Source organism: Euleptes europaea, chromosome 2 (assembly GCF_029931775.1).
Source record: "Euleptes europaea isolate rEulEur1 chromosome 2, rEulEur1.hap1, whole genome shotgun sequence".
Lineage (NCBI taxonomy): Eukaryota > Metazoa > Chordata > Lepidosauria > Squamata > Sphaerodactylidae > Euleptes > Euleptes europaea.
In genome coordinates, this window is record NC_079313.1 from 2,430,146 (window position 1) to 2,679,479 (window position 249,334).

The window sequence follows — 249,334 nt, forward strand, 5'->3', positions numbered from 1 at the left end:
GCAGCAATACTGGACTCCGTGGGGGCAGCGGAAAGTAGTGTGGCCAGGCGGGGCTGTTGCCCAGCACAGCTTGCCATTGAAGGTCTGATTGGCAATGCAGATTAAAATCATGTTGCTTTGGTGGCAGCTGCCACCACAAGGCTGGTTTTATCCTCTCACTCTTCTTTCTCAGTGCATTTTTAAAATTGCTCCTCTTTTTGAGAGCCAGCATGGTTTAGTGGTTAAGAGTGGCAGACTCTAATCTGGAACCGGGTTCGATTCCCCACTCCTCCGCATGAGCGGCAGACTCTAATCTGGAGAACCAGGTTCAATTACCCACTCTTCCATATGAAGCCTGCTGGGTGACCTTGGGCCAGTCACGGTTCTCTCTGAACTCTCTCAGCCCCACCTACCTCACAGGGTGTCTGTTGGGGGGGGGGCGGGTAGAAAGGAAGGCGATTGTAAGCCAAAAATTAGATGGCTCGGTTGAATGTCTCCTGGTTTTCTCCACCTCTCCCAGTTTTTATCCAGGTGAGGGATTTACCAAACTATTCAAGACTTCGAGTTACCAGTCTTCTGTGAGATTTCTTCTCCCATCCTTGTTCTTCCAATCCAACTTTGGTTTTTTCCCCAGTCATCTTTCCTGCTGGGACCACTAGGAGGAGCTAAAGAAATGGGAAAGTTTCGTGCTCCTGGTACCCAAACCACATAGGAATCTTGAAGTTTTGTTTTTTTTAAATCGAGCATGAGATTACGTTTTGATGCAAAATTCAAATGTAATCAAGGATTTTAATTTCACATAGTAACATCACAATATTTCACAGCCTTTTGACCCTCCGGTCAACAACTGTTTTTTCTCTCCTTCATAGGTGTATTTGGAAAGAGCCCTGCAGGATCATAGGGGAGGGGCTATGGCTCAGAGGTAGAGCATCTGCTTAGCATGCAGAAGGTCCCAGGTTCAATCCCCGGCATCTCCAGTTGAAAGGACCGGGCAAGTAGGTGATGTGAAAGACCCCTGCCTGAGACCTTGGAGAGCCGCTCCCAGTCTTAGACAATGCCGACTTTGATGGACCAAGGGTCTGATTCAGTATAAGGCAGCTTCATGTGTTCATACCACCTAGTCCAGCACCCTGTTTCCCATGGCGACTAAGCAAGTAATCCAAGTGGGGAGGAGGGCACATAAGCTAAGCCTTAAGGTTGCTGCCCTCCCTGCCTCCGAGTAACTGGGATTCAGAGGTAGACAGCTCCTGAACATGGAGGTTACTCTTAGCCATTACGGCTATCGACCATTTGTGGCCCTATCCTCCATGAAACTGCCCAATCCCCTTGTGGAACGATGCCCTCCATGTTCGGCTACATCACTCTACTTGGAGTTCTGGGGCTGCAAAACCCCACATTCATTTGAAGATGTTTCTCCGTTGGTAAAAGGGCCGGAAACAGGAGAGAGGGCGATTCCTCTGGAACCCCTACCTGCAGTTGACTAACACGGCCACCCGTCAGTTAAGTGAACTCTCCACGTCGTAGTTATCCAGTAACAAGAGGAAATCTGCTCTGCACGTATTGGTTGTGCTGTCCTTTTCTATAGCCACCTTGAGTGTTTTATACAGAGAATGTGGGCCAAACATATTTTAATGTTGTTGTGGTTTTTTTAAAATGAGAAAACCTCAAATTCCCAAGGAGGCTCAGCTGCAGAGAAGATGATCATCTCAGCCTCCTTGCTGAGCGCCCCCCTCCCCCTTTGCTTCCTGCCTGTTTCCTGCAGCGGGTGATAGGACTAAAGCCAGCGACTGCCTTGTGCATGATCAATAAATCAAGGTAATGGAAGAATCCCATCTGCTGTTGCCACAGAAAGACATGGGATGCTCTCTCTCTCTCTTTCAGCCTCTGCTGGGAGGAGACAGTGGGGGAGCTCACAGCTTCCAGGAGGATTGGCTTGCTAAACTAGGGTTGCTAAACTAGGGGTATCAAACATATGGCCCGCAGGCCGGATCCGACCCCTTGAGAGCTCTTATCCGGCCCGCAAGCCAACCAAGGCAAGCACTGCCCCCACCCCACCCCAATTCCAAGCTGGGCTGGCAAGGCATGGCCTGCCCCGGCCCGACCAAGTAACATTGATGTCATATCCGGCCCACGTAACAAATGAGTTTGACACCCCTGCTCTAGCTCACCTGAGATTACATCCTGTTCTTAGGGGCAGAGGGGAAGGGAGTAGTCTCCAGACCTGAAGCCTAGAAAGAACTCAAAACGTGTATAATGAAAATCAGGATTTATTCTGATGAGACAAATTAAGCAAGGGAGCATATCTTTGCTTTGCAAAGTGGAATTCATTCAGGAAGAGCATTTCGGAGGGAAGCTGATTTTGTCTGCAGCAAAACAGTTAGATCTGAGTTTAGTAGCACCTTAGAAACTAACAAGATTTTGGGGGTATAAGTTTTCAAAAGCAAACAGGAGCTTTGACTTTCAAAAACTTGGGCTAGTCAAGAGTTCTTTCTGAACTCTCTCAGCCCCACCTACCATGCAAGGTGTCTGTTGTGGGGGAAGGAGATTGTCATCTGGTTTGATTCTCCTTAAAAGGTAGACAAAGTCGGCATATAAAAACCAACTCTTCTTGTTCTTTTTCTTCTCAACGTTGCCAGGGTCCTGGAGCAAATTCAGCCCTCCTCAAGCTGGGAATTTTTCTTTCAGTCAACTTACAAAGTCATATTTTCCTGCATGCCTGGGAAGTCCCCTCCTCAAATATATAGAAACCCCTTCCTCTTCTGTGGGTCACCTGCTTTCATGGCTGGCATGGGGGCCGGCTTCACAGCCACTGTATCATTCAAGTGCTACTGTCAAAGACAGTGAGGGTCTTTCATGCCGTAAGTAGCAATCAGTCAAGCCAGTGGTTCCGATATCGCCTTTGGGATCCACTAAGGGGAATTGGGAGCTCAACGTTGCAGCTGGGAATCTTCAGTGATCCCAAGAACCTGGCGTCCAGGCTAGGTTGTACCAAGAAGCTGAAGAATATTCAGTTGAGCAATTCTGCGTGGTGCTAGAGAAATGGGTGGCTCATGAGCAGGAAACAATCCAGGGTTGCTGGAAAAGTTGGCTAGAGGAAAGAGGACAAAGCTCTCTTTTGTTCCTCAGGAAAGCCTCAAGAACTATTTCGACAAGTCCAGGAACAACAGGAACCAATCTCAGGCCTTTGGGACCAGATTCGCCAGGAAGATTCTCATGTCACTCTGCTACTCATTTTCAAGCAGAGGCTTCAAAGTCAGAAGGACGCTGGAAGGTTGTGGAGAGCCAACCTGGTGTAGTGGTTAAGAGCGGTGGTTTGGAGAGGTGGACTCTAATCTGGAGAACCAGGTTTGATTCCCCACTCCTCCACTTGAGCGGCGGAGGCTAATCTGGTGAATAGGGTTGGTTTCCCCACTCCTACGCATGAAGCCAGCTGGGTGACCTTGGGCTAGTCACAGTTCTCTCCGAACTCTCTTAGCCCCAACTACCTCACAGGGTGTTTGTTGTGGGGAGGGGCAGGGAAGGTGATTGTAAACCAGTTTGATTCTTCAATAAGTGGTAGAGAAAGTCAGCATATAAAAACCACCCCTTCTTTTTCTTCTTCTTCTTTTTCTTCTTCTTCTTGTGGTGGACTTGGACATCTTGTGATCCATCACATGTGCATGGTGGTCTGGCAAGGTGCTTGACTATTCTTCCCCGCCCCATGTTTTAAGTTTTATGGAGTCCAAGCAAAAAGAAACTTCAGGTAACTGACTCCCGAGCTGGTCACCATACACAAGTTGTGCAGCACGGTGGTTGTCAAGTTGCGGACAGAGGTTTGGTCCAGACGTTCTCTTCCACTACCATTCTGGAGTGTCTACAATGAAGGGCATGAGGTATTCGGAGTGGCGAACTCCCAGGGAGTAAGAAGGGGATCTTTTCAAGTGTGCTGTTACCTTTTCAGGGCTGTGCGTCCCAGGCCCCGGTGTGGGGAAGGCACTAGTGGGCTTCCGTAGCCTCCCCAACATGGAGAACGCAGGCAAGCGGCACAAGTAAACATTGGGGTTGGTGGTGCCGTAGCATCCCGGGCCGGGCGTTCGAGACAGGTCTTCCGAATAGCTGCCTTTGTCGCTTCGTCCGGAGATCGTGAAGCAGGGGCTGGAAGGTTTGTTGGGGACTTGTGGGCCCAGGAGCATGGGAAGGGTGTAGCTGTTGGGGGCGGGGACACGATCCACCGGGCGGTACTTAGTGCGGGCACCCATGGAGAAAGACGGCGGTCTCAGTTGGGACGGAGGTGGGACCCTTTCGGGGCTGTACGTGCCTGGCCCGGGGGTCCGAGGTAGACCTAAGGAGAAATGCACACAAGCACACTTGAACCTAGATTCTTCAGAGCCATGGTGTGGTGCTCGATTGTGGTGGTGTGTGTAGTGGTTGGAGTGATAAACTAGGACCAGAGAGACTTGGGTTCAAATGTGCACTTTGTAGGGCTGCCAGGTCCCTCTTCGCCACAGGCAGGAGGTTTTTGGGGTGGAGCCTGAGGAGGGCAGGGTTTGGGGAGGGGAGGGACTTCAATGCCATAGAGTCCAATGGCCAAAGTGGCCATTTTCTCCAGGTAAACTGATCTCTATCGGCTGGAGATCTGCTGTAATAGCAGGACATCTCCAGCTAGTACCTGGAGGTTGGCAACCCGCGCACTCTGCCATGGAGTTCACTGGGTGGTCTTAGGACAGTCTCTCTCTCTCTCTCTCTCTCTCTCTCTCATCTCTGCTCATACAACTATAGCCTTGAGTAGAAAATAAAGGAATGAAAATGCCTTACTTAGTGTAATTCTTTTGGTACTTAATTATCGCCCCTATAAATTTTGCCACAAATGGAGTAACAGAATCATTTGTAGACAGTTTCTCTCCCTCCCTCCCTCTCTCTTTCTCAATCTAAACTACCTTACAGGATTGTTGTGAGATTACAGCAGAGGAAGGGCAAATCCTGTAACCTGATGTTTCCAGCTCTTCTTTCACCGCCATTCTTATGCTTCACCTCTGCCTCCTGCTTACCTGGAGGTTTGGGTCGAGCCAGCATCGAATACGAGGGGCCCCTGACTCGGCCAAAGCGGGTGACCTCAGGTTGTACATAGTAACGGGGTCCAGGGCTGGCATCTTTCAAGTGTACTGGAAACGAAGAGAGCCATGAGAGAGTCAGCTTGCTGCAGAGCCGTGGGTGTCATGAGCAGAGCGTGGCTCGCATGCTGCAAGGACCACTTAGATTCATCACGGGTCGATGTGCGCACATCTGGAAGCATTGTTAATTCTGTATCAGATTGTGTTAGCAACTGTCCATGTGGTAAGACCCACAGTTTGGGTTAAGAGTTTACATCAAGCCACATAAGATATTAGGTTTTCTATTTTCAGATAAAAAGATCTCATAAGGTTTATTTCCGGATATTTAAAAAAAAAACTTTCTGTATTTATGACCACTGGGGAAAGCCTGTTCAGGCTGAAACACGTCTGGTCTAGCATTGGTCATTTACATTGATTGTATATCAACTGTGCATAAGAATTTTATAACTGATATTTTCATATGTAGCCTATATACCAGGTCCTGAGTTTTTAACAATTTTATAGTGTACACCTTGCAATTAATGTAATTATTTTGTTATAGTATATAGTTTTTAGCTCAACCTTTGAAGCTCTCTTTGCATGCAGCAAGGGATCCAGGGGCCAAGGCGCAATGCCCTACAGCACAGTTCAGTGCCAGCCAACTAACTCTATTGCAATTTGGTTAGAAACTTGTGGACCTCGAGGCGCTGGCCTTCATGAGGGATCAGAGAGCTTGGTGGGGACCAAAGGAGAACTCCCCCACCCTCCCTCTGAAAAAAAAGAGTTTGGCTAGGTAATCTCCAATTCTGGTAGAAAGCCTTACTTCAAAAACTTACTGTTGTTAAGTCTCTGGTGGAAAGAACAGGCCGGACTGGTGAAGCGGGTGTAGTCGTGGTTGACAAAGCCGACTGTCGGAGGCAAGCTGTAGCATCCAGGGCCAGGGCCTGGCGGGGTGTGCAAGCAAAACATCATTTGAGAGACAGTGTTCTGTTCCAACACTGTCACATCCCCAGGCTGGCCCTACCTAGATCGACTTGGAGACTGACCTAGGGGCGGCTGTGTTCTAAAGGTGGTATGTTCCACAGGAAACAAATTCCATGATCCATAAATTAGATTCCATAAATTAGATTCCATAAATTAGAATCATAATATAATAGAGTTGGAAGGGGTCAGAAAGGCCATCTAGTCCAACCCCCTGCTCAATGCAGGATCAGAGAAGAAGAAGAAGAAGAGTTGGTTTTTATATGCCGACTTTCTCTACCACTTAAGGGAGAATCAAACTGGCTTACAATTGCCTTCCCTCCCCACAACAGACACCCCGTGAGGTAGGTGGGGCTGAGAGAGCTCTAAGAGAGCTGTGACTGGCCCAAGGTCGCCCAGCTGGCTTCATGTGGAGGAGTGGGGAATCAAACCTGGTTCTCCAGATCAGACTCCGCCGCTCCAAACCACCGCTCTTAACCAATATACCACACTGGCTGTAGAGCATCCTTAATGGGTTCATCTAGCCGCTGCTTGAAGACTGCCAGTGAGGGAAAGCTCACCACCTCCCTAGGTAGCCAATTCCACTGCTGGACTACTCTTAGTGTAAAAAGAATTTCCTAATATCCAGCTGGTACTTTTCTCCCAGTAATATATACCCACTGTTACAAGTCTTCCCTCCAATCAGACGAAATACCATTGACCACTACTCTTTCGGTGCACTTCTCCAATGAGTTCCCTGTCTAGTCTCCTCGATGGGTCAACAATCTCATCGTGAAGCTAGCAAGGCTTCAGGCCAGACCTGGTTAAGCCCCTGGTGCTCAGACTCACCAAGGTCTTTCATGCATAGCTGTTTCACTTGCCATCACACACACACACACACACACACACACACCGACGACTTCAGGTCTTTGTGTTGATTATGCATGCCATTTCTGACCGTCCGAGGTCGCCTCACTCTCCTCCTGCCTTTCCCCCACGTTTTGCCCGCGTTTTGAAATTCGAGATAAACCAGGTCTCTGAAAATGCGGGCAAAACACGGGGAAACGCAGGGGGAGAGAGGCGACCTCCGACGGTCGGAAACGGCATGCGTAATCAACACAAAGGCCCGAAGTCGTTGGAGGGGTGACGGCGAGTGAAACAGCCAAGCATAAAAGACTCAAGGCTTCCTGCCAGCAGTAAGGGCGACAGCTCCTTGGAGTAACTCCTTTGCCGTTTTCAGAGCTGTCCATGGTGCTGATGCATTCTGTGTCGCCCCTGGGGACTCTGTCACCATGACCATCTCTCTTTGTGCCAACTATGCAGTTACCGCCACCTGCTGCCACTTGCCACCCACCCATATGTGCCCAACCAAAGCTCAAAGGACCCTCCTCAGAACCTTTGGGGCCTGACCAACCAAGCCAAGAAACAGGATGGTCTACATACTCAGCCCAGCGTGAGGGTCTGCCCCTTTGCGCCCTGCCCCTGTGCCAAAGACTGAGCAGTTCCCTGGGGGGATGAGGCTCCCTGGTGGATGCATTTTCTTCCACAATGAGAGCTGGAGGAACAAAACAACAAGGTGGTGGGCAAGCCTGCGATCCAACAGAGACTTTGTCTGCTAGGAGCTCCATCTGTGCAAGAAACAAATCTCACTGTAAGGGCCTCAAGCTTCTACGAGTCAAAGAAGAAGAGCTGGTTTTTACACACCACTTTTTCTCTACCTTTAAAGAATCTCAAAGCAGCTTACAATCTCCTTCCCTTCCTCTTCCCACAACAGGCACCTTGTGAAGTAGGTGGGGCTGAGAGAGTTCGGAGAGAACTGCGACTGGCTCAAGCTCACCCAGCAGGCTTCACGTGTAGGAGTGGGGAATCAAACCCGGTTCTCCAGATTAGAGTCCACTGCTCGCATGGAGTAGTGGAGAATCAAACCTGATTCTCCAGATTAGGGTCAGCCGCTCATGTGGTAGAGCAGAAATTGAACCCGGTTCTCCGAGTAGAGACCTCCGCCCATGTGTGCCCAACCAAAGCTCAAAGGGGTGGGGAATTAAACCCGGTCCTCCAGATTAGAGTCCGCTGTTCCTAGCCACTACACCACGCTGGTAGGCGAATCGATGAAAGAAACAATTGATTAATTGTCGAAGGCTTTCACGGTCTGAGTTCATTGGTTCTTGTAGGTTATCCGGGCTGTGTGACCGTGGTCTTGGTATTTTCTTTCCTGACGTTTCGCCAGCAGCTGTGGCAGGCATCTTCAGAGGAGTACTGTCCTTCAGTGTTACTCCTCTGAAGATGCCCGCCACAGCTGCTGAAGGACAGTACTCCTCTGAAGATGCCTGCCACAGCTGCTGGCGAAACGTCAGGAAAGAAAATACCAAGACCATGGTCACAGAGCCCGGATAACCTACAAGAACCAATTGATTAATTGATGAGGTCAAATTCTAATCAGCGAGGCCGCAAATTAAGGGCAAGCTTTTTTATATTTTCAGCCTGTTTGGGCTCCGGAACTTCTTTATCTTCCTCCCAGAACCCTGGTCCCAAAGTCCTATTTTGGACCCACAAGCTGGGCCAATCAATAGCGGATATTCGGGCTGTTATTACCAGGGGCTTGTCTGCCGCTAGCGAAGAGGCCTTGACAGCTGAGAAACCCCCTGAGAACGGCTGGCCTACTTCATAGCTACCCCATGGCAACAAAGGGAGCTTTATTGAGATTTCCATACCAGTCTCTTGAGCAGCGATCCCTGGTGCTTTTCTCGGTCTTGAATCTTCCATCTCGAAAGCATCAGCGCTGAAATTTGAACCTTACAAATGGCTTTTGTCAAAGGCAAACCTTCTTCTTTGTTCCTTTCCTGACAAAACACCCCTCCACCGCCCACAAGGGCCCCTGCTGCGGAAGCAAACCGTTTTGCGAAGGAAAAAATGGTCTGGACAGAGGTCTGCCCCAAAGGGAGAACAGCAGCAAGAGGAGTGAAACGCTCGGGACCTCCGGAGCGCCGAAAAGATGTCTCGGTGTGAGTGATCCTGGAGATACAAAGGAGACGTTGAAAGCAGGTGCACAGCAGGGGGGCAGAGGAGGCTTCCTCTCTGTAAATGTATCTTCCCTCTCCTCCTCCCCACGGGTGGTCTGGCATGGAGGCCCAAAGGCCCACGGCAAAAGACAGCCTGCTCCGCTGAAGCGTGACGGTGTCAAGGGCCGGGTTGCAAGCCTACAGAGTTACACGTTTCACAAGGGATGACAGGTGCGCACGACACACGCCGCTGCATTGTATTACATCCATGCTACACCTGTGACTTACCCAACGGAACGCAGGGCACCTGGTCACCTGCGGTGATGCCCAACCATGCCTGGCTCCCCCTTTTTTTTTTACTGTTTGCCGAGAACCCCCTGTAACTGGGGATGTTGCTAGGGCTGCCGACTTCCAGGTGGGGACTGGAGATCTCCTGGAATAGCAACTGCTCTCCGGACAACAGAAATCAGTTCCCCTGGAGAAAACAGCTGCTTTGGAGGGTAGACTCTATGGCATTAACACATGAAGAACACATGGAGCTGCCTTCTACTGAATCAGACCTTCGGTCCAACGAAGTTAGTATTGCCTACTCAGACCGGCAGTGGCTCTCCAGGGTCTCAGGCAGGGGTTTTTCACATCACCTACTTGCCTGGTCCCTTTAACTGGAGATGCCGGGGATTGAACCTTGGACCTTCTGCATGCCAAGCAGATGCTCTGCCACTGAGCCACAAGCCCCTCTCCAAAAGGGTTGCTATGTTATATTTTGAACAAATGAAGCTGCCTTATACTGAATCAGACCCTTGGTCCATCAAAGTCAGTATTGTCTACTCAGTGGCTCTCCAGGGTCTCAGACAGAGGTCTTTCACATCACCTACTTGCCTAGCCCCCCTAACTGGAGATGTTGGGGATTGAACCTTCTGCATGCCAAGCAGATGCTCAACCATGGCCCCTCCCCCAAACCACCACCCTCCCCAGTCTCTACCCATAAATCTGGGTACCCAAAGGTTTGAGTGAAATAAAATACAATTAGGCAATGGCATACGTTTATTACAAAGCGCTCGTGCATATATTAAAAACAAGCCCAGGATTGTAAATATTCCCTGCGGTGGCTTCAATTGTATATAGAATTTACTTGGCTGGACATTGTCCATGTTTATTGTACCATATGTATGGTGCATGATTATTTGTTGTGTAATACAAACTTGTATTGTTTTGCAGTTTGAAGCTGTTTCTTTGTTTGCTAACCTCCAGGTACTAGCTGGAGATCTGCTATTACAACTGATCGCCATCCGATAGAGATCAGTTCCCCTGGAGAAAATGGCTGCTATGGCAATTGGACTCTATGGCACTGAAGTCCTTCCCCTCTCCTCCCCAAAACCTGCCCTCCTCAGGCTCTGCCCCAAAAACCTCCCGCCGGTGGCAAAGAGGGACCTGGCAACCCTACAAACACGTTTCGGCCACCAGGAGTAGGGCATGGAGTATGGGTCACTGGGGGGGGTGTAGTTGTGAACTTCCTGCATTGTGCAGGGGGTTGGACTAGATGACCCCGGTGGTCCCTTCCACCAGCTAGTACCTGGAGGTTGGCAACCCTATAATAGCAGGATATCTCCAGCCACCACCTGGAGGTTGTGATACAAAGATACAAACTCACTAAAAACTGTACAGTTAAGCTGTAATAACAAACAGTTGTCGGCTCTGCAAAAATACTAATGTAATCAAATATCAAACAATCAACATGACAGTGTAACAGGAACGAAGTGAATGACAATGAACAAGCAAAAATATTGCAAGCAAGCGAACGCAATAGTAAACAGTCTTAATCTTCATAAAGTTCATAATAAAGGAGCAATGTAAGTTACAAGGAAGCAGCAGCCGATTTGGGAGAGTGAAATTTGAATTTGCATGCCAGATTGCATATTTAAAGGCTGAAGAAGCCACTTTTGTGGCGAAAGCGCTGTTACATATCCGGAAAGGCATTTCCTCCGTTTTGCCTGTCTGCGCAAGCGTCTAGCCGCAAGCCAAGCCGACTTTGTTGGACATTGCTCCTTTATTATGAACTTTATGAAGATTACGACTGTTTACTATTGCGTTCGCTTGCTTGCAATATTTGTGCTTGTTCTGTAGTCAATGTTGCTTGTTCTTGTTGTTAATTTGCATTGTGCACAACTTTGGAATTGCCATTCACTTCGTTCCTGTTACACTGTCATGTTGATTGTTTGATATTTGATTACATTGGTATCTTTGTTTGCACAGCTGACTACTGTTTGTTATTACAACCACCTGGAGGTTGGCAACCCTAGGTAAAATGCAACACTGTTCTCCCCTCCAGACCACAGCCCTTTTCTGTAGTCTGGAGACCTATTATAATTTCTGGAAATCTCCAGCCTCCACCTGGAGGTTACAAAAAAAAGGAGACACCTCTTCACCACCGGAGGGAGGTTTTTGGGGCGGAGCTGGAGGAGGGTGGGGTTTGGGGAGGGGCGGGACTTCAGTGTCATAGAGTCCAATTTCCAAAGCAGCCATTTTCTCCAGGTGACCTGATCTCTATCGGCTGGAGATCAGTTGTAATAGGAGATCTCCAGCTAGTACCTGGAGGTTGGCAACCCTACTAATACTGTTAACTAAAGTCAACACAGGTAGGCAAAAATACCAACTCTAACTATATTACAGCAATAGATTTCTAGTCAAGATATAAATTCTGTCTATTTTATAATTATTTAGTGTGTGTGTGTATATATATATATTAATAACATATCCAAGATACCAAATATATACTAAACTAAATATATATATATACTATATATACTAAATATATAGTATACTATATATAGATACATACATACATACATACATACATACATATATATACACACACATATATATATATTAATAACATATCCAAGATACCAAATATATACTAAACTAAATATATATACTATATATAGATACATACATACATACATACATATATACACACACACACACATATACATACACACACACACACATATATATATACACACTATATGTATATGTGTATATGTGTATATGTGTATGTGTGTGTGTGTGTATATATATCTATATCTATATCTATCTATCTATCTATATCTATCTATCTATATCTATCTATCTATATCTATATCTATATCTATATCTATATATTTAGTATCTTGGATATGTTATTAATTTCACATATGTTATTAATTTCCTGCGTTATAACAGACAGAATTTATATCTTGACTAGAAACCTATAGCTATAATAGAGATAGAGTTGGTATTTTTGCCCACCTGGAGGTTGGCAACCGCACCGGGAAGCGAGTGGGCGGGGCCACCATTCCCAAGCGGGGGGGGGGAGAAAGGGCAAAGACTTCAGTCCTGGCTGCGCGCGCACCCGCTCGGCGGTTGCTCGGCGACAGCTCGGTTGCGCGCGCACCTCGGGAGGGCGTGAGAAGGGGCGCTCGAGGGGAAAAGATGGGCGGGGCTTCGGGCTGCGTCCGGCCCAGAGGCGGGGAGGCTCGGTCAGGGCTGCGCGCGCCGCCGCGGAAGCGGGCCGGTGGGCGGGGCGCGCGCATGCGCACCCCGAACCCCGGTCGTCTCTGAGGGGATGCTGACCGGCGGCGGGAAAGCGGCGGCGGCGATGGCGGCCGGGGAAGCGCCTCGGTGAGGAGGATGGGGGAGCCTCGGCGGGGGCCGCCGCGCAGCAGGACCCGCGCCTGGACCGGCGGCCGGGCCTCGCCATGACCGGCGAGAAGAAGAAGAAGAAGAAGCGGCTCAACCGCAGCGTCCTCCTGGCCAAGAAGACCGTCATCCGCGATGGCGCCGGCGTGAGTGGCGGGCGGGCCTGAGGGAGGCAGGGAGGGAGGGAACGCCGCCTTCACGCCGGCCCCGCGAGGGAGGCCCCCGCTCAGAGGGGGGGGGCTTGCCTATGCGGAGGCCGCCCCAAAGTTTACAAAGATGTCTGTTTATTTACTTTTATTTATTCGTGTTTCGACTTAACGCCCCGCCTTCAACCCACTCAAGGCGGCCAACAGCCATATACATCTTACAATACAGCACAAAGGTAATAAAATCATAATAATCATGTTAAAATTATTTAAGAACCCTCATTCTTAGATACCGCCCAATGTTTACAGGGATATATATTTATACAATACAGCACAAAGATAATAAAACCATAATAATTACGAATATTAAAAACCCTCATTCTTAGATGTTTACAGGGATATATATTTATACAATACAGCACAAAGATAATAAAACCATAATAATAACCTTACTATTATTAATAAACTTCATTCTTAGATACCGCCCCAATGTTTACAGGGATGTATATTTATACAATACAGCACAAAGATAATAAAGCCGTAATAATCACGTTAAAATTACTTTAGAAACCCTCATTCTTAGATACCGCCCAATATTTACAGCAGTGGTTCCCAACCTTTTTTTGACCAGGGACCACTAGGACTTTTTTGTTCGGTGCAGGGACCCCAAGGGTCAAAATTAAAAATCCGAGAATTTGAAAATAAACTTTAATCATAAGTGTTAGTTAAACATTAAACTTAGAATAATATTTGAATATATATTTTTATAATAGAGAACTTTTAATTGAAAATATTAATTTATTCTGGGTTTATAACTTTGTTTCGCAGACCTTAATTTAGTTCTCGTGGACCCCTGGGGGTCCACGGACCCCTGGTTGGGAACCAGTGATTTACAGGGATATATATTTATGCAATACAGCACAAAGGTAATAAAACCATAATAATCACGTTAAAATTATTTAAAAACCCCCATTCTTAGATGTTTACAGGGATATATATTTGTACAATACAGCACAAAGGTAATAAACCCATAATAATCACGTTAAAATTATTTAAAAACCCCCATTCTTAGATGTTTACAGGGATATATATTTATACAATACAGCACAAAGATAATAAAGCCGTAATAATCACGTTAAAATTACTTTAAAAACCCTCATTCTTAGATACCGCCCAATATTTACAGCAGTGGTTTCCAACCTTTTTTTGACCAGGGACCACTAGGACTTTTTTGTTCGGTGCAGGGACCCCAAGGTTCAAAATTAAAAATCCGAGAATTTGAAAATAAACTTTAATCATAAGTGTTAGTTAAACATTAAACTTAGAATAATATTTGAATATATATTTTTATAATAGAGAACTTTTAATTGAAAATATTAATTTATTATGGGTTTATAACTTTGTTTCGCAGACCTTAATTTAGTTCTCGTGGACCCCTGGGGGTCCACGGACTCCCGGTTGGGAACCAGTGATTTACAGGGATATATATTTATGCAATACAGCACAAAGGTAATAAAACCATAATAATCACGTTAAAATTACTTTAAAAACCCTCATTCTTAGATACCGCCCAATGTTTACAGGGATATATATTTATACAATACAGCACAAAGGTAATAAAACCATAATAATCACGTTAAAATTATTTAAAAACCACCCATTCTTAGATGTTTACAGGGATATATATTTATACAATACAGCACAAAGGTAATAAAACCATAATAATCATGTCAAAATTACTTTAAAAACCCTCATTCTTAGATACCGCCCAATGTTTACAGGGATATATATTTATACAATACAGCACAAAGGTAATAAACCCATAATAATCACGTTAAAATTATTTAAAAACCACCCATTCTTAGATGTTTACAGGGATATATATTTATACAATACAGCACAAAGGTAATAAAACCATAATAATCACGTCAAAATTACTTTAAAAACCCTCATTCTTAGATACCGCCCAATGTTTACAGGGATATATATTTATACAATACAGCACAAAGGTAATAAACCCATAATAATCACGTTAAAATTATTTAAAAAACCCCATTCTTAGATGTTTACAGGGATATATATTTATACAATACAGCACAAAGGTAATAAAACCATAATAATCACGTCAAAATTACTTTAAAAACCCTCATTCTTAGATACCGCCCAATGTTTACAGGGATATATATTTATACAATACAGCACAAAGGTAATAAAACCATAATAATCACATTAAAATTATTTAAAAAACCCCATTCTTAGATGTTTACAGGGATATATATTTATACAATACAGCACAAAGGTAATAAAACCATAATAATCACGTTAAAATTACTTTTAAAACCCTCATTCTTAGATACCGCCCAATGTTTACAGGGATATATATTTATACAATACAGCACAAAGGTAATAAACCCATAATAATCACGTTAAAATTATTTAAAAAACCCCATTCTTAGATGTTTACAGGGATATATATTTATACAATACAGCACAAAGACAATAAAACCATAATAATAACTTTACGATTATTAAAAACCCTCATTCTTAGATGTTTACAGGGATATATATTTATACAATACAGCACAAAGATAATAACACCGTAATAATCACATTAAAATTACTTTAAAAACCCTCATTCTTAAATTCCTAAATCGCTTAAAAACTAGAGGCGATTGTAACATAATAAAACCATAATAATAACTGTAAGAGTATTTAAAACCCTCGTTCTTAGATTCCTAAATCACTTATTAGTTGAAAACCAGAGGCGCTTGTAACAGTGTTTACCAGAGTCCGCCCCAATGTTTACGTGGATGTATAGTTATTTACTTTATTTATTTGTGTTTCGACTTAATGCCCCGCCTTCAACCCACTCAAGGCAGCCAACAGCCATATACATCTTACAATACAGCACAAAGGTAATAAAACCATAATAATCATGTTAAAATTATTTAAGAACCCTCATTCTTAGATACCGCCCAATGTTTACAGGGATATATATTTATACAATACAGCACAAAGATAATAAAACCATAATAATTACGAATATTAAAAACCCTCATTCTTATATGTTTACAGGGATATATATTTATACAATACAGCACAAAGATAATAAAACCATAATAATAACCTTACTATTATTAATAAACTTCATTCTTAGATACCGCCCCAATGTTTACAGGGATGTATATTTATACAATACAGCACAAAGATAATAGAACCGTAATAATAACTTTACGATTATTAAAAACCCCTCAATCTTAAATTCCTAAATCACTTATTAGTCGAAAACCAGAGACGATTGTAACAGTGCTTACCAGAGTCCGCTTCAATGTTTACATGGATATATATTTATTTACTTTATTTATTTGTGTTTCGACTTAATACCCCACCTTCAGTTCACCAACCGAGGCCAGGCTCTAGGCGGCTATCAACAATATACATCATACAATACAGTGCAAATATAATAAAGCCATAATAATAACTTTAAAATGATTAAAAATCCTCATTCTTAGATTCCTAAATCACTTAATAGTTAAAACCAGAGGCGGTTATAACAATGTTTACCAGAGGCCGCCCCAATGTTTACATGGATATATATTTATTTACTTTATTTATTTGTGTTTCACCTTAATACCCAGTCCACCAAAACCAAGGCCAGGCTCAAGGCGGCTAACAATATAATTCATACAATATAACACAAATATAATAAAACCATAATTATAACATTAAAATAATTAAAAACCTCATTCTTAGCTTCCTAAATCACATAATAGTTAAAAGCCAGAGGCGCTTATAACTATGTATAGAGCCATGGTAGCCTGGGATGTAGTTGAAGCCATCTTCTGGGCATGGAGATGGCTTCAACTACTGGGGGTGTGGGGAGGGGAGGCAGTTGTGAATTTCCTGCATTGTTCAGAGGGTTGGACTAGATGGCCCTTGGTGGTCCCTTCCAACTCTTATGATTCTTTGATGTAATTTGTGTGTGTGTTCTTTTTCAAGAAGTTTAGGAGGATGTGCGTAGTTTCATTTCTTCTCTCTCTCCCCCCCCCCCAATTTTTATCTCACAACATCGACTATGCAGGGATGTTTGGGCGTATGAATGGCCCATGGTGTTTCCTATTTTTATCACAATTTCTAAGTCTCACAGCTGAGTCTAGGCCTTTTGAAGGACTGCCTTACGCTGAACCTCCCAGTCAACAGAGCTTGGCTTTAGCGCGTGTTCTTCAGGTGTCCCCCCCCCTCCACCACCAACCACCCACCCCGCTTTGGAGAGCTAAGCAGGTGTTGGCTGGAGAGGAGTCCTTCTCTATGACTGCCCCTCAAGAGGAGATACCCACATGGTAATGCATATTGCAGGCTTTTGGGTGGGATTGCTGCGGAGCCAGGGCTTCATAAATCTCAGGTGCTGTGGTGATTCTCACACCTATTTTGGTGATAGAGGTTGGCTTTTTGTCCGGATGGCAGCTAAGGTTACCCCATATTTATGTACACATTACAATGCTTTTGTCATAGCTTTAAAAAAAAACGTGAAGAGTTTAGGATTAGGTTTTGTGGTAGCAATAACAGGCAAGTGCGGTCATTAAAATATAAAAGCGTGAAGGCTGAAAACTAAGTCCGGCTCCTAAATCTTTGGGGTGGTTTCTAAAGCCGAAGAAAATTTGTCAAATTCTGGTGTGTCGCCTAAATTTGCCTCTGGTGCGTTTGAGGAGAGATTTGAACTGCTGGGTCCCAATCTAAGCCCCTCTGAGGGCTGAAGACCAAGGAGAAGGGGGACCCTTGTGCTGACAGTGAACTCGAAGAAGGATTAGGAGTTGCACAACGGAATATTTGGGTATAGACTGAGGCTGTGGTTCTGGAGTTGTTGTCTTTTTTACTCTCTGCTCTCCCATAATTTCCCCAGTTGAAATTGCCTACCTGCCTGGACTAATTAGAGCCAGGATGGGGAAAAAGACAGGCAATGAAAAAGGCCACTTGGGAAAACAGTGTGAGGGCAGAAAGGAGTTAACCTCCACTGCTTCAGAATCACCGTTCTGTTGTCACTCTCTCAGGTCTAATTCTTTTCTCACCCTCTGCTTTTTAAAGTAAACTGTACATCATGTACAGTTCCCCAGCCAAATGCATTAAGAAGACAACTGAATAGGAGTGTGGGAAATTAACTGTAGGTTGTATTTTTATCCTGCCCTCAGGGCCGCATACATGTCAGTCTTCTCTTCCACTGTAGTTTAACAACAACCTGAAGAGAGAGATTAAATCTGTCCTCGCCTAGTTTAAATCTATCCTCACCCTGTGAACTTCTGAACGGAGTCAGGGGATTTGAACATTAATGTCCTAGTTTGGCACTTTAACCCCAACATCATAGTGTATATAGTACCATATTTTTTTGCTATCAGGTTACAGCCAACTTATGGCCACCCCATAGAATTTTCTAGGCAAGCGACATTCAGAGGTGGTTTACCATTGCCTGCCTATACATCACAACCCTGGGTTTCCTTGGTGGTCTCCATCCAAGGACTAACCATGGACAATCCTGCTTAACTTCTGAGATCTAACAAGCTTGGGTTCTCCTGGACTATCTAGGTCAGGGTATCGTACATATTGTGTGTGTGTGCGTGCGTATCAAGTCACAGCTGACTTATGGCGACCCCATAGGGTTTTCAGAGCAAGAGACGTTCAGAGGTGGTTTGCCATCGCTTGCCTCCGCGTAGCAACCCTTGTATGCTTTGGAGGTTGCCCATCCAAATATTAGCCAAGGCTGACCCTGCTTAGCTTCAGAGATCTGACACGATCAGGCTAGCCTGGGATTATCTGTGAGGGCATCATACATAATACAGCAATAATGTATGCTTGAAAATACATTTTATGTCTACAAGTATTATTATCTAATGCTGTAGTTCATAGAATTACAGAATCATAGAGTTGGAAGGGGCCATACAGGCCATCTAGACCAACACCCTGCTTAATGCAGGATCAGCCTAGAGATTGACATAAACACTTTCGTACTACACATTATAAGTGACTAAAACCTTGTCTTGAAAATTATTTTGTTCACTCCAAAAGGAAAAACATTTCTAAAGAGGTTTCTTTAGTCCCCAATATCTCCAGTATTACTGTTTGGGGGAAAGTCCTGGGATGGGGGTGACTTGTTATTTTTCTGGCTTTTCCCCCCAGGGCCTTAATATGTCTAGATATTTTATTTATTTTTTTATCTGCAGGGCTGGGAATGTAAGACTTGGTGAAAGCTTTGTTGTGGTGCAACATAGCCACAATTTCATCTGGTTTACTAAGAGCTCCGGTGGAGGAGATAGGAAGTTGCTGGGCAGTGGTTTTCCTTGCAGCTCCTGGCCAAGCCTAGGGAATGGTTGAAAGAGAGGCTCTCTCATGAGTGAACGATGCCAAAATCTGTGAATTCTAACTGTGGAGCGACCTTTTGGCCCCCTTGATGTATGGGGGGAGAAGAGAGGCAGGAGCCAGGCTGCACTAATAAAATTTGAAATGGCATCCTCTGTCTAGAGACTTTCGGTCCGCAGTGACTAACCACAGCCTCCCTGTGGCCAGAAACCAGTTGGTTGGCTCTGGTGGGGACTGTTTATTTAGTTATTTGACTTTTATCCCGTTCTTTTCTAGCAAAAGTTGGACTCAGAGCAGTTACTGTGCATGTCTGTCTGCTGGCTTCCCATTCAGGCTACCAGCTAAATGTTGTTGTTTTTTATTGGAGGAGAGACTTTTTCCACTTCTCCATATTGCTTTGAGTAAAATCCCAACCCCCGCAAAACGGTATTCTTGAAATATCGCCTTAGTGCCAACTTTGTAACGTATAGGGTGAGTGCAGAATGAAGACATTCCCTGAAGTGGGTCCCGGCTGCTGACCTTTTCTTTCCCCTCTTTCCAGCGACAAGGGATCGGGGAGCCCAGTGTGTACCATGCCGTGGTGGTGATTTTCCTGGAGTTCTTTGCCTGGGGGCTGCTCACTACCCCAATGTTAACGGTGAGTACCTTTTGATTGGTCACTGGAGGCCCTGGATGGCCAAGGACAGTGGGATTGGTGTGAGCAAGTCTCCATGCTTTTGTGTGGGTTTCCCTCCCTCCCCCAGTTAAACTAGTGCTTATCTAAAGCTTGTAAAAGGAAATTATTTTGTGTACGTTCAGTAGTATTAAATAGCGTGTGCTGTGGCTCAGTGGTAGAGCATCTGCTGGGCATGCAGAAGGTCCCAGGTTCAATCCCCAGCATCTCCAGTTAAAGGGACCAGGCAGGTAGGTGATGTGAAAGACCCCTGCCTGAGACCCTGGAGAGCCGCTGCCAGTCTGAGGAGACAATACTGACTTTGATGGACCATGGGTCTGATTCAGTAGAAGGCAGCTTCATGTGTTCATGTGTACTCGCTGGTGTCTTTAATGACAGGTGCATGTCTGTGTGCCAAGGTCACAGTGAAACTTTGCGGGCAAGTAATTTTTGCAGTGTTATCTGCCACACTGATTTGCCTTCTGTGTCCACCGGTGGTGTATTGGCAACCTGGAAACTGACAGGAGTGGGTGCTTTCCTGTTCTTGAGGTGTTTCTTTCTTGTTTGGTGCTCTAGCGCCTACGCGATCTCGTTTTTAAGGAGGCTGCTGTGACCCAGCCAGCCCAGCAAGGCTGAGACCATCCAAAGGAAAGTGCCTGTAATCTGGCAAAAGTACCAGGAAACTGTGCTCTTGGAGAGGTTCAAGCGGTATCCTTCACTTCGTGTTCTGGAGGCTGCCTGCTAGTTTGCTCTTGGAATACAGTGTACCTTTAATCTAGTTCAGGTTGATCTGATTATCTGGGAAATTTACCTTGCACAACCAGCTTCTTGACACAGGCTTTGACAACAAGGTTGGGGGTGGGGGGAGCAGTAATAAGACACTGAAACCAAAAATGGTTAGAGTTTATTCAGAGGTGAGAAGAGAGACTGCAGGTACAGGACTGACCAAAGTTCCAGATCTAAACAGATGGGTGCCCAAATTCTGTAGTTTTTCAGAGGAATGTTTTCTTCTCTACGCCAGTGTGGTGTTAAGTGCGATGGTTTGGTTTGGAGCGGTGGACCTGGAGAAGCGGGTTTGATTTCCCACTCCTCCACATGAGCAGTGGAGGCTATTTTGGTGAACTGGATTTGTTTCCCCACTCCTACACATGAAGCCAGATGGGTGACCTTGGGCTAGTCACAGCTCTCTCAGCTACCTCACAGGGTGTCTGACCTGGAGAACCGGGTTTGATTCCCCACTCAAGTGGCGAAGGCTAATCTGGTGAACTGGATTTGTTTCCCCATTCCTACACACGAAGCAGGCTGGGTGACCTTGGGCTAGTCACAGTTCTCTTAAGAGCTCTTTCAGCCTCACCTACCTCACAGGGTGTCTGCTGTGGGGAAGGGAAGGTGATTGTAAGCCGGTTTGAGTCTCCCTTAAGTGGTAGAGAAAGTCGGCATATAAAAACCAACTCTTCTTCCCCCTCCCCACCTATTTTCCAAACCTCTCTTTAAACTCCAATTCGAAGAGTTGGTGGATCAATGGGGCTGACGCTGACTGCTTGGTTCTCCCCGCAGGTCTTACACCAGACTTTCCCTCAACATACCTTCTTAATGAACGGTCTGATCCATGGAGTCAAGGTAAGACCATCCTCCTGAAGCGGTTCCTGGGCCCGGTGGCTGCTGTTGAAGGACTGTGCGGGGGAGGGGGGAGAAAACTTCGTGTTCTGGCTGCCTGGAAACTGAGCTGACCTGTTTTTTCAGCTGTAGCTGAAGTTGGCTCAGTTCAGACTAATATATATCTGTCACACTTGCCTTTGGCATGGACTTGATAAGTAGGGAGAGAGTGTAGTGGTTAGGAGCTGTGGACTCTAATCTGGAGAACCGGGTTTGATTCCCCGCTCCTCCTCATGAAGCCAGCTGGGTGACCTTGGGCCAGTCGCAGCTCTCTCTGAACTCTCTCAGCCCCACCTGCCTCACAGGGTGTCCGTTGTGGGGAAGGGAAGGTGATTGTAAGCCACATTGATTCTTCCTTAAGTGGTAGAGAAAGTCGGCATATAAAAACCAAGGTCATTTATGCATGGCCGCTGTAGCCTTCTTTATTCCCCGTTTCAGCCAGGATCAAAGTAACCCGGGTTGGGGGTAACTGTATGCATTGGCTGGAATGATCAGGGACGAAACTGTGTGCTAATGGAGGCATGAATACAGAAAAGCAGTCTCCCAAGTTCAAATCAAGTCCCACCCCTTTTAATGCTGCTCTGTAATTGGCTTACCTTGTGAGAGAAAATTTCCCTCCCCCCAAACCCAGCTGCCACATAAAAAAGCATTTTAAGAACAAAAAGCAAAAAATGCAGCAATCCGAAAGAGGGGGGGGCGGAGAAATCCAAGCCTCGTTTTAAAAAAGCTTTTCTTTTGCTCAGAAAGAGCTCTGAAGTAGCAGGAAGCACTTGAATCCCTGCCTCTTTACACACTGCTTCATGATTGGCTGTGAGAGAAGCCAGTCTTCTGTGCTTCCCCTGTTTGGCTATCTGGATGCTGCCTTGGAATGAGCCAGGATGAACTGTTTAATTCGGGCCACAAGAGGAATGGGAAAAACCAGGTTCCTTTTGCGTTCAGACAGGGTTGAGCCGGCAAGGAATGAGGTAACGTGCGTTCACAAAAATTTGATCCTGGCTGGAACAGGGAATAAAGGCGGTTACCGCGACCATGCGTTAATGACCCAATTCTTCTTCTTCTTCTTCTTTGGTCACCCTTTCTGTGCTTGTGGCTGAAGTTGGAATTCCGATGTATGTTTCTCCCTGAATCTCAAAAAATCTTACCATGTGTTTTCCACTTGATGTGTGGCCTAATCTGCTTGGCTGGGTGGAAACAGAGGGTCTAGGTTGCCCCAGGGGGTAAGACAACTTGCCCTGGGGCAGTTTGCTCATGGGCTTAGCATGACTGTACCAGAAGAAGGAGGTTTGTTTTTATATGCCCATTTTCTCTACCTTTTAAGGAGAATCAAACTGGGTTACAATTACCTTCCCTTCCCCTCCCGACAATAAACACCTTGTGAGGTAGGTGGGGCTGAGAGAGTTTGCAGAGAACTGTGACTGGCCAAAGGTCACCCAGCTGGCTTCATGTGGAGGAGCGGGGAATCAAACCCAGTTCTCCAGATCAGAGTTTGCCGCTCTTAACCACTCACCACTCTGGCTCTCAAGTGGTGTATTCTGGAATAACATTTGGGAAGAAGGTGCCCCCCGCCCCCACACATACACATTTTCAAGAGACCACTGTCACCAGCAAAAGGAGTGGCTATGAAAGCCTCCTCCCCTCCCCATTTTCCATCATAGCTGTTGAAAGACTGGCTGGTGAGAGGGTGGAGGGGAGTCTAACCTTCCAAGCATGCATCAAGTATACTTCTTTCATACGAACATTCCTAGACTGCCATAGTTTGTTTAAAAAGGTAAAGGCAGTCCCCTGTGCGAGCACCGGGTAATTGGCGACCCATGGGGTGACGTCCCATCCTGACGCTTACTAGGCAGACTGTGTTTACAGGGTGGTTTGCCGTTGCCTTCCCCTGTCACCTACACCTTCACCCACGGCAAGCTGGGCGCTTATTTTACCTTGGGAGGATGGAAGGCTGAGTCGACCTTGAGCCGGCTACCTGAAACCGGCTTCCGTTGGGATCGAACTCAGGTCGTGAGCAGAGCTTTTGACTGCAGGAGTGCAGCTCTGCACCATGGGACCCATCACAGTTTGTTTACGAGCAGTATTATACATTGATTGGGTTTATTGTCATCTCTTGTGTATTCTATTTTTATGGTCTGAAAAATTGCTTCACACAGAACTCCCCCCACCCAAAGTAGTAGTATAGAAATGCTTCAAATAAACACAGAAGATTTATTAAGTTGTCCCCTCTCAGCCCAGGGTATTGACATCTTATTCTTGCAGAAGAGCCTTAAATAGATCTTGTGACCAATTTTAAGGTTTTGTGGCAAAAGTGGCTATGGGCTGTATGGCTGATAACCACCCTCCCTTTCTCTTTGCAGGGTCTGCTCTCTTTCCTAAGTGCCCCGTTAATTGGAGCCCTGTCTGATGTCTGGGGTAGAAAATCCTTCCTGCTCCTCACCGTGTTCTTCACCTGTGCGCCAATCCCTCTCATGAAGATCAGTCCATGGTAAGTCCCAAGCGGAGCGTACGAAGGCCTGCATGTGACCCTGGTTCATAGCCTAAGTGCTGGCCCGGCTTTGGCTCTGAATCTTGCCTGTCCTTTGGGTGCCACGTTAAGCACATAAGAAAAGCCCTGCTAGATCAGACCCAGGCCCATCAAGTCTAGCAGTCTGTTCACGCAGCAGCCAACCAGGTGCCTCCAGGAAGTCCACAAGCAAGACTACTGCAGCAGCATTATCCTGCCTGTGTTCCACAGCACCTGATAGAATAGGCATGTTCCTCTGATAACTGGAGAGAATAGGCATGCATCATGACTAATATACATTTTGGCTAATAGCCATGGATAGCCCTATCTACCCTCCATGAACATGTCCACTCCCCACTTAAAGCCTTCCAAGTTGGCATCCATCACCACATCCTGGGGCAGGGAGTTCCACAATTTAACTATTGCGTTGCATGAAGAAATACTTCCTTTTATCAGTTTTGAATCTCTCTCCCTCCATCTTCAGTAGATGACCCCGCATTCTGGTATTATGAGAGAGGGAGAAAAGCTTCTTCCTGTCCACTCTCTCCATACCATGTATAATTTTATAGACCTCTTATATCTCCCCGGTTTCTCTATCACATTATGTTCTGGGTTCTCTTATGCTCTGACCTGGCCTGTCAATGAAGAGGTCAAAGTTCTGTATTTGCGTGTGCTAATCCATGCGTTCAGGTTTCTTTGGCTTCTTACCAAGCCTTCTAATAAAATAAATATTAAGACTAGGATAATCTGAGCACCAAACCGGATTCTGGACCTGCGTTGCACTCTTAACAGAGGATCCAGATTTCTGCAACAACTAGTTAAATAACTAGTTATATTTTTTTTTAAATGCTTCAAAATATCGTCCTTGTCTCATACATTCTTAATTGGAGTTCAAGGGAATTAAATCAATGTAACGATTGTTTCTCACGGGTAGATACCACATTGAGTTTAAAGATGTCTTGGGTTTCTTTATTTACTTTATATTCCTTTTTTAAAAAAAAAAAATTCCTAATGGAGATCAAAACAGCTTATGTCGTTCTCCTCTTCTCCATTTTATCCTTAACACTGATCCTGTGAGGTAGGCTAGACTGTGAGCAACTTTCTGGCCCAGGATCACCCAGTGAGCTGCCATGGCAAAGCGGGGATTTGAACCTGTGTCTCCCAGATCCCAGTCCGACACTAACCATTGCACTACGCTGGCTCTGCCATTTGCTATCAGGGTGCGCTATTAGGGGAACTGCTACTCCTTCTTGAGAGCAAAAGTTCTTTATCTGAGTTTTGACACGCAGTTTTCAGCTGGAACTTGCTCCCAGGATGTCTTCAGCTTTCCTGGCAACTCTTAGTGTCATAGAATCATAGGGTTGGAAGGGACCTCCAGGATCATCTAGTCCAACCTCCGGCACAGCTACCTCCCCCCACACCTCCAGTGACCCCCTACTCGATGCCCAGAAGATGGCGCCATTAAAAAAAAAACCTCCAGGATCCCTGGGCCAATCTGGCCTGGAGGAAAATTGCTTCCTGACCCCAAAGTGACAAGAAAGACCCATCCAGGAGGAGGTTCTTCCTGCTGCAGTGCTGGTTTGGCCTTCCTTTGTCTCATCTCCAGTTCAGTTCCCTCAGCAGCCTGCCGAAAGGTGCTTGTCTGACCATCCCTGCCTCTGTGTCAAGGTTTTTTTTTTTAATCTGCCCTTCCTCCAGGGAGTTGAGGGCAACTGACAGGAGTCTATCCTCCTCTGCTGCGTGTGTGTGTCAGTCAGTGAGCTTCATGGCTTGAGTTCAGACTTGAACCCAAGTTCCCCTTTGCTCAGTATAACCTCTACGCACTGGCGCTTAAATGAATGTGCATGCGGGGATGATTGCACACTCACGTGTGTCTGTTTGGGGATTTAATGTGGAAGCACACGGAAATACGGTTGTTACCCTCTGTCCCATTTCTCAGCTGCCTGCTGGAAGTTGCTTGTGAGCGAACATGTGATGATTTTTTAAAAAAAATATAACATGAAAACCTTATCCTCCAAGACTGAGAAGACAGTCTGTGCAGATCTATAATACAGAACTGGTCAGTGCTTCTGTTAGGTTGTTATCTGTTGGCAGGGACGGTTTCTTCGTTTCTGTTGAACCGTGCAGTTCCTCATGCAGCGTTGGAATCGTCCGGTGCCCGGCACGGCATTCAGCACTTTGGGTTTTGCAGCAGCCCAGAATTGGCGGTGCAGCCCAGTTCCGAAGAGGAGGTTCCCATGGCTCCCATAAACACCAGCACAGGAGTTAGATATAAGTCAGTGACTGTGAATGTTTCAGTGCGGGCCTCGCCAGATGTGGTGCCTGTCAGTTCTTCAGGTTTTGATTCCAGGCAGCTTCTCCATTTGCTTTTGTGAACTCTGTTTTGGACAAACCAAAGAGAAGAGGGCCGCCCCAAAGCAAATGGAGATGAAAAGAAGCAAATGGTGCAAGAGAAAACCATTTAATAATTACGCTTCCTCAGGGGGATCTTTCTTTACTCAAACATCCCGAGCAAGCAATGAAACAATCGTGGAACCCAGTCTGGCTGCAGCCAGTATCTTAATTGAAAGTGCTTGCCAGGACTCTTAATTTGGAGAACTGGGTTTGATTTCCCACTCCTCCACATGAGTGGTGGACTCTAATCTGGAGTTAAGAAAGATCCCACTGAGGAAGCGTATGTGAAGCGTGTAGAGGCACTTTTGAACTCTTGTTTTGGAGCCACGTGGCATCTCTCGGCTCCCCTCCCTTTCTCTCTTCCAGGTGGTATTTTGCCGTCATCTCCATGTCTGGAGTCTTTGCTGTCACCTTCTCTGTGATTTTTGCCTATGTTGCTGACATCACGCAGGAACACGAGCGCAGTACCGCTTATGGCTTGGTAAGGCCTCTTGTTCTGATGGTCATCCTCCCCTGGCTGTCTGCTCCTTCTGCCCCTGGCCTTGCTTCTGAGAGGAGAATGTGAATCTGCCCGCTTTCTTTATGTCTGCTTTTTTAAAGGTTATGAAACTAATAAATATTGTGCTTAGAGAAGGCTAAGCAATCAAAATAACACAGCACAGTGGCCAAGCAAGTGAATATATCACACACAATTATAATTGACTATACTATCTGGAAACAAAGCATGAATTCAAGCAGACGTCAGGGAAATTGACATGGAAATAGCTAGATAGCAACATGGAGCACTACAGGTTGTAAAGTCAACACATAATACAATGCAGATTAAATCAGACACAGATAATTAATAATCCACTCAATGGAACAGTGCGGTCAATCTGGACACTTGTTTAAAACGCGAAAAGGAAAGTCTGGTTTCTAATCCTTTTCAGACATCTTCATCAGTCACTTGTAACGTTGTGTCGAGATGAAATTGACCAGTGAAAGCTCCTGGTACTTCTGTCCGTTCAGAGCAATGCTTTTCCGCAGGCTTTCTTCTTTCACACATGAATAAGACTCAAGGGCTGACAAGAAAAAAGTGGCCAAGAGGTTTGGGGAGGAGGTAGAAGGGAAGGAGCTAATCTAAGCAGCAGTCTGGCAAGCAGAGGCCTGGAGACAGGAGGTAGTGACTTGAAGGACAAGCGTGGGGGGACACCGTGGAGCTGAGGAAAAAGAAGCAAAGGGGGAAACTCACACAGGAGCTTAAGACGGGAAGGGCTGTGTGCTCTCCCCGGGCTGGGGAGCTCTACAGTGAGGGAGGCTGTACAAGTCAAAAAGTCTGAATTGTATGTTGACTTAGGCTGCAGGCCACTGTGGTGGCGGATAGTGGATGCCACAGATCCCTGGTCCTCCATTTTGTACGCAAGCCTGAATGCTGCTTGGGTGAAGGAGGAGGTAATTTGGCTATTAACTCCCGTTTTGGATGGGTGCATTGCAGGTGTCGGCCACGTTTGCCGCCAGCTTGGTGACGAGTCCCGCCATCGGCGCCTACCTGTCCCGCGACTACAGCGACACCCTGGTCGTGGTGCTGGCTTCTGGGGTGGCGCTGCTGGACATCGGCTTCATCCTGCTGGTGGTGCCAGAGTCCCTGCCAGAGGAGATGCGCCCCGTGTCCTGGGGGGCGCCCATCTCTTGGGAGCAAGCAGACCCCTTTGCTGTAAGTTGGCGCTGTGTTTTTTTGCCGCTGGCTGCCCCGGCTTCAGTTTCTGGCGGAGGGCGGGGAGCAAGAAGTGGTGTGTGTGTGTTAAGTGCCGTCAAGTCGCTTCCGACTCATGGCGACCCTCTGAATCCATGTCCTCCAAAATGTCCTATCTTTGACAGCCTTGCTCAGGTCTTGCAAGCTGAGGGCTGTGGCTTCCTTTATTGAGTCCATCCATCTCTTGTTGGGTCTTCCTCTTTTCCTGCTGCCCTCAACTTTTCCTAGCATGACTGTCTTTTCCAGTGACTCTTGTCTTCTCATAATGTGGCCAAAATGCGATAGTTGAGTCATTTTAGCTTCTACGGTCAGTTCAGGCTTGATTTGCTCTGTAACCCACTGATTTGTTTTTTTGGCAGTCCACTGTATCCGTAACCCTCTCCTCCAATGCCACATTTCGAAGGAATCTACTTTCTTCCTATCCGCTTTCTTCAATGTCCAGCTTTCTCACCCGTACATAGTAATAAGGAATACGATGGCCTGAATTAACTTGATCTTGGATGCCAGTGACACATACTTACACTTAAGAATCTTTTCTAGCTCTTTCCTGGCTGCCCTTCCCAGTCTCAATCCCCGTCTGATTTCTTGGCGGCTGTGTTGTACAGGAGGGGTTTCCTGTGGTGGAGACTTGGGGGGCTGAGGGAGTGAGCCTGGATGCCCCCAGTTCAGGTTTTGCCCCGATCGTTACGCAAGCCACTGTAGTTTCATCTACGACGTGGGCATAAGATTGACAGGACGGAGGTTTCACTTTCTCAATAGTCTTGATGACAGTCCTGCAGATTAGTCCAATATCTTTCTCTTGGTGGGGTGCTGAGGCTGAACTGTTTGCCGCGTCGAGCTCGTGGAGGAGGTGAAGCTTGAGGCAGGGACTTCCTGGCTTTCTCACATGTCTGTTGTCCTGCTCTTGCCTCCAGCAACCGAATGATGAGCCGGTCACATGTGGGCTGGTCTTGTGCTTCTGATGCAGCAACCGCCCTTTTTACCTTCCTGAGAGCCAGCGTGGTGTGGTTAACAGCGGTGGTTTGGAGCGGTGGACCAGATCTGGAGAACCGGGTTTGATTCCCCACTCCTCCACATGAGTGGCGGACGCTAATCTGGTGAACCGGGTTGGTTTCCCCACCGCTGCACATGAAGCCTGCTGGGTAACCTTGGGCCAGTCACAGCTCTCTTCGAGCTCTCTCAGCCTCACCTACCTCACATGGTGTCTGTCTGTTGTGAGAAGGGAAGGTGTTTGTAAGCCAGTTTGATTCTCCCTTAAGTGGTAGAGAAAGGCGGCATATAAAAACCAACTCTTCTTCTTAACCTGAAAACTACAGAGGGGGGGAGCCTTTTTTTTAATCCCTTCATCCAAGGAGCTCACAGCAGTGTATTTGGTTCTCTGTTCGCCATTTTATCCTCACAACAGTCCTGCAAGGTTGGTTATAAAGAGTTGAGTGGCTTAAGATACCCCAATGAGCTGCACGCTGTGTTGAGATTTGTAAGCTGCCTACAAGATCCTAGCCTGATGCTGTCACTGCTGCACCAGACAGGCGGATGTTTTGCACTGCAATTGAAGGCAGCCCGTTCTCTCCTCCCGCAGTCTCTCCGCAAAGTGGGCCAGGATTCCACCGTACTCCTGATCTGTATCACGGTCTTTCTCTCCTACCTGCCTGAAGCTGGCCAGTACTCCAGCTTTTTCCTCTACCTGCGCCAGGTAAGCCGCTCCGATCGTGGGGTGTGTGACTTTTGGGGGCAGCTGACCTCCATGTGGGCAGAGGCTTGGGTGAGGCCCTGTTTCAAAAAGGTAGGGTTATACGCAGTGATGGCGAAACTATCCAATTTGTTAAAAGGAGAACCAATGGAAGAATTCCAGAAGAAATGGGCGTTTTATTATGAATATGCAAAATTTAAGGTGTAATACAGTAGTTAGCAGAGAATAGTATTTAGATGTATAGTAATATATATACCCTAAGCGGTTCAAGTTGAAAGATTAGATAATTGACTTATATGTACTAAAAAGTAGAAATAAGCGTGCAAAACCAGAAGGGGAGATAAATACAATCAAGAATAGCTATAATAAATAGTGTATAATTTTTAAGTGGAGAAGGGGAAGCAGTGGGATTAGCTAGGAATGCAATTATAACAAAAGCAGATATAATGGCTATGATTACAGAACTGTATATTAAGGCAGATTAAATTTTCCTTTTTTTAATGATATAAAACGCAAGTCTTTGAAAAGGCTGTTATTTACCAGAACCCCAAAAAGGGTGAAAAAAAGACTGTGTGATTGTGTATGTTTGCTACTGTTTTGTTTGTTTTACAAAATACATAATAAAATATGGTTTTTTAAAAAGTAGGGTTGCGCATTATTGCATGACGGGTGATGGCCAGTAGAAAACCGCATCCCCTTAAAGGGAATGATTCCTTAGCCCATGTTGTGATGCAGGCATCTCCCCATCTGCAGCTGCTTTATCATATGGGGGCATGGAATACCTGTGTGGGATAGGTGGGTTGTACTGATCACAAGGAAGGCGGGGGAAGACATGCCCAACAAGGGTAACCCTATTTATTTATTTAGAAAAATTTGATGCCTCTTCTCCAGCAGCTTACATGAGGCAGCTTATGAAATAATTTAAAAATTTTAAAATCTGTTAATTAGAATCCAGCTTGAAAAAAACCATCCTGGCATAAAAATAGACCCTATCGCTTGTGGGGCGGTTGTATGTCTTTGGCGACATCCTGGCTATCCAGCCTTCGAAGCACGTTTGCCTTGAGCTCCGTTGGTTTGCGTTATTGCCTTTGCAGGTCATCAGCTTTTCCTCTGAGACGGTGGCAGCCTTTATTGGGGTGGTTGGAATTCTTTCCATACTGGCTCAGGTGAGTATTTGGTTTCGTCTCTCCAGGCTACTAGCACACTTAATTCCTGAGCCGTGTTCCCTGGGCACTCTGACTTACCGTGCAAAATGAAGATTCCTGTCAGTGCAAAAGAATCCTCCCACAGATAGAAGCGCTGACTTCCTTTCTGCGTAGGTCCCTCTTTTGGCCTTCCCGCAAGCCTCTTATGGAGGGAGGCAGGTAGCTTTGTCACAAAAGGTGAATCGTCCACCTCTCGATGCAGAGGTGTCATAGAATGACATTGTGTCTCTGCACGAGGTCGCTGCTAAGACTTGGCTTCCCAGAACGGTGTTTCATTCAGGTACACAGGGCAGGTAGATCTCCCTCCTACACTGAGTTTCCTTTCAGAATCTGTACGACGGAAGCACGCCTCTAGATTTAAATTGGGTAAAACAGTGCCCCTCTGCTGACAGAACAACACTGCACTGAACGGTTCCCTCTTACTCCACTACCAGCGCCTCTCCTCTCTGATACACCTTGTTTTAAAAATGAAGTCTGGAGAACTTTCTTTTCTCTCTCTCTCTCTCTCTTCCAGACTGTTGTGCTTGGGATTCTCATGAGGTCTATAGGGAACAAAAACACCATCCTTCTGGGCCTAGGCTTTCAGATCCTGCAGCTCGCTTGGTACGGTTTTGGATCGCAGCCTTGGTAAGTGCTGGTCGGTGGATGGGAGCGTTCTTAGTCTGACTGCAAGGCAGGCCCCCCCGATCAAAATGTGGGGCAGATTTCAGGGGAGAGCACAGCCCAAACTGGTCCCGATTTTGTCTGGTGGCGAAATTGCCCGATTTAAAGCCCCTCTGTCATGAGGCGGGTGCCTTGTTGGCTCAAGTCTTGGCACTGGAGGCACAAATGGGATCTCCATCTTCCCCCGTGGTGCTGTCAGTGTGGTGTAGTGGTTAAGAGCGGCAGACTCTACTCTGGAGAACCGGGTTGGTTTCCCCACTCCTCCACTTGAAGCCAGCTGGGTGACCTTGGGCCAGGCACACTTCTCTCCGAACTCTCTCAGTCCCACCTACCTCACAAGGTGTCTGTTGTGGGGAGAGGAAGGCGATTGTAAGCCATTTTGAGACTCCTTAAAGTAGAGAAAAGGGGTTTAAAAACCAAATCTTCTTCTTCTTTGATGGAGTCCTAAATGCTCGTAATTTTGAAAAATCAATGTGTACCTCAGACAGAATGAATTTTGAATGATAGGTAGATGGCGTGGTAGGTAGAAGGCATGATAAAATGTCAATGTGAGTTCAGCCGATGATCCTGATGGTATACAGAGCGATGCCTCTTGACTTCCACTGCCTGCAGATGATTTGGTAGGCCTCAGGGCAGTAAGAAGGAAGTATAGTACTTGAACAACTTCCATTTTTATTTTGTCCCAGGTCAGATGCTTTTCCCCCATAGGATTTTTCTTTCAAATGGAAAAGCACACTGTATCTTGTGTATGTTAGATTGTCCTGATTCTCTGTTCAAATGATAGCCTTTAATGCAGGGGTGTCAAACATGACTCCGGTTGGACTGGGAATGAAGGCGGGCTAAAAATATGATAAATAAATAATACCTGAGTGCTCGATCCGGCCACTTGAGAGCTCTTATCCGGCCCAAGAGCCAGCTAAGGCAGCTCCCCTCTCCTCTGGCCCGGTGCGACCAAGTGACATTTATGTGATATCCCGCCCTCCTAATAATTGCGTTTGACACCCCTGCTTTAGCGCATCTGTTTCTATAGAATTCATATTTCCCAGTTTAAAGAAGACTCTTTAAAAGTATTCTTTTAAATGAAATCTTCAGGGGGTTTTTATCAGCCTCCTAGGCAGCCAGAACACTAGAAGACAGGGAGAAGAGGGGGTTATATAGACCCCAGTGGACTCCTCTGGGCAAGATGCACAATGCCTGCTTCCTTACCTCCAAATATCTACGAGGGTTTGACATAACCGGCCAGCAGTGCCATTAAAGCCTAGCTGTGTCAATTCCTGGAATTGAGCATCTGATAATTGTGCGGAGACAGACCTTTACTGGCCAACACAGGAAGCTGGCATCCTCTCACTTGGTTTACTCCCCAGTGCAGTTTAGTGATAAAGACTGCTGGAGTAGAGTCCGTGAGACCCGGGTTCGAATCTCTACATTGCTGTGAAGCTCACTGGACGAGTTTGGGTCGGTCAGATATCTTGGCCTCGCCTACCTCGAAGGGTAGTTGTCAGGATGGAATGGGGACAGGAGGAACTGTGTGTGGCGCCGCTTTGAGCTCTTTGGGGAAGGGCAAGGTTGAAAGGTCCTGGATAGATGAGCCCCTGCCTTCCCCCACTCCCCAAGGTGGCTGACCTGACTGGTTTTCTCGGTTCCGCTCTTGTTTGTTTCTTCCTTGGCAGGATGATGTGGGCGGCTGGGGCCGTGGCTGCCATGTCGAGCATCACTTTCCCTGCCATCAGTGCCATGGTGTCAAGGAACGCCGATCCCGACCAGCAAGGTAGCGCCTGTTTTTCGTATTTACGCCCGTGACCCATGTCCAAGCTGTGCATAGAGCAAATGCTTTTTGGCAGCCTTGCTCAAATTAAATAAAAGTAAAGGTAGTCTCCTGTGCAAGCACCGGGTCATTACTGACCCATGGGGTGAGGTCACTTCACGACATTTACTGGGCAGACTGTTTCTGTGGTGGTTTTGCCATTGCCCTCCCCAGTTTACCCCCAGCAAGCCAGGTACTCATTTTACCGATCTCAGAAGGATGGAAGGCTGTGTTGACCTTGAGCCGGCTACCTGAAGCCGACTACCTGAAGCTGACTTGGTTTCCCCACTTTTCCATATGAAGCCAGCTGGGCGACCTTGGGCCAGTCACAGCTCTCTTCTAGCTTTCTCAGCCCCACCTACCTCATAAGGTGTGTGTTGTGGGGAGGGGAAGGGAAGGTGATTGGAAGCTGGTTTGAGTCTCCCTTAAGCGGTAGAGAAAGTCAGCATATAAAAAACCAACTCCTCCTGCTTCTGATCTGGAGAACCAGGTTGGATTCCCCATTCTTCCACATGAGCGGTGGATGCTAATCTGGAGAACTGTGTTCGATTCCCCACTCTTCTACATGAAGCCTGCTGGGTGATCTTGGGCTAGTCACAGCTCTCTCAGCCCCACCCGCCTCACAGGGTGTCTGTTGTGGGGAGGGGAAGGGAAGGTGATTGTAATCCGGTTGGAGTCTCCCTTAAGTGGTACAGAAAGTCAGCATAGAAAAACCAACTCTTCTTCTTCTTCTGTATCTAGGTGTGGTTCAAGGGATGATCACCGGCATCCGCGGCTTGTGCAACGGGCTGGGACCTGCTTTCTACGGCTTCATCTTCTACCTTTTCCACGTGGAGCTGAATGAGATGGCCGGGGTGGAGCCCCTGGGCAAAGCCTCCAAGGCCAACATGGCCAACCCCACCGATGAGGTAGCTTTTTGGGGGGGGGTTGGATTTTTGTGTGCATGTCTTTTGCGGCAAGGGCAGTTTTTATAAGTTTTCTTGGCGAGGGGGGTTTGAACACCAGGCAGCAATGCCCACCCTGTGTTCTTTCTCCCTTGCTTGGAAGACACTGTGGAACCTGTCAGCACGTTGAAGAAGTGGGGGGGCGGGAAGTAGTGACGGCCGCCAACTTGGAAGGCTTTAAGAAGGGAGTGGGCATGTTCATGGAGGAAAGAGAGGGCTGTCCATGGCTACTGGTCAAAATAGATACTAGTCATGATGCATACCTATTCTCTCCAATCTCAGAGGAGCATGCCTATTATATTAGGTGCTTTGGAACACAGGCAGGATGGTGCTGCAGCTGTCTTGCTTGTGGGCTTCCTAGAGGCACCCAGTTGGCCGCTGTGTGAACAGACTGCTGGACTTGATGGGCCTTGGTGTGATCCAGCATGACCTGTCTTATGCTCTTATGTTCTAAGGCTTTAAGAGGGGACATGTTCATGGCGGAGAGGGTTATCCATGGCTACTAGTCATAATGGATACTAGTCACGATGCAGTCCTATTCTCTCCAGGATCAGAGGAGCAGACCTGTTATCTTTGGTGCTGTGGAACATAGGCAGGATGGTGCTGCTGCAGTCGTCTTGTTTGAGGGCTTCCTAGAAGCACCTAGTTGGCCGCTGTGTGAACAGACTGCTGGACCTGGGTCTGATCCAGCAGGGCTTTTCTTATGACCTTAAGACAGGGGCTGGCTGGCACAACTTCCATAACTGCCTTTGCCAGGCCGAGCTCCCACCCCCTTGTTGGGCTTCATTTTTCCCACTGGCTGTTTTTGTTTGTTTGTTTTGTTCCAGAGGGGAATCATTCCCGGGCCCCCTTTCCTCTTCGGGGCCTGCTCCGTCCTCTTGTCCCTCCTCGTGGCCTTGTTCATTCCCGAGCACAGCCTTGCCCTGAGGTCGGGCAGCCACAAGAGACATGGCAACGGGGCCCAGGCCCACATCCACGGCCCCCCGGGGGCAGGCTCAGACAGCAAGGAGCCCTTGCTGGAGGACAGTAGCGTGTGAAGGAGTGGAGGCCGCCTGGAGCTTCTACTCTCGCCGGGGACGGACCGCGCGGCACGGATTGGTGGTGGCAGGATGCCGGGATCGCAGTTCAGAGCGACGGTGGCGGGGAAAGCTGTCCCTCCTGGAGCCGAGTGTATCCATCTTCGGCGGAAGGGGAGGAATCCTGTACCGTCGGGTGCCACAAGAAGGCGTCTTTCGGTTGGCCAAGCGGAAGACGCTGAAATGCTCTTAAACATTGACGTAGTCGGGGAGGAGGATCGACCTGCCAAAAAACCCTTTCCTTTCCAGTTGGAAGAAGGGGTGGTTCTTATTCCTGCTCTTTGTAATAGACCAAGACCAAGCTGAGGCGTGAATCGCCTACAGGGCATTAAAAAACAAAAAGCACGTTGCTAATAGCAGCCCTCTTGCACTTGTGGGTCTGTAACTCGGCAGTGGCAGGGCCTGTGTCGCTGGAGACGTCAAAGAAGTAGCCACATTAGTCCAAAATGAGACACAAATCCCATGGCATCGTAAAGACTAACAGCCTTCATTTCTGTATGAGCTTCCTTGAGTCACGCTCGCCTGACTCAAGTGAGCTCAGGCAGAAATGGAGGCTGTGAGCCTTCAAGGTGCCACCGGGACTTTGGTGTTGCCGTGCCATTGACGCCCCCCCCCCCCCCCCGTTAGCAGGAGGGGCAGAGGCCATGCAATGCTTCAGTAGACCGCAATTGCGTAAGGCACGAGCTCTGCTGGGGAAGTCGGGCTTGCCCCCGGCCTCTGGAGTAAGTCCCAGTCTCTTCACCCAGTGGATCATAACCGTCTTTCTGCTAAATCTCTCTTTCATACGTTACCCCAGGACCTTGATGGACTTAACCCACGAAGGTATGCAGGATCCAGCCAGTTATCCATGTCCATTCTCAAAAGCTACGGGGGTTTTCCCCCCTCAGTTCAAAGAGGTCCATCTGCCCATCCTAGGAGGGACCAGATTTCATCCGGTCCAACCTGCTTGAGCACTTCAGGCCAAAAAAAGAAAGGCAAATGCCTCAAGGACACACTGTCCCTGGTTTGGGGCAGTTCCACCAGCCAATGGCTATCCTTTGGAATTTATTTCTCTATTTGTTTTATCGGATTTCTACCCCGCCCCTCCCCAGCAGAAACCGGGCTCACACAACCATGTGCCAAATAATGAAACCGAATGAAAGCGTTTTAAAAACAACAATTAAAACCAGCCCTATAAAATCTGTAAATGAAAGACAACATGTCTCCGATGGCGCCCTTAATTGTAACGTATGGCTACAGCAGGGCCTAGAGGAGAACGAAACCCCTTAAGATGGCATAAAAGGTGATCAGGGTAGGGCAGGGAGGCCAGCATTTATAGAGCGATTCTGCCGCTGGCTTCAACCATAATCCTGGCAGAATAGCTCTGTCTTGCAGGCCCTACAGAAACTCCTTAAGGTCCCCGGTCCTTTCTTCCTTGGGTTTCTCCCTCAAGATGCGAAAAAACTGTTCATATGAGGAGAGAGCCGGAGCTCTTTCCCTTAGCCAGAGAAAGAGTTTGTGGGTATGAAGTACCTCCCCGCCACTCCCCAGCCTCAATGTTGATGAATATTCCCACTGATATTGTCGAAGGCTTTCACGGTCAGAGTTCATTGGTTCTTGTAGGTTATCCGGGCTGTGTAACCGTGGTCTTGGTATTTTCTTTCCTGACGTTTCGCCAGCAGCTGTGGCAGGCATCTTCAGAGGAGTAACACTGAAGGACAGTGTCTCTCAGTGTCAAGTGTGTAGGAAGAGTAATATATAGTCAGAAAGGGGTTGGGTTGAGCTGAATCATTGTCCTGATACTTTGATACTTTTTGCAAGACAATGATTCAGCTCAACCCAACCCCTTTCTGACTATATATTACTCTTCCTACACACTTGACACTGAGAGACACTGTCCTTCAGTATTACTCCTCTGAAGATGCCTGCCACAGTTGCTGGCGAAACGTCAGGAAAGAAAATACCAAGACCACGGTTACACAGCCCGGATAACCTACAAGAACCAATTCCCACTGATGCTTGGAATACTGAGAATCAACACTCCTGCAGGTCTTGGGCTGACGGAGCTCTTGGCGTTCTAGGGAGCCCTTGACGAAAGAGAAGGGACGGGGTGCCTTCGGAGCTTACTCATGCGATCGCTCTTCTCCCCCAAGGGCTGCATGGCGCAGAGGTGCATCGCAGAGCATGTGCACCTTGGTTGGGTCAATGAGGTTGCGTAGCCGCCTCTCTGGCTCTCAAGCCAAGTACCCCCGCTGAGGCATGGAGGTCTTGCAACAGGCAGGCTGCTGTGATAAGGTTCCTGTGAAGGGAGCAAAGTTGGAGAGATGCTTCCCTGTGGAGAAGGAGAAATCACTTTATTGTTTGTTTCTCAGGTAGAGATGTGGAATTTCTGAAAACGTTTGAGCAATGGAGAGAAAACGGTTTTCCCAAAATAAGACACACACCCCTGAAATTTAGGGAAGAATTAAATAGATGCAATACTTATCAAAAAAATAAGCTTAGTTTTTAACAAGTTGGATTCACAACAGGGGAGATGAACAGAATTTTAATAGGCCAAAAATGTATGATTGCTAAAGGGAAAGAACTCGAAACATTTGGGAGGGGAGGGGGCTGGAATCTGCTGCCAGAAACCCCGAGTTTTCAAAAAACGTTTTGCTGGGCCAGCTCTTACCTGGTTCAGATGCCCCAAAGCCTTGGCTTGTAACTTCTGGCGACTTTGTGTCCGTTTGGTTCCATGTTTTGGATTTCTTGCAGGAGCTGAACACTAAGGATTCAAAAGCGGGGAGGAACGTGGGGTTGGGCATACAGAAGCTGATGGCGGGCAAGGAGGGTGGTGTCCAGGATTGCTAGGAAAGTAACTCTGGTTCAGGTTGTGACGATAAATTGTTCTTGCCAGGATGACGAAATGTGGCCCCAAATATCCTGTTCTGGGTTCGGGAAGATTACAGTTCTTGTGTCTACCACACTTTCTTGTGCATGCACGAGGGATAGAAATTTAGTACCAGGAATTGAGTTTCAGGAATCTGCCAAAGATGAAGTTAAGGATGTTGTAAGCAAAGCAATCTTGGGTTTTTTCCTTGAGCCCCAGTGGGGGTCTAGAAGAATATCAGCTTCTCAATCTGGAGGGATCTCTGAAGTCCCCTGTCTCTTCTTCTCACCATCTTAAACTGCTGCTATTTACTGCCGTGCTGTTTGGACTTGGTTGTAGCTAACCCCTGTTTTGGTTGACATCTCAACTAGAAACTGCAGCCAGAGGTGGAGCTTGTTTTATCAGATTGGGGAGAAATTACCCCCCTTTTTTGTGGAAGGAGGGCTCCTCGTGCTCATTCCGATCATGGCCGTGAAGTTTCCCTGCTTACCAATCATTTCATTTCTGCTCCCTTCCTGCCCAAAGACCCGCAAGGCCCCAGGGACTGTGGCTCCAGAGCAGCAAACATATTTAGCATGCAGAATGTTGTGGGTGTGAGCTCTGGCGTCTTCGGTTCCCAAGGATCCGAGATAAACGTGTGTTGGGAAAGACCTGTCTGCCGAAGATCCTTGACAGCTGCTGCCAACCAGAGTAGGCAATGCTGAGTCCCTGTTCTTCTGTCCTTGGCAGGTTTTCCTAGCTAAACTGATCTCTAACTTCCCTAGAGGAAGCTTGAGCTGTTCTCAACATTCCATTGCTTGCACCTGAGTAATTAGGAAGAGAAAAGTGGGATAGAATGACAGTCGGGCGGTGGATAAAGCCTGCAAGTTCTGGGGGGTGAGGAGGAACCCATCTTCCGTGGTGCTGCAGCCCGCTGTGGATAAATTCTGAAAACCCAGATTGTTCTCAATTATTTTCTCGTGACGGTGTGGCCCTTCGAACTCCTGTCTTTCCCTCTGCCTCTTTCCATGGGTAAAGGTGGGGCTTAATATGTTGCATCCTCCCCCCCCCCCACAGATGCTAAGCACTTGTGAAAGGCTTACAGGTGCCAAAGCTCCCAGAGCCCCATGAGGAAACACCGCCGTTCTGAAGGGCCTGGAGGCGGAAATAGCTCTGCCAATTTAGCCCGCTTTGGTGTCCAGGTGTGTGCGTGCTCACTGCTCTTTGCAAAAAAACCAAGCACGGCAAGTTCTCCTCTTTCCTGGCATTGGAAAGGCGGGCTGCCGACCCCCCGGGGCTGATGCCTCCGTGCCATCCTGCCTTGATGATCACTTCTGGCCTTCTTCCAGCGTAGCTCTGGGTTGAATTCCCTGTTCTGGTTGCCTCTCCCAGAAGCATCACAGTGGGGCCCACCTTGTTTCAGAGATGTGGAGTCGGCACGGAGGGGACCGACCCCCTCCCAGGGTCCCCCCCCAGGGTCCCATGGGTGCCCTGTGGACCCTGCCTGTTGGTGGGCAGAACTTGGAGCCCCTGAATGATAGCTGGGAACTGAAAAGATGCCCCGCTCTACACAGCAGGTGGGGCTGACCTGGTGGTGTTCTGCATACGTTCTAGCCGATGGGGGCCCAAATTTCTCCAGGCCTCAACCTTGAACGAACACACTCTGGCTTGTTAGGTAATATTTGAGCATGACCATATCATGATGGGGGGGGCATTGAGGCTTCAATCACAGCTCCAAAATCACCCACTGGCCCCCTCCTCTCATCTAATAATTTTTAATAAGGTTTTGCCAAGCCAGAAACCTGATTCCTTGCCTTTAAAAAAAAATTCCTTTGACTGTTTAGATTACTTTTTTTCGTCTGAATAAAATGATCTTTTTGGGGGGGGAAGAAGGCTGTGGGGGGACACACACAGTCCCTCAAACAAATCCATTCTTAAAATTTGGTTCAGTGGATTCTCCACTTGATTGTTGATTTCTGTACGTGTATTTCGATTCCGATTAAATTTGATTTGTTTTTTTTAAAAAAAACCTTTTTTCGAATTTACAGTCGGCTAATATTTTGTGGGCTATTTATTAAACTCTTTCCAGTTATGGTAAAACTTGTTTGTCTTTTTTTTTTTAAAAGTATTACGAAAAGGGTCTCTCCAGCCTCTGTTGGCGCGGAAGTTCCTCGGCTGCGGTTTCATTTCCTTTTGATATTTTTCTTGTACGGATGACCCTGCGCATTCTGAAAACAACCTGCTTTTATCCGTGCCACTTCAGAAGGCAGGTAGTCGTGATGGTGATGGATGTTTTAAAAAACCTGTCCAGAACACTAGTAAAGGTAGTCCCCTGTGCAAGCACCAGGTCATTCCTGACCCACAGTGTGACCTCACATCCCGACGTTTACTAGGCAGACTCTGTTTATGGGGTGGTTTGCCATTGCCTTCCCCTGTCATCTACACTTTACCCCCAGCAAGCCAGGTACTCATTTTACCAACCTTGGAAGGAAGGAAGGCTGAGTCGACCTTGAGCCGGCTACCTTCCGCCGGTATCGGACTCAGGTTGTGAGCAGAGCTTTTGGCTGCAGTACTGCAGCTTATCGCTCTGCGCCATGGGGCTCTATGAAAAAACAGCTAGTATATCAAGAAAAACCATTCTTGCCCAGCCTTCTTTCTGAGATGCTCGCTTCTTTGCTGTGTGCAGTTTTGGCCTAAGCGGGCTTGCCTGAAGCGATTAGATGGCCAGTCTATGATCTGGAAGACCCAGGCACAAATCCCCATTCTACCATGGGAGCTCCCGGAGTGGGCTGGGACTGCCTCATGCTCTGCCTGGCCTACCTCACAGGGTTGTTGTGAAGAGGGGAGAACAATGTAAGTACGATGTCTCCTTGGGGCTGCAAACAAAATGTATGGTATGGAGAGAGTGGACAGGGAGAAGCTTTTCTCCCTCAAAATACCAGAACTCGGGGTCATCTGCTGAAGCTGGAGCGCGAGAGATTTAAAACCGACAAAAGGAAGTATTTCTTCACACGATGAATGGTTAAATTGTGGAACTCCCTGCCCCAGGAAGTGATGATGGCTGCCAACTTGGAAGGCTTGAAGAGGGGAGTGGACACGTTCATAGAGGAGAGGGCTATCTGTGGCTACTAGTCAAAATGGATACTAGTCATAGAATCATAGTTGGAAGGGACCACCAGGGTCATCTAGTCCAACCCCCTGCACAATGCAGGAAATTCACAATTACCTTCCCCCCAGACCCCCAGTGACCCCTACTCCATGCCCAGAAGATGCCGTTCCTCTCATGATCTGCCTAAGGTCATAGAATCAGCTGCTTACCTATTCTCTCCAGGATCAGGGGAGCATGCCAAATATATTAGGTGCTGTGGGACGTAGGCAGGATGGTGCTGCTGCAGTCGTCTTGTTTGGGGGCTTCCTAGAGGCACCTGGTTGGCCGCTGTGTGAACAAGCTGCTGGACTTGATGGGCCTGGGTCTGATCCATCAGGGCTTTTCTTATGTTCTTCAGTTAAATGTCTCTCTTCCTGGGGGTGGGGGCTACTTAATGAAAGCTACTGGCCCTGGGGAATGATGGCAGCCAAATGCTTCCTCTCCCCCCGCCCCATGTTGAAACACTTCCTGTCCTGCATGCCAAATATCTGCCATCTGGAATCCTGCTGGGAGCGACAAACCCTCTTACTTTTTCTGGTGACCAGCTAAGTAGCTTGTATAATGCAACAGTCTGTTTTCTTTAAAAAATGATTCGCGAGCATCTGTTTTAATTGCCTACAGTCCCCAAGTCTGAAATTTAGCGAGGAGAAATCCCTCTGGATAAAGGGGCATGTAGCCTACGTGCAATGGGAAACAAAGCTAGAGCCAGAAATGTGTTTCTTTGAATCCAGGCGATGAATCTGAGCAAAGCTCTGATGAAACTGAGCAAAGCTTTTTGGTGGGGGGGAATCGTACATCCCTTCCTCGAACATAGCTGCAGTTTCTCTTTCCTTTCTCCCTTAGAAGTTCCTTGAGTCATAAATCTCGAGTAGCCTAATTGTAAATCTATTGTTTAAGGGATAGAAAGACCAAGATAAATTTTTGCCGCTGCCAATGTACCGTAACTTTGGGATCGCTGTCACTTAGTAAATAGGGTATTTATTGGCTCAGACCCAGAGTTACTCGTCCGATCTGTTAGAAGAGGAATTAAAAGTTTCTCTTAGGGGAAAGAACTTTGGGTCAGGCTTGTTGGTCGCCTGGGATTGAGCACCTGCTTTCCCTCTGAAGAGGGGGAAGACTTCATTCATGCTCATGGGCAGAAATTCAACAGGTGCGCTCCGTGCTTGAAGGCAAGGAGCCCTCCCTGAAGGAAAGGTGGCCGTCGATGAACTTGCTGCCAAAAAACATAATGATAATATCCCAATTAGTCTGTGTTGTCAATGTTGAGGCAACTCGCAGCCTGTAAGAAATATCACACGGAGGCCTCCACCGTTCCTTTTTTTCCCCCTGAGCCGTTCATTAAAAAAGTTTGAAATGTCTTGCTCAAGCCGTGGTGTTTTTCTCTCCCCCTCGCTCTCCCTCAGCTTGCCTGTGGCTTCAGTGTTCTCCGGTGCCGCCACCAATTTAGCTAATTGGGAATCTTGATGCTGACGGGCGCAGTGCTCCCTTCGGCAATTTGGACCAGCAAGTGGGAGGGGGGAGGCGGCATTCAGCTGCGTTTGCCGGCTCTCCCCTCCACTCCCAGGAACTTAATTCTTCTTAAGGCCCATGCTGTGGGTTTTTTTCCTCTGTTATAAGTGCTAGGCGTATTCGGGTGGGAGCACATGAAGCTGCCTTCTACTGAATCAGGCCCTCGGTCCATCAAAGTCAGTGTTGTCTGCTCAAACCGGCAGCGGCTCTCTAGGGTCTTTCACATCACCTACTTGCCTGGTCCCTTTAACTGGAGATGCCGGGGATTGAACCTGGGACCTTCTGCATGCCAAGCAGATGCTCTACCACTGAGCCACAGCCCCTCCCCAAATTTTTACCAGACCCTTGGTCCATCAAAGTCAGTATTGTCTACTCAGTCCAGCAGCGGCTCTCCAGCGTCTCAGGCAGAGGTCGTTCACATCACCTCATTTCAGAGGTTTTTCACATCACCTGTAGTGGTTAAGAACAGTGGTTTGGAGCAGTGGAGTCTGATCTGGAGAACCAGGTCTGATTCCCCACTCCTCCACATGAGCGGCGGAGGCTAATCTGGTGAACCGGATTTGTTTCCCCACTCCTACACACGAAGCCAGCTGGGTGACCTTGGGCTAGTCATTCTCTCTCAGCCCCACCGACCTCCCAGGGTGTCTGTTGTGGGGAGGGGAAGGGAAGATGATTGTAAGCAGGTTTGATTCTCCCTTAAGTGGGAGAGAAAGTCAGCATATAAAACCCAACTCTTCTTCTTCTTAGCTGCTCTACTTGCCTAGTCCCTTTAAATGGAGATGACAAGGATTGAACCTGGGACCTTCTGCATGCCAAGCAGAGGCTCTACCACTGAGCCACGGCCCCTCTCCATGGCTCTCCAGGATCTCAGGCAGGGGTCTTTCACATCACCTACTTGGCTGGTCCCTTTAACTGGAGATGCCGGGAATTGAACCTGGGACCTTCTGCATGCCAAGCAGAGGCTGTGCCCCTGAGCCACAGCCCCTCGCCAGTGCAACTGGTTTCTCTCTGGTATTTATCTAAATCCTATAGAAAGTGGAGGTATTGTTTATTTCTAATGTCCCTGCATGTGAGTGTGCATGAGCCGGTGTGGTGTAGCACTTAGAATTTCAAACTAGTCCCTGGGAGATCTGCCCTCACATTTCTACTCTGCTGTGAAGCTCACGGGGAGCCCTTGGCTGTGTCCGGCGTGTCTCTGCATGCTCTTCTGCCCACGCAGATCCAATTGGGGAAGCCTGAGCAGCCCGTGTTAACAGTGCTGCATGCTTCTTATCCTTGCTATTGCTTCTCGCACAATGCTTTCCTTTGCCATAGAAAAAGCACGGCAAATGAATAGGGTTGCCAACCTCTAGGTACTGGAGATGAAGGCAGCACGAGGCTCAACAATAACATAAAGAAAGCAAATAAGCCTAAGCTAGTATTGGAAAAGTATTATTTCTTTCATAAAGCAAACTAACAAAACAGAAAAATACTCTTAAGAGAAAGCGTGTTACACCACACGTTAGGATGCCTCGCAGGGCTTTAAGGCAAAATGTACCACACTGGGCAATGAAAGAAAATACAAATACATACAGCCACTCAGGGCTACAGTTTCAAACAGCCATTCAAGACTACAATTTCATAAGTAAGCTTACCCAGAATTTTAGAAACAGCCAAGCGTGGCTCTGCACATTTTCAGTAAGCTAAGGCTGCTTTCAGTTGTTAAGCAAGATTGTTGCAATTTTCTAAAGTGTAAAGGACAGAATAATGTTGTCACCAACATAACTATAGGTTAAATGACAAAAGTTGAAAAGAATGCATTCATACAAAGTAGCAAAAAAAAAAAGCTTACCCAGAACTTTGAAGACAGCCAACATGGCTCTACAGGTTTTCAGTATGGTAAGAAAAAAGCCAAGCATTTACTCAAATATGTTCAGCTGTATCATTCCACCTCTAAACTGAATCACGTTAAAGTGACAGTGGTCTATTACAAAAAACATGAGAGGTCAAAGTCAGTATTGAATCCACTAGGGCCGTGTTGGCGAACCTATGGCACGCGTGCCACTTCCGGCACACGTAGCCCTCTCTGCCGGCACGCACGGTTCCTCCAAGTTGCTGGCCTTTCCGGCTCTGCCCCGCCCCGGGTGATCTCCAACCAATAGAGATCAGTTCCCCTGGAAAAAATGGCCACTTTGGCAATTGGACTCTATGGCACTGAAGTCCTTTCCCAAACCCCGCCCTCCTCAGGCACCACCCCAAAAACCTCCCACTCATGGCGAAGAGGAACTTGGCAACCCTAGCCTCTCCCTCTGGGCCCCCTCAGGGGGTGGTATTCAGGTTAAATTGCCGCATTGGCACTTGGCGATAAATATGTGGGTTTTCGGTTGCAGTTTGGGCACTCGGTCTCTAAAAGGTTCGCCATCACTGCACTAGGGGCTAAAGTTTTCAATAGAAATATGAACCTTCTCTCTTTGCAGTTTAAGTTTTTTTTTTCACATCCTGAGCCTGGAATGGTTTTGGATGGTATTACAACCGATCTCCAGCCAATAGAGATCGGTTCACCTGGAGAAGATGGCCGCTTTGGCAATTGGACTCTATGGCATTGAAGTCCCTCCCCTTCCCAAACCCCGCCCTTCTCAGGCTCCACCCCAAAAACCTCCCGCTGCTGGTGAAGAGGGACCTGGCAACCCGACAAATGAATGCGGTTTATTTCTTTTAAAACCCAAAACCCTGTTGCTTGGAGCTGTAGCTTTTCACGCTGGCTGAATAAAAAGTTAATGGGGTGATCTGAGGAAGCTGGTGAAGTGGGGGTTTAAGGCAGGTGTCTGGACTCTTGTTTTCGGGGCAGTCCAACACCGTGGTTCCCAAACCCCTGGCACCTGGACAGCACTTGAAGTGTTCAAAGCATGTTGCACACTGTTTGTAATCCCTCACAACAGCCCTGTAAGGTAGGCTGGTATTGGCATATAAAGATCACGTATCTTTTAAAGATGGAAGAGAGGTGAGTTTTGCCTCATAGACAGCTTGATAGCTCTCTGTCATCTCGATTAACTCCTTGGACATTGAAATAAGTCAGCTTGGCCTGAATTCAGGACTTTTTCACTCGGAGCAGCTAGAGAGGGACTTTTGGGATTTGAAGCGGCCCTCCCTGGGATAGGATCATGCTCTGTAACGTGGCTCAAAAGATCTGGTTGTAGCTGGGCGTGTGGCCGTGGTGCCATTAAATGTGGCGGGTTTTGCCCCTTTGTGTAATTGTAGCTGAGTTGGTTGCTAGGCATGCAAACAGGTGTGAGGAGTGAGGAGGATTAGTCTAATGGCCAGTGGCATCACGAAGGCACTGTTTGCTTACGGCGGATGTATATCTTTTTGTGCATTTCTGTCAGGCTTCAGCAAATACACAGCGTCTCAGGCAACAGACCTTCAATCCAGGCAGAGCAGCGATTCAAAGAGTTATTTCAGAAACTCAGTGATTTCAGTAAGAGACGCGCAAGGTTGGAATACATGACAGGGGGAGTGTGGATACATTTATAGGGCTGATACAATAGGGTTACAGGAACAAAGAGACAATGTAGTTGTTTCCTGCCGGTAACGACTTAAGTAAAACTGAAACAGAAACAAATCATAAGCAATCAGGGGAGGAGATGGCCGAGCTCTCGGCTTTGTGGGCGGGACCCGATATCAGATCGAAGATTTACACGGGCAGGGAGGGGCTCTTGAAGATTTTTTACCCAAATCATATAGGGTCCCCTGAAACATCACCGCCTCCCTCCCCTATGGGACTTCTGTCCATGTGAGCCAGTGTGGTGTAGTGGTTAAGAGAGGTGGTTTGGAGTGGTGGACTCTGATCTGGAGAACCGGGTTCGATTCCCCACTCCTCCACATGAGCGGCGGAGGCTAATCTGGTGAACTGGATTTGTTTCCCCACTCCTACGCACAAAGCCAGCTGGGTGACCTTGGGCTAGTCACAGCTCTCTTAGAGCTCTCTCAGCCCCACCTACCTCCCAGGGTGTCTGTTGTGGGGAAGGGAAGGGAAGGTGATTGTAAGCCGGTTTGATTCTCCCTTAAGCGGTAGAGAAAGTCGGCATCTAAAAACCAACTCTTCTTCTTCATGCCAAGAAAGATGTTCAGTTGGGGTAGACTGCTTTGCAGAGGCGTGGGCCGTTGTCAGGCCTAGCCCGGGCGATGTACAGAGAATGTGGTGCTTTCACCAGGTGCTGCCCAAGGTCAGCCTCACCAATGGTCAACTGCCAACTATGTATTTTGACTCTGAACTTCGTGGGAACTTATTCCGGTGGGAGGGGGGTAGCCACGGTTTCCTGTGTTGTTCCGTATTCTTTCATTTATACCCAGCACCAAGCTTTTAGTTCTCATAAGTGCCGTCTTGATTCCTAGCTACTGTTAACCTGTGGATTCTCCAATAAATCAACTCTCTTTTGGACTACTTGTCTGCGGATGTTGTTTATGGGACTGTCACGGGGCAAGTGCTCACAGCCGTACGCACGTTATTATTTTAGGCTGGCCCTGGCAATCTTCTCCTGTGTTTTTTGGGAACTGTTTTATCTGCGGCTGGGGTTTGTGGGGAGAGGGATAAATGCTGGGAAGGAGCTCGTTTCCCAAGAAAGCAGCTTGATTGCAAAAATAAATCCTTTGCGCAAGCCGAAACTGACCCCTGAAGGTAAGGGCGGAGGTGGGGAAGCTGTTGATCGGCTGCCAAGGAAAGGGGATTTATTTTCACAGGAGGGTGAGGGCCAAAATTCCATCCCCTGTATTCGGTCATCCTAATTCCTTGGCCCCTTCGCCAGAAGCCGTGTGCTCGGCCTGACCCTCCGTCTGTTTACGCAAAGCTTCCTTTCTCATTAGCAGGGCATTCCAAGGCTGAGCGCTCCATTAATCCTGTCTCCATCCACAGGAAGGAAAACCCGGACCGCTTCCTGACATTTCCTGCTTTGTGGGGGTTTTGTAACTTTTCTCGGGGAAAGGGGCATCGGAGTACTCTCTCTCACGCACCCCCCTCCCTTCTGGTAACCTCTCGGAAACTTCTTTCCGAGCACGAGAACGTTGTAGAAATCACACAGGTGCTTTTTGCACAATTATTTTTGCATTGTTTGAGTTCGTTTCCTTGGGTAGTGGCTTAAGGATCTAGGAGGCCTGGGTCTGAACCCCGACTCTGCCATGGAAGCCCACTGGGTGACGGTGGGCCAGTCGCACTCAACCGAACCTACCTCGCAGGTTTGTGAGGATAAAGGGAAGGGTTATGGTGTAAGCTTCATGGGATCCCATGGGAGAGGAGACGATGACGAAGAAGAGTTGGTTTTTATACCCTGCTTTTTTTTACCTTTAAGGAGTCTCAAAGCCGCTTACAATCACCTTCCCTTCCCCAGAACAGACACCTTGTGAGGTAGGTGGGGCTGGGAGAGTTCAGAGAGAACCGTGACTAGCCCAGGGTCACCCAGCAGGCTTCATGTGGAGGAGTGGGGAAACCAACCCGGTCCTCTAGATTAGAGTTTGCCACTCATGTGGAGGAGTGGGGAATTGAACACGGCTCTCCAGATTAGAGTCTGCTGCTCCTGTGGAGGAGTACAGGAAATTCACAACTGTCTCTCCCCCACTCCCCCAGTGACCCCTACTCCATGCCCAGAAGATGGGGGGGGGGAACCCTCCAGGATCCCTGAGCCAATCTGGCCTGGAGGAAATTTCCTTCCTGACCCCCAAGTGGCGATTGGCACTACCCTGGGCATGTAAGAAAGGGCCATTTTTGTATTTTTTATGTATTTTTTTTGTATTGTATTATGATTTTATTTTTGTTTTGTTTTTGTTTTATTATAAAAAAGCAATTAAAAAAAATTAAAAAAAGAAAGGGCCAGAAAAAAAGAAACTCATTTGTTATGAGGGCCAGATATGACATAAATGTCACTTGGTCGGGCCTCGTCAGCCCAAATCGAGAGTGGGGGAGGGCTGGCTGGCAGACTGGATAAGAGCTCTCAAGGGACCGGATCCTGCCCATGGGCTGTATGTTTCACACCCCTGCCATAGAGTCCACCCTCCAAAAACACCCCTTTTCTCCAGGGAAACTGATCTCTGTAGTCTGGAGATGAGCTGTAATTCCAGGGGATCCCCAGGTCCCAACTGGAGGCTGGCGCCTCTAGCATGACCTGATCTTGAAACTGAGATGCATGCTTACATGCCAGTGGTGAACATATGAAACTGCCTTATACTGAACCAGACCCTTGGTCCATCAAAGTCAGTATTGTCTACTCGGACCAGCAGCAGCTCTCCAGGGTCTTAGGAAGGGCGGTCTTTCACATCACCTACTTGCCTGCTCCCTTTAACTGGAGATGCAAAGTATTGAACCTGGGACTTTCTGCATGCCAAGCAGATGCTCTGCCACTGAGCCATGGCCCCTCCCCAGCGACTTTCGCCACACATCTAAACCCCAAAGTTCTTTCTTTCCCAAGCTGGTACAGATCCCAGGGGAAGTGTTGTGTGCTTCTAGACCTGGGGGGGCGGAAAGTCCTAGCCTTGGCTCTCAGAAGGCCTTGGTGTGTTGTTGTTTGTTCTTCTCGTCCCTTTCCGAGCTGGCCTTGACACTGCTGCCCCTCATCCTTGCCAGCCTTGCACACATCCCATTGTTCCAACAAGCAGGTCTCGGATCCCCTTCTTGGGGCCAGCCGACGCCGTCTCTTCCTGCCGTGGGGTCCATCTTTGCCACCTCAGCAGTTCTTTAGGACATTGCTGAGTCCTCACTTGGACCCTCTCTTGCTCTTTTCCCTCTCTTGCCCTTTTCCCTCCATTATCACCACTTCCTCCTTCTGAGGTTTTCAACGGGGTAAGGGGAGACTGCAGCCAAGAAACCAGAAGATCGAGACTAGGAAGGGCAGCCATGAAGGAGCTAGAAAAGATTCTGAAGTGTAAGGATGTGTCACCGGAGACCAAGGTCAAGTTAACCCATGCTGGACAATGAAGAAAGCTGACAGAAAGACAGTAGATTCCTTTGAAATGTGGTGTTGGAGGAGAGTGTTACGGATACCGTGGACCGCCAAAAAACACACAAATCAGTGGGTTCTAGATCAAATCAAGCCTGAACTGACCCTAGGAGCTAAAATGACTAAACTGAGGCTGTCGTACTTTGGTCACATTATGAGAATTGTCTTCTCATAAATGTGACCAAAGTACGACAGCCTCAGTTTAGTCACTGGAAAAGACAATCATGCTAGGAAAAGTGGAAGGCAGCTGGAAAAGAGGAAGACCCAACAAGAGATGGATTGACTCTATAAAGGAAGCCACGGCCCTCAGTTTGCAAGATCTGAGCAAGGCTGTCAAAGATAGGACGTTGTGGAGGACATTGATTCATAGGGTCGCCATGAATTGGAAGTGACTTGACAGCAGTTAACACACACAAAGGCCATTTTTGCATGGTAATTAGCAAAGCGATCCAGGCTGAATTGCCCCACATATTTTTTTTAATTTTGCATGCTGAACAGTCATTCCGGAAGTGACTGCGAAGCTGACACATACCTGCTTTGCATTACAAAAGAGCCCATTTAACACGACCTTTGGTGTTTGCTGCAAATAAACCCCCTCAAGGAACAATGCAAAACAACAGAGGCACATTAGCTATGCATATGCTAAAGGCTATGCAAACAGGAACAAAGGAGCAGGTGAGTGGGGGGTGGGTGGAACTTCTCCTTTTGCGTCGGGACCATGAAAAGGCATTTTTAAAGTCACATTTTAAAAAAGCTTTGAACGAGCATCAAAAATGAACATGCAAAAATGGCCAAAGGGAGATAGCACACTGACCTTCAACGTCTCTTCTGAGTGTACCTACTGAAGTACAGAAGCTGTTTCCAGAGATGCCAGATCGCGGGCCAATTTGGTTAGGGATCCGGCTGCAGTTGACGCAAACATGGAACAAACTGTTTGCCTGCATTCGAAAGGTTTGCATCTGTTCTGCAAAAAACACAATCCTCTACCACATTCTTACCCTTTTTTTCAGCAACCCCCATACTTCACTCCCCCCCTTTGCCACATTTTTAAGTAGTAAGTAGACAAAACATTACTTTTTCACTGTTACATATCTGAGGTGATCTCCCTTTGTCCCTTAGAGATGCCCGACTCGATATCTGTTAAAGGTGAAGGAAGGCAAACTGTCTGGAAATGGATCAATTTGTTTGTGCCTTCCTAGAGGCACCTGGTTGGCCATTGTGTGAACAGACTGCTGGGCTTGATGGGCCTGGGTCTGATCCAGCAGGGCCTTTCTTATGTTCATATGTTCTTATGCATGTTCAATTTGCATGAAATGTGTTCTTGTGCTGCCTTGTGAAAACTGTAGAGTTTGGGTGTTTTTCTACACACCTGCCCCATCTGTCAAATTCCTACTGTTAAAGTTCATTCAGCCAGCGGAAGAGGTGTATTTGGGCTGCAAGATTTGTGCATTCCATATATTCTGCGCTCATGGTGCCAGCCAGCAAATCAAAAAAGGAGAAAAGGTGACAGCTCACAGTTTTATTGTAGAATCAGAGTTGGAAGGGACCACCAGGGTCATCTAGTCCAACCCCCTGCACAATGCAGGAAATTCACAACTACCTCCCCCCCAACACCGCCAGTGACCCCTACTCCATGCCCAGAAGATGGCCGAGATGCCCTCCCTCTGATCATAGGGTCATAGAATCAGCCTTGCTGACAGATGTCCATCTAGCCTCTGCTTAAAAACCTCCAGGGAAGGAGAGCCCACCACCTCCCGAGGAAGCCTGTTCCACTGGGGAACAACTCTCACTGTCAGGAAATTCTTCCTGATGTCTAGACGGAAATTCTTTTGATTTGATTTCCACCCGTTGGTTCTGGTCCGACCTTCTGGGGCAACAGAAAACAACTAGCCACCCTCCTCTCTATGACAGCCCTTCAAGTACTTGAAGATGGTTATCATATCCCCTCTCGGTCTTCTCCTTTTCGGGCTAAACATACCCAGCTCCTTCAACCTTTCCTTTGTCATGTAAACCCCTACACATTTTGCTGTACAAGCTACATAAGAAAGGTCCTGCTGGATCAGACCGAGGCCCATCAAGTCCAGCAGTCTGTTCACACAGTGGCCAACCAGGGGCCTCTAGGAAGCCACAAACAAGATGACTGCAGCATTATCCTGTCTGTGTTCCACCGCACCCAAAATAATAGGCATGCTCTTCTGATACTAGAGAGAATAGGTATGCAACATGACTAGCATCCATTCTTCATCGGGGTGTGTGTGTGTGTGTTATCCTGTCTTTTTAATAAATATTTTGATAAGTCATTTTTATGGTGTGGTTCTAGTAGTTGTATTTACGATAAAACATTGTGTTTTTATACATCCCCCTGTGATGTAGGGGGATGTATGTTGTAGCAAAGCTCATAGCAGTTTGAAATGACAATAAAGCGGTCACCTGGCATCTCCCCCCTCCCTCTTTTGGTTTGCTGGCACGTTGCTAGGCGCAGCCCTATTTTTCCTGGCTGTACAGGCACAAAGGGAACAAACCGAGAGTGACCCTACGCTTGAAAAGAGATCTTGGGGTTGTAGTAGGAAGCTTGATGAAAGTGTCGGCCCGGTTTGCAGCAGTGGAGAAAACAACCCCGTGCTGGGATTTATTAGGAAAGAAACTGGAAATAGAGCAACTGCCCTATGAGGAGTGGTTTAAATGCTTAGGGCTGTTTAGCTTGGAGAGAAGGCAGCTGAGGGGAGACACAATAGAGGTCTATAAACTCATGCATGGTTTGGAGAGAGTGGAAAGGGAGAAGCTTTTCTCCCTCTCTCATAATACTAGAACGAGGGGTCATCTGCAGAAGCTGGAGGGTGAGAGATTCAAAACAGATAAAAGGAAGGATTTCTTCATGCAACACATGGCTAAATGGTGGGACTCCCTGCCCCAGGATGTGGTGATGGCTGCCAACTTTGAAGGCTTTAAGAGGGGAGTGGACATGTTCATGGAGGAGAGGGCTATCCATGGCAACTAGTCAAAATGGATACTGGTCATGCTGCATGCCTACTCTCTCCAGGATCAGAGGAGCATGCCTATTATATTAGGTGCTGTGGAACACAGGCAGGATAATGCTGCAGTCTCCTTGTTTGTGGGCTTCCTGGAGGCACCTGGTTGGCCACTGTGTGAACAGACTGCTGGACTTGATGGGCCTGGGTCTGATCCAGCATGGCCTTTCTTATGCTCTTATGTTCTAAGGCTTTAAGAGGGGAGTGGAAATGTTCAGGGAGAAGAGGGCTAATCGATACTAGTCATGATGCATGCCTATTTTCTCCAGGATCAGAGGAGCATGCCTATTCTATACTAGGTGTTGTGGAACACAGGGAGGATGCTGCTGCTGCAGTCGTCTTGCTTGTGGGCTTCCCAGAGGCACCTGGTTGGCCACTGTGTGAGCAGACTGCTGGACTTGATGGGCCTGGGTCTGATCCAGCAGGGCTTTCCTTATGTTCTTATGTTCTAAGGCTTTAAGAGGGGAGTGGACATGTTCATGGAAGAGAGGGCTATCCATGGCTACTAGTCAGAATGGATACTAGTCATGATGCATCCCTATTCTCTCCAGGATCAGAGGAGCAGGTCTATTAGGTGCTTTGGAGCACAGGCAGGATAAATGCTGCTGCAGCCGTCTTGTTTGTGGGCTTCCTAGAGGCGCCTGCTTGGCTGCTGTGTGAACAGACTGCTGGACTTGATGGGCCTGGGTCTGATCCAGCAGGGCTTTTCTTATGTCCTTAATAAAGTGGCCAACAATGTAATGCCCTTGTATAAGGCTGTGTTGTGGCCTCATTTGGATCACAGTGTGCCATTCTGGTTGGTTTATCTTAGAAAGGAAATGGCAGAGCTGGGGAAAGCACGAAGGAGATCGACCACAATGATTAGGGCACTGGAGCACGTTTCCTGTGAGGGAAGGCCGGAGAGTCTGGGACTTTTCAGTCTAGGGGAAAAAATGATGCTTAGGGGGGGGGGGCATGGTAGAGGTTTGTAACGTTATGCATGGGGTGGAGAAAGGGGACAGAGGGCTCTTTTATTGGGAACAGGCAAAAGGAAACACTTTTGGGAGCCAGCGTGGTGTAGTGGTTAAGAGCAGTGGTTTGGAGCAGCGGGCCCTAATCTGGAGAACCGGGTTCGGTTCCCCACTCCTCCACGTGAACTGCGGACTCTAATCTGGAGGACCGGGTTGGTTTCCTCACTCCTCCCCATGATGCCTGCTGGGTGGCCTTGGGCCAGTCTCAGTTCTCTTAAAGCTCTCTCAGCCCCACCTACCGCACAAGATGTTTGTTGTGGGGAGAGGAAGGGAAGGTGATTTTGAGTCAATTTAAGACTCCTTAAAGGCAGAGAAAGTTAGGGTATAAAAAAGAACTCTTCTTGTTCACTAATGGCCATGGTAATGTTCATTGAGTACGTTGAATATTGAGGGAAAATGTGGAATGTTCTCAGTACAATGATCTCCTCTCACTCTTCTGTTTTCGGGGGAAGCCTCCCCTCTCCCATCTCTGCACCAGCTTCTCCCTTCTCAAGAGCTACCCTGTCATGAAATCTTCTGTATCAGTAGTTAAGTAACGGATGTTATGGCTTATCACAGAAATTCATATTTTGTGCCTTACCCCTTCCCCTCCCTCTCCCATTTTATTGGCTGATCCTCAGGGTTTATTTGCCCATCCCCGTCCTCCTATTCACAGTACCCCAGTAAAGTTAGTCAGTATAACTGTCCACATATTGCAGATAATAGTAAGAAGAGCTGGTTTTTATATCCTGCTTTTCTCTTTCTTTAAGGAGTCTCAAAGTGGCTTGTAATCACTTTCTCTTCCCATCCCCTCAACAGATACCTTGTGAGGTAGGTGGGGCTGAGAGAGTTCGGAGAGAACTGTGACTAGCCCAAGATTGCCCCTCAGGCTTCATGTGGAAGAACAGAGAATTGAACCCAGTTCACCGGATTAGAGTCCGCCTCTCTTGTGGAGGAGTGGGGAACCGAACCAGGCTCTCCAGATTAGAGTCTGCCGCTCATGTGAAGAAGTGGGGAACCGAACCAGGCTCTCCAGATTAGAGTCTGCCGCTCATGTGGAGGAGTGGGGAATCGAACCCGGTTCTCCAGATTAGAGTCCATCGCTCATGTGGAGGAGTGGGGAATCGAACCCGGTTCTCCAGATTAGAGTCCGCCACTCTTAACCATTACCCTACACTGGCCAACCTTACTGGGGTGTTCTGAATTTGAATACGGGAACTGCTGTTCCTGCAGAGACACTGGGCACAGCAGGTGCTAAAAACCCTTTCATACCTGCTCTTCCCTGTTGTTTCGCCAGAACGGAAATAACCCCGGATTTGCCACCCGGATTTGCGCCTGCCGTCTAACTGTCTCAGTGAAACCCATTAAAAAAAAAATCCTGCCTAGACGCTCAGCCCGCCTGACGAGTCAGCCGTTTCTTCCGTTCCAGCATTGCAGAGCCAAGCAAGGCCAGAGGGGTGGGTGGGATTCTGGAGAGGAGGTGAAGGTGAAGTAGGGGCTTTTCCACCCAAAGATGCCCCAGATAGAGGCTTGGAAAAGTCCGGGGGATTTTTTTCCCTCTTTCTGTTTGCTGGAGCGTTTCCCGGGGTTAGAGGGTCTCTCTCCACGGCTTTCCTCAGAATAATTCTTTTGCTGGAAGCAGAGCTGATTTCCCCTAGGAATCCGGGAGGCGAGGGAAGAGTGCCAGAGGCGGGGGTCAGGGCCGAGCCAGCCAAAAAGGCAGCAGAGGGGATTCCCTGGGCCAGGGCCGAGGGCCGTGTTTGCATTCCTTGAGGCTGCCGTCGGAGATCTGGGCAGCCCCGTGTGGTCGACGGAGGCCGGAGACAGGCAACAGGCTTCCAGGCCAGTTGAAGCGGGCATGTTACCTGCCGTCCATTGGTGGAGCAAAAATGCGTGTCTGGTCCCGAAGATCCCTGGAAACCAGGGCAAGGAGGGACGGGGGGGGGGGGTGAATGATGCACAGATTTGCTTCCCGCTGCATTAAGCAAACCTCGGCAGCTGACTTAACGATAAACCGTAAAGAGAGCCACCGTGGTGTGGTGGTGAAGAGCGGTGGTTTGGAGCGGTGGACTCTGATCTGGAGAACCGGGTTCGACTCCCCTTTCCTCCACATGAGCGGCGGAGGCTAATCTGATGAACTGGATTTGTTTCCCCACTCCTCCACACGAAGCCATCTGGGTGACCTTGGGCTAGTCACACTCTCTCCGCCCCACCTACCTCATAGGGTGTCTGTAGTGGGGGGGGGGGAAGGGAAGGTGATTGTAAGCCGGTTTGATTCTTCCTTAAGTGATAAGGGAAAGCCGGCTTATAAAAACCCAACTCTTCTTCTTCAAGGTGGTGAATGATGCGCAGATTTGCTTCCAGCTGTGTTAAAGCAAACCTTGGCAGTGAACTTAACCATAAATGATCAGGGGAGGGCTTGAGGCTCACGGCTAGAGCGCTCCTTTGTAACGGAAAGTCTCAGGATTAATCTCCAGTTAAAACTGGCTTATAGGTAGCCAGTGTTAGAAAAGATTCTTCCCAAATCAGCTGGTCAAAGAGAAAGAAAAGGCCTTAAGATCGTCCAAAGGAATCCAGTGGGGTTGTTTTTTCCTTTTCTAGAGGCGGACAATATATCCTTTCTGCTATTACGCTCTTTGAAGCAAAAATAGTTACCCAGCTTCTTTATGATGTTCCTTTGTGGGTCGCTTTAGCAGGCGAGCATCTTCATGCTATTCTACATAGGTTTCTAAGAAAGTTAATGGGTGCTCCTTACTGCGTGGCAGGGATTGCTGTTAGAGTGGAGTTGGGGGTTCATTCCCTTGAGGCAAAAGCACGGGCTTGAATGCTCAGCTACCAATTAAAATTTCTCTTTGCTCTCCCTGAGGGTATTCTTCTGTGTTTCTTAACCAAGGGCTCATAACTGAATTCCTGGTTTGGGTATGTAGATGTTAAACTTCAGAGAGAAAAGATCCTTCTCTGCCTGAGAGCCTGGCAGGGTTGCCAGCCTCCAGGGGGTGGCTGGAGATCTCCTGCTATTCCAACTGATCTCCAGATGACAGATTCCATTGGAGAAAATGGCCACCTTGGAAGGTGGACTCTATGGCATTATACCCCATTGAATTCCCTCCCTGACCAAACCCCGCCCTCCCCAGGCACCACCCCCAAAATCTCCAGGTATTTCCCAAGCTGGAGCTGGCAACCATAGACCCTGGAGAGTTGCTGTCGGCCAGAATGGGAAATTCTGAGTTACATAGACGAGTTGTCTGACATGGTATAAGGGAGTTTCACATGTACATAGATGATGGGGTGTATCTTGCCCTGTAGGGCTGTGATATGCTAATGGGAAGGGTCTGTGGTTGAGCAGTATAGCACATTTATGGCACGCAGAAGGTCCCGGGGTCTATCCCTGGCATTTCCAGTTAGACCAAGTTTGACTCCCCCCACCCCACCCAAAATACACAAACAGCTTTACGCTCAGCTCCGGACCCACCAAAAACTGCCTGATAACAGTTTTTAACCCTTTAGACACAGCCAGCTATTTCATGTAAAAAGTATGCCTCCTGCTTGCGTTGGGTGCAAATGAAAGATGTAGGGTTGCTAGGTCCCTCTTCACTACCGGCGGGAGGTTTTTGGGGCAGGCAGGGTTTGGGAAGGGGAGGGAATTCAATGCCATAGAGTCCAATGGCCAAAGAACGGCCATTTTCTCCAGGTGAACTGATCCCTGTTGGCTGGAGATCAGTTGTAATAGCAGGAGATCTCCAGCTACTACCTGGAGGTTGACAACCCTAGAAAGATGAAATTGCTATTTTTTTAAAAAAATGCATTGAGGATCACACTGGATAGCGGGTTTACAACTGCGTTTCAGCCTTCTTGTTGATATCACTGTGAACGGTATATGTTCCATCCGAAGGGCTTTTTAAAATCATCCAATACTTTGCCAGTTTTACTAGAGTGTGTGTGGAGAGGGGGCAAAGGTTTTCTGACCTTGTTTTGAAAGAAATCAGTCTGGATGAAATCGAGGAGGCCTTTCTTCTCTGTTGTTGAAGGTCAAGTAATACAGGGGAGGGGGCAGTTACCTTAGGGTTGCCAGGTCCCTCTTAGCCACCAGAGGGAGATTTTTAGGGTGGAGCCTGTGGAGGGAGGGGTTTGGGGAAGGGAGGGACTTCAATGCCATAGAGTCCAATGGCCAAAGTGGCCATTTTCTCCAGGGGAACTGATCTCTATCAGCTGGAGATCAGTTGTAGTAGCAGGAGATCTCCAGCTAGTACCTGGAGGTTCCAATGAAAAACAGTAATTTATGCTGAACAATGTAATTCACTAATGAATTGTCAATTGCACAATGTGTGATTTTGGTGGACTTGTGCACTGATTTCTATGCATCGTATGTTATTGCTGGTAATGGTTATTATTTGCTATTACGTTCTATTTATATTGAGTCATAGTGCTGTTTTTTTTTATTAGTGAAGTACCTGGAGGTTTGGCAACCCTAAGTTACCTACTGTCGGGCTGAGACCAACCCCTCGTGATGGGATTACTTCCACATCTAGTTTCAGGGCAATCTGGAGCATCATGGAGGCTTGGGGAGGTGTTTGTGCTTGTGGGGGAGATGTTTAAAGCAGGCAAAGTAATATAGGATTCTCTGTCTGGTCCTGGAGGATGGGGGCTTTCCTCACCTGTACGTGCCTATAGCTTGGGGCGGGGGGTGTTTCTGTTCCGCAAGTGTTTTTGCTCCCTTTAGTGGTCGATTTAAACTGCAAGCTTTTATGCCGGATATAAAGTGATGTAATATCAAATCGACCACTAGAGGGAACAAAACAGGTGCGGAACTAGGGGGGAAACCCCTGTGAAGCAACAGGAACACACAAATAAAGAAAAGGAGAATGCAGAAAAGCCCAAATTGCAGTTTCTTATGCTGAACATAAACTGGTGTAATATTGAATCAACCACTAAAGGGAACAAAACACGTGCGGAACAGCCGCCCCCCCGCCATGAATAATTGCTCGGGGCATGCTTCTAGTCCAGCCTGCCCTGAGCAATTATTCTGGATTAGAAGGATGCCCAGAGCAGGGACTCATGAAGAGAGACAGCGAGCAGCCTCCTGTGAGCAGACAGCGGTGCACAATCTCCTCCAAAGCAGCTGCTAGGAAAGAGGTTTTGTGGGATGAATTTGTTTAGCAAAAATCATTTATCTTGGTACAGAGTTTGGAAATGGTGGTTTTTAGGATTCCCGAGATAATGTTCATGGTGAGCATTTAAAAAAAAAACCCCTGCTTGTTATAAATCCACAGGGAGGCTACAGGGAAGGTGTGTTCTTTCAGCCCAACCTACTTTGCAGGGCTGTTGTGAGGGCAAAATGGGAACAGGAGAAACACGTGTGCTGTGCTGAGCTCTTGGAGGAAAGGCAGAATAAAAATGTGAGCAAATTGATATTTTCCTTCTTTGTGGAAACAGAAGTACGGAAGCCTTTCGTTCCAATTTTAAAATAATGTAGTTTGTCTTTGGAAGACTGGGAGTTTGATCAGGTCATTCAGGAGTTAATTGGTGTTTCTGGGTTTTTTTTCTCAATTAAAAATAAACTTCTGGTGGGGAAAACTGCAAAGTCCAGAATCCATGCATCATGGGGGCTACAGAAGGGGGGCGGGCGTTTTTCCTTCGTCAGCCGGGGGTGGGTGGGAGGCGGTGTCTCCCAGTTCAGATTTAAGAGGTTCGGCGCCTGTGATTTGGAGCTATAAAGAGAATCAACACCACCTCAGCCTCTCTTGAATCCCTTGCCCCGAAAGAAGGAAGGAAGGAAGAAACCCCAATTAAAAGGCACCAGGCCTTCCTTAAGAAAGAAAACAGCTCTCTGCAAGGGAAGATATATCCAGGAGGAACAGAAATGGACAGCCTCCCTCTGGGAATCCTGATCAGCCTAGTCTGGAATAGCTGTGGTAAGTTGCGCTGTCCGTTTTTTGGGAAACCAGCCCAGCACACAAGTAAATTGTGTTTGGTTGCTGTCCGTTTTTTCCTAGGTCTCCCCTGCCTTTAAGAGCAGATGGGAAGTCATCTAACGGCAGAAAGGGATGATCTAAGAGGCATCACATAATGCGTGATTACTCTGTGGGACTCACTGCCGCAAGCAGTGTTTTGGGTAACAAAAAGGAGGGACGCGCTTACTGGATGGGGGATACACTTCTGCGTAGCCATGTGTGTGAACAAGATCTTGGGGTACGGGTGGACTGTAAGCTAAATATGAGCAATCAGCGTGATGCAGTGGCAAAAAAGGCTAATGCAATCTTGGGGTGTATCAACGGAGGCATAACAACCAAATTGCAAGATGTCATAGTCCCGCTGTACACAGCATTGGTCAGGCTGCAGCTGGATTATTGAGAGCAGTTCTTGAGGCCTCACTTCCAAAAGGATGTGGACAGAATCGAGCGGGTGCGGAGGAGAGCAACGAGGATGATCAGGGGCCTGGAGACCAAGCCCTACGAGAAAAAGGCGGAGGGAGTTGGGAATGTTCAGTCTGGAGAAGAGGAGGTTGAGGGGGGACAAGATTGCTCTCTTGAAGTATTTGAAGGGCTGTCACTTTGAGAGGGCAGGGAGCTGTTCCTGTTGGCAGCAGAGGAATCGCAATATTGGGTTTAAATTGTGGGCAGAAAGGTACCGGCTGGATAGTAGGAAAAAACTTTTTACAGTAAGAGTTGTTTGACAGTGGAATCAGTTTCCTAGGGAGGTGGTGAGCGCCCCTTCACTGGCAGTCTTTAAGCAGAGGCTGGATGAACACTTGTCAGGGATGCTCTAGGCTGATCTTGCATTGAGCAGGGGGCTGGACTAGATGACCTCTATGGCCCTGACTCTATGATTCTATGATTCTAAGCTACTCTCCTGGCTGTCCACCAGATGGCCTTCAAAAGCATAGGAAGTTCTGCTGGTTTCTTTCTGACCAGAAACTCCATGCTCAGAGGTACAGAATACCGGATGCCAGAGGGCAGCAGGAGTGGGTAGGCCACCCACAGTCTGAAACAGGATACTGGGCTAGATGGGCTATTTTTTAACAATGCTGGCAGAAGTTCAACAAGTGAAGCTGCTTGCCCCATTCCTTGCCTTTTAATGTTTGGGAAACCGCTCTGCCGGTTGAATTACTGACTCTTGCACTGCTGCTAAAGGCATAGACCAAGTAGAAATGATGGAGGTCAGAGCCATTGGTTTTATGTATTTATTTTGTGCCTGTGATAAAATATCTTTTTGTTACCTTCTTTCTTGGCACTTAGCAAGTGTGGGTACGGCATGATGGCTAAAACCCAAAGCATCCCATATGCTATGGCCACTTATGCATGGGAGGTTTTGCCTTGGATTTGTCGCTCTCTAGATGCACATTTTCCCCATCTGAATTCTCAAAGCTAAAAAATAAGCCCCCATGCAGAGTTTTGAGAATTTGGATGGCGAAAATGTGCAACTAGAGTGTGGCAAATCCAAGGCAAAACCTCCCGTGCATAAAGAGTCTATTAGTCTGTAGACAAGATCTACTTTATTTTTTAAAGTTCTCTACAGTGTCTAGTACTTTCAGGAGCTTTATAAATAAATGTATCTTTGTTTCCTCCAAATGCCGAACCTTCCTCCTTTCAGTTTACTAACTGCATTTTTTACCTTCTCCTTCCACCGAGCAGCATGGGGTTTTCCTCTTTTTAATCTTCAAAACAACAGTCCTGCAAAGTTGATAAGGTTGAGAATGGCTGCTTATTTTGCTTTGTGATTTAACTAGGATTTGAACCCAGGTCTCTGTGGTCTTCAGACACGGGAAGCCCTACTCAGCCTCCTTTGCTTTGGAGATTTTGCCTCGCCCTGCATTGCCCCTAAATTTTCAAACATGCCTCTGAAGTCTTAAGAACTAGAAACTTGCTTTAAAAAACGAACAAAAAAACAGGAACAGAAGCTGAGTTTGGCACCACCGTATGCTAATTTCTGTGTTTGAGGCTGGAAGTAGCAGGGGTCTCGAGAACCAGCGTGGGGTAGTGGTTAGGAGCGGCGGACTCTAATCCGGAGAACCAGGTTTGATTCCCCACACCTCCACATAAGAGGCAGACACTTATCTGGTGAACCTGGTTGATTTTCCCACTCCTACACATGAAAGCCAGCTGGGTGACTTTGGGCTAGTCACAGCTCTCTTAGAACTCCCTCAGCCCCACCTACCTCACAGGGTGTCTGTTGTGAGGAGGGGAGAGGAAGGTGATTGTAAGCTGGTTTGAGTCTTCCCTAAGTGGTAGAGAAAGTCAGGATATAAAAACAAACTCTTCTTTCTTCTTCTTCTTCTGGCTGGAAGCAGCAGGGGTCTCGAGAGCCAGCATGGTGTAGTGGTTTGGAGTGATGGACTCTAATCTGGTGAACCGGTTTGGTTTCCCCACTCCTCCACATGAAGCCTGCTGGGTGACCTTGGGCTAGTCACAGCTCTCTCAGCTCCACCTACCTCACAAGGTATCTGTTGTGGGGAGAGGAAGGGAAGGCGCTGTAAGCCAGTTTGATTCTTCCTTAAGTGGTAGAGAAAATTGGCATATAAAAACCAACTCTTCTTCTCTTGCTCTCACGCGGGGTCTCCCTTCCTTCTTCCCCAAACAGCGCTGCCACCACGGCCCAGGTCACCCTTGGACATCCATCCCCTGGAGCCGCTGGTGGAAGTCGGGGGCTCCATTCAACTGCACTGTTCCTTGGATTGCCCGGGAGGCAAAGTCCAGTGGGAAGGCCTGGACACCGACCTGGGGAACGTCGTTTCCAACCCCACGTCCAGCATCCTGACCGTGACCAACGCGGCGGTGAGGATGGAAGGCCTGAAGATCTGCACCGGCCAATGCCAAGGGAGGTCCTTCCAGAAGACCGTGAAATTACAGGTGTACTGTAAGTTGGCAGAATTAACGGGTGTGCATGCGTGTGGCATGGCTTACAGAAGCGGCCTGCCCCTCGTTCCTTTGCTGACAGCAGGAATGTTTGTGGACATTCTATCGCTGACAGAATATCTGTGGATAGGGTTGCCAGCTCTGGACTGGGAAATACCTGGAGATTTTGGGGCGGAGCCTGCGGGCGGGGTTTGGAGAGGGGAGGGACTTCAACGCCATAGAGTCCAATGGCCAAAGCGGCCATCTTCTCCAGGGCAACCTGATCTCTATTGGCTGGAGATCAGTTGCAATAGCAGAAGATCTCCCGCCGCCACCTGGAGGTTGGCAACCCTACCTGTAGACGATCTATATCATCTTAACAATAGCTCGGCCAAGTTGAGGCACTAGTTCCACCGAAAAGTTTGTTTAGGAGGAACAATTATTCAACAAATGAAGTGTCCCTGCGTTAACAGATATATATATTTTAAAGCTTCCTTTCCGATCATGAACGTTGTTAAGATAGGAAATCGGCATGTCAAATAAAGGGCCAAGTTAAATAATAAGCGAAGAACCCTTTTGCCTGGTACGTTTTGGCCTGTTGGCAGGATTCTACAGCTCCAGATCTCTGCAGTGTAGCCTTGCCAGGGTTTCTAGCTCTAGGTTGAGATTTTGGGAGCAGACCCTGGGAGGGGAGGGTTTGGGGAGGAGAGGGACCTCAGCAAGGTATGATGCTATAGAGTCCACCCTCCAAAAGCAGCCATTTCCCCCAAGGGACTGATCTCTGTAAGACTCTGTAGTCTTACAGAGATCAGTCCCTTGGTTGCCAGGTCCCTCTTCGCCATGGTGGGAGGTTTTTGGGGCAGAGCCTGAGGAGGACGGGGTTTGGGCAGGGGAGGGACTTCAATGCCATAGAGTCCAATTGCCAATGCAGCCATTTTCTCCAGGGGAACTGATCTCTATTGGCTGGAGATGAGTTGTAAGAGCAGGAGATCTCCAGCTGGTACCTGGAGGTACCAGCTAGGTTGGCAACCCTAGCTGGGGCAGAAGACCCAAGAATCTGGTGAGACTTGAGCAGGTGCCATCCCAGGTAGCTCTGCATGTCCCTAAAGTAGGGTTGCCAACCTCCAGGTGCTGGCAAATAAATAATCAGCCTGCTGTAATGTTAGTTACAAACCTATAAACACAGCAGCATAAGACAACAAAACACATAAATCATACTGTGCAAAGAGTGCTATATTCTATGTGCAGTAGTCAAATACAGTGAATAAATATATACAGTGATGTTAGCTAAACAAACAGAACTACATACAAAAGTTAAACGTTCTTTTTTTAGAACCAGTGTCTAAGAATGTTTAACTTTTGTATATAGTTCTATTTGTTTAGCTAACATCACTGTATATATTTATTCACTGTATTTGACTACTGCACATAGAATATAGCACTCTTTGCACAGTATGATTTATGTGTTTTGTTGACTTATGCTGCTGTGTTTATAAGTTTGTAACCTCCAGGTACTAGCTGGAGATCTCCTGCTATTACAACTGATCCCCAGCCAATAGAGATCAGTTCCCCTGGAGAAAATAGCCGCTTTGGCCGTTGGACTCTATGGCGTTGAAGTCCCTCCCCTGCCCAAACCCCGTCCTCCTCAGGCTCTGCCCCAAAAACCTCCCCCCCCCCCGTTGGCAAAGAGGGACCTGGCAACCCTATCCTAAAGTTACGGGTCCCAGCCCCCAAGCTCATGACCACCCTGGGGAAGGATGCCTTGGATTCTTCCTGAAACCCCCATTCCCAAATTATGACTTCCTTTTCAGCTCTTCCAGACACCCTTCGATTGGACTCCCAGCCCACGGTGCCAACGGCCGGGCAGTCTGCCCGGCTTGTCTGCTGGGTGAGTCACGTGTACCCTCTCGAAGATTTCACACTCCGTTGGTTCCAGGGAGACGACCCGGTAAAGCGTCCCGTGGAAGAGGATATGGAGGATTCAGAGATGTTTACATTTCATTCCGAACTGGAGATCCCGGTGGCTGCAGAGGACACAACCTACCGGTGCGAGGCAGAGCTGAAGATTGGACAGCGTCTGTTACGCCAAAGCAGGACAGTAACCGTTCAGGCCCAAGGTAAGAGCCGTGCACAAACAGGGTGGCCTGGTCCCTCTTCGCCGCCGGCGGGAGGTTTTGGGAGTGGAGCTGGAGGAGGGCGGTGTCTAATTGCCATAGAGCCTAATTGCCAAGCGGCCATTTTCTCCAGGGGAACTAATCTCTATCAGCTGGAGATCAGTTGTAATAGCAGGAGATCTCCAGCTAGTACCTGGAGGTTGGCACGGGTGAAAGGTACACAAATGCACAGAGCCAGTTAGCAAAATGCAAATATTAATAGGTGCTAGAAAAGAGAGACAAACAGTGTGAAGCAAATATTCCTAACAACTGCGACTAAACAATTTACAATATATACATGGAATTAGTAATTTTACAGGCAAAAAAGTCCTCTTCTTAAATATTTCAAAGATGATCCGTTCCAATGGCATAAGTTATTCTCAGGTATAAATCCAACAGGTATAGATCCAAAATTTATAGATCAAAAGATGCTAATTTCCAAACCGCCAAGGTATAGGCACGGAGGTGCCTTTGTTTTGTTTTTGTTTTTGCAAAGTACCTGGAGGTTGGCAACCCTATGCACAAATGACCCATTTCTCCAGGTGATAGGTGGGCTAAGAATGTGGAAAGGGCCGCTAGCTCTACCTTTTGTCCCATAGAAGCCCCTCGCCCCCGTCCTAATCTGACACTCTAACCACTACAACACCTTGGTTCTCAACTGTTTTTACGGGTTAATCTGGCCCGATGCTAATCCAGCGGTATTGTAAACCAGTTCCAGTTTTTATAGTTGATTAATCATCAGCCTTTTTCACAGATTTTATTTTAATAACCAGGTGCTAGTAAACAAAAGTCTGCCTAGTAAACGTCGGGATGTGACATCACCCCATGGGTCAGGAATGACCCAGTGCTTGCACAGGGGACCTTTACCTTTAAAGAGTGCACATTAACAAAAGCTCATTGCCTTTCTGAGACGGGAAGGCACTTAAAGGGAACAGAGCCAGTGTGGTGTAGTGGTTAAGAGCGGTGGTTTGGAGCGGTGGACTCTGATCTGGAGAACCAGGTTCGATTCCTCCACTCCTCCACGTGAGCGGCAGTCGCTAATCTGGTGATCCGGATTGGTTTCCCCGCTCCTCCACATGAAGCCTGCTGGGTGACCTTGGGCTAGTCACAGCTCTCTTAGAGCTCTCTCAGCCCCACCTACCTCACAGGGTGTCTGTTGTGGGGAGGGGAAGGGAAGGTGATTGTAAGCCGGTTTGATTCTTCCTTAAGTGGTAGAGAAAGTCGGCGTATAAAAACCAACTCTACTTCTTCTACTACTACTACTTCTTTAAAAAAATTAAAAAGCAAAACATAACATACTGTGCCAAGGCAATCCAAACCCAAAGTATAAATTTAGTATATCTTTAGTATAAATACTTTGGATCCAGTTCAAAAATTCTGTTCTGCATTTCATATTTTGGAGCACTGTCATTAGGAATGACCAAGATACGTTGTCGAAAGCTTTTTCTGTATCTAAAAACAAAGGTGGTTTTCTCTTTTTCTTCTCAAATACTCTATTGCATATATCACGTATCTAACATTATCTTTCATGTATCTTCGAGGCACAAATCCTGTCTGAGCTTCACAAATTAGTTCTGATAATACATTTTCTTCGTCTTTCTACCATGATAGTTGTAAAGATTTTATAATCCACATTTAACAACGAAATAGGTCTCTACGATTTGCGGTGCTGTTGGGTCAGAATGATAAGTTAGTTCAATTGATTTAGTGCCCACTTTTGTATATCCAAAATTGCTGAGTTGATTAGTCTTTTTTTAAAAATGCATATTTGGTTTAAACTCATCACGGCAAGTCGAAAATTAAATGCTGGAGAGTCTGTAATCTTAGGCTTAATTAAATCCACTATAATATCAGGAAGAAAGGTTGAAAAGGGGAAAATGAAGTCTCTATTCACATTCAGTGCACCGCCGTCGCAGTGAAACGAAAGTAAAAAAAAACTGGAGCCTCTCTTATCTCTTAAATGAACTTAACTCTGCTTTGATAAATAGCGTAGAGCTGAGAGTCTCAATAAGTGAGATAGGAATAAGTTCTAATTAGCAGATAACATAGAATAAAATTAACAGCCCGGCAAACCTTGAAGCAATTTTGCAGACTCCTCTGGTATGGTATGCCAAGTTTCCCCCCCAAGTCGATTAAGATTAAAAATCATGAATTCTCTATTGTTTATCTCTTTCTTGCTTGCTTTCTTGCTTTCATGCTTGCTTGCTTGCTTTCTTAGCGTGACGCTGTGACACTGTTCAGAGCCAAATTGGCTGTGTGAGCTCTATCATTAAAGTACAGTATACTTCTTCAGAAAAGGAAGTAGCCCTCCTCTCTTCATCATACCGGTCGGTGGAGCCTTCCCACAGATTAGGAAGGGGCTGGGGTTAACTAATAACCCCGCCTGGCATTCTGATGCCCCCGGGCAGGTAGGGTTGCCAGGTCCCTCTTCGCCAACGGCAGGAGGTTTTGGGGCTGGAGCCTGAGGAAAGAGGGGTTTGGGGTGGGGCTTCAATGCTATAGAGTCCAATTGCCAACGCGGCCGTTTTCTCCAGGTGAACTGATCTCTATCGGCTGGAGATCAGTTGCAATAGCAGATCTCCAGCTAGTACCTGGAGGTTGGCAACCCTACGTACAAGAGATGCGGGGAAAACACATATTATGATGTTGGCTCCTCCTCCTAACAAAATATTTAAAAATACAAAAAAATTTGCTTTGCAGAGAAGCAGGAGATAGCCGCCACGACAGAGACAGCCTCTTCCCAAACAGTTATAACAGCAAGTCATTTGGGGATGCCAGAGAGCCCTGTCGTTGCCACTGATGGGAATTCTTCACTCAAGGCAACCCCTGCGAGCCTTCCGGCCTTCCACACCACCGAGCGCCCCACCATCTTGACGCCTGTTGGTACCACCACAGCTGCCCCCATGCTGGAAGCTCTGACAAGCCCCACTGTGGCGAGAAACCCTTCCGCTGGGTCACCTCCTACGGCACAGATCCCCTCTGGAGAAGCGTCGACAGTGTCCTCAAATCCTACAGCTAGGGCTTCCAGCACGGCTGGAAAGCACTCCACGTGGACTTCCACACGCGTTCCAGAGACCTTGGCTGATTTGGGGGTTACCTCCAAAGCCCTTCCCACAACAGACCAGCAACCTGCCACGGAGCCTGTTTCGACCACCACGGGCCATCTCGCCGAGAGTACGGCTGCAGAAGAAAGGGACAGCAGCCACACCGTGTCCTGGGCTCCTGCCCCAGAGGGTCTCTGCAGGCCTGTGATCACCTCTTCCCCTCCCCAAGGGACCGTGGGGGGAAGGCTTCGCATCACGTGCCGCGCGGCGGGGTGTCGCAAAGACACCCAAGTCGGGTGGGTGGAAACGCCTGTGGTTCAGTCCCGGTACCGCCAGGAGATGGCTGAGGGCTGGTCTGTCCTGGCGGTCGACAGCCTAAGCTTGGAGCACCAGGGGGTCTACCGATGCGTTGTAAAGAGCGGCCGGCCCCGGGTGGCCAGCATCCGTGTCGTCATTGTTGATGCTGGTGAGTGACTTCCCCTCCTCACAAGTCAGAACTACGGTCATTGCTGCTAAGGTGTGGCAGGGGCCAAAGGCAGAGTCTAGCTAGAACGTGAGGGTCATAGAGGGAAGAGTTAGGGTTGCCAACCTCCAGGTACTGCAGGAATCTTAGGCTATAGTTACTACAACACAAATGAGTGAAACATCAAAGTGTAATCAATGCATACAATAGTGGAAAGGGACAAACATACAACTATATACAATGGTATTTCAATAGTCCACAAAGGTATGTATACATGTGTTTTTTTCAATAGTCCATAAGGGTACATAGATCCAAGAAGATTCCAATAGTTGGTCACAAGACCTCAGCAGACGTGTAAAAGACTATTATGAAAGGAAGACGATCGTTTCATTCTTCATCAGTTCCATTCAATTCATGCAGTTCAAAAGGTATACAAGGTTCAAAAATTCATTTCTTCGCCTTAGGGATAAATCTTATAACTATATCCATTGGCAAATGTAATAGTCCATATGACTTAAAATCTATAGAGGATATAGTTGGAATAAACAGAAGTCATTGCAAATGTAACAGTTCCACAAGGGAACAAATGTGTATTCACTTTGTGTATCCCTTGTGGAACTGTTACATTTGCAATGACTTCTGTTTATTCCAACTATATCCTCTATAGATTTTAAGTCATATGGACTATTACATTTGCCAATGGATATAGTTATAAGATTTATCCCTAAGGGGAAGAAATGAATTTTTGAACCTTGTATACCTTTCGAACTGCATGAATTGAATGGAACTGATGAAGAATGAAACGATCGTCTTCCTTTCATAATAGTCTTTTACACGTCTGCTGAGGTCTTGTGACCAACTATTGGAATCTTCTTGGATCTATGTACCCTTATGGACTATTGAAAAAAACACATTTATACATACCTTTGTGGACTATTGAAATACCATTGTATATAGTTGTATGTTTGTCCTTTTCCACTATTGTATGCATTGATTACACTTTGATGTTTCACTCATTTGTGTTGTAGTAACTATAGCCTAAGATTCCTGCACTACTTTCCTTATCCTTGATATTAGTGCAGAGGTGTTGATTTTGGTTTGCTCAACCTCCAGGTACTAGCTGGAGATCTCCTGCTATTACAACTGACCTCCAGCTGATGGAGATCCGTTCACCTGGAGATAAATGGCCGCTTTGGCAATTGGACTCTATGGTATTGGAGTCTCTCCCCTCTCCAAACCCCACCCTCCTCAGGCTCTGCCCCAAAAACCTCCCGCTGGTGGCGAAGAGGGACCTGGAAACCCTAGGAAGGGCGCTTTCACACATCCTGAATAATGCACGTTCAATCAGTTTTCAATGCACTTTAACGATTGTTTGCAAATTGATTTTGCCGTTTGGCACAGTAAAATCCAGCTGCAAAGTGCATTGAAAGTGGATTGAGAGTGTATTATTCGGCTATTCGGCATGTATGAATGCATCTGAAGCTTGGGCGAATTTTGCAGGCGGGGTTGGAAATCTGACGGGTTCTGGCATCAGGGCCAATCAAAAGTATTGGCTTTTCAAGTGTTGCCAACTCCAGGCTGGGAAATTCTTGGATATTTGGGGGTGAAGCCTGAGAAAGACAAGGTTTGGGGAAGGTAGGGACCTCAGTGGGATACAATGCCGTAGAGCCCCACCCTCCAAAGCATCCATTTCCTCCAGGGGAACTGATGTCTGTTGTTTAGAGATCAGATATCCAGTTCCCACCTGGAGGTTGGCAATCCTGATTACAGTTTCAGGGGTTCTCCCCATGAGGGCACAGTCTGCATTATTTGGGGTTTCACATGTAAACTAGACAGAGCAGAATCTTCAACGGTGGTTTGGAGCGGTGGTATGGAGTAGTGGACTCATCTGGAGAACCAGGTTCGATTCCCCACTCCTCCACATGAGTGGTGGACTCTGATCTGGTGAACTGGGTTGGTTTCCCCACAACTACACATGAAGCCAGCTGGGTGACCTTGGGCTAGTCGCAGCTCTGTCAGCCCCACCTACCTCCCAGGGTGCCTGTTGTGGGGAGGGGAAGGGAAGGTGATTGTAAGCCGGTTTGAGTGTTCCTTAAGTGGTAGAGAAAGTCGGCATATAAAAACCAGCTTTTCTTCTTCTCCAACCTGGTATGCAGATTGGAGGATATTTTGTGTCTACATTTAGTCTTCATGAGAACTGGGGAAAAGTCTGGAAATTGAGTGTTGCAATCCTGCAAAACTATGAATGGAGGCAGCTTGATGAGAATCTTCAAACATTTTTTTTTAATGTGAGAAGTAACCTGGCACTAAATAGTTGAAAGCTTTGGCTGTTTTTCTCTTTGAAGGAACAACCAACATTTTATTTTTCGCCAAATTTGAAAATCCAGGGAGACACCCTGTGAGGGAGGTAGGGCTGACAGAGCTCTAAGAGAGCTGTGACTAGCCCAAGGTCACCCAGCTGGCTTCATGTGGAGGAGGGGGGGGGAAAATCCAGTTCACCAGATTAGAGTCCGCTGCTCATGTGGAGTGGGGAATCAAACCCGGCTCTCCAGATTAGAGTCCACCACTCCTAACCCCCACTACACAATGCCAAAATATTCCCAAATATCTAGAGATCTGAAATACGGACCACTTCTGGTCCCAAGCGGTCCGGATAAGGGATACTCAACCTGTACTCCCCTCTGCCTGATCGATATGGGACCTTTTGCTCTCTGGGCAACAGGGATGCTTTGGGGGTCCCTGCTGTCTGCTGGAGGGTTGCCCGTATCCCAGAATCCTGATGCATCCTTAATTTCGTCATCTGTGATGACATTTCTACCCACCACATGTTTAAAAGGGGATGAATGCTGTGTAGGGGTCCCTCCCCCACCGCTTGGACCTGCTTCAGCACAGAATGGGAAGCCCTGAGTTCAAGTACACTGCATTGGTCAGGCCGCACCTGGAGTCCTGTGAGCAGTTCTGGAGGCCTCACTTCCAAAAGGATGTGGACAGAATGGAGCGGGTGCAGAGGAGAGTGATGAGGATGATCGGGGGCCTGGAGACCGAGCCCTGCGATGAAAGTCTGAGGGAGCTGGGAATGTTCAGTCTGGAGAAGAGGAGGTTGAGGGGGGACAGGATGGCTCTCTTGAAGTATTTGAAGGGCTGTCACTTAGAGGAGGGCAGGGAGCTGTTCCTGTTGGCAGCAGAGGATCGGACTTGCAATAATGGGATTAAATTGCTGGCAGAGAGGTACCAGCTAGATATTAGGGGGGGAAATTTGACAGTAAGAGTTGTTTGGCAGTGGAATCAGCTACCTAGGGAGGTGGTGAGCTCCCCCTCACTCGCAGTCTTTAAACAGCCTGGACAAATACTTGTCAGGGATGCTCTAGGCTGATCCTGCATTAAGCAGGGGGTTGGACTAGATGGCCTCTATAGCCCCTTCCAACTCTGTGATTCTATGGACTGCTCTGTTTGTGTCAATAATGGGAATCGCAGCCTACATGTCCCAAGAGGTTCATTTTGCCTCTTTTTGTTTCTTTCTCTGTCCAGCTCTGTTAAACACCAACGCCATCATCACTATTGGTACTACCGGCTCGGTCTTCGGGGTGCTTGTCGCCAGCTACGTGTCCCGGCGTGTGTGGCAACGCCACGGCAGCTAGTGCGGTATGATTTCCAGCGTCGCAGCTGCCATCCCTGCACCGGTGATTTTGCCAGGGGAAATGAGGTGGTTCTCACTGGTCTGAGGGGGCTGGCGAGGAAAGGTGTGTCTGTTCCGGAGGTTACGCCACATGGGAACACATGAACACATGAAGCTGCCTTCTACTGAACCAGACCCTCGGTCCATCAAAGTCAGTATTGTTTATTCAGACAGGCAGCGGTTCTCCAGGGTCTTAGGCAGGGGTCTTTCACATCACTTACCTGCCTGGTCCTTTTAGCTGGAGATGCCCGAGATTGAACCTGGGACCTTCTGCATGCCAAGCAGATGCTCTACTACTGAGCCACGGACCCGCCCCAAAAGGCTTGAACAAGCTCTTCTAGACTTCTCTGGATCATGCTGGTGGAACAGAGACCCTCCATTTGGGGGGTGGGATGCTGTTCGCCCACCTGCAGATCCAACTTCTGCAGCGTGGTAATTTTAGACTCTGGACAACGGTCTTATGCGGGTCCCCCTTTAGGTGGTAAAGTCTACTTCAAATGTGAAGCGATCGCCTGATTCGGGAGGCCCTGTTTAGGTGGGGCCCCAGGTGTCTGCCCCAACGTCCAAACCAGATGACACCACTGAGACTGGAGACCGAGGTGGTTTCCCCTCCAACATTTTACGTGGGAAAAGATGGCAAAGGGGGAGAGCAAATTATGATGCAGAACGAATCAAGGGCTTTGTAGAGCCAAGAGACAGAAGCTATCTCTCAGTGTGTCCATGCTACAGACTTAAATGGGGTTAGCAGTCATTCCTGTACTGGAGGGAGCCGTCGTTCACAAAGGGACTCTGGATCTCCAGCAGAGAATTCCCAGGGCCCTCCCCAAAACGTAGTTCACAGCAATCTTTTGGGAAAAGCCATGACTGATAGGAACAGTTTGCAATCTAGAGAGGCTCCTTAAGGAGAGCAGGGCTTTGGGCTCACCAAATGAAACGGAATTGCTAAATAGACTGAGCACAAGCAGACAGAAGCATGCAATGCAGAATTAACACATGGGCTCCAAAAAACATGTGGCTTTTGTAAAAGGCTTTTGACACATGTGTGGAAGGCAGGCCCGTCCCTAGGTGTTAGCTGTAAAGGCTAAGGATGGCGGCATCTCTCTTTTTAGTAGTGTGCTTTCTGCTGTTGCCAGATAGCAAGAATGTACAACAGGGATGTCGAACTCAATTGTTACGAGGGCTGAATATGACATTAATGGCACTTGGTTGGGCCGGGCCATGCCTCGCCAGCCCGGATCAAGAGTGGCTGCCTCGGCTGGCCGGATAAGAGCTATCAAGGGGCCAGATCTGGACCACGGGCTTTATGGTTGACACTCCTGGTGTACAACATCGGGGTGTATGTGTGTCTAGTACCACAATGTCCTGTCAGCTTCCCAGGGACAGGATGGAATGAAGAGCTGGCTTAGAGCTGAGCCTGCAAGCCAATTATACCCCCATATAGAGGAGTCACATGAACACATGTGAAGCTGCCTTGTACTGAATCAGACGCTCGGACCATCAGTCAGTATTGTCTGCTCAGACCAGCAGCGGCTCTCCAGGGTCTCAGGCAGAGGTCTTTCACATCACATACTTGCCTAGTCCCTTTAACTGGAGTTGCAGGGGATTGAACCTTCTGCATGCCAAGCAGAGGCTCTATCACTGAGCCACAGCCCCTCCTTCCCAACTGCCATGACAACTCTACATCGACTGCTTGTGAGTGATCTTTTTGTGTGTGTGTGTAAGCGAATGTATGCTTTCAAACTCAGATCGGTTATATGTATGGTTTTACTACGCAGATACTATTTGCAATTGTAATAAACTATCTTTTTCTACACTGTGTTAAGTCAGTCTATGTAACTGATGCCTAGTGAGCCTACTGTAGGCGAAAGCTCCTTTAAACTAAACCTGAAATTTTCCGGCTGTATATTTTCTGCCTTGCCCTTTCTCTAAGGAGCTCAGGGTGGCATATGAGATTCTTGCATCCTGTTTTATTGATCATAATTACCTGACAACGTACCCTGGGCTAAGAATGTGACTAGCCCCAAGAACCCATTCAATGTCATGGCTGGGTAGGGATCCGAACTCAGGTCTCACCGCCCCTTGTCAACACTCTAAACCAGTGGTTCCCAACCTTTTTTTGACCGGGGAGCACTAGGACTTTCTTGTTCAGTGCAGGGACCCCAAGGTTCAAAATAAAAATTCCGAGAATTTGAAAATAAACTTTAATCATAACTGTTAGTTAAACATTAAACTTAGAATAATATTTGAATATATTTTTTATAATAGAGAACTTTTAATTGAAAATCAATGTGATTTTTGAGCTTGCATCCTTTTTACAAGCTGGGCAATTCTGGGGCTAATACTGTTGCTCAGAGCTACACGAATACCATCACTTGCTTCCAATCGACTTCAGGTCTTGTTCTTAATTATAAGCAAAGCAGAAAACCTTGTTTCCATAAATAAGTTGTGGAGAAGAGAATAAGATATCGTAAGGCGAATCTCCGAACTGTAGGATATGAAATTGCTTTTTTACACCAGAACTCTTCAAGAGAAACGGATTCAAACGCATCCTTACAGTGTCTATCATTTTGGAATTCAATGAGCTCTTCCTGGATTTCTTCTGCAACCTCTTCAACAGCAATACCAAAAGGATTCCGAATCAGCTTTAGGGTATCTTTTGATTCGGTCTGGTTATATTCCGGGAACTTTATAACTTTGTTTCGCGGACCTTAATTTAGTTCTCGCCTAAGTAATTTAGGTATTTATATCCCACTTTGGGGTGACCCGAAGAGCCTTACCACAAAAGTCTCCTGCATTTTAACTTCACAGAAACAACTCTTTGAGGTAGCTTAGGCTAAGAGACAGTGTGTGAGAGACTGGCCCAAGGGTATTGTCACTTTAAAAGACTCACAATTGTATTGTGGCACAATCTTTTACGAGCCAGAGCCTGTCACTCTGAGCAGTCAGAATATTTGTGAACATTCCACGTCATCACTGCCGCCTTACTAATGGCTAGGAAGTCTCCTCAAACGTTATGGTCAGCAGCTATCTCCAACCAATTTTATTGTGAACAATTCGTATATAATTCCAGTTCTTGTCTAGTCCAGGTTTCCCTTTCTGTACAAAAATAGCAGTTTAACAATTCTTTTTTTTTATTTCTGGGGGGGGATGCATATACATACCCCCACAGTCTGATCGTCCTGCAAAACCACTTCACACTCCTGCTCTTTCCCCGAAAAAGGTGAATTCTATCAACTAAGTCAGATACAATGGGTTGCTATCGACCAGTGCTAATCTATTGCTGGCACCTTCCTTCAATGCATTGAAGAGATTCTGCCGAATGCTGGAGAAAGGTGTTGGTTTTTATATGCCGACTTTCTCTACCACTTAAGGAAGAATCAAATACAATCGCCTTCCCTTCCCCTTCCCATAACAGACACCCTGTGAGGTAGGTGGGGCTGAGAGTTCGGAGAGAACTGTGACTAGCCCAAGGTCACCCAGCTGGCTTCATGTGTAGGAGTGGGGAAACCAACCCGGTTCGCCAGATTAGAGTCCATCACTCCAAACCACTGCTCTTAACCACTACACCTTGCTGGCTCTCTTAACACCTTGCCTTTCTTTACACGTCGCCTTTCCCCCCAACGGGGACCCAAAGCAGCATACATTGTTCTCCTTGCCTCCATTTTATCCTCACAACAACCTTGTGAGGTAGGTTAGGCTGAGAGTGTGTGCTTGGCCCATGGTCACCCACCAAGCTTCCATGGCACAAGTGGGAATTCGAACCTGGGTCTGTCCAGATACTAATCCAACACTCTTAACCACTACACCATGCTGGCTCTCAATAGGTTTTCAAGGAATGCCAGGGTTCCCAAGACCTGGCATAAACACCAACAGGGGTGTCCAACACAGTGCCTGTGGGCACCATGGCACCTGCGAATACCTTTCCGGGCACCCACCAAATGTTTTCAGAAGTTGGGCAGGGCTATACAGAGTTTTGCCCAGCAAGGCTTCTGATTGGTCATTGGAGACTGGATTTGCTGTGCAGATTTTTAAAGATGTTGCGTGGGCAGCAGCTGCCACCACAGCACAAGGATCGTTGCTGTGAGACGAACGGTCAGCCGTGACAGCCATTGGGTGGCCGGATCCCCCCTCCTGCTGCAGCCATCTTGTGGCTGGGCCCGCCATGCCAGGTCACAATCCCAAAGATGCCCAAAGGCCCCAAAAAGGTTGGGGAGCCCCTTTCTATACCATTTCAAGAATCAGGTAATGTAACCTTGACAGAGCTTCTTTCAAATCATCAACATTAAGACCAGCCTTCTGGTACTTTTTTCTCCCCAGACCAGCCTTCAGTTTGCAACCAGCAACCAGATGCAGGGCGAGTATTTTTCATTCGGCGCTGGTCTGCGCTTTCTGCATATTTCTCGCCTGCGCCATAAAACAAAGCGAAATGCCGCAGTTTCAACAGCGACCCGCCCTGACGCATTTTTTTCATCCCGCACCTGTCGTTTTCCACACTGCCTCAGCCTGCACACAAGCGGCAAGCGGCCTCCCCGCCGCGCTCCTGTCTACGGCTGCGTGGGCCTCCGATCTCCCCTGGAGCCGAGCGGCTCGTTCTGCCTCTCCTGCTCTAGCCGTGCAGGGCCCGCACGTGCTTCAGGAGGTTCGACTTGTGGTTGAAGGCCTTAGAGCACAGCTGGCAGCTGAAGGCCGGGTGCTTCTGATGGGTGCGCTGGTGCTGCAGGAAGGTGGACCGGTGGGTGAACGTCTTGGGGCAGTGGCTGCACTGGTGGGGCCGCTCCCCTGTGTGCACCCGCTCATGCTCCTTCACCGAGGCCTCCCACTTGAAGCGCCGGTCGCAGTGCGCGCAGGCGAAGGGCTTCTCCTGGGTGTGGATGCGCAGGTGCTTCACCAGGCAAGAGGTCCGCTTGAAGCGCTTGGGGCACAGGTGGCAGGGGAAGGGGGCCTCGTCCGAGTGCACCTTGCCGTGCTTGTCCAGGTCAGCCTGCAGCTTGAAGCGCTTCCCGCAGACCTTGCAGCGGTGCGGCCGGCTGGCCGAGTGCACCAGGCGGTGCTTGATGAGGTCGGCGCAGCGGGTGAACGTCTTGCCGCACCGCTTGCACTGGTAGGGTCGCTCCCCCGTGTGGATGCGCTGGTGCTCCCGGAAGCTCGACTGGTACTTGATGTCCTTCCCGCACACGTCGCAGTGGAACACATCTGGGTCGCTGGAAGGAACCCGGGGCTGCTTCTGTTTTGGCGCCCCGGAAATCTTCTTCTTCCGGGCAGGGATCTGTCCATTATCCATGATCCACCTGGAAAATGAGACCTCGAGCTTCACATATAGTCCATTCCAAGAGGAGTATGAATTGTCCCCTAGTGAGCTGATACAATCGCTTTTTGGAAGTTTAATCTCTCTTCTCCCCCCCACCCCCCATGGTAGAATGGTTTCCACCCTGCTAGGCTAGCCCAATCTTGTAAGCGAAATGGGGGTCGGCCCTGGTTAGTACTTTGACGGGAGACCACCAGGGAAGTCCAGGGTTGCTTGGAGAGGCAGGAAATGGCAAACCACCTCTCAACATCTCTAGCCTTGAAAATCCTCCAGGGGTTTACAATGTGCAAATGTCTAGCACTAGACTTGCCAGGTCCCTCTTCGCCATAAGTTGGCTGTGACTTGACGGCACTTCCCACCCCCACCAGTTATTTGTATATATGCAGCAATGGCAGCACGGGGTAAAGGCTGCTTGTTTCCTGTCAGCTACCTTCCCTACTTCCTTCTTCCTTGTCAAAGAATGGCTTGCGGAACAGACTGCCACTCACCAGGAGGCGTTGTGGCCAGAGCATTTCTAAGCATGGGCAATGTGAAGGAAACACTTCCTTGATTTTTCAGGTGCAGCGTGGAATCTGTAGAGTCCTGTGCCCCACCCTCCGCCTACCTGCACAGGGCAATGGTACCCCAACAGATGCTGCTTTATCTTGTGAGGGAACCCAGTACAAAATGGCAGGTGCACATACTGTAGGAAGACTCCCAGAAGCTTGAGTGGCTCTCTCCTCTGGTTTATTTTCCCAGTCTTTTAACTTTTTCACATCTGACTACAGACCTATGAGTATTTGGGCTCTTTTTTTTGTTGCAATTTTAATTTTTAAAACCTCTTTGCACCAGCCCAACAGTGCGAGTGACGATGAGCGGGTGCATGAACGTTGCGAACTGCAGAGCAGCATAAAGTTCCAAAAGACGGGCAGCGGGATCTGGGTTCTCAGCACAGAGCCTTCACCGCCTCAAACACATGAACACGTGAGGCTGCCTTCTACTGAACCAGACCCTGGGTCCATCAAGGTCAGTATTGTCTGCTCAGACCGGCAGCGGTCTCTCAAGGGTCTCACGCAGAGGTCTTTCACATCACCTACCTGCCTGTTCCCTTTAAATGGAGACACTGGGGATTGAACCTGGGACCCTTCTGCATGCCAAGCAGAGGCTCTACCACTGAGCCACGGCCCCTCCCCAACATGCACGTGAAGCTGCCTTATATTGAATCAGATCTTTGGTCCATTGAAGCCAGTATTGTCTACTCAGACCGGCAGCCTCTCTACAGGGTTTCAGGTAGAGGTCTGTGTGGTGTAGTGGGTAAGAGCAGTGGTTTGGAGCAGTGGCGTCTGCTGGTGGCTCCTTTTCCATAATGCACTTGGCCAGATGAGGGAATGTGAAATTTTTTTTTTTTTTTTTAGTCTTTGCTCCATTTAAAAAGTAATAATAATAGTGGCAGTGTTGGTGGTTTCTATTGCATTTAAATAACTTTTAATTTAAATACCTTTTAACCTACGGGACCGCCTCTCCTGGTATGCCCCCCAGAGAACTTTACGATCTGTGAACAGTAATCTACTGGTGGTCCCGAGCCCGAAGAATGTGTGGCTGTCCTCAACAAGGGCGTTTCGCAGGGCCTGTAAAACGGGGCTATTCTGCCAGGTCTATAACTGAGAACAGCCACAAGAAGATCCATCTTTACTGGCCTCCCCATCCCGCCCCCATCTTGAAATGCTGACATTTGTTGCTGTGGCACCTAGGTTTAGTTACGGCCATCTGAGTAGGGTTTTAATGATTATGGTTTTAAGGATGTATGGGATTTATATATTGGATGTATTTATGTTTTAATTATTGTTATCCGCCCTGAGCCTGGCTTGCTGGGGATGGGGGTGTGTTATAAATTTGACTGACACAAACAGGACACAGGGTCTTATTCCGAGACACTGAAAGACTGGACAATTCTACCAACTATTTTGTCAGATTGCACAGAGAAGCCATTGAAATTCATAAACATCAGCACAACTTTAACAGAAAAGAAGAGAGTTTAAGAATGAATAAGGCTTGGCTTCCTGTCCTGAAAACCTCCACACTAACAAAGACTACAGTCAACAATCGCCATGCAGATTAGCTTTGGATTTCACACATTAACAGATCACTTCAGGATACAATGGTTCCATATTAACATACCCCACCCTCATCAGCACATTATCTTGATACTTACAGGACAATGATTAGCACATTACCTTTGATACTTTTTGCAGGACAATGATTCAGCTCAAACCCAACCCCTTTCTGACGATATATTACTCTTCCTACACACTTGACACTGAGAGACACTGTCCTTCAGTGTTACTCCTCTGAAGATGCCAGCCACAGCTGCTGGCGAAACGTCAGGAAAGAAAATACCAAGACCACGGTTACACAGCCCGGATAACCTACGAGAACCATTGAAAAATAAATAATTTCCAGTCTGGAAAAGAATGGCTGCATTTCACGGACAACAACAACAAATCCCCCCTCCTTGGTTTCTTTAGCTTACAACGTGCAAACACCTAGCTCCCCCTTATCCTATTTCTAGCAGCTAGGGTTGCCAGGTCCCTCTTCGCCACGGGCAGAAGGCTTTTGGGGGCGGAGCCTGAGGAGGCCGGGGTTTGGGGAAGTGAGGGACTTCAATGCTAGAGAGTCCAATGGCCAAAGCGGCCATTTTCCCCAGGGGAACTGATCTCCATCGGCTGGAGATCAGTTGTAATATAGGGTTGCCAACCTCCAGGTACTAGCTGGAGATTTCCTGCTATTACAACTGATCTCCAGCCGATAGAGATCAGTTCCCCCGGAGAAAATGGCCACTTTGGCCATTGGACTCTATGTAGGCTGACCATATTTCCTTGAGACAAAAACGGGACATTGGGATGGCAAAAACAGGACAGGGGTTATGTAATATTAGTGTAAGCCGATCGGAGCACTTTTTCTATGAGAAGTTACCCAGCCAAGCCTGCATGCAGCATAAGAAATGTCAGAACTGAAGGAAACAAACGCTGGAAGTGTAATGAGGGGCAAAATTGACATTTTAATTAAAAAGACGGGACAGCCGTGAAATATGATAAAAACGGGACTGTTCCGTTTAAAACGGGACGTATGGTCAGCCTGCCTCTATGGCATTGAAGCCCCTCCCCAAACCCCGCCCTCCTCAGGCTCCACCCCCAAAAGCCCCCACCACCACCCCGCCGGTGGCAAAGAGGGACCTGGAAACCCTCGTTGTCATGACAGGAGATCTCCAGCTAGTACCTGGAGGTTAAGCAAATAACTCACTCTACTGTAAAAGATATTGCAATTAAACAAAACAGTAGCAGGCTAAAGAAGTAAACAACAAGCAATAGAGTGCACCCAGTCAGAGACTGTAAATGTATTGTAACTTAGAACTAAAGTCACAAACCAGGCTTCATGCATGAAGCTTTAACATAGTAGCCCGTACCAGAGAGCTCCACATTTGTCCTAGGAATTGAATTGTAAGCCTTTGTGGCTGATGAAGCTACTTTTTGCAGCGAAAACGCTGGAGAACCTCCGGAGCCGCGTTACCATCTCCTCCGCCTGAAAAAGAAAATGAAATTGATCTGAAACAAGCCAAGCTTATTACACGAACTAGTCTATCGTTAAAAATTAGCACTTTGGCTGTTTATTCCTCTTGTCTTTGTACAACGTCCCGTTGTTTACTGGTTGCTTCGTAACCCACGTTGCTTAGCCTGGTTTGTGACTTTAGTTCTGTCTAAGTTACAATAGATTTACAGTCTCTGACTGGGTGCACTCTATTGCTGGTTGCTTACTTCTTTGGCCTGCTACTGTTTTGTTTGATTGCAGTACCTGGAGGTTGGCAACCCTACTAGCAGCTGGCAAAAGAGGCGATTTCCACCCTCTCCTCTCCTTACCAGCTCTCCTCCCCCGCCCCCCCATCATCTCCCCCCATCACCTCCCCCCCCCCATCACCTGCCCTTCTGCAAATCCAGGTTTACTTAACTGCACCAAGAAGGGAACCTAAAAAGTCACCGGAAGTAGAAGCCAGGGTCAAAGGCCAACCAAAGCAACGACCAACTCAGCGGGGGGGGGAGCGAAAACTCTCCAAGGACCCCCCGGCAAGAGGGGCAGAGCAGTAAAAACGCGCAGGCCTAGAGCGCCACCCACAGTTGCTCTGGGCTCCACATTCTCCATGATCCGTGGGCACTTCCGGTATGAGGTTCCCACTGGGCGTCGTTCGCGGCTTCCCGTTCTCTGTGGTTACTTCCGGTGTGGGGTTTTCCCCCTCCGCCTCCCAGTTCCGGGAGGGCGGCCGTGAGAACTCTCCGGAAAGGAGTGTGACCATAGAGAGGGAGGAAAGCCTGAGCCGCAAAGCTGGACTTCCGGCACACGTTGACAGTTGCTCTCGCGACCTGTTTGTTTTCTTTTAAAGCGTGCGGGGAGGGATTTAACTCGGAGCGGGCCGCTCTCTCCACCGGGAGTTCAGAGGGCGCGCGGCGCCTTTTCCCATTCATAGAGGGCGTTTTACCATAGAGGCGGCCTGGTCTAGAGCGGCCACAGACCGTTAGGGACATCGTGGGTTTCACTTTTAGCGGAAGCCGCCTCTGAAGGGGGGTGCCTTAACCCGTCACGTGAGTTGTGCCCAATAGGCGGGATAAAGACCGTTGGGGTAGGGAACACACACTTCCGGTACGGCCTTCTCTAATGACCTGTGGCTCCCTAGCCTTTAGAGTCTCCATGGTAACACCCTTTCCGGCTTCTTCTTGTAGGTTAGCCATGGAAACCCGGGTCCAAGAGGCCTCCTCGCCCCCCTCGGGGATCTCCACGGGGACCGGAAAAGGGCCTCCTTCCCGGACCGGAAGCGCCTTCTCTTTGTTCGCGCCCGACTTCTCCCCGCCTCCCGCTCCTGATTGCGCGAAGCCGCCCAGCCGGCGACAAAATGGCCGCCGCGATTGGCCGTCCGTGGGCAAGATGGCGGCGTGGGCGGAGCGGGAGGGCCCCTCGCCCAAGATGGCGGCCCCGGCCTCGCCCCCAGCCAAGATGGCGGACGGCGAGAAGCGGCGCCCGTCGCCGGCGAGCCACCCCGCGGCGGAGGAGGAGGAGGCCGCTTTCCTGCGGCGGGCCGGCGTGGGCGACATGGTGCGGGGCGCCTTGCTGAAGCTGCTCGAGGCGCGGCCGGAGGACCCCGTCGACTTCCTGGCCGGCTACTTCGACCGGCTGGCGCAGAGCAGCGCGGAGGCCAGGGCCGAGGGCGGCGACCCGCAGTGGCAGCTCCAGTGGCGCCTCGACCGCGCCCTCTGGTACCTGCGCCTGGCCCACCACTCCCACAGGTGCGTGGAGGGGAGGGGGGGGAGAGAGAACGGCGGAGAGGAGCTGGACTACAACCCCCAGAAAGCACCGGGGCGCGCGCGCGCAGGGGCTTCTGGGAAACGTAGTCCCTTATGGAAAGTGCTTGGGGGGTTTTTTGTGCAGGTCTTTCCCGCCCCTCCTTACTCCGAAGGCGCGCACTGAGCCGGAGGGGGGCTTAAAATCTCTGGACAGGCTTCAGGGTTGCCAACCTCCAGGTGGTTTGGAGAAAAAACATAAACAAAAAGACCTATGACGCAATGAATATTGTCAATTACAAAAAAAAAAACACCAGCACGAAGGTTCACATTTAAGCAATCCGTTAATAAATTAAAGTAATCCTAACCAATTCAATATACTATTACAATAAGATAAGTATACAGCAAGTTGGGATGGACTTTGCACTAAGTTTTGGACTTGCTGTATACATATCTTATTGTAATAGTATATTGAATTGGTTAGGATTACTTTGGTTTATTAATGGATTGTTTAAATGTGAGCCTTCCTGCTGGGTTTTTTTTTTTTTTTGGTTTGTTTTTGTTGTAATTGACAACCTCCGGGTGGTGGCTGGAGATCTCCTGCTATTACAACTGATCTTCAGGCGACAGAGATCAGTTCCCCTGGAGAAAGTGGCCCCTTTGGCAGTTGGACTCTATAGCATTGAAGCCCCACCCCTTCCAAAACCCCGCCCTCCTCAGGCTCCACCCCCAAAATCTCCAGCTATGTCCCAACCCGGAGCTTGCAACCGTAGCAGGCTTGCGGAGTGGTATGATCCTCCGCATATTATTTATTGACTTCATCTGTATCCCACCTTTCTCCCCAATGGAGACCCGAAGCGCTTTGCATCGTTCTTCTCCGTGGTGTCCTCACGACAACCCTGCGAGGTAGGTTAGGCTGAGAGAGTGTGGGACTCTCCCAAGGTCACCCAGCAAGCTTCCATGGCATGAACGGGGATTCGAACCTGGTTCCCCCGAGACTAGTCTGACACTTAACCACCACACCACACTGGCTCTCTTTGCCTATGTGCTCTCAAAAAAGAACCACAAAGTTCCTTTTTTTCCTATGGCTATCACGCTTATATTGTGCTCTTCCTTTGAGGCGCTCAGGGTGCCTTCCATAGATCTTGCCTCCCCACAACAACCCTGTGAGATGAGTTAGGCTGAAAGAGAAGGGATTGTCATCTAAACCATTAAAATCAGTCCATCCCTCTGGTTCTGAATTCTTCTTCCTTGCTGAGCAGGTGGATGGCTGGACCTTATGTACATTCACTCTGTATGTATTTTATTGTTATTTATTATTTTACGGAGTTTAATCTGTTTTATATGTTCCCAATTTTACAGGTATATTTGGTTTGTTGTTACCCCCCCCCCCCCAAGCCCCGCTGTATTGGGGGCGGGAAAGGCTATAAATATAAATAAAGAAATAAGGATTGCTCTCAAGTAAGTGAGCATTGTTTTCCAGCTTTGTAGCATTAGTTGCTGCATATTTGTACCAAGGTCTACTAATCTCAGTGGGGTTTACTTTCAAGGAAGTGCATGTCATATTGTAGTCTTTGATACTGACCAACATATGCTGGAAACTGGACTTCTTCTAGTCTTTGTTTTCAAGCCCTGGAGCGGCTGTGTCTCGGTGGGGGAGCCTCTGCTTGGCATACAGAAAGTCCCAGGTTCAATCCCTGGTATCTCCAGTTAAAATAGGAATCATAGAATCATAGTGTTGGAAGGGGCCAGTCAGGCCATCTAGTCCAACCCCCTGCTCAATGCAAGATCAGCCTAGAGCATCCCTGACAAGTGCTTGTCCAGCCTCTGCTTAAAGACTGCCAGTGAGGGGGAGCTCAACACCTCCCTAAGTAGCCGATTCCACTGCTGAACAACTTTTACTGTAAAAAATTTCTCCCCCTAATATCCTGCTGGTACCTTTCCACTCACAATTTAAACTCACTATTGCTTGTCCTATTCTCTGCTGTCAACAGGAACAGCTCCCTGTCCTCGACGTGACAGCCCTTCAAATACTTAAAGAGAGCAATCCTGACCACTTTGGGGTCAGGAAGCAATTTTCCTCTAGGCCAGGTTGGCCAGGGATCCTGGAGAGGTTTTTTTGCCATCTTCTGGGCATGGAGTAAGGGTCACTTGGGGTGTGTCGGGGGGAGGCTGTTGTGAATTTCCTTCCTTGTGCAGGGGGTTGGACTAGATGACCCAGGTGGTCCCTTCCAACTCTATGATTCTATGTACCCCCTCAACCTCCTCATCCCCAGACTGAACATTCCCAGCTCCCTCAGCCTTTCCTTGTAGGACTTGGTCTCCAAGAGGTGATGGTAAAGACTTCTGCCTGAGACCCTGGAGAGCCACTGACACGCTGAGCAGATAATACTGACTTTGGTGGATTTGAGAGCCAGAATGGTGTAGTGGTTTGGAGCGGTGGACTTTAATCTGGAGAACTGGGTTCAATTCCCCACTCCTGCACATGAGTGGCGGATGCTAATCTGGTGAACCGGGTTGGTTTCTTCACTCCTCCACATGAAGCCAGCTGGGTGACCTTGGTCTAGTCACAGCTCTGTTAGAGCTCTCTCAGCTTTACCTACCTCACAGGGTGTCTGTTGTTGGGAGGGGAAGGCGATTGTAAGTCGGTTTGATTCTTCCTTAAGTGGTAGAGACAGTCGGCATATAAAAACCAACTCTTCTCCTCCTCCTTCTCCTTCTTTGTTTCCGAAGGCATCTTCATGTGTGCGTGTTTGTTTCAAACGTGTAACGTTTCCTCCTCCTTGTTTCAGTAGGACAACCTTCAACAACAATGTCAGCATGGCGTACGATTCCTTGAGTGCCGGCGGGAGACGGAAGAAGCCCGGGGTCAATGGCAAACTCTACAGCGAGTTGCTGGAGATGTTCTTCCGCGACAGGGGAGCCACCGAAGAAATCGTCGCGCCGTTGCTTCAGAAGATAACGTGCCGGGACCACGAGGCAGTGCCGTTTGACATCTTCCGCTACGGGGCGCTCACTTCGCTGGTCCTCCTGGAGTTTTTGGGCAAGGCGAGTGCACTTTACGAGGCCCTGGATGGTGGATCTGGTGCGGCTGATCAACGGATCTGCCTGGCTGTCCTCGGCACTCTGGAGAAAGCTCTCCACGACAGCGATGTCTCCAGCCCCGTCCGCTACTTGGAGGCTGGGTCCAAGCTCGGGCCGGACTGCTTGGCTTCGGCCATGGACGAGGCGTTGGCCGAGAGGAAGGCCAGCGTGGCCATGAAGAAAGGGGAGTTCCTCAAAAAAGCTTCAGCCATTTTTGTTGACAAAGTGAAACCTGTTGGCTGAATTGCAGGCTGGACCAAAAACTGCTTTTATCTGGGATGGAGAGAGAGGACTCCTGTTTTCTGGAATGGGGCAGGCGGGATACAAATGGGAACAAGGGGTGGGTGTACATGGCCTGTAGACTTCAGCAGAACGACGACTTTGTAAGCAGCGTCAAACTGCTGTTGTCTTGACTGTCTTCAGTAGATTTTATAGTGAGATGCTGACGGATATTGTGGTAGATTTGACTACTGGGAATATATTATTGAATTTAAACATACATAAATGGTGTAAATGAATTTAAACACACATAAATGTTTGCTCTCTCACTGGGAAAAAATGCTCTTGATGGTTAAAAGTCATTCTTCCATGGCACAACCCATTTTCAGATGTCTGTTCCTAGGTTAGTATTGTCAGGACTGCCTTTGGCAAATGCTGGAAAATTCTGATGTCAGTGCCTGGGAAAGGTGAAGTTTGGGGAGAATGTGACATCACTTTTGGTTGACTAGCTAGGCATTACCCCTAATCTCTATGGTACAGACCATAGAGACATGGAGAAATTTCTAGAGCATCACTATGGTGGGCGTTTTTTCTCTCTCCTGCTCTTCAGTTTCTAAAGGTTGAGTGATTGGGACCAAAGGCAGGGTTTTACCTGCCACAAGTAGGCAAATGGTAAGACCATCCCAGCTGCTGGGCAATTTCCCACTTCCCTTGCAATCTGAGGCAAATATGGAAACTCCACCCAACACCGTGTCCTGGAGTGCTAAGTGCTGTCGGATTTCCCAACAGTCATGGGAACATGAGAGCAACAAAAATGGTGAGGGGTCTGGAGACCAAGTCCTATGAGGAAAGGTTGAAGGAGCTAGGTTCGTTTAGCCTGAAGAGTAAAAGACAGAGAGGGGACATGATAACCATCTTCCAGTACCTGAAGGGCTGTCATGTAGAGGAGGGTGCTGAGTTGTTTTCTGTTGCCCCGGAAGGTCAGACCAGAACCAACGGGTTGAAATTAAATCAAAAGTGTTTCTGTCTAGACATTAGGAAGAATTTTCTAACTGTCAGAGCAGTTCCTCAGTGGAACAGGCTTCCTCGGGAGGTGGTGAGCTCTCCTTCCCTGGAGGTTTTTAAGCAGAGGCTAGATGGCCACCCGTTGGTCAATGCTGATTCTATGACCTCAGGCAGATCATGGGAGGGAGGGCACCTTGGCCATCTTCTGGGCATGGAGTAGGGGGTCACTCACTGGGGGTGGGGTGGGGAGGTAGTTGTGAATTTCCTGCATTGTGCAGGGGGTTGGACTAGATGACCCTGGTGGTCCCTTCCAACTCTATGATTCTATGAGCCTGTCAGCTGAAGAATCCATCTATCATGCGCATTTTCATTCTGTTTTTCTTCCAGTGGGCTCAGGGTGGCTTACGTGGCTGTCTCCTCCCCCTCTGGTTTTTTCTCTCGGCAATGCTGTGTTGTGGGTCAGAGGTTGGCCGTGACTGGCCACCTGTCAGAAAGTTCTTCCTAATGTTTAGAGGGAAACTCTTTTGATTTAATTTCAACCCATTGGTTCTGGTCTGACCTTCTGGGGCAACAGAAAACAACCACTGATGTGGGAATGATTTGCCTGGTATGCCGAAGAGGAGGAAAACAGAAATATAGCTGTCTTTTTTGCTTGCCGCCGCCTCGTTTTTTTCCCCAATGAGCTCATTGCACTTAAACATTTCAAATGACGGGATGGTGCAAAATTGTAGGTGTTTGTAAAGCAGCGGTTGCTCTTCCTCACCTTCCTTTTCGCGGGGTAATTTCCTACACTTGACACGTTATCCACGGGGGCACGATGCACCCGGTCAAGAATAAATTGCTTTAAAATGCTTCGAGCAGCCACAATGGCAGGAAAGACCTCGACTTAACTGGCAGGTATGTAACAGAGCTCAACGAGGAACCTCCAGCAGCTAATTTAGACTGACTGTGTAATGCAGGTGGAAACAGCAGGAGCAGTTGCGGACTCTGTCATTACCCACGATCGATGGCTCTGTTCTTGTGTTCTTTCTCCCAGGCAAAGGCTCTGCAATACAAGTGCGCAATAAGCTACGTAACCCATGATTTGTGATTTTTTACTGAGTTAAAATTGGAAATGCGCTCATCAACTCAAAAGGTTTGCTTTTAGGGCACGACAGGGTACCTGCTACCTAAGAGGAGCCTACTTCCTGCATCTCTGCCGGAGTCCCTATTTTGGGCAGGCCGCCTGAGTTGAATAGAATTGGGCTAGAGCACCACCTCATGAATAGCGACATTAGGCAATGTCTTGTGTGGGTGTGGTATTGTGTGGCACTGCTGCTTCGGGATGCTGTTTGAGTCTTCTGACCACATCCAATGGTGAGGTGTGGCAGAATTGCCAGTGGGAGCCGATCTGAAGGAGGCATAGCCAGAGCAGCCACTCATGCAGTGAGACAATGGGCCACCTCCACAGCCAAGCACTTTTGGAATAAAATCCTGCTCTGCAATTTAATTCATTACTATTCTAGTCCTTTTAGAGCTAGATTTTTTAGAGAGCCAGTGTGGTGTAGTGGTTAAGATCAGTGGTTTGGAGTGGTGCAGTCTGATCTGGAGAACTAGGTTTGATTCCCCATTCCTCCACATGAGTGGTGGAGGCTAATCTGGTGAACTGGATTTGTTTCCTCACTCCACCACATGAAGCTAGTTGAGTGACCTTGGGCAAGTCACAGCTCTCTTAGAGCTCTTTCAGCCCCACCTATCTCACAGGGTGTCTGTTGTGGGGAGGGGAAGGGAAGGTGATTGTAAGCCGGTTTGAGTCTCCCTTAAGTAGTAAAGGAAGTCGGCACAGAAAAACCAACTCTTCTTACTGAAAAAAGGGAAAATGTTAAAAGGAAATAAAGTTAATTATTCTACACAACACTGTTCAGTAGGAGGTAGGCTTTATTTTTTTGCATGAAGTCAGAGTACTAAGCAGTCACTTTTTCCAGGGGAACTGATCTCTGTCATTTGGAGATGAGTTGTAATTCTGGGAGATTTCCAGCCCCTGCCTGGAGGACAGCAACCCTAAGGTGGCATGTCAAGGCAAATGAAAAAACAAACCAACCCAGTGGCATCTTGAAAACTCACATTTATTTCAGGATGATTTTTGTGGCTAACCTTTAAAGTGCCGCTGCCACTAGACTGCTGTTTTAATTTGCTAGGACAGACAAGCATGACTGCCCTTTTCCAGTCAGCACATTGAGGAGGTCGAATGAGGTTTCCAACTCCAGGCTGAGAATTCCTGGAGATTTATCGTATTTATAACCCGCCCTCAATCCCCAGCCAAGCCAGGCTCAGAGCGGGTTACACTATCCAAAAGACATAAACACATAAAACCATAAAACATCAGTTTAAAACAGCATTAATAAAGATGGCAGTTAAAACCCGAGTTGCCACTGCAGAACTGGATTACAGTAGATCACCCCCACAGATGGCAGGGTGGGAGGGAGGATGGGAAGACCAGGTATTTCCTAACCTGGAGCTGGCCAGCCTATGCATTGTGCAGCGGGTTTAGGGTCGCCAGGTCCAGGTAAAGAAATACCGGGAGACTGTGAGGGCGGAGCCTGAGGAGGGTGGTGTTTGGGGAGGGGAGGGACTTCAGTGCCATAGAGGCCAGTGGCCAAAGTGGCCATTTTCTCCAGGGGAACTGATCTCTATCGGCTGGTGATCAGATGTAATAGCAGGAGATCTCCAGCCACCACCTGGAGGTTGTGAAAAAGAAAGCCTCGTGCTAGACTGTAAAGGGTAACAAAAAAAACTTAGCTCTGTGGCTACACAGAATAACAGTAGAATATAAAGAATATTGTTGAAGGCTTTCACGGTCAGAGTTCATTGGTTCTTGTAGGTTATCCGGGCTGTGTGACCGTGGTCTTGGTGTTTTCTTTCCTGACGTTTCGCCAGCGAAACGTCAGGAAAGAAAAATACCAAGACCACGGTCACACAGCCCGGATAACCTACAAGAACCAATATAAAGAACATTTTTATATATTTATATAAAATACCAATATTACAAGCCTCTAAGAAAGTGAGGTTATTACAAATGAGAGAAAGTGAGGTTGGTTATTACAAATGAGAGAATACACGGGGTGTGCGTTTCTTGCGTGCTATGCGTGTTACATATACGCAAAACGCCTTGAAATTGATAGTTTTATCACCTGGAGGTTGGCAACCTTTAAGCGGGTTGGACTAGATGACCTCGGGGGGTCCCCTTCCAACTCTATGGTTTTAGGCACTTATATACACATTTAAATTGGCTTAACAGGATTTAAAAGCTGGGGAGGGCAGATTGATGGGGATGGCGGTGGGGGGGCGGGTTCCAAAGTCGCGCGTGCGCCCTTCCGCCCGTTACGCCGCCCCTTCGCGACGTGACGCGCGTGTTGTTGTCCGGCCTTAAATAAGAGAGCGTCGCCCCCGCAAAGCCTGCCGGGAACTGTTGTTACGGCCTCGTCTCGCTCACGCGGCCGCTCTCTCGGCGCTCGGGCTCCGCCCCCTCCCAGCGCCATTGGCCGACACCGGGCTGGTGGGCGTGGCCACGGGCAGTAGGCGTCCCCACTCCTCCGGGGAACTACGCGTCCCAGGTGACACCGCGCGCGCTGGCTGGGTCTCGGCGGCGGCGGCGCTCTTTCGGGTCCGCAGCGGCTTCGTTCTCCGCCCGCGTCGTGCTCTAGGCGAGTCCCCGGCTTCGGTTGAGGCCTACTCTCCCCGTCCCTCTCCTTCCCCGGCGACATGGCGCGGCCGGCCGTGCCCAGCTCTCAGAAGGCGCTGCTGCTGGAACTGAAGGGGCTCCAGGAGGAGCCGGTGGAGGGCTTCCGAGTCAGCCTGGTGGACGAGGGGGACCTCTACAACTGGGAGGTGGCCATCTTCGGGCCGCCCAACACCCACTACGAGGGTGGCTACTTCAAAGTGAGTAAAGGGGGCTGAGGGGGGGGTGTCAGAGTTTAAACCCCCCTCCCCCCCAAAAAAGGAGAAAACAACTCTCCTGCCTTTCTCAAAAGACATCCCATAATATTAAGGGGGGGTATAATAACAGCCTTCCCCCCCCCCCATAGCCAAGTAGTTGTATAAGTACACCTAATATGGAGATGGCTACCGATGAGACAGATTTTGTTGGGGGGGGAGGAGTAAATGCTCCCCAAATTAACTCTCTGATCAGTTCGATTGATCCTAATCAATATGCCTCTTTTCATTTCTCAAAAGGCATCCCATAATATTAAGGGGGGTAGAATAACAGCCCCCCCATTTCCACCCCAAGTAGCTGTTAAAGTATGCCTAATACGGAAACAGCTACCGATGAGACAGATTTGGGGGGGGGAGTAAATACTCTCCAAATTAATTCTCTGTTCAATAGGTATCGAGTTTGATTGATCCCTAATCAATATGCCTCTGTTCATTTCTCAAAAAGCATCCCATAATATTAAGGGGGGTGGAATAACAGCCCCCCCATTTCCACCCCAAGTAGCTGTTAAAGTATGCCTAATACGGAAACAGCTACCGATGAGACAGATTTGGGGGGGGGAGTAAATACTCTCCAAATTAATTCTCTGTTCAATAGGTATCGAGTTTGATTGATCCCTAATCAATATGCCTCTGTTCATTTCTCAAAAAGCATCCCATAATATTAAGGGGGTGGAATAAGAGCCCCCCCCCAATCTCCACTCCAAGTAGATGTATAAGTATACCTAATATGGAAATAGCTACCCATGAGACAGATTTTTTTGGGGGGGGAGTAAATACTCTCCAAATTAACTCTCTGTTCAATAGGTATCGAGATTGATTTATCCCTAATCAATATGCCTCCGTTCAACAAAGGTTATCCAAGGCTGGCCTTGGCTTGTGCTTGTCAGGAGACCAGCAAAATTCAAGGGCGGGGGGGGGGGTTTCCCAGATGGAAAATATATGAGTTGGTAATTTAACCAAAAAGGGGGTGTGATGGGGGGACGCTTGGACTGTTGAGGGCTGAGTGTGTTTCAGGAGGCAGGGGATGTTGAGGGAAGTTTAGTTGACAGTGGGAAAAGGCGGGTGGGTGTGGGGGTTGTTAGTCTAACAAAGATGGATAACAAAGTTTAACAAAGATGGATAATCTTGGAGGTGATGATTGGAAGGAGGGTTTTCCTCCTGTGACTCTTTTTGTGCTCCCTCCCGCCTGTAAATATGAATAGGAATGTGAATTGGTAAAATATGAAAGTGATTACACTGTTTAAAAATTAATCCTATGAATACTAGGGAAAAGGTAGAGATGATGGAAGTAAACACCTAAATGCAAAGTGGAGGATTGTCGACTGGAGGCAACACCTTTCGACTCCTCCTTTCTGAGTAAAGGTGCGGAACGGTGTCTGTATGTTTTTGGGTTTTCGCTTCGTTCAAAATGACCCATATGCCTGAGATAATTCCCATCTTCTCCATCCTTCCATGTAATAAGTATTTGATAATTCTCTCTTGTCCCCTCTTCCAATATTCATAGGCATTTTATCTCCCCCCCTTCACTATAAACTAAATTATTGGAATGATTCCTCTCTATGATAATTGTTATTCCCAGTATTACAGTACTAGCAATCCTGTGTGTTTGTGTGGGGGGTTATGCCTATCTTCCCTTAAAGAAATAACAAGCTCTTTCCAAATAGTCTGCAGTGGTATAATTCTTCCCAATAATAGGGGAAATTCACATTTTTGTTTCCCCTGGCCCCATTTTTAACAATTATTTTAAAACCGTTGAAACTATTGCCAGTAAACAATAGGACTAGGCTAAACTCATTTTTTCTTCTTTAAGTAGCGTTAGGCATATAATCTTTTCTTCCCTTTGCCTGCAAAGTAGTGAGTTACTGGAACTAGTGGAAGTTGGAAATCTCCTCCCCTTCCAGTATCAAGTTACTGGGGCAATAGTTTGATGTTTCCTCCGGAAAATACTGTTAGAGGTGTTCCCCCTTCCTTTTGGGGGGAGGAAGGGAAGAGTGATTATTACACAATGATAACATTGGAATTAAGAATTGTCTCCTATTCTGGAGGAAGTCGTAATGGACAGGACAGGGCAGGCCTGGTCTCCTGTGGTGACTAAAACATGCGTTCAGGCAAAGTAGTCTTCAAGAGGAGAGAGCTGGTTGTTTTAGGCCCCTGAATTGATGTCTCTGAGCAGGGGACGAGAGCTATCTTTGGGGGTCTTATTTGTGAGCCCGGGCTCAGGTGAGTGAAGTTAGAGATGCTCGCTTTGTGGGGAATTATGGAAAGACAGAAGGGACCAGAAACCATTCGACTGTGTTGAGCAGGGCAGGTGCATGAAACGTTCACTTCTACTAAAGGAGGAAGCCACCAAGCCCGAGAAGCAGAGAGAATGTGAGGCTGTGCTTTTGTTATCCAGCTGGTGCTTAAAATGGAGGATACAGTCGCTTTCTGGTCATCTTCTCAGGACCTGGTAGCCAGTATTCTGTTGTCTGGGAGTCTCTTCTGTCCAAAAGTGGAAGAATGAGCAAGGCCTGAGAATTAAGAGGTGCAGAGTGACTAAAAAGGGTCGACGTCATAGGGATTCAGGGAAGTAAACAAAAGGACGCTTCCTCTAGGCCAGCTCTGGAAGATGAGGTTCCATTGGTAAGTTTACAAGCCCGTTTGGCAAGCCAGACTTCCTGCCTTTATTCCTTTCTCTCTCTTCCTGGAGAGGCTAGATGGAGACACAGCTGGCATGAGTCATCTTGAGGCTGGTTCTGATCAACTCATGAGATCAGATGGTGTTTTGCCTGGGCTGGTGACCTCCTAAAACCTAGCTCTGGAGATAAGGAAATGGTGCCCTTTATTTTATTCTTGTATTATGACAATATTGAGGATGAGGACAATGTATAACAAACATTTTAAAGCCAAGGTGCTTTGCAAGAATTCTCACAACCACCCTTTAAGGCAGGCCAGTATTATTCCCATGTTGTAGATCTCTAAGGCTTCGGATCCGACTCCCTAGCACATTCATGGTGAAAGTGATATTTGAATGACATCCACCTCAGTTTATTTCTGTGGTTACGCCAGGAGTAGATGGTTTCTCCTTGGAGGAAAGGGTTGTTGTAAACACCCACTATTGTAGATGGGATTAGAAAAATCCAAGGGACCCGAAAATAAGTTCTTGAGGTATATAGATTAACATTTTCTATCCTACTACAGGACTTGCGCTGAAAAAAGATTATGGTTTGGGCATTTAGAAGTGTATAATGTTTTTCCTTCTATGGGTCACAGGGGTTCATTCCAAGAGGGTAGCATGACCCCAAGGGTTTCTGGTGCTTGGTGGTGAGTGTAGTAATTGAAACCTTGCTTGGTACACCCCAGTAGCCAGTTGTTGAGCATGTTTGTGCATGTGTGTATGGGTTTCTATGGGGTGTTCTGTACCTACCACGGCTTCAGCGTTGTCTTGATGACACTGTAAAACTCAATATAGGTTTTCTTTAAGATTAGGTAAAAGGTAAAGGTAGCCCCCTGAGCAAGCACCAGGTCATTACTGACCTTTGGGGTGACGTCACATCCTGATGTTTACTAGGCAGACTTTGTTTACGGGGTGGTTTGCCAGCGCCTTCCCCAGTCGTCTACACATGACCCCTAGCAAGCTGGGTACTCATTTTAGGTTCCTTAGTAGATCGTGGGATTGAGAGCAGTCATCCAACGGGGAGACGGATGCGTTCTTTCCCTCACTCTTATTGAACTTTTTTTTGTCAGCAGCAGCTTAGCAGTGATAAGCATTTCCTCTTGGTGGTGGGGGGGCGGTGGGTAGAGATTTTGGCGATTCTCCGCGTGCCTGTCCTGACGTGTTCTGTCCCTTAAGCTCAGGTTCCAGGCATCCTCATCGTCGGGTTGTTTTGAATCTGAGTATTTCCTCTATGGGGAGGGCTGAGGGAGGAGAAAGCTGCTTTCCAGCGGAACGGGGTGGGGGGAGAGCGCACACACGTGAGGTGCGTGTGTGTGTTTTCCTGGTGCTTCTCCCAACAACGAGGGCTTGCGTTCTGTTACCTTCTCCCTTTGTTTGACTTGTGCGTGTGGGGTTTTTTCATTGTTTCCCGTTTGGGCAGGGGGCAAGCGTTAGTCGTTCCGGAGTGGTAGCCCCGTTAGTCGGTTGCGGCGAAAGCACACCATGATTCTCGTGGCTCTTCCGCGACTAACAAGATTTTGTTCCATCGTATGTTTTCATGGAATGGAGCCCCCCTTCGGCTGCACGTCACGTGCATTCAACGGTTGGTTCTGGTCCAAAAGGCTTGTGTTGTAAATAAGATCTCGATAGTCTGTCGAGTGCCACTGGACTCCGGTGTATTTTTAGAATCGATAGGTGTCCCTCCCTGTCTGAAAGTATTTATGTGCCTTCCCCCCCCCACCCCACAGATTTTATAACCCTAGAACAGGTTTGTGGTTTCCTGAAACGAGGGTTGTGCAGATGTGACCGTGATAAAAATCTTAAACTCGCATTAAAGCCCTTCTCGGCTCTTCGTAGTTCTGTGAAGCGGAGGGGGGTGTTGGGATTCTCAGATGAAGAGTGCCCCCCCCTCAGGACTACAGTTCCCAGGGTTTTCTGGGCCTTTCTGTGACAGTTCAGCCAAAGCAAGATGTGCTGCTCTTGTTAGAAGCAAAATTCTTCGGGCCTTAACAGCCGCCTCCGTCCCACAGACACACTAGTTCAGGGGTGTCAAACGTCAGGCCTGGGGGCTGGATCCGGCCCCATGAGAGCTCTTACCTGGCCGGCCGAGGCAGCCACCCCACCCTCCTGTCCCGATCTGGGGCAGCCACGTTCCTGTCCTGGGTTGGCGAGCTTGCTGCGGGCTGGCCAGCTGGGGCAGCCACCACCACCCCTCTCCCAATCTTAACCCTGTAAGGGTGTTATTGTTTGAGCATATTTGTATTTGAATTTTTAAAAAGTCAAAGTAAACAATATCATTAATTGGCTTTGTCTGGGTCTTCTATGAAGTTTGTATCTGCGGTACCTGGTGTTAAATTTTATGGTGCTCAGGGCCCGGCCCGACCAAGTGACATTTATGTCATATCCGGCCCTTGTATCAAATGAGATCACACACATGAACACACATGAAGCTGCCTTCTACTGAATCAGACCCTGGGTCCATCAAAGTCAGCATTGTTTACTCAGACTGGCAGCAGCTCTCCAGGGTCTCAGGCGGAGGTCTTCCACATCACCTACCTGCCTAGTCCCTTTAACTGGAGATGCCGGGGGTTGAACCTGGGACCTTCTGAGTGCCAAGCAGAGGCTCTACCACTGAGCCACAGCCCCTCCCCAGATGGACAGCCCTGCTCTAGTTCATGTCCCAGAAGAAACACTGATGTCAAGGGGTCTCCATGACTGCTCCCGTTGCGCTGGGCCGGCTGCTGCTTTTCTCTATCCCTGATTAATAGCCCTCGACACCCCCCCCAGCCATCCTCCAAAGGGAGGTGGCGGCTCAGTCCAGCAGCTGATGTCGCTGTTTCAAAACGGGCAGCGTATGTTCAGGCTGGACCGGTTCTGGACCGGTATGTTCTGGACCGGTTGTGGTTTCCGGGTTGTCTTCAAGGGCAGCCCACCGAGAGAGAGTTGCAGTAATCAAACTGTGAGGTTAGAGAAGCATGGATCGAGCGAGGCCAGATTGGCTCAGTCTAGGTAACGAGAGAGTTGGGTAATCAGATGCAGCTGATAGAAGGATCGCTTGGCCACCACACCAACCTTCTTTGCAAAGGTAGTCGTGAATTTCTGCGTTGTGCAGGGGGGTAGACTAGATGACCCTCGTGGTCCCTTCCAACTCTTTGATTCTATGAAACATCAAGGCCAAGTCTGTGACCCAAGCTCTTCACCTGCTCTGAAAAAGCCCACGTCACTCCATCTAGGACAAGTGGATTTATTCCCTCTAGATGAATATCAGACTTCCCAACTAGCATTACATCTGTCTTGTCTGGATTCAGCTTGTTCAAAATCCTCACTCTGTCGCCAGATGAAGAAGAAGAGTTGGTTTTTATACCCTGATTTTCTCTGCCTTTAAGGAGTCTCAAACCGGCTTACAATCACGTTCCCCTCCCCACAACGGACACCTTGTGAGGTAGGTGGGGTTGAGAGAGTTCTGAGAGAGCTGTGTCTAGGCCAAGGTCACCCAGCAGGCTTCATGTGGAGGAGTGGGGAAACCAATCTGGTTCTCCAGATTAGGGTCCGCCACTCATATGGAGGAGTGGGCAATCGAACACTGTTTTCCAGATTAGGGTCCACTGCTCCTAACCACTACACCTCGCCAGCCACTCCCGTCAGCCTAACCTGCTTCACTGCCTGGAGCTTTTCAGAGGAAGGGCAGGATAAAACGTACTGGATGGATGTTCTTGCCTGGTTTCGCTTGTCTTAAGGGGTGCAGAAATCTACATGGCCAATAGCCACCCATGCCCAGGGCATTGGGCTTTGCAGCTGGCATGCAAGGCTGATGCAAAGGCCCGAGAACTGGAATTTCCCAACTATTCTGGCTCCTACGTTTTTCGAAAGAATTGCGCCCCTGCCAAAGTAGATCTGTGAGATGCTCTCAGCTGGGTCAGGCCGGGGGTAGGGGAGGATTTTATTGCAGTATCCAAGCGGTTCACAGTCTCGTCGCCCTGAATAATCTTATTCAACATCTTACCACGGACGGGTGCTTCGCTTACAAGCTTTCAAATAACTGTACAAAAGTTACTAGTCCACAACTGTCACTCAATTTACAGCCTGAAAGGGGAGATAAGTAGACAGTACTGATGTTGATGGGACCAAGGGTCTGATTCAGTATGGCAGGTTCATGTGACCATCCGTGGCAAGGGGCCGTGGCTCAGTAGTAGAGCATCTGCTTGGCATGCAGAAGGTCCCAGGTTCAATCCCCAGTGGCATCTCCAGTTAAAGGGACTAGGCAACTAGGTGATGTGAAAGACCCCTGCCTGAGACCCTGGAGAGCCGCTGCCAGTCTGAGTAGGCAATACTGACTTGGATGGACCAAGGGTATGATTCAGTATAAGGCAGCTTCATGTGACCATGTGGGGGCATGGCTCAGTGGAAGAGCATCAGTGGCATGCAGAAGGTCCCAGGTTCAATCCCCGGCATCTCCAGTTAAAGGGACTAGGCAAGTAAGTGATGTGAAAGACCCCTGCCTGAGACCCTGGAGAGCCGCTGCTGGTCTGAATAGGCAATACTGACTTTGATGGACCAAGGGTCTAAGGTAGGTTCATGTGACCATGGGGGGGGCGTGGCTCAGTGATAGAACATCTGCTTGGCATGCAGAACGTCCCAGGTTCCATCCCCGGCATCTCCAGTTAAAGGGACTAGGCAGGCAGGTGATGTGAAAGACCCCTGCCTGAGACCCTGGAAAACCGCTGCCGGCCTGAATAAGCAATACTTTGATGGAACAAGGAAGGGTCTGATTCAGTATAAGGCAGCTTCATGTGTTCAAAAAGGGAGCCACCTAATTTCTCCCCCCCTTCTCGGTTGTACGGGAGTGATTCTTGTTCACCAGCCGAGGGTTTTCACAAGCCTGAACTGGTTTCAGTCCAGAGAGATTGGAGCAATCATGGGTGGGGGCCCAGACCTTATAAATTCCGGGAGGCAGGAAGGGAGCGGCTGTAGCTCTTGCATTGTGTGACTCATTGTATATATAATATAAATTGGCATGTTGTCTCGCTGTTGCAGGTGTTTTCATAGGCCGTAAAGTATCTGTGAGCCCTTCCCGGCCATTGGCTGACTTGCGTGTGTTGCCTTTTTCATTGTTGTGATGGAATGCTTCCAGCGTCAAAGACCATTTAGCTGCCGGGCGAGATCGTTTTTGCCGGCGGGGCTCTCGCACTGGGCCTGGGAAAGGAGGGATGGAATTAGGTGCGCTGGCAGGAGGGACCAGGTGGGCCGGGAAGCCCAAGACCAGTGAGAGGGGTGTGGATTGAACACGTGAAGCTGCCTTATGCTGAACCAGACCCTTGGTCCATCAAAGTGAGTATTTACTCAGACCGGCTGCAGCTCTCCAGGGCCTCAGGCAGAGGAATTTCACATCACCTACTTGCCTGGTCCCTTGAACTGGAGATGCCAGGGATTGAACCTGGCACCTTCTGCATGCCAAGCAGAGGCTCTACCACCAAGCCATGGCCCCTTCCTATCTGCTTTGTACTGAATCAGACCATTGGTCCATCAAAGTCAGTATTGTCTGCTCAGACTGGCAGTGGCTCTCCAGGGTCTCAGGTAGAGGTCTTTCACACCACCTGCCTGCCTGGTCCCTTCAACTGGAGATGCCGGGGATTAAACCTGGGGCCTTCTGCATGCCAAGCAGATGCTCTACCACTGAGCTACCGCATTTCTCTGAACTGAGGCTGCAGAGGGGACCTGAAATTTTAAACCGGCTCTTGAAACTAATCATACCCTTCTCCAAAACACACCTTTTGCCCCCTCTTCTGACCTCTGTGTGCAGGAGAGGGAAGTAAAGAGAATTTGGTTTACTTTTATGCTGTTTGGCCAGTTCGACAGGAGCCTCATCCAAAATTGCAGGGGGGAGTGGGGCAGGATCAGGGACACAAGGGTGGGGTGCGTGTCTGGCTATAACCAGCCAGACAGGCAGAATAAGGATCGAAAAAGGCTGGCCTAGAGGATCTCTGCAGCATATTTATTTGGGAAGAAGAAGAGTTGGTTTTTATACCCCAATTTTTCTCTACCTTTAAGGAGTCTCAAAACGGTTTACAATCGCCTTCCTTTCCTCTCCCCACAACAGACACCTTATGAAGTGGGTGGGGCTGAGAGGGCTCTAAGAGAACTGTGACTAGCCCAATCACCAGAAGGCGGAGGGATGGTTCAGCAGAGGTATGTAAGATCACAAGACGTGGAGTCAGTAATGTGAGGGGCGCTTATTCACCTGGAAATTGAAAACAAGTGGGTCATCCACAAGACGTCAGGGTCAGGGTGACCGAAGTCTTTGTTTGTGCAGTGTGTTACTAGCCCCGTGGAATTCTGAGTATTATGGGTTGGGCGTGATGCTTAGCATTTAAGCCCGCAGAACTGTTGCTCATCGCAAGTCGTGATACTGGGAAAGGCGGCCTCCGGTTTTGGAAAGTGTGTTTTTGGCTTGGAAGTTCTGCCGCTCCCTGTCCTGAAGGTGAACCCAGGCAAAATCCCACCCACCAATCTCCCCTCAAGTCAGAGTCTTTTATCGTTTGCTTGTCTGAATCCTGCCTCACAGCCAGAGGGGCCGTGGCTCAGTGGTAGAGCATCTGTTTGGCATGCAGAAGGGTCCCAGGTTCAGTCCCCGGCATCTCCAGTTAAAGGGACCAGGCAGATAGGTGATGTGAAAGACCTCTGCCTGAGACCCTGGAGAACTGCTGCCATTCTGAGTAGACAATACTGACTTTGGTGGATCTAGGGTTTGGTTCAGTAGAAGGCAGCTTGAGGTGTTCAAAAATGAGGCGTAAATGTAATAAAGCAAACAGCTTTGCAGGATCAGGAGGGGCCAAGGCTCAGCAGTAGACCACCGGCTTCACGTATCTGAGGCCCTGGGTTCAAACCCATGGCATCTCCAGTGAGATGCTGCTAAGACCTTGGACAGCAGCTTCAGAAGGAGACGAGCTAGAGAGGGGATGTGGCTCAGTGATAGAGCATCTGCTTGGCACGCAGAAGGTCCCAGGTTCAATTCCCTGCATCTCCAGTTAAAGGGACTAGACAAGTAGGTGATGTGGAAGACCTAAGCCTGAGACTCTGGAGAGCCGCTGCCGGTCTGAGTAGACAATACTGACTTTGATGGACCAAGGATCTGATTCAGTATAAGGAAGCTTCAGGTGTTCATGTGTTTAGAGGCTGCCAGTGGCAATCCAGTCCTCAAAGAGCCATAGAAATAAATTCAGACCTTCTCGGTGTCTGTCGGCCAGTGAGCATTCTTGGGGCTGCGCTGTTGGTTCCTCCCAGCGCATTTTCTGGCCAGTGGTTTTCTGGTGGTCTGGAAGCCGGGTGACTGTGGGCAGCAGTGGCTCTGTGCCCCCACCCGTTGAAACAGGGAAGCCAATTCTGTCCTGTTCCCCGAGACAGAGAATCTACTTCCCTCTTTCATACGAAACGGAGGGAGTCTCTGTGGACGTTAGATGGGTTGGGGGAGAGAAGGACCCGCTCTCTGTCCCTAACAAAGGACTCTCACTATGAATACAAAAGTCCTGCTGTGAAAAAAGGCAAATTCCATGCTGACCATAATTAGACGAGGAATAGAGAATAAAACTGCTGATATCATACTGCCATTGTACAAATCTCTGGTGAGACCACTCTTGGAATACTGTGTACAGTTCTGGTCACCACACCTAATAAAGGAAACTGCAGAGCTTGAGAAGGTGCAGGAAAGAGCAACCAAAATGATTAGGGGACTAGAGCAACTGTCCTATGGGGAGCGGTTAAAGCGCTTAGGGCTGTTTAGCCTGGAAAGAAGGCGGCTGAGGGGAGACATGATAGAGGTCTATAAAATTATGCATGATATGGAGAGAGTGGACAGGGAGAAGCTTTTCTCCCTCTCTCATAATACTAGAATGCAGGGTCATCTGCTGAAGCTGGAGGGTGAGAGATTCCAAACAGACAAAAGGAAGTCTTTCTTTCCACAACGCATAGTTAACTTGTGGAACTCCCTGCCCCAGGATGTTGTGATGGCTGCCAACTTGGAAGGCTTGAAGAAGGGAGTGGACATGTTCCTGGAGGAGAGGGCTATCCATGGCTACTAGCCAAAATTGATACTAGTCATGATGCATACCTGTTCTCTCCAGTCTCAAAGGGGCATGTCTATTATATTAGTTGCTGTGGAACGCAGGCAGGACAATGCTGCTGCAGTTGTCTTGTTTGTGGGCTTCCTAGAGGCACCTGGTTGGCCACTGTGTGAACAGACTGCTGAACTTGATGGGCCTGGGTCTGATCCAGCAGGGCCTTTCTTATGTTCTATTATTACTTTGTAGTAATTCAGCATAAATTAACTACCGTATATACTCGAGTATAAGCCGAGTTTTTTAGCCATTATTTTTGGCTTAAAAAACTCACCACGGCTTATACTCAGGTCAATACGGTAATTCGCCTGCCGGGCCCTCTCCCAGCGTGCTCCCGCCGGCCAGCTGATGGGCGGGCTGTCCCGCCTTCTCCCCCCCACCCCACCCGATCGCGCCTTCTGCGCGGCGGCGGTAGCGGCTTCTTCCCCCACCCCACCCGATCGCGCCTTCTGCACTGCGGCGGCAGTTTCTTACCCCACCCCACCCAATCACGCCTTCTGCGCGGCGGCAGTGGTTTCTTCACCTCCCACCCCACCCCGCCTTCTGCTTAGCAGTGGCGGTTTCTTCCCCCCCCACACCTCCCCCCCCACCCCTCCACTTCACCCGGGCCGGTCCTCCCGCTTGCCAGCTGACCCTGTGGGGCCTCCTGCGTGCAGGGAGGGGGCCGCCGCCACCGCCTGCCTGCGCGCCTGGAGCCGGGTCAGGTAAGCCTGCGGTGGGGGGGAGGGGTGCATTTCCCCCTCGGCTTATACGTGGGTGCCTAATTTTTCCCCATTTTGGGGGTGAAATTAGGCACCTCGGCTTATACTTGGGTCGGCTTATACCCGAGCATATACCGTACATCATATTTGAGATAACCGAACAACAAACACTAAAATTTTTATCAATAGTTCATGAGTTTCATATCAGAACCTTATACTTCTCTCTGTTCGCACTCCTTTCCTCTACGCCGCTTTCTAAGAACAGTATGCTCTGGTTCTGTCATCTATGAGAACTGATGTGACCGAATTCTCGGATTGCAGATTGAGGATTGGGGTGTCTGTGTGTGTGCTCAGATCCTAGCCTGCACATCAAGCACTGTGGAGGAACACAGTTGAACGCGGGTTTGCAAGAGGCGACCGGGGCTGGTTGCGCTTTCTCTGTTCATGTTTCCACTCTTCTTCCTCTGCAGGCTCGTCTCAGGTTCCCCATCGACTACCCTTATTCACCACCTGCCTTCAGATTCCTGACAAAAATGTGGCACCCTAACATATACGAGGTATGTGGCACAGTGGGTTGATTTAAATCAGGTCTGTGGAAATCACACGGGCTTTTCCGTTACAGGTAGAGTATCCTTTATGCAACGTTGTGGAGTGGTGGTTTGGAGTGGTGGACTCTGATCTGGAGAACCGGGTTTGATTCCCCAATCCTCCACATGAGCGGCGGAGGCTTACCTGTCGAACCGGGTTCGATTCCCCACTCCTACGTGTGAGTGGCAGACTCTAATCTGGAGAACATGATTCCCCACTCCTACACATGAAGTCAGCTGGGTGACCTTGGGCTAGTCACACTCAGCCTCACCTACCTCACAGAGGGTCTGTTGGGAGGGGAAGGGAAGGTGATCGTAAGCCGGTTTGATTCTTCCTTAAGTGGTAGAGAAAGTCGGCATATAAAAAACAACTCTTCTTCTTATCCGGACATCCCATATCCAGACTGATCTAAAAGCTGGACCCTTCGAGCCGGCATGCAGGCAGTTCCGTGCTGACTGCTTTCAATGTTTCCTCTCACCTAAAACAATAAAGTACAGTGTACCTTGCATCGTAGGTGGAGACTGAAATCCCGCCATTGTTCGCTTGTTGTTGCTCTTGTTTAACAGCCATTATTGTTCGATTTTTACATCAATGATATGGTAGCATGTTTAAACAAGCAAGAGCTGCACCCCCCAAAACTGGTGGACAGGCACATTCCTCTGTTACTATATGCGGACAATGCCGTTCTTCTTTCTAGAACACCTATTGGCATCAGGAGGGCATTGCGCCTGCTTGCGATCTGTTGCACTGACAATCAACTCAAGGTTAATCACTCAAAAACTAAAGTAATGGTCTTTGCCAATAAACCAAAACTGCACTCCTGGAGTCTGAATGGGATTAAGATAGAGCAGGTACACTGCTATAAATACCTGGGTGTGGTCTTTCAGGCAACAGGAATTCTCACATAGCCCATGTCTCCGCCAATGCCCAAAAAAGTGCCGCAGCTATATTAAAAAAAATTTGGACGCTCGGTTACAGCTGCTGTTAAGTTGTATAAAGCCAAAACCCTTTCCCAAATGTTATATGGGGGGCCGCTTATTAACACAGCAAATTACTCCAGGTTGGAGAAAATCCAATCCAAATTCCTGAGAGCTGTACTACAAGTCCCTCCCAGTGTCTCCAATGCTGCAATTCGAGTGGAGACGGGAAGTAACAATTGAAGCAAGGATATGGATTGTCTCGATCTCCTATTGGCTCAAAATAGCTTCACGTCAAAGGACTTGTTGACTTAATTTTGTATGACACTTTTGTTTCCCCCTGGTTGAGAAATCTGATTTATGCTAATTCCAAACATGTAATATTTTTTAAATTATGCACTTAACGGCTTTTATGAGTGAGAGATTGTAAGATGTTATAGGGGCTCACACTTGATACACTTTTATATGTGTTATGTAATGTATGTATGTCTGGTATGTTTTTATGCTGGTCTTGGACCGTATTAAACTCTTTGTACTTTTGTAACAGCTGATACAGTTGTTCTGTTGATATAGTGACACCTTTGCTTTCTGATGGTTCAGTGTGCGCAAAATTATTAAAAATAATTTTTTTAAATTACATTCAGGCTATGTGTATAAAGTGTATATAAAACAAATGAATTTGGGTCCCATCCACAAGATATCTCACTATGTATATACAGCAATTCCAACCTACGGAAAGATCCGAAATACGGACCACTTCTGGTCCCAAGCAGTCCGGATCAGGGATACTCAGCCTGTAATACTTTTTTTGTTTTGTTTTTTTGCGTGAACGATGTGCTCATCGGATCACTAAACATGCTAATGTCCAGCTAAACAAGAGTATTTATTCCATCAAGGAAGGTGTAACTCGGTTATCATTTTTAGATTGTTCCTAATACTAGGAAATAGCACATAATAGCTTATTAAATGGATAATTTTTGCTTCTTACGTATATCATGGTGCTGAACTCCAAGAATGTTAAGTAGAGGTAAATTGCCTGCAAAATAGTACCTGTTGGCCTGTATCCAGTGATTCAATTACAAGGAATTCAGGGCCCACTTTGGAAGAGAGAGAGAGCAATGGTTTTCCCCTCCCATTTTTAGGCCTTTGCTGCCTGTGCTGCTGTTTATTTAGTACATTTTTGTCTACCCCTCCCTCCAAGGAGCCACGGTTGAGGTTCGTGGTTTTTCTCCCTGCTCCATTTTATCCTAATGAGGTAGCTTAGTTTGAGCAAGTGGGTGGATTGTCATGAGATGAAAATGGCTGTGCTGGGTTGGGAGATGAAGGGTTGGTAAATTAAACTGAGCTCTGACCTGGAGGGCCGACGCTATCCCACTCTCGTCAGATTTCAAAAGTGAAGCAGGGTCAGCCCTGGTTAATCCTTGGATGGGAGACGACCAAGGAAGTGAAGGGTTGCTATGCAGAGGCAGGCAATGGCAAACCATCTCTGAGCATCTCTTGCCCTGACCTGGATGGCCCAAGTTAGCCTGATCCTGTCAGATCTCGGAAGCTAAGCAGGGTCACCCCTGGTTAGTCTTGGATGGGAGACCACCAAGGAAGTCTCAGGGTGGTTATGCAGAGGCAGAAAATGGCAAACCACCTCTGTATGTCTTTTGCCCTGACCTGGATGGCCCAGGATAGCCTGATCTCATCAAATCTCAGAAGCTGAGCAAGGTCAGCCCTGGTTAATCTTTGGATTGGGAGATCACCAAGGAAGTGAAGGGTTGCTATGCAGAGGCAGGCAATGGCAAACCTCTGAATGTCTCTTGCCTTGAAATCCTGATGGGGTTGCCATGAGTCGGCTGCAACTTGAAGGCGCTTTCCACCACCAAATTGAACTGAGCAAATTGGTTCTTCGTTTATATAGAGGCTAGAACTCAGGCTATTAAAGAGAGCCAGCCGTTACCTTTTTAACATGCTTGTCTTCAGCTTTAATTATAACCAGGCGATCTTTAAAGGAAGAAGCTGGGCATTTTTTTAACGGCTAAATCATTTTAAAGCATTGATTTTATTCACTCTGGTAAGCCTGGTCAGCCTTATCATGCCAGGGATTGGCATGAGCCAGAATGCATCAGTGTTTGCGTGAATTGTAGTTGGAGTGGTTAAAATAGGCCCTGCCCGCTTTCCTTGTCCCCTTCCGATCCCCAAATAGTTTTGTGGTTCTGCCTTTGCTTGCTCTCCTGCCCTGAGAATCCCTCCTTTGCTTTCCCTTCTCTGTAAAGCCTTTGCCTAAATTTCTCCTTAGGGGAGGGGCTGTGGTCAGTGGTAGAGCATCTGCTTGGCCTGCAGAAGATCCCAGGTTCAATCCCTGGCATCTTCAGTTAAAGGGCAGGTAGGTGATGTGAAAGACCTCTGTCTGAGACCCTGGAGAGCCGCTGCCAGTCTGAGTAGGCAATACTGCCTTTGATGGACCAAGGGTCTGATTCAGTATCCGGCACCTTCATGTGTTAGTCTTCACCCACAGCAAGGCCCCCAAGTAGCCGCGGCTCCGCTGCCTCCCAGCCTTCTAGGGTTGCCAGGTCCCCCCTCTCCATTGGCGGGAGGTTTTTGGGGTGGGGCTGGGATGGCGATTACATGCGTGTGGCGTGATTATGTCACTTCCAGACTTACCCCTGAAGTACCGCATCGCAACAGGATGCTTTAGCAGTTTTGAGTGCTAAAGCAGCCCAAACCACCGCTTTTAACCACTACACCACACTGGCTCAATCGCATATATTGTTTAGGCTTCACAATATTACCATGTTACAGCTAATTGGAACAAGGTCACAGCTGTTAAACTGCTTTGAAACCACTGCGTAACTAAAAAAAGTCCACATTTTTACATGTGATGATATTTTTGTAACTGCAGTCTCTTTATTTAGAGAGCCAGTGTTGTGCAGTGGTTTGGAGCAGTGGAGTCTGATCTGGAGAACCGGGTTCAATTCCCCACTCCTCCACATGAGCAGCGGAGGCTAATCTGGTGAACTGGGTTGGTTTCCCCACTCCTCCACATGAAGCCTTCTGGGTGATCTTGGGCTAGTCACAGCTCTCTTAGAGCTCTCTCAGCCTCACCTACCTCACAGGGTGTCTGTTGTGTGGCGGGGAAGGGAAGGTGATTGTAAGCCGGTTTGAGTCTCCCTTAAGTGGTAGAGAAAGTCGGCACATAAAAACCAATCTTCTTTATTTAAAACATGTTTTGTAACTATGGTTTAACATGGTAATATTGGGAAGCTTAAACAATATATGTGTTTTGTATAGCTTTAAACACATATGTTAATTTGTAAGCATTGTATGATAATATTTGATAATTTCAACATTTGGGGTATTTTTAAATTTTCTGTTCTAAATTGGACAGGGAGGGCAGCAGGAGCCAGAACTAAATGACCCCCCCCCCGCCCCCAGCAGGAGCGTTTGTGGGCCCTTGTGGAGGAAAGAGCTTGTCTTGAAAGCTTGTATCGTGATAGGGAACCAGAGTCCTCTTAGGAGGACAAAGGATTTGCACCTGCCGGTAGACTGGCTGGCTTTGCCACATTTTAATCCATTGTTCTCTCACATTCCCCCACCACCACTCCTTCAGACTGGAGATGTTTGCATCTCCATCCTTCACCCACCGGTGGATGACCCGCAAAGTGGGGAGCTGCCTTCGGAAAGATGGAATCCTACCCAGAACGTGAGGTGAGCCACTGATTTCTGATTCCAAACAATCTGAAAGAATGGGGCCTATCTAGATGTGTTTGTGCGTATATGGTCTTTCTTCAAAATGATGGCTGCTACAACTTCCTTTGAGAGCCAGTGTGGTGCGGTGGTTAAGAGGGGTGCACTCTGATCTGGAAAACAGGATTGATTCCCCACTCCTCCACGTGAGCGGCGGACTCTAATCTGGAGAACTGGGTTCGATTCCCCGCTCCTCCACACGAGCGGTGGTTAAGAGCGGTGGACTCTAATCTGAAGAACTGGGTTTGATTCCCCACTTCTCCACATGAAGCCTGCTGGGGTGGCCTCGGGCCATTCACGGTTCTCTCCAAACTCTCTCAGCCCACTCGGAGGCAGGCAATGGCAAACCACCTCTGAACGTCTCTTGCCTTGAAGACCCTGTGGGGTTGCCATAGGTCAGCTGTGACTTGACAGCCCCCTTCCACCACCACAGCTTCCTTTAGATAGCGATGCCTCATGAGGGTAGATATTCTTTATTTACGTTATCCATAGTCTGCCTTTCTCACTGAGATGAATGGCAAAGTACAAATGCAGTCAGCAGCATGGGACGTCCAATAAAACAGCACGGCTGGGTTTGGACTGCAGAAGTCTGAAACAGAGCCGAAAGAAACCGGACACAAAGCATATGCATTTAAACGTGACCTGTTAAGAGGAGCTCCAAAGGGAGGTGGGGTGGGGAGAGAGATGTAAAAGTTTTTAGAATCCTTTGCACCAGACAGTGAATATCTGGATATCTCATCCCCAACCAGAAGCATGGTGAGCTGACTGGTCTAGGGCCAGGCCTTAGGTAATGGGGGTTACGGGCAGCACAGGGAAGGGGTTGTAGCTCAGTGGCAGAGCCTCTGCTTGGCATGCAGAAGGTCCTCGGTTCAGTCCCCGGCATCTCCAGTTAAAGGGACTAGGTGTGTAGGTGATGTGAAAGACCCCTGCCTGAGACACTGGAGAGCCATGGAGAGGGGTCGTGACTCAGTGGTAGAGCCTCTGCTTCGCATGCAGAAGGTCCCAGGTTCAATCCCCGGCATCTCCAGTTGAAGGGACTAGGCAGGTAGGTGATGTGAAAGACCTCTGCCTGAGACCCTGGAGAGCCGCTGCAGGCCTGAGTAGACAGTACTGACTTTGATGGACCTGGTGACTGATTCAGTATATGGCAGCTTCATGTGATCAGACAACAAGACTCCCGAGGCTGGATTGGGGTGTTCCAGACTGCCAGTTCCCTTTATGGACCATTTTTAGAACATGGACTTTCTTAAGTGAAGAAAAGGCAAGCCTGTGTGAAAGATGGAAGAAGGGAAAAGAGTCCCTTTGTCAGAGTGGGCCGTTACCCTCTGTGAAGCTTACAGAGTGTCACGTGAAGATGCCTGCCTTCGATGACTGGTTTTTGGCAGTAGGCTGTGGACTGAGGCAGATCACGAGAGGGAGGGCAGGAAGGGTTGCGTTGGTGCTTGGCTCTCGTGGCCCTTTCTTGCATGCCCAGGGTAGTGCCGATCGCCACTTTGGGGTCAGGAAGCCATTTTCCTCCAGGCTAGATTGGCCAGGGATCGTGGAAGATTTTTTTTTTTTGGCCATCATCTGGACATGGAGTAGGGTCATTGGGGGTATGTTTAGCCTAGAGAGGAGAAGACAGAGGGGATACGATAACCATCTTCAAGTACTTGAAGGGCTGTCATATAGAGGAGAGTGCCAAGCTGTTTTCTGTTGCCCCAGAAGGTCAGATCAGAACCAACAGGTTGAAAATAAATCAAAAGAGTTTCTGGCTAAACATTAGGAAGAACTTTCCAACAATCAGAGTGGTTCCTCAGTGGAACAGGCTTCCTGGGGAGGTGGTGGGCTCTCCTTCTTTGGATGTTTTTAAGCAGAGGCTAGATGCCCATCTGCCAGCAATGCTGATTCTGTGAACTTAGGCAGTTCATGAGAGGGAGGGCAGGAATGGTTGTGTCAGTGCTTGGCTCTCATGGCCCTTTCTTGCATTCCCAGGGTAGTGCTGGTCACCACTTTGGGATCAGGAAGCAATTTTCCTCTAGGCCAGATTGGCCAGGGATCCTGGAGGTTTTTTTTTTTTTTTGCCATCTTCTGGGCATGGAGCGGAGGTCACTGGGGGTTTGGGGAGGCAGGTAGTTGTGAATTTCCTGCATTGCGCAGGGGGTTGGACTAGATGGCCCTTCCAACTCTATGATTCCATGAACGGGCAATTTGCCTCCTGGTGCTTTTTGGTTCAGCAGAGAGTATACGTGCAGCCAGTCAGGTCTTCTTTTGGCAAGGACCCTTACAATTCCGGTTGTTTCTGGCTGCTTCTCCTGTAATTTGGCAGCAGCTTTTCTGCTCTGGCTGATTCTCCAGTCTGTCTCCTGTTAACTCTCTTGTTTTCCTCTCCCCCACCCCACCCCGCCTCGTACCAGGACAATCCTCCTCAGCGTGATCTCGCTGCTCAATGAACCAAACACATTCTCTCCGGCCAACGTTGATGCTTCTGTGATGTACAGGAAGTGGAAGGAGAGTAAAGGGAAGGATCAGGAATACACAGATATCATCAGGTGGGTGGGGTGGTGGTGTAGTGGCTAAGAGCGGTGATTTGGAGCGGTGGAGTCTGATCTGGAGAACTGGGTTCTATTCCCCACTCCTTCCACATGAGCAGCGGAGGCTAATCTGGTGAACTGGATTTGTTTCCCCGCTCCTACACATAAAGCCTGCTGGGTGACCTTGGGCTAGTCACAGCTCTCTTAGAGCTCTCTCAGCCCCACCCACCTCACAGGGTGTCTGTTGTGGGGAGGGGAAGGGAAGGTGGTCGTAAGCCGGTTTGAGTCTCCCTTAAGTGGCACAGAAAGTCGGCGTATAAAAAACAACTCTTATTCTTGTAAACTACCGGGTCTCCGGAGAAGATGGGGGGTAAAAAGGTTTTGCTCAGCAGCCCTCTTATATCAGTGTGTTGTGTCCCCCTCCTGCTTTCCAGGAAGCAAGTCCTCGGGACCAAGGTAGAAGCCGAGCGAGACGGGGTGAAGGTTCCCACCACGCTGGCCGAGTACTGCGTGAAAACAAAGACTCCCGCGCCGGACGAGGGCTCCGACCTCTTCTACGACGACTACTATGAGGACGACGAGATGGATGACGAAGTCGACAGCTGCTATGGCGACGAGGACGACTCCGGCAACGAGGAATCTTGATGAGGGGTCCCCTCCTGAGGCGCCTCCTCCCTCTCCTCCCCCCACCCCACCCCTCGCACCCCGCTGCCTCCTGAGGGTAGCAATAAACTGTCTTGACATTTTTTTGTACTTGAACCCAGGAGGCAACCCGCCGGCTGAGACCCGCGACCCTGTTTTAGCCCCGAGACAAAACTCTCTACCTCAAAAAAAAAAAAAAAAAAAGGGAGACTCGGCTTCTGCTTGAAGGGGCGGGGGGGTGTGGTGCGCGCTGCAGGGGCCTGCGGTTTTTGTGTCTTCTCCAGCTGGGAGAATGGAAGGAGAGGGTAGCCGGTCCCTGCAGACCCATCCCCAGTTGTCGCTGGGAATCAAGCAGGTGTTTCCTGCCGGCATTAAAGAGAAGGCAAAGGATGCTTCCCCTCACCCACCCCAGCCCTGCAAGGATATCTTAACGGCACAGTGTATTCTTTGTGCTGTTTTTTTTTTTTTTTAATGCCATGTTACTTTGGGAGACTTCTTAGCAAGGGCTGTTTTAGGAAAGCAGGGTGGGCAGAATAGGCAGTCGAGCACATTGGCTGTAGTTTTTCCCCTAGCCTGTCCTTTTTTTTCTTCGAAATTCCCACGCCAGAGCCTGACCGAAATCGCAATGCCGCTTTTAGCCACTGGAGGGCACTCGAGTTCCTTTTCCAGTTTCCCCAAGTTCTAAATTCCTCCGCTGCTTGGGGGGTCCGGCCCCCAACGCTTTTTTTTTGGGGGGGGGCTCATTTGCAACTGGGATATGTGAGAAAACCAGTGGGGGCTGCTGGAAAGAGGTGGGAGTTCAGGGGCAGATGATGATGGGGGGAAGAGAGGAAACTCCCCCCCCCCCCCGTCAACACAGGGTGGGCGTTCTTGCTTTTGTGGTCTTTATTTTTCCCCCCTCATGATTTTGAAGCTATTTAATAAAAGGACTTTGAAATGAAGGTGCATATAAACGCTTGGCACTGCCCAAGTGCTGCCTGCAGTAGGGATAAGGTGTTCATGTTGGAACAGATGGTCAGGCGTATTTATATGTGTGTTAAGTGCCATCAAGTCGCTTCCTACTCATGGAGACCCTATGAATCAATGTCCTCCAAACCTATCTTTGACAGCCTTGCTCAGGTCTTTCAAATTGAGGGTCGTGGCTTCCTTTATTGAGTCCATCCATCTCTTGTTGGGTCTTTTCCTGCTGCCCTGAACTTTTCCTAGCATGACTGTCTTTTCTAGTGGCTCTTGTCTTCTCATAATGTGACCAAAATACGATGCCCTCAGTTCAGTCATTTTAGCTTCTAGGGTCAGTTCAGGCTTGATTTGATCTATAACCCACTGATTGTGAGGCTTTAAGAGGGGAGTGGACATGTTCATGGAAGAGAGGAGTATTCATGGCTGCTAGCAAAAATGGCTACTAGTCATGATGCATACCTATTCTCTCCAGGATCAGAGGAGCATGCTGAATATATTAGGTGCTGTAAAACACAGGCAGGGTAATGCTGCTGCAGTCGTCTTGTTTGTGGACTTCCTGGAGGCACCTAGTTGGCCACTGTGTGAACAGACTGCTGGACTTGATGGGCCTGGGTCTGATCCAGCATGGCATTTCTTATATTCTTATGATTTGCTTTTTTGGCAGTCCATGGTATCCATAACAAGCTCCTCCAACACCACATTTCAAAGGAATCTGTTCCTATCAGCTTTCACACTCGTATTTATATACTCACATTTATTTCCAGAGGCTTTCAAGTTGGCAATTCTTTGTGAAGGGTTTTGGGTTTGCTCCACAAGGGCCTGCCCTCTTGCCTCACTGCTGTCTTGTTTTGTGTGCTTTAAAAGACCCCTGTGGCTAAATCTCGGGGGCAGTTTGCACCAAGCAGTCTGTCTTACATGGCAAGCCTGTATTTGGGTTTCTGATCTTCTCAACGAACCCCCTCTGATAAATGTCCAGGTACTTCAGGCTCGGCCAGGGACCCCTTAGGAGCGTCACTGCCCTGTAACATGTCTCAGTCTTTGGCAGTGTTCCAAAGATCTGCTGGAGATGGCGTGAGCTGATCTGGAAGCGGTTCCCTGAAGACTGAAAGCATGTTTTAAAAAGTATACTATGTGAAAGGACTCGGCCAGAAGGCTTCTGATGAGACCTCTGCAAAATGCATCAAACGATTGCCCCTGAAACGGATAAGTAGTTATCAGTAAACAGTGCCCGACAGCATAACACGTAAATATAAGGTAAAGGTCCCCTGTGCAAGAACCAAGTCATTCCTGACCCATGGGGTGACGTCACATCCCGTCGTTTACTAGGAAGACTATGTTTTACAGGGTGGTTTGCCAGTGCCTTCCCCACTCTTCCCTTTACCCCCAGCAAGCTGGGTACTTGTTTTACTGACCTCGGAAGGATGGAAGGCTGAGTCGACCTTGAGCCGGCTACCTGAAACCAACTTCCGTTGGGATCGAACTCAGGTCGTGACACTTAAATGCCACACAATAAAATCCTTAGACTCATTAAATCATCTGAAGAAAAGCAGCCAATAAAAACCAGGGAGTGGCCATGTATATACCAAGAAAATCCATCTGAGGTCTGGGAGAACAAACCCATTCTCACATGATGAATAAAATCAAAACTGTTGAGCCAGCAGGAAACTCCAGACCTGAGCCGCCGCCGCCCCCCCCCCGGAGGAGGCTTAGTGTCTAGTGACTGCCAATCTTCCTTACAGGGCAAGATCTCCACAGAAGATCTCAACAGCCACCAAGAGAGTAGGGTTGCCAACCTCCAGGTCGTAGCTGGAGATCTCCCGCTATTACAACTGATCTCCAGCCAATAGAGATCAGTTCCCCTGGGGGAAATGGCCGCTTTGGCCATTGGACTCTATGGTGTTGAAGTCCCTCCCCGAACCCCGCCCTCCTCAGGCTCCGTCCCCCAGAATCTCCAGGTATTTCCCAACCCAGAGCTGGCAACCCTACCAGAGAGGCAATCAACACTCAGAGGCCCCCAGCCAAAATCCTGCCTTGTCAATAGTATTAGAAATCATAGAGTTGGAGGGTACAACCAGGGTCATCTAGTCCAACCCCAAATGACAGGGCTGTGCATTGTGGTGGAGCAGGGAGCCCAAACGTTTGGGGTGTATAGGCACCTTTGGAAGTCTGAAAGGGGGCAGTGAGTGCCACCTGAAAATGGCTGACGGGAGATGGAGCTAAGCAATACCTCACACCTGGGAAGAAGGAAAGCCTGAAGGGGGATGGAACTACACAATAAGGAAAGCCTAGGTGCTTACCGGTCTTCTCAATCCTCTAGTGGAAAACCCTTGTTTGAACAAGGACTGCCAGTAACAAGCCTTGCCTTCCAAAGGCCCCCGCCCACTTTCTGAAAGGCTCTGAGGGCCAACAAGGAGAGTACCAGTCTTGCCCGGTTCTGGGGTTTGGCTAGGCGCATCTTCGGAAGGTCTTGCTGAATTAAAAGCTGCAGCGCTGGTCTTGAGGCTGGGAATGCAGCCTTCCAGGTGAAACAGTACGCATCCCTCTTAATTGGCTTATGTTGGAGATCCGGCATTGCGGAGGGTTGCTGTGGACTTCTAGCAGCTGAGAAGTGGATCCACAGAGCCAATCGGCATTTGTAATTCTGTGGGTGATCTTGGTTTAGTTCTTTTAGAGGATAGCCAAGTTGGTCTGGAAGGGGCCACACAGGCCATCTAGTCCAACCCCTTGCTTAATGCAGGATCAGCCTAGCGGAGTTTCCCAAACTTTTTGAGTCATGGAGCACTTTTCAGGAGAGAAATTCGTCACGGAGCACTAATTTTCACCTAGCACCTATGTACTAAACCAAACGACAGTAGTTATTTTTTTTTCCAAGTGCTCCATGGAGAGCAGTTTGGGAACCTCTGGCTTAGAGCATCCCTGACAAGTGCTTGTCCAGCCACTGCTTAAAGACTGCCAGTGAGGGGGAGCTCACCACCTCCCTAGGTAGCTGATTCCACTGTCAAACAACTCTTACGGTAAAAAATTTAGAACAGCTAGATTTGAGCCCTGACCAACAAGATTTTCAGGTTATGAGTGTTCAAGATTCAAAGCTCCCTAGGTCAGCTCCTTTTGTCCGATGCAAGAGATGACTCTCGAAAGCTCATACCCCGAAAATCTTGTTGGATTCTAAGGTGCTGCTGGACTCGAATCTACTTGTTCTTGGTTTAGTTCCACTTCTCTGGTCTCTTCTGCTGCTGCCGTTTATGAGTGAGGTTCACCAAGCAGACGTTGCTCAAACAGAAGACGCCACTAGACATCTGACAAGCTTAGATCCGGGAAGGCTCATTGGACCATGCTTAGAAGACCCCCTGAGGGCACAGGCTGCTCTCTCAGTCACTTGGCAGATCTCTAGTGTGCTTGCGCTTCCTCTGGCAGGTGGCTGTTTTGGTTGCAGTGCCTCAGGGAGCAGAAGTGTGCAATCGCAGGACATGCAGCTCGGGCCCTGCCTAGTTGGAGGCGGTGGTGCTGATGTCACAATCAGCCCTGAGGCTAAACTTCTACAGCAGTCTATGGGATTTGGAGTGTGTAGCACCCCACACATGAAGCTGCCTGATACTGAATCAGACCCTTGGTCCATCAAGTTCAGTATTGTCTATTCAGACCGGCAGCGGCTCTCCAGGGTCTCAGGCAGGGGTCTTTCACATCACCTACTTGCCTGGTCCCTTTGACTGGAGATGCCGGGGATTGAACCTGGGACCTTCTGCATGCCAAGCAGATGCTCTACCACTGAGCCACAGCCCCGCCACACCAAAGCACACTTCATATCAAAGGCACCCTTGTAGGCTGCTGGTGATAGGGTTGCCAACCTCCAGGTGCCACCTGGAGATCTGCTATTACAACTGATCTCCAGATGGCCAAGATAAGTTCCACTGGAGAATATGGCTGCTATGGAGGGTGGACTCTACAGCATTGTATTAATTTATTTAATCTTATATCCTGCCTTCTCCAGCAAAGCAGGGCTTGTAACCTGCTGAGGTACTGCCCTCCCCAAACCCCACCCTCCCCAAGCTCCACCCTCCAAAATCTCTGGGTGTTTCCCAACCCACAATAGCTGACTGGGGGCAGATACAGCTCAGATACAGAGCCAGCGCGGTGTAGAGGTTAAGAGCGGTGGCTTGGAGCAGTGGACTCTGATCTGGAGAAATGGCTTCGATTCCCCACTACTCCATATGAGCAGCGGACTCTAATTCCCCACTCCTACACACAAAGAGTGGTGTGGCCCTTGAGCTAGTCACAGCTCTTTTAGAGCTCTCTCAGCCCCACCTACCTCACAGGGTGTCTGTTGTGGGGAGGAGAAGGTGATTGTAAGCTGGTTTGATTCTCCCTTAAGTGGTAGAGAAAGTCAGCATATAAAAACCAACGCTTCTCATGAACAAGCCATGACTGTGATAGTCTGCCCCTTTTTTGGAGGGGTAGACTGCTTCTACCCATGGAGGTTCCATTCACTCCTCTTTTGTACCCTTTGTAGCATTTGTTTTTCGTGCATAGCCTTGCGCAGTCCCTGCCCTTTCTTTTTAATTAAAAAGCCAATTAACACTTATGGTGCATCGCCTGGGAACGATTCCATGGAAATATCCAGGCTTCTCCTGACATGCAAAAGTGTTGCATTTTTTTTTAAATGTGAATTTTTTACAAAATAACAGCAAGCGAGTTTACTAGTGAGTCACTTTGTTGCATAGTTAAAATATGCCCCGTTTTGCACGCGAGAGGTCAAGGCGAGAGGTCGCGCCGAGGACTCTGAAGGGCGCGTGCGGGGGCACGTAGGTCTCGTAGGCGCGGTCTGATTGGCTGCGCAGGTCAGCTGGGCGTGGCCCAAGAAGCCTGGGCTGTGCGGCGCCAGGGCCTGAGCCGTGATTGGCCCGAACTGCTGCCGGTCTGGAGGCGCGGCCCGCCCATGGGGCGGCGACCCGCGAGATTCCCGGCCTCTGATTGGTTAAAATACGTTCGCCTCGCCGACGTGACCAACCGGCACCCCTCAGAAGGGTGTGACACAGTTCTCGCCCGTTTCCGGCTTCTTCCCCCCCCCCCGGAGGAGGGCGGGATCTTCACCCTTTCTTTTCCGGTTGGATGATTTCGGCCGCCGATCAAACCCCTCTTGTTTTCCCCCCTTCACAACTGCCGGAGGGCGGCAGGAGAGACTCAATCGTTTCCCCTCTCCGATGGGACCAGCCGCGTGTCATTCAATGCCGGCGTGGGCCAATGCGGCATTCCGGACACACGACGCCCAACCCCCTTTCCGACTCCGCTCTCGGATTGGTCCCGCGGCGCGCCCTTCGCCTCCCCGTCCGCCAATCGCCGGGCCGGGCCCCGCCCCCTCCGCCTGCGATTGGCCGACCGCGTCCTCGTGCCGTCCTTCCGCCCCGCCCTCCGCTCACTCGCGCGGGGTCAGGCGCCTGAGGCGGGTCGGCGGTTGCGGCGTCGGAAGACCTGAGGAGGCGAGATGGCCGCGAGGGGGGCCGTGATGGCGCTGGCCGCCCTGCTCTGCGCCGCCCGCGGGGCTTCCGGGGCAGGTGAGGAGGGAGGGGGGGGCGGGGAAGCCAGCGCGAGCCGCGTGACGACCTTCAGCCGGCCTCGCCTACCTCGCAGGGTCGTTGTGAGGAGGGGAGGGGGAGGCTCGACGAAGGAAAAGGGGTCTCACGGGGGGGCCTTCCCGCTGCTCGCAACAGCAACATCCAATTTAAAATGCTTCCAACCGAAGTGGGGGCAGTGGGGGAACCCTAACCCCTCCCCCTGATTCCTTGACCCCCCCCCCTTCTAATTCCTTGACCCTCTACCTGACCCCCTCTAACGATTACTTGGACCCCTCCCCTCCCTTTAATTTCTTGACTCCCTCCCTCTCCTTGACCCCTGCCCCTAATTACTTGACCCTTCGCTCTAATTCCTTGACCCCCTCCCTCTCCTTGACCCCTGCCCTTAATTACTTGATCCCTCCTTCTAATTTCTTGACCCCCTCCCTCTCCTTGATCCCCTGCCCCTAATTACTTGACCCCCTCCTTCAAATTCCTTCAGATTTCTTGATCCTCTCCCCCTAATTACTTGACCCCCTCCCTCTACCTGATCTCAATTACTTGACCCCTCCAATTTCTTGATCCCCTCCCTCTCCTTGACCCCTGTCCTTAATTACTTGACCCTCCCTCTGATTTCTTGACCCCCTCCCTCTCCTTGATCCCCTGCCCCTAATTACTTGACCCCTCCTTCAGATTTCTTGACCCTCTCCCTCTAATTTCTTGACCCCTCCCTCTCCTTGATCCCGTCCCTAATTACTTGACCCCCTCCTTCAAATTCCTTCAGATTTCTTGATCCTCTCCCCCTAATTCCTTGACCCCCTCCCTCTACCTGATCTCAATTACTTGACCCCTCCCTCTAATTTCTTGATCCCCTAATTCCTTGACCCCTCCCTATAATTTTTGATTCCCCTACTTTTACCTTGATCCCTCCCCCTAATTACTTGACCCCCTCCCTCTTACCGGACCCCTCCCCCAATTACTTGATCCCTCCCTCTAATTTCTTGATTCCCCTCCCCCACTTGACCCCCTCCTCCTAATTTCTTGATCCCCTTCCCCTACTTCACTCTCCCTAATTTCCTGATCCCCTCCCTCTAATGACTTGAGGAAGACTGCTTCGTGCCCCCCCAGCCACAGAATTCCTACGTCGAAGGAGCATAATTTTAAAAAGAAAGAAGGGGAGTTGGAGAATGGTGGGTCCCCATGGAAGAGAAAGGCAGGATATAAATGAAACAAATGAATATTGCAAGCGTTCCTGGGGTCGGGGAATGCATCACATTTCGCCCGGGGGGGGGGGTAGTGAATATCACCTGTTACAGTGGAAATGTAAAAAGCCGGCAAGTTCCTTACAGCAGACCCAGAGCACCCTTCCAGGCCCCAGAAGCTTCTTCTGCCCCAGCCAGTCTTCAAAGAGTCTCCCTGGAGGATCTGAGCTGGGGGGGGGTGCTCCTCAGGCTCGACCTCCTTTGTTTAATCCCCATGGGGCCTTAATGGGGAAAGGGTAGAGGCAGCTGGTGTTTCTGCCTCTCCAGTGCTATGGGGGCTTTGCTTCCGTTCCCTTTATATGAGACAAAGGAAAAGGGGGGTGGGGGTTGATATCTGCTCACTCTGTTGCGTGAATGCATTCAATACAGAAAGGGGGAGAGGGAAAGCCTTGCATGTAGAAAACTAGCATTCCAGTAGGTTAATTTAAAACTACGCTGGTTTTCTAAGAGAGGGGTCTTAGACGGAGTACCACTTGAGCATTCTGGACTGTGACAGAAAGTTGGCAACTTTCTTGAAGCATGCCTGTTTAATTTCCATGTCTCTCCTTTTTTTTATTTGTAAAGTTCTTAAAGCGCGGCACATACAGGCTGTTCTTTGGAAAAGAAAAAGATCTTCCGACCAGGATTCCTTTCTTCCCTGCCCCGGTTTTGTGCGAGGCTGTTGGTCAGTTAACAATTAACACAGTCTTTACCCAATTACGTGGAAACACTTGCCGTCCTTCTCTTCTGAGTTCTTCGTATTACACAATACGTGGAAACAAAAGCTGGCTGCCTCATTGGAAAGAGAGGCTGTGTTTTGTCCCCCACTGCAGGCTGTGTGGGTAGGCTTCGAGAGCAGGGGTGGCTGTAAAAGAGGGAGGAGTTAACTGAGTTAACATGCCAAGGGCTTCTGGGGACAGGAGGGCAACCAGGGGTGGGGAAGAGGAGCTTCTTCCCAGTTCTGGGGAAAGGGTGGTATTCGAGGAAAGTCGCAGGAGAAGGATTGAGAAACCGAGAGTGTTCCCACTGCGGAAGAGGGCATTCTCTCCTTCCAGGGAGCTTGGAGGGGCACACATGGTCCCCCACCCCATTTTATTTTTGCCACTTTGCAGCAGGTTAGACTTGAGAGAGAGGGCGACTCGCCCAAGGTCACCCAGGGAGCTTCGCAGCCAAGTACCCATTTGAAGGCAGATGACAGTACAACCCTCTGAGCATTTGTTCTGTGCTTCTCAAAGCAGGATGTGGGAATCTAGCAAAGTGGCTGGGGCAAAGAGGGGGGGCTGACACAAGGGGAGGCCTCCAGGGAATGGTGGGTGGCCACTGCATGGAATAGGGGTGGGGTAGGGGAAGTTGGGGCAGATAGGAAAGAGTGCAGTGGCGCTGTCTCACTTGTCCCCCATTCTCAGTGGAAAGAACATAGGTGATGTGAACAGTACGAGCTGGGGAAGAGGTGAGAACTGTAAACTGCCAGATGGAGACTGGGGAGATTGGGAAAGAATGGTGATGGAGGAGAGTAGAATGGTGCTGGGAAATGGGTCTAAAGTAAGAACAGGGAGTGTTGAGAAGGCAGCCTTATCAACTCAGTGATGGGAATCATAGCACACCCCATGTTGAGTTGAAAGCAGGGCCAGTTGGGAGGGGACTAGGGGAGGGGGTCAGAATGAGGGCCTCATGGAGATGGAGCAGCTGTGAAAAATGGGAATGGCTGAGGAAGTGGAGTTTGCGGCCTGGCCAGTGGCTGTGAGGGATCCCCTCCCCTGTTTGTAGAAAGGCTTGGTTGGATTAGCGCGCAGGCCTGGAGCCAGGGCTTTGTTGGGAGCTGCCAGTTCTTCAGAATGAGGAGGGGGCGGAGGAGCCTTCCCAGATCTTCAGATGGCCTTACCGAAAGATGCGTTGGGGTTCTCTGATCGTGCCTAACAAGCTCTGAGGTGATGAATTCTGCTCTGAAAACATTTAGGCATTGCTAGGCCCATCATTCTTAACGTGGGAAAATGTGCGGGGTGGGTGTGTTGGGGACTCTGCCTTCAGAGTTTGGATGGGTGTGGAGGATAAGGACTGAGGGCCTGGAGGTGTGGAGGAGCTGCTCTCTTTTAAAACCCCCAACGACTCTGTCTGCTTTGGGTTGTGTGCAGAAATGACTCTGTGGGTGTCTTACCTGATTGGAGATGGGATACCAGCCTAAGAAATGCCCGTTGATAGTTAGAAGGATCTCTCTCTTTGCCTGGAAGTAACCCTAGAGAAAGTGTGTTGAAGGGGACCCAGCTTCCATTTTCACAGAGCTCTCTGCTCCCTTCAAAATAATTTTGTTTTTGTGCCCCTGCTCTTCTCATGAGGCAGTGAGATCATTTGCCGATGGAAAACTCTCTCTTTAAAGGTTGCCCTGGCTATTTTTATTGCAAAGCACTTTGCTCCTGTTCTTTCCTCCTCCCCACCTCCGCTATTCAGGGTTTTTTTTCTCTCCCTCTATTTCTGCTTCCAAATGTGTTCTTGCTAAGTAATGGGCCAAAGGCTGTCATTAGCTTGCATGAAACTTCAGCAGTTATAAAAAGGAGTCTATGAAGCAGGAGTTGGCAACTTTTTGGCTCAAGTGCTGAAAAAAACACACACAGGTAGTGGGGTTTGTTTTGTGGGCAAAGTGTGCATGTGGGGGGAGTGGAGACAAAGGTGGTCACTTGCCCAGACACACTGAGAGCAACCTGAGCCTGCATGCCACCGCCAGAACCTCAGGAACTCGATCCGACTGGGAGCATTTCGTGGGGATAAATCATGTTAGTTGCCTCCTGCCATCTCTGGCGGCGCTGCCAACTCCTGGGACTTATTTCTGCTGCTTCAGTGGTGAACCAGCCCTAAGTGCTGAGCCAAACGGTCGCGTGTGCCAGTGTTCAGCACGTGTGCCGGAGGTTCCCTTCCCCTGCTCTAAAGCCCTTGCAGTGCTTATGCAATTTGGTAATCTCTCAGCGGAAGACCGCTGCCATCCGTATCTTTTCTAGACTGTTAACCACTTGACCTGTGCTAGGCTAGTCAAATAGATAAAGTAGCGTAGTATCGCATTCATAGTGACCTAAGTGAACCGTGTTCTGGGATCGTGTGACGCTTCAGTTGGTTCAGAAGTCGTTTTTGTTTAGCCAAAGTTCTGAGAAACTCATCGAGTGGTTACTGGCAAAACCCCAGATTGATAAAGACTCTGCCCGTTCCTCACCCCCAGGATTTTTTGGTGGCTGTGTATTTAGGCCACCTGTGTTCTCCAGGTTGAATATATAAACTTAGCATCTAATTCAAAGTTTAGGTCTGTATGTATGAGGCAGCAGAATGTAGACATCCATGCGCCAAAACTGGCAGGGGAAAAGTTATCAGTAAGTATGTCTCCATACTTTGTTAATTCTGAAGAAATATCATCTGAAGATAATTCTGAAGAAGTATCCTCTGGTTCTCTGTTCAGCCAGAGTCCCCCATTCACATAGGAACATGCATTCAAAAGGAGCTGTGAGTGAGGAAGACTTTTAGAGGGTTACCGCACTTTGTATTCCCAGCGACGTATTAAAAGTTTGAAAATGTTATAAAAAACATCGCTTTAAAAGGGTTTTTGGATACCACGGCTTATAAATGGTTGGAAGACGTCTTCACAGCTAAAGGGGCCAAACAAAGTGCGAACAGTATTTTTTATAACGTTTTCAAACTCTTAATACATCGGTGGGAATACAAGTGCGGTAACCCCCTTAGTTGAAAAAGACAGTTTCCCATCTCCTCTTCATGGACTAAAAGGGTCTTTCAGCCGGCCCTCTTGAATGTAACAGGGCGGCCTTGCAAAAAGTTCACAAAGCTACTAGCCCGGCTGCATTTATGACCTGCAGGAAACAAACCATGAACCCGCCCTACTCTTGTGGAGTTTGGCTACCTGAAGAGATTCGCATTGACCACAGTGGCCAGGCTGGCTGCTAACTAAATGTTGTTTTAATAAACAAACATGGAAACAATAAAGCATAAGCACAATACAACAATATACGTGAAGCTTGCCGTTCAAAATTACTACTCAATTATCAGCTTATTTGAATTACATTACTCTTTGTTCTCCACTTAAGAGCCCTGTGACGCAGAGTGGTAAGCTGCAGTACTGCAGTCCAAGCTCCGCTCACGACCTGAATTCAATCCCAACGGAAGTTGGTTTCAGGTAGCCGGCTCAAGGTTGACTCAGCCCTCCATCCTTCCGAGGTCGGTAAAATGAGTACCCAGCTTGCTGGGGGTAAAGGGAAGATGATTGGGGAAGGCAATGGCAAATAACCCCGTAAACACAGTCTGCCTATTAAACGTCAGGATGTGACGTCACCCCTTGGATCAGTAATAACCCAGTGCTTGCACAGGAGACTGCCCTTACCTTACCCTTGTCTCCACATATTTTCCCATATCTAATAACATATTTATTACTTGTTTATTAAACATATATTATCTAAATCTTACTTATTCTGTCTCAATTTAATTCAATTCTGTTCCAAATTTCTGGCTATATAATTGGAAAAAATATTCCATTTTTCTCAAAACACTGAAATTGACCTATTTATAAAAGATTTGCTGTGGTTGCGCTAACTAATTATTATGAATTAATAGTATGCACCCTGACCTGGATAGCCCAGGCTAGCCTGATCCTGTCAGATCTCAGAAGCTAAGCAGGTCAACCCAGGCAAGTATTTGGATGGGAGACCACCGAAGAAGTCCAGGGTCCACTATGCAGAGGAAGGCAACGGCAAACCACCCCTGAACATCTCTTGCCTTAAAAACCACACCGGGGTTGCCATAAGTCATATGTGACTTGACGGCAGGAAAAAAAAATAGTATGCAGCCTAGTTAAGAATTTTAGAGAGCTTATTGCAATAGTTCTGTCCCCGTGATAGTTTTGTTTTACAGGACTAGAGACTCTTGCTTTTCGTCCATACCTCCATCGTGGTCCTTGCCTTTTTGTTTGAACTACACATTGTAATTATTCTGGGTTTTTTTTAGCATGGCCAACTTTAATGGCCAGTGTAGTTCCGCAAGATTAAGGGTCTGCAAATGTAGTCTTGTATTTAATCAGTTCGTATCTAAAGATCCCCCCCCCCAGAGAAACTTAGAGTGTGTCTTATTTTGGCAACTCTGGCTTATCCCCCCCTCCCCTTTCTGCTGGCCCCTTCAACACTTTATTCTCCCTGAGGTGTCATGGTGTACCTGAGTGTGGGTTTGTCGGCTGACATTTTCTAGGCTTGTTGAACGTACGTGAAACTTCAAGGCTGCAGTTTGCTTGCATCAGCGTCTATATCCCCCTTTCCCATATGGCACATTTAGTGCATGGGGGGTTGGAACTGAAGGAATAGCCCTGTCTACCCAGGGTGTTATCTTTGAGGGTTTGCATAGCTGACAACAAGCCAGAACCCTTCCCTTTTGAACTTCATTGCCTCCATACTGTGGAACGTTGAAGAGACTAGCAGTTTAGTTTGGTAATTCCATTGTAGCCGCTGACCTCTGCATGCAAACCAGGAGATTAATGTTTGTCAGACCAGTCTTGGAGCAGATCATTAGCCGAGCTTAGCCCTGAGAATGTACATATGACACAGCTTTATAGCTACCTTCAGGCATTTATTGGGACAAAACGTTGAAAGTCTAGAGTTGCTTAATGGAAACAGAGCAGCTTTCTTTGGAAACACCAAATATTTTGGTAATTCTTTCTGTGTAATTCTTGGGTACAGTGGGTTTGTGTAGGTCAAAATGATTCAGAGATGCTCCGCCATCCATGATCAGCCAAGTCTCCGCTCACTGGTTTAAATCAGGCACAGAAGAATATCTGAAGCTGCTTATCTGTCAGACTGTTAGTTCATTTGACCCAGCAACGTTTCTCCAGAGCTTCAGGCATAAATCTTCTCCAGTGATACTGTATGAGATCTTTAGCTGGAGGTGCCAGGGATTGAACCTGGAATCTTCTGCATGCGAATGTTGTGCTCTGCCACTGGGCAGTCCCAGGAAATCTTCCAGCATCCCCTGTTGGTCCTCGTTTTGGCTGTAATTTCTATTTTACCTGTTCTCCCATTTCTCTGTGGCATCTCAGCTGGTTGTGGTGTTCATGGAAGACAAGGGACGTTGAAGGTAAAACAACTTCCATGGAAAATGAGCGCCCTCCATTCCATTTTCTTACACAGATTTGCATGGTTGAAGTTCTAGCAAAGTGGGTTATGTTGGTAAGGAAAGGGGCAGTGTCCTTGAATACCCCTCAGACTGGCCCTGTCATGAAGCAAAATGGTGCCTTAGGGGAGCAGATTTTGGGTGTCATTTGTGTGTGTTAAGTGCCGTCAAGTCGCTTCTGGCCCATGGCGACCCTATGAATCAAAGTCCTCCAGAATGTCCTATCTTTGACAGCCTTGCTCAGATCTTGCAAATGGAGGGCTGTGGCTTCCTTGATCAATCCATCTCTTTTTGGGTCTTCCTCTTTTCCTGCTGCCCTCAACTTTTCCTAGCATGACTGTCTTTTCCAGTGACTCTGGTCTTCTCATAATGTGGCCAAAATACGATAGCTTCAGTTTAGTCATTTTAGCTTCTAGGGTCAGTTCAGGCTTGATTTGATCTAGAATGCCCTGATTTGTTTTTGTTTTTTTGGCAGTCCACAGTATCCGTAACCCTCTCCTCCAACACCACATTTCAAAGGAATCTAATGCGTGCCATTACATGGTGGCAAATTGGCAGACATTGATTTTATTCCTGTTATATTTAACGGAGGGGCCCCTCCGGGATTTTTTTGTAACAACATAAAAACTCCCAACTAGTTAAAGAAGAAGAAGAAAGAATTCCTTCTCAGCCTTGTTTTTATTAGGCTGGGTGTGGAGAAACAAGGTTCAAAAGTCATCAGTCTGCTTCCCCCTCCCCAGCTTAATCTATTTTGGATGCTGTCTTAGCCCTGCACCGCCAAGGAGAAGATATGCTTAGCCAGGTTTAACTAAAATGCGGAAAGAGTGTTCTGTCCCAGGCATGCAACTTTCATGTTCAGGTTGCCACTCTTGACTGGCAGGTGGGCTTGAGCACCCCTGTTTTCCTGAACTATTCAGTGTGCTTACATCTGAAGGGAGCAGTCTTAAAGGTGAATGATGTAGCAAAGGTGCTTGAGCTAAATGTGTCTGGTGCGTGTCTAAATAGGCAGCTGACTAGGATCCTTCACTGAAGTCCACAGAAGAATGGCAGGATATGCATGCCTTTCAACTAAGAATGTTCATTAACTCTCTGTCACCTTACTAGAACTGAGCTGAAGATTGGGAGGGAGGGTTGTGCTGGAGGGAAATATTTTTCAGGGTAAAAAAAAAAAAGCCAGTATTTTGTATGTGTTAAAGCAGTGGTGTCAAACTCATTTGTTATGAGGGCTGGTTATGACATAAATGTTGCTTGGTCAGGCTGGGCCATGCCTTGCCAGCCCAGATTGGGACTTGGGGGCGGGGGGGATGGCTGGCTTGCGAGCTGGATAAGAGTTCTCAAGGGGCCAGGGCTGGCCCGTGGGCCATATGTTTGACACCCCTGTGTTAAAGGAAATGGCTCTCTGCCTCAATCAGGTGTAAAAAGATGGGGCATTTGGTTAAATCTGCCTTATTATCTGCAGCTGCTTCTCCGCTCAAAGTAGGAAGCGTCTGTTATTTGTTGAGGGTGACTTTGCTTTGGATCCATATTAGTAGATCATGTGTTCTCCCTATGGGGCAGAGTATGAGCTGAGGATAAAGGATCCAGGAAACCTGTATGATCCTCGGTCAGCGTCCTGTCTCATCAATATAGCTTGTTTCTCCACCCTTGTCCGGGACTGATGAAAACCAAGCCAGGCTTGCATTTCTCAGTTGCAGAGGACATGGCCAAAACATGCACTAGCAAAAGGAAGTCCTTCATAGATTGCAGAGCTGAACATTTAAACCAGGCCAACATTTGTGCCTGGCTGGTAATCCCTTGTGGACATCTTTGGAACCCTTAACACTTTGCCGTTTGTTTCAGGATATCTTGTTTGCACAGCAAGTCTATTTTAGACGCTCTCACAGGTGGATTCCAGGGTTTGTTGGGAGCTGGAAATATCAGCTTGGTTGCCTAATTAAATCGACCTCTGAAAGGGGTGGCTTCTTTTAGCTTGTCGCTTGGTAAGTTAGGAACTTGCACTTCAGTGACCTTGTAAACAACGTTTTCTTTTTAAATTTGCAGCTGCTCGGTGAAGTTATAATGTGGCTGGGACTCCTCTGAATTCAAGGGTAGGCAGAAAAGCACGTACCGTGTGCCAGAAGACTCAAATGAGTTGTCCTTGGCCAGACACACCGCAGCAGTAAGCCAAGCTGCAGTGTGTTGCCAGAGCTTCCAGAGTCACCTCGGACCAAGCTCCCAGCCTGTTGCCTTCTCTCTCACATGGCTGGCTCCTGCAGCTTTGCTGTGATCTGGGCGGCTCTCCTCAATTGCCGGGGGTAGAGAACGGCCCCTGAGTGCCAAACACAGTGGCCATATGTGCCACTGTTGAGTGCACGTGCTGGGGGCGGCCTGCTATTTTTTTAATTCTTGATGTTCTGTTGCATGGGGCTCTTCACCCAGGGGCCATCATTACGTGCACAAAATCTTCAGTTTTAAGTTCTTGCTCTGCTTGGTAGATAAAGGGGAGCTTCAAGGATTGGAAAAATATTTCCAACATGTCCTCGCCCTGACACCTTGTTTTAAAGATCCAACACTGTGCAGGTGGTCTGATCTTTCAGATTCCATGGGTACAAAGCACCAGCTGGCTTTGCAAACATAAATCACATAATAACAATATTTTATAATAAAATACGCAATACATTAACATGCAAATACAGATCATGATGGTTCGCCGTGTTTGTCTGTAGCAGGAGAAACGAGCAAGAATCCAGTAGCACCTTAAAGACTAACAAAATTTCTGGCAGGGTCTGGAGCTTTTGTGAGTCACAGCTCACTTCTTCAGATACAGTAGTAACTGAAGAAATGGGTTGTGGCTCACAAAATCTCGTACCCTGCCAGAGATTTTGTTACTCTTTAAGGAGCTACTGGATTCTTACTCTTTTCAACGCGCAAATATGTACAGGCTGCTGGGCTCCAGCTCAGAGCCAGTGTGATGTAGTGGTTGAGAGCGGTGGTTTGGAGCAGTGGACTCTAATCTGGAGAACTAGGTTTGATTCCCCACTCCTCCACATGAAGCCAGCTGGGTGACCTTGGGCTAGTCACAGCTCTCTTAGAGCTCTCTCAGCCCCACTGACCTCACAGGGTGTCTGTTGTGGGGAGGGGAAGGGAAGGTGATTGTAAGCCGGTTTGATTCTTCCTTAAGTGGTAGAGAAAGTCAGCATATAAAAACCAATTTCTTCTTCTACTTCATATAAATCATCAGGTAACAACGAATTAAAAAAAATGACCTTGAAAGAAGTCTTTAAATCACAGTGGTGCTTTAAGAGCACAATAATAATTCTAAAGTGGGGGAGTCCATTATACATTCAGACACTTTAATTCAGGTGTGCAGCTAATAACAGTTGAAAGAGGAGCACCAGAGTGTTCTTCCTGACAATCCCAATCAAGATATAGCAGGGTTTGTTCATTCAGCAAAAAAGTTATACTTGCCTATGAAAGGTGAGGCATGAATCCAGGTTGGTTAATCTATGGAAGGCAATCAAATGCCTGACCCATTAGAGATGGTGATTCTACAATTCATGTGCAAAATAGATTATAACACTTTGTAGGGGCCAGTCAGCTGCCTTAATGATTGTCCATTCACAGGTGAAAATTGCCTACAACCATGCAATCATTTAAATTCCAAATCTAGTAGCATCTATAAAAGAAGAATGTTAAGAATATAATCACTCTGATCCCCCCAAAAAGCTATTTAAATTGCTGGGAAACTTCAGCACTTAACTGTTGCTGGCAAATGATTTCTCCTCCAGAAAAGTTCCTTTAAAAATGATCCCTCCAGAGATTCAAAACATCACTTCTGTACTTTACAGAGATTAATTAGTAAACTGCCATTCAATTTCCTCTCTGTTCTGGAAGTTTTAAACATAATCACCCAAATCTCAAATTGCAACATTTCTTGGTGGGAGGGGGGTCGCCATCCTTTTGAGTAACTACAGTATGCCTCCCTGCTGCATTTTACTAGCTTGTATGGGTTTGCAAGCACGTCTGGCCTGGAGAGGAGCATTAAGGGAAGCTGTTAGTACGGCTGAGAGCTACACAGCTGGTGGTGACTATTCAGGATGTGGCAAAATGTACCATGTACGTAACTAAAACATGGAAGGGTGCTTGGGAACAGAGGCAGCAAGTCATACCAGCAAGGCTTTAAAGGAGAAGTTACCCCCAAAAAATGTATGTAGTTCTTGAACTCTGTCTGCATTTCCCAGAGAAGGGTCTTGATTGAAGCTACATGACACAAGGAGAAGAACTGAGCTAAGCATGCTCATCAGCCTGCCTGGCTGGATTTAAATCCTTGGTTTAAATATGGTCTCCCATTTTTAAAATTCATAATATTTCCCGACAACCATGTGTTTGTTATGAACGGCTAAATGTTACACTCAGTTTGTGCAAATCAGAGCCTTCGGCCTGGGTCATTCAAACTGCACGCCTTTTCCACTGTGGAACTGTGTCATCTTGGAGAAGCAGGCGGATTCATTCGGCTCTTCTTTGTATGCATTTATTAACTATTTAACCCACATGGCGTATGTTCACAGAAGGCCTGCAGATGGACTAGTAACCACGTGTGTTCTCTCCCCCCCCTTTTTTTTTGCTGTTTTTATCAGGTATCTTTTTGAGAGAGAAAGTATCTGGATTTTTTTTTCACTGTCAAGTCACAGGTGACTTATGGCAACCCCGTAGGGTTTTCAAAGCAAGAGGCGTTCAGAGGTGGTTTGCCATTGCCTGCCTCCGAGTTATGCCCCCTGGTATTCCTTGGAGGTCTCCCATCCAAATACCAGGGTCAGGGCTGAGAGTGTGTGGCCAGCCCAAGATCACCCAGCAAGCTTCCATGGCACGAGTGGGGATTTGAACCTGGGTTTCCCAGGTCCTAGCCCGACACCCTAACCACTACTCGCTTGGTTTAAACAAATACAGCTCTTTGCACCAGAGCCAATACCTTTTTTTGAACTGGAGAAAAAGAGTTCAAGGCTCTGAAGATAAAGCGGAGGGTGTATCTGTCTGTCTGGACGGGGAGCTCCTAGTTTTTCCTTTCCCAAAGCTGTTTGCTTACAGATCTGTCACAAAATGGTGGATGCTTTGGCCTCTGCTCCATTCTGCACAGTAGAGATGGTCCAGTTCCAGCTTCTCCTCGGATGCTGGAGCGTAAACACCTGTTCTGGGATAGCTGTGCAACCTTTGCGGGGATCCATAGTGCAGAAGTGACTTTGCCCCTGTGGGCTCGATGCCCAGGCCGAGGAAAATGCCTCCATCTCATTTTTGCCTTTGACTGTTAACTCCAGCTTTTCACATGGACGCATGTGTCTGGGGCAGTTATTGAGTGAGAGGGTGCCGGAGGCTCGCAGATCAGACCGGCCAGCAAAGAGAGGGCTGGCTGAGCGAGCTGCTCGCAGGAGCCCCACACAATGCTCCCCTGTCGCTATGGCCAGGCCCGGCGCCAGGAATTATCCAACTCGGTCAGCTGACAGCCGGGACCATGTGAGGGGGAGCAGAGAAGCAGCTTGTTTCCCTTGCACGGTGCGCATAAGGACGTGCCAGAGCACACTTTCCCTGCAACCCGTTCATTTCTCATCTGAATGCTTTATTGTATGACAACAAGAAACGTCCATGAAGCATTGTCCTGGCTTGTTTCTGTGTACATTTTACAAATTTGTTTCTTAGCCACAGTTGCTTTTTAAATTGACTCCAGTGTCCAATTAAATTGAACTCATAAAGCAACGATGGAATTACGAGAAATTGGGGAGAAGCTAGGTTGAGGTTATGTTGTGATGACAACCAAGATAACCTTATACACTACAAACGTTTTGTGAAGCTTTAACTGAGAACCTGTGGTTAGTGTTAGGCTGTATGGTCACAATAATTAGAAAATGCGCTCGTTCCCGTTCCCGCGCCTAAAAATCTTGGACTTAGGCAGATCATGAGAGGGAGGGCAGGAAGGATTGTGTCGGTGTTGGGCTCTCGTGGCCCTTTCTTAAATGCCCAGGGTACTGCTGATCACCACTTTAGGGTCAGGAAGGAATTTTCCTCCAGGCGAGATTGGTCAGGGATCCTGGAGGGGTTTGGGGTTGTTGTTTTTTGCTCCCCCAGTGACCCCTGCTCTATGCCCAGAAGAGCCAAACACTGATGCAACCCTTCCTGGCCTCCCTCTCACAATCTGCCTAAGTTCACAGAATCAGTCTTGCTGACAGATGGCCATCTAGCCTCTGCTGGAAAACCTGCAAAGGAGAGCCCACCACCTCCCGAGGAAGCCTGTTCCACCGAGGAACCGCTCTGACTGTCAGGAAGTTCTTCCTAATGATTTAATTTCAGCCTATTGGCAGTTTGGCTCCCCGGGTCTTCTACACTTCATGTAAATGAGCGTTTCCTTTTGTCAGCCTTGAATATCCTAAGATTCAGCGGTATTGAAGAGGAGGGGAAGTTGTGATCTACCCATTAGAACATAAAGGCCCTGCTGGATCAGACCAAGGCCCATCAAGTCCAGCAGTCTGTTCACACAATGGCCAACAGGGTGCCTCTAGGAAGCCACTAACAAGACGACTTCAGCAGCATCATCCTGCCTGTGTTCCACAGCACCTAATATAATAGGCATGCTCCTCTGATACTAACTAGAGAAAATAGGTATGTAGCATGACTAGTATCCATTCTAACTAATAGCCATGAATACCCCTTTCCTCCATGAATATGTCCACTCCCCTATTAAAGCCCTCTAAGCTGGCAGCCATCACCACATCCTGGGAGAGGGATTTTCACAATTTAACTATGCATTGTGTGAAAAAATACTTCCTTTTATCTGTTTTGAATCTCTCATCCTCCAGCTTCAGCAGATGACCCCTCGTTCTAGTATTATGGGAGAGGGAGAAAAACTTCTCCCTGTCCACTCTCTCCAAACCATGCATAATTTTATAGACCTCTATCATGTCTCCCCTTAGCCGCCTTCTTTCCAAACTAAACAGACCTAAGCATCTTCATGCCAAGAGTAACTTCTTATCATGTCAGCCCTCAGTAAAATCAACAGTAGGGGAAGACGGGAGAGGCAAGGAATAAATGTGAGCAAATGCAGTTGCAGCGTGTGGTGTGTTTTTTAATCTATAAAAACAGGCAGGTCTCAGTATTTTGGAACATGCTTCGGAAAGAAAGATATTTCAGATACATCTGGGTTTTTCCTGGAACTGTGTTACTGGCTCAGTGGCTGAGTCATTGCTTTTTTGTCTCATACAAGCTGCGCAGAGCGGAATTCTGCAGTTTGTAGTTTCTGTGGCTACTAGTAAAAATGGATACGAGTCACAATGCACGCCTATTCTCTCCAGGATCAGAGGAGCAGGCTTATTATCTTAGGTGCTGTGGAACGCAGGCAGGATAACACTGCTGTAGTCGCCTTGTTTGTGGGCTTCCTAGAGGCCCCTGGTTGTCCACCGTGTGAACAGTCTGCTGGACTTGATGGACCTTGGTCTGACCCAGCAGGCCCTTTCTTATGTTGTTATGTGGGGTGTAAATAACTACTAAATAGTAATTTTCTGAGTGAAATAGAACATGGGGAAAGGAAGAAGTAAGAGGCCACTCGATAAGAAAAGTAACAAGGTCCCTTGCAGTTTCTTCTGTCCTACGTTTTTATTCGAGACTTGCCTTTGCTCCTTTGACTTTAATTATTTTATCTACACCAAGCATGCTTAGCTGCTCTAAAAGAAGATGCATTTTATTGCTTTGGAGTGTTATGAATGCTTTTCAGAATTCTGCAACTAAAACGTTTTGGAATGATGCACCCAACTGCAGAATTTGTCTCAGGATGAGAGAATCTGGGGTGTTCTGGTGAGCAATAGAAGGTTTGAGAGCCCCCCCCCCAAATGGATTCATCTGGGGCCCTTTTGCAGCTTGCAATGTTGTTAAGAATCGATAACCATCTAATAATTCTGCATGAATTCAGCAACGGTTGCGGAATGTCTGCTCAGAAAGGAACCTGTGTTTTTAGACCCAACCACAAAGGGAGGGCATTCTGAGCTATCGTGATGTATCCCTTTCTTGCGAATGTTCTGTTAACGGCCCTTTTCATCACTTCTGGGGTTTGCCAAAGCTGCTGAAGGATCCCTTTTGGCTCAGGGGACAGCCGCCGAGCACAGACTGGGTGGCACTTCAACAAATGCTGAGTACTTGTTCAAACTGGATAAGCCACGGATATGAAGGTCAGATGGGTGACGTGTGAGAAACATAAGGTTTTGACGCCTGTGATTTATAAGTCAAGAGAAAGAACAGAGAGCTCTCCCGTGGCTTCTTATTTCCCAAGCAAGCCCACATAACCAAAGCTTGAAAAACATGAATTAAATTCAGAAATCCTGTAGAAGAGGTTGGCCCTTATCATCTTGGCCATCTTCTGTGCATCTGAGAGGGCATCTTGGTCATCTGGGCATGGAGTATGGGTCACTGGGGGTGGGGTGGGGGAAGATAGTTTGGAATTTCCTGCATTGTGCAGGGGGTTGGACTAGATGACCCTTTTGGTCCCTTCCAACTCTATGATTCTATCCTGTTTGTTCCCTTAGTTAATGATTGTCTTCTGATGAGTGGGCAGCACAGAGGGTCTCCACGCAATCTTGTAACGGTGGCACCCAGCTACCCCTTGTGCTTTCTTTTTTATATATAAAAGCTGTTAATTTTTCCATTTCTTCAAATGCTCTCTTTGCACTAACCCTTTGCACTAACTCTTAACGCCTGTTCCAACTCGTAGCCGGCTTTATAAAGTCGCCCCTGTCTCAAAAGAAGCTGACCGAGGACAGCGTGGAGTTGCACTGCGAGGCCGTTGGAAACCCCATCCCGGAGATCCAGTGGTGGTTCGAGGGGGCGGAGCCCAACGAGACCGCCACCCAGCTGTGGGACGGTGCCTGGCAGGACCGGGTCACCATCAACGCCACCTACAAGCAGCACTCCACCAGCACCATCTCCGTCGCCAACCTAACACTGAACGACTCTGGCACGTATGAGTGCCGGGCCAGCAACGACCCCGACCGCAACCACTTGTCGAAGAGCCCCAAAGTCAAGTGGATCCGTTCCCAGGCGAACGTGATCGTCCTCGAGCGTGAGTGGTGTAGCCCTTGGGGCATCGGCACTTGCTTGGGCACCGAGGTGTCTCAAGCTCAGCCGCATCTCCGCCACGCTTCACTTGTGTCCTGTGACTTTCCGAGAATCCACTTGCACCCTTCACGCCCCGACCGTGTAGCGGTTCAAGAGACCCCCCCCCCCCGTCCCTCTGTTGCTCTCCCTCACCGCTAGCGAGCGATCCACCCTGGCCCTGCTCAAAGGGTTGTAGCTTCCTGTCAAAAGCACCACCTGATGATCCTGGACCCATTAGAAGACCTCAGAGTGCTTCCCTCTTCCTCCCTGGTGATCCTGTTGAGCATCTGGCGTCTGCTTCCTGCAGACAGGACAATCTTTTCCTCTTCGTCTTTTTCCAATTTCCCTGCCTGCATTTATACAGTCTTGCTTTTTTAGCGGCTTTCCCACCTTGGAAATGGTACCAGTTGTTGAGGGGGATGGAGGATGTTAAAAACTTTTGTACGTTCTTCGTAGCGACTGCAACCGTTTTTGAAATGGCCGCTCTTGGGTTTGTCTAACACTGGTAACACGGCTAACTGTGTGTGCTCTGCTCCCCCCTCCCCGTACAGAGCTGAAAGTCGGCTTTGGTAAGGCAGCAAGAAAAAGCCGCTTTAATGGCAAAAGCATCGAACGGACTGCTAGAAGTTGAATTTGCTACTTCTCAGGTTTGGATTTCAACGAGAGGAGTATTTTTCATGCCGACCTCTCACTGCGGCATCCTCTCGCAGAAGTTTTCGAGCTGCCATCTGGGAAAACTCTGAAGTGCCTGGAAAGATTATTGGGGGGGGGGGTGTTTCATTAATGAAAAAATTCTTTAGGAGGCAAATAGCCAGACTCTCTTTCAGCTCTGTTGGATTCCTTTCCCCTGGAAGATGGGTGGGGAAGGGAGGTTTGTCCTAAATTGGTTTCGATTTGTGGGGGGGGGGGGAATCCTACAGCAGCTTCGCCTTGAAATATAAACTCTGGTTTGACCTGACTATTGACTAGGATGAACTCATTTTGGGTGCTTCAGGGATTTGTAATATGGAGGGCAAGAGGGACAGTTGTTGAACCGCGTTCTGAAGGTGTGAGTTTTATGCCACTTTCAGTCCAGCGTAGTTGATAATGTTTTACAGGAGGGTGAAAGCTGGTGAAATCATTTGCTGTCCATCTTGCTCGATCTTTTCCTGGAGCCAGCTGTGACGAGATTGTACTTGAAAGGTTCTTTATGGGCCTCTTAAAAATATTCTTTGTGTAAAAAAGTGCACAGTGGGAACAGAATGGTGTAGGAATGCCATGATGGATCCTTTGGGACGGTCCATCTAGGGGTCTAGATGAGCGTATCTACCCCCAAAAAACACAAATATTGTGTCCAGGATAAACTATGCAAATCGGCCAGATTTGCATACATCTTGTGCGCTTTCTTTATTCTGATAGCAATATTTGGAGTGTTGTCCGAGGCTGGAAGTGAAGGCCGGAATGGAATGTTGGGGGGGGGGGCAGGGCTCGGAAGCCACCCCTTCTCCCCCTCCAGCATCTTAACCATATGGAAGCTCTCCTTGGCATCCAGCTAGTTTGCTGTATTTGTAGTCATTGCTAACCCCGTGTCTTCACGCTGTTCTCCACAACTGAGCCTCCCTGGGGTGCAAATCAAAACCTTGAGGCCGACGCAAAGGCTAGAAGCGAGTTGTTAAGTGGTAGCATTTCCCATGCTTCTGTTCTCGCATTTCTACAGATAATCAGGCTCAGCAGTGCAAGCAGGCATGTTGTCCCCCCCCCACTTCTTCCCAAATTGGCCACCTTGGCTGCGCGTTAACGCTAACCTAGCTTTGCTTTCCTTCTCCAAAAACCAGGCCCAACAATCTCAGTCTCGCAAGAGGTAACTGATGGCTTGAACGTGGTCATTTCTTGTAACATAAGTGGAGCCCCGACAGCAATCAAAGGCCATTACTGGATGAAGGGGGACAGCAAGATTCAGTCGGATGACACTTCTGAGAATTCCACTTCCTACATGTAAGTATTTGGGGATCATTGTGTGTGTGTGTGTTTGTACAGAACATATTGTCTCAGGGCAGTCAAGTGGAAAGTTCCCTTGCGATCTGGGACAGTGAAACTGGTTGTAGAAACCTTGAATGTGCTGGAGCTGGATGGAAGCCAGAACAGGCTTCCTTGGGAGGTGGTGAGCTCTCCTTCCCTGGAGGGTTTTAAGCAGAGGCTAGATGGCCATCTGTCAGCAATGCCGATTCTATGAACTTGGGCAGATGATGAGAGGGAGGGCATCTTGGCCATCTTCTGGGCATGGAGTAGGGGTCACTGGGGTGTGTGTGTGGGGGTAGTTGTGAATTTCCTGCATTGTGTGGGGGGGTTGGACTAGATGACCCTGTGGTCCCTTCCAACTCTATGATTCTATGAATGGAACTGGCCAGAATGATGAAGGTAGGGGACGATTTGGTGTGTGTGTGTGGGGGAGAGAAAACAGACAAGGTTCTTGCCATAGTTGAGGTAAGAAGGGACCAGAGTGTGAGCCGGAGTTTCCGCCAAGGTTCAGCAGAGCAGAAGAACTAAATTTCACTACGTTGTAAAAACAGTCGTTCTAAACATGGGGGGAGGAGTCAGAGACGAAGCCGTGTCTTTCTGCCTGTCCTATAGGGTGGGTAATGATGTTAGTATATATGAAGGGTATGCCTGGAGAGATTAAGGCTGAGGAAGAGAGCGAGGGTAGAAGTGAGCCAGGGGTGGGTCCCCAGGGCCACCGCCTGAGGGAGTAGGCAAAACAGGAGCGGAGCTTCCCCCTGTGCAAATGCCAAATGTGTGTGAATTGATGGGTAAGAAGACAGAGTTGGAGAAACTAGGACGAAAGGAGAGCTGAAAGCGAGAGAGTGGTCATCTGTATGAAACACAGCGGTGGTGTCGAGAAGGCGGCAGGCAGGGCAGAAACCTCTCGGCTTGCCCACGAGATCACCCGGTTTGGGTGAGGGCCATTTCCGTGGAAGGCAGAGAACTGCAACTCTGGCAGGAGGCATCGGTGTCTTCCACGGCAGTTTTGTCTTATGAAGAGATTCATGGGGGAGGAGGGAAGGTTGCTAATAATGGCTGAAGGAGCGACAGCTTCCTTCTGGGGGGGGTCGGGTTCAGTGGGGTTGCCTCCCTGCCTTGCTTTTGTCCCTCCTTGGAGCATTTGGCTGATGGCTGCTAGAAGCTGTTCAACCAACGGGTTTAAATTAAATTGAAAGAGTTTTTTGGCGAACGTCCGGACAATTGGAGTAGTTCCTCAGTGGAACAGGCTTCCTCGGGAGGTTTTTAAGCAGAGGCTAGGTGGCCATCTATCAGCAATGCTGATTCTGTGACCTTAGGCAGTTCATGGGAGGGAGGGCAGGAAGGGTTGCTTCAGTGTTCGGCTCTCGTGGCTCCTCAGAGAGTTCAGTCTATTGTGGCAGGAACTTCTTTGTGGGCTGGAAGCTTCTTTATCAGATGCATGAGCTTCTATCGCAATGCATCAGGAAGTCTCTTGACTCCCCCAAGACTCCTTTCTAATTCGCTGATCTGTTCTTTGGAGAGCATATCCCTTGAGTTTGGAGATCTTTCTCCCTGGATATTGAATTAGGTGTATTGGTAGACAGACTATAGCCCAGCTTGCCATTCCTAGAATCATAGAGTAGGAAGGGGCCATACCAGCTATCTAGTCCAACTTCTTGCTCAAGGCAGGATTAGCCTAGAGAATCCCTGACAAGTGCTTGTCCAGCCCCTGCTTAAAGACTGACAGTGAAGGGGAGCTCACCATCTTCCTAGGTAGCTGATTCCACTGTCAATCAACCCTTACTGTAAAAAATTTCCCCCTAATACCTTTCTGCCCACAATTTCAACCCAGTATTGCAAGTCCTATCCTCTGCTGCCAACAGGAACAGCTACGTGCCTTCCTCTAAGTGACAGCCCTTCAAATACTTCAAGAGAGCAATCCTGTCCCCCCTCAACCTCCTCTTCTCCAGACGGAACCTTCCCAACTCCCTTAGCCTTTCCTCGTAGGGCTTGGTCTCCAGGCCCCTGATCATCCTCGTCACTCTCCTCTTCACCCCAAGATCATATTAGCTTTTTTTGTCGCTGCATCACACTGGCTGCTCATATTTAGTTTACAGTCCACCCATTCCCCAAAATCTTTTTCACTTACACTTCTACCTATCTCATCCAGTATGTGCGCTTCTCATGTTTGTTACTCAGATTTAGATGTCTGCACTTATCCTTGTTGAATTGCTTCTTATTCACACCTGCCCACTTTTCCGGTGTGTTCAGATCTTGTTGAATTCTATCTCTACCTTCTGAGGTGTTCGCTGCTCCTCCCCGTTTGGTGGCATCTGCAAATTTAGTGAATACCTCCACACCCTCATCCCGATCATTTGTAAAAATATTGAAAAGTATCGGGCCCAGAACTGAGCCCTCTGGCACCCCATTGGACACCTCCCTACAATCAGCTGAAATGCCATTGACAACTACTCTTTCAGTGCGGTTCTCCAGCCAGTTCCCTATCCACCTAACTGTCCTAAGGTCCAGTCCACAGTCCTCTAGTTTACCCATCAGAACATCATGGGGAACCCTGTCAAAAGCTTTACTGAAATCCAGGCAAACAACTATCGACGGCATTCCCTCGATCTAATAAGCTCGTCACTCAATCAAGGAAATTAGGTTGGTCTGGCAGGTGCTGTTGGGAAGAAATCCGTGCTGATTTCCCCGGATCCCCAGCTTGTCCTTCAGGTGCTTGCAGATTGATCCCTTTAAAATCCACTCAGGTGTCTTCCCTGGGCCAGAGGTCCTCATTTGCTTCGTCTCGTACTTGAGTTAATTGTCCTGGCAGTGCAAATAAAAATCTGCCTTGTGACATAATGAAGGCGGGGATAGTATTTTTTTTTTCAAATGTTATGTGTGTGTGTGGAGAGGGGGGTTAAAACACTCTGTGAATAGCATCTGGGCATATCTTCTGCCATTTAGGAGAACTGAGCATGGAGTTACCCACATGAATTCAGAATCCAAAGGGAGTGTTTGGTTTCCTGCAGGGCGCTTCCCTTTCCTCCCCTGTTTAGTGTGTGTCCTCTGCGGCCAGTCTAGCTCCACGGCTTGCAGCCAAAACCTTCATGGTCCCAGGAGCTGAACTGTCTTCCCTATTGTAATGGCAGCTACGGGCATTCAATTCCCATGATACTCTCTCCCAGTTGGCACAGGCCAGAGAGGCGAGGCATCATGTCCCTTCCATGCGGTGGGCAGACGTGCCTCTCTCCCCATAGCCACAGGGAGATGAGTGAGGATTAAAGTATTTATAACCCAGTCTCCCTCGTGTGGCCTCAATTCTCTTAACTGGGCAATTTGTGTTGAAGTGGTGGTGACCTTACAAGTCTGGTCAACTCGACAAAACAGGTTGTTCTCCCTCCCACCCTCCTGTAGCACAACAGCCCTCTCCCCAATCAACATTTCCCCCGACAAGGTTCTGGATGATCCACTAACTCCAGTCACACCACGCTTCCCTAACTGAGATGTCAGAGGTCATTGTCGGCTCAAACTGGATTTATTTTTCCCCCACCGATGGCATTTCCTTTCCTGCTTTTAAAAGCTCTTGTATTTGGAAGGACCTTGTTCCATAGAAGAGACTTAATTCTAAATGGAATATCTGTAGCGGTGCCTGATCCCGCTGCCTGTGCACACGGAGAGCCAGTGTGGTGTAGTGGTTAAGAGCGGCGGAGGCTAATCTGGTGAACCGGATTCGATTTCCCGCTCCGCCACGTGCAGCCTGCTGAGTGACCTTGAGCCAGTCACAGTTCTCTCTGAACTCTCTCAGCTCCATCTACCTCACAAGGTGCCTGTTGTGGGGAGAGGAAGGGAAGGCAATGGTAAGCCTCTTTGAGACTCCTCAAGGTAGAAAAAAGTGGGGTATAAAAACCAACTCTTCTTCTTGTTCTGTAAGCGTACATAGGAAAAAAAGAGTCTGCCAGGGTGATCTTCTCCCTGGCCCTTTAAGTGCTCGAGATGCTGGAGCTCAGAGAGAAGGCTGAAAGGATATTTTACTGTTATAGTTGCAGTACATCAGGGACAGCCGACTTCTTGGGGGAAAGCACTGATCCACCCTGACCTGGATGGCCCAGGCTAGCTTGTATGTCATCAGAGGATAGGTGGGAGAGGAAGGAGACCATAGCAGCGGAGGAGGAGGTTGGAGAGCGAGGAAGCCTGCTGGCCAGGATTAAAAAAGAAGCCAAGAAGGTCAGAGCTAAAGAGCAGGGAAGGAATGGAAGGAAGACGTGAGGGAGAAGGTCAGAAAAGGGGAAGCAGAGTGAGAGACGTGAGATCACACCCTGTCTTGAAGAGGAATTGTCTTCTTTTGTGGGTTGTGGAAGAAGTGGTTTGTCGTGGCGTGTAGGATCATGCAAGGACCTTTGGTGAGGGTCTTGGGTAGCCTTCTCATGGGAACCATGTCTTTTGCTCTTGCAAGCACGTAAACAGTGGTCTCAATCCGGAAGGACAGCGTGTCTCATGCCCCAAGATAAAATACACAGGCTCGCTGTCCTGCAGTCTCGGGCCCTGTCTGTGGTCTGCCTGTTCAGGCATCATGGGCTTCTCGGGAACGTTCTTGGCAGCCCACTCACTCCTCCTTATGAGCTTGTCTTCCTTGCAGGATCGAGAAAGTGGACCATGACTCTTCAGGAGAGTACTACTGCTTCTTTGAGACCAGCCCTCTCGCGAAAGGGATAGTGTTTGTGAAAGGTAACTACTTGGGGGGGGGGTGGCCCAACCCGAGGTTTCCTGCTGAGATGAATTGGGGGGGGGGCAACAGTTTGATGAGTTGGCACTTCAGTTGTGGAATAAGCTGTTCTGTCTGTATCAATCTGGCAGGGCCTGGTTGAGGACAGCTACGGCTTTCCAGCACTGCCGCCCCTCCCCACCCCCACCTCTCTATGTTGTCTTGTGTTGTTTGCCAACTATTATGTGGGGGTGGGGTCCTGGCTGGCCGCAGGCCCTGCAGTGGCCATTCTGCTCTCTGTTTGTATTTAATGCTCATGGGGTGGTTAATTCTAAATGGAATATCTATAGCGTGGTGTAGTGGTTAAGAGCGGTGGTTTGGAGCAGTGATCTGAGTACCCGGTTTGGTTCCCCATTCCTCCACGTGAGCAGCAGAAGCTAATCTGGTGAACCGGGTTGGTTTCCCCACTTCCTCCACATGAAGCCAGCTGGGTGGCTTTGGGCTAGTCACAGTTCTCTTAGAGCTCTCTCAGCCCCACCTACCTCACACTGTGTCTGTTGAGGGGAAGGGAAGGCAATTGTAAGCCAATTTGATTCTTCCTTAAGTGGTAGAGAAAGTCGGCATATAAAAACCAACTCTTCTCCTTAATTGTCAAACTGTTCATTTGTAAATTATTTCATTTTTATGATTTTATTGCAATTTTAAGGTATTTATTGTATTGATCATCGTGTTGTGAGCTGCCTTGGCCGGGGAGTGAGGGTGGGATACAAAACTAAATCAATAAATAAGGCAAGCAGCAGCTGCCCCATATTCCTTGGAAACGAAGAAGGGGGATTAAAGTTAACAAATATCTCTGCTTCAGGAGGGGTTACTTCAGCCCCACCAGTGATTCCACTGTTTGCGAGGCATGCCAAGCTGGATACGTTGTGGTTTCATCAGCCCGAAGGAGAAAGGAAGCGCCAACTGTCATCCACTTTATAGAAATCCCCCCCCCCCCCGCCCCCGGGTGCTGGAAGGTGATCCTCTCCACAGCCGAGTAACTGTTCACAAGTCGGGCCTATCTCTTTCAGTCCTTGCTGATCGATGGGCTCTCTCTGGCCTCTCGGCTGACCCCTCGCTCCTGTTTTTCCTTTGCAGTTGAGCCTCATGTGGTTCCCTACAAGAAGTCAGAGCACGGGAACGAGGGGGACACCGGGGTGCTGACCTGCAAGTCAGCATCGTACCCCCCCGTCACCCACTGGTCCTGGTTCAAGGTGGTGGACGGGCTCCAGGTAAGTTCCTCGGCTGAAGCGAACGTCGTGCTCCCCCATGAGCATTGAGCGCGACCCTTGTCGATTCTGGGCGATAGGAGTGTTGCCGCTAGTCCGTGTGAAGGCCTGTCTTTGGAGGCTGGGCCTTGCAGTTCGCGCCAGTGCGAATGGTTTGCTGAGAGGAGATACTTCCCTGCATTCTCTGCATTTTTCTCAGACTTTTTAAGGACAGGCATGGGGGTTGCTGCTGGAACTTCGGACATAAGATCAGGTCTTCTGAGGACGTGCAAACGTTCATTCCATGGTTTCAGCTTTCTAGGCAAACACCATGTTACAATCTATTCTGCAGTTGCCAGCGTGGTGTAGTGGTTAAGAGCGGTGGTTTGGAGCGGTGGACTCTCATTTGGAGAACTGGGTTTGAGTCCCCACTCCTCCACATGAAGCCAGCTGGGTGACCTTGGGATAGTCACGGCTCTCTCAGAGCTCTCTCATTCCCGCCTACCTTACAGGGTGTCTGTTGTGGGGAGAGGAAGAGAAGGTGATTGCAGGCAGTTTAATTCTTCCTTAAGTGGTAGAGAAAGTCAGCTTATAAAAACCAACTCTTCTTCTTCCTCCTTCTCCCCTCCAACACAAGTTGGGGCTGTGCTGTGGCCTGTCACGAAACACGTGCACCGGCTTCCACAGAGGTTTTGTGCGATGTGTGAATGCAGCAATCCTGGTCGAATGCTGGCTTCTTCCCTGGCACTGCCTTGCCCAGTTACAGAGCGAAGGTTGTGAAACCAACATTTGCTGAGAGAAACCTGGGCCTCAGTTGTCATCTGCAAGCTGAACCTTGGCTTCACAAACTAGCCATAAGTAAAATAAACTGTTGTGTCTGAGCAGAGGCCGAGAGTAACTGGCTAAGTGAAGTATAGGCAATTCCCCCCCTACTTATTCTGAATGCACGCCGACTTTTTCTCTCTCAACGCAATCCTCTACCTCTCACAGAGCTAATTTTACCACACCCCTTTCCAATAATAGTTGGATCTAGTCTTTCAGGTAGCCAAAATGTTTGTCCTCGTTCTCACCAGAGCAGGGTGGGAAGACTTCTCTCTGATTTAAGTACGCACACGGTCAAATATTTCAAGGCCTCGCTTTCCCCTGCCATGTAGTTAGGAGGAATGTCCTGCCAGTTTTTCAGAAGAGTTCTCTGCAAACTTGAGCACTGGAAACGTTTTCAAAAACAAAAGCTGTGACCCTTCTTGAAGGGCTGTCACTTAGAGGAGGGCAGGGGGCTGTTCCTGTTGGCTGCAGAAGATAGGACTCTCAATAATGGGTTTAAATTGCGGGCGGAGAGGTGGCGGCTAGATATTAGGAAAACATTTTTTACAGTAAGAGTTGTTCGACAGTGGAATCAGCTACCTAGGAAGGTGGTGAGCTCCCCTGGTGCAGTGGTTAAGAACAGTGGTTTGGAGCGGTTGGAGTCTGATCTGGAGAACCAGGTTTGATTCCCCACTCCTCCACATGAGCGGCGGAGGCTAATCTGGTGAACTGGATTTGTTTCCTCAGTCCTACACACTTGACCTTGGGCTAGTCACGGTTCTCTCCGAGCTCTCTCAGCCCCACCTACCTCACAGGGTGTGTGGTGGGGAAGGGAAGGTGATTGTAAGCTGGTTTGATTCTCCCTTAAGTGGCAGAGAAAGTCGGCATATGAAAACCAACTCTTCTTATTCTTCACTGGCGGTCTTTAAGCAGAGGCTGGACAAGCACTTGCCAGGGATGCTCTAGGCTAATCCTGCATTGATCAGGGGGTTGGACTAGATGGCCTCTATTGACTCTTACAACTCTGATTCTTTAATCCAAAGAACTCCCCTTGTGTTTTTGTTCCTTCCTTTCCCCATTAGGTACTTGATTTTTTTTTTTTAAATCACGTCCACCGCTCCCTCCGTGGAGCTCAGGGTGGTGTGTGAGGTTCTCCCATTGTTTTATCCTTGCAACAACTCTGAAGTAGAGCAGGCTGTGTGTGTAACTGGCCTGAAAGGTTCACCCAGCAAGCTTTGTGGCAGAGGGATTTGAACTCAGGTCTCCCCTGTCTGGATCCTGTGTTCATTACACTGGTTCTGCTACTTTTTGCAGCATAAGCTAAGACAGGCAAATTAGGGCATGAGCCAGCTGAAGTGCATAGTTAGCTGATAGGAGATTTTGTTTTTGTCAGGGGACCGCAGGGGGATATTATTATAAGGTAAGAACTCCCAACAAGAGGGAAGGCAGCATGACGTAGCCCGATCTCGTCAGATCTCGTCAGCTAAGCAGTGTCAGTACTTGGAAGGGAGACCTCAAAGGAAGGCTCTGCAGAGGAAGGCAACGGCCAGCCACCTCAGCTTAATCACTTGCCTTGAAAGCCCCTTGCCGGGGTCGCCAGAAGTTGACTGTGACTTTACGGCACTTTGCACACGCACACACAAGAACTCCCAACAGCCATGCTAGGGGAGAAGGTTTTGGGCGGTTTCTGTAGTTCTGCCTTGATTCTCCTGGGAGCGTGCTGAATCTGACCTAGACGTGCCATGCAATGAGGCGCCAGACTACTGCGGTAGAAGGTTGGGGGTGCTTTAGAAAACAGGTGGGGGGCTGCATTTTTTTCAGAGTTTCCCCATCCTTCATAATTCTCTGTAAATGGCGAGCAAAGCGTAGCAGGTGAAGGCTGGGCGCCAAACCTTTCTCCTGAATGTGCTGACTTTTTGGTTTGCTGGTTTTTAACGTGGAAGAACAATAAAAACGCAAGTTCCCACCGCACCCCAGACACAGTCTGAAAGTGGTGCACCCCCTTGTATTACACCGTTTAGACCAAGGCTTCTTAAACTGGGTCACAGCCCCATACGGGGTCAGCTTCCGGCTCTGTCCCCCCGGCTAACGAGAGCTGCCATTCCTCCCCCCCCCCCGCAGCCCATTGTGAACGGATCCGAAGAACGATTCTTCATCAAATCCGAGGGTAACAAGACGGAGCTCCGGATCCTGCGCATGGACATGGAGAAGGACCCCGGCAAGTACATGTGCAACGCCACCAACGAGGTGGGCTACGGGAGCGCCGTCATGGAGTTGCGCGTGCGCAGCCGCTTGGCAGCTCTGTGGCCGTTCCTGGGGATCGTTGCCGAAGTGCTAGTTCTCGTGACAATTATCTTCATCTACGAGAAGAGGAGAAAGCCCGATGAGATCCCCGAAGGTAAGGCGCACCGGATGAAAACTGGGCGGGGGGATTCCTTCAGGAAGCGCAGGGCTTCCTCCCAAGATTGAGCCGTCCAGTTTGAGAATCCTTCGGCAGACTTTGGTCTTTGTGTTGGGTCTTTAAGTGAGAGGAAGCGGGGAAAAGTTCTGCCTAGTCCTCTCCCAAAGAGTGTGGCAGAATGCAAACTTTTCCAAAGCCAGTATCGTGGGGGGTGGGCTGTGTCTGCACGGAGAAGACGTCCTCCAGAATCCGAGCAAGGTTGCCTTGAGAGCCACTCCTGGTCTGCCCTCCCGTGCGTTGGTGAACAGTGAAGTCTTCCTTCCTTTGCTGGGAGTACCTAAGCCCTCGGGCCAGTCTCTTCCCCTCCCCCACGCAGTGCGAGGTCAAAAGGCTGCCCCATGCTCCTTGTAGGTAGGAAGGAGAGGATTAAAGTGCCATGAACTGGCTCCAGGTAGAATGCCAGGTCAGGGTGCTGGTTTTAACTTTTAAAGCCCTAAATGGTCTGGGACCATCATATCTGCGGGACTGTCTCTCCCAATACGTCCCCCCAGAGAGCACTACGCTCGGCAAATACCAACACGCTGGTTGTCCCCAGCCCAAGACGTGTCCGGCTGTCCTCGGCCAGGGCTTTTTCGGCCCTGGCCTGGTGGAACTCTCTCTCTAATGAGACTCAGGGCATTGTGGGATCTAACACAGTTCCACGGGGCCTGTAAGACCAAGGTGTTCCGCCAGGCCTGTGATTGAGGGCAGCCACGGTTTGCATCTTATCAGGCCTCCCTTCCCTTCCGCTTCTCTTCCATCAGATCTTTTAAATAGGGGACCCTGATTGCTCTCCCCGGGCTGGCTGCAGCCCTGTGTGCCGGTAAACGAGCGCCTACTGGTTTTAATTCTAGAAATTGTTTGGTTTTAATCTAGGATTGAATTTTCCCGTATATTTTTACTGTTGTTATATGGTGTTTTGTACTCGACGTTAGCCGTCCTGAGCCCTGCTTCGGCTGGGATAGGAAGCAGGACACAAGTCCACTTCACAAGTCCACCACTCCAAACCACTACAACACGCTGTAGGGAGAGAGAAGGGGAACCACCAGGCTTTTCTTGCAGCCATGACGTTTAGGACCGTGCTTTTACCTTTCAAAATCCACCCACAGGATTCTGTGGCTTTCCTTCTGGCTGGCATAATGCCGGCTTTCTGGCCTTTGAAGATCGGGGCCTCCGTCTTTGGCTCCTTGAAATGCCGCATTGTTTTTCCAGCACTTATAAACAGCCCTTTATTTTGGGGGGTGCCAGGTAGGGGGCTGAGGTCTGAACCTAAGGGGCAGGGACTTTTTTTTTTTTTTTTTTACGAACTGGCACGCGAGGGCAGTGTCGTTGCTGGCATTATCTTTGCACTCTCTTCCTTTCTCTGCTGCTCCCCGTGCAACTGCTTGTGGTAAGTGGAAGAGCCAGCGTCGCCAGTCCCTGTACGCCATTCTTTGCACCGGCTGTTGCGGGATCTGTCCATGGCACTCTCGTGCATATTTCTAGTGTCGGGTCCCAGGCTCTGTGTGTGACTGTGGGGGGATCTCGGCTGATCTGTGCTCCTTGTAGGTGGCAGAACGCAGTGTGGGCACTGAAAGACCTGTGTGTCTCCTCCTGCGATACCAGCTGTCCTCTTTGTGTAGCTGCAGCGCTGTTTCTGTGTTTGCTCAGAGACTTTGTGCTTTGGCCTCCCGGCAGCCTCCTTGCTTGCTTGTTGCGCTTGCGGGATCGGGGTTGGTAGCCCACCAGACTTCATAGAATCCTAGAGTTGGAAGGGACCACCAGGGTCATCTAGTCCAACCTCCTGCACAATGCTGGAAATTCACAACTACCTCCCCCCTCACACCCCCAGTGACCCCTACTCCAGGCCCAGAAGATGGCAAAGATGCCCTCCCTCTCACCATCTACCTAAAGTCATAGAATCAGCGTGGCGGACAGTTGGCCATCTAGCCTCTGCTTAAAAACCTCCAGGGAAGAGCTCACCATCTCCCGAGGACGCCTGTTCCACTGAGGAACGACCCTGGCTAGTATAGGGATGGAAGATCTCCAAGGAATACCAGGGTCATGACACGGCAAACCACCTCCGAGCGTCTCTTGCCTTGAAAACCCCACTGGGTTCCCCTAAGTCAGCTGTGACTTGCCGGCAACAACCACACAAAAAAGCCACATTTGTCAGGCAGTAAAATTAACAGGAGTCGTGTGACATTTTATTCCAGCTTTTATGGACCAGAGCCCACCTTGTTGGATGGATCCTGTGTCTGGCAAAGGGGCCCCTGGTTCACAAAACAAGATCTGACTCTGAAGTACTGCTAGTATTCCTGGTCTCTTCCACCACCACCCCTCCTCTCAAGCATTCCCCCGTGTTTGGTTATTGAGGAAGATGCTGTCTCTGAATGTACAAGTTCCATTTCTGGTTATCACAGAGTAATAATCATCAGTCAACAGAATAACCACGATCAACAGAGTTACCATGATCTTGTCCAGGCCTATTTAAAAGCCGCCTCCACACCCACTGGCAGTAGGTTTAATAAGTTTACAGCCCATTCTTGAGAAATTGGCTGAAAGTTCTTTGGAGGCGGCATGACCCCCACTGCCAAAGTGATAAGAGGCACGCTGGCAGCAGAGGGGCAGTTCCGTTGGCACCTGGGTGCGGCCTCGCTATCTTCAATGGGGGGAAATTCCCCATTCCCCCCCAAAAAAAGGCTTTTTTTTAGCCTTTTGGCATCCGGGAGGCTTTGGAGGCAGCGCCTCGGCTATGCCGTTCCTGGCTGCCACAAAGCTCAGGAATGAGCTGTCCATCTCATGCCAGCTAAAACACTTGTTGCATACCCTCCTCTTTACGGTGTCACCCAGCATCCTGTTCTTTGAACCGAGGGGAGACGTTCCTTCACGCAGTTTCAGACGATAACCCCTCGTAGCGCCCTCCCACGTTGGGTCTTTTGGATGCTGGATTTCAGTTCAGCATCTTTGATAACAGTAAGATTTCCTCGGTCTCTCAAGCTTACCCTTAGGCAACTGCCGAACACACCGACGCTAGAGAGACGCTGGCCACACGGTCACCTTTAATGAGGCTGGACTTCTTCTGCCCCCATTTTATCCTCGCCAAATGACACCCTTGTGTTCTTATCTAGTCAGGAAAGTCACCCCTGGTTTCGCGCTTGTCGCAGGGTTCAGAGTCTAGGTCCGAAAGTGTGAATGGAATCCACTACTCTCGACTCTTGAGTGTGACAGGCTGGTTAAATTTTGGACATGATGCTGCCCCTTTGCCCCTGGAGGTGACTGGAAAATCTGGGGGTTTTTTGTCTTCAAAATCTCGTGTCGCTGTAGCGACCTTGCAAGGGATTTTAACAAGCCCCTCAAACCCACCCTCAGGTAGATGGCAGCAGCTGGCGCTTCAGTCCCCTGACTGGGCGGGGACGGTCGGGAATCTGGGGGTGCCGGGTAAAGAGCAGCTCCTCACTGATGCCTCCTTTTTTCTTTTCTCGCACGCGTTCCCGTTTTTGAAGATGACGATGGAGGCTCAGCGCCACTGTAAGTTGCCAAAATCTTTCCCTTCCCTTGCAAATATTTCAAGCATTTTGTGGGAGGGGGAAGAGACAAGAATGCTCACTAAATGCCTTCACAGAGAGTCATGAAACATCCCCCATAAAAGTCTGCATCGTTCCTGACTGGGCCGGCGTTACGTTGGATGTTGGTTACCTTTTTAAAAAAAATCGCGTAGGATTATTGGCAAGGGGAAAGAACGGGAGTAGCAGTCAACAGAGATATCAGGAGGCTTATCTAGGCAAACGGCCTGTACCGTGGCTGGTACTGCCGGCAGGTGCTTGGATGAGAAACCTGCCGCCAGCAACCCGATCTTGGGAGTGAAGGACCGGTGTGGTCTTTGCACCGAGTCGCCGAAGCGCTGCCTCATAGCACTTCCGCCCAGGGTGTGAGGCTTGGGACAGGAAGACTTTCCAGTGGATTTTGCCGCAGAGGAGGGAGGGGGTCCCAACTGGATTTTCTGCAGCAAGTACCAAAATACCGGGGGTTTGCCTTTGGTGGGATTGTTAGTCGCGCGCCCGTCGACAGGGGTGCACTTGGAACACGCTGACCTGTTCTTTGTTCTCTTCCAGGAAAAGCAATGCTACAAATCATAAGGATAAGAATGTGCGCCAGAGGAATGCCAATTAAGCAGGCATCAAGGTCAGAATGCAGTTTTTGTTCTGGTGGGGAAGGAGAGGGTTTTCATTTCATTTATTGGATTTCTATCCCGCCCTTTCCCAAGTGAAGTCTGGCCCAGGGCAGTTCACAACCAGAAAATTCGATGTCAACAGCAACACATCATAGCCATAAAATATAAATTGTGCTTTAAAACCCATTATTTAAAATCCTAACAATTTTTTTAACAGTTCCAGGAAAAAATCTAGAAAATTTTTATCGCCTCTTCCAGGGCCAACTAAGAAGGCTGAACTAAAAGGGGCTTGAGACCCCTAAAAGTTGCTCCGTCCTCACCCCTCTCCCCCAGACTCAGAAAATGGTGCCAACATGAAATCATGGGCTAATATCGATACAAGTGATTTTGTGAATAATGTATAAAATTTAATACAAACGCAAAATTAATATAAATATAAACAGTTTGAATGTAGCCCTGTTCTATCCTCCATGTATCCTGATGGCTGAGCACTGTGAAAGGAATACTCCCATAGGAGCCTAAGATTATAAAGGCAACTCTGGATGAAATATACATTAATAAATTCTAGACTTTACAATTTACAAATGTCAGCTTACTCAGTCTAAGGACTGCAATTTTCTTATACATTCATGCGCTTTCAAAAATGGCACAAAATTGTATTATTCGGACCACTGAAGGAGGCTTCACAGCCGAAACACGTTTGGTCTGAGCTGTGACATTGTCTGGGTATATTGTCACACTGTTGTAATTTTGTGTTTTTATGTTCATTTGGCCATGTTCAGCGCAGATACATAGAGGCTAGAACAGGGCTACATTCAAGTTGTTTTATGTTTATATAAATTTTGTGTTTGTATTAAATTTATTATATATTATTCACAAAATCACTTGTATCACTATTAGCCCATGATTTCATGTTGATTTCTTACCTTTTGGGTATCTTATTCTAGTTTTATAGGGGTTAAGGTTCCCCCCCTTTTTGTTGTTGCCATGTCAGAAAATGGTGCCAGCAGCTACAAGGTAGCTGACCAGTACCTCGCAGACAGCATGTTGCTTTTGCCTGGGAGCTCTGGCTGTAACCTTGTAACTTATACCTCACGACCCTCTTGCTGGTAGATCTTCAGTCACTGTTCCTCAGCCTAACCTATCTCCCCTGGGCACAGAGCCCCGTAGCACAGAGCGGGAAGCTGCAGTCCTGCAGTCAGAAGCTCTGCTCACGGCCTGAGTTTGATCCCGGCGGAAGTCGGTTTCAGATAGCCTGCTCGAGGTCGACTCAGCCTTCCATCCTTCCGAGGTTGGTGAAAGGAGTAGTAGAAAAAGAAGAGTTGGTTTTATATGCCAACTTTCTCTACCACTCAAGGAAGAATCAAACCAGCTTACAATCACCTTCCCTCCCCACAAAAGACACCCTGTGAGGTAGGTGGGGCTGAGAGAGCTCTAAGAGAGCTGTGACTAGCCCAAGGTCACCCAGCTGGCTTCATGTGAAGGAGTGGGGAAACCAACCCAGTTCACCAGATCAGAGGCTAGATGGCCATCTGTCAGCAATGCTGATTCTATGAACTTAGGCAGATCTTGAGAAGGAGGGCATCTTGGCCATCTTCTGAGCATGGGAGTAGGGGTCACTGGGGGTGTGTGGGGGGAGGTAGTTGTGAATTTCCTGCACTATGCAGGGGGGTTGGACTAGATGACCCTGGTGGTCCCTTCCAACTCTGATTCTATGTGGCGAGGCAAGGTAACAGCACTAACTCTAGCCAATGTAGTCCCGATAACAGCTTGTAACCATGGTTAACACAGATTGGAACTTCAGTCATAAAATAAGCCGTGGTTAAGTGTTATATCTGCATGGTGCATGCTTAATCATATCTGTGTATTGTTTTCTCCCCCCGCCCCTTTTCTGTCTCTCTCTTTGCCAGGTGGCAGACCAGTTAAGCAGATCGCTCAGATGTCTCCTCCATTTTGCTCCGTAGCGCCAAGGATATTCTAGCGCATCCTTGCAAAAAAAAAAAAATCAGTTAATTTCACTTTTTAAGAGAGAGTTTGTAGAGTAAAATTTCTTTTTTTTTTTTAAAGAACAAAAACAGTAGGAGGCATTTTTCTACCTATAAGTTTGGAACACGCTCTTTTGTTTTGTAGACTTCACTGTTTAGTTGGGGGGGGGGGATCTAGGCAAACGTTTATAGCGGGAAAGAATGTAAATGGGGTCGGAGCGGAGTGTGGGTCCCTTTCCCCTTGAATGGGCGTCCCCACGAGGGAAGCGAATTATTCACCCCCTTGTTAGCCGAGTGGGTACCAACCTTGGCAGTTCCTTGGGAAGGAAACAGTCGTTGAAATAAATCCGAGGTCAGTGGCGGCCCCATAGAGGAGAGATGGAAAGTCCAAGAAGCACCCTCCGTGTGTTTCCCTCTCAGTCTTGCTGCTCTCAGACCTGCACAGAAGCCTCAGAACTGGTGGGCTTTCCCAGGAAACCCTTTGGGGGCCAATGCCTTGTGTGTACTGGCAGCTTCCCTGTCTACCGAAAACTCACTGTGTCTGCCCTAACAGTGGGTGTACAAGAAAACCGCGGATTGGCCAGATCAGCCCCGCCGGCAAGACACCGTTGCGTCTCTGCCGGAGTGGCTTCCCAGACACCCTTCGGCTCTCGTGGTTCGCTCCCCTTTCTCCCTCTCAAGTGCCATAACTACCCAGAACTGGGATGTCACGAATCTAGTAACCTTCTGTTCTCAGCCACAGCCTTTTTACGGTCGCTCTCTCGGTCAAACCTAAATGCCGAGCTTGGCAGCGTGGCTAAAATTGATTCACCCACGGCTATTTTTAGGTGCTTTTTGTGTTGAGTGAGCTGTCACGGAGGGTGGGGGGAGTTGAGCAAGTTGGATGCTGCAGCATATCCGGGGGGGGCGGGACCGAGGCAGCAGGAGACGAACTCCAAGGCCACGTGTCCCATCTCTGCTGAGATGGGGACACCTTGACTTCGGTGGGGCTTGGCGAGGGGCAGGAAGTGCTGTAAGGTCTTTTTTGACCATCTTTGTCCGGTACGATTGAAATCTCACCTGTTCTAACAAGACGACTTTCTCCAAAAACAGAAGACTGGCTCTTTTTTGGGGGCGGGGTCCGCTCCCTTGTTCCGATTGCTGAGAGCTCCGGGTTCCTTTGCCTTCTAGTACTAGGCTCCAACTTCGAGGGCTGGGGGCTGTAAGCACCCAGGGTAGGGGGACAGGCTTTCAGTTCACATTGAAAAGGGCAGGAAGCTAGAACCGTTTGTTGAACAGAAAGAAGCGAGAGGACGCAAATGGGGTTGCTGCTGGACTGGAGGCTTGGAAAGGGGAGAGAGAACCTACAGGAGTATGAAGGGGAGAGAAGCGCCTTTGCGGGGAGAGAACCTTAGAGCAGGGGTGTCAAACATGAGGCCCAGGTGTCAGTTCCGGCCCCATGGCAGCTGTTATCTGGCCCGTGTGCCAGCCCAGGCAGCCACACCGCCCCCCAAGTCCCAATCTGGGCTAGCGAGGCATGGCCCGGCCCGACCAAGTGACGTTTATGTCATATCCGGCCCTCGTAACAATTGAGTTCGACACCCCTGCCTTAGAGACTAGAATCTTTACTATGAAGCAGAGTGGAAAACCAGGCCAGAGAGGTGAAGCAAAACAGTGGTAATACTAAGCCAGTGCAAACCCCTCCCCCCAAGCCAGCTGGAAAGATGACCCAGCGGGGGGGGGGGCACAGGAGCATTGACGGCTGGGACTTCCCTGAGTCTTTGGAGGAGTCTCAAGCAGAGGCAAGATACTTTTCCAGCTTTGTAACGGCAGAAAATGGTGTGGAAACGGGGGGAGCGGAGTTTCCAGCACCAGCTCTGTTAAGCGCAGAGATAAAGCTAACCGTGAGGGCAATGAGAAAACAACGTGTTCCCCACTTGGAGCGGTACGTGTCCTTCCCCGTGGCAGGGATGATGGACAGCCACGCTCCGTAGCCTTTAAAGTTCTCCTTTGATCCCGCATCTTGGCAAGACTCTCGGGCGCAGGGCCGCCAGCAGCGCTTCCAAAGGCAGGAGTCCAGAACAGACTTTCTTTCCCTCGTTCCTCTGGAAGGGTGGCAGTCAGAGAAGAGCGAACGCCAGCCTTCCCGGTGGGGTGTTTTAGCACGGGCATCTTTCCTTGGAGAGAGGCGTCACAGAACAAGCCGCAGCAGGCCTGACTCTAGTCTGTGTTCCTCTTTAAAAAGGAAGCAGGGCTTTTACATTCTAGACGTTTTATTTTTTTTCCCCCTGCAGCAAGGAAAGGAATTCAGTGGAATTCATCCACTGTTTTTATTAATCAAAGCAGCATAATGTATATTTTGTACAGCCCTGGTTCTGCTAGGCAAGGACAAAGACCAAGGAGCAACGAAGCCCCCTGGCTGGGAAAAACTTTTTCCTGGGCCAGTGTGGTGTAGTGGTTTGGAGCAGTGGACCCTGATCTGGAGAGCCGGGTTTGATTCCCCACCCCTCATAAGTTGCGGAGACTCATCTGGTGAACTTGGTTGGTTTCCCCTCTCCTCCACATGAAGCCAGTCAGGTGACCTTGGGCTAGTCACAGCTCTCTTAGACCTCACAGCCTCACCTACCTCACAGGGTGTCTGTTGTGGGGAGGGGAGGGGAAGGGGAGTGTAAGCCAGTTTGATTCTTCCTTAAGTGGTAGAGAAACTCAGCAAATAAAAACCAACTCTTCTTCTCTCCGCCACACCACAAACATGTAAGTCTCAGACCATCTTCGCAGTCATAGCCTAGAAGTTTGCTCTTAAAAAAACAAAACCAAGGTCCTTGTATAAAGCTGGACTCTGCACTCGATCTTCCACCCTCTTCCTTGTCCGATTTCTGGATCCATGTGAAACCCCAATACATTTATTCTCTGTAAAGGACCTTTTTACCATGACAGTGACATATAAAAGCTAGCAGTATTGAGAAAAAAGTCCCTCCCCCCTTAGCTAGCAATGGGCCATCCTCTCTTCCATCCCTTGGTCTCCCTTGGAGAGCCAGCGTGGTGTAGTGGTTAAGAGCGGTGGTTTGGAGTGGTGGACTCTGGAGAACCAGGTTTGATTCCCCACTCCTCCACGTGAGCGGCGGACGCTAATCTGGTGAACCGGGTTGGTTTCCCCACTCCTCCAAATGAAGCCAGCTGGGTGACCTTGGGCTAGCCACAGTTCTCTTAGAGCTCTCAGCTTCATCTATCTCACAGACATTAGGAAGAATTTTCTAACAGTTGTTCCTCAGTGGAGCAGGCTTCCTCAGGAGGTGGTTTTTAAGCAGAGGCTTGCTGGCCATCTGTCAGCAATGCTGCTTCTATGACCTTAGGCAGATGATGAGAGGGAGGGCATCTTGGCCATCTGGGCATGGAGTAGGGGTCACTGGGGGTGGGTGGGGGGTAGTTGTGAATTTCCTGCATTGTGCGGGGGGTTGGGCTAGACACTGGTGGTCCCTTCCAGCTCTATGATTCTAAAACAAGTTCCTTGGGGTCCCCCCCCCCCGGCTGCTTATTGGTCAGCTGGGAGCCTTTATGGGTAGGGGCCCTGTGGGCCTGATCGTCCAGCACCCTTTGTTCTGATCTCACTTTCCAGTCATCCATGGCCTTGTTTGAAGCCGGGCCTTATCCCTCCCTTGCCCTGATCTGTTGTTAATGTTTGATGGTGCCCTGCTCTCCGTTTCAGACACACCAGTATAAAAGAGCCTTTGTTTCTCTGTTTTAATAAAATTAACTCTACTTACAGCAGCAGGGAAGGAGAGAGACTGAAGAAAGGGAAACCGGGTCACATGATGCTGCCTTACACTGAATCAGACCCTCGGTCCATCAAAGGCAGTATTGTCTGCTCAGACTGGCAGCGGCTCTCCAGGGTCTCAGGCAGGGGTCTTTCACATCACCTACTTGCCTAGTCCTTTTAACTGGAGATGCCGGGGATCGAACCTGGGACCTTCTGCATGCCAAGCAGATGCTCTGCCACTGAGCCACAGCCCCTCATAGAATCCTAGAGCTGGAAGGAACAACCAGGGTCATCTAGTCCAACTCCCTGCACAATGCAGGACATTCACAACTACCTCCCCCCCCCCCACACACACACCCTCTTGGGAGGAAGGCTTTTCCTTTCCTGTACGGCAGAATGTCCTCTGCAGACAGCCCTTTCCAAGCCTCTGATTACAGGGGCTGATGGCACACCGCCCCACAATGCTCCGTGGCAGTCAGGTCACACATGAAGCTGCCTTATACTGAACCAGACCCTTGGCCCATCCAAGTCAGTATTGTCTACTCAGACTGGCAGCAGCTCCCCAGGGTCTCAGGCAGGGGCCTTTGACATCACCTACCTGCCTAGTCCCTTTAACGAGATGCCGGGGATTGAACCAGGGACCTTCTGCATGCCAAGCAGAGGCTCTACCACTGAGCCACACCTCCTTCCTATCTGCTTTGTGCTGAATCGGACCCTTTGTCCATCAAGGTCAGTATTGTCTACTCAGACCAGCAGCGGCTCTCCGGGGTCTCCGGCAGAGATCTTTCACATCACCTCCTTGCCTAGTCCCTTTAACTGGAGATTCCGGGGATTGAACCTGGGACCTTCTGCATGCCAGGCAGATGCTCTACAAACTGAGCCACAGCCCCTCCCCAAAGTCGCCCCTGCCTGGGCCACGCACCTAAGGCTTGCTTGGTCACAGAATATTATTTTTCCAACCCAGCTGAAGTTGAAGCATTGCCTCGACAACCGAGGCAGCCAAGGAAAAGCTTCCCATCCTTGGTGGTCTCTGAGGAAACGTAGAGAATAAGAGGGGTGGGCTTGGTTGTGGAATTCCACACTGTGAGTGGCAGGAAGACGTGCTGAAGACTTAAGCAAACACGTTCTCATTTAGGCTTCTGGCGTAAAGACGAGGAGGAGTTGGTTTTTATACCCTGGTTTTCTCTACCACTTAAGGAACAATCAAACTGGCTTACAATCGCCTTCCCTTCCCCACAACAGACACCCTGTGGGGTAGGTGGAGCCGAGAGAGCTCTAAGAGAGCTGTGACAAGCCCAAGGTCACCCAGCTGGCTTCATGTGTAGAGTGGGGAAACCAACCTGGTTCACCAGATTGCCGCTCGCTTGGAGGAGTGGGGGAATCGAACCTGGTTCTCCAGATTAGTCTGCCACTCACTTGGAGGAGTGGGGAAACCAACCCGGTTCTCCAGATGAGAGTCCGCCGCTCTTAACCACTACACCCCGCTGGATAGTATGGGTATGAGCTGCTTTCTCCCATTCAGAAGGCATTTTGAGCATTTTGGAAATCCGTTGGATAGGAGTTAGGTCCCAACCAGCCACTAGGAGGCTCCCCTTGACTGCAAAAGAGTATTTTAAATTAAGTTCCGCAGTTGCTGTTTGGCCTTTCCAAAGGGTGGAAGAACTCCCCCACCCTTACTAGCCTGGTTATTTGGTTAATCCTTAAGAACACAAGGAAAGCTATGGTAGATCAGACCCAGGCCCATCAAGTCCAGCAGTCTGTCCACACAGTGGCCAACCAGGTGCCTCTAGGAAGCCCACAAGCAAGACGACTGAAACAGTACCATCCTGCCTGGGTCCCACAGTACCTCATGTAATAGGCCTGCTCCTCTGATCCTGGAGAGAATAGGGATGCATCATGACTAGCATCCATTTTTACTAGATGGACGAATAGCTGTCCATCTTCTAAGAGGAAAGCTATACCAAAGTACCACCGCAGGACTGGAGGGGTGGGCTACTGCATTTGTTAGAAAGATCTGACAACAGGAACTAAACTTCGAAAATGAAGCATAGGGTCCCGCTCACAGCGCCTTATCCCACCTTTCTTCAAACACAGCACATGAGGGTGTAAATCAACTATGAAGATGAGGCGAGAGATTCTGGCCCACAAGTACGAGGTGCCCTTCCCGCTGCACAACCCCCCCCCCCCTTATACGGGCACAGGGTATCCTCTTTGCTAAAGTGGTCAAGGTTCTTCAGTGGGCTCCTGCTTTGTGGCAGAGAAAGATGCTGGTAAGTCCCCATCGGGCAATCCTGGCACAGCAATCTCTCTGGAAAGTACATCATGGCTCATTTTTTGTGAGAAACCAGCCCGGTTCACCAGTGAGGAGGGTCCAGAACAACTGGCCTCTTCCCTCTCTCAGGATACAACTAAACTCCCCGCACACGCACACCTTCCTAGCTCTGGGGGAAGGTGGGTCGCTAGGGGCCATGCTGCATTCTTCTTGCACTCCAGAGCTAAGCACTGGGGTGGTGGAGCATTTCTGGGAACATTGCTGTCCTTCCACAGCAGCAGCGCCTCTTCCTCCCTAATAAGCCAGTGACTCAAGAATGCGGGGTTCTTCTGCGCCTACATATACAGGAGCAAGCGGTTGAGTCATCCCTCAAGGGAGCAGGCAGAAGCAGGAAGCGCCATCCCGCCAGGTGGCCCTCCTGAATCATCACCTTCCAGGTACTGCAATGGGACAAAAGGCCCTCGCACTCAAGACATTTCTCACTCGGGCAGTGGGCTCCGGGCGGACAGTGGAAAGGAAGCGCCTGTGCAGAAAGCTCCCCCCTCCCTTGTGGAAGAGCTCCAGGTCTGGTGGATGGATGCAGCCCTATTCTCTTCAGTATCCGAGAAGCAGGCCTATTCTAGGAGGTGCTGTGGAACACAGTCAGGATGCCGCTGCTGCATTTGTCCTGTTTGTGGGCTTCCTAGAGGCACCTGGTTGGCCACTGTGTGGACAGACTGCCCTTGTACAAATCTATGGTGAGACCACACTTGGAATATTGTGTGCAGTTCTAGTCATCCACACCTAAAAAAGGATATTGCAGAGCTTGAGAGGGTGCAGAAAAGAGCAACCAAAATGATCAGGGGCCTAGAGCAACTGCCTTATGAGGAGCGGTTAAAGCGCTTAGGGCTGTTTAGCTTGGAAAGGAGGTAAAGGGAGACATGATGGAGGTCTATAAAATTATGCATGGTATGGAGAGAGTGGGCAGGGAGAAGCTTTTGCTCCCTCATATTAGAACTCTGGGTCATCTGCTGAAGCTGGAGGATGAGAGAAACAGCTAAAAGGATTTCTTCACACAACGCCTAGTTAAATTGTGGAACTCCCTACCCCAGGATGTGGTGATAGTTGCCAACTTGGAAGGCTTTAAGAGGGGAGTGGACATGTTCATGGAGGATAGAGCTATCCATGGCTACTAGTCCAAATAGATACTAGATGCATACCTATTCTCCAGGATCAGAGGAGCACGCCTATCATATTGGGTGCTTTGGAACACAGGCAGGATTATGCTGCTGCAGTTGTCCTGTTTGTGGGCTTCCTAGAGGCACCTGGTTGGCCACTGTGTGAACAGACTGCCGAACTTGATGGGCCTGGGTTTGATCCAGCAGGGCTTTTCCGATGTTCTTCTGGAAGTGCAGAGGCAGCATAATAAAATAGAAACCGGCAGCTGGTCCTCCAGCCTAGGAATCCCACCTGCTTAAAAAAAATAAAAAAAAAGACGCCTTGCCTAATTGCAGCACACAAACATACCTGCTTTGCAAGGGCACAAATTCCCCAGTCTGCAGCAAAGACCTAATTAAGAAAGATTGGCCGCCCTTGTCAGTTAAAACAAAGTGCCTGTTGTTTCCCTCCCCAGTTTTCTTCTAATGGTTCCCTTACTAATAGCAAACACCAAGTGCTCTAACAAGGAGGGGGAGGGGAAGAGAAATTATTTTGCTTGTTAATGATAATTAATCAGCTCCTGCTGATACACAGCTGATATAATCCCTCAAGATCATTAGGTCCTACCGCATATCTCCCCCTTCCTTAGGTTGATTTTTTTTTTTAAGGCTAGGGAAAAGGCAGGCAGAACTGCAAAATCCTTCCTCTGCATGAAACCTTTTAAAGTGTGATGGGGGACTCTTCTTGGGGCTCTTTCACTCATGCTGAATAATGCACTTTCAAACGGCTTTCAATGCACTTTGAAGCCGGATTTTACTGTGGCTATTTATGCAGGGGTATTTACTTCGCAGTCCCTGCTGAACTGCTTCAAGGCTTTTTCATTATTCATGATTTTACCGACCTTCAGACGTGACTGCGCTGTGGCCTCGTTCTTCCCCCGCAGTTCTAGGATCCTGTTTTAGGACGAATTTAAATACTGCTTCAAGGCAAGAGCAACACAAATTCCCCCTATTTCCATGCATAGCTCTTAACTTTGGGTTTCTCTCCCCACGCCCATTTTGGCTTCTCCCTCACACGTGTCTGTCCCTCCCATCCAACCCCTTCCCTCAAAGCAAAGCACAAAAGAGGGAGTTAAACTTTCATGAAATGTGCAGGAAGACACTGAAGAGAGGCTGCAAAGATAGTAAGGCAGTTCCTGGCAGGGAGCTGTTGAAGAAAGGTGGGGAGGAATACCCAGCAAAAGCACACACAGCCCTATTAAGAGCTAACCCGCCCCTCCAATTAAACTGCAACAAGACTGCGTTTTCAGGGGGAGGGACTCAGAAGCTCCGTGATTCACTGGGGATGCAAAATTAATCACAAAGTACTTCTGGAATTGGGGGGAGCTCTCATGCATAGGATGTTTGAGAATTCGGAGAAGAAAACTGCAGCAAACCGAATGCAAATTTCCCCAGTAAAAATGACCCTAGGGCACTTTCACACCTGCCAAATAATGCACTTTCAAACCACTTTCAATGCACTTTGCAAGTGGATTTTGCCAGTTCACACAGTAAAATCCAGCTTCAAACAATCATTAAAGTGTATTGAAAGTGCATTATTTGGCATGTCCAAAAGTGCTTATAGCATTGCCAACTTCCAGGTGGCACCTGGAGATCTCCTGCTGTTACAATTGATGTCCGGACTGCCCAGATCAGTTCCCCTGGAGAAAATAGCTGCTTTGGAGGGTGGACTCTATGGCATTGTACTCTGCTGAGGTACCACACCTTCCCCAAACACCACCCTCCCCAGGCTCCACCCCAAAAATCTCCAGGTATTTCCCAACCCAGAGCTGGCAACCCTACCCTTGGATAGGGTAGTTGCCCACTAGAGTAGCTGCTGCTGGGGCAAGGGGGTTGTGGGGGTGAAGAAAGGCAGCACCTGTGATCTGTACAGGGAAGAAAACTATCCTTGATACTCCCTTGTAAAAACACGTGTGTGGGGGAGTTACTGAAAGGGAGGGGAGGGAAATTTTAGCTTGGAAAGAAGGTGGTTAAGGGGAGACACGATAGAGGTCTATAAAATTAGGCATGGTTTGGAGAGAGTGGACAGGGAGAAGCTTTTCTCCCTCATAATACTAGAACGCAGGGTCATCTGAAGCTGGAGGGGGAGAGATTCAAAACAGACAAAAGGAAGTATTTCTTCACACAATGCATCGTTAAATTGTGGAACTCCCTGCCCCAGGATGTGGTGATGGCTGCCAACTTGGAAGGCTTTGGAAGGGGAGTGGACATGTTCATGGAGAAGAGGGGTATCCCTGGCTGGTAGTAAAAATGGATGCTAGTCATGAGCCATACCTATTCTCTCCAGGATCAGAGGAGCAGGTCTATTAGGTGCTTTGGAGCACAGGCAGCATAAATGCTGTTGCAGTCGTCTTGTTTGTGGGCTTCCTAGAGGCACCTGGTTGGCCACGGTGTGAACAGACTGCTGGACTCGATGGGCCTGGGACTGATGCAGCAGGGCCTTTCTTATGCTCTTATGAAATCAACTCACCAAGGCCCTGCTGTGGCAAGAAGCGGGTGCCCTCCCCTCCCCTCCCTATTATCCACTTGATAGGCTAAGGGTGGGGAAATTAATTAACTTTTGCTTAGCAGAGATAAAACACTCCAGGCAGAGCAACTGGGGGATTGGAAGAGGAGGAGAAAAGGGAGCCGGCTGGTATTAATTAGCCAGGAAAGCCGGCAAGAGCATCGTTCGTCATTAATTAGCTGACAAGTAAAATTGAGACAAGCCCCCCCCCTTTCCCCATTAAGTACGTTTGTTCGAAAAAACATCAGAATAAAGAAAAAATGAATCCCAAGGCAAATTATGGCAGATCCAGGCAATTAACGGCCGTGGCAATCGAGGGCTGCAGGCTGACCACAAGGCTGAAGAGCCCTGCTGGATTAGGCCACCAGCCTGTTTCCTACAGTAGCCAACCAGCTACCCCCAGAAAAGCCTAGGAAGAGAGCACGAAGGCCTGCACTGTTGTATTCACAGGTACACTGCCTCTGACCCTGGAGTCCCCATTGAGGTATGGCTACTGTCTGCCAAAGGACACTGACCAATGCTTTCCTGCAGCCCCCTCACTGCAAGAGCAGTTCTTAAGTCTGCATGTAAGGTATGGAATCCAGCTTCATGGTTGTCTTTTCAGTTTCTAGGGCTAAAAGTGTCGTAGGCAACGCCTGCTGAAATCTCAGATGTTCTCCCCTCCCTCAAGTAACCAAATCAGATTTCTGCTGCTCCGACAAGCATCAAGTCGCCGGCATAACTCCAGCAGGGCTAGCAAATCAGCCATACAACACAAGAGAAGAAGAGGAGGAGGAGGAGGAGGAGGAGAATCAAACTGGTTTTTACATGCCGACTTTCTCTACCACTTAAGGAAGAATCAAACCGGCTTACATCCACCTTCCCTTCCTCTCCCCACAACAGACACCCTGTGAGGTAGGTGGGGCCGAGAGAGCTCTAAGAGAGCTGTGACTAGCCCAAGGCCACCCAGCTGGCTTCATGCGGAGGAGTGGGGAATCACACCCGGTTCTCCAGATTGGAGTCCGCCGCTCACGTGGAGGAGTGGGGAATCGAACCCAACTCTCCAGATCAGAGTCCACAGCTCCAAACCACGGCTCTTAACCATTACGCCACGCTGATGAAATGTGCACAGTCGGTACAGTTTATACCGGTCGCAGATCCGGGCGACGGCTGCATTTGCTCAGCGTCAAATTCCAACTCTTCCTTTTCCCCCCCTACGCACGCAGTCCCAGCCTACGCATTTGAAAAGGAAAGCCAGAAGGGGAGAAAAGACGCGCGACTCGGCTTAGGTCTGCCATGTTTATTACACAGGATGGGTCCGGATGAAAACGGGACAGAAAGCAGCCGGCTTCGGTTAGCAACGTCCCGCTGTCGCCAGTGTTCAAACATTTGGTCGGTTTAGCCGTTATCAGTTATCGGTTGTACATTCAACATTTAAAATAAAATAAAAACCCAAAAGGCGCAAGGTTGGTGGGAGAGACTATTGAGAGGGGTTGCTTCCAAAAAAACAAACAAACACAGCCTGCCCCCCCACCTCTTCTCACACCCCAAAAAGATACCACGCTGTCCATCGGCGGAACGAAAGTCGTGAACAATCAGCAGTCAGTCATTTACATCACCCTTCGGATGTATAAAAACACATTTACACCAACGTATTTTTTTTAATGGTACAAACAGCTCTGTAGGATTATTTTTCAAGTTTTCCTTACAGACCAGAAGAGACGCATACGCTTGAAGGCACCGGGGGAGTGGGGCAGAGGAGAGCGATCCGTTTCAAAAAATTTTTTTGGTGGGGGGGTAAATGTCCCAAAAGTTCCAAGAAATCCAAGATTAAAATCGCCAACAATGGAAGGTCCTGTATTTTCAGAGCACGTGTTTGCAGCTTCTTTTCATTACCAGGAAAACCCGCAAGAGTAGGTTTTCCAGTTTCTGCTCCAATTAGGGTTGCCAGGTCCCTCTTCACTACCAGCGGGAGGTTTTGGGGGCGGAGCCTGAGGAGGGCGGGGTTTGGGGAGGGACTTCAATGCCATAGAGTCCAATGGCCAAAGCAGCCATTCTCTCCAGGGGAACTGATCTCTATCGACTGGAGATCTCCAGCTAGAACCTGGAGACTGGCAACCCTAGCTCCAACCCCGGATACAAGGCTGCAGATGCATTTGAAAGCTGCGCTCTGTTTTCAGCCCTCCAGAAGTCAACTAGCACAGGCCTCAGGAACAAATGCGAAGCAGCCTTAGCAGAGGGAGGGGGCTGAGGCCTGGGGAAGCCCCCTCCGCGCAGGTTTCCCCGCAGAGACACCCACCAACTGCTAGGGTTGCCAACCTCCAGGTGGAGGCTGGAGATCTCCTGAGCTTACAACTGATCTCCGGGCGACAGAGGTCAGTTCCCCTGGAGAAAATGGCCACTTTGGAAGGTGGACTCAATGGCGTTAAAACCTGTTGAAGCCTCTCCCCTTTCCAAACCCTGCCCTCCTCAGGCTCCATCCCCCAAGTCTCCAGGTATTTCCCAACCCCGAGCTGGCAACCCTACCAACTGCTTTCCCTCCCAGGGCCTGCAGGCTTGCCCACAAAGACGCTGGCAGCCTGCAGCTGTCTCCAGGCATGTGCCATGGATCTCCTGCCAAGGGTGCGCACATGAGGCCGAGATCAGCCACCCACGCTCAGAATCCACTGGCTCATAAACGTATCCAAAGAGATGTCCAGTCCAGGCACCAGGGCCTTCAGTGTGCAAGCCCCTTCCTCAAAGTTCAGCTGTTCTTAGGCCAGGACGGGAAAGCACTCTGCACGTTCTCAATGGCGATGTTTCATTCTGATGCCAATGTGACTAGGAGGGTCCAAAGAAACACAGAACAGGCTCTGGAATGGATGCTTTAAATAGCCACCTGCCCTTGTTTGCATTTGTAACCTTCCAGAGGGCCGTATAGGGAATGTTGAAGAAGAATGACCTAAAGGGACTGCCCAGAGCGTAAATGGCCCTTCCAGCCGTTGTTTCCAAGAACAGAGAGGGAAAGATCCAGATGGCTTTCATGCCAAGAACGGAAAATCAAAACAAATACTCCGACAACCCTCCTGCTTTTCCCCATTTTTTGCAATTCAATTAATGTCGCCAAGAATTGTGCACACGTATACCCCCACCCACCCACCCACCTACTTGCTGCCTGATTTCCAAAGTGACACAAAACAGGACCTGTTAATACGGACTCTCAGCTTTCTTGGAACTGAGACATGTGAAGCTCTCATTGCCTGGAAACAGAGCGCGGAAGAGGTGGGCTGCGAAACCCGGAGAGCTGCGCAAAAAAACCCCAGGGAGACTCAACCACTAAACGGGGGCATTTGGCACTGCGTCCGGCTTCCTCCCTTCCTCACCAGGAACTGCTGATTTGCTGTGCCTTAGTAACACGCAGTAGAAAAGAGCAAGAGTCCAGTAGCACCTTAAAGACTAAGAAAATTTCTGGCAGGGTATGAGGTTTCATGAGTCACACAGCTCACTTCTTCAGATACCCAGTGACTCACAAAAGCTCACAGAATCATAGAGTTGGAAGGGACCACCAGGGTCATCTAGTCCAACCCCCTGCACAATGCAGGAAATTCACAACTATCTCCCCCCCCGACACCCTCAGTGACCCCTACTCCATGCCCAGAAGATGGCCAAGATGCCCTCTCTCTCATCATTTGCTTAAGGTCATAGAATCAGCATTGCTGACAGATGGCCATCTAGCCTCTGCTTCAAAACCTCCAGGGAAGGAGAGCTCACTACCTCCTGAGGAAGCCTGTTCCACTGAGGAACCGCTCTAACTGTTACAAAATTCTTCCTAATGTCTAGACGGAAACTCTTTTGATTTACTTCCAACCCGTTGGTTCTGGTCCAACCTTCTGGGGCAACAGAAAACAACTCGGTACCCTCCTCTACATGACAGCCCTTCAAGTACTTGAAGATGGTTATCATATCTCCTCTTTAGGCTAAATATACCCAGCTCCTTCATCCTTTCCTCATAGGACTTGGTCTCCAGACCCCTCACCATCTTCGTTGCCCTCCTCTGGACACGTTCCGGCTTGTCTACATCCTTCTGAGATAGCGGTGCCCAAAACTGAACACAATACTCTGGGTGAGGTCTAACCAGAGCAGCTCTCCCCCTGCCAGAAATGTTGTTCATCTCTAAGGTGCTACTGGACTCTTGCTCTTTCTACAGCTACAGATAGACTAACACGGCTACGCATCGTGATTTATTAACGCACAACCGTCTACTCTCCGATCCCAGTTGTTCAAACTCCAGTTTGCACCACAAACGGTTCGCCACTTGTACAACTGAGTGTCCGTCGCCTCGCTTTTAATTTTTATTCTGCGGGAGGCAGATTCTCAGAGGGAGGGGGAAGCTAAGGACGGCACGGCTCCACCATAACTTTTCATATTCCTCCTTTCGAGAAGGGAGGGAGGGATCACATCTCCTCCATAGGACACAGTAGCTAAGCAGCAGACTTTGAACGCAGACTCTTGAAGATCAAGTTTCTAGGTCTCATTATTGCATGAAAAAGCCTGAAGAAATACGACATTCTTATTGTTGTTAAAAGTTTCAGCACAACACCCGGCCCCTGTCCCAGTTCCATGACTTTCAAGGCATTTCTGCCACTGTTCCTCAAATAAAATTAATGGTTTTAATTTCTACACGTCACCCACCCTGGAAAACCAACAGAGACACCCTACGGAAATAAATACCCCTTCAAAATTAAACACGATGTTCCTGTTTGCATAACTATTTCTATAGCTGAACGGGGGAGAGGGAGAAAAATAAGATGAGGCAGGAATTCTGGAGCCCCCCCACCCCAAAACAAATGGATTCCTGGTCCTTTCCGGAATACGCATAAATTTTAAAAGGGAGCAATAGTCCAGCCTGTACATATTCTCTGCTTCTACAAGCACATTTAGGGTAACCATCCTCCAGGTGGGGGCCTGGAGATCTCCCAGAATTACACCCATCTCCAGACAACAGACCAGCTCCCCTGGAGAAACTGGAGAGACTGCTGAATTACAACTAATAATGAAGCTTAAGACAATGCATTCTCCTGGATTGAATAGAGACCTGGGATTCATGTCTCATTACCAATGCTGGCTTCTCCACGCCTACTACCCCTCTGCATATCATACTTAATCTGATCACGCCTGCTAATCTCATTTGCCTGCCTATTGACATTTACATGCTATTGACATTGGCTGCCTGAATTCACTCTTCTCTACTTAAGGATAGATGGGCTCACATTCTAGCTGTATCTGAAGAAGTGAGCCGTGACTCACAAAAGCTCCCACCCTGCCAGGAATTGTGTTAGTCTTTAAGGTGCTCTTGCTCTTTTCTGCTTGGAGAAAATGGCTGCTTTGGAGGGTGGACGCTACGGATTTATAATCCGCTGAAGTACCTCCCCAAACCCCACCCTCCAAAGGCTCCACCCCCCCCCAAATACGGGAATTTCCCAGCCCAGAGCTGCCAACCCTAGCCACCTCACACAACCCCAGAATTCATTACCCAGCACAGAATCTTACTTTCCCATTTAAATCAAGTTTCTAGTCCTCACAGCTGCTATTAGGATTTTCCCAAGTGAAACAGCTTCCCACCCCCCAGGACAGAACTAGTGGGCACAGGGTAGCTTTAAGTAGGCTTTGCAGGATACAGAGAAGAGGGCAAAAGCATCTGCCAAGCTGCAGGGCAGGTTTGTATCTCGGGTGCAAAACGTGTACCCGAGAGACAGCCCCGGAAGCAGAATCCAATTCACAACACCCGACATCTGGAAAAACATTAATGCAATTACGGCAGCAATTGAAGGTAAGGGGGGGTGCCTACACTCTCTAGGCAAGCTGGGACTGTCCTCTGCTCCTCCTGATCGGTGCAAATGCCATGCGCCAGCAGTGCACCGTCTAACTGCACATGCGAACACGCAGACACAGGCCAAACAGCAAGACACATTCACACACACACACATGCGCCCCCGCCGCACACACAGGGGCTCAGAGTACGAGGCACGAGATCAAAGGCTAAAAAGGCAGCTGCAAAGCAGCTGTACGCATTGCAAGGTGCAGCTGTACCGTGCACGGACGCTCTCGGGGGCGGGTTCTGGCCGTTCTTTCCCCTGACATGGCTCATGAAGGAGGGAGAGGGGAGTGGTCCAGTCAGCACACCACACTGGAAGATGGAACATTCTGACACAGTAACCGGTCCCTTGTCCTTCCAAATCTTGAAAGTCATAGAATCACAGAGTTGGAAGGGACCACCAAGGTCATCTAGTCCAACCCCCTGCACAGTGCAGGAAATTCACAACTACCTCTCCCCCCCACACCCCCAGTGACCCCCTACTCCATGCCCAGAAGATGGCCAAGATGCCCTCCCTCTCACCATCTGCCTAAGGTCACAGAATCAGCATTGCTGACCGATGGCCATCTAGCCTCTGCTTCAAAACCTCCAGGGAAGAAGTTACCACCTCCCGAGGAAGCCTGTTCCACTGAGGAACCGCTCTGTTAGAAAATTCTTCCTAATGCCTAGACAAAAACTCTTTTGATTTAATTTCAACCCGTTGGTTCTGGTCCGGCCTTCTGGGGCAACAGAAAACCACTGAGTTCTGCCCAAACTGTAATTCCCAAACTGAACACCCAGGCCTGCTAGCGTGAAGCAAGCATAATCACCTTGGGTACCAGATTTCCGGAAGGGAAGGCTTATAAATATTTTAAATACCTAAAAGGCTCCTGTAAGCCAAGATCAGCAGCTCAGAGGAAGCCGCTCACCTTCTCGCGGTCTTTCCTCTTCTCCACCATGGGGGTGGAGGAACTTGCTGAAGGGGTTGCTCATTGCCTGACCCTCGTGACCATCCCAGAGCTACCAGCCTTCCTCACCAGGAGGTGTTTGGTTCTTATCGTTCAAGCCTTCAACCAACAGACTGACATACCTAAACAGACACACACCCCTGGAGGAAAAGATGTTTTTAAGAAGTGTAAAGCACAGACCCAGGCCATACAGAAGGGAAAAGCCAAACTGTCCTCATGGCAAAAGAAAAAGCAAACATGTTCTTTTAAGAGGAGGAGGAGAAGAGGAGGAAGAGGAGGAGGAGTTGGTTTTTATATGCCAACTTTCTCTACCACTTAAGGAAGAATCAAACCGGCTTACCATCACCTTCCCTCCCCCTCCCCACAACAGACACCCTGTGAGGTAGGTGGGGCTGAGAGAGTTCGGAGAGAACTGTGACTAGCCCAGGGTCACCCAGCTGGCTTCATGTGGAGGAGTGGGGAAACCAACCTGGTTCACCAGATTAGCCTCCACCGCTCATGTGGAGGAGTGGGGAATCGAACCCGGTTCTCCAGATCAGAATCCACCGCTCCAGAAGGATCTGTGGCACAACAGCTTGCTTATTGCCATGAAAAATGGAGGAAGCACAGAAGTCAGTAGGAATATCTGGGGGGGGGGGAGATGGACCCCCCTCCATCAGAATTTCACGAAGGAATTCCTTCTTCGAAAGCGTTTCATCAGGGGCAGTTTCTGTGAGAGGGGTGCACATAAAATCCAGCTGTAAAATCAAGTTGGGCTCCCAAGTTCTTCTGCTCCCTGGAGCACAGGATATCCAAGCCCCCCACCCAGGGATGCCAACCTCCAGGTCTTTCACATCACCTACCTGCCTGGTCCTTTTAACTGGAGATGCTGGGGATTGAACCTGGGACCCTTCTGCATGCCAAGCAGAGGCTCTGCCACTGAGCCACGGCCCCTCCAGGTTGAGCCAACCCCCGACACCAGCTCTGGCTGAGATGGTTTTCCAAAATCAAAATCCCAAGCCCTTCAGTTTTAGTTACAAACCCGTTAAGGAACAATACTGTCTTTCTTGGTCCAAAGACTTTTGGGCCCACCCTGTCTCCTTCCAAAGCCCTGCGAGGTAGGTTCCGTTTTATTACCTCCTCCCCCCATTTCCCAGATGGAGAAACTGAGGCACAAAGTTGGAAGTACTAACTAGGGCCAACCCGGCGAACCTTCTGAGATCTGATGAGATCAGGCTAGCTTGGACCATCCAGGTCAGGGCAGACGAACAGAGGTATTCCTCGGAGGCCACCCATCCAAATAATCGCCAGGGTCAGGGCTGAGAGTGTGCGACTGGCTCAAGGTCACCCAGCAAGCTTCCATGGCTCGAGTGGGGATTTGAACCTGGGTTTCCCAGGACCTAGTCAGACACCTTAACTAATGCACCTGTCGAGGATGCATGTGAGATGACAAGCAATTAAGAGCGGGGATGCCAGCTCTCCCCCCACCAACAAATTTCCCAAATCCACCCAAAATAAACACAAGCTGAAATTAATGTCTTTTTTAAAGCCCGCATTCTGGACAATCTCACTCGAATGCCACAGAGCACTTCCAAAGCTCACCCCCTGCCCATGACAAAACCCGCTCTTTGCAGGAATCAAACGCTGAACGCTCATTTTTCAAGAACGGCAAGGGAAGCTCAAGTCTTGTGCGACAAAATTGTTCTATGTTGAAGAAGAAGAGTTGGTTCTTATATGCTGACTTTCTCTACCACTTAAGGGAGACTCAAACCAGCTGACAATTGCCTTCCCCTCCTCACAACAGACACCCGGTGAGGTAGGTGGGGCTGAGAGAGCTGTGACTAGCCCAAGGTCACTGGCTTTGTGTGGAGGAGTGGGGGAACAAACCCGCTTCTCCAGATTAAAGCCCATCGCTCCAAACCACCGCTCTTAACCACTACACCACACACTCACCCCCTGCCCATGACAAAACTCGCTCTTTGCTGGAATCAAACGCTGAATATTCATTTTTCAAGAACGGCAAGGGAAGCTCAAGTCTTGTGCGGCAAAACTGTTCTATGTTGGGGGGGGAGAGGTACAACCTCCTGTTATGGGATAAAGGCAGGACTTAGGGGATAGTTGTGAGGTCAGGGGTCTGGAGAGGATGCAGCACACAGTGACTCACTAAGACGCTGGCATGGGCAGAGCAACGGAAGAACCTAACGGGCTTGCAGAACCACACGAAGGTCTGTCTCTGGTCCTGCCTCCCGTTTCCATCCGTGGAAAGCCAGAGGTTTCAAAACTGCCGAACTTTGCAGTTGAACACATGAACACATGAAGCTGCCTTATACTGAATCAGGCCCTCGGTCCATCCAAGTCAGTATTGTCTACTCGGACCAGCAACGGCTCTCCAGGGTCTCAGGCAGAGGTCTTTCCCATCACCTACTTGCCTAGGCCTTTAACTGGAGATGACAGGGATTGAACCTGGGGCCTTCTGCATACCAAGCAGAGGCTCTACCACTGAGTCACGGCCCCTCTAGACACCAGAGCACATCTCTGCGACGTGTAGCAGAGAGTTAAATTGCGGAACTCCCTGCCCCGGGATATGGTGATGGCTGCCAACTTGGAAGGCTTGAAGAGGGGAGTGGACCTGTTCATGGAGGAGAGGGCTATCCATGGCTACTAGTCAAAATGGATACTAGTCATGATGCATCCCTATTCTCTCCAGGATCAGAGGAGCATGCTTATTACATTAGGTGCTTTGGAACACAGGCAGGATAGTGCTGCTGCAGTCGTCTTGGTTGAGGGCTTCCTAGAGGCACCTGTTTGGCCACTGTGTGAACAGACTGCTGGACTTGATGCGCCTGGGTCTGATCCAGCAGGGCCTTTCTTATGTTCTTATGGAGGACAGGGCTTTCCATGGCTACTAGTCAAAATGGATACTAGTCATGATGCATGCCTATTCTCTCGAGTAACAGAGGAGCATGCCTATTACATTAGGTGCTGCGTAACAAGCAGGATAAATGCTGCTGCAGGGGTCTTGCTTGTGGGCTTCCTAGAGGCACCTGGTTGGCCACTGTGTGAACAGACTGCTGGACTTGGTGGACCTGGGTCTGATCCAGCAGGGCTTTTCTTATGTTCTTAACACAGGCAGGATGGTGCTGCTGCGGTCATCTCGTTTGTGGGCTTCCTAGAGGCAGCTGGTTGGCCACTGTGTGGACAGACAGCTGGACATGATGGGCCTGGGACTGATCCAGCAGGGCCTTTCTTATGTTCTTAGAGTTCCATTAGTCTGTTACGGGTCCTGCGAAGGAAGGCACTGGAAGGGAAAGGGGGAGACATTCTACAGACGTAATATATACATTTATCTCTGTGCAAATGGGGGGAAATTAAACCCAGCCTCTTTCCCCCACCCACTCCCCAATGCCGCAGATTCTAGGATCACACACCTCTCATACACACACTTTGGGGGCACACAAAGGCAAGAGCTTAATTTCACAAGCCCGACACTGAGAATACAGGGTGCCCCCCCACCGCCCGCCCTCCCAGTGGCCTCGACCTTCTGACCCCAGCTCTCTTCCCCCTCCCAATTCCCTTCTTTTTGGCCTCGGTGTGGAGCACGTTGGTTATAAGGCGCCGCACACACATTTTATCATATATATATATATATTATTCTTTAGATATGTATATATATGTATATTATCTTACACATACTGGATAAATTGCGAGATAAATTTAGATATGGCTTTCTGCGATAGGGGCAAGGTGGGATGGAGACGACGGCGGGAAAACAGGAGCCGAAACTTTGGTCAGAAACTGCAAAAATACAAGCGGCTCCCCCCTGGCACACACACCCCTCCTGGAGAGAGGAACATCCCCCTTCTGCCCTGGATCTTCTGGCTTCTTTAAGAGGCAGATATGTGTCCTGAACCCCCCAACCCCCAAAGCAGAACTCAAGAGCTCCAGAGCGCCCCCCCCCCCGATCTGACAGCAGGCGACAGCAGGCGACGTTCAGGGACCAGAAACCCCTTTCAGCCACCCGTTTTGCAGAGCGAGGAAATGGTCAGCGCGAGAAAAAAGAGCCACGATGGATTTTTGCGGTGCTGCCCCACCGCCAGCACGTGCCACTGTGTCGCTGGGGCTACCGGGATCGGCCCCTTCCCCACAATGTCCTCTGCTGCTTATGTCAAAGGTCACAAGTTGGAAGAAAGCCTGGATTTTGCTGGGTCCGTTTCGGGGACGCTAACTATGGAATCCTTGCGGGCAACGCCCGAGTCCTGCGGGACGCCCGCGGCTGCCCCCGGGTGGGCCGCGGCCGTGGACATCTGGTGGGGCAGACTCACACGGGGCGGCGGCTGGGCGGCTCCCCGGGGCGCGGCTTGAGGGGCACCCCCCGAACTCTGCGACGAAGCCCCCTGGCCCCCCGCGATCGAAGAGTCAGACTCGTGAGCCGACGAAGGGGGGCTCTGGCTCATGGTCTGAGAGACGCCGTGGGGCAGGGAGGGCTGAGAGGCCGAGAGCGGCCGGGACTCCTGGCTGAGGCTGCTCGTCGGGAGGGCCTGTGTGCTCTTGTGGGCGGCCAGCCGCTGGGGCGAGCCGGGGGGCTTCTGCTGCGTCAGCGAGAGCTGGGAGCCAGACTGACCTTTGTCGCCCCCGTACGGGAACGTCCGGCTGGCGAGAGGGCTCTGGGTTGGCGGGCTGGACACTGCCGCGGGGAAGGGGCCGCTGGAGGAGGCCGAAGGGGGACGCTGCGGTGGCGGCAGCTGCTGCTGCAAGCCCGTCTTCTGCTGGGGGAGCTGCTGCTGCTGCTGCTGCTGCATGCTGAACTGCTGCAGGCTGGTTTGCTGCTGCAAGGTCAGTTGCGGCGGCGGCTGTGGCTGCTGCTGCAGCAACGCCGGGGAAATGGAAAAGGGGCCCGGGAGGGCGCTCTGGTACTGCAGGCGGCGCACCATCCGCGGCGAGCCCACGCCCATGGGGCCCACCAGCGGGCTGGCCATCTGGGGGCAGAAGCTCATGGCGACCGCCTGCTGGAGGGTGGCGATGGCCGAGTTCGCCTGGGGCGGGGGCGGGGGTGGGCCGTAGAGGGCCGCGTGCTGCTGCCGGAACTCGGCCTGCTGCACCATCTCCCGGTCGTACTTGACGATCTCCTGGATGATCTCGTTCTCCTGGTTGTTGAAGACCCCCGAGCTGAGGTCGTGCTGGACCTTGTGGAGGAGGGTGGAGTTCTTCTTGCCTGCGGCGGGGGAAGAAGCCACGGGTTAGAGTGCAACGGTCATAGGCAAATATTAGATTAAAGATATATAAAATGCTTGCAAGTTGCGGCAATTAACAATATTAAAGTTATACTCCCGGATGGAGCATGGCATGTTGGTTTAGTCGTGAACTAGGAGTAAAGCAGATACTGTGAACTCTAAGCGGCTCCAGGCAGCCGGGCAAGGCCAGCCAACTCTTAGCAAAAAACCCCCAAAGAGATAACCGCAGAAACACTTTGGGCCTTGCTGTCGATGCAAGCTGGGGGGGGGGGGTAACACAAATGCATATCAGCATCATTCTCACATCCTTGGTGTGAATCAAAAGTATTTCTCACCATATTATATGATTGGCCATTCATATCGTTATCTGCATTGCTGTTTGAAGATTTGGGACCTTGATTATATCTTGACCGTGTAACCTTGCAAATATCAATTAACCATGTAACCTTGCAAATATGGAACAATCGATAGAATGCGTATACAGGGGAAAGTTTTTATCTGATTAGTATTTTTTACTGTATGAGAAGGATGCCTTTGATCCCTGGGAAAGATTTAATGTAAAGGTTATAATAGATAGGAACAGATTTAGTTTCTCATGGAGAAAGAGTATATAAGTGGTTAGAAATTGTTCAGCAGTTGGGAGTTCTTTAGCAGACTATGCTGAAATGCTGTCTGTCTAAAGAATTTTCCCCAGCATGGCCCATCCAGAGGTATGTGAACTTGGTATTTTTACTGTAAATTTTACTGAACAGATGTTAATACTTTGCTAATTTTCTGTAACATCTTGTTATATTCTGTAATATTTTGTAAGATTTTTCATACAACGCTGATGTGTTTTTTACTTTAAATATTTCTGAAGTTAGCAATAAAAAGAATTTAACTGATTCAATTAGACTGCCTCATTGCTTTGGGTAACTAATTCTAACAAGGAAACATACCTTTTAGAAAAGGTAAAGGTCCCCTGTGCAAGCACCGGGTCATTCCTGACTTATGGGGTGACGTCACATCCCGACGTTTCCTAGGCAGACTTTGTTTTACGGGGTGGATTGCCAGTGCCTTCCCCAGTCATCTTCCCTTTACCACCAGCAAGCTGGGTCCTCGTTTTACCGACCTCGGAAGGATAGGAGGCTGAGTCGACCTTGAGCCGGCTACCTGAAACCGACTTCCGTCGGGATCGAACTCAGGTCGTGAGCAGAGCTTGGACTGCAGTACTGCAGCTTACCACTCTGCGCCATGGGGCATACCTTTTAGTGAGGTATAAGTCCTATAGATTTAGTCACTGATAACAGTAACTGAGCGTCTTCAAGAGGCATTACAATATACCAATAGTTGTAACTTTACAAACGGACAGTCCCTTCCTTCCGAAGAGCCTTTATGCTCGCCCGTTTAAATGCTGCACCCTCAGCAGTATTAAACGGAAGATATAGAAATCTACCATATTCTGACAGACTTTGCTCATGCAATTCAAATAGGGTGGCCAGGTGCCCGCTGGTGGCGGGCAAACCCCTGGCAATTGCCCCCAATGCCCACCGACCACCTGAGGGTCGGCGGGCAAACATACACGCAAGCGTGCATACCACGCGCGGCACTTCTGGTTTAGAACTAGAGGTTCTGCCTCAAGAGGAGCCTTTACCTCTTAGTTTGAGTGGTAAAGGGCCGCTTTACCACTCAAACTAAGAGGTAAAGGCCCTTTAAGACGCAGTACTTCCCATTCTAAACTGGAAGTGCCATGGGTGCGTCGGCGCGCACGCTTAAACAAGAAACCCTCCCGCCGGAGGAAAAGAGGCACCTGGCAACCCTGAATTCAAAGAAAATTGGCACGTTATCTCATAAGGTGATGGAATGCCCCCTCTTTAAAGACCACCGAGATAAATGGATCACCCCCATATTGGCGAGAATTCCTGCCCCCATAACAAGAGACAAAATAGTCCCCTTTTTGCTGATGGATAGAGATCCAAATATAACACTGGCCGAGGCCAAATATCTCTCCATCATATTTTCCTCTAAGAAATAACTGCTCAGGACCTATGGGTCATAGGAGCAAAGAAGGAAAGGAAAGGAATATACCAATAGGGGAATGGTACCCAAAGCACATATATGCGGGGGGCGGGGAACCACTACACCTGAATGTGATCAATTATATAATTTCAAAAAGGTGATTTATAATTCCAAATGTACACTTATAATCTTCAAAATAGTTGTGTCCAAACAATGCAAACTATCCATACAAGGTTTTGCGATTATATCCTTGTTTCACATCAGCTTCATCAGAAGCCTGTTGCTTTACATCAAACTATTTACAGGAGAATCTTGACCGCTTCACTTAGTCTGATTCTAATCCTGTTACCAAGAAGATTATTCTGTTTAAACTGGCAGACCACGCTGTTATAGCATTGGCCTTTCTTTCGCCAAGGCGGAATGTCTGTTGCAGAAAGGCAAGTCGTAGAATCATAGAGTTGGAAGGGGCCATAGAGGCCATCTAGTCCAACCCCCTGCTCAATGCAGGATCAGCCTACAGCATCCCTGACAAGTGCTTGTCCAGCCTCTGCTTAAAGACTGCCAGGGAGGGGAAGCCTCACCACTTCCCTGGGGAGCCGATTACACTGTCAAACAACTCCTACTGTAAAAAAAAAAAATCCCCTAATAACCAGCCAGTACCTCTCCGCCTGCAATTTAAACCCATTATTGCGAGTCCTACCCTCTGCTGCCAACAGGAACAGCTCTCTGCCCTCCTCTAAGTGACAGCCCTTCAAAGACGTAAAGAGAGCAATCCTGTCCCCGCTCAACCTCCTCTTCTCCAGACTGAGCATTCCCATCTCCCTCAGCCTTTCCTCGTAGGGCTTGATCTCCAGGCCCCCCATCATCCTCGTCGTTCTCCTCTACACCCGCTCCATTCTGCCCACATCCTTTTTAAAATGAGGCCTCCAGAGTCGCCCTTCCCCTCCTCAGAAGGATTTTTTTTTGGTCTTTAGCACAGACTATGCAAAGGCCACCTTTCCTCCTGCCACACAGGGCCCGTCGTTCGAGGGGGGAAACCTGCCCTGAATTTTAAAACCAGTAAGACACATTACAAAACATTAAAATCTGCCCAATGGGCCCAGTTCAGCCCGAATGCAGAATCTGGCTTTTCCTTGGTATGGAATTGGGAACTTTCCTCTCCTTTCGGCAAACAGCCCTGAGGATGCAGCCACGGTTTCCCCGGGGGCTTCCCTTGGGGTTGCCAACCTCCAGGTGGTGGGTGGAGATCTCCCACTATTGCAACTGATCGGGCCGTATGCTAAAGATCCCTTTTTTAGACCGTCTGTGTCCCTGCCCTCTTCAGTCATTGGACTCCTTGGTACATATCCTTTTGCACTGTCCTTATGTATACCAACTTAGGCTAAAATGGATGATACCATGTTTTTAACAAATGGTCCACATCTTCTCGAGCAACCTTGGAGCAAAAGGTTAAGTTCCTCTTAGAGGACTCTGACCCTCAGCGTACTTATTTTGTTGCTCTTTTTTTGGAGGATGCAGAGAAGAGATGAAGGGAGGTGTTTTTAGAGATGGGTCTTATTTAAGTTTTATGGTTTTATTGTTCAAGACCTCGGTCTAAGAACAGGGGGGAAAGAAAGATATTACAACTGATCTCCAGCCGATAAAGATCAGTTCCCCTGGAGAAAATGGCCACTTTGGCAACTGGACTCTGTGGCATTGAAGTCCCACCTCTCCCCAAACCCCGCACTCCTCAGGCTCCGCCCCAAAAAACCTCCAGGTATTTCCCAACCTGGAGCTGGCAACCCTCCCTTCCCTCCTTCTCCCACAAGTACCTATGCGGTCAAGGCGATCGATGGCAACCGTTTCAAAAGCCCGCCTCATCATGGGGTACTCCTCCAGGACCTCGTTGAAGTTGTCCACCGAGAGAGAATAGAGACGGCAGTAGGTGTCGGCTCGGACGCTCGCGGTTCGTCGGCCCCTGGTCAGCAGGCAAATCTCTGGAGGAGACAGGAAAGAAGCTGAAAGCTGAAAGCGATCTGAGATGCAACCGGATCTCCTCTTTGGAACAGAGGTACTGGCCTATTGGAGTAGAAAAGAGCAAGAGTCCAGCAGCACCTTAAAGGCTAACAAAATTTCTGGCAGGGTGGGAGCTTTAATGAGTCACAGCTCACTTCTTCAGATACTGCTGTATCTGAAGAAGTGAGCTGTGACTCTCGAAAGCTCACACCCTGCCAGAAATTTCGTTAGCCTTTAAGGTGCTGCTGGACTCTTGCTCTTTTCTACTCCAATACGGCCCTTCCCCAGAACACATGAAGCTGCCTTATACAGAATCAGACCTTCAAGGTCCATCAAAGTCAGTATTGTCTGCTCAGACCGGCAGCGGCTCTCCAGGGTCTCAGGCTGAGGTCTATTCTCATCATCTACTTGCCTGGTCCCTTTAACTGGAGATGCCAGAGAGTGAACCTGGGACCTTCTGCATGCCAAGCAGATGCTCTACCGCTGAGCCACAGCCCCTTCCCCATGGCCCTTTCTTCACCTGGTGAAGAAAAAGAACTCAAGACAGCTATCGTCTAGGCACACCGGGCTCACCAATGAAGAAGGGGAACAGAGCAGGAATCCTGTGTTACCTTAGGGAATTTGGTGTGAGGGGATTGAGGGAAATATCCCAAGAAACAAGCTAACCCTATTTCACTATGCTGTGATTCTTGGGTTTAAGGAGAAGTTCCAAATGAAACTAGTCACTCTCTCCCCTTCTGACAGAAACAGCCTGTTAGTTCAGTAAAACTATGAGTGTATGAAACGGTTAAGGCCATTTACGCTTGGTAATTAGCAGCACGTTCCAGGCTGAAGTGCCCTGCATATTTGTTTTGAGTTTTTCACGCTGAACTGTCATTTAGGAAGTGACTGTGAAGCCGGCGCATACCTGCTTCGAATTTCTTAAGGGCCCCTTTAACGTGACCATTTGTGTTTTCTCCGCCCCTGCCTCAAAGAATCCCCTCAAGGAAGCATACAAAATCACAGCCGCGCATTTGCTAATCACAAACGGCGATTGCTAATGGCTATGCAAACAAAGGACCAAAGAAGCGGGCGAGTGAGGGAGCCGGCAACGGCTCTCCAGCATCTCAGACAGAGGTCTTTCCCATCACCTGCCTGCCTTGTCCTTTCAACTGGAGATGCCAGGGATTGAACCTGGGACCTTCTGCATGCCAAGCAGATGCTCTACCGCTGACCCACAGCCCCTCCCCTAAGCTCTTCAGGGTCTCAGGCAGAGGTCTTTCACATCACCTACTTGCCTAGTCCCTTTAATTGGAGATGCCAGGGATTGAACCTGGGACCTTTTGCATGCTGAGCAGATGCTCTACCACTGGGCCACGGCCCCTCCCCTAAATAACAATAAAGAATTACATGCAAACAAGCTTGAATCCTGTGAAGCAGTGAAGGCGAGGGATCAGCCAAGACCAAGGACAGAATCACACGGCAGCTGGCTCACGGGTGGCCATTTTGCATCCGTCCCCAAATGCCCAAAGCAAATTATGCCCCCCACCAAGCCTCCTCAGCCTGCCTCACCTCCGAAGTAGGAGCCATCCGAGAGCTTCATCTCTTTGTTGCCTTTGGTGAGGACGCTGACCACGCCGTGCTGGATGAAGTACATCTTCTTGCCGATGGTCCCTTCGCGGATGATGTAGTCGGCTGGCTGGAAGACCTCGAACTTCAGCTTCGTCAGCATGGCCGTGACGAAGTTGGGGTCGGCGTTGGCAAAGAGGGGCATGGTGGCCACGAGCTTACGGCAGTTGAAGTTGACTATCTCCTGGGGGGGCACGGAAAAAGGAGAAGGGGGGGAATTCAGGACAATGGAAGGAAAGAGTCATCGGCACAGCCCGGCATAGCAGATTTACCCACACAGACCACAGAGGATGAGAACATAAAACCTGTTCCATAAGGTTGCCAACCTCCAGGTAGCGCCTGGAGATCTCCCACTATTACAACTGATCTCCAGCCGATAGAGATCAGTTCCCCTGGAGAAAATGGCCCCTTTGGCAACTGGACTCTATGGCACTGAAGTCCCTCCCCTCCCCAAACTCCGCCCTCCTCAGGCTCCACACCAAAATCTCCAGGTATTTCCCAACCTGGAGCTGGCAATCCCACTGTCCCATCTGTGACTCTGTGGAGGGCTTACAACTCTCTTGGAAATATGCAAGATGTCAGGAAGATAAAGACAGTTTAAAACAAGAAGCCTAAAGATCTGTTAAAAGATTAAAACATCACAGGTTTGTTTGTTTGGCCATCAAGCTACAGCTGGCTTGTGGCAACCCCAGCTGGGTTTTGAAGGCAAGAGTCGTTCAGAGGTGGTTTGCCACTGCCTGCCTCTGAGTCACGCCCCTGTTATTCCTTAGAAGTTGCCCATCCAAATACTTTGCCAGGGCTGACCCTGCTGAGCATCTGAGACAGGCTAGCCTGGGCTATCCAGGTCAGGGCATTTTCTTTTTTTATATATATCTCCATAAAATACAGAAGTAGAGAAGGAAAGAAAAAAGAAATAGAAAACAAACATTGTTTCCCTATAAAAGCCCTTTTCAGACGGTGTAAGGGCAGAAAAATAAAAACCCATATAATGCACACACAAGTAATATACAAACATATCACCATGGTTGATCTTTACCAGGTTGATACTAACATGCACAATCTGTATGAGAGACAGCCCAGCGTAGAACAACTTGCAGGTATTCTACTTAGAGGGATTTCTAATTTGAAATTTATTATACACCCCATACCCATGGCTGGGCTTGTATAAAGTTATCTATATATGGTGACACATTTGTATATTACTTGTGTGTGTATTATATTGGTTTTATTTGACCACTGGTGTAGTTGTTAAGAGCGGTGGTTTGGAGCGGTGGACTCTGATCTGGAGAACCGGGTTTGATTCCCCACTCCTCCACGTGAGCGGAGGAGGCTAATCTGTCGAACTGGATTTGTTTCCCCACTCCTACACATGAAGCCAGCTGGGTGACCTTGGGCTAGTCACACTCTCTTAGCCTCACCTACCTCACAGGGTGTCTGTTGTGGGGAGGGGAAGGGAAGGTGATTGTAAGCCGGTTTGATTCTGCCTTAAGAGGTAGAAAAAGTCGGCATATAAAAAGCAACTACTACTCCTCCTTCTTACCATTTTTAAATGTTTTTAACCCTGATATAAGCGCCTTAAAATAAAAATATTTGTTTATTATATCATTTTACCTTCTCCACCCAACCTCGGGTACCCAGCTCTCTACGTGCATGTTCCACTGAACTTGCCACCCTGATTTCCACCACCCCCCACCCATTCAGAGTTCAACATCTGAACAGGACTCCATCCCCCACCCCTAACAGTGGCTACCCTTTGGATTTGCCAATGCGCCAAGTGTGTCTGGAGCTATGCTTACCTCTCGCAAGGGCTCGTTGAGCTCCTCTAAGATGCTGTCCTCGTCAAACATTTTGCCTTGGTAACGATGCTCGTAGTAGTCGTGGATCTTCTGCCGGAAGTCCGCAGGCAGTTTGTGAAAGGACATGTACTGCTCCACTTGCTTGTACTGGAAGAGGGAAAACATTATGTACCCGGGATATGGCTGGAGAGCACATCACACAACAGGTCTGAGCAGTGAGCCCGCACGGGAGACTGCCTGGAAACACCACCAGCAGCACCTCCACCCACACTGCCTTGGGCTCTGTGGTAGAAGAACAGGGGGATTAAAATGTATTCTAAAAAAAAGAAATATATTAGAAGGTGGAAGGGGGGCAACCACTGAGCAGGGCTGAAGAATAATGGAATGGGGCAGGAAGGGGGCTTTTTCTAAAAGGGACAGGGTTGTAGTCAGTTCCAATGAGAGCCAGTGTAGTGTAGTGGTTAAGAGCAGTGGTTTGGAGCAGTGGACTCTAATCTGGAGAACCTTGTTTGATTCCCCATTCCTCCACTTGAGTGGCGGAAGCTAATCTGGCAAACCGGGTTGGTTTCCCCACTCCTACACATGAAGCCAGCTGGGTGACCTTGGGCTAGTCACACTCTCTCAGCACCCACCTACTTTACAGGGTTTCTGTTCTGGGAAGGGGGAGGGAAGGCGATTGTAAGCCGGCTTGATTCTTCCTTAAGTGGTACCGAAAGTTGGCATATAAAAACCAACTCTTCTTCTTCAGTGTTTACTGTATGTATTACCCCCTGCTCTGAATCCATTATCTGCTCCTTTTGTAATTCCATTTTCCACATGGTTTATGACATATCATTGTCTGATACCTTTTTCTTTTGGCGCTGTAATTCTAACTTTGTTTATTCTGTTCTATTGTGTCATCTACCAGCTGTCTTATGCAGCACAATTCACAGTGTTTTACATCATGTCTTGCGCCTCAGCAAGAAAGGTGGGCTATCCAGTAAATAAATAAAAATAACTCTAAATCCACCATACGTATGTTTGCTTGATTTGTACACTGGAGTGTGGGGAAGAGATAAAAGGACAGATAATACAATAATGCAGGTTTCTAAATCAAATTATGTATTCACCAGATTGGCTGGTTGCCTGTCAAATCAAAAGCAAAGCTAAAATTCTATTTATAAGTCTTTTCTCACTTTGGGGAAGGGATATCGTAATCATCAATCTCATATGGAACAAGCAAATAATGCAAGTAATAAGGCACCCCCAATAACCTCTGTGGAAGAGAGTTAAATTCTGTTAAAAGAGATCAGGGGACATCCAGGCCCAGAGTGAGTTAGGCACAGATCTTTGGGTGTGATCAAATTAGTGTGCCCAACAGTTCAGTGGGCCTTTTAGCTTTTTCCTAAATTTAATCAATGTAAGCCAAGCACATGTCTTTACTTTTATTTGAATCATTGTAAACATTTAATTTCCAAGTCCAGCTTTGAATTTGTTTGAATAAAATGTCCAAACCACACCTGATTTATTCCCCCCCCCCAATCAAGTACAGTATTTCAGTTCAAGTATTTGGAACATAAAATGAACAAGGAACACTTTTTTATATTTGCCAAACATAAGTCAGAAGAAACTTGTTAATCACATCACACTCTATTTAGAGCACCAGATAATTCAATCAGTATGATTTAATTAATCGATGGCCTATTGCTAGCCCACCAGAGTAACTGGTTGGCCACTGTATGAGTATTAGGAAAGAGGACCACACCAAACCAGAGACAAAAAAAAGCAATTGGTGCAAGGGAAAAATGACCCCTACGCATTTTGCGTACGTTTTTTCAGGGGGATCTGATGAATAAAACATAAGATAAAATGTTGACATGTATATCTATGTAAGTTTAAAAGTTTATGCTCTATGGAAGGCCAAGAAGTCAGAAATTTTTGGAGAGAAACATGTTATTAAAGATGGACTGATGAAGATATGGCTTAGAAATAGAAACAGGTTGAGTCCTACACCTCCACGGATAATGTCGCCCACAGATACATATCTATCCAAGGGAGAGAAGACAAATGTAGACATGATGAAATATCAAGATATGCTGAATGAACAAGGAGAAATAAACATGTGGGATGAGATTAAGACGAGCAGAAATATTGGCTGGCTGACTTACAATCAAATGATCATGAAAATGCGACAGGATTGTTTACTACAAGGCAAGATAAGAAAGAACACAGAATTTGAAGATTTAATTAGCAAAGAAACAGATCACATTTTGGGGAAAATCTATAAACCGCTACTAAAAAATGAAACAGAACGAGAACAAGTTAAAACATGCAGGGTAAAATGGATGGAAAACTTCAAAAAGGAGATAACTTTACAACAATGGGAAAGACTTTGGACAAAGTCAATTAAATTTACGGCTAGTCATAATCTCCGTGAAAATTGGTATAAACAGTTTTATAGATGGTATATCACACCAATGGATATTTAAAAAATGAATGAGTCTTATGACAGCCGGTGTTGGAAATACAAAGATAAAAGATGGAACTTATTTTCATTTATGGTAGACATGCAAGAAAAGAAATTTTGGATACAAATTCATCAAGAAATGCAGAAAATTTTAAAAATCCCATTTCCACTGAATCCGGAAATTTTGTTACTAGGAATTGAACCTGATAATATGGACAGAAACTCCGGAGAACTGTTTGGATATTTGACAACGGCGGCTAGATTAGTATTGGCAACATTTTGGAAACAAGGAGACATTCCAGACTTAGACAAATGGCAACAAAAAATGGATGAATTTGTCGTGATGGCCAGATTGACCAGAAGGTTGAAAGAGAAGACGACTGAAGAATTCCCACAGAATTGGGAAAGCTATTTTTATTATGTTAAACAAAAAAGATAGATTGTTATCTAGATTTTTTACTTATGACAGAAGGAATTTGTACTCAAAATGTAGAATATAACGACAATGTACAAGATGTTTTCAAATCTAAGATGAAATAGACTCCCCAAAGGAGTATAAACTGTGTGAATGTCTGTGTATTTGTTTGTTTGTTTCCTGAAAATTATAATAATATATATATATATATATTTTAAAAAGGTTATGCTTTGAAAATAGTCTTCCGTAGAATCAAAGTAGTGTTTTTACATAAAATAGAGTTTAGGTAAAATCGAAATAGTGTTTTTGCGTATTCGGATAAAGCACTTGGTTTCTACCTGAAGAATAGTTGTATCTATTTTATAGACATGTTTTAAACTTATATAGATATACATGTCCACATTTTATCTTATGTTTTATTCATCAGATCCCCCAGAGAAGCATACGCAAAACGCATAGGGGTGATTTAACTATTAAACTATTTTTCCCTTGCACCAATTGCTGGTTTTTTTTGTCTCCATTTGGCCACTGTATGAAACAGGAAGTTGGACCAGACGGACCACTGGTCTGAACCAGCAGGGCTGTTCTTAATGTAATTTAATCAATTTCCCAATTATAATTTTTCCAGGAAGCCAACATCATTGGGAACCACCCTCAGATTAAAAAAAAAAAAAAAGATGACGGGCTAATCTAAACATTAAGACCGACAGTGTTGTGAGCGGCTAAGGGCATCCTGGCAAATAATTTTCTGCATGAGTCTCAAACTGAATACTCGCAAAAAACTGGGCCGGCTCTGAAATGCATGCATGCTTGGAAAAGGTTAAAAGTTTCCTCTCCTCTTGACAAAGACCCTGTCTGAATTAACACCCCCCCTCATGTCTAGCAAGTGACCTCACAGAGCCATTGTGAGGAGAAGACGGGGAAGGGGCAACTACATTGTCTGCCCGAGATCCTTGAAGGACAGGAAAACGGGGTCCAGCCACTGCTCTGTGCAGGACCAAGGCAAAGCGCACCACAGCAAAGGTGAGGAACAGCTCCAGGTACCTCTAGCAAGCCAGCCTAGCCACACGCCGCAGCACAAAAGGTGAATCCGGGCGGCTCACAGGCTACGTAAAATGCAGCTTCTTGAGAATCTTGGCTATTGTTCTAGCAGGTTTCTAGCCCTCATGAAGGGGAGGCTTGAAAGCGGCATGAACAACCTGGGCTGACGGATCAGACAGAAGTCAGGCCCCTGATACATTCCCAGTGGCTGGGAGAAGGCGGCAAGAATTATGTCCCGTAGAAATCACAGAATCATAGAATCACAGAGCTGGAAGGGACCACCAGGGTCATCTAGTCCAACCCCCTGCATAATGCAGGAAATTTGCAACTACCTCCCACCCCCCACCCCCAGTGACCCCTACTCCATGCCCAGAAGATGGCCAAGATGCCCCCCCTCTCACAATCTGCTTAAGGTCATAGAACCAGCATTGCTGACAGATGGCCATCTAGCCTTAAAAATCCCAGCCCCTTCTCATGGTGCCACAGAGACCTTGGCCAAATACCTCTGCAAAGATTGGCACACAACTCAGTTTTCCTTGGGTTCCCGTGCAATACGCCTCCAGTCTCCGCGAGAAAGGCAGGCGATGAAGTAGATTAAATTCCTCATCGCAGAATGACTCTTCCTATTTTAGCATCATCAGCCTCAGGTTATCTTCCGCTTCCTTTCGTATCGCTGAATGTGCACACAGTAATAGTATCAGAATCTTTGTACTAAGTCTTCTGCCTTCTAGAAAGTCTTCCTGGAAAGCCTGTATTCTGTGGGGTGGGTGTCATACAAAGCCCCCACCGGGGGCTGGAAGAGGCCGGTGGTCTTTGCAGCCGCCCCTGACAAACCGTGCGCAAGCCCTGGAACACGCAACGCATCTCCATGGCAGTTATGCACCGCAAAGGGGGAGATCAGCTTTTGGGGACACAACCCCTCACCACCTCCTCAGAAGAACACCCGGCTCACACTTTGCAAAACCGTTGGATTAATTAATGACGGGAGGGGTTTCCTCCGGGGCAGTCTGCCGCTTAAAGAGCTTTTAGCAGATTAATCGCCTGCTTTTCAGCTGATCAATTAATTTGCACAGATGGGTTGTTAAGTTTTTTGTTTTTAAAGTCTTTAATCTGTTTTACTGCCCTACAAAAAAAACACAACACCCCTCTGTCATTTGGGCAAGGAAGAGAGAGAGAGAGATGCACTCCCTTCCCCCCTTCAATTTAAGCCCCGTTGAAAGTTATGCTTTGCATATCCTGAGTCGCAGCGAGAAGAGCAGCTTCTCTGGGTGTTCGGCTGTCGGCCTGGAGATGCTGACAGGTGAGAGGGACTCGCTGGCCTCAACAGATTTCCCTGCCCGGGAAGGCAAGTGTCAAGAAGTCAAGACACCTTTTCTGTATCTAGTGTGCAGCAGCGGTTCACACACACACACCCCTTCCCCAGGAGACCGCTTCTAGCAGCAGCCTTGTGACAGGTAGTTCCAGGGCCTGTCAATTTGAAGCTCCCAGGTCTCTGCCCAACACACACAATTGTCAAAAAACAATTCGGGCAGAGGGAGGGCTGATTTCTTCCTGGTCCAGCCAGCAGTCACCCCCCCACCCTGCACAGTCCTGACTATTGTCAGCCCCTAGAGCACTTCTACAACTCCAACTGCTAAACTATTTTTCTGAATTAAAATCTGGGGCAACACTTCCGCATTTAGATGCCCTTTCCTTTAAGAATATGTAAGAGTTGGAACTGTGTTCCCCAGAGGAGGACCCTCCAGGGTTTCTGCCAGAGTTGCTGCACCAGACATGCCAGTGACTCACACAGGGAGTCAACAGGCAGCATCCTCTGAAAGCAGGTCATTGCTTTGCCTCCCTTCCAAAGAAATTTAACATCACTGTTTGGAGAAGGAAGGAAGGAAGGAAGGAAGGAAGGAAGGAAGGAAGGAAGGAAGGAAGGAAGGAAGGAAGGAAGGAAGGAAGGAAGGAAGGAAGGAAGGAAGGAAGGGCACACGGCAAATGTGATTACTAATCTGTAAGGGCTATTTTCAGAGTCAAAGCCGGCTTTGGAGAGTTGGCTAGGAAAGGTAACGGGTTGTACAAAGAGACACGAAGGATCAAAACACAAAATGGCTTGCCAGAAAAACAAACAGTGCTTTGCCAATTTCAGACACATTCAATAATGGGAAAAGGAGGGAAAATTCAGCGGACAGTCTTTGGTTCCTCACTCCTGTCGCCTGTGAGAGCCAGCACGGTGTAGCAGTTAAGAATCATAGAATAGAATCATAGAGTTGGAAGGAACCACCAGGGTCATCTAGTCCAACCCCCTGCACAATGGAGGAAATTCACAACTACCTCCCCCCCCACACACACACACCCAGTGACCTCTACTCCATGCCCAGAAGATGGCCAAGGTGCCCTCCCCCTCATCATCTGTGTAAGGTCATAGAATCAGCATTGCTGACAGATGGCCATCTAGCCTCTTCTTAAAAACCTCCAGGGAAGGAGAGCTCACCACCTCCCGAGGAAACCTGTTCCACTGAGGAACCGCGCTGACTGTTAGAAAATTCTTCCTGATGTCTAGGCAGAAACTCTTTTGATTTAATTTCAACCCGTTGGTTCTGGTCTGACCTTCTGGGGCAACAAAAAATGGGGGCAAAATGGGAGATGAGAGAACCATTCCCTCGGAGGAAGAGTGCGATAAAAATGTACAGACCACAGACAGCAAGGAGGGCTGTCTCATCGGCAAAGTTAGATGAGATTATCATTTTGTCCAAATCACAAACTATGATTTGCCAGAAAGAAACGGATAAAACAATATTTATCTCAAAAGTGATTTCTGACAACTAAAAGTGACAAATATTAATGAAGCTCAAGACAATGCATTCTCCTGGATTGAATAGGGATCTGGGATTCCTGTCTCATTACCAATGCTGATTTCTCCACGCCTACTACCTCTCACAGTAATGACCCAGTGCTTACACAGGGGACTACCTTTACCTTTTTACTACCCCTCTGCATATCACACCTAATCCAATCACGGCTGCTAATATCATTTACATGCTATTGGCATTTACCTGCTATTGGCACTGAGTGTCTGAATTCACTCTCCTCTACTTAAGGACAGATGGACTCGCATTCTGGCTGCATCTGAAGAAGTGAGCTGTGACTCACGAAAGCTCACACCCTGCCAGAAATTTTGTTAGTCTTTTAAGGTGCTACTGGATGCATGCTCTTTTTTATTGTCGAAGGCTTTCACGGTCAGAGTTCATTGGTTCTTGTAGGTTATCCGGGCTGTGTAACCGTGGTCTTGGAAGTTTCTTTCCTGACGTTTCGCCAGCAACTGTAGCAGGCATCTTCAGAGTAGTAACACTGAAAGAGAGACACTGTCCTTCAGTGTTACTACTCTGAAGATGCCTACCACAGTTGCTGGTGAAACGTCAGGAAAGAAACTTCCAAGACCACGGTTATACAGCCCGGATAACCTACAAGAACCAATGCTCTTTTTTACTGCTACAGATAGACCAACACAGCTACCCATCATAATTCTATCAGGTAAAAGACTGTTTGCCAACACTTGCATAGAGTTTGGAGGTCAGCAACGTCCCCAACCTATAGAAGAACATTTGAGGCTGAAAGCCTGGGCAGAAGGGTGGGCTAAACTGAGGCTCAACTGTACACACAGCATGCATGGTTGGACATGTTTACTGCTTCACGTTTCCATAATTTTTGGAGTTCGAACCAACGTTTACAAGCTTAAATTGCTCTCTTCAAGCAAAAAAATGTTCTGGTCCTAAAAAAAGGCAATAGAAGTGGCTACTAAGAACGTCACATTCCTCCGTTTGGGCTTGGAACAAAACGTAGCTGGCAAAGAGACGGGTGCACGTGGGCCCCACCCACCGCAGCGCCCACAGGTCCACCCTCCGTACCTTCTCCTGATACTGCCGCCGAGAGGAGTCCAGGGACTGGATGAGGGCCGTGGCGTGCCCGATGAACATGGCGTAGCAGGTGGCCCCCACGATCATGCTCAGCATGGTCAGCCAGATGTCGGTCATGCTCTCCGGCGCCTGCCGCCCGTACCCGATGCACAACATGTGGCTCATGGACTTGAAGAGGGCGAAGGAATACAGCTCGCTCCAGGAGTCGTTCTGGAAAGGCGAGAGAGAGAGAGACACTCAGTCTCATAGACGTAATAGCCGAGCCCCGCAGAGAGAGTTCGTTCACGTTCCCCCGAGCTCTGGATTCAGCTCGAAACCAGTCCGGACAGTCAAGAGAGCACAATACCGAGCTCGACGGGCCAGTGGTTGAGCTCCCCAGAAAAACAACTAAAGAAAAAGGGGGGAAAGAAAAAGGGGGAAAAAAGAAACAGCCCAAAAGCGAGGGGAAACCAAAGGGGTTGAGCTAAAAGCTGATAGGAAGAAAGTAGATTCCTTTGAAATGTGGAGTTGGAGGAGAGGGTTACGGATACCGTGGACGGCCCCAAAAACCCACAAATCAGTGGGTTATAGATCTAATCGAGCCTGAACTGACCCTAGAAGCGAAAATGACTAAAGTGAAGCTATCGTATTTTGGTCACATTATGAAAAGACAAGAGTCACTGGAAAAGACAGTCATGCTAGGAAAAGTCGAGGGCAGCAGGAAAAGAGGAAGACCCAACCAGAGATGGATGGACTCTATAAAGCAGTGGTTCCCAACCTTTTTTTGACCAGGGACCACTAGGATTTTTTTGTTCGGTGCAGGGATCCCAAGGTTCAAAATTAAAATTCTGAGAATTTGAAAATAAACTTTAATCATAACTGTTAGTTAAACATTAAACTTAGAATAATATTTGAATATATTTTTATAATAGATAGCTTTTAATTGAAAATATTAATTTATTATGGGTTTATAACTTTGTTTCACGGACCTTAATTTAGTTCTCGTGGACCCTGGGGGTCCATGGACCCCCAGTTGGGACCCAGTGCTATAAAGGAAGCCACGGCCCTCAGTTTGCAAGACCTGAGCAAGGCTGTCAAAGGTAGGACATTTTGGAGGACTTTGATTCATAGGGTCGCCATGAGTCGGAAGCGACTTGACGGCCCTTAAGACACGCAATGTAACAATACATAAATATACTTTTATTGTATAGTGTTGGGTATTTCTAGTTAGTGGGAGGGTGGCTGTATGGAAGAAAATTTTTGTATGGGCATTATAACTTAAGATTCTTTTAAATATATTTTGTCGTCTTGACCCAGGTGAGAGCCGAAAGCCATGTTATAGGACACAGGGACTAACTATAGTTTATATAAAGGCCCACAGAGTAAAAGGTAAAAATGTAATTTCAATTTAAAAAAATTTTAAATAAAAAAAAGTTTTCAGTTATATTGTTAATTAAGGTAATACTAATTGGATTTTTCACCCCTCTTTTTTTCTTCTTCTTCCTAAAGGCTTTTTAGGGTTGCCAATCTCCAGGTGGTAGAAGAAGATCTCCTGATATGACAACTGATCTCCAGCCGATAGAGATCAGTTCACCTGGCGAAAACGGCCGCTTTGGCCATTGGACTCTATGGCATTGAAGTCCCTCCCGAAACCCCGCCCTCCTCAGGCTCCGCCCAAAAAACCTCCCGCTGGTGGCAAAGAAGGACCTGGCAACACTAAGGCTTTTATTTTTTTGTAATCTTGAACAATGTTTGTGTATATGTCAGGATGTGTATTGTGAAATTGTATACGTACGGACCACTGAGGAAGAAGGCCAAAACGGGTCTGGCCAGATTTTGGTCATTATATGCATCAGCATCAATTGTGTATGTGTTTGTAATACTTGAAAACATTTATTCTTTGTGCTTTTTAGGAAGCCTGCATTTCAGGCTTTTAAATACAATTGTGCACACTATACAATAAAAGTATATATATATTTGTTGTTACATTAGATAAGTGTTTAGCTCAACCCCTTTGGTTTCCCCTGAACTCCACAGAAGCCGGCGACATACGGCCAGGTTGACAAATTTCGTGAACCAAAGACCTATGGAAGAGTTCCAAAAGAACTGGCAATTGTATTATGATTATGTGTCGTGAGATGTACGGTGATTTAAGAGTAGTCAGCGTTGCCAAGCAGATTAGAAGCTGTTATTGAATAATACGAGCTAACTGGTGTAAATGTAATAACATGAGAAGCATTTTCTTTGCTTCATTCGGGTAAATTAGACAACACTGCGTAAAAGATATATTGTATTTACATTATATAATTCACACTGTGAAAGGCATGTTAAGCATATTATATTTGCATCATATATTATAAATCGTACATTATAAATTAAGAGTTTCAAATTGAGCATTTAACAGTTGCTATGCAGATTAAAGACTGTTAAGAATAATATGTTAGTTAGCATCTATGTAACAACATGAAGTCTTTTTTTCTTGTTCTGTTTGAGTAAACAAAACATTGCTTAATCACATATAGCGATAGAAATAATAGTCATGTAGAGTATGAATATATATATGGATGGGTGGGTTTTTCCCCCTTTTTAAGGAGCTTTTCATTACCATAATTTGCAATTTAGAGCAGGGGTTCTTAAACTTTTTCCACTTGCAACCCCTTTTCGCCGGAGAAATTTTTACGTGACCCCGGGTATATAGGTATATAAAATAGGTATACAAATCAAACATTTACTGATAATGAATCATAAAGAAACCTTTTACAGTTGCCATTTTTTTTGCAAACCCATATGGCAGTGATGGCGAACCTTTTAGAGACCGAGTGCCCAAACTGCAGCCCAAAACCCACTTATTTATCACCAAGTGCCAATACGGCAATTTAACCTGAATACTGAGGTTTTAGTTTAGAAAAAACAACTCATACATTCACATATTTTGCGTTAAAAGAAAAACACAATAACAGAGCTTTCAATGATACAAACAACGTTTTATTGAAAGGTAAAAGTTTGCATTTGGCATGCATCTCTCCAGAACTCGTCCTCTGCTCAGCCACCGGACATTATTGTACATAAGTAAACAATTATACTGTACCTGAACCTCCTCAAGAAGTGCTTGAAACTGTCGACAATTCAGAGCACGAGCCATGATGTAATTCACCATTTTTGTGACATCTTTGCGGACATCGTCCATTTTTTTGAACGATTAATGTGATTTTTGCTGTTGTGTGCGTGCCGATAATTTGTCTACCCTTGGCTCATACTTTGTAAGTTTGAGAGCAACACATGCAGCACTCAGGTCATCTGTTAGCCTGTTTCTGGTGTCAGATTTGATATAATTCAAAGCTGAAAACAGCTGCTCACAAGCATAAGATGATCCAAACAAAGTAAGGAAAGCAATCCCAAGGGCTTTCATTGACTTAAAATTATTTGGCAGAGAATTCCACACTTTAAGGATTTCATTTTCAGAAATGACTGTGCTGTCCTTTGGCATCCCTTCTATCTTCTCAAGTGTTTCACGCAGATCATAGAATTTATTTTTCCAGACAGAGCTTTCTTGAAATTCTATTAGCTCCATTTCCAGATTTTCTAAATCTAACCAGTGTAGGCAAGAAAGATCAAGTTCTTCAAATTTGGCTTTATCTGGAGAAGTAAGAAAACACAGGGTTGTTTCCATCTTAGGGAACTGTAAAAATCTGTTACTGAAATTCACCTTTGCAGCTGCTACAATGCTAGAAAATTCCTTGTAGATTTCCTGATGGCTTGTAGGATTGTCTGCAAATGTTGTAGAATTTTCTAAATGCTTTTTTAGACGGGCGGGGCCCCAGACAAACTGAAGACAGGCGGGGCCCCGCAGCTCAGCTGAGAGGGGGCACGACAAGGTGCTCGGCCACGGCCTCCCCCGTCCAAACTGAAGACTGGCGGGCCCCCGACAAACAGCTGAGCTGCGGGGCAGCTCAGTTGAGAGAGAGGGAGGGCGCCAGCGCAGGCTTAGGAAGCATGGGCTTGGGGAGAAGGAGCACCGCCCTCAGCGCCCTCAACACGGCAACACGGCAAAGCCCTAGGCAGACGCGACGGGTCCGCGCGTGCCCACAGAGAAGGCTCGGTGTGCCGGCTGCGACAAGCGTGCCATAGGTTCACCAACACGGCCATATGGGGTCGCGACCCACATTTTAAGAAGCTTTGATTTAGAGTAAGATGGAAGGCATAAAATGATACAGATTCACTCAGAGAAATGTATGTTGAATAGGAGATTGTGAGTTTATTGCTTATTTTAGTCTATGGGGGTTACCGCACTTGTATTCCCAGCGATGTATTAAGAGTTTGAAAACATTATAAAAAATACTGTTCGCACTCTGTTCGGCCCCTTTAGCTGTGAAGACGTCTTCCAACCATTTATAAGCCGTGGTATCCAAAAACCCTTTTAAAGTGATGTTTTTTACAACCTTTTCAAACTCTTAATACATCGCTGCGAATACAAAGTGCGGTAACCCCCAATGTACAGTTGTATTGTGTGTAGTGTGTACTGATCGTTATGTATTTTGAGTCTGATGTTTTTGTGTTGTTTTGAAAATAAAATTTTATTTTAAAAAAGAAGACGCCAGCGACATACATTCACACATTCAGGAAGAAAACCCACAGAGAGAGTATCAGCTCTATCACAAATTGAACGCATGAAGCTGCCTTATACTGAATCAGACCCTTGGTCCATCCAAGTCGGTACTGCCTATTCAGACTGGCAGTGGCTCTCCAGGCACTCAGACAGAGGTCTTTCCCATCACCTACCTCCTGATCCTTTAACTGGAGATGCCAGGGATTGAACCTGGGACCTTCTGCATGCCAAGCAGATGCTCTACCACGGAGCCCCAGACCCTCCCCGTTCACTTAACTGTCTCCAAGCCTCAGAGCTGTGGAGAGAGGCTAGTAAATGAGACAGATGGGTTTACAGGAAGACCATGTAATGCAAGGCTAGGCTAATGCGGGAATGGCATTGCCTTGAGCAGGCAACCTATCTTCCACATCAGATCAGAGCCCACCGCTCCAAGGATCAGGCAATAAGTGATGGGAAAGACCTCTGCCCGATACCCTGGAGAGCCGCTGCCTATCTAAGTAGACAATACTGACCTCAATGGACTGATGGGCTGATGAAGCATAAGGCAGCTTAATGTACATCTGTGATACCTGGACTTTTGTGGTTGCTTGGAAGAACACAAGGACTGCCGGGGTCCTTTTCCCTTTCTCCTTCTGTCTGCCAGGAGCTCACTTTTCTTGTTTTCGCCTCTGCTAATGCCATGTCCAGGGGCTCCCCAAACAGCCTACAAATGGAGGAATGGCCAGGCAAGATTGAGAACCAGGCCGATGTTTCCCCCCCGCTTGATGCTTCTACCGTTGCCCCAGTGCCAAGTTGGCTACGAAAGGATCAGACAGAAGGGCAATCTTCAAAGAGGTTTTCTCTTAATCCATTCTTATCGGCCTGGGACCGATTAGGAACTGAGGATGCAAATTTGTCTGCCCTCGTTCGGGTTGCTCAAGCACAGAGGGAATGAATCTGGCAATGCCTTAAACTTCCTTTCGGAGGCCCCTTCAACCCCCCCGCTTGCTGCAGACGTCACTTGGCTTGCCTTTTCCTTCCGAGAGGACAGCTGCTATGGTGTAGTGGTTAAGAGGGGTATTCATGGGTACTAGTAAAAATGGATTCTAGTCATGATGCATCCCCATTCTCTCCAGTATCCAAAATGCATGCCCGTTATCTTAGGTGCATTGGAACACAGGCAGGATAAATGCTGCTGCAGCTGTCTTGTTTGTGGGCTTCCTTGAGGCACCTGGTTGGCCGCTGTGTGAACAGACTGCTGGACTTGGTGGGCTGCCTGGGTCTGATCCTGCAGGGCTTTTCTTGTGTTCTTAAGAGTGGCGGACTCTAATCCGGAGAGCCAGGTTTGATTCCCCACTCCTCCACATGAGTGGCAGACTCTAATCTGGAGAACCGGGTTCAATTCCCCACTCCTCCACATGAGCGGCGGACTCCACATGAAGCCTGCTGAGCGACCTTGGGCTAGTCACAGTTCTCTCTGAACTCCCTCGGCCTCACCTACCTCACAAGGCATTTGTTGTGAGGAGGGGACGGGAAGGTGATTGTAAGCTGGTTTGAGTCTCCTTAAAGGTAGAGAAAATTGGAGTATAAATACCAACTCTTCTTGTTCTTCTTAATACTGATTGTTTATTATTTTAAGTCCCTTCGAGTGAAACAGAACAGTAATCCCGTTCACTGGATTAGCCTCCGCCGCTCACGTGGAGGAGTGGGGGAATCAAACCCAGTTCTCCAGATCAGAGTCCACCGCTCCAAACCACCGCTCTTAACCACTGCACCACGCTGGCTCAATCCCTTGGCTGGGGATTAGAGGGCGGGCTAGAAATTGAAAATAAAAATAAAAATAGAAATGAAATGAATAAAAGAGACTGATTATTTGAAGGCCCTCGAAGGAACGTCACTCGAGAGCCCTGAGCAGAGGGAGATGCCGGCCCGCCCTCCGCTTCCTTTTCCTTGGTGAACCGTAAGGTGTGAACTGACTTGGCAAGGGATCCAGGAACAAAATCTGCCAGGAACAGACGGTTCAGACACAGACCAGCGAGTTCTTCCTCCTCTTCCCCCCCCTTCCTCTGTGGCGAGATCAGGAAAATATCTCACTGAGCTGCAGAGGAAAAAAGGACCGGCCTCAACCCCAGTGCCAACTGATGCCCGCAGCCAAGCCTGGGTTGGTACAGTATGGCTGGCAGTAGTCAGATCAGATGAGAGAATGACTGGAATCCCTGAGAGGACCCAGCAGGTGAGGAGCTGCTATGCCAGCAATGTATCCTGCTGCACTTGTGTCTAGAGCAGGAGTCCCCAACATGGTATCCTCGGGTGCCACGGCACCTGCCAGCAGGGAGGAGCTGTGGCACAGTGGCAGAGCATCTGCTTGGCATGCAGAAGGCCCCAGGTTCAATCCCCAGGGGCATCTCCAGTTAAAGGGACCAGGCAGGTAGGTGATGTGAAAGACCTCTGCCTGAGACCCTGGAGAGCCGCTGCCGGTCTGAGTGGACAATACTGACTTTGATGGACCATAGAATAGAATCATAGAGTTGGAAGGGACCACCAGGGTCATCTAGTCCAACCCCCTGCACAATGCAGGAAATTCCGAACTAACCCCCCCATTCCCCCAGTGACCCATATTTCATGCCCAGAAGATGGTCTGATTCAGTATAAGGCAGCTTGATGTGTTCAAGAAGAGTTGGTTTTTATATCCCGGTTTTCTCTACCTTTAAGGAGTCTCAAAACGGCTTGCAATCACCTTCCTTCCCCTTCCCCACAATAGACACCTTGTGAGGTAGGTGGGGCTGACAAAGTTCAGAAAGAACTGTGACTAGCCCAAGGTCACCCAGCTTTCATGCGTAGGAGCGGGGAAACCAACTCAGTTCCCCAGATTAGAGTCCGCCACTCATGTGGAGAAGCAGGGAATCAAACCCGGTTCTCTAGATTACAGTCTGCCGCTCCTAACCACTATACCACGCTGCATCTCCAGGCATGGCCTCGAGGAAAGACCTGGCTTTGGGAAGCAGAGACTCCCTCAGGAATGGAAGAAGCCACAATGATAGGAAAAGATAGGAAGGCCATACGTAAGGAAATACAAGATATGTTATTGGTGAACTTTGAGTTAAATCCTAAATACATGTTGTTGGGTATAATACCTCCTGAAGCGAGCTCAGCACATAGAAAACTTTTTCCAATATGCAACCACTGCAGCTAGAATCTTATATGAAACATATTGGAAAACATCTACGTCTCCGGATATGGCTGAATGGATTAATAAACTATCACTTCGCTTTGATGTCAAAATTAACACACCTGATGAAAAAGAATCCAATAGATGATTTTAAGCTGAAATAACAACCATTATATGATAAATATTTATGTGTTTCAAGTTCTTCTGCTTTCTGGCGGACATTGAGATAGTATTTCAAATTAGTATTTAGTATTAGAAGTTTGCAACCTTAGATCATCGGCACAAAAAAGAGTATGTACTAACAGCATTGTAATGGTCTTTATTTGATTATTAACAACCAATCAAGTGCTTCCAATTTTCTTGCTTAATATGCAATTCGGAAGGATAATTAATATAATATTTTAATAGGGTAAGTTTAAAAGCTGATAATGGGGGTATGTACCTATTATTATATAGAAGCTTGGACACGGACATATTGTTTTGATTTGATTTTCCCCCTTCTTTTCCCTCCCTTTTTTCTGTATCCTAATATATTAAAAAAATTTATTTACAAAAAAAAAAAAAAAACATAGGAAAAGCAAGGAGAGAGACCAAGAAGAAGCCAGCAAATGGGCTATTGGAGTATAAATATGAATGCCACTGTTCTTCAGGAGTGCCAAAACTGTGCCAAAACTGGCCCAGTTTGGGATTTTAGTTTATTGTCACTGAAGCAGTTTCTAGCCTTTCGGCCAGGAAGCATGAGGGGGCTCAGGGGAAGCATCAGAAGCCAGAGAGGGCTAGTGGATCTGTTTCCAGGAGACGCCGCAAAGTATCTGGAGCCTCACTAGCAAAACCAGAAATCATGCAAAAGAAGAGAGAAGTCACACCAGAGGGCTGAATTTGCATGAACGAGGGAGGGGAAGAATCCCGCCTGTGCTGGTGCCGATTTTACATCGCCCAAACCCGGAATTTTAATCCTTTTTAGCACAGAGTATTCACAGCTATGCAGAGGTGAAACGACTCCCAGCCCTTCTGATAGATGGGAACACTCCTTTGCCCCCCCCCCAATCATAACTGGAGGCATGCAACACTCTCTGACCCAAAAATAATTGTGAGAAGGAAACCCCTAGCTTAAGTGTCACCTACCCTATGTCTCTGTGAATTTCTGTTCTGAGCAAGAGCCCTGTATTGGAGGAGGTGAGCCCAGAAGAGAGACATTGGACAACCTCTTTGATGTGCAGGTAATTCAGCTTCATCTCTGCGCCAGAAGCAGAGGAATGCTCCAGCACCAGCCAATGCAAAGATGTGGCAGAACCACTTCTCTCACGAATAGACTAATTGGAAGCAGGCAAGAACACCGCGGTAAATCATGCAGAGATGCAACAGGCAGCCTCCTCTTTAAGCAGAGTGTTTTGGGCCCAAAGAGGGTTTTCTTGACAGTGGCTCGTTGACTTTTGAATACCCTCCCCATTGAGGTTCATAAGAACATAAGGAAAGCCCTGCTGGATCAGACCCAGGACCATCAAGTCCAGCAGTCTGTTCACACAGTGGCCAACCAGGTGCCTCCAGGAAGCCCACAAGGAAGACAACTGCAGCAGCATTTATCCTGCCTGTCTTCCACAACACCTAACGTAATAGGCCTGCTCCTCTGATCTTGGATAGAATAGGCATTCATCATGACTAGTATCCATTTTGACTAGAAGCCATGGATATCCCTCTCCTCCATGAACATGTCCCCTCCCCTCTTAAAGCCTTCCAAGTTGGCAGCCATCACCACATCCTGGGGCAGGGAGTTCCACAATTTAACTATGCACCGTGTGAAGAAATACTTGAAGGGCTGTCATATAGAGGAGGGTGCCGAGTTGTTTTCTGTTGCCCCAGAAGGTCGGACCAGAACCAACAGGCTGAAATTAAATCAAGAGTTTCCGGCTTAACATTAGGAAGAACTTTCTGACAGTTGCAGAGGGAGGGCAGGAAGGGTCGCACCACTGCTTGGCTTTCGTGGCCCTTTCTTACATGCCCAGGGAAATGCCAATCGCCACTTTGGGGTCAGGAAGCGATTTTCCTCCAGGCCAGATTGGCCAGGGATCCTGGAGGATTTTTGGGGGGCCATCATCTGGGCATGGAGTAGGGGGTCATTGGGGATGTGTGTGGGGGAGAGAGAGAAAGTTGTGAATTTCCTGCATTGTGCAGGTGGTTGGACTAGATGACCCTGCTGGTCCCTTCCAACTCTATGATTCTATTATTCTAAACCCCAGTCCAAGCTGAAGTCTTCCACCGAAGTTCTTCTGCTAGAAAATAATGACGTCAAGAGGATCAATAGAAGGTGGACATGTTCCCCCACTCGTTTCTGAATACTGTGATTCCCCCCCCCCCAAGTATCAGATTTGAGTCCCTTTCTTCTTTTTGCGCAGCGGCTGACCTGATTGTCTTATGCAGAGAGCAGAAGAGCATTGCTGACACATGATGGCATACCACACACTGGAAGAGATGCGCAAGACGCTACGGCTGATGTTATTCGGTCCTAGGGTTTAATATTATGGTGTTCTTATTTGGTCCTGGAGTTTAATGTGGCAGCGGTGCTTGTTCGGGAAAGGAAGGAAAGCAATGCTGAGCCGTGCACATGCCGGGGATTGCAAGACATGGGGGAGAGGAGCAAGCCAGAAGCACACCGCTCTGTAAACACATGATTTATAGCTGGGTCATCGATCCAAGGGGGAGATATAAAGAACCATGTACGACAAGCAGGGATTTTGATACTTCTCGGCAGCCAGTGGGAAGAGCTCCTCGGAAAGCTGATGGCTGGCAAATTAACCTCAGCTCAAAGACACACACACAATGAGGACTAGAAACTCTTTAAGTAGCAGAAGACATTATTATGGCCATTAAATTGCACTCATAATGTAAGTACATCTTATAGACCAATTATCTACCAGATTTGTGTGCCAACGACGTCTGGATTAAAAGACATCCTTTAGCCCCATCGTTCAATACAGACCACGTTCAACTTTTCCTTCTAGCAGTATCTGAAGAAGTGAGCTGTGACTAACAGAAGCTACTGGACTCTTGCTCTTTTCTACTGCTACAGACAGACTAACGTGGCTAACCCATCGTGACCATTTTCAACATGACAGGGTTTTCCCTCCTCCTCAAGCACTACCAGCCCTGTGGTTTTATTTAAGAAAGAGGCAAAAGAACGAAGAAAGCAAAGGCATTAAGCTCTCAGAAGAGGGAGGCTCAGAGAAGGGGACAAAAGGTGAGTGCCGCTGAAAAGGAAGTGTGAGGCGCGAGTCAGGGAGAATATCAATGGGGAAGGACGGCAGAGACTCAGGCAGGGAAGCGCCAGGCAGCCTCCTACGCAAGAACTCCGGCAGTCAGCTCTCAGGAGGTGAGAATGAGAGCAAAGTCATGGAATCCGTTGCCGAGTTTCCTTTTTTGCACCCCAAGAGCTGCAAAGGCAACAAGGGTCCCGGCCCCCTTACTCACCACCATGCCATTGATGGAGACCCAGCAGTCGCTTGGGAAATCCTGCAGCATGGGCACCAGGAACTGGAGGCATCCGTCCCAGTGGCACAAGAGGAGCATCATGCCGATCAGGTTGATGATCCGCATCACGGCACTCGCCAGGTCGTACGTCATGTGGAAAATCTGCAGCGTTGGGAAGGGAGAAAGAACAAAACGAATGAACCGTATTATGAATGGCAGGCTGGGACTGGGGAGTCCTAGGCTCAAGTCTCCACTCACCAAGTGACCCTTGGACCAGTTACTGTCCTTTCTCAGCCTAGCTTACCTCACAGGGTTGTTGTGAGGAGGAGAAAAAGAAGAGTTGGTTTTTATATGCCGACTTTCTCTACCACTTAAGGAAGAATCAAACTGGCTGATGATCACCTTCCCCTCCCCACAACAGACACCCTGTGAGGTAGGTGGGGATGAGAGAGCTGTGACTAGCCCAAGGTCACCCAGCTGGCTTCATGTGGAGGAGTGGGGAAACCAACCCGGTTCACCAGATTAGAGTCCACTGCTCCAAACCACTGCTCTTAACCACCACACCACGCTGGCTCTCCCCTGTTTGGAAGAAACAGGAGAATCAGTCGCAGTCCTTGGAGAAAAGATGGATAAAAAATACTGTAAAACCATAGAATCCTCCTCCTCCTCCTCATTATAATCCAGCCCAGTTCAAGCCCAGAAAAAACTTGAGGTCTGCCCGGCAGGAAGCACGGTAGAAATATCGGGCCCCTGGCATTCGGCCCTTGTCCAGTTAACAAAGAAGGAGTTCGCTGCGTTTGAGGCTCTGGCTTCTCCTTTTCAAACCCCCAGCTAGAGATGTGAAGGTGCAGAACAAAAACAAGGGACCTTGTTGAAGGTGGCTCGGTGGTTTCCCAACCCCTCCTAGTTCTAGACGCCCACAGTGTTTCCCGATGCTGATGGTCTTCCCCTGATCCTAGTCGTTTTATGCTGTTTATGTCTCTGGGCTTGTTTTAAGGTCTTGCACTTTCTCAGCCTGCAGACAGCCAGCATGGTGGAGTGGTTTGGAGCGGTGGACTCTAATCTGGGGAACCGGGTTCGATTCCCTGCTCCTCCACATGAGCGGCGGACTCTAATCTGGAGAACCGGGTTCGGTTCCCCACTCCTCCTCATGAGGCCAGCTGGGTGACCTTGGGCTAGTCACAGTTCTCTCCAAACTCTCTCAGCCCCACCTACATTACAAGGTGTCTGTTGTGGGGAAGGGAAAGGAAGGTGATTGTAAACCGGTTTGAGACTCCTTAAAGGTAGAGAAAACCAGAGTATAAAAACCAACTCCTCTTCTTCTTAATGCTGATTGTTTATTATTTTAATTGTAAGCCCCTTCGAGTGAAACAGGACTCTTAAGAAGTGACACAGAAATCTCCTAAATACATAAAACTACGTCAAAAGACACCAAGAGGCCTTTCATATTGGGCACGCTCATATCGCAAGCTCAGCAGTTGTGAAGGTCAGCAGATCCTACATGACAGCCAAGATCCAGCCTCGCTCGGTGTGGATTAGAAGGACATAAGGCCAGATCCTTCTAACTGCATATTCTGGATTTTGTATTTCTGTATGTTTGGTTATCTGTATGTTTGATTATTGCCAAGCTCATTGAATTTGTTTTGCTCATGACCTGTTGGACCGTGAGCTTAAAGAACAGAAATAAAAAGAAAGGTCAACCAGGGGTCTGTCTGACTCAATGTCATCTGCTGAGCGGCAGCCGCTTTTCAAGGGCTCATCCGTGCCCAACGCCCCCAACTGAGATCCTTTAGCTGGAAATGCTGGGGGTTGAACCTGGGACCTTCTCCTCGCTGAACAGGTGCTCTGCCAATAAATTAGGGCCTTATCTGTGCTAAGTGGCCTGATGGGATTCGAACTGGTGACTGGTAACCTTCTTTGGAGGTTTCCAAGCAAGGCTAGACAGCCATGTAAGGAGCCCCGTAGTGCAGAGTGGTTAGATGCAGTACTGCAGTCCCAGCTCTGCTCATGACCTGAGTTCGATCCAGACAGAAGTCGGTTTCAGGCAGCCGGCTCAGGGTTGACTCAGCCTTCCACCCTTCCGAGGTCGGTCAAATGAGGACCCGGCTTGCTGGGGGTAAAGGGAAGACGACTGGGGAAGGCACTGGCAAACCACCCCGTAAGCAAAGTCTGCCTAGGAAACGTCGGGATGTGACGTCACCCCATGGGTCAGGAATGACCCAGTGCTTGCACAGGGGACCTTTACCTTTTTTAGACAGCCATCTGTCAGCAATGCTGATTCTGTGAACTTAGGCAGATCATGAGAGGGAGGGAAGGAAGGGCTGCATCAGAGATTGGCTCTCATGGCCCTTTCTTGCATGCCCCGAGTAATACCAATCGCCACTTCAGGGTCAGGAAGCCATTTTCCTCCAGGCCAGATTGGCCAGGGAACCTGGAGGTTTTTTCCCCCATCTTCTGGGCATGGAGTAGGGGGTCACTGAGGGTGTGGGGCAGGGAGGTAGTTGTGAATTTCCTGCATTATGCAGGGGGTTGGACTAGATGACCCTGGTGGTCCCTTCCAACTCTTTGATTCCAAGGTGATGCAGAACAGCAAGGCGCTTGCCACGGGACATCGAGACAGCTCGAACCGCAAGCCTACAGAGATTCAAAGCACGCTGATCTGAACAGAGAAGAGATAATATCCTACAATTGCAAAACGCTGTTCTTTGACGAGAACGTACTAATTGCCCCAGCGTGTCAATCTGCTGGGTAATTACCAATGGGGTGAAAGAGGTCAGGGACTCTACATGGTGGCTTGTGTGTCGAAAGAATGGTGGGGAAGGGAAAAGGAGGGGGGACCCCTGCCATCTGTGGGGTTGCATGAAAGAGCCCACAGATGCTTCTCTTGTAGTCTGGATTCCGGCAGAATACTGCACAGCCAGAACGCAACTGACTATACTGTCGCGCATCACAACGCTTGCCCCGGTTTGACCCAAAGATGTGTGGGGTGGGTACGCTTCTGGGTAGACTTGGCAGTACACGAGAACAGGGGAAAGGTACTGAGGGCGGCAGGTATTCCTGCTGACGGCTTGGGCCTCAGTGGAGGAGCCGAGATCCCCTTCAATGCTTTTTATTTCAATTTCTACCCATTAATGTACCCGATAAGACGCTAGACAACTGGCAGAGACGGATCCAAAGTTTTGTATGGAATGGTAAGAAGCCAAGAATTAAACCCAAAGTATTACAAGACGAAAACAAGCGGGGAGGTCTTGCATTACCAAATCTCAAATTATATTACTTTGCAGCTTGTCTGACTTGGGTCGCAGATTGGATTAAACATCCCATGAATAGAATCACAATATTGGAAAGAGCAGATCTCTTGCAAGGTTTGCACAAAGCTTTATGGAACCCTACAACGACTTTGCAACCCAATAAAACCTGCAATTCTTAGAGTATGGAAGAGATACAAAAAGAGAATTAGTCCCTCCCCACCATCTATAATGTCTCCAACTGAAGCTTATTTTGATGATATCAAACTGAAGACCGACTCGCCATTACTGTATTCTGATATGATGGATTCACTAGGAGAGATCAGAAGCTTATCAACGCTTCAAGACAAATTTGAAATAACTTGGCTGACTTAACTTCCAATTGAGATCCCATTTAAAGACAGACTGCCTACAATTCGGTCCACTTCGAGAGCTAACGGAATTTGAATCACTTGTAATCAAAACAGACGATCATCTATTAGGAAAAATTTACAAACTACTCTTGAAATATGATACAGAAGACGAGCAAGTTAAAATGAACATGATTAAATGGATGCAAAATTTTGGAGAAATGGTCCCAATGGAAACCTGGGAAAAACTTTGTACCTCAGATTTGAAATATACTGTAAGTCAAGAAGTTAAGGAAAATTGGTTTAAGATGTTTCACAGATGGTATATGACACCCAATATGGTCTCCCAAATGGCTAATCCAAAAGAAAAAAAGGGGGGGCTGTTGGAAATGTCGACAGATACCCGGTTCCTACTTCCATGTTTGGTGGATGTGTCCAAAGGTGCAAAAGCACTGGAAAGAAATTCATCACGAATTACAGAAAATAACCAAAACTAAACTAAAACTAGATCCCAAATATTTCTTATTGATTATGATACCAGCTGACTTGCCCCTAAGATGCAAAGATATTTTCAAATATGCCACAACAGCTGCTAGAATTGTATTGGCAAGAATCTGGAAACAAACATCTATACCCGACATAGAAGAGTAGAAGGATAAAATGCTTGACTATGCCAATATGGCCAAAATGACCTTTATGATGAATGTTTCCACTAACGAAACAGTAGAACAATTCAACGAAAAATGGCAGTTATCAACAAACTGTAGATATATGCAATACAGTATTAGAAAAGAATTAATTATTACTTAATCTAATAGTATAATACATTGTGCTTAATGTTGAAGATACCTTTAGCAGTTAATGTTTAGTTAAATCTGACGGATATTTTAAATGTTTTTTTCTGCATTTATTAGCTTGATATAATCTCATCTTTTTTTTTTGCTTAGATTTATGTTTATGCTTTTGTTAACGCAGACGGACTACCTTTTCCCCCTTCTTTCCTTTTTTTCTGTATCCCCCATTAAAAAAAAAATGCTGTGTTCACACAACCCACTCATAGAATCATAGTGTTGGAAGGGACCACCAGGGTCATCTAGTCCAACCCCCTGCACAATGCAGGAAACTCACAACTACCTCCCCCCCACACCCCTAGTGACCCCTGCTCCATGCCCAGAAGATGGCCAAGGTGCCCTCCCTCTCATCATCTGCCCAAGGTCATAGAATCAGCACTGCTGACAGATGGCCAACTAGCCTCTTCTTAGAAACCTCCAGGGAAGGAGGTTTTCCCTTTTGTATGCAGAGAGACTTCTGAATGAAGAGTGAGGCATGAGAAGTAAGGAGCTGAATCTTTACTTTATAAAAGGGGTACCAAGGCCTGCAGCAAACCAAGGTGCCAATTTTGCTCTTGTATAGATCCTAGCAACACCATCACTGGGCCCAGCCAGACTATCTCAGGTTCATACTCCTGTTAATCTTCTAGCGTGATTTATGCCCTCCCCTGCCAGCAAAGCCCTTCCACCCTCTACACTGAACAAACAGGGCAGTCCCTGCAACAAAGACTGAATGGACATAAGTCTGACAACATTCAGACACCAGTGGGGGGGGGGGGGACATTTTAACCTTCCAGGACATTCAGTTGCTGACTTAAGAGCAGCAGTTCTCTTACAAAGGGATTTCAAAGGGAGATTAGAAAGAGACTGCTGAATGACAACTAATAATGAAGCTCAAGACAATGCATTCTTTTGGATTGAAGAGAGACCTGGGATTCCTGTCTCATTACCAATGCTAATTCTCCATGCCTACTACCCTTCTGCATATTACACCTAATCCAGTCATGCCTGCTAATGTAATTTACTTGCTTTTGACGTTTACGTTGCCATCGTGTGTCTGATACACTCGTCTCTACTTAAGGATAGATGGAATAACATTCTAGCTGTATCCGAAGAAGTGAGCTGTGGCTCACGAAAGCTCTTATCCTGCCAGAAATATTGAGAGTCTTTAAGGTGCCACTGGACTCTTGCTCTTTTCTACTGCTAGTGACAGACTAACACGGCTACCCATCAGGATCTAAAAGGGGCACCGTTAGCTCACACGGACTCTAACGGGGGGACAAGCAGAAAACATCAAGATACGAAGTTATCAGAAGTTGGCATCAGTTACACGGCCCACATAAACTGTGCCAATGAAACACACCCGGCCTGGTTGTTTTCCTTTTCTGCGCACTTTATCCGGAGGTTTTAAAACATTCAGTTGCAAAATGTATGCTCCTCTGATCCTAGAGAGAACAGGTACGCATCACGACTAGTATCCATTTTTGCTAGTAGCCATGGATAGCCCTCTCCTCCATAAGAACATAAGAAGGGCCCTGCTGGATCAGACCAAAGTCCATCAAGTCCAGCAGTCTGTTCATGCAGTGGCCAACTGGGTGCCTCCAGGAAGCCCCCAAACAAGATGACTGCAGCAGCATTATCCTGCCTGCTATCCTCAGCACCTAATATAATAGGCCTGCTCCTCTGATCCAGGAGAGAATAGGTCTGCATCGTGACTAGCAGCCATTTTGACAGGTAGCCATGGATGGCCCTCTCCTCCATGAACATGTCTACTCCCCTCTTAAAGCCATCCAAGTTGGCAGCCATCACCACATCCTGGGGCAGGGAGTTCCACAATTCAACTATGCGTCGTGTGAAGAAATACTTCCTTTGGTCTGTTTTCAGTCTTGGGAGGCTCAGGTTGAAGGGCCCTATCGGCCACAAAGCCAGCCTCTCCCCCTTAACCTAACCTACCTCACCAGGTTGTTGTGAGAATAAAACGCAAAGAAGAATCACCCACACGGCCCCGAACGGCTCCATAGATAGGGAGAAGCCTGTTTCTGAGCCTGCTAAAGCTCTGTCCATGGTGCTGAAGTAGCAATCCTATCTTGGCAACTGGATGGAGGCACAGAAGTGATCGAAGACACTTTGAAGGCCGTTTACTATTCCAACCCGGCAATCAGCGCCGCTGAAAAGATCTTACTGTTAGGAAGGTTCTCCCAGCGTTTGGCTGAGATCTACTTCCTTGTTTAAGCTGAAGAAGAAGAGTTGGTTTTTATACCCCCAATTTTCTCGACCTTTCAGGAGTCTCAAACCGGCTTACAATCACCTTCCCTTCCCTTCCCCTCCCCTCAACAGACACCTTGTGAGGTAGGCGGGGCTGAGAACTGTGACTAGCCCAAGGTTTGAGTCCGCCGCTCATGTGGAAGAGTTGGGAATTGAGCCCGGTTCTCCAGATTAGAGTCCACTGCTCATGTGGAGGAGTGGGGGATCAAACCCGGTTTTCCAGATTAGAGTCCACCCCGTTTCCTCATTAGGTTAAACAGCAGAGGGCCAAGGGGGGAGAGGAGGAGGATAAGGAGAAGAGTTGGTTTTTGTACTCCAATTTACCTTTTTGAGGAGTCTCAAAGTGTCTTACAATCACCTTCCCTTCCTCTCCCCACAACAGATGCCATGACTGCATCCTCACAACAGTCCCAAGACATAGTTTGGACTAAGAGAAAACGACTAGCCCACGGTCACCCAGCAAACCTCATAGCAGAGGAGGGATTTGAACCCAAGTCCCCAAGAGCGTAGTCTGACAGAATTACCAGCACACCATATTGGTTCTCACTTAAAAAAACCCCCCAGAAACCCCCACCCCCACCCTGTCCATCTTAGTCATTTACATCATGATCATATACACTCATCAATTTCATAATCCAAAAATAGAAACGGTTCTGCTCCCGCGGAGCCTGAAATTTAAAACTGACAGCAGGGAAGAAGAAAATAGGAGAGGGAGGGACGAAAACAGGCACAGGCCGCTGCTTAGCTTGGTTACAGTCGAGTGGGAGGATGCAAAAAAACCATAATTGAGGTATTAAATTTAAGGGGATGACCAACATTTTGGGGAGGGGGAGAAGCAGGTAAGAAACCACTGCGAAAGAGAAGAGGCCGTCCAGCTCCTGTCTCGGTGACCTCCAGAGCCAAAGCCAGAAACTTTTCCAGCGCCGCTGGAGAGGGAGGAAGCAACCCAACTGACAGCGGAGTCAGAGATACCCCCAGGTCTGGAGCAACCGGAACACATGAACACATAAAGCTGCCTTCAACTGAATCAGACCCCTGGTCCATCAAAGTCAGCATTGTCTACTCAGACCAGCAGCGGCTCTCCAGGGTCTCAAGCAGAGGTCTTTCACATCACCTACTTGCCTAGTAGCTGTGTTTGGCTCCCTTTAACTGGAGATGCCAAGGATTGAATCTGGGACCATCTGCATGCCAAGCAGAGGCTCTACCACTGAGCCACAGCCCCTCTCCAAAAAAAAATCAGACCCCTGGTCCATCAAAGTCTGTATTGTCTACTCAGACCGGCAGCGGCTCTCCAGGGTCTCAGGCAGGAGTCTTTCACATCACCTACTTGCCTAGTCCTTTAACTGGAGATGCCGGGGATTGAACCTGAGACCTTCTGCATGCAAAGCAGATGCTCTGCCACTGAGCCACTGCCCTTCCCCATGAACATGTCCACTCTCCTCTTAGAACATAGGAGCATAAGAAAAGCCCTGCTGGACAAACCAAAAGCCCCTCCAGCAGTCTGTTCACACAACCAGGTGCCTCCAGGAAGCCCACAAGCAAGACGGCTGCAGCAGCATTATCCTGTCTGCGTTCCACAGCACCTAACAGAATAGGCCTGCTCTTCTGATCCTGGAGAGGATAGGTATCCATCATGACTAGTATCCATTTTGACTAGTACCCTTGGATAGCCCTCTGCTCCATGAACATGTCTGCTCCCCTCTTAAAGCCTTCCAAGTTGACAGCCATCACCACATCCTGAGGCAGGGAGTTCCACAATTTAACTAAGAGCCTCCTCTTACCTCCTCCCATTGATGGATATAGCGGATCAGCCGAGAGAGGCGCAACAACCGCAGGAGACTCAGGATCTTGGTAAACCGGACGATGCGCAAGGCCCGGGCGGTCTTGTAGACCTCCGAATCGATGCCCTGCTCCACGATGAGGAAGATATAATCCACAGGGATGGAGGAGACAAAGTCCACCATGAACCAGGTCTTCAGGTACTTCTTCTTGATCCTCTCGGGGTCCAGGATGATATCAGTGTTGTCCTCAATGACGATGCCTGTCCGGAAGTTCATCACCAGGTCCATGAGGAAGAAGGTGTCGGACACAACGTTGAACACGATCCAGGGAGCTGTGGTCTCGTCTTTGAAGAAGGTGATCCCGACGGGGATAATAATCAGGTTTCCCACCATGAAGAGAAGCATGGTAAAGTCCCAGTAGAACCTGTGGAGGGAAGACAGAAGATTCAGAAGACCTGCTGAGCAGAGGACCAGAGCTTTACTTTGCTCTGGTTAGACCTCACCTAGAGTACTGTGTTAAGTTTTGGACACCACAATTTAAGAAAGATGTAGACAAGCTGGACCATGTCCAGAGGAGGGAAACAAAGATGGTGAGGGGTCTGGAGACCAAGTCCTAGGAGGAAAGGTTGAAGGAGGTGGGTGTGTTTAGCCTGGAGAGAAGAAGACTGAGAGGGGATATGAGAACCATGTTCAAGTACTTGAAGGGCTGTCATATAGAGGAGGGTGCCGAGTTGTTTTCTGTTGCCCCAGAAGGTCGGACCAGAACCAAAGGGGTTGAAATTAAATCAAAAGAGTTTCCGTCTAGACATTAGGAAGAATTTTCTAACAGTTAGAGCGGTTCCTCAGTGGACCAGAGGCTTCCTCGGGAGGTGGTGAGCTCTCCTTCCCGGGAGGATTTGAAGCAGAGGCTAGATGGCCATCTGTCAGCAATGCTGATTCTATGACCTTAGGGAGATCATGAGAGGGAGGGCATCTTGGCCATCTTCTGGGCATGGAGTAGGGGTCACTGGGGGTGCGGGGGGGAGGTAGTTGTGAATTTCCTGCATTGTGCAGGGGGTTGGACTAGATGACCCTGGTGGTCCCTTCCAACTCTACGATTCTAGGATCAGGCACCAGCTGAGGTACCAAGGGGTTTAAATTACTGACTTCCAGAAACATGAAGGCACAGAGGAAAAAACAAACAGTTACACTGAGTTTAAAAGAGACGCTTAGCTAAACTCTATTAACACCCACCCACCCCATGTCTATTCAGGTCTCTCCAAATAGAGAGGTTTTGCGGGCCAGAAGTCTTCGCTGGCATTCCAGACGGCCATGACAATCCGACAATCTTGGCTCTCAGAAGAAAAGGTCATACATAATATGAGACTTGCACTGTGAGCAACAGCAGGCAATTAAAAAAGCAACCCTGACAATTGTCATAATCTTACATCTCGCAAGCTGAGAGACTATAAAAACCAATTTTTTCCCGATGTGTATCTGACAGGGAGCTTTGACTCTCAACATCTCATACCCTGAAAATCCTGTTGGGTCTCCAATGTGCTACTAGACTCAAATCTAGCTCTTCGACTGTACACCAACATGGGGAGGGGCCGTGGCTCAGCGGGAGAGCATCTGCTTGGCATGCAGAAGGCCCCATGTTCAATCCCCAACATCTCCAGTTAAACGGACTAGGCAAGTAGGTGATGGGAAAGACCTCTGCCTGACACCCTGGAAAGTCGCTGCCAGTCTGAGTAGACGATACTAACTTTGATGGACCAAGGGCCTGATTCAGTACAAGGCAGCTTCATGTGTTCATGTGTTCTGGGGAAGGGCCTTAGCTCAGTGGTAGAGCATCTGCTTGGCATGCAGAAGTCCCCTGGTTCAATCCCCGGCATCTCCAGTTAAAGGGACTAGGCAAGGAGGGGATGTGAAAGACCCCTGCCTGAGACCCTGGAGAGCCGCTGCCGGTCAGAGTAGACAATACTGACTTTGATGGACCGAAGGGTCTGATTCAGTATAAGGCAGCTTCACGTGTTCATGCTACCCTCTGATACAATCTTCAAGGAAGGCACCACATACAGCCACATGGTGTGGAAATCCATCAACCTCATGGATATCTGACGAAGGGAGCTTTGACTCTCAAAAGCCCATAACCTGAAAATCCTATTGGTCCCGCCAACTTATGGCGACCCCTTTTTTGGGGTTTTCATGGCAAGAGACTAACAGAGGTGGTTTGCCAGTGCCTTCCTCTGCACAGCAACCCTGGTATTCCTTGGTGGTCTCCCATCCAAATACTAACCAGGGCTGACCCTGCTTAGCTTCTGAGATCTGACAAGATCGGGCTAGCCTGGGTGCTACTGGACTCGAATTTAGCACTTCTACTGCACACCAACCCTCTGAAACTATAAAAGCCAACCGTCATCCAAAGCAACCGGTCCACACACCCAGGTTCATCACCACTTGACTGCTCCAACCACAACTTCTACCTCACAGGTAGCCTACCTCACAGGGCTATCGGGGAGACAGACCTGCACATGCGCTGCCCTCCGCCCCTTAAGAGGAAGAGCAGGATAAAAAGACACTAGATAAATAATGGTTTATAAATAAATAATGGTTTAACCACACTAGTGGTTAAGAGCAGGGGACTCTATCTGGAGAACCGAGTTTGATTCCCCACTCCTCCACATGAGCGTCAGACTCGAATCTGGTGAACCAGGTTGGTAAACCACATCCTGGGGCATAACTATGTGCTGTGTGAAGAAATACCTCCTTTTGAATATTTCACCCTCCAGCTTCAGCAGATGACCCCGCGTTCTAGTATTACGGGAGACGGAGAAAAACTCCTCGCTGTCCACTCTCTCCGAACCATGCATAATTTTATAGACCTCTATCATGTCTCCTCTTGACCACCTTCTTTCCAAGCTAAACAACCCCAAGCAGCTGATCCTCTTCTGCAGGCTCTGCTTGTTTATCTCCATCTTTCTTCAACCCCCTCCTCAAAATCCACCTTTGCTGGGACGGCTCTGAATTAACCCTTCGGTCCTCCACCTCCCACTCCAGACCTTCTGTTACCTTTGCCGCTCCTGCTCCCCCCTCTTTTCTCCACCTTCCACCCTCAGGGCTGCAAACTCTTTTGGGGCAGGGACCGGCCTGGTTTATGTCCCTCGAGTGCACAGATCCCCCCCCAGTTCGCAGCCCTCCCTCCTCCTCACAGGTGTTGGGGGGAAATCATGCACCCTGCAGTAGTTTCAAGTCAATTCAAGGTTATTGTACACGGCCAACAGGCCGTTACAATCTAAAACAATACATCAACAGGTTACAATATACAAAACCAGAATCAATGAAGGAATACAGAAATTAAAAAGTTACACTACGCCCATTTGGCTCTATCCAGCTTTACCACCTTTCGTGATTTGCTTCGTCCCGATTTTCTTGGCCGCCAGCGCCATTTTTGGGGAACTATAAGGGTCCGTTATCTGGTAACAAATAGATTAAACCCGTCAGCATCGGGTGATAATTGGGACGCTGAAAAGAATGACTGCCAAAACCTTGTTCCGGGGCTCAGTGTATAAACGACAGACCAGGACATAATAAGGGAGATCTTCCTCCTGCAAGGAGCTCAATGGGCAGCCTGCAGCAGTTTTAAAAACCCAGGCACATTACTCTGGCCCTTTCCGGCAGCCCCTGCTGCTCCCACAGGACTCCAATTCCAGCCGTTGGGGGAGAATAATATTCCAGATCAGGGGAGGGGCCCCTTTCCCTTACCCTCCCTGTCCACCTCTCTCTGCCCCTCTTCCCCCAGCTGCTGGAGACAGCTACGACCTTCCCCGACAGCCTTCAAGGTCGAAACAAGCAATGTAAAAGCTGCAATTTTCCACCAGCGTACTCAAACAGGACGGCGGCACTCTGGAGACCCATTTTTGTCTCTCCAAGTAGTGCGAAAAATTAAAAAAAAAACCTTAACACACATTTTAAAGAATCATAGAGTTGGAAAAGACCACCAGGGGTCATCTAGTCCAACCCCCTGCACAATGCAGGAAATTCACAACTACTTCCTCCCCCACAACCCAGTGACCCCCTACTCCACGCCCAGAGGTTGGCAGAAAAGCCCCTCCAGGATCCCTGGCCAATCTGGCCTGGAGGAGAATTGCTTCCTGACCCAAAAGTGGCAATTGGCACTATCCTGGGCATGTAAAGCCAGAGGTCTTTCAGATCACCAACTATCCGACCCCTTTAGCTAGAGATTTCTTTTATTCAAAACACCCCCAGTGACCCCTACTCCATGCCCAGAAGATGGCCAAGATGCCCTCCCTCTCATGATCTGCCTAAAGTCATAGAATCAGCATTGCTGACAGATGGCCATCTAGCCTCTCTTCTTTTTAAAAAACGTGGTACAGGAAACTAGCAATAGCTGCTGACATTTCAATACTTCAACTCGCTGGACAGTCTCCAATGTCCCCATTTATTATCACACCCCAAATACTGTCCACGAGCTGTAATTTTATGGTAGCTTGGAGAAAGGGGGAAGGAATTCCATCTGGGCCAAAGGGCTCGGCTCCTTGAGAATCTCAGGTTTTGTTTTTAAAACAAGTTTCTAGACCTCAAGATGAATTTGGAAACACGCAAACGACACGCGCTGGAACCGCCAAATCCAAAGTCGAGGCTGAATAGGACTTTCGGCAATCAGGGAAGGTGGCAGCGGCACCCTGTGGAGGGGCCGTGGCTCAGTAGTAGAGCATCTGCTTGGCATGCAGGAGGTCCCAGGTTCAATCCCTGGCATCTCCAGTTAAAGGGACTGGGAAGGTAGGCGATGTGAAAGACCCTTGCCTGAGACCCTGGAGATTCATGGAGAGGGGCTGTGGCTCAGTGGTAGAGCATCTGCTTGGCATGCAGACAGTCCCAGGTTCAATCCCCGGCATCTCCAGTTAAAGGGACTAGGCAAGTAGATGATGTGAAAGACCCCTTCTGGAGACCCTGGAGAGCTGCTGCCGGCCTAAGTAGACAGTACTGACTTTGATGGACCAAGGGTCTGATTCTGTACAAGGCAGCTTCATGTGGTATAGTGGTTAAGAGGGGTGGTTTGGAGTGGTGGACTCTCATCTGGTGAACTGGATTTGTTTCCCCACTCCACTACACGAAGCCAGCTGGGGGACCTTGAGCTAGTCACAGCTCTGATAGAGCTCTCTCAGCCCCACCTACCTCACAGGGTGTCTGTTGTGGGGAGGGGAGGTGATTGTGAGGCGGTCTGATTCTGCCTTAAGTGGTAGAGAAAGTCGTCAAATAACAACCAACTCTTCTTCTTCTTCCTCACCCCCTCCTTGTGGCTAGCAAAGCCAGAAGAAACCATTTTTTAAAAATAGTACCAACTGCGGAATAATTATGCAGATTTGCATAGTGGGTTGCATATTTGACGTTGGTTGCCAGCTCCGGCAACGGGTGACAACTAGAAAACCAAATTTATCGGTGCAGAAAAGGCATCAGCAGCCTGGGAAGGCAGGCAGTTAATTGTAGGGAGGTGCAAAAAAAAACTTTTTATGGGGAGGAGAAACAGACGCCCTTCCCTGAGGGTCCTGGAGCCGAAACAAACCACGCATTAAAAGAGCAGGGAGTTTATTTTCTGACCTTCCTCCAGTGATGGCAGGGGCCCCTGGGGGGTTGCTACGGTGACCGTGAGTGACGTCACAGCCCCACAGTGACGACTGCAGGTACCTGGGAGGCGCGCACTGATTCTTGGCCGAGCCGCAATTCCCCCTCCGTGACTGCCAAGGGACCATTCTGAAGTCCAGGGGAGGAGGGGGGAGAGTGTTAGCATTAGAGAATCCTGCTCCAGGGAGCTCTTTCTACTTCAGTGCAGAGGAGAGCGACGAGGATGACCCGGGGCCTGGAGACCAAGCCCTACGAGGAAAGGCTGAAGAACTTGGGAATGCTCAGTCTGGAGAAGAGGAGGTTGAGGGGGGCCGGATGGCTCTCTTGAAGTATTGGAAGGGCTGTCGCTTAGGGGAGGGGCAGGAAGCTGTTCCTGTTGGCAGCAGAGGATTATTGGACTCGCAATAATGGGTTTAAATTGCAGGCGGAGAGGTACCGGCTGGATATTAGCAAAACATTTTTTACAGTAAGAGTTGTTTGACAGTGGAATCAGCTACCAGGAGAGGTGGTGATCTCTCCCTCACTGGCAATCTTTAAGCAGAGGCTGGACAAACACTTGTCAGGGATGCTCTAGGCTAATCCTGGTTTAAGCAGGGGGTTGGACTAGATGGCCTGTAGGGTCCATTCCAACTCTGATTCTATGAAAGGCTGAGGGACTTGGGAATGTTCAGTCTGGAGAAGAGGAGGTTGAGGGGGGACGCGATTGCTCTCTTGAAGTATCTGAAGGGCTGCCGCTTAGAGGAGGGCAGGGAGCCGTTCCTTTGGCGGCACAGGATAGGACTTGCAATGATCAGAGGAGCATGCCTATTATTTTGGGTGCGGTGGAACACAGGCAGGATGGTGCTGCTGCAGTCGTCTTGTTTGTGGCTTCCTAGAGGCACCTGGTTGGCCACTGTGTGAACAGACTGCTGGACAAGTACGTGTCAAGGATGCTCTAGGCTGATCCTGCATTGAGTAGGGGGTTGGACTAGATGGCCTCTATGGACCCTTCCAACTCTGTGATTCTATGGTTCTATGAAAGGCTGAGGGACTTGGGAATGTTCAGTCTGGAGAAGAGGGGGTTGAGGGGAGACAGGATTGCTCTCTTCAAGCATTTAGAATCATAGAGTTGGAAGGGACCACCAGGGTCATCTAGTCCAGCCCCCTGTACAATGCAGGAACCCGGTCTTCCAAATTAGAGTCCGTCACTCTTAACCACTACACTGAAGTCAATCTATGGAACTCCCCCTGCGTGCAGGTACGCAAACACACACAGTGCAGCCAATATTGTTGCATTTCTGTCTCCCCCCCCCCAAAAAAAAAACCCAAGGCAAACCAGATAAATACTTGTTATTTAATATAATGTCCCAGTGAGCCTGGTTAGAGCAAAAAATAGCAGGCAGCAACTTGGCAAGGGTCAACCGTAATGGCTCGGCTTTGCCCTTGGACTGCCGCCTTGTTCTCCCCCCCACCCTTTTGTAAATTGACCCTGATTTGTCTCCGGCAGCTCCTTGTGGGCATTTGGCAGCTGAACGGTAGAGGACGAGGACAGCTTTGTAATTTAGAGAGACAACGAGGGAGGGAGGGAATGACGAAGGGTAGAAAAGTGCAAGGCAGGCTAGAAAAGAAGGGGAAAACATATACAAGCCATGTGGCAGGAAGATATACGTACACACACAGGCCAACGTGGTGTAATGGTATAGTGGTTAAGAGTGGTGGTTTGGTGTAGTGGAGAACAAAGTTTGATTCCCCACTCCTACATATGAACAGTGGACGCTAATCTGGAGAACCGGGTTTGATTCCCCACTCCTCCACATGAGCGGCAGAAAAGTCCAGAGATCACCAGCCAAGATCTGAATCCAGGGGCAACCCCTCAGCCCCGGGGCATAGAGGAAGCAGCCGCTCCTAACTACTATGAAGTAACTAACTATGAAGTATGGGGTCCCTGAGGGTGTGGGGGGGGGTTGTTGTGAATTTCCGGCATTGTGCAGGGGGTTGGACTAGATGACCCTGGTGGTCCCTTCCAACTTTATGATTCTATACCAAGTCATGGCATATAGCGGTTAGGGCGTCAAGATTAGAGCCAGGCTTCAAAAATCCCCGCAGCTTGCTAAGTGAGCTTGGGCCAGTCCAAGGGTCCCCAAAGGGCCCAACACCTTTCCTGCTGCCCACCAGGGAATTTTGGCTTCCTTCTGGCCACTGGAGATTTTACTGGCAGCGCCGAGTTTTTAAAAACGTTGCTTTGGTAGCAGCTGCCACCACCACACAAGGATCTGCCCTTTGTGACCGAAGATAAGCCAGGGCAGCCATTTGGGTCCTGGCTCTGCCTCCCGCGGCAGCCATTTTGTGGTAGCCATTTTGTGCCTGTGTCCATCAGGCTGCGTCAGAATTTCAAAGATGCCAGCAGCCGCAAAAAACCTGGACCAGTCATTCAGTCTAGCCTGTCTCACAGGATTGTTGTAAGGACAAAAGGTGGAAAGGACCACACTGCCTGACCTCCTTAGAGGAAAAGAAAGATTAAAAAAAACATTATATAGACTGTCAGACATACACAAACGCACCCAACACTGGGGGGACAGGAGATGGGGGCCTCCAAACCACCTGAAAGGCAGATCCTAAGCCCCAGAGCCTCTCGTTCGAGAAACCGAATATTCCATCCAGGGTCAGGGATGAAACATTCAGAAACCGAATATTCGAGAAACTGAATAGTCCATCCAGGAATATTTGAGAAACCGAATATTCCATCCAGGGTCAGGGATGAAACATTCAGAAACTGAATATTCAAGAAACCGAATATTCCATCAGTAATATTCAAGAAACCGAATATTCCATCTAGGGTCAGGGATGAAACATTCAGAAACCGAATGTTCGAGAAACCGAATATTCGAGAAACTGAATATTTTATCCAGGGTCAGGGATGAAACATTCAGAAACTGAATATTCAAGAAACTGAATAGTCCATCCAGGAATATTTGAGAAACCGAATATTCCATCTAGGGTCAGGGATGAAACATTCAGAAACCGAATGTTTGAGAAACTGAATATTCAAGAAACTGAATATTTTATCCAGGGTCAGGGATGAAACATTCAGAAACTGAATATTCGAGAAACCGAATAGTCCATCCAGGAATATTTGAGAAACCGAATATTCCATCCAGGGTCAGGGATGAAACATTCAGAAACCAAATGTTCGAGAAACCGAATATTCCATCCAGGAATATTCGAGAAAGTGAATATTCCATCCAGGGTCAGGGATGAAACATTCAGATTGTCAGTCTGCTGAGACTGACAAACTGGATTCAACGACTAGAAAATGTGCCTTAACAAGAACGCTCCCAGCTCAGGGCTCTGCGTCCGTGGCTCCGGGGAAGGAGAAAGCAGTCACTGGGGGACGGTTGCCAGGCACTGAGCTTAAGATGCAGATTTCTGAAAATAATTTCCTTTACGGAGGTACTTTTTGGGGTCTCCTTTGCCTGACCCTCTCTCCCCGCTGATGAAACCTAAGGAAGATCAACAGACTCGGCCCACAGAGACGAGAACGGCCAGGGAGAGCATCTCTTGTTGGTGTATATGTGTGGGGGCTGGGGGAGAATTGGCTTAAACAACGTCCACAGGTAAGCCCCAAAACACACCAAGGTACCTAGGTCAAAAGTGGGCGGCTTTTTCCTACACCTCCAGCATGAATACAAATTAAGGTACCAACAGTCAGTGTCCAAGAACTACAAGGGCCCAGAAGGCCGTTGTATAAAACCGAGGCCTAAAAGTGGACATTCTTTAACTCAGGGTCCACTCTCAGCCAAATCTACCTCACAGGGTTGTTGTGAGGATAAACCATGGGAGGGGAGAATCACATTTGCCACTCAAAAGCCAGCGTGGTATAGTAGTTAAGAGTGGTGGTTTGGTGCGGTGGAACCAGGTTCGATTCCCCACTCCTCCACATGAGCAGCGGACGCTAATCTGGTGAACTGGGTTGGTTTCCCCACTCCTTCCCATGAAGCCAGCTGGGTGACCTTGGGCTAGTCACAGCTCTCTCAGCCCCACCTACCTCCCAGGGTGTCTATTGTGGGGAGGGGGAGGGAAGGTGATTGTAAGCCGGTTTGATTCTTCCTTAAGCGGTAGAGAAAGTCGGCATAGAAAAACCAACTCTTCTTCTTCTAAGCTCCTCGGCAGGACGTGGAATAAAAAATGAGATGGATCCGGCACCTGAGAAGAAACGCAGCCCACAATGGCTTCACAGGCAAATTTTCAGACTCTGCGGTTGCCAGATTAAGTTCTAGATCCTCTGACGACCCGATCCCGATCCATCAATTCCTGTCAGGCGACTGCCAGCGTTCTCTGGCTGGTGTCTGAGATAGCCACTTGCGTCCCATTTATTGATGAATGTTGGCAATTTCCAGTTTGGAACATGTAACTCACCGGTGGAACTCCCTGCCCTGGGATGTGGTGATGGCTGCCAACTTTGAAGGCTTTAAGAGGGGAGTGGACATGTTCATGGAGGAGAGGACTATTAGTAAAAATGGATGCTGGTCGTGATGCATACCTATTATCTCCAAAATCAGAGGAGCCGGCCTATTATATTAGACACTGTGAAACACAGGCAGGATAAATGCTGCTGCAGTTGTCTTGCTTGTGGGCTTCCTGGAGGCACCTGGTTGGCCACTGTGTGAACAGACTGCTGGACTTGATGGACCTTGGTCTGATCCAACAGGGCCTTTCTTATGCTCTTATGTTCTAAGGCTTTAAGAGGGGAGTGGACATGTTCATGGGGGAGAGGGCTATCTATGGCTACTAGTCAAAAGGGATACTAGTCATGATGCACACCTATTCTCTCCAGGATCAGAGGAGCAGGCCTATTATTTTAGGTGATTTGGAACACAGGCAGGATGGTGCTGCTGCAGTCGTCTTGTTTGTGGGCTTCCTGGAGACACCTTGTTGGCCATGGTGTGAACAGACTGCTGGACTTGATAGGCCTGGGTCTGATCCAGCAGGGCCTTTCTTATCTCCTTATACTGTATGGCTAATTTGCATTAGAATAAAGGGGGGAGGGTCACCACACCTTGCTTGCCTTGGTATCTGAGAGACTTTCAAATCCAAAGGAAGGCAGAAGCATAACCAACCATGGGTGTCCACACAGGCACTAGAAGCTCTTTCCTAGGAGCACAAAGTTATTTTATTTCCTCGCTTCCCCTGCACGCCGTTTTCAGTGGCCCAGCAATGAATTCTCTCCCCCTCCCTCCCCTAGCAGCTCTCCAGGGGGGCTCAGAGAGCTGAACGGGTTTTGAAAACCACCACTCCCCCCCTTCCAAAGTCTTATCATGTAGCTTTGGGCCTGAGGCACTGTTCTTGGGGGGGGGGAGATGGCAGGAAGTTGCCAGCGTTACCGTGGGGCAATTGCTACGAAGGCGCGGCTGAAAGGCCTATGAATGATTCATGGCAAAACCCATGTCTGATGGCTCCTCGGCCCATTATCTGAAGCGCTTCCCGGGAGCAGTTTGCCCAAGAGGGAGGTGTAGAGAAGAACACTCCGGGACGGGCAGGAGGCCAGCAAAAAGTGTTCAGAAAGATAGGGAGGGAATGGAAGTGTGTGGGTGTGTGGGGGGGTGAGTCTCAGCAGAAGAGGGGTTTTCTCCCACTGTCAATATCCCCTACAAAAAACTCCCACCCCTCCAAGATGCAGTCCCCCCCCTCCCCGTCACCACTATTTTATATCCGGCGTTCCTCTCCCGAGCAAAACCCTCAAGACAATTTCCAGCACCGCGGACAGCTCCCTCGGCAGCCCAATCAAACATTCTCCACGAGGCTGACCTGAAACGACCCATTTTTAACTCCATCATTTTGATACTACTAAAAAATAAAATAAAAACCTCCCCCCTCACAACAATTTTTGACATCCCTTGGAAAAGAAGAAGAAGAGTTGGTTTTTATGTGCCGACTTTCTCTAACACTTAAGGAAGACTCAAACCGGCTTACAGTCGCCTTCCCTTCCCCTCCCCTCAACAGACACCCTGTGAGGTAGGTGGGGCTGAGAGAGCTGTGACTAGCCCAAGGTCACCCACCTGGCTTCGTGTGTAGGAGCGGGAAATAAATCCAGTTCACCAGGTTAGCCTCCGCCGCTCATGTGGAGGAGTGGGGAATCGAATTCGCCTCTCCAGATCAGACTCCACCGCTCCAAACCACCGCTCTTAACCACTACACCATGCTGCTCATCTATTCCTCTATGCTACCTTCGCTTGCCCTCAGTTGCCCTCAAACGACGATACATTAGAAAGAGTCCCTTGGGCGACCCACTCAGAACGCAAAACCTCTTCCTGCAAACGGCAGGGGGTTTTTGCCCAGAAAAGGAAGAAGATTCACCATAACCTTGATTGCTTCAGTCTTTTCTCAAGCAGTCATGGGAGGTATGCTAAGGTCAAAACACTTCTCAGTTCAAGGCTACAGTGAATTCACTCATGCTCTAAATGCACGGAAACTGTAAATCACAGTTCCCCGACACTAGTATTTCATGCCCTCTTTCCCTATCAAAGGTAAGCACACAACTAGTTTTACAACGCTCCACCCCCCCCGCCCACTTTCCCCGGCTTTCTCTACATGTTGCAGAGCCCAATTTCCATCAAGGGAAGATTGACAAAGGATTGATGGTTAAAATGACAACATTAGAACTGAACAGCACATCAAGCTGGACCATCCAATCCCACACCTGGTGATTTTAGGTGGGGTAGGGGAGCTAAACAGGAAAACTGATTCAACTGGAAATTCAGATAAGCTCTGCAAGAGGCTGCCTACAGAACATTAGGGATTCACATGCAGAGCCACGGAAATCCAAGACGCCTTGAATTCAGGAGCGAAACCCTAAAACGCTAGCATTCTCTTTCGAACACAGAGGTTGGACTCGCAGGATTTTGAGTTGCACAGTTCAGTTATGTGAAGCCGGTATCATGCGCTGAACACTCTGTACAGCGTGCCCTCTCCCCGGCCAAGGTAACCTTATGGCAAGCTCTTTCCATATCCCTCCCAGGGGCTCAGAAGGATCATCGGCCCAGAAGCCTCAATGCTAAATGCAATATTAGCTAATTTGCATATCCAAAAAAAGGTTTCGGGGGGGGGAGAAAAGTTTGCATCACGCCCCTCTGAGTTTTCTTCCCAGAAGCCTCATCATTACTACATTTGCATGCAAAACCGGCACTGAATGGTAAGGCTTTGGAAGCAAACTTCAGCGGGAATCACCGTAAGCTCAAAGGTAGAGTTCACCGTGATATAAAAAAAGGGGGAAACCGCCAACATAATACAACTCAAAATTCAAATTTTATTTATTAATACGGTCAATTGACCAATCACTAGTTGATATATCAGAGTATCTAGACTTCACAGTTTAGTACAGTAGGATTACAACCTGCTTGTATAAATAAAGGCGTAAGATCAATAAAAACCAACCCCTGGTTGAAATTATCACCTTAAAATTTATAAAATTATAAAGTATATTAACAGTCATTTTCTAACAAAGTTCTGCGTATTTTAATCGCAACAGCGCAGAACTTGGCAGCTTGGATAACACAATTCAAAAGACCACCGGTGTTGAGTTCTCTCGCGTAGAGCTATACCGAATTCATCAAGCACGTAGAGGCCCTGATTCGGGATAGGCGTCAATGCGGAAAAGGGCCTAGCATTCCCTCACTGACTCTTATTACCTTCCTTCGTGTTTGTGTCTTTCTATCTTTTATAGGATTATTTTAACTATTTTACATGTGTGTGCATTTTAAACCCTGCTTTAACGTTTGAAATGTTCTAATGTCCAGCACCTTGGGAACCCTGAGCTGGGAGGAAAGGTGGCACGGAAATGTTTTAATAAATAAAAAAAGGTGTTGTGAAAAAGTGCTGTTCCTTGGCCACGGGAAACTCCTTCCTCCACGCCATCCAGTCACGAACACACAATACTGCCTTCCACCTAGCCAGCATGGTGTAGTGGTTAAGAGCGGTGGTTTGGAGCGGAAGACTCTGATCTGGAGAACTGGGTTTGATTTCCCCACTCCTCCACATGAGCGGCGGTCGCTAATCTGGTGAACCGGGTTGGTTTCCCCACTCCTCCACATGAAGCCAACTGGTTGACCTTGGGCTAGTCACAGTTCTCTCTCTGAACTCTCTCAGCCCCACCTACCTCCCCGGGTGTCTGTTGTGGGGAGGGGAAGGGAAGGTGATTGTAAGCCGGTTTGATTCTTCCTTAAGTGGTAGAGAAAGTCAGCATATAAAAACCAACTCCTACTCCTACTCCTTTTTTCTTGTCAGACCCTTAGTCTATTAAGGTTGGTATTGTCTACTCTGACTGGCAGCTGCTCTTCAAGAATCATAGAATCATAGAGTTGGAAGGGGCCACCAGGGTCATCTAGTCCAACCCCCTGCACAATGCAGGAAATTCACAACTACCTCCCGCACACACACACCCAGTGGCCCCTACTCCATGTCCAGAAGATGGCAGAAAAGCCCCTTCAGGATCCCTGGCCAATCTGGCCTGGAAGAAAATTGCTTCCTGACCCCAAAGTGGTGATCGGCACTACACAGGGCATGTAAAGCCAGAGGTCTTTCATATCACCAACTATCCGATCCCTTTAGCCGGAGATTTCTTTTATTTAAAACATTTGTATGCACGCCTTTCTCCTGACACCGCAGGACGCAAGGGGATGGAACTTAGGACCTTCTGCTCACAAAGCAGATGCTCTGTCACCAAGCCACGGCCCTTCCTCATGAAGGCAAGCCAACACTGAGATGAGACAAAGGGGCTACCTGTTGTGTCTCTGCATGATTTACAAATGTGACCATTCCACTTTCCAATCCAACGTCGCTGAGAAGTGACTTTACTGCCCCATCAGCAGTACATCGGTTTGTTGCCTGTTCACAACTGTATCTACAAACTATATATAAAGATGTTTGCTGGGTGATTTTTTTTTTTAAGTTGGTGCTGGAATCGGGGTTTATTAAAGTGACTTCTATACCAACACCACAATCTACTTTTTCTGCTGAACGAATAGATGAATTTCCCCCATCCATCAAAACCTGACAGCTTTAGCACTAATCCTGCAATGATTCTGTCAAGGATAGAGGCAAATGCCTCTATCTGAGCAGCTATCTCTAAGCTTGGTGGTGGGGAGACTTAGAACACACACACAAGTGATAAGACCCCTTTAGTATCCAGCATGCCAGATTATAACCATGAGATGTAAGGGAAGGAACTCTTCTTCGAACTGGAGGGGAAATTCCATCTGGACCCCAAACCAACCCGCTGCTCCATCAGACTCGGAATGGCAGACCTGTATGCCCTGGCATGCAACAGGGAAGAATGGTATAAGTGCCACAGGAAAGAAGCTAAATAAAGAAGGAGGAGAAGGAGGAAGAGGAGGAGAAGGAGGGAGGAGCCGTGGCTCAGTGGTGGAGCATCTGCTTGGCATGCAGAAGGCCCCAGGTTCAATCCCTGGCATCTCCAGTTAAAGGGACTAGGCAAGTAGGTGAAGTGAAAGACCTCTGCATAAGACCCTGGAGAGCTGCTGCCAAGCTGAGTAGATGATACTGACTGATGGACTGATGGTCTGATTCTGTATAAGGCAGCTTCACGTGTTCATGTGAAGACGACGACGACAAAGACTCCTCTTTTTAAGGAGTCTCAAACCAACGTACAATCACCTTCCCTTCCTCTCCCCACCACAGACACCTTGGGAGGGAGGGAGGGCTGAGAGAGTTTGGAGAGAACTGTGACTGGCCCAAGGTTGCCCAGTTGGCTTCATGTGGAGGAGCGGGGGAGAATCAAACCCGGTTCTCCAGATTAGAGTCCACCGCTCTTAACCACTACACCACGCTGGCTCTCTGCAGATGGTTGATTCTGCCCCATCAGGTGCGCCTGGAGTACCCAGTCCTGCCCCCATACAGAAATTCAAGTCCTGGGGGGCTGGAGTCCACTTCAGCAGACCTGGGGAGAGAGAAGCTATGGGAAGGGAACTGGCAGCCAGCCCAATTTAGGCAGAGTGTTTTCTCTCTCCTGGCATGGGCACTTAAGAAGAAGAAGAAGGGTTGGTTTTGATATGCTGACTTACTCTACCACTTAAGGGAGAAAAACCGGCTTACAATCACCTTCTCTTCCCCTCCCCAGAACAGACACCCTGTGAGGTAGGTGGGACTGAGAGAACTGTGACTAGCCCAATGTCACCCAGCTGGCTTCACGTGGAGGAGTGGGGAAACAAATCCAGTTCACCAGATTAGAGTCCGCCGCTCATGTGTAGGGGTGGGGAAACCAACCCGATTCACCCGATTAGCCTCCACCGCTCATGTGGAGGAGTGGGGAATCAAACCCGGCTTTCCAGATCAGAGTCCCCCACCCCTCTTAACCACTACACCACGCTGGCTCTCGGGTCCCTCCAAACTTTCCTCGGAACCTCAGCCAAGAGTGCCCTCAACGAACAGGTCAATTGCGGCAGATAAACCTCCCAGAGAAGCGACTTCACACCACATTCAAAACCTCCCCAGACTGATGAAGCTTCGCTGGAACTGGAGGCATGGCTCAGGGCGCACAATCAGCTGAATTAAACAGCCGGCAGTCACCTTCCCGCGGTTTTTGCACCTGGAATTACAAGCGCCAGCTGAATCCAGCTCCGTTGGCAGAAGGGGACTCCGCTCCCCCTGCCCGTCGCAGCCCGCTGAACCCTCTGAAATCCCAGTCCTGGGGGGGGCGGAGTCCACCTGCGCAAAGGGATGGGACCCAGCGCATTTACACTGTTGGAAATTGGCCGGAATAAAATGCGCTGTATGGCACAGATTTGCTGGAATTAAAGAGAACTAAAATTGATTTCGTTTTGAGAATTTCCTGACAGCTCACAAAGATAACTGGTGAGACATAAGAACATAAGAAAAGCCATGCCGGATCAGACCCAGGCCCATCAAGTCCAGTAGTCTGTTCACACAGCAGCCAACCAGGTGCCTCCAGGAAGCCCACAAGCAAGACGACTGCAGCAGCATTATCCTGCCTGGGTTTCAGAGTAATATATTAGGCCTGCTCCTCTGATCCTGGAGAGAATAGGTATGCATCATGACTAGTATCCATTTTAACTAGTAGCCATGAATATCCCTATCCTCCATGAACATGTCCACTCCCCTCTTAAAGCCTTCCAAGTTGGCAGCCATCACCACATCCTGGGGCAGGGAGTTCCACAATTTAACTCTGCGTTGTGGGGGAAAATACCCTCCAGCTTCAGCAGATGACTCTGCGTACTAGTATTATGAGAGAGGGAGAAAAGACACTAGTTTGTTGCGGAAGAAGGGTTAGGATACACTGGCTTAGATTGCGGGGCTCAGGCTGGAAAGACCCGAGTTCAAGGGCTACCCTGTCACTTCCAGATAGATTGCACTATACTGCAAATATTACACATCTCTCCCCATGTTGGCTCTGAGCATTTTTTTAAAGGTGCCAAAACACACAAACTGTGAGGGAGATGGGTGATGTTAGCAAGGCGCCGCATTTAACAGTGCCATTATGGGAGAGGGGGCAATTTCAATCAGAGAAACGAAGTGGAAGGAAAGGGTTACATTCTCGGTTTCCCCAGCCCTGATCCAAATGCCCCCCCCCCCCGCATGGCTTTCTTTTTAGCATGAAAGATCGGGAGATCCACTCTCAGATCTCCCATGTACAGTGTCACTTGATCCTTAGAAAGTGCCTGAATCAAAAGAGGAACACTGCTCACACAGATATACACACTAACGCATATGCGCATTCTCCCCTGTGGCGGCTGTGAGCCCCATATTGTATTTCCCGGCTCGGTCTATGAATTTTGTTTTTTTCCCCCAATTGGATTTGCAGATTTTAATAGGATGCAATTGCTTATCCCAGGAGAATCCTAATAATTTAGCATTTTATATTAAAGAGAAAGTTTAATTTCTAGAGCGCCCCCCCTTCCCCCCCAGCTGTCATTAGGCATGAATTATTGTGGCATTTTCTCTCAAGCCAAGAAAAGCTCATTGGGCTCAGGCTAAAAAGTAATTGATTGCATGGGCACAGATGCAAAATGATTTTTTTATTTTTTATTTTGGAACGAGCAGAGACAGATTTCCATTATTCAGATCAGATTTTGTAAGGGGAGGGGGGAAGGAGGGAGGGAGGGAGGGGGACCAGACAGACCTTTATCTTTTCTGACAGCTAGATGGTCACACCAAGCCATGAAAGAGCACCTTCAAAGCGTGAACTGCACTCGGCACAGTTCCCTCTGAAATCCTTACAACTGCCCTGCAAGGTAGGGCCATAGACACAAAGAGGAAGAGTTGGTTTTTATACCCCAGTTTTCTCTACCTTTAAGGAGTCTCAAAACGGCTTATGGTTGCCTTCCTCTCCCCAGAACAGGCATCTTGTGAGATAGTTGGGGTTGAGAGTTCAGAGAGAACTGTGACTAGCCCAAGATCACCCAGCTGGCTTCATGTGTAGGAATGGGGAAACAAAACCTGGTGCACCAGATTAGAGTCAGCCGCTCATATGGAAGAGTCGGGAATCAAACCCGGTTCTCCAGATTAGAGCCTGCCGCTCTTAACCACACTGACACTTAACCACTACACCATAGTGGCTCTAAAATCCTGCCTTCTCACCTACTGAAGCACGGAATATGCTCAGCTCCAACCAAGTGATACGATAGCAAAAAAATGTGATACAGATTTGTGGCCACAGTGGTTGGAGACCAGGCCTGGGGAAAGCGGGTTCAAATCCCCGCTTTCCCACATAGTTCATGGAGAGACCTTGGTCCAGTCTTACTGTCTCAGCCTAACCTACCTTACAGGGTTGTTTTGAAGTTGAAACGGAAGTGGAGAGAACTAGGTAAGCTGCGCCCTGAGTCAATCAATCAATCTTTAATAAAAACAGTCATAGACGAGCGCAGCTCTTCACAATTTGCCATTAAAACCCTTAGTGTTACGCTCTACCCACAGGTTAATACAAATAGTAAAAAAGTTGTTTGGACTCTTTGCAAACTATATAAACTACCCATTAAAATTATTGACACATCGGTGTTCTGGCTGACCTGAGTCGCTTAGAGGAGGGGAAGATTAAGAGATCTGATAAATACCATTTTGGGCTGCAACAGGAGGGGTTAACCTTCCCATATATTAGGAAACAGTAGTGGTGAAAACTGTTGTCAAGTCACAGCTTGGAGTTCTCAAGGCAAGAGAGGCTCAGAGGTGGTTTGCCATTGCCTGCTTCTGTGTAGCGACCCTGGACTTCCTTGGGGGGGGGGTCTCCCATCCAAGTGCAGACCAGGGCAGACCCTGCTTAGCATAAAGATCTGATGAAATTGGGCTAGCCTGGCCCATGCAGCTTCAAACACACTATAAAATATCCCCTACAAATATGAGCCAGCACAGAAGCGAGGGGGCTGAGCTAACCCCTGATGTGCTTCTTTCCTGCTTTCGGGAAGCATTCACAAGTTAATGCTCCACCCCCTGAAATGAGGACGGCCTGCTCCGCAACCTCATTGTGATCCAATCTTGGAAAACCAGAGCACAAAGCCAAAGCAGAAGAATGGATTCGACCCAACAGGGAAAGGGAGGCGAGGCAGGGATCTCCATTTAAATCACCCAGGCTGCTCCCAGCTCATTTCTGCTGGGCCACGGATTCTCTCTTCAAGGCCTTATCTCGTCGAGTTAATACTGGGAGTTACGGGTTGGCAGCGCCTCCGCGGACAAAGGAGCTCCCGATAAACTGCCAGCCAGAATCAGAGAAACAGATTAATCCCCAAGCCCAGAGGGAGACAGATCAATTTAGGGCACACCATAGATAGGGTGGCTCCCCCGCCCCTCAGCACTTCCGCACACATAAATCCTTTACCTGACTCCTTGGTGTCTTGGTGCCAGGAAGACAATTGGGATCTGTCTTGCATCGTCACGCAGAATTTCAAGTGCCTCCATGGATGGAGCCAAAAGTCCCCGGGGATGCCTCAGGAAGCTCACAAGCAGCAAAGCAAGAGCCTGGCAAGAGCCCTAGAACGCAGGTACACTGCTGCTACCCATGGAGGTTCTGCTCAGTTAGAACATAAGGCCCTGCTGGATCAGACCCAGGCCCATCAAGTCCAGCAGTCTGTTCACACAGTGGCCAACCAGGTGCCTCCAGGAAGCCCCGAAACAAGACGAGTTACTATTGTTAAGTCTTTTGCATATTATCCAACAGAGCCACAGTCTCTATATTTCAGGAAAGTAAATGTTGTAAGTGAATTATGCTCTGTATTGAAAGAGGGGTTTGCTTTTGCCAGCCGACCCTTCATAAGAGGACTTCTAGCATTTTAGTATTAAGACAGAAGAGTCTCCATCTCCTTTCTAGAGATATGAAGGCCCAGGAGAAACCCCAGGCTCCCACCCACCAAAAAAAAAAAAGTTTCTGTGCCTTCACATCTCTATTTCATCCACATCATTCACAACTGTCTAAAACTATCTAAATGAAAAGGGCTGACCTGGTTTAGTCCCTCAGACTCCTTAACCGTTTTAGTTACCTTTTTTTCCTGCAAGTTTCATGATTTCCCTTCGCAGACTACAACACTGATTTTGGAACCAGAGAAATTCCATAGGAACAACTGTACATGTTGCCAGAAAACGGTCCCGTGTGTTCTGCAGACAGCCAGAACGGGAGCAACGTAGCTTTTATATTTGTTGTTAAAGGAGACGTGCATGCTACTAGACCTTAAGGGGGAGAGGATAACTGGCAAACACGCGACCCACACTGTGGAAACGCTGCCTGGGGTCATGCCAAAATGTAGGCTTCAGCATACAGAAAATGACTTCTCTTTTCCTATCTTTTCCAAAGTTGAAGGGAAGGAGGAGAAGAGTTGGTTTTTATATGCCGACTTTCTCATCACTTAAAGAAGAATCAAATGGGCTTACAATCGCCTTCCCTTCCCCTCCCCACAACAGACACCCTGTGAGGTAGGTGGGGCTGAGAGAGTGTGACTAGCCCAAGGTCACCCAGTAGGCTTCATGTGTAGGAGTGGGGAAACCAACCCGGTTTGCCAGATTAGAGTCCACCGCTCCAAACCACCGCTCTTAACCACTACACCACGCCAGCTGATTTAAACAAGAAAAGCCTTGTTTAAATCATCCACCGGGGTCGTAGAAAGCTTTGCCGTTTAGATGTTTAACAGTTAAACTAGGGCTGGTTTTATTTTGTGAAAAGCGGGATATGAGTGTCATCAGATTATTCAAGGAGAAATTTGTCACCTTCTTTCATAATACTTGCAACTTGGAAGCCACCCAACGAGGTTGACAGGCAGCAGGCGCACGGCGCATTAAAAAACCAGGAACCTTTCTCCCTACAAACCAACCATTCAATCACAGCACTTGCCGTCAGGAAATCAGCAAGAGCCGCTGGTATACCTGGCTTTCAAGAAGATAAGGCCTATTCATAGCCCATTCACAGCCAGGGCAGCTAAATGGATCCTCCACGTCCAAAGGCAGCGAACCACTGAATATCTAGAAACGCTCGGGGGGAAGCCAGCGATGGCCGGCTCTCATTGAAAGCTCTCCAGCACTACAATCCTTATGCCCTTACGAGATCTAGACGACCATTCCCCATGCAGGCGATGCAACGGTATTCAATTCAACATTCGAACAGAGAACAAGTTGGTATAAAAGGACGGATGACTCCCCCTGACCCAAATCCCCCCCCCCCAGGGTACTGCTAAATGCTTGAGCAGACCCTTAGCATTCCTGGCCCCCAGACAGCAACAGGCATGTTCAGTTTTCACCAGGATGGGAAGGAAAGTAGTTTTTAAAATGGCAAAGTCATCTTTTTCGGCATAACTGGGGAGTGCCCCAAACGGGCATAAACCATGACCTTTGCCCACGGGTCGGCCGCTTCAGTTCCCTGGCGACGGGTACCCAATCACCTTGCGTCCTTTTAGAAAGAACGAGCTGGGGGCAGGGGGAGGGATCAGCAGTTAGGAAATTTCTGTACCCCCCCCCCCCAATACCTCCCCTGCAAGTAGCCCATAAGCTCCCGGAGGTTTAAGCAGACCTATTTCCCCATTCCCCTCTGTTCTCCCTCACCACCACTTTAACTGACACTCAACTGATTGTACATATCAACGAGCAAATTCAACCCATGTTAGGCCATTTTTAAGAGAGGGGGAAGACTTCCTTCTCAATTTACAACACACCTTTTTCCTACATATCCCCAGTATTCATAAATCTGGTCCTTCTCCATAGGGTGGGCCCCTTCCTCTTCTTTCTCCCCCGCCAACTTCAGAAGAAGGAGGAGGAGGAGGAGTTGGTTTTTATGTGCTGACTTTCTCTACCACTTAAGAACATAAGAAAAGCCCTGCTGGATCAGACCCAGGTCCACCAAGTCCAGCAGTCTGTTCACACAGAGGCCAACCAGGTGCCTCTAGGAAGCCCACAAACAAGACGACTGCAACCGCGTTATTCTGCCTATGTTTCACAGCACCTAATATATTCAGCATGCTCCTCTGATCCTGGAGAGAATAAGGATGCATCTTGACTAGTATCCATTTGGACTAGTAGCCATGGATAGCCCTCTCCTCCATAAACATGTCCACTCCCCTCTTCAAGCCTTCCAAGTTGGCAGACATCATGAGAGCATAAGAAAAGCCCTGCTGGATTAGACCCAGGCCCATCAAGTCCAGCAGTCTATTCACACAGTGGCCAACCAGGTGCCTCTAGGAAGCCCACAAGCAAGACGACTACAGCAGCAGCAGCATCCTATCTGTGGTCCAAAGTACCTACTATAATAATAGGCCTTCTCCTCTGATCCTGGAGAGAATAGGTATGCATATGATTCTTAAGGAAGAATCAAACCGGCTTACAATCACCTTCCCTTTTCCTTCCCACAACAACAGACACCCTGTGAGGTAGGTGGGGCTGAGAGAGCTCTAAGAGAACTGTGACTAGCCCAAGGTCACCCAGCTGACTTCGTGTGGAAGAGTGGGGAAACAAATCCAGTTCACCGAGTCCGCCACTCATGTGGAGGAGTGGGGGATCGAACCCGGTTCTCCAGATTAGAGTCCACCGCTCCAACCCACCGCTCGTAACCACTTCACCAGGCTGGCTCTCAGGAAGGAAATCAAAGCAGGGAGAGGAAGATATCAGTGATTGCGCCTCCAGAAACATTCTTGAAACACCGTTATTTAAATGCTGGATTTGCCACAGGGAAATATTTGGGACTGGAACCTCGTCCACAGCGACTCAGATATACCGTAAATCCCGAGGAAGTGACATCTAAACATACCCAGCTCCTTCAACCTTTCCTCACAGGGGTCTCCATTTAAAAGGACCTACTACCTGGTCCTTTTAAATGGAGATGCTGGGGGTTGAAACTGGGACCTTTTGCATGCCGAGCGAATGCTCTACCACTGAGCCACGGCCTGACCACCTTGAACGGATGAAGCTGCCTTACACTGAATCGCAGCATCTGTCCCTCCAAGTCAGTATTGCCCACTCAGACCGGCAGCAGCTCTCCAGGGTCTCAGGAGGAGGTCTTTTGCATCACCTACTTACCCAGTCCTTTTAACTGGAGATGCCGGGGATTGAACCTGGGACCTCCTGCCTGCCAAGCAGATGCTCTACCACTGAGCCACAGCCCCTTCCCCTGAGAGGGGACAATGCGTAACTGGAGTGTGGGTGGGACGCCACCCCAAAGCGCCCCCATATCAGAGGAAATGGAAGCAGCCCCCCCCCCACATACACAAACTGCATCGCATCACTGTGTCAGCTGTCAGGGGAGGGGATCATTTTGGTCAAAGGGCAATAGCAGAAACCAAACAAGTCATAACTTACAGGTAGGCCTGAGGACCCCCCCACACACACACACACACACCCTTTTCATGCTTAGCAAAGACCCCTCCCATGCAGAATGGCCCACCTTCTCCTGGGAAGCCTGGGAGATTTCTGAGCTGCCGAACAACAGCCCCCCCCCCAGATCACTCCCCCCACCCCACACACACACACCATTTTTTTAAACTAGAGAAACATTTGGCCACCCAAAAGCTTCCTCGAAGCATCTAAGGAAGGAAGGATGACGCGGCCAGATGGGCGAGGAAGGCGGCACGAAGCCGGCTGCCAGCGGGGGTCATTTTGCATTCAGGAGTTCTTGGGAGGGGGGGCTCTGGCTGCCACGGGGGCTCAGCTCCCCCCCCCCGGAGAAATTCACGGCCTCGTTGACAACATTCAGAAGCACGCCTGAGAAAGGGGTGGAAGGGAGAAAGGGAGGTCAAAAAAGGGGCCCCCACGGCCCCAAGGATGCGGGGGGGGGGCAAAGGAAGGCTGAGATGCAAAGACAGAGAAGCCTTTGCAGTGCAAGAAGAAAAGTGTAATGTGGGGGGGGGATTAAACCTGCCCGTCCAAAAACACAGAGAGAGAGACAATGAAAGACTGGTAAACAGAATTCAAGGTTGAAGGCTGGAAATGGGAATTTTTTGCATTTCAGTTTTGGATCCAGCAGGGACTCCTCTGACCCCCGCAACCAAAATATAGACACCCCCCCCAACTCTGTCTGCTATGCTTCGCCTCGCGGCAGAACGGCAGCCCGTTATTAGACTCCCTTCCTTTTCCTCCACCTTACAAGGATGGGAAGGGATGCCCTTGCTTCAAGGCCGACGCAGAAACGGATGCTTCCTCTCCCCTTCTTCTCTTCCAGCAAGGGGGGGGGGCGTCTTGCACCTCCCAAATCCATTAGGGGGGGATTCTCTAAAATGCCAACGGGTGGGGGGGAAGCAGTCCACAACCACACCCCTTAAAACCGGGGAGAAGCCTGGAAACAGAAGCCGCCTGGTTCGCGATGGGAACGGTGAGCGGCTCGCCGGCATCTTCCAGAAACACATTTCAAGGTGCCCTCTGGTCGGGCCTAGCGACGGAGCCCTGCCTTCTCCAGACCCATGCTGGCAGGGGAGCAGATCGTGGAGGCGGGGGGGGGGGGAGATCCCTTTCGTGCAACCCCGACATGTTTCTTAAGAAAGGGGGGAGGGCAGCTTTCAGTCATTCAAAGCTCACAACATCCCCTCCCCACAATGACCTCAAGAAGTCCCGGGACAGACCGCCAGGAACCCAAATATCACCCCCCCCAATTCTAGAGGACAGGATATTCCATCGATCGCACAGTCTCTCAGGAACACAGCCCCCTGAAAACATTGCCCCATCTGTGCCCCCCCTCCCCAAATCCACCTGAAATTTTCGAGAGCTACAGCAGGGTACGTTTTGCATATTGTCAAGACTTGGCAATGACAATTTAACTCCTTTCCCCCCCCCTTTTTACTTTCTATATAAAGGGGATACAGAAGGAAAAAGGGGGGGAGGGATATCAGCGATACAATTAAAAAGAAAAAAAACCCCAACGCGTAAAAAGCAAATCAAACAGATCACATTGCCACGCTATTCAACGCTACTGTGCAATCGAAATAGCCACCCAGCTTCTTTACTGCACCTTCCGATTCCCCTCCCTAAAGCATGTCCCCCTGCCCCCTCCCCGTGACACTCAGGTTGCAATACAGCCCCCCCCCACAAAGTTCCTGGCATCTTCCCCCAAATTCTGAACACACACACACACAACTACAGCCACCCTACGGAGCGCTCCAAGCACACCGGCAGCAACAGAGGGTCAGCCTCCCCCCAAAAAAAATCTCAATCCGAACCGTTATCCTCCTTGGGGATTCCCACCCCCCACAACAACTCAACAGCAGATGGTCGTAGCCCCCCCCAACCACCTGAGGCAACGACGGAGCCAGGACAATATGCCAGTCCCCTCTCCCCCCCTCAATAAAGACTGTCTGAAACAGAGGGAAATTACTCCAGCCTGAAGTTGCGCAGGGTTGAAGGATGAAGACCCGACGGTCCCGTTCATTACAGCCAGTGTGGTTAGAGCGTTAGACTAGGATCTGGGAGAGCCGAGTTCAAGTCCCCGCTCTGCTAAGGAAGCTCACCGAGTGACCTTGGGCCGGTCACCCACGCTCAGATTAGCCTACCTCACAGGGCTGTGCTGAAAATAAAATGAAGAATGCCCTAAGGCGCTTCGGGTCCCCTGGGGGGAAGGGGAGCAAAGCAGACTGTGAAGAAGAAGAGTTGGGTTTTATATGCCGACTTTCTCTACCATTTAAGGAAGAATCAAACCGGCTTACAATCTCCTTTCCTTCCCCTCCCCACAACAGGCACCCTGTGAGGTAGGTGGGGCTGAGAGAGCTGTGACTAGCCCAAGGTCACCCAGCTGGCTTCATGTGTAGGAGTGGGGAAACAAATCCAGTTCACCAGATTAGCCTCCACAGCTTACGAGGAGGAGTGGGGAATCGAGCCCGGTTCTCCAGATCAGAGTCCGCCGCTCCAAACCACCGCTCTTAACCACTACACCAGGCTGGCTCTGAAAACTAGATAGCCATAAAGGTTATTTGCACAGGGAACAGGTGGTATAGTGAATTGGACAGCGCTGAATTGGACAGAATCTCCACTCTGCCATAGAAGTTTGCTGGGCGACGTTGGGCCGGTCTCCCCCTCTCGGCCTAAACTACCTCACAAGGTTGTTGTGAGGATAAAATGGGGAAGAATGAAAAGCGTACGCCGTGCTGAGCTGCTCGGAGAGGCGATAAAAGCATTCTACATGGATGGATGGATGGCATCACCCACACCCCCTTTAAACACTTGAAATCCAGAGCTCGAAAGTGCTCTTGGGGTGAGGGAACGGCGGCCGGAGGCCCACAAAATCCTCCTGCTCTAACCTGCCAACTGCCCCATCCCTCTCCGACCTGCTCACCGACTGTGTAGCTTCCGTAGTGATCCAGAACAGTTGCGAGAGAGACCCGAACCCACAAATGCCGCACTCCGGGCCGAAGGGAATCCATCCACATGCCTTGCTGTTCACCCCCTAGAGCACTGGTTCCCAACCAGGGGTCCATGGACCCCCAGGGGTCCCCGGGAACTAAATTAAGGTCCGCGAAACAAAGTTATAAACCCATAATAAATTAATATTTTCAATTAAAAAGTTCTCTGTTATAAAAAAATATATTCAAATATTGTTCTAAGTTTAATGTTTAACTAACAGTTATGGTTAAAGTTTATTTTCAAATTCTCTGAATTTTTATTTTGAACCTTGGGGTCCCTGCACCGAACAAAAAAGTCCTAGTGGTCCCTGGTCAAAAAAAGGTTGGGAACCACTGCCCTAGAGCAAGCCTGCAGCTAGCTCCCCGAATCTGGGACATCTCCTGACCTGGAAGTGGGGAGAAGCGATCCCCCAGATCTTCCTGCCCCCACTAGATCACATGGGATCACTAGCACCCTCTTCCAAACACAGGGGGGTGGGCAGTTCTGAGACCAAACATATCTCCCTCTCTCTCTATCACTGCTCATACAGCTATAGCCTTGAGCAAAAAATAAAGGAATAAAAATGTCTTACTTAGTGTTACTGATTTGGTATTTAACCAAACATCACTCCAGGGATGGAGAAACTGAGGCAGGGCCCTTCCCGCCTCCAAATTGGCAGTCCTCCCCACCCCGGTACCCCAGGGGTTGGGCTCCCTACCCCAGAACAAGACTGACAGACAGCCAATCCGCTTCAGGCCCCAGGGAAGCGAAGCCCCTTCCTCGCCATCCTTGGGCTATCCTCCGTTCCAAACCACCCCCAGGCAAAAACCCCGGAGGGGAAAGAGGCCTCCCCACCCGAGGCAGTTACTTCGGATTACCAGGAAGAGGCAAAGTGGGGTGGGACACACACTTAAGCCGCATGAACACTTCTACCGAATCAGACCCTCGGTCCATCAAAGACATTGTCTACTCAGACCGGCAGCAGCTCTCCAGGGTCTCAGGCAGGGGTCTTTCCCATCACCTACTTGCCTAGTCCCTTTAACTGGAGATGCCGGGGATTGAACCTGGGACCTTCTGCAAGCCAAGCAGATGCTCTTCCACTGAGCCACAAGCCCCTCTCCATGGCTCTCCAGGGTCTCAGGTGGAGGTCCTTCCCATCACCTACTTGCCTAGTCCCTTTAACTGGAGGTGCTGGGGGGTTGAACCTGGGACCTTCTGCATGCCAAGCAGAGGCTCTACCACTGAGCCACGGCCCCTCCCCATGAAGCGGCCTTATCCTGAATCAGGCCCCTGGTCCATCAAACTCAGTACTGTCTACTCAGAAGAGGAGTAGTTGTTTTTTATATGCCGACTTTCTCTACCACTTAAGGAAGAATCAAACCAACTTACAATCACCTTCCCCTCCCCACAACAGACACCTTGTGAGGTAGGTGGGGCTGAGAGAGCTTTAAGAAAGCTGTGACTAGCCCAAGGTCACCCAGCTGGCTTAATTTGGAGGAGTGGGGAATCAAACCTGGTTCTCCAGATTAAAGTCCACTGCTCTTAACCACTACTATACCACGCTGGCTCTCCTACTACACCACTCAGGCCAGCAACAGCTCTCCAGGGTCTCAGGCGGAGGTCTTTCACATCACCTACTTGCCGAGTCTCTTTAATGGAGATGCTGCGGATTGAACCTGGGACCTTCTGTATGCCAAGCAGATGCTCTACCACTGAGCCACAGCCCCTTCCTATCTGCCTTATACTGAATCAGGCCCTGTGTCCATCAAAGTCAGTATTGCCTACTCTGACTGGCAGCGGCTCTCCAGGGTCTCAGGCAGGGGTCTTTCATATCACCCACTTGCTCGGTCCCTTTAACTGGAGATGCCGGGGATTGAACCTGGGACCTTCTGCACGCCAAGCAGAGGCTCTACCATTGAGCCACAGCCCCTCTACCAGAGAGCCACAGTCCCATCAGACAGGCAGGCTGGCGGGCTCCCATCCCCAATGGACCCCGCCGCCGGCTCGGTAGCCTACCTCGCAGGGTCATCATGCGCGTAAAATAGGAGCCCCATCCCCTTAGCTGGAGATGCTGGGGATTGAACCTGGGGCCTTCTGCATGCCGTGCAGAGGCTCTAACACTGTGCCACAGTCCCATCAGACAGGCCCGCCAGCAGGCTGCAATGCCCATTGCCCCCCCCCCCCCGTCACCGGCTCAGTAACCTTGGGCCGGCCGCTCCTAGCCTACCTTGCAGGGCCGTTGTGCACGTAAAGCAGGAGCCCCATCGCCTTAACTGGAGATGGCGGAGCTCGAACCTGGGGACCTTCTGCATGCCACGCAGAGGCTCTACAGCCCTTCAACCACTGAACCCCAGTCCCATCAGACAGGCTGGCCGGCGGGCTCCAATCCCCCACAACGGCCCATGGCAACCTTGGTCCGGCCGCCCCCAGCCCGGCCGAGCCTACCTCGCGGGGTCATCATGCACGTAAAGCAGGAGCCCCATCCCCTGAACTGGAGATGCCGGGGATTGAACCTGGGGCCTTCTGCATGCCGTGCAGAGGCTCTACCGCTGAGCCACAGCCTTTCGACCACTGAACCCCAGTCCCATCAGACAGGCCGGCAGGCTGCAACCCCCCCCCTCCCGGCCCATGGCAACCTTGGGCCGGCCGCCCCCAGCCCGGCCGAGCCTACCTCGCGGGGTCATCATGCACGTAAAGCAGGAGCCCCATCCCCTTAACTGGAGATGCCGGGGCTTGAACCTGTGGCCTTCCGCATGCCGTGCAGAGGCTCTACCGCTGAGCCACAGCCCTTCGACCACTGAACCCCAGTCCCATCAGACAGACAGGCCGGCTGGCCGGGGGGGTGCAATCCCCCTCCCCGGCCCATGGCAACCTTGGGCCGGCCGCCCCCAGCCCGGCCGAGCCTACCTCGCGGGGCCGTCGTGCGCGTAAAGGAGGAGGCGGAAGAGCCCCGGGTGGGATGGGGTGGGGTGGGGTGGGGTGGGGTGGGGTGGAGGCCAGCCCCCCCCCCTGCCCCTGCCCCTGCCCCTGCCTTGCCTGAAGTCGCTGTAGGGGTGGATGATCCAGGCGCCGGCGGACTTGACGCGCTCCTGCTCGCGCTCCACCGCCTTCTGCGAGCCGAACATCCGCAGCGAGAACTTGTTGACGCCGGGCTGGAGCAGCGCCCCGAACTGCCGGTGCAGGAAGCCCCCCGGCGCCCCCCCCTCCGGCCCCCCGGCCCCCGGAGCCCCCTCCTCGGCCGCCTTGGGCGCGGCCGAGGCGCCGCCCGCGAAGGAGACCTTGCCCGCCCCGCGCCGGCACTCCCCGTTGGGGGAGCCCCCCTGGCCCGCCCGGCCCCCCATGCTGCAGCCGCGACGCAGCGCCCCGCCCGCCTCCGAGACCCCCGCCCGCATCCCCGCACCGCCCGCCCGCCCGGACGGACGCGCGCCCGCACCACCCGCACCCGCACCCGCAGCAGCTCCACCAGCCGCGGAGGCGGAGCCGCGGGGCTCGGCCGGGGGAGGAGCCGGGAGGGCGCGCGGGGCGGGGGGGGGGGGGTCCGGGGAGGCGGGAGGCGGGGGCCCAAAGGCAAGCCCGGGCGAAAATAAAACCCCTCCACGGTCCCTGGCCAATCGGGCCCGGAGGAAAGTGGCTTCCTGGCCCCAAAGTGGCAGTTGACATTCATGATGATGATATCATCATCATCATCATCATCATCAAGTTGGAAGGGACCACCAGGGTCGTCTAGTCCAGCCCTCTGCACAAGGCAGGGAATTCACAGCTGCCTTCCCCCCCCCCCCCACAAACACAGTGACCCCTACTCCATGCCCACAAGATGGCAAAAAATAAAATAAAACCCCTCCACGATCCCTGGCCAATCTGGCCTGGAGGAAAGTGGCTTGCTGGCCCCAAAGTGGCAGTTGACATTCATGATGATGATGATATCATCATCATAATAATCATTATAATAATCATCATAAAGTTGGAAGGGACCACCAGGGTCGTCTAGTCCAGCCCTCTGCACAAGGCAGGGAATTCACAGCTGCCTTCCCCACACATACACACCCAGTGACCCCTACTCCATGGCCAGAAGATGGTAACAAATAAAATAAAACCCCTCCACGATCCCTGGCCAATCTGGCCTGGAGGAAAGTGGATTCCTGGCCCCAAAGTGGCAGTTGACATTCATGATGATGATGATATCATCATAATCATAAAGTTGGAAGGGACCACCAGGGTCATCTAGTCCAGCCCTCTGCACAAGGCAGGGAATTCACAACTGCCTCCCCCCCCCACACACACACCCAGTGACCCCTACTCCATGGCCAGAAGATGGCAAAAAATAAAATAAAACCCCTCCACGATCCCTGGCCAATCTGGCCTGGAGGAAAATGGCTTAGAATCATAGAATCATAGACCTCCAGGTACATCTAGTCCAACCCCCTACACAATGCAGGAAAGTCGCAACTCTCCCCACACACAGATGATGGCTACAAAAAAATCCTCCCGGATCCCTGGCCAATCTGGCCTGGAGGAAAATTCCTTCCTGGACCCAAGTGGCAATCGGCAAGACCCTGGGCATGTAAGAAGGGGCCACGAGAGCCAAACAGTTGCGCAAGCCTTCCTGCCCTCCCTCTCATGTTCTGCCTAAGTTCACAGAATCAGCATTGCTGACAGATGGCCATCTAGCCTCTGCTTAAAAACCTCCAGGGAAGGAAGGAGAGCCCGCCACATGCCGAGGAAGCCTGATCCACTGAGGAACCGCTCTGTTAGAACGAGTACCAGAAACTCCAGCTTCATTCCCTGCTCCTTTGATGCGCCTGCTTGGCTTTGTTTTGGTACCTTCTCTGATGTTTGCCTAATGAGGGCTCACCAAGACGCTGCAGGAAGACCGCCTTCTTCCTCCTTCCCTCCGTCTCTCTGCTTCCTGCACTGCTGGCTTTCTAGCTGCAGGGATGGCCTGACACAGGCCAATGTTCCAAAAAAAGGAAGCTCTTCCTGATAGGAACCAGGCCTTCCTTCTGTGTAAGGAAGAGGTCTAGGCCTGCAAGCTCTGGGTTGGGAAATAGCTGGAGATTTTGGGGGCGGAGCCTGAGGAGGGGAGGGTTTGGGGAGAGGAGGGAATTTAATGGGGTATAGTCCCATACAGTCCACCTTCCAAAGCGCCCATTTTCTCCTGGTGAACTGATCTCAATCGGCTGGAGATCAGTTGTAATCCCTGGACATCTCCAGCTAGTACCTGGAGGTTGACAACTCTAAATATCAGAAATAAGTGAGAAAGAACCAGGGATTGCAGGGGGTTGGACTAGATGACCCTGGTGGTCCCTTCCAGCTCTATCATTCTATGACTCTAAAACAGGGGTGGGGAACGTCAGGCCCGGGGGCCGTACAAGGCTCGCGAAATCATTTGGTCTGGCCCTCCATGGGTCCTGGCTTATCTCTAGCTCAGAAGGATGCTGCCCTGCCTGAATCTCTTGGGCCCAGCTGGGGACGGCAGAGCTCAAAAGCAAGTCGCTCTACGTGGCAGACAATTCGAGCCATCTCCGGTCGTGCCTCTTGGCTAAATATTTGACCAAATATAGCAGGCTAATTTTTAAGCTGATAATTTTGTATGGCCAGCAAATGATGTTATAAATATCCAAATGGCCCTTGGCAGAAAAAAGGTCCCCCACCCCTGCTCTAAAAGAACAGAATACAGTCAGGAAACAGGTGAGCAAGCGGGGAGGGAAGAAACCAAATAGCTGGCAAAAGATAAGAGGCAGCCGGAATTATCTCCATGTTTGTACAGAAGAAAGCCCATTGGTGTTAATGGGAGGCAAATTGAGATTGCAGGCATATGACACCTGACAGAGAATCCTGGCCTACCTTTCAGAGCTGGGGTTGACCTGGACAGGTGGGTGCATGCATGCATGAGCCAGCCCAAGTAGACACAGAAGAAGAAGAGTTGGTTTTCATATCCCGGTTTTCTGTACCTTTTAAGGAGACTCAAACCAGCTTACAATTCCCTTCCCTTCCTCTCCAGATCAGAGTCCGCCGCTCAGGTGGAAGAGTGGGGAATCAAACCTGGTTCTCCAGATCAGAGTCCGCCGCTCACGTGGAGGAGTGGGGAATCGAACCCGCTCTTAACCACTACACCATGCTGGCTCTAAGCTCAAGAAAGAGAGGAGACTCCCCCCCCCTTACACAATGATGGCCCGAAGCCTCCAAAATAACAGCAGGAGTATCATAAATTGTTCAAGTGAATACAACCTCCCCTCCATGTTGCTCCAAGCTGCTCAGCCTCGAATTCAGCACCAGATGCAGAAGTTTGATGGAGGATGGCAACCAGGGTGACTCCAGGATTGATTTTTGAAAATGTGGAATCAGACACAAAATGTGTAGTCATGGGGGGGGGGGGGGACACACCATTTCCAAAAGAATATTTGCGCTGTTCACAAATGCAGGTCTTCTACGTGAGGGCCGTCAAACCCCCTAGTCCTGAGGGTTTTCTCCTGATCTGCGCAGGCTTCTAACTGTTATGGACCTGACTCAATGCAACAACGCATGCGCACACCCACAAGGAAAATGCACTTGTGTATTGTAGCAGCATGCACCCTGTCCCTAAATTACAATCACATACCCCGTGCCGTTCCAAACGGACCTCGGAAAAAAAAAGCCCCGGCTGACCCCTGAGCATTTTAGGGTCTGGTTTTACCACCAGAGTAAATTGTCGTCGTCCCTCCCTTCCAAATTAGCCTTCAGGTCTTAGAAAAGATGGTAGAATACCATTAGTGTCACATCCCATAATACTCAGGTCCCAAGACGCAGATAAGCCTCATTTAAAATGCAAGTTGGAAGTCATTTCCAAAAATGGGGAAGAAACGGGGGAGGCAGAGGAACGAAGAAAGGCAGAGAAGATGAAAATTCCTTCTGAGATTAAAAAAATATCCTCTTTTGCTATGGATTTCTTAATATTTATTCATTGACTTTGTGCACGTTACACCTTTCTCACAGAGAAATGTAAATGGAGTGAATGTTATGTGTACGGCCGCTCTGGGAGGCGGGCTGCTTTGGTTGTTACACACACACACATATCTATACAGACACACCTCATTTTATTGCGCTTCGTTTTGTTGCTCTTCACAGATATTGTGTTTTTTACAGTCAGCAGCTGTCAACATAGCGGCGAGAACCTCCATCAGCAAAACGATTTCGACTTCCAGAAGAGTTGTTTTTTATATGCCGACTTTCTCTACCACTTAAGGAAGACTCAAACCTGCTTACAGTCACCTTCCCTTCCCCTCCCCACAACAGGCACCCTGTGAGGTGGGTGGGGCTGAGAGAGCTCTAAGAGAACTGTGACTAGCCCAAGGTTACCCAGCTGGCTTCATGTGAGGGGAAACAAAACCCAGTTCACCAGATTAGCCTCCCGCCGCTCATGCGGAGGAGCGGGGAATCAAACCCGGCCCTCCAGATCAGGGTCCACCGCCCCAAACCACCGCTCTTAACCACCGAAGGCTCAGATGATGGGTAGCATTGTTTAGCAATAAAGTATTTTTTAATAAAGGTATGTACATTTTTTTAAAGACATAACGCTATTGCACACTTAGCAGACCACAGTATAGCAAAGGGGTGTCGAATTGGTTTTGTTACGAGGGCTGGATGTGACCTATATGTCACTTGGCCGGACTGGGCCACGGCTCACCAGCCCAGATTGGGACTGGGGGGCGGGGGGGCTGCCGCTGCTTAAAGACTGCCAGGGAGGGGGAGCTCACCACCTCCCTAGGTTGCCTGTTCCACCGTTGAACAACTCTTACTGTGGATTTTTCTTCTCACCTTAGGGATGGAAGAAAACACGTTGCAGATTCACCATCTCCCATCAATTTTCACAGAGGGAATTACTCTAACAACTTCCATGGATGCCCTTCGACGTTTAAAGCTACTGGGAAAAAGAGGAAGATGCTGGAAGTTTAAGATAAAGAGACTGGGTCAAAGGGTTTAGTTTTTCTCGGGATTTAATCAAAAAGGACTGATCAAATGGCTTGGCTTTGATAAAAATAGAATAATTAATGGCATTAACATAACTGGTACTTATTAGATATGTGGGAGAAATGGAGGAATCAAAATATTCATTTTTAAAGGAAGTTAAAAATGATACTTATTATCTAATCCATTTTATATTATAAAAAATAATGCTTTTATATCTGTTCTTTCTTTTTTATTTTTTTATTTTTCTTTCCTTTTTCTTTATTTCAAGATAGATAAATGAAATAGCAAACGTTATAAACAATATTAGGATTAGAATCTTAAACAAAGGAGATTACAAATAAATGACAAGATTGAGGGAGGTGTAGGGGAAGTCTTTATATTTTATTTTCCATCTATATATGTATGTCTTTTCAACAATTATTAATTAGAATTTATACTCTGATGTTCACTTATACTGATTGTTGAATACTGTGTCTAATCAGTATAGAATAATAATTTTAAAAAGTATTTTAAAAAAAAAAGAACAACTCTTACTGTAAAATATTTCAGCCGGTACCTTTCCGCCTGCAATTTAAACCCATTCTTGCGAGTCCTACGATCCTCTGCTGCCAACAGGAACAGCTCCCTGCCCTCCTCGAAGGGACAGCCCTTGCAATACTTGAAGAGAGCCATCCTGTCCCCCCTCAACCTCCTCTTCTCCAGACTGAACTTTCCCAACTCCCTCCGCCTTTCCTCGCAGGGCTTGGTCTACACACCAAGGCACAGACTTCCAAACTTTCCGCCTTAACTGGATGGGAAAGGGACCCCCCGCGTGTTGCAAAGAGTTCTGGGGCAGTGCTTACGGTCACAACCTCCATTGTGGCCGTGGCCGTTTGGCCTCCTTGCTTTTGGTCCTACCATGAAAGGGTGCCCTAGAAAACACGCAACGTGATATCAAGCTTCTCCAGGGGGGGTGGGTAGCAGAGGACAAACGGTCTTTCAGGGAAGGTTATCGACTGATCCTCTTTGGGTTTCTCCAGCTGACAAAATATTGCCGAAGGCTTTCACGGTCAGAGTTCGTTGGTTCCTGTGGGTTATCCGGGCTGTGTAACCGTGGCCTTGGTACCAAGACCACGGTTACACAGCCCGGATAACCCACAAGAACCAATTCTCCAGCTGTCTTTGATAGGACCAAGAGAGGAGGTAGCGCGCGCGCACACACACACACACACACACACACACACACACACACCACTGCCCTCCCAGTTAGGGTTGCCAACCTCCAGGTGGGGCCTGGAGATCTCTAGGGATTGCAACTGATCTCCGGATGGCAGAGGGCAGTTCCGCTGGAGAAAATGGCTACTGTGGAGGGTGGGCTGGATGGCATTGTATCCTCCCCCAGGGCGCCACCCCCAAGTCTTCAGGGACTTCCCGACACGGAGCCGACAACCCTATGCCCTGTGTCCAGAGCTTCCCAACTCCATCGATGGAAGAAGAAGAGTTGGTTTTTATATGCCGACTATACCACTTAAGGGAGAATCAAACCGGCTTACAATCACCTTTCCTTCCCCTCCCCACACCCTGTGAGGGAGGTAGGGCTGAGAGAGCTCTAAGAGAGCTGTGACTAGCCCAAGGTCATCCAGCTGGCTTCATGTGGAAGAGTGGGGAGTTGAACCCGATTCTCCAGATTAGCCTCCGCCGCTCATGCAGAGGAGTGGGGCATCAAACCCATTTCTCCAGATTAGAGTCTGCCGCTCCAAACCACCGCTCTTAGCCACTACACCACGCTGGTTCTCAGAACCACCAGAGGAAGGGTGAGACATAGGGTTGCAAGGTCCCTCTTCACCAATAGTGGGAAGTTTTTAGGGCAGAGCCTGAGGAGGGCGGGGTTTGGAGAGGGGAGGGACTTCAAAGCCAAAGAGTCCAATTGCCGAAGCAGCCGTTTTTCTCCAGGGGAACTGATCTCTGTCGGCTGGAGATCAGTTGTAATAGCACGAGATCTCCAGCTAGTACCTGGTGGTTGGCAACCCTAATGAGACACACCCCACCGGGCCTGAAGCCTGCTTAGCTCAGAATCCCTCCACCAAATCAGCATTCTGCATTTGGCCAGCTGTGAAACTGATTCTTGGGAAGCCAGTTTGCAGCTGGGAGGAAAATAAGATAAAAATTACCAAAACACCAAGGAACCCTCGATGCACTTCTGAAGGCACCAGAAAGTAGCTTGGGGGGGGGGGGGCCTGCATCTGCAGTTTGTTTTCAGATGATCGTGGAGTGCGAAGGAAGCCTTGGCTCCCTCAGCTCGAACCGCCCCTGGCCCCAAATCCCCTGCACGGTTTTCAAACGCCAGCAGCCCCCGCCCCTTCTTGCAAACAGGGACATAAACGCGTGTTCGGTTCTGGCGTGGCCCCTCCAATCGGTCCTCCCCGCTTTTCCCTGTCTGGAGCTGGAGCAACCAAGCACATCGCTTATGCCCTGCTCGGCATTGGCCGTGCACACCACGTCTGCTTTCCTGTCTGCTCCCAGAGCGGCCGTTTCTGGCGAGGAGCCTGCAGGCAGGTGGAAAGGAGATGCCGGCGCTCTGGCAGGCCTCCGGCAATCTGGGCCTTTGCGGTTCCTCTCTGGAAGCCGATCCCTGCTTACCTTACGTATCCCCAGGAGGTGGTTCTCTAACAATAGGGGCCAGCCCGGAACAGGAGCTCACAAGACCAGAGCAAGAGGATGGACCGTAGCAGAAGCAGGCCGGAGGAACAAAGGTCTGGCAAGCATTTCGGACAGGGAAAGGCGGTGTAGTGGTTAAAAGCGGTGGTGTGGAGCGGTGGACTGTGATCTGCCCCAGGATGTGGTGTTGGCTGCCAACTTGGAAGGCTTGAAGAGGGGAGCGGACATGTTCATGGAGAAGGGGGCTATCCATGGCTACTAGTCGAAATGGATATTAGTCATGATGCATACCTGTTCTCTCCAGGATCAGAGGAGCAGGCCTATTCTCTTAGGTGCTTTGAAACACAGGCAGGATAATGCTGCAGCCGTCTAGCTTGTGGGCTTCCTAGAAGCACCTGGTTGGCCATTGTGTGAACAGACTGCTGGACTTGATGGACCTTGGTCTGATCCAGCAGGGCTTTTTCTTATGTTCTTATGAAAACTACGTTTGATTCCCCACTCCACATGAGCGGCAGATTCTACTCTGGGTTCCCCACTCCTACACATGAAGCCAGCTGGGTGACCTTGGGCTAGTCACAGTTCTATTAAGATCTCTTTCTGCCCCACCTACCTCCCAGGGTGTCTGCTCTGGGGAGGGGAAGGGAAGGCGGTTGTAAGCCGGTTTGATGCTTCCTTAAGTGGTAGAGAAAGACAGCATATAAAAACCAACTCTTCTTCATGCTGGAGAGCCAGCATGGTGTAGTGGTTAAGAGGGGTGGTTTGGAGGAGTGGACTCAGTTTGTAAACTCCACAGGTAATGTTCAGTCTTAAAGAGACTGGTGAACTGGGTTGGTTTCCCCCCTCCTCCACATGAAGCCAGCAGGGTGACCTTGGGCTAGTCACAGCTCTCTTAGAGCTCTCTCAGCCTCACCTACCTCACAGGGTGTCTGTTGTGGGGAGGGGAAGGGAAGGTGATTGATAGCCAGTTTGATTCTCCCTTAAGTGGTAGAGAAAGTCAGCATATAAAAACCAACTCTTCTTCTTCTAAGTCGCTTTGAGACTCCTTAAAGGTAGAGAATAGCGGGGTGCAAAAACCAACCCTTCTTCAGCTACCAAGCCTAGTAGCTGAAGAGGACTCCAAGGTCAGAGTCCAAATACCTTTGGGGGCAATCAGCAAGGGAGGGGGATTGTTTGCAGGGCCCCGGCATGCAGGCTGATGGAAATGGGATGCTGGAGTAGAGGGACCCTTGGTCTAAGCTCATCTGCCTAGCATGCCCACCCCATGGCAGAAGTCGCTTGCAGGTTGCCAGGCAGAGGAAATGAGAGGGGAATGTATGGAAGAACATCACCTCCTCCCCCCAAATCCTGGAGCTATCAACAGAAGGGGGGAGGGAGAGAAGGCACAAACCGCTTCCTTTTCGCCATGGTGCTGCTTCTCAGCAAGGGACGCCCCCTCCCCCCAGTTCAGGAGCAAGGGGCCATGTCCAAATGCAGCAATTCGTAGAATCATAGAGTTGGAAGGGACCACCAGGGTCATCTAGTCCAACCCCCTGCACAATGCAGGAAATTCACAACTACCTCCCCCCATACACCCCCAGTGACCCCTACTCCATGCCCAGATGGCCAAGGTGCCTTCCCTCTCATTGTCTGCCTAATGTCATAGAATCAGCATTGCTGACAGGTGGCCCTCTAGCCTCTTCTTAAAAACTTCCAGGGAAGGAAGGAGAGCTCACCACCTCCCAAGGAAGCCTGTTCCACTGAGGAAGCGCTCTGTTAGAAAATTAAGGACCCAAAGGCCTTGAATGTTGATTTTTTTTTTTTTTGCTTGACCTTTGGATGCAGAACCCCAACCGATTGCTCTTCTGCAGTGATGCTGGAAGGGAGGGGAGCTGCCTCAGATGGGTATTTAGGAATTCCAACCAGGGGTTCCAATCTACTGCTAAGACGAAGAGCAAATATAGATCTGGAACACCCGCGACAGCGATACAAAAACCACACTGAAGGCACCTAATTATAGAACAAATAATGTTCTCCCTCGGTTACGTTCCCGATAACTAATTGGCATTTCCCTTAACCAGCCCTTGTGCTAATTTTAGCTGCCGCTGAAGCAGAAGATGGCACCGATTCTAATGTTGTGGCATCCTTCTCTCCTGACAGGTAGGTGATATTTGGGGTGGTGGTGGTAATGCCAGGGGGAAACAGCATCTGGTCAGGGTGCAACCTCAGTTTGCCTTCCTTCTGCCTCGTTTTATCCTTACAATAACCCTGTGAGGCAGGATAGTTAGCCCCAAACCACATAATAAACTTCCTTGGGAGGCCTTGAACTCAAGACTTCCCATTGTTGGCCACTATATCCCTAACCATTATACCACACTGCATGCAGGATGCAATTGTGTTTATTTGTATTTATCCCATTCCTCTTGCCAGCGTGGTTAAGAGCGGTCGACAGTAATCTGGAGAGCCGGGTTCGATTCCCCACTCCTGCACATGAGTGGCGGACTCTAATCTGGAGAACCAGGTTCAATTCCCCACTCCTCCACATGAGCGGCAGACTCTAATCTGGAGAACCAGGATAGTTCCCCCACTCCTCCATGAGCGGTGGACTCTAATCTGGAGGACCGGGTTTGATTCCCTACTCCTCCGCATGAGCAGCGGACTCTAATCTGGAGGACTGGGTTTGATTCCCTACTCCTCCGCATGAGCAGCGGACTCTAATCTGGAGGACCGGGTTCGATTCCCTGCTCCTCCGCATGAGCAGCGGACTCTAATCTGGAGAAACGGGTTGGTTTCCCCACCCCTCCGCATGAGCAGCGGACTCTAATCTGGAGGACCAGGTTCGATTCCCTGCTCCTCCGCATGAAGCCTGCTGGGTGACCTTGGGCTAGTCACAGCTCTCTGCGATCTCTCTCAGCCCCACCTACCTCACAAGGTGTCTGTTGTGGGGAGAGGAAGGGAAGGCGACTGTATGCCAGTTTGAGCCTCCTTAAGGTAGAGAAAAGTGGGGTATAAAAACCAATGCTTTTTTCCCTTCTTTCTATGTCTCTGCACGGCTGAAAAATAAATTAGGTATTCCTTGGGGCAGGGACATGATTTGTGTTGCTATGTACATTAGTAGCGGATTCAGAAGGAGACACTGATCACACGGTTGGAGACAGTTTGGCAGGGATCTAGCCGGGGAGGGGGGGATGTTGCTGGAGGAAAGCACCTTGGATTGTCTCCCATTAATTGCTCCATTTCAGTCTGCATCTTTTATATATGAACAAGCAGACGTTTCTGAATACAAATGATTTGTCGGGATGACTTTCCCTGTGAGCCACGGTGGAGAGGTCTGGTTACCCTGCTGGCCCAGAATACCAGAAGAGGATAACAAAATGTTATTGTGAAGAGATCCGGTCAGGGGGAAAGAGAAAGGGTTTTAAGGCAGGGATTAAACAGAGAGAAAGAATTAAGCCCAATTTATTTCTTCTCCATTTTCACGCATATGAAATCTGTGCATGTAATTAAATTATTAAAGATGCCTCGCATTGATTCTCCGTGTCAGAGCAAATGCGCCTGCCCGGACAGTTCTTTCAGCAGGGGGGGTTTGATGGGAGCTCTTTTGCACAAGCACGAAAGCTCTCTGGGCCGATCGAAAGGCTCCTTCCTACCTTCTCCAAGGCAAGGAACGGGTTCCTCCTCTCTCGACAAGGTATGCTGGCAGATGGCTGCTCTTCTCTTGATGCAGAAAGAGGAATTCTGCATGGGGAATATGCATAAGTGTGGCGATTAGCACGTTCGCCTCACACATGAAAGGTCCCCAGTTCGACCCCAGGTGGAAACAAAATTTTGGGGAGGGGCTGTGGCTCAGTGGTAGAGCATCTGCTTGGCATGCAGAAGGTCCCAGGTTCAATCCCCGGCATCTCGTTAAAAAGGACCAGGCAGGTAGGCGATGTAAAAGACCTCTCCTGAGACCCTGGACAGCCGCTGCCGGTCTGAGTAGATAATACTGACTCTGATGGACCAAGGGTCTGAGTCAGTATAAGGCAGATAGGGGAGGGGCTGTGGCTCAGTGGTAGAGCATCTGCTTGGCATGCAGAAGGTCCCAGGTTCAATCCCCGGCATCTCCAGTTAAAGGGACTAGGCAAGTAGGTGATGTGAAAGACCTCTGCCTGTGATGGCTAATGCACAAGAGTAAGCAATCCCTGGATGCTGCCGGTGTAAGGCAACGGACCCAGCCGTTTTGTTCTTCTGGGCTTCCTGCCATGTTGCTTTGCTGCAACCCCCCTTCTCTACAGGCTTTCTTTCTCCCTATAGCATGACCAAGACCACTTGTGTGGTGTAGTGGTTAAGAGCGGTGGAGTCTAATCTGGAGAACCAGGCTTGATTCCCCACTCCTCCATATGAGCGGCGGACTCTAACCTGGAGAACTAGGTTGGTTTCCACATTCCTCCACACAAAGTCAGCTGGGTGACCTTGGGCCAGTCACAGTTCTCTCTGAACTCTCTCAGCCCCACCTACCTCACAGGGTGTCTGTTGTGGGGAGGGGAAGGGAAGGGGATTGTAAGCTGGTTTGATTCTCCCTTAAGTGGTAGAGAAATCAGCATATAAAAAACAACTCTTCTTCTCCTCCTCCAAGGATAATTGCTGCACTGTGAG

At 48.8% G+C, this 249,334-nt stretch overlaps 6 protein-coding genes across 7 annotated transcripts; 4 read left to right on the forward strand and 2 right to left on the reverse strand.

Moving 5' to 3' along the window:
- Positions 1-3,815: 3,815 nt before the first annotated feature.
- Positions 3,816-8,771, reverse strand: CIMAP1D (CIMAP1 family member D). Its single transcript, XM_056845562.1, has 4 exons — positions 8,720-8,771; positions 5,885-5,992; positions 5,007-5,120; positions 3,816-4,300 (listed from the first exon to the last, which is right to left on the reverse strand). The coding sequence occupies exons 1-4, from the start codon at positions 8,769-8,771 to the stop codon at positions 3,816-3,818; spliced, it is 759 nt and encodes a 252-aa protein (XP_056701540.1).
- Positions 8,772-12,680: 3,909 nt separating this feature from the next.
- Positions 12,681-176,394, forward strand: LOC130493984 (hippocampus abundant transcript 1 protein-like). Of its 2 annotated transcripts, XM_056867615.1 has the most exons (13): positions 12,681-12,831; positions 19,721-19,816; positions 21,389-21,451; positions 23,842-23,969; positions 26,748-26,862; positions 27,856-28,074; positions 29,693-29,806; positions 30,898-30,969; positions 31,523-31,635; positions 33,342-33,439; positions 34,217-34,383; positions 35,247-35,452; positions 176,384-176,394. In XM_056867615.1, the coding sequence occupies exons 1-13, from the start codon at positions 12,745-12,747 to the stop codon at positions 176,385-176,387; spliced, it is 1,482 nt and encodes a 493-aa protein (XP_056723593.1). In that variant the 5' UTR covers positions 12,681-12,744; the 3' UTR covers positions 176,388-176,394. The 2 variants fall into 2 exon arrangements, with proteins under 2 accessions (XP_056723593.1, XP_056723592.1); XM_056867614.1 differs by lacking the exon at positions 176,384-176,394 and having other exon boundaries at positions 35,247-35,486.
- On the forward strand, positions 82,421-86,061 carry TPGS1 (tubulin polyglutamylase complex subunit 1). The gene is made up of 2 exons (XM_056867616.1): positions 82,421-82,740; positions 85,530-86,061. Exons 1-2 carry the CDS (start codon positions 82,421-82,423, stop codon positions 86,059-86,061), a joined length of 852 nt encoding a protein of 283 aa, XP_056723594.1.
- CDC34 (cell division cycle 34, ubiqiutin conjugating enzyme) lies at positions 90,784-110,856 on the forward strand. The gene is made up of 5 exons (XM_056867617.1): positions 90,784-90,960; positions 102,932-103,018; positions 107,562-107,659; positions 110,095-110,229; positions 110,646-110,856. The coding sequence occupies exons 1-5, from the start codon at positions 90,784-90,786 to the stop codon at positions 110,854-110,856; spliced, it is 708 nt and encodes a 235-aa protein (XP_056723595.1).
- On the forward strand, positions 117,293-149,188 carry BSG (basigin (Ok blood group)). Its single transcript, XM_056845430.1, has 8 exons — positions 117,293-117,362; positions 133,470-133,817; positions 135,667-135,826; positions 140,466-140,554; positions 141,669-141,802; positions 144,704-144,980; positions 148,508-148,532; positions 149,117-149,188. Exons 1-8 carry the CDS (start codon positions 117,293-117,295, stop codon positions 149,172-149,174), a joined length of 1,161 nt encoding a protein of 386 aa, XP_056701408.1. The 3' UTR covers positions 149,175-149,188.
- Positions 171,802-237,324, reverse strand: HCN2 (hyperpolarization activated cyclic nucleotide gated potassium and sodium channel 2). Its single transcript, XM_056867618.1, has 9 exons — positions 237,173-237,324; positions 207,734-208,157; positions 199,260-199,421; positions 188,053-188,271; positions 180,258-180,404; positions 178,405-178,645; positions 176,670-176,834; positions 172,436-172,841; positions 171,802-172,306 (listed from the first exon to the last, which is right to left on the reverse strand). Exons 1-9 carry the CDS (start codon positions 237,259-237,261, stop codon positions 171,802-171,804), a joined length of 2,358 nt encoding a protein of 785 aa, XP_056723596.1. The 5' UTR covers positions 237,262-237,324.
- Between the last annotated feature and the right edge of the window lie 12,010 nt (positions 237,325-249,334).

Coding starts and splice junctions, on each gene's coding strand:
- CIMAP1D (XM_056845562.1), bottom strand. CDS start 8,771: ATGGAAGATTCAAGACCGAGAAAAGCACCAGGGATCGCTGCTCAAGAG. Junction 5,993..8,719: donor GATCGCTGCTCAAGAGACTG/GTATGGAAATCT, acceptor ACACCCCGCCAG/GCCCTGGCCCTGGATGCTAC. Junction 5,121..5,884: donor CCACCAGAGACTTAACAACA/GTAAGTTTTTGA, acceptor CTTCGTTTCCAG/TACACTTGAAAGATGCCAGC.
- LOC130493984 (XM_056867615.1), top strand. CDS start 12,745: ATGACCGGCGAGAAGAAGAAGAAGAAGAAGCGGCTCAACCGCAGCGTC. Junction 30,970..31,522: donor TTCTTTCCATACTGGCTCAG/GTGAGTATTTGG, acceptor TCTCTCTTCCAG/ACTGTTGTGCTTGGGATTCT. Junction 34,384..35,246: donor TGGCCAACCCCACCGATGAG/GTAGCTTTTTGG, acceptor GTTTTGTTCCAG/AGGGGAATCATTCCCGGGCC.
- TPGS1 (XM_056867616.1), top strand. CDS start 82,421: ATGGCGGCCCCGGCCTCGCCCCCAGCCAAGATGGCGGACGGCGAGAAG. Junction 82,741..85,529: donor CTGGCCCACCACTCCCACAG/GTGCGTGGAGGG, acceptor TTGTTTCAGTAG/GACAACCTTCAACAACAATG.
- CDC34 (XM_056867617.1), top strand. CDS start 90,784: ATGGCGCGGCCGGCCGTGCCCAGCTCTCAGAAGGCGCTGCTGCTGGAA. Junction 90,961..102,931: donor ACGAGGGTGGCTACTTCAAA/GTGAGTAAAGGG, acceptor CTTCCTCTGCAG/GCTCGTCTCAGGTTCCCCAT. Junction 110,230..110,645: donor GAATACACAGATATCATCAG/GTGGGTGGGGTG, acceptor CCTGCTTTCCAG/GAAGCAAGTCCTCGGGACCA.
- BSG (XM_056845430.1), top strand. CDS start 117,293: ATGGCCGCGAGGGGGGCCGTGATGGCGCTGGCCGCCCTGCTCTGCGCC. Junction 117,363..133,469: donor CCGCGGGGCTTCCGGGGCAG/GTGAGGAGGGAG, acceptor TCCAACTCGTAG/CCGGCTTTATAAAGTCGCCC. Junction 141,803..144,703: donor AGGTGGTGGACGGGCTCCAG/GTAAGTTCCTCG, acceptor CCCCCCCCGCAG/CCCATTGTGAACGGATCCGA.
- HCN2 (XM_056867618.1), bottom strand. CDS start 237,261: ATGTTCGGCTCGCAGAAGGCGGTGGAGCGCGAGCAGGAGCGCGTCAAG. Junction 208,158..237,172: donor CACCCCTACAGCGACTTCAG/GCAAGGCAGGGG, acceptor TTCCCTCCACAG/GTTCTACTGGGACTTTACCA. Junction 199,422..207,733: donor ATATCCATCAATGGGAGGAG/GTAAGAGGAGGC, acceptor CCAACGCTGCAG/ATTTTCCACATGACGTACGA.